The following is a 278,039-nucleotide window of genomic DNA, read 5'->3' on the forward strand; positions in this document are numbered from 1 at the left end:
ACGAATGGGAAATTCCACAGAGTGTCTCGAACTCGAACCAATCTCGCTTGATAAATTTTTCAAAAAAATTGCATGTGGAAGCCGCGGAAGCATAAAATTCCGGAGTCCGCTGACCGTATACGGTTGCTATCGATCAGCCGGTTGCAATCGCCGCGCCGTTGGTCCTCGTAATCGATGGCCCGACGGAACACCTCGTCCGTGGCACGGGGAATTTTGCCTGGGATTGTACCGTTAGTCAGGTTCCCTGTATGTATATCCCGGCGGAACGGGTCCGTTTTTCCAGACCGGCGATTTCGATTTCGTCCTATCCGGACGATGCGGGACACGCGTGAAAGTAGATCCGCACGCGCTCGCGTCTTGTTTCGCTACGAGAGGGCCGGTTCCTCTTTTTCTTCTCCTCTTTCTCTTTCTCTCCGCGTTTCCCGTATCATAAATTATTCAACCGACGCGGAACGGCCGTGCTTTATTAAACCAGCGAGTCGCTTTTTCAACAATAAATCTGCCCCGACATTTTTCCACCCTCCTGCTCGCCTCCTCGTTTAATTAACGCACCGTAAGACAACCCCCGCAATATCCAAACTGCGCAACTCTTCTCCGGTTTATTAGCAAAAATGTCCACATAAATATCCGCTTTACTAACAAACATGTTTGTTACATATTTGCATCATTTATTTTTCCTTGAATTTCTTTTTTCAACGATGTCGTACAGTTTTTTTGCGATATTGTTACAGAACGCGAGAAGACGAATCCAACGAGTACCATGACCATACCCTTCCGAGCATTCAATCTCGAGACACTTGTGCCCGAAAACGTGAAGTAATTTCCAAAAGAATTTTTCAGAGACAAATACCTTCAGATCAAGCGATCGTAAAGGTACGTTCATTATACTCGTTGGACTGGTCTTCCAGTGCTCTACAAGACTATCGAAGTGAAAATAAAAATCCGACGACCTTGTAATCTCGTGAAAAAACTTTATTCTTCGAATGAAAAGTTGAGCAGTCGCGAAGTACGTACTCGGCCGAAAGAAATTACACGAACAAACGCCGCTGGTAATCCAATAATGGAGCTTTGGTTTGTTAGTGGCCGAGCTGTACGGGTTCCATTCAACGGACACCAGTTCTATTATTAGGATCGAATGCTCTCGGATCGAGTTTTAAAACGATATCGATGTCCTTCCTCCGCGGAGAGAGCCCGGTCCCCATCGATTCCGACTACGGTGTCCGTCCTGGAAAAAAATAGAATAGAAGATACACCCGATCGAGACAGCGAGAGAGCGTGGCACGTGAAAGTTTTCGAAAGATGTAACAATGCACCGATGCAACGGTCAGGTTACAGTCGCTTGCGCGGCCGTCTTCGCAGGAAGCCAATTTATTCGATTATGCTCGAAATCAGAGAGAAATCCCGATTGACGCCACTTGACACCCAGCCCTAATGGGTTACACAACGAACGTTCAATTCCACGGGAAAAAGGCTCCGTCCCTCGGTCTCTTTCTCCAATCACATTATGTCGTCTCTCTCGACTGACGGGTTAACGAGCTTCAAGGTCGATTACACTGTCCAACAAATTTCAACTTTTTAAAAGTATTTCGATTCCCACTATGCGATTCCTATAGAGTTTTCCGCGCTGATTCCGAATCTGGTTTTAATTTTTTTCCTATACGTCCAGTTTTTGAGAAAATGGAGTTTAAAAAAAAGACATATTTTTCAACTTTAAACAAATATTGCGATGTTATTATAAAAGATATTGAATTGTTCTTTACAGCAAAAGATTCTGTAGACTTTCCCGAATACAATGATATCCAATATTAATACATTATGATTGTTTAAACATGTTTAAACAATGATTAAAGACGGAGATGCACCACTTTTGCACCAATTTTTGCGGATATTTTTGAATTTATCTCAAAAATAAGGGTCCAGCGAAAAATTGAACTATACCACGCGAAAGAGCAGACTTTTATCTTGAGAAACCCCCCTGTGAAGTTTGCATGGTCGACGTTTTCTTCGAACCAGAAAGCTAAATATCTTCGCGCGACATGAGTTTCCGCCAGTGGCGCTCGGGACGGGATACGGCGCAGCGACGGGATACGGACAGAGTTGGGCAAAATGTAATTTCAATTACAGTTACAATTACTTGCCAATTACTGTAATTTGGAATTGCAGAAATACAATTACAATTACATGTAATTGTAATTGGAATTGCAATTACTTTCGCTCAACCAGTAATTGTAATTGCGGACCACAATTACAATTACTGGTTGAGCGAAAGTAATTGCAATTCCAATTCCAATTACATGTAATTGTAACTGTAATTGTTAGTAGCAGTTACAAGTAATTGTAGCTGGTAGCTACAGTTCCTTTCCAAACAGACGACGCTCGCGCGTCGCGCGTGAACATTCACACACCGCTAGGGTACTCTCACACACCGCTAGACCATGTATACGTACGCGAGGATTGCAAGGGTCCGGGATTCAACTTCTGATTTCTCGATAATGCAAGGACGGGGTTTTTTAGTAGTCAAAATCGCTAGATGAAAGATCAATCTATGCCATTGTTTGCCTCAAAAGTCCTTCTTTTACGTTTCCGAGCAATGGTTTTGCAATATTCGGCTGCATGTTGCCCGTCGGAGAGGCTACTACGTCGGCGTGACTGCAGCGTCATCTAACGGGCAACATGCGACGGGCAACATGCAGCCAAATATTGAAAAACTATTTCTCAGAAATACCCAGAGTACCCTAGCCGTGTGTGAATGTTCACGCGCGACGCGCGAGCGTCGTCTGTTTGGAAAGGAACTGTAGCTACCAGCTACAATTACTTGTAACTGCTACTAACAATTACAGTTACAATTACATGTAATTGGAATTGGAATTGCAGAAATACAATTACAATTACATGTAATTGCAATTCCAATTACAATTACATGTAATTGTAATTGAAGATGTAATTAATTACTCATGTAATTAATTCCTGCCCAACTCTGGATACGGAGCGGCGAACGACCGTTCTGGTGGTGAGCGCCACTGGTGACAACTCATGTCGGGCGAAGATATTTTGCTTTCTGGTTCGAAGAAAACGTCGACCATGCAAACTTCACAGGGGGGTTTCTCAAGATAAAAGTCTGCTCTTTCGCGTGGTATAGTTCAATTTTTCGCTGGACCCTTATTTTTTGAGATAAATTCGAAAATATCCGCAAAAATTGGTGCAAAAGTGGTGCATCTCCGTCTTTAATCATTGTTTAAACATGTTTAAACAATCATAATGTATTAATATTGGATATCACTGTATTCGGGAAAGTCTACAGAATCTTTTGCTGTAAAGAACAATTCAATATCTTTTATAATAACATCGCAATATTTGTTTAAAGTTGAAAAATATGTCTTTTTTTCAAACTCCATTTTCTCAAAAACTGGACGTATAGGGAAAAAATTAAAACCAGATTCGGAATCAGCGCGGAAAACTCTACCAGAATCGCATAGTGGGAATCGAAATACTTTTTGGCTGTTGGACAGTGTTATCGGGAAAGGTGGGCTTCCTTCAATTTTTTCGCAAGACGAATCATCTTGCATTTCATGTACGTACTTACGCTTTCTTCAAAGGCGAGTCATGCGTAGAAATTTCAAAAATCTGCGTCCATTCTATTCCCGACTAAAAGTTCCCAAAGTCACCTTGAAATTCTTCTTTCCGCTTACAAATTGGGCGGAACGACTGCCAAATAAATAGTGCAAACTGTTCCGATAAGTCTGACAAACGGTTCCACGAAAGTGCCGCGGGTAAATGGACCGGCAGCAGCGGGGCGTGTCAATTTTTCCTCGTTAGGGGGAAACGGCGTCGCTTTCACGCGTTATGGCACTTGGAGCGTGCCGGGCAGGATCAAAGGGAAGGCGGCGGGTGCATTGGCCGTCGTTGTCGCGGCCCGCGGAGTTACCTGTCCAGGTAACACGACCAATGGCTGGCAAAACCACCCGGGGAACCACCTTCGATTTTTCTCGGAGTCCCGGTTCTTACGGCCGCGCGCCGTCAGCCTGAAACATTACTTTGTCCGTGGCGACGCATTAACCACCGCGGAGGAGGAAACGAGTACGCCGCCGAGAGATTATTTATAGTTCCGTGGCGTGCACCGGTTAAACGCGGCCGGTGCCCATTATTTCATCAGCAACCGGACCGACCACCGTGTAACGAATAACGTGATTTTCAAGGGCCATGCGCTCTCTCTCTCTCTCTCTCTCTCTCTCTCTCTCCATCCCCGCACTCTCCGCTCCTCTCGCTCTCATTGGTCACGGAATGACGTTACGGAGGACACTTTATCGACGGGAGCCGTGAAATGCGCTTCGCTAAACGTCCCGACTCGCGAATTGCTCCGTTCACGCTGCGAGAAGCTCGCAGAGTGATGTGGCACGCCGAGCGACACTTAAACGAGGTCGCCCAAATAGCGTCGTTGTTCTGTTTGTAGAAAAATTCGTTGCGCTGTTTTCACCCCTCGCCGTAACATTTCCTTAATAGTTACTGTGATCGAAATGTCTGTATCCCGAAAAATGTCGTAGATTTTTCATTTTATAATTATTGAAACGATACAGATGCTTTCGTGGTACATAGTAAATGATTAAACTCATATTGTCGTATGGATCGCACAAAGTCCGTCAATTGTCAGTCGACAAAGTGTTAATGCTTAAATATTGATCAGCAGAGTACGCATATTTATGCAAAATAAAGAATGTTTGCATTGATTGCAGGATACGGGAGCCAAGTAAAAATTTGATGCTTCTTTTAATTATTTGATTAAGCTGGAACTATACATTCATGTCCTTAAATATTTTTAATGTGTAACTGCTTTAAATTATTCATAGTCATTTTTGTCATAAATGCATAAAATCCGCAGTCTATTGATCAGAAACGATTCAAACTTTCTTTGTTAACATCTTCATCGCGAGTCTGACTCGTTTAGATACGGCAATGGTTGAACCAGACCCAGCCAATAGTTAATAAATTTCTCTGTTGGCTCTGAGGATGGTGAAACGATTAAGGGGTGGTTTTTTTAACGGATCGCGTTTTACGACAATTTAGGAGATCGTTTTCCCCCTAACTGCCGCCACGCTGTTCCAGCGAAGTGGACGATCGCTCGTGACGAGCTCGAGAACCGTGAACTTGCCCATTAGAATTTGCAAGGCTTCCCCACCTCGATGAAAACGTGCTTTCACCTCGGTGGCGAGGTTCCTTTCAAGGTTGTCGCGAGTGTTTCTCTGCTCAACCGGTTTTCGAACCTCTACGTTCTCGCTCCTGTTCCGACCTGTACAGTCGGCATCATTAACCCCTCGGCATCGGCCAGTCGAATTGAAAAATGTCCAACAACACGGACCGAACGAGATTTCCCATAATTTTTGCCAATTCCTATCGACTCGAATCGATCCACGCGAAAGAATCCCAAAAGATAAGATAAAAATGTTTGACCGCCGAATTCTCTATGAAAATTTCCATGAGTTTTGAAATTACAGGAATTTGTCAGGAGAGGCAAGTGTGCACAAGTGTTTGCACGATTGAGCGGCTTGTTGAAGCAGCTGATACCACTGTTAGCTTTCGAACGACAAAAAGAGAATGACGCGTACGATAACATCACAGGTGCATGTTAAAGTTAGTCGTGCGAGAACGATCCTCTCCCAGCTCTTCGACTCTGGTTTTTCTCCAAATACATAGATAGCGAAATGATCAGGTTGACATTCGAAGGGACACGTGGCACGATGGCAAACAAGTCGATTCCAGCCAGTGTTAGGGGATGAATGGCACTCGAGCAAGCCTGGAAGCTTTGTTGGTTCAGCTGAGCTGACTCTAGGAGATAAATGGATCCGGCGTGTCGTCACCTATTCGGCGCTCCCGTAAGTAATGCGGTTTTATCGAGAGCTCGGTAACCATTTTAACCGTGGAAACGTGTTTGGCGCGTGTGGTGCTGTTTCGAGTGATTTCAGAATGTTTGCCATGGTCTCGACGACGTTTCCACGAGAATGTGTGTCACTTGGAATATAGAAATTTATTTTGTTCACGTGGCTAGCTGACGGCGAAGGCGGTTTGGGCAAGATTGAGAAAGTTTCAAACCATTTTGGCTGTGACAAAAACAGTTTGAACAACTTTGACTCTACCAGGCAATGTTTTACCTTCTCCCAACGAACGAGCCAAAGAAAATAATTGTGCTCTCATGGTCGGAAACATTGTTGATACGCTGAGAACATCTGTTTCTTTTCGCAAAGTACATTTTGCAACAACAGCCAGCTACACGTACTTACCCAGCACGCGGAAACCGTGCCGATTGTTATCTGTTCCCCCAAACTTTCGGCGCTGCGTGACTGACGTTCACATTTCGGATTCGTCCGGGGCACGTGGCTGCCTGCCGACGGGATCATCGCTGCGTGATAATTGTTTTCCGGAGAGTTGTACCCGCTGATTCGCCTGACCCGACGACCTGAAATTACTCGGCAGCTGTTATCTGCAGTGGATACGCCACCCTTAATACACACGCGGTCAATCACTTTTTCGTGTAACATCGTTTCGCAGACCAAATCCACGGGTAATTGCGCAATCCTTTTAATCGTGACTCGAACACAACGTATTTTATGTAATGTATGCTTGGAAGTTGCACTGACATTTCTCCTCTTATTAAAGAAATGAAGATTTGAACGACGCGACGCACAGTGGGCCAATCGACGAAATCTGTGTCAAAATCAAAGAAAGAACTTTCGATAGAAATGAGATAGAGCGATGAAATTTTTTTTAAACGAAAGCTGAAACTTCGCAGAATATGCGATAATTATGGAGATTGTGGTACGAACGTTTTTTAAACTTGAAGATTAAATAACTAACAAGGGAACATATTCAGATGCGAAATTCGGATTTTGATAAAACTTTGGGAGTTTATAGTTCTTTGAAAAATATTTGACACGTATTTTTTTTTATCGGCAACCATCCACTTTGAAGGGGTGAAAACAGCCCTCAAAGTTGGGGGTCAAAACCATACTTTTTGAGATATCTCGGAAACCAGTGGTCGAAAAAATTTGAATTTTTTTTTAAATTGTGTGTTTTTCAATGGGCAATGTAGTCGCGCAAGAAAATTTTAACAAAAATTTTTGGTTTAAACAATATATTAAAAATTGGATTTCTTTTTGTAGTTTCTCTTATTTATTGTTAGTTAATTTTAATGTAAACTTGGGTGCGTGATCTTTGATCCAAAATAGGGGATACATGTTTCAGGATTTTCTTTTTTTTTGCCATTTAACAATAATTATGCATAATGGAATATAGTCTTGCACCTGGCGTGCGTAGGAAGGAATTCTGGCTTGTTTTATCGAAATAAATATAAGCATTTAGTATAAACGTATATAGTATTTTAAACAATACCACTGGATTACATGTCGTTTATTGTTTTATCAGCAGCTAAAGAAGGTGGCGCAGGTACCAGCGTGACGCGGTGCTAATTACCGCGGCGGAGTAAGGGTACCGACTTGTATGTATAGCCAATTCTCCTGCAAATTTCTCCGGTTGTTGGGTGTTTCCTTGTTATTATTGCTGTGATATGTTTCCATCAAAATGTTTATAATGTTCATCAGATTGACCTTCATGTTTGTAAAAACGAATCTAAAAATAAACAATCAGTAAAAATAAATTATTTGAAGGATCCACAGTGTATTTGAAAAGGCTCCAGGTATATTTTGACCGAAAGCCCAACGACCGCAGAAATTCGCAGACGAATTGGCTATACATACAAGTCGGTACCCTTACTCCGCCGCGGTAATTAGCACCGCGTCACACTGGTACCTGCGCCACCTTCTTTAGCTGCTGATAAAACAATAAACGACATGTAATCCAGTGGTATTGTTTAAAATACTATATACGTTTATACTAAATGCTTATATGTATTTCGATAAAACAAGCCAGAATTCCTTCCTACGCACGCCAGGTGCAAGACTATATTCCATTATGCATAATTATTGTTAAATGGCAAAAAAAAAGAAAATCCTGAAACATGTATCCCCTATTTTGGATCAAAGATCACGCACCCAAGTTTACATTAAAATTAACTAACAATAAATAAGAGAAACTACAAAAAGAAATCCAATTTTTAATATATTGTTTAAACCAAAAATTTTTGTTAAAATTTTCTTGCGCGACTACATTGCCCATTGAAAAACACACAATTTAAAAAAAAATTCAAATTTTTTCGACCACTGGTTTCCGAGATATCTCAAAAAGTATGGTTTTGACCCCCAACTTTGAGGGCTGTTTTCACCCCTTCAAAGTGGATGGTTGCCGATAAAAAAAAATATTCAAATAGTCAAATATTTTTCAAAGAACTATAAACTCCCAAAGTTTTATCAAAATCCGAATTTCGCATCTGAATATGTTCCCTTGTAAGAAAGTTATTCTGTTTTAAAGGGTGTACGAATAGTTTCGCCCCTCACTGTATTCATTTAGTGCACTAAAAACACCAAATTAATGAGACATTATAAACAATGCAGTACATACATGTAGAACGAAAATCGCCCAAGTTTGTTTAATTGTCGAGCGAAAACGGCTCGCCACGGAACGTGTTAATCACTGTGACTATAAGAAAATGTTAAATACAAATGTTATAAGCGGGACAGCTGGTCGGCCCGAAAATTAGTGAATTCTCCGTGTTAGATTGTTATCAGCACGGATGTGAGTGACTGGTGTTATCAGAAAAATGAGGGGAGGAGGAGGTTTCTTGGAACTTGACTATAACCGGTATATATATAACAAGAGGACACCGTGCGCAGTGCGCAGTTTCCATTCTCGCACGGTACCGCGCCAATTCCGCGTGTTTTCGATCACCGAACTTCTCGTTTGTTCAACAAGACAACAATATACATCGGGGATTCGGGATTCGCGAGTGTCCTGGCTGCCATAATAGCACCAGCGTGTTGTTCCGGGCACACCATTGTCCCCGATAACACGCTTTTCATTCGGTTCCTCGAGGAGTTTCGACTTTGCTCTCGTCGCAGCATCAAAGCTGGTTCAACTGTACCCCGGGCTTTGGTTAATTCTTGTGGCAACGCGTTTCCCCTCCTCAATTATAGTGATTTCGTGCCGGCGACGATCTCTGGTGGAACTGTGTCTCACTGTGTCGGGCAGCGTTTGCGGTAAATTTCTATATTTCATTATTAGACGTTTTTATGTTAAAGCATTCGAAGAATTTAAAAATATTGTTGTATCATTTTCAACCTATTACCAAGAAAGCATATACATTTCTTTTTTAATGTTTATTTTGCATAAAGATCCGCTGACTATTGATTATTTATGGTTTCCAACCTTGGTGTTCCTGGTTACTTGTTACTCGGATTTCTGAGAATTGGTTTCTATTATCGTTTGCAGTATGATTACTCAGAATTCATAAATTGCCGCGTTTCTGTGGATAGATAATACAAATCCTTATTGCCCACGATGAACAGGGCGAAATAAGAATTGGATTATTTAAGATTATAAAAATAAGAGTAATAATTATTGCTTTCGATGAACAGGGCGAAATAAGAATTAGATTATTTAAGATTATGAAAATAAGAGTAATAAGTTGCGCAGCGAGAATCTATCCTCGATGCATTATTGAACACAACGATATTCGCCTCCTCCGCAAACCGGATCAAACAGCGGATTGCAAAAACAAGATGGATACTGAATCATTTACTTTCATGGTCGGGGTCTTTCCTTACGAAGAATTCGATAAAAAACTACTCTTTATGTTCTGACCATGATGAGATTCTTGCAGACGATTATTTATAAAACAGCTACGTTCTTAAACTGGAATTTTATTTCTCGCGGGATGACTAAGAAACTACTTAGTATTTTCGTAAATAGAAAATCACTGTGGTGTGGCTTACGTTTGATTAATTTTTGTGGCTTAGCGGGGTATTTTTATGAGCTGTAAATACAACACGATTCGCAGTTTATAGGTTGAGTCAAGACCTTGTAGACTTTGTATTTCTTTTTATCCCCACTGTTTCAAATTATTTTAATAATTTTCTAGTGCGCATTTACGAAATAAATGCCACGAGAACGAGTCAGTAGCAATTTTTACGAAGGTTAAAAATAAAAGATACAATCATACAGACGACGGTCGCGTTGATAACGGTTCTCCCGGGAAAGTAGCGTGTCGATTTTATTTTTCTGGAGATCGGTAGGCTCGATGCGCGGAATAACAAGCCCATTATTATTAATATTACTATTACTCGCACGAACGAGAGATAAAGCGACCAGCGAACATTTTCTATCGATCCTCGCTCGCAATAGCAATCGCAAGCTCGCTGGTCTGGAAAACGAGGCAGATGCGATTCGTGGCTAACAGCCTGTAGAGCCCGTGGACCGCGTATAAATGGTTATTCGATCGTCTGGCCTCTCGACACGGATAAACAGAAATCAGCTGCCAACTTGTCTACGGACAACATTTTTTATCTTCAAGAGTTTCTTCCTGACGAAAGTTCAACAATTGTCCGAGCCACCACTAAATCTTGCTACATACAGTGACTCCCACTAATATTCGGACACTCTTAAAAAGACCATAACCTTTTTAATATTGGAATATACGACTTGAAATTTTCGGAGAAGTTAGAACAATTGATTTGCTACACAACGCGACAAAAATTTTTGAAAAAAACTCTGCAAGTTGTCGGAGTTGCAGAGAAAATACTGAAAGTTGTATTTTTTAACTTTTTTATGTGGGCTTATATGGAAAATTTAAAAAACACGTTTCGCAGATCTGTATCAATTAAACATATTCTGACAATTTCATCAAAATTGGTCGACGTTGTAAAGAGCTACGAACGTTTGAAGACGGTAAAAATGGCAGATTTTCACGATTTTCGGTCTCCACAACTGCAGTAATTTTAAAGATTCTTACATCTTTCGTTGCCTGTCGTTTTTCCCGCATCAACCGATTACTATGAAACTTTCACAGTGCATATAATTGACACAGCTCTACAAAACGTATTTTTAAAATTTGTAAAAAAGTTGTAAAATGCAACTTTTAGTATTTTCTCTACGATTCCGACCAAATGTAATGTTTTTAAAAATTTCTTTTCACATCCTGTAGTAAACTAATTGTTCTAGCTTCCCAAAAAAATTCAAATCGCATAGTCCAATATTAACAAAGTTATCGTTTTTTTTAGAGCGTCCGAATATTAATGGGAGTCGCTGTATATCAGTAATGTAAAACCATCAATAAATTGTGCAGTTTAGAAATCGTACATTTATGTAACCTAATGGCATCACGATTGGAGACTATTAGGTTGTCGACTATCCTGTCAACCCCTTCTCTATTTACACCGTTGCGTCACCCTGTCGGAATACTTGAAATTCATGGGAAAAAAGATGTCATTAACATATAAACGATATTTTCTATGACAATGTCTGCACTTACAATTTATAGACAGGGATTATGATCACTCGATTGATGGATAGTGTAGAGTATGATTCAGTGCGTTGTGTCTCGGATGCGGGACTATCCGTTTACGTCAGCGGTTATTTTCTTTTTTGTCACAAATAAAAAGCTCAGCCATTATGTTTCCAGTATGTGGCATTGACACCTATTCACTAAGAATATCTTCCATTCTCTTCTATCGTAGTAATGATGTGCAATTAGCACCATAAGTATCCGAGATTATTGCAAAATAGGTAGCTCTAAAGTGTTATAAAAAAAGGAATTGTTTAGCGACACTGAGAAGAGACTTTTTCATCTTACAATCATCAAGTTGCTTCTTGATTCTCAAGCGCACATATTCTAATAAAAATTCACGTCTAACCAAATACAAGCTGTTGCGTGTAGTATTTTAATTCAATGTATGTAGCAGGCTTAAATTCAATATTGGAGAAGTCACGTCGCCGTGACACCGGCCGCTAGTGTACTGTGGATGCACGGCAACGTCGCTACACGATACGCGCGCACGCGTGCAGTAATAACCGACCGTGTAGGATAAATTGCCGTGCATTTTCTCTTTCGGGGAAAATAAGTGGCATCGATCGCTGGTAATTACCGTATAATAAACGGCGATGCTAACGTCCGTAAACAGTATACCAACACGTTACCGGAAAGTGCAGTTAATTATCGCGACCGATGGGACCCGGCCGCCTCATTTCAACGGGAAACATGCGATCCGCGAATCGTCTTTCCTCTTACACAGTATCTTCTTACTTCTCGTCGCTGTATCCCAGCTATTTTCCCTTTTCAATCGTTTACTTCAATACGAAACGTGCATCTTTCCGAATGTTTGGAGATTTCCAGTTTCTTGAAACCTGTTCGCAGAATCCAGAAAATCAAAAAAAACACCGTACTCTGAAAACTTCGATATAAAATCGTCATTTTCCTGCTTCCGCATTTTGTAAAAAATCGATTTCGAAGCCAGAAATTCTGAAATAATTCACGGTTGTGTGTGCTATTCGGTAGAGTCTTCAGGAATTTTTTCGTAAGTTCTCGACGAGCAGAACAGAAGAGATACAGCATAATTCGTGAAACCGTGCTCATCCTATAACCATCCTTGCGGTAGGGGTACCGACTTTAACCTTTCCTTTAACTAAAACTTTTTTTCGACGATTCCTTATCGACCCCGCGCGACACTGATGACTAGACTGCGGATTTTATGCATTTATGACAAAAGGGGGTACGTACAATTTAAAACAGTGGACATATTAAAAAGATTTAGGGCCACCAGTGCATTAGTTTCACCATAATAACATAATTAAAAGAAGACAGATATTTTCATTTGGCTCCTGTGTCTTGCAATCAATGCAAACATGTTTTATTTTGCATAAAGATCCGCAGTCTACCGATGATAAAAGTCAACAGACTTAGAGTCGCAATCCGAGTTCCGGAAGACGGTTATCTAATTTCTGGGAACAATAAATCCCGAACGACACAGCTGGGGCCGTTGACGTCTCAGTCGTCGCCGCGGAAAGCAACAGCCCGAAAAAAGGAACAAGAAGAGGAAGGCTCGAGGAACAGTTTAATCCCGGCGGAGGCCTAAAGCACACAGCCGCGATAAATCCGATAGGGCATAGGGTATACGAAGAAAAACCGTCGGGTGAAATCCTCGGCGGGCGCGAAGTGCTTACAGCTGCAATAAATCTGGAACGTCTGGAGTGTAACGTGTCCGCAAACAATGAGCGCCGGCAAAAGGTAGCAAAAGCTTAACTTGGATCGCCATAAATCTCTGCCAGTTGTGTTCGCCGGGGTATCAGAGCAAATTAGCAGGCTGGCTGCGTCTTTCCTCGCAGTCGCCGCTGCTGTCGTCGTCGTCGTCGTCGTCGTCGTCGTTGCCCTGCCATGCCCGGAAGAGTGTGCGTGAGAAGCGTGATCGAGACACCTTGACACGAAAGAGATTGTGTGATTTCCCTCCTGTGGTTCTGGGTTAGGTGGTTTCGCAATCGTTTCCAGCTGGAAACAACGAGTCGCGGAACAAGGGCCTCTATCACGCCTCAAGGATATACGTTTTCATTATCGCATTATTGTATTACGAAACTGCTCTCGGTTCAGTAGCAGTCGTCCCAGAAATAAAGAGACACCGAGAGAGAGAGAGAGAGAGAGAGAGAGAGAGAGAGAGAGAGAGAGAGAGAGAGAGAGTTGTACAACCCGGTTACATCAGCCGGCAACAACCTTAGTATGGATTTATAGTGGAGCAGCGAGGTGAGCTGTGCGGTGAAAAAAAAGAAAAACAAAGAAAATACAGATGTACTTTTTCATTAGTATGTGTCGAAATGTTGTCACGAATGCTGGTTTGTTTTCACCGCGCCGCTATTATCGATATGCTCGAAGCTCCACTATAAATCTACCCTTAGACTGAAGCGTAGACTGCGGATCTCCTTGCATTTGTGGCTTCTAACGCGATTTTCAAAAAATTCCACAGTATTCAGTACGATTTTTATCCATCCCAGAACTACAAAGATTCCACTTTCTCGAGATTAGCCCACAAAAATTGAAAATTGCATGAACGTCCGCAGTCTGCTGATGAGCGATCTCCGCGAGTCTGCTGACTTTGCATTGCTACCGTATCCGGATACTGAGGTACGCGGTTTATAGCTGCTGGAAGGAATTTCGGACCTGCGTCAATTTCAGGGAAAAATTGTTGCATTGGGGAGACCATGATAGCGAATGTTCGAAGGGGGATGATAACGAAAATGAAGTAGTGCAAGTCAACGACAAGTCGGACAAATCGAGTCTGACTAATATTCTAAACATTCACAAAGAATATAAACTGCAAAAATTCTACTTAGACTTCTACCGCAATGCTGCAGGATGTCTCTTCGTTATTCGCGAGGAAGACACACTTGAACGAGACATCCAGCTAGAGAGAGGTCTCCGCTGGAGATCCCGCGGAGGTTGGGAGCACCATGAATGCCCGTATAGGCATGGAAAACAGGGGACTATGGTGTCGGCTGCTTTAATTGGGCCAATTGGTACTTCACTTAATGAACATGTAATCGCGTTGAGTGGAGCAGGTGCTGGCTGGCGGCAGCTTTGTTCGCAGGGCGCCGCGCCGCGTCTGAACCGTTGAGAAAATATGGCACGGGATCTGTTTGCCATTGATGCGCATGGAGACTGAATAATTCAGCATCTGCGTGGCTAACACGAGTTTATTGAGCAGCGGATCTGATTGACAATTCTAGTCGGCGGTTAATGGAAGACGACTAGCGCAGATGTTCATTTTGTCTGCTAGTCTTGCGGGTCTAGGTGTTCCTACGGGTGGTTTAATTGTCTGAGGTAGACAATAACCTTGTAGTCCATCTTCTCGAAAGTCCATGCAACCTCGATGTCCCCAAGTTGCAGAAACGTCTATGAATCTTCGACGAAAGCTGGCCATCGGGGTTAGCGATGTCCTCTGAAAATTTCATGGCAGGTTCGAGCCGGTGTTGGCTGGATAATGTATCGTTGGGGGCACGGCGGTCGTTCCCGAAGGTGTCCGCGACGAGGAATCGCGCGTCCCTTCCTGTCTGGGAAACGTTCGAGCGTGGCGCGCGTTACCGTTGCATCATTTAAGCATTGTCGTCGTCCGAGGGTGTAGAGCAGTCCGAAAGGAGTTCACGGACGTAAAGCAGAGCAGCCGCAGCGGCGGCGGGCCCCCCGATTGAAAGGTGGGATCCACCGCCAGCCGCGTACGTGACATAGATGCGCACACTTGAAATGATCGACGTTAATGGCCAAACGACGCCGAGTTACGCCGGCGGTCACGGGGCAATTTGAAACGCGGAGGCCTGACCGGGACGATTTGTCAGCGACCATTGTGTACCGGTGTGTACATACTATGTATCGATGACTGGTGTTTCGCGATGCGTTTTTGACCACCGGGAAGAAGATCTAGCTTCCAAGTCAGTCATGATTCCTTGGAAAATAGCCGGATGGTGACGAGTTCTGGGTTCCTGGTTTTTTTTTCAGCGACCATTGTGTACCGGTGTGTACATATGTACTATGTATCGATGACTGGTGTTTCGCGATGCGTTTTTGACCACCGGGAAGGAAGATCTAGGTTCCAAGGCAGTCATGATTCCTTGGAAAATAGCGGACGTTGACGAGTTCTGGGTTCCTGGTAGCCGGGATCCGTGTCACCTACTTTTAGGCGTCAGCTGTGGATGCCTCATGCTAGGGAATCAAGGCGTAGATTACTTCTCAGATCATAGATTGATCTGAGCAGAGTGATTAACCCTTAGCAGTAGAATGGCGACTCTGAGGCGCCACTAAAAATTGCTGTATGTGCCATTGTTCGCAATATCGTTCACATTATTAACCATTTGCACTCGGAGCTATTCTAACTCTGAAATTGATATAATATCTCATACAGTACTCAAATGTTTAGTAATTGGGTAGATACCGACATATTTAACACTAAAACTACCGAGCACTCAAAGCGATTAAAATGTTTTAGCTGATAGAAATTACGAGGGTCTTTTTATTTAGATTTCGTGCAATTTTTATTGCAATATGTGCTTGGATAAAGAAATTTATCGAATCAATTTCCATGTAAGCAACGTTATAGTTTCAATAATTATAAAATTAAAAATGCAAGACCGGTCATTTGACCGGCAGTGGTAGGTTTAGTGTTAATAACAGTACAGCAATTTCTAGCTGTACCTGAGAGTCATCATGCGAAGGCTAAGGGTTAAATATGTAGCTATTACATGTATACAGTAAGGAGCATAACTGATTCCACACGCTTTAAATCAGAATAGCTGTGATATGAATGGACCAAACGACTTCAATATCTCGCTAAGACTAGAAGAATTAGTTTGCTCTTTACTGTATGAGGTACTCTGGTACAGCTGAAAACTGTAGAGGTACGCTGAAAACATTAATATACGTTATTAACAAATCGTCCATCGAGATAAAGGAAACACTTGTATAAGGTACTGTACCAATTTCATATCCATAAAATTTCAAAGAAGAAAAGGTGTTTAATTTTTGCAGTTAAAACACATAGCTCCGACTGCAAAGCGTTGAGAAGGTTGTCGCAAACAATTGTTGTTGCCTAGGGATGTTCTCGGGGACTCAAGCGGCTATACTCGTGACTCGCGTATGCCATAGATTCAGCTGTAGTTGACGAACACGTGGAAAACAGTTTGGAAAGTGGCTCGAGGGCCGTGGAAAATGGATTTTCGAATCGATGGGCCATTACGTCGGCTATAGACACCTGGAGTCTAGGGTTCTATGGTGTCAGGCAGTGTATGCCATCCTATCGACAAAACTCCCTCTCTCTCTCTTGCGGTGTGCAAAGGCTCGTGGCTATCAAAACCAGCGGCACGTCGAGAAGCGTGTACAGGCCCCCTAAGCTAATCTAGAGATGGGTGAGATGACCTGTATTCATTCGGTTCTATCAAACGACCTTGCTTTTGCATCGCGGCCGCGTTCACGTGTCGCAATTTCCTTAATACCAGCCCAACGGCACCGCACGCCCATGCATTGTGTCTAAAACCGTCTGATAACGCTTTTCACTTTTTCGTTGTTGTTGTTGTTGTTGATTATGCTTTAGACAGCGCGCGATGACACAGTTCTCGACGATTAAAAGAGAAATTGCTACAATAGCGGGCGTTGACGGACTCGAATCGTTCTGCTGGTTTCGGAACACGTTTCAAGGTATAAAATGTATACGCTAGTACAGGGTGACAAGAAATAACGAAGATAAGATATAAGAATCATTTCTTATAATAATTCTGTCAAATCGACGAATTTTGAAAAACCAAATAATAACAACCATAACATGGTCCTTTAGTATTCATATATTTAAGAAGTTTCGAAATGGCCACCCTTTGCGCCGATACAGAGACTCAAACGTGTCTTGAAATTTTCGGCAATGGGCCGCAGCTCTTCTGGCGTCATTCGGTTCCACTCCTGGTGCAGAGATTTTTTCAATGACTCCAAATTTTTATGGGACCGAGCACAGGCCCTGGCCTCCAAAATCGACCACACGCTGTAGTCCATCGGGTTGAGATTCGGTAAGTACGGCGGCCATTCCACAGATGTGATGAAACGTGGAAAATTGGCTTTGCACCACTGTTGGGCCCACAGAAGTACGACGGCTTCGAGAATGTCCCGTCGATACACTTGTTGGTTGAGTTTGACCCGTTGATCCACGAAAACCGTAGCAAATCCCATTTTCCAGGTTTCATCACATCTGCGGAATGGCCGCCGTACTCACCGTATCTCAACTCTATGACCTCCAGCGTTTGGTCGATTTTGGAGGCCAGGGCCTGTGCTCAGCCCCATAAAAGTTTCGAGTCGCTGAGAAAATCTCTGTGCCGGCTGTGGGACCGAATGACGCCAGAAGAGCTGCGGCCCATAGCCGAAAATTTCAAAACACGTTTGAGCCTCTGAATCGGCTCAAAGGGTGGCCACTTCGAGACTTCTTAAATATATGAATACTAAAGGTCTATGTTATGGTTGTTATCATTTGGTTTTTCAAAGTTCGTCGATTTGACAGAATTATAATAAGAAATGTTTAACTCCGTTATGTACTGCAGAGAATGGCACCCCGAGGCAAATGAACGGAATGAGGGTAATTCTCGTCGTAGAACCGTAAAAGAAACGACGAATGACGGGTGGACAAATGAACGGGAGATAAGTGTGACGTCGGGAGGATGCGACAAAGTAACTGTACCGGCGCCATTTAAGTCGGGGGCCGGCCATCGTTCCCGGAAAAATCGAGTAGGTTCGCCGAGCGTTTTGCAACATTACTGAAAATGATGGTCGCGTAATAACACGGCGATGGCCGGGCTCCGGTTCGACCCGTCTCATCGGGAGACTGGAGATCGATCGAAATCCTGGGCACACCGTGGTCGTGGAAGAAAAAATAAAAGATCGCGTAATCGCCGACGGCGCGATCGTCCGAAACCAAAAAGAACCGAGGAACATCGGCATCAGATTTCCTCGGTCTTGTATCTGGCCACTTCGTTGTCCTTTTTTCGGCGAGAAAATCGAGGTATAGGCAGGTGGTTCGTTGCGCAATTCCGTGTACCGGGTGTCGCGAACATCATCTTCCGTTACGACATCGATTTTTCCGTCCTGGAATAGCGTTGTGCTATGTGAAAAGGTGTCGCAGCTGAAAGAATCATTCCTCAAGATCGCTTTTTAACCAGTTCACATCTTTTTATCTACACCCTATGTATTTTGTTTGATGTTCCCGTTTAGTCGAGACACCCTATACGTTTAAAGTGCATAGCTGAAGACCATAAAGACGCGCGGTTGATTCGTGGAAAACAAGAATCGCGATGTATAGTCGTTCGAACCACCCAAGTTTGATTAATTTTACATTCTAACGGTTCTCTACCTTGAACGGTTAAATTAATAACGGTCCCATTCGAATTCCAAGGTTCTTCCGAAGTCGAGGAAAAATGATACAAGCTCAATATGCATAACAGTAGAATTCTTAGCAAGTATCAATTTCATATTCGTACAAAGAAGAAAATTAATATAGAGTCAAATTATTCTACGCCCGAAGAAACGTTTAATCCCATATCTTTTGCAATTGCGTTTCTAGCAGCGATGCGAAAGAAAATTTCTATTCCGCAACAAAGTCCACTGGGGACCGATAGAAAAACCATTGTCACGAATCGGAACGGCACGATTTTAATTAAAACGCCTTTGGGGCGAGGGGAGGGGAGGGGAGGGGGAAGTAATTGGAAGTGTATTTATGTGGAACGCGATGTAATTGCGTTTTGATATTGCTCAAATGATTTCCCATGGCGCGGTACGTTGGTCGGTCGTAAATCTGCGACTTTCGAAAGTGGTCCAGAGGCGAAGGGGCGGGGACGAGGGCGAGGATGAGCGGTGGGAGTCCCCGGATTATAGACGGGCCGGTTAATCGCACGAAAAGAAGAGGACACGTGGTGGGAAGAAGGGGAAACTTCGCCGTGGCTCTCTGTGCAAACTTGCGAGGCTGATGACGGTGCAGCCGCGCCGGTGGCCACGGGGAAAATCAATGCAATTGTTGGTAATGCAACCGTTCGGGTCTCCTCGATTGCCTTGCAAATTCACAAGACATCGTCCCGATCGAGGCGAGCATGGAAATCGACGACGGCTCTGTGGTAATCGACTTTTACGGGCTCGTTAGCTTCGCCGTTTGGAAATCGACGCTGGGACCGTATCGGTGCCGACACGCGGAAGAAAAACTCGAATTCTCCGCTCTGATCGCTAGACTGCGGATCTTTACGCAAAATAAAAGTTGTCTTCATCAATTACACGATGCAGGAATCATATAAAAATCTCTGTGTACATATCTTTAACCCTTTGCACTCGAATGGCGAGTCTGAGGCACCACTAACAATGTAACATTATTAAATTCGTCTGTATTCTATAAATTGTAAAAAGCTCAACTCTTATATATGTATAAGAAAACAGGTTCAAGTTGATGTGCACAATGTAAAAAAGATTACATAGAACAAAAATGATTTGGGTTGAAACAAATGTCTCGATTTTGGAATTCAAATTGCTTCGAGTGCAAAGGGTTAACAATTCTAATAACTTGATAACTACATATGGACCTGATTAAATCGTCTTAATGTTCTATCTGTTTTCATTTACGTCCACACATTTGTGTCGTGAATGCATAAAATCCGCGGTAAAATTCGTGGTTCACCCTGTATGTAGAAATTCTACGATGTCATTTTTACAAGACAACGCGTGCCAGCCATTTTTACAGCTCGGCAGGTTTAGCTTTAACGTGATAAAATGCTAAAAATTCAAAATGATAAAAATAGCAGCAGCCCCGTCATCGATTGCTTATCGAACGCGAGGTGGGGACTGGGGACACGTGTCGTCGACAGACGGAAAATCCGAGCCATCAGCGATTCGGCACTCATTGTCAGTATCAATTTCGGTCACCTACGCCTACTTCCGGAAACAGCCGGATGCACGACCGGAAGTCGTGGGTGTGCTGTGGAATCGCGATCGAGATCGAACAAACGTAACTCGGCGGCCATTGTCCTCGTCCCGTAACATTTTTGTCTGTTTTGATATAATTCTCTATCTTCAACTTTCAGGTTTTTATTTTGGTATACTAAAATGTTTAAAAATCTACAGTATGGTATCTACATACATACATTTACACGTATGAGTTTTTTTCCTACTGATCCCATCTTCCCATATCTATCTAGATTAAAAATGGGAAATAATTAAAGCGATTATTAAAAGTGATCTAATAGTCAGAAATTCTGTGAGCCTGTATGGGGGACTTTGAAATCACCTTGAGCCGGTTTTAATGGCTTTGAAATTCTCCGGAGTGCGTTTTAATGACTCGCATAATTGTCCCATTAAATGCTGTACTCCCCTATCTGTTGAAATCAGCCAACAGGTTGCAATATTCTTGTAAAAGTAGAAGTTTAATCACCGCGTCTGCGACGTGGAAAAAGGAAGAGTGGAGAGGAAAATTGAGAGAGATAAATAATTGGTGGTCGGGAGGATCAAGATGTCCTTTGTTTCGCTGTTCCCTTGGAGGGGAGGGGTGGGAGACGGCGCCATTTTTCCTGTAGCAGTTTCCAGAACGTCCAAGCCCCATCGTCAATGGCTTCTGTCACACGCGGTGCTTCCGTTACGAGCGTTCTTCGGAGAGCGATCTCTTTGTTGAATGTTACGTGAAAATGAAAGGCCACTGTAGCATCCCAGACGCGAACCTTTGCCTCATGTGAAAAGGTCACGATGGCGGCTGCTCGTCGGCCAGGAGCTACCGCACACACGTCGACTCTTTAATTCGGTTCTTGATTGCGCGATTCTACCGCAAAGTACAATTTCATTTCTATTCAAATTCCTCCATTTTCGTTCTTTCAATTTTGCTACTCTTCACAAACTTCATTTTATCAAATTCCATATTGTATATTGCATTTCTGTAAATAATTTGATGACAAACGAACACGTTAAGTAAATTGCATTACAAATTTTTTCTTGCCTGTTCAAAATTATTCAAACGAAACATTAAAAATGAGTAGCAAATTGAAATATTGGGTTGGCGAGAAAGCAATTTCGGTATTTCAAGCGATGAACTTTAGTCAATAAAATATTTTCTTATTTATTCGTGTTGGCAAAAGGTCATCGTGCAAAATGGAAAATATCTTGTTCATTAAAGTTGATTGCTTGATGTTACTTTCTTGCCAACCCAATATCTCTTAGCAGACCAAAATTATCTAAACAAATATTTGATCGCATAAATTGACGAGGCGCGCTGTAATTAGGTATAACGGAGTGATTATGTAAGATGAGAGAGGAATGGAAAAGAGATTCTTTGACGACGTGTCGGCCGGCATTAATTGGAATTATGTTTGATTATGACAGAGTGAAACGTTCGATTGCCGTACGTAATATAATGAGTGGAATAGTTGTGCGGTTGGAGCTCATTTAAGTCACCGGCGCGGAGCTGTCGATTCAATTAGGCGATCGAATGACTCGGCGCAAATAAGCCGACTGGAAGATAAACGAGAATAGGAACGGGATGAGAGGACAATTAATTAAATAATTCTTATCGGCGTGTCGCATGAACGGCGAACATTGTGCTAAACAAATTTGCAGTAGCGTTCCCTGCTTGCTTGATCGCTTTCAACGACTTTAGATAGCCGAATGAATCGTCGTAATTAACTCGCGACGATGTCCCCGTTACGAAATATTTCATTTGTTTAATGACGCGTGACAGTGACGTCCTTGCGTCAATGAAATTAGGCAGATCCGCTGTTAATTAGCGTAGATAAAGATAGTATGAGCCACCGCTGAACTGCGATTGACCAAATTTTCTATTTGAAAAATTGTCCGCATCGATTGCAGGAAATAGAAACTGAATACTAAAACTGATTGATCTTCCCTTAATCATTTTAATAGAGGAGAAATCGTATATTGACTCGTTTAATTTTGAAAAATCTTCAACAATTTTGTATTTCATCTAAGAAGAAACGCGTAACATTCATATTTGTTAGACTTTGTTGAAATCTTCATCGCGAGTCTGACTGGTTAAAATATCAGAGGCGCGTTTATGGTAGACAGTATTCCGTCGACAAATTGAAACGAACAATGAATTAGTTATCGTCACGAGACAATATCATGATTCCGGGCTGTTTAGATGATTTTCTGGGCGTTCGTGGCCGGAGAAGAAAGTTTCATTGAATTTTCTGGGAACGAGGAATAGTTCCTCGGCGTTTCGTAACGGAATATTACCCGGTGTTTGGTAATAGAGTTAGTTATTATCAGGTTGAAAGCTGTCTCGTGCATCGGTTGCGAATTCCCCCTTGGAAATGTAAAACTGTCGGGGAATTATGCGGCGGATTGGTTGTTCCATTCTTCCTTAAAAATCCGCCAGCCTCTAATTCTCTCTCCAGGAAGAATTAGTCCCCGCTGGATTGATCTTGCTCAAAACCGTACAGTCACCGTCGAAACTAAACTCGAACGTTCACTTCAGACGTTACGATTCAACTTTTTCATTTTTTACCACGCAATAAAACTTTTTAAAACGTTTATATTAAATCACGCTTATATTAAAATGCACTGAAAAGGAGAAAATAATTTTTTTCCTGTTTCTCCATAAAATACCGAATCGACTGAAATGATTAATAATATTTCTCCCCAAAATTTTAAGCAATTAGTGCAAAATTTCTTTTGTTATAAAATTAATGGCGGAATAGATAGGAATAGAAAAATTTAATATAAATCTAAATGAAATCATGGCATTAGTGACTATAAAAATAAAAGCGTGGAGCGCTAAACTACATATATTGACGTAATCTTCGTGGGCGCTCCACGCTTTTATATTTATAGTCACTAATGTCATGATTTCATTTAAATTTATATTAAATTTTTCTATCTATTCCGACACCAATTTTATAACAGAAGAAATTTTGAACTAATTGCCTAAAATTTTGGGGAAAAATGTTATTAATCAATTAACTGGATTCGGTATTTTATGGAGAATCAAAAAAAAGAAATGATTTTCTCCTTTTTAGTGCATTTTAATATAAGCGTGGTTTCTAAAATATCTTTTTAATAACTGGTTTTGATTCATCTACGAATGTGCATATACAATTTTATTTTACCTTTCAAATTGTTCCTTTAACAATTTAATGGATGTTAAATAAAGAGGCCTCAGTCGTGTATTTCTTGTTTCGGGATATTTAAAGGAGAATTAATTAGTAAGTTTCACTTAAACCAGTTTCATAATTATGAGCACGTTTTTTCACCCTGTAACAATTATTTAAATACGTCTTACGTTACGTTACGTCTTACGTTAGAACATCTACACTTTTCGCTCAGGGTGTACATTTGAATTTCCCACGCGGTCCAGCGCATCGATCGCGGGAGTGGCGCGCGATTTGAAATTCAAAATCCACTAGAATACGCCAAGCCCCTGCATTACCTATTAATTATAAAACAATTCTATTCGAACGAGCGACCGGCGAGCCACATTATCATATAATAAACAAATTATCGTATAATATCCTCCATATCCATATCCATAAATATGGAGGATAATCAGCCCTGGAATATATCATTCAGAGTCAGTACATATTGGCCTGATCAATCAGATTTATGGACGAGGAGCCGACCGCAAGGAAAATAGATGAGCACGAGGGAAAATGCGATATTAAAGCCGGGCTTGGGTGGATGGGGTACGAGTCAACACTCAATGGGGGATGAAGTTCGTAAAAATTCCCCAAGTTCTAACCAATAAATGCGTGAACGTGCGTACGCGTGTGTGCACGTGAATAGGAAGAAGAGAATAGCACCATAAATCGAACATCCATGCCAGAGCCGAGAAAATAGGAATGTTTGCGAATCAGGTTGTATGCGGACGGTTGGTTCCTCGATCGTGCTTGCAGTAATGCAAAAAATTGCCATATTATAGTTGAAAGTGCGGCTCCCTTTAGAAGTCGAATATTTATCTTCCTATTCTCATGCGAATAAAAATGATACAAAGCCTCGTATCAATTATTACAGGGTGACAAGAAATAACGGAGTTAAACATAAGAAATGATTAACTCCGTTATTTCTTGTCACCCTGTATAAATTGTATACACCGTAGTCAACGTTTGGCGCCATTTCCTTGAAAAACGCGGTGGGGACAGCGAGCCGAAGTCAGCGGGTGGAAAAATGCGACAGGAACCGGAAGGCTCTGGCCCGATAGAGGGTATTGTCACCGGTGGTTTAATTATCGACTTTCTTTAAGAACTCGACCATCCGTTTACTATTGATCGGGGGGATTTGCTGGCACAAGATTCCGGGGTTCGGGGAAGGAAGGGGGTGGTTTCTCATTGGATTCCATTTTCTTTTTTTTTTTTTTTGAGGTCGTAAAAAGGGGTTCGAGGTGATCGGGATTTGTTTGAACTGCCTGGGAACCGATTTCCGAGAGAAACACGCGGCGTGCATTCGCAGGCGGTGTATAGTCCAAGAGCTAGATGACAACCGGTAGTAGGAAAAATGGCCGTGCCCGCGACCGGGCAGCTCTCATTCGCGCAATAAAACGCGTCGCGTGTCTAACGGTCGAACAATGAAGCCATTGCCATGCACGCACGGAGTCATTCATGCGTGGTGAGTGCACCGGCACCGCGCCGCGCCGGGGCAAAAAGATCGAGCAACCGGCACGGCAGCAACGTGTCATTATCACCGGTCGCTCGCATTAGCCAACAGGCCGCGAGATTCTGTCACCGAGGCCGGTCCACGAGATCACGATTCACGTTTCGCCGTAATATACGCGTCGTCCGGTAAAAACGACGCCGCGCTGTTCGCCCGGTAGCAGGATTCATTAAAAACGCTGGGACAACGAGCTGGGTTAACGAGGAGCCGACCCTCTTGTTAGGATCTTTTTTAAAACCTAAAAGTCATAGAAAATTTCTCTAGCGAACCGAAAATTGGAATTTCTCAGATATTCGAAGTGGGTAGGGTTGTTTCCAAGGCTGACGGTTTCGAATAGTGGATACGCAGGTGTGAAGGGCTTTCGGGTCACGCCCACTTGGGGTATTGTGACCAAGGATAGTAGTTTTCTATTGTAGTCGACAGTGAAATGTCACAATTATCATAGTATGTGAACACTGTTTTTGGAACTGTTTCAAACTCTGGACGCGATGGGTCTTGAGACCACGCCCACAATATGCTCCCTAATCATCGGGAAAGGACGTTCCCTCATCCGAATGAAAGTAGAAACAGTCAAAGTAAAGAAAGATCATTATCCACACCCGCTTGTGCGGTCTGCAAACAGAAGGGAAGACTTCTTTCTCCGACATGATTTGTTACCGTGCCACGCCCACTCATGGTAGTCTAGAAAAAAGTGAGACAAACCGAGGACAAGATAGATTCTTATAAAAATCCAACTCGGAGGATAAGGAATCTCCTTTTTCTCTGGTATAATTTGTTATCAGGTGACACCCACTTGCGTTAAATAGGCCACGCCCACTCAGCTTCTAAGAGCAATTTGTAAACAGGAGTCAGGATAGATAGTTACCAAGATGAAAGGTGTTTTTCTTCGCCCCGGCGGGCACTCCGAGTCGCTCTCGGGGCAAATAGGGCCTGCAACCCATGCCGTAGAAACGTAGAGTATCGAAGCCTGTCTGACGATTCGGATGTCTGTTCCAGATTCGAGACGGAAGGAGGAGGAGGAGGTCGTGGACTGGTGCAGCCATGCTCAGATCCTGATCACGGAGCAGCACGGGCCCCTGAGGGGTGGCGAGGAGGCGGTGGACCAGGGGATCGAGGAGGAGACGGGTGGTGGAGCGGTAGCTGGAGCGTGGACCTGGAGGAGGCTGGAGAATGAGCTTGTTCAGCATACTGCGTAGAAATTGGGCACTTCGGGTGTCGGTGGTGCTCAACATCTGCGTGTTGCTCTACGTGTGCGCCCACTTCGGCTCCTCCGGGCCCTGGATCGAGGAACCGCCGACGAACTGGGCGGCGCCGTTACAGGCCGAGACGTTCGGCGCCGTGGACCTCGTGAACGGGACGCAGAAGGGCGTCGCTACTTATGTATCGGCTGTACCTGCCATCAAGGATGCGACCGGGAAAGGTCCACGAGGGGGCAACACGACCAGCCTGGCCAGGGCGAGGCTGGTTACCACGAGGCCGACGCCCAACGAGGCCAAGGGCGCCGCCTCTGTTGACAAGAACGATCATCAACGCAATCAGACGGTAAGCTGGCTTATGATGCCTCGAGGTCGCTCGAACGTCCCGTCCCCTCTTACTGGCCCGCCTGCGACCCATGTCCCCCTCGAAAAACTCGCTCGACGATGCGATGGACGCTCGTAAGCAGACTGCGGATGTTTATGCAATTTTCAAGTTTTGCAGGCAAAAAGATTGGTCCAATGGCCCCACCCACAATTTTTATTGATATTATGTGGAAAACAATGGTGTTAGTGCAAATTCGGCGAAATCTTCAGGCCTGTACGAAACATTAGTCATCCGCTTTCCGCGAGTAATTCGAATAAATGTTTTCTGATCCCGAGAGGATCGAGGATGGCCGGGGCTAAGTGTGTATACGTGCTGCTGAAAGATTCAGCAGCATCAGACAGCGGCCATTACCGAGTCTTTTCTCCGTTCGAAAAATTACGTTCGCGTCAACCGAGCTCAGCTCTCCTGCGCCGCCGCCGGAGCTTAATATTTCAGACACGAGGAGAACGGCGCACGTGGTGTGCTCTCGCCCGTGCAAAATTCAGGCAAATGCTTTTACCTACGGGGGGGGGGGGAGGGTGGTGATATTTCAATGGGCTCGCAAATTTCCGGATAAGTCGGGGAACAACATTTCGGCTCGTTTGGGCACTCCCCGGGACCGATGAATGAGATCGTTCATGTCCCTCGGTCTCGACCCCCAACGTCTTTTTGCGAACGAGATTTTTGTGTCTAGGACTCGTGCCGATTCTCGCGATTCACGCCATTCGTCGAAATATAAATGTTCGATAATCAATTCGATTTCGAATGATGGTACAGCAACTTTTGGTGGAAACTAAGGATTAAAAAATTTGAGATTCATTAAAATGTAATTGTTAATGTTTATCGCCGCCGGAGAAACTTGTACGGAGCTCCTCCAATCGCGTTATCGTGTTACGCGGTTTGACGTCGTCAAGGGTCAACGGTTAATGGCAACAACATCGGCAAAAGTTTACAAACATTATCGTATGTCTGAACTGCGGCAATTAGATTCATTGTCCCCGATGACCTCCATGACAGGAAGTGGCGGGTCGCGTGCCTGTTATCGCTAAACTGCAAACCGCAAACATGTAACTTCGTAGGAGAGACAGGAGATATACAGGGTGGCCGAGCAATGCCCAATAATATACCATTACAAGTATAGATGCGATCTAGCACGAACCTAACGTATCCTAGACTGCGGGTCTTTATGCATCATAAAGAAATTGGCTGGGTGAGATATAAAACAGTAGAGAATTAGAAAAATTTCCGGATAATGTTGCTTTTAATGTAACGGAGTACTTAAGGGGTGAAATCAATTTTTATTCTATTCCTGTTTTCCAGAATCAATGCAGAAGAACATTTTTATTTCGCATAAAGATCCGCAGTCTTCTTATAACTATTACTTAACGCATTAATTAACACGAACGATTGCTCTGTTGTCAAGGCGAAGAACACGAACGTCCGGCCAACGATGAGCCTGAAGGAGGCCGTGTCCTGCAAGGAGAAGTCTCTGGAGCCGAGAAGGGCCCAACGTGGCGACTACTGGGTCCTATACAATTACGTTCCGATGAGCATGGCGGTGAGATGCTGGGAGAGCGTGACGTACACCACGCACGCGGACTACACGTTCCTGGACAATCTGGAGCCGTTGCTGGAACGTTGGAGGGCGCCGATATCGATTGCTATGCACGCTCCTGGCACAGACTTCTCGGCGACACTCGACGCCATCAAGTACTCGAGAAACTGTGGCAGCCCCCTGATCGCCCAGCTGGTCACCTTCCACGTTTTCTTCAGCAGCAAACACGTGCCAAAAGTGGTAAATAGTGTACTGCCCCCCCCCCCTCCTAGCGAAGGAAGATCCGTAGGCTGCTAAGATCTCTGCAGATCCCGCTTAGGCATGGACCCCTGCATTGGCCAATCATAAGTCGTCCTACCCTCTAACACTTACCTCTATATCAGATTGGCGTATTTTCCTTTGTAAATTCTCCACAAAGCGATTTGTAAATCTGCCACAGAAACCTCTAGTCTAATGATCGCGGCTGCAGGAACTGCGACGGAGAACCTGTCGAAAAATGCAGACAGTGCTCTAATACGTTACGTTAGGCTCTACCACTGTAATAACACTTGTCCTATTCATGTATTCCTATTGTTCGGTGTTCACAATGAGATTATCTAAAACACGCATTAACCCGGCGTTGGTAAGGTGGGAAAATGTATCGTAAGTGGTAAGGTGGGGTCTCACAGACCCCCCGAAATAATGTATTGTATTATAGAAATAAATACCATTTTCATAAATATAAGATTAGGTATTGCTTAAGAGGCTTGTAATTTGTCGGAGTAAAAACGCAGATCCACGAAGTTAAATGTTTATTATTCAAAAATACTTAACAACTGTCACGCGTTGTTACAATGTTACGATCCATCTAAAATCTCTGGGGTCTGTGAGACCCTACCTAACTAACGCCGGGTTAAGGGAAGGAAGTGTTCCTATAAAAAGTTGAGAATCATTACATCACTGAATTCTAATGAGGATTCAGCTCATCGTCGTGTAAACGACTTGTTCTAACTTCTTCTTCGAATCGGAATAGAACCATCCCTGAAATGAAAGAGAAAACGTCACAAAAAAGGGAATATGAAATCTCGAGCAGCGCATTTTGCAAGACGCAAGGCCATCGCGTTCTTTCAGGGCAAGAAACATTGTTCCTCCGGCGAGACTTTCACGGTCGACAGTCACCGACAATGATTCCTTGCGGATTTTTCCGGTGCGTGGACATCTTGTAAATTCTTCGCTAGGAAACGGACAATTCCCGTGACACAGTGGTCCCCGAGGGGTGTACAACGTTGAAAAGATTGTCGGAAATTACTTGTAAAGATAATGCTAGCGGCGTCACGCACGGGGGAATGCGCACACCGTGAAGAACCATGGGAGGAGCAACTGTTGCGGTGTTAATTGAACATTTCCACAGTTCACGGATGAAGAGAACACCGCCATGGATGAAGTTCTCGAACGAAATCGTTGGAAATCGCTCGCCGATACGGGAATCGGTTGCGGTTGGAGAAGGCAGACGAAATCTTGATTTGGATACTTAGCTAGACCATTAACTGGAAGAATCACTTATGATTGAATGTAGCCACTGTGAAATTCCTAGATCCTGCAATTCTTTCCTTTGTCGTTGTATCAACTTGAACGTGTCGTCGGGATTAGAAGATTCGCTTACATACATTGATTGTTTGATCATTGATTACATACATTGATTGGTTGAATGTAGCTATTGTAAAACGTCTGGATCCTGGAGTTCTTTCTTCTGTCGTTGCATCAAAAGTGAACTAGATGCAACGTTTCCGTCGTGAGAGTACACAGTCGTTTGTTAGCCACCCTCCAGGTAAAAGTTCGAAAGGGAAAGTCGACTGTCGGCGACGGTATCGAGTGGCCAGCCCGGGGAAACACAATACAGCATTTCTTGAAAAGTGGATCAGAGGCCGTGAAAGTATGTATCAATCAGATACGCGGGTGACTAGTTAGCAGCTGGTTAGTGATACACATTTATATTCGCCTCTGTTCCACATAGTCTCCCTTCTTTCTTCGCGGAAGGCGTCTCTTTCTTAATTGCAGTTATTAACGACTCAATGAATTACACGCGTACGGAATTGTTAGGCCCGGAAACGGACCAACTCAACGACAGAGTTTCGTCATACAAAACTGCGGACACAAGAGCTGCTTTCTCTACCCGTTGATTTCTTAAAGTGTCTATAATGGCAAACCGTTTGTCATACAAAATTGCTTCTCTGTGTTCAATATGCAATCAATTCTCTGCGTCACATTCTCTTTCGTTCTGAACTAATTGGTGAACGTATACATATGTATGCTAAACAGATGCACCTCATAAACATACTTCCGTGCCGTTTGAGTGATGCAAATTGGTTAATAAAATTGATGAGCAATGCTGGAGGTGAGATCGAAGAATTTCTGTTCGATTTGCTGTTGTGCTCGTCACAATTGTTAACCCCTTGCCGTGTAATAACCAGCAACAGATTCGTGGCGAACACTCGAGTCTAACAATACTAAATATAGTGCGTGGGAAGTGTCTAGCTGCTCCGCGAAGTAGAACAAGCCACCCCACTGAAATGCCAGCAGGTTTTCGAGAATTCCAGTGTGTCTAATGGTTTGCTTAATCCGTTAAAAATAGGTACCCCCGAGCGAGAAAGTCATGTCCGACACGTACAACTGCACGCTGGGGCCTCCGTGGGTGAACGTCACGCTTTCGAAGATGTATAAAAACGAGAAGAAGCTGCTGTACCCGGTGAACGTTGGCCGTAATATAGCACGCGAATCGGCGCCGACGTTCTACGTTCTCGCCAGCGACATAGAGCTCTATCCGAACCCAAATTTGCCGGCCAAGTTCCTCGAGATGATCAGGAAGAGAGACCAGCCGGCCTTGTACAAGCCGAACCCGAAAGTTTTTGTACTGTCTATCTTCGAGGTGGACGAGAAGAACCAGCCACCGGACAACAAAACGCGTCTGGTGAGTTTGCGGTGCATTCGTCGAGACCCCAAGCGAACGAAAACTTTCAGGATGTTGCTAGTCTAGCTGACGATAATAAGAATTACATGAATTGCACGAATTGCGCAGATCGTCGCGATACTGTTCCTTCGCGTTTAACATTTGCGCAACTTTGAAGCTTGATGGCAATTAAATCGAAAGCAAAGTTGCGGAGTGCAACGGTCGCGCATCCGTTGAACAGCATGAACGCGAGGGTCGTGTGTAATCAATGGCGCTTCCTTTGACCGTGGACCTTGATACAGGCAATTAGTAGCACAGCTTTGCCATTAAACATCGTTCAGCATCGCTGTATAGTATCCCTGCGTATACTCAAAATATAGCTGGTACTCTATCCGTATTATTTTCGTTTCTGTTAGTCGCAAATGCTGAAAGCAGGCTCGGCCATTCCTTTCCACAAGAAGCTGTGCTCTGGCTGCCATAATGTTCCTCGTAGCAAAGAGTGGCAGGAGGCCCCAGAAACCGCGGACCTCCACATTTTTCACGTTGGAAAGAGGACGGGCAGCTTTGTCCACTGGGAGCCAATCTTCATCGGGACCAATAACGACCCTCTGTATGACGAGAGGCTTAGCTGGGAAGGGAAGAGCGACAAAATGACACAGGTAGACACTTCTGGAACCTTAAACCCTGCAAACATCAAGTTAGGCTGCTAATTGTAGTGAACAGACTGTATCCTCTCATGCTATCACCTTTTATGCTAGGTTTACATGACTTCAATCACTTCTAGTACAGTTAATAGTAAGAAACATCTCCTTGCTCATGCGTAAACAGCTTGTTGGGTGCAAAAGTAGCCCCGGATGCTACTCTGCCTCTCCCTGAGCGTTCAGGCTACCTTCTCAAGGTACCATTAGCACCTAATGCTTGTATTTTAATTCAGGGTTACGCGTTATGCGTCCTCGACTACGACTTCCTGATCCTGGACAACGCGTTCCTGGTGCACCGTCCCGGCATCAAGATCTTCAAGAAGGACCCTCACCGGGAGATGCTCACGGCGAAGACGAACTCGCTGATCAAGAAGATCATCGTGCCGGAGCTGAAGATCCTTTATGGAACGCGGAAGGGCTGCGCTGTGTAGCCCGTGGAGAATCCGAGGCGTCCGCAGGTGTCCCCAGGTGACAGGTTTCCAGGTGTTGTCCCCTGGAAAGACGAATACTACGCGCGGCAGGCTCCTTCAGTTTCCAGATCCTCTGAGAAACGGTGTCGACGAGAGAGCCCGAACAGCGTTCATTGTGATTCACAGACATTGCCCTATAATGATGCCAATTGAATGGTGCCGAAAGTATACACATGTTTATTGATCAGTCTAACCGTGAAGGGGACGACTCCGCTCTTCTTCACCTTCTTCAGCAAACTGATCGTTAGTTCCTGCGACGAGTTACACGCCACTCCTTCGTTTCTCATCACCGACTTCTTTGCTAGTACAAAAGCGCGAGAGAGTAGTGCATCTTTTAAGGCGCTAGACTCGCCTCCTACACGCTAAATGAAGGATCAATCTAGCGCGCAATTATCCCAAGGTGGTCCACTTTTGCGTTTTCGAGGCGTAAGTTGCATTATTCGGCAGCACGCAGCTATCGTAGCTTTATGAAAACGTATTGTTCGACAGCGGCAGCATTGTAGCGCCGCCATAATGCTTCTCGCGGCTCCGCTACGTGCTGCCGAATAATGCAAATTACGACTTGAAAACGTAGGCATTCAAACGGTGGGCATTTTTGTCTGAATTGAGACAAAACCGTGTCCCTGCCAGCACCCGTCGTTACTATAGAAGTAGGACATTTCGGGAATCTTGCGGAATTGTTTGAGTTTGTTATTACAATAGTACAATCCTCGTGCACGTACATGTATCTAGCGGTGCGTGAGCGTGCAACGAGATTCACGCGCGAGAGTCTAGCGTCTTAACGGAGCGCGCAACAGTGTAGAGATGTTCTTCGAAGATGTTCTCCCCCGCTGCGAAAGGATTCCACTGTATTTTTCAGCAGAGACTCATCGAGATGATTGTACATAGTAGCGTTTCGAAGTAGCACCTCCGTGTGTACAGCTGCAACGTTTCCTTCTATCGGTTTTTCTGTGTGCATTTCTTCTCTCATTCCACGTTTCTACTTTCTTGCTGAATTGCACGAGACAAATGGTACGCTCAAGGTAGTTAGTACCAGTGAACTGAAGGGTAGGTCATGCTCATCGAATTTTTACGGTTTCACCATTCCTATGAACGTTGTCTAAATTCGCTAGGCGAATTACCTTGAGCACAGAGCGATGTTGCTGCGATGTTTCAAACTCTTTCTCGTATTACTCGCCTCACTGCCATACCCTCGTTTCCCCATCGAGGGACACACGCGTAATCTTATTGGTTATTTATTCTGATTTCGCTGTAACCCGATGCATTTATCGTCCGCCTGCTATCGAGAGCTCGAAAGTATCGAGCGACCAGGCAATCAGGGCGGGCGCAGTGAGGTTGTCATTTTCGAATCTCCCGCCATTTCTCCTCCCTCCACTCGCGGCGGAAAAGTCAAACTATCGATCGAGAGAAGCCGCGGAAATATTTTCGAATTGTTCAAGACTGAGGAACATTTGACGACCGTTGCGACCAGGGACACTGTATCCTATGACTCTTCGATTAACGAGCATCCAGTCATTAGTTGTTTAACGATTCTTTAATTAGCATAACTAAGGTGTATTGTCGTTTACACACGTTTTTTTTTCTTCTATTCTACTCACGAAGGGAATCGGTGCTTCCAGTGATTCGAACCACTCGTTATCGTCGAGAAAAGAAAGTCATTCGATAAATCGTAAGGGGTGTAATCACTATGGATCGTACAGCTTGTCAAATCTAGCTGTAAATAGGCGGAATCTCGCAACGATGGTGAACTGATCGTCACCTGTCAAACGATGCACGTGGCGACAGTTCAATTAAAAAGCAAAGTGACACAAGTGTATTCACACAAAAATATAAACAGTTGTTTTGTATGTTTACTGCTGTAAGAAATAATGGACAGTACGCACTTTTATGTTGCATCCTTCTCTCGTCAAGTGCAGTCTTTGTTTTTGTCTGTGCATTCCTAAGTTTTGGTCAACCGCAGAGCTAGATTTGACAAGCTGCACGTCTCTTTTTCCCAATCGAATCATGCACGAGAAAGAGCTTCGCGCTGATCAGACAGGGCTGAGAGGTTTATTATTATGGGATTTTGCGTCTCGGGAAGTATCTTGGATCGTGTACGAAAACATTGTAAATATATAAATATTATATACACGCTCGTAAGTGTAAGTACACGAGCACGATTGTAACTGATACTATTTTACACGGAATAATTAGGTATTCAAACTGGGTGAGTCCCTGCGTAAGAAGCGTAGACTGTTCGACGTTCCAAAAATTCTGTATCGAAATCAAAACGAACATCGAACAAGCTACAATGGTTGATGCGAGTGAGATAATTAAGGAACCAGTGTACTCAAACAAGTCCAAACTGATGGCGCTAAGCGAACCATTGATTTACAAGTTTTGCAACCAGCACGCACCAGTTTTCTGTTTCCCAAGGAATCAAAATGTTTTTCGATGGTGTTCGACGCCATACGATGCACAGATTTATAATGTATGTACGTCGAAACCATGTGTTTCTTTTATCTCTGCCCAGTAATCAATTTCAAAGGCTATAGGAATACATATAATATCGATAAGACTTGAACGACAATTTAGAGTCAGTCTAACGAGAACCCGTAAATGAGAAACACTGACTCGAATTTTTGTGTGATAATCTTAGGGCACAAACTAAGTGTTACTTCTATAATCCTGCTTCGTGCTATCGCATCATTCTTTCACGAATACCACCTCTGGCTGAATTGGTTCGATCAACGCTAGGTCTACGGGTCAGTGCAACGGGACTTTATCAAAGTAACGACAAAGAAATCAATTTCTTCTTTACAATCTCAATAATCGTAAACTAAACGTTTCAGCCAGCAAAAATGACAAGGCTCTATTTATTTAGATTCTGTGCAATGTTGACTACAACGCTTGGACAAAGAAGCTTATGGAATCAATTTCCATGTAAGCAACTTCATGATTTCAATAATCGTAGGATGAAAAATATAAAAATATTAGAACTCGCCCTGTAAACCTAGCGTTGAGTGAACAGCAGTTCCAGAAATTATTTTACGCTAATCCTCAGCGAAGAAAGCAGTTCCGCTTCCTTACGTAAAGTATGGAATCCATTCTTTCGAGAGGGGTCAAGAGAAATCTTGAATAATTCCCAATGTAGTGGGTACAACAATCATTTTCACCAGAGGTGGTATCGTAACGTAGATACTGTCGAAAATATCTGAAAAGGGAACGTGAGTCATTGACAATAGATTGAGTTCCGGAAACGGTTCAGTTGGAAAAGCATTTTATATCGTAATAGGAATAAGTTGTTCAGGGGAATTGAATTTGTGGCGACGTCCATTCACGTGCGAAAGTATTCATCGAACGAACGGATCATTTGTTTCTCCGTATACTCGTGGCAGAATATAAACTCTTCCGAGACAGGAGTTGCGAGTTCCTTTGGTCGTCTATTGCCATCCCCTTTTTAATTTATCGGGGCTGTGCAAATCGTGTGTAATAATTGTTCGTAAATGATAATGTGTATTCTGTGCCTTATCGTCTTCGTCTCAATGTGTATGCGTGTGGTATTTGAGACAGGTGTGCGGAAAAGAGAGCCGACACGAAGAGCTAAGCATAATAAGAAACATACTCGAAGGTGAAATAAATCACTGCGGTGATTGATATGTTGCAAAGGGACAAGAAGAAGAACAAAAAAGAACAGAAAAAATGAATTACATTGTTAACGTAGCAGACTTTTTATGCGTACACTTTGTCTAGTATGTATTTAAGTCTTAAGGAAGAAATTAAGTCCATACACCTTGTAATATCGCCTTGACACTGTAATTCATTTTTACCAATAAAATATTTTTCACTGATTTATAACATCTTCAGATTCACATTTATTATTATGACTGGCCCATTCGACGAACTCATTGTACAGGTATATATATATATCTGATTTTTTCACTACGATACGCTTTTTTGTAACGATGACACAAATGAGGAGAAGTCTTTCAAATTAGCCGAGAATCCTGTTGTTACATTCGGATCCGTTTGTCGTTCGCTAGTTTACAGTGAATTTCAATTACTTCGTAAATACACTGAATTTTATCTTTCTCGACTGAGCACTTCACGACAAAGTGCTAGACTGCAAAATAATTATGGCATTTCTATAGAAAACGATAAGGGCACGTCGTTGTGTGTATTGTGATTGTAAGTACTGTAAATAATAAGCCACTGTGTTGCTAGACGGTACAGTGTATATTATTCTTGTACATTCTCTCAGGCTCTTTCCCCATTAATCTTCAGTGAACGATTTCTTCTTCGTTCGGTCTCGTTTAGCTGTTGTTATTCGAGAGATTGTGAACATTTTCACCCCGTTCCGGAAGCTCTGTTTGCGAGAATATGGATAAATGTTTAGGCTAACGAGTTTCAGAACGTTTTTATATACATAGAATATAATTGTACGCGGTCGGGAGTATCCTATTGTTTTCTGCATTCTCAGATTAAATTGTCGTTCGTCTTGGACATAATTGTATATGCGAAACGATCGTTTCAACAAAAAGGAAAGTATCTATTATTGGTATAAATTAAATCGATATTTTTAGCGTGTACATGAATTATGTGTAATATATATGAATATTTCTCTTGATTAGAAAAAGAAGACGTAACGTGTGAGACTGTATGTATGTATGCACACGAGTATAAACGAATGTCTCTGCAAGTCGCGTGAGAATACTGACCTATTAACTCTATATCCCTGTACATATGTAAAATTGTATTTTTCCAAATAACAGGATAGAAATATAAGAATCGTTTAAGTAACTCGAACTTTCATTATTTTAAACATTCCTCTATTTCTCTCCACTCTCATATACTCTCAGGTATGTTAGTGCAGATATAAAATATAAACCGCGCACAAAGTTTGAATAAATTGAATCTTGTGTATATATTTTTACTTTTAAAAAGCTCGGTAGGTTTAGCGTTTCACTGATGGAAGTAGCTACAGCGGAAAGGTTTGTATATTTCAGTTTATTTAATTAAAATATACAGATTTGAAACGTGATCACACATTTGTTCGAGTTCGCCTCCTTCGACCTATGCTTAACCTGAGATAAACCACTATAAATTTTTTTTGTCGCTCGCTTCACATTCCTGCCTCTCACTCTCCTTTTCACGCACACACACACTCTCTATCTCTCACTCTCTCCATACTCTCTTAATTTTTCTGTGTCAATGATAAATTTTATTCTTCTTAAGTTTTCTTTACGTCAGCTCTCAGAAAATACTTGGTTTTTCTTCACGTCCTATATAACGAATTAATTTGTTTACATCTAGAAGCGCAACCAGACGGATCCCTTTTGTCGCTCACTTGTTCTATAATATAGAATAACTCTCGTGTTGTATATAAATAAACGCTAGCAAAGATTTATTTTGTTTCCTTGAATTCATCTCCTAAGAGCCTTTTCATCCTACGTGTATATAGACCATTCGCATGATATACGCGCGCGCGCGTGTGTGTGTGTATCTGTGTTACATATTATACGTATATGTATAGATATGTTATATATTTATATGTATATACAGTGCCAACTTGTATCGCATGCACCAAGAAGAGTATTTTTGTTTATATAGATATATATTTTTATCTATTATATTATATATAGAATTATTTCTTACAAGCGAGGTCTCTTACACCCTAAATATATTTAATCTATGAAGACACGTAACACTGATTTACTCTATTAAAATTAGTTAAATAAATTTACTTCGGTTCATCTCTTTTTCTCTCTTTCATTCATCCATATTCTCTCTCTCTCTCTCTCTCTCTCTCTCTCTCTCTCTCTCTCTCTCTCTCTCTCTCTCACCCTTTCCGTTGCAACAGTGAAAAAAGTGTTTTGTCTTCTTGGTCCATGGTATATGAATACACTTTATACATACATACACACATATATATATATATACACATTCAATAAATGGTAACTATTGTAGGCACGTGTCGTTTTTATTTCTTTTTTATCATACCCTCTCCTCTCGTTTTCCTACTCTTCGACATACAACTTAGAAATTCCTTTCTCTGCACTGTCTACAATGAAACGTAAAAATATAAAAATATCAGTAAACTCATATAAATTTACGCCTCTTTTTAAAGTATAGTTCGCTCCCCTCCCCCCGCGAACGATCCAAGAGCAATACTTCGTTTCCATAAATATCTCTGGTAAAAAAAAAACGAGCGACAATGCTCTGCTGCTACCCGGATCGTTCGCATTTGTTGTAACACACAATTATCAGAAAAAAAAAACGAAAACGAAAAATATTCAGCCTAAATTTGTCCTGAAGTACAATTCCGCACTGCGCTGTGCGATTTTCAAAAAATGGTAGCTTACATTAACGCCCACACAAGTTGAAAAATCATTGTTCTAAAATAAAGAAGGGGGATGGGGGGTGTAATAGAAAATATAAGGGGAAAACAACCAAACCAATAGGGGGACACTGATTAACGATAAGCACTGATCAACCGTTAAAACGTTCGTGTTTCTTTTTAAATCCACGTTTCCTCGTCTCAACCATTTTTTCATTAAATTGCTCTAAATATATAAATCTAAACTTTGTTTTACCGCGGTAATAGACAGTCGTTTTCTTATTTTCTTCGCCATTGTCTCGCGCCCGTAGCGGCCGCTATTCAAGATTCATTGTCGCATGTGTAAATGAACAATTGAACGCCTTGCAACGTGATAGGTAGCAAAAATTATTATCACGACTTTTGTGCTGTCTTCGTACAAAGTGACACATATTATATATTTATATATATAATATATAAAAGATTTTATGATTTTTCGAGAGAATCTTCAATGGCCACTCCGTGCCGAGCCAAAAGCAGATTACGTACCTACGCGCTAAATATATTTTAACCATTTTTCTTGTTGTTACTAATGTTTGTAACCGTACTCGAGTGCAAGGGAAACGCACTTTCAAATAATCGTTTGACGACTCTCAATTTACAATTCCCTCAAGATATCGGTTTCTCGTAGATCTATAGGAATCATCGTGGGGGTCGGAGAAAAAGATAATTTCTACAAATATACATACGCGGCTCTGTCGCTCCCTTAGATATACAGTCGTTCTTCTCGTCTATGTATTATCACACATTTTTATACACATACATATATATGTTCACAGTACTTTCTTCGATCAACGCTTCCCCTCGAACTATCGTGAAATAGTCGAACGCGCAACACAATGGAAGAAGTCTCTACCCGGACACGCCATTGATTTCAATTTGGCTGTAGCATTTTCTCAAAAGAAAAGAAAAGAAAAAAACAGTGAACAGATGACTAATCGGAAAAAGAACGGAAGAGTGAGACGATGTAAAACTGTTCAGAGAAGTTCCGAAGAACCGTACAACAAGTAAAAACATTACGATGAAATCCACTTTAATGCAGGTCAATCATACAAGTTTCATTGGTATCGATATTTATTGCTAACCGTTATTCAGCTGCTCGAATTCGGAGAAAATACTTTTTGCTTGCCGGTTAAAAAAGAGAAACAGTGACGTTAAAACTGTACTGAAACGGTGAATTCGATCGAATTGGTCCGGAAAAAGGCCATGCTTTCGAAACGGTGACAAACCCGACTGGTCGGAAATATTGTCCATTAAAAAGATTCTTACGAGAAAGATTTTCTCGTAAGTTAAAAATCTTTCTCGTAAGTATTTGTTAAAATAGAAGAACAAAGCCATTCGCAAAATTTCCGGCCAATTGGGTTTGGCCGGTTTCCGGAAGTGCCGCTCGGAAAAATCGTTGTCCATGAAATGCAATTGTACCTCTGCGGAGAGAGAAAGCAATAATACGACCGATAAAACCGATGAAGGGGGTTAAGGGGACAATAAATACCCCGCACAGAAAAAAGAAAAAGAACAATGGTAATTGATGACGCGCGTTTCTCCTACCTTACTTCCCAAGGCGTTTAATGCGAGATCGCGTGCTCAGCGACCGGGCGCTCGGATTATACGGCGATTTGACTCTCTTAGCCATCCCGGAACTAGTATTACATCCTGTGTTGCTCGGACTGATCGTCGAACAGGTCCCGCTCCCGTTGTTGTTGTTGTTTTGCTTAATTCCGGACGACAACGAGGCGGATCTTACTCGGCTCGCCTGCAGGAACCCGTTACTGCTCGACTGTTTCAGCTTGCTCGACAACGAGAGCCGATTAGGTTGTTTCACTAGGCTGTACTGATGCATGTCCACGTTACGCGATCGTAGAGTCTTCACTGGCGTCGCGGCGATGGTGTCTGACCTGGAGGATTACACGAAAGACATAGTACAAACGAACTTCTCAAACTTAGGGGGGTAAACTCGTTTTTCCAGGATTACAAGGGACCGGGATGCGTCTTCTCATTTCTCGATAATGCAAAGCGCTAGATAATAGATTAATCTAGGCCACAATCACCCTAAAAAGTTCTATTTTTACGTTTACGAGCCGTAATTTCCATTATTCGGAAGCATACAGCTGCGGATTTAGCTATTTTCGTAAAGCTGCGATAGCTACATGCTGCCAAATAATGGAAATTACGCCTTGAGGGCGATTGTGGCCTAGATTCATCTTTTATCTAAAAGACCCCCAACTTTGCATTATTGAGAAATGAGTAGGCGCATCCCGCACCTTTGCCATCTTAGAAACGAATCTACCTACTTAAGAAGTTGAAGACTAGAGGATGCGTACCTGAGCCAACGTTGTGGAACGGTAGTACTATCCGATGAACCTATAATAGACATAGTCCGACTTATCCTCCTCTCGGTGCAGCCATTGGACCTGTTGTCCCACTCCCTAGCACTCAGACTAACAGCCAACAGTTGTTTCAGCAGGCCTTTGATGGATGGTCTTCGGATAGCCTTCACCGGTGTCACTTTCTTCCCTAGATTCCTCTGGAAGGTATTCAAAGACGACAACCTGTCCTGTATGGGCACGGTCGCAGCACTGCCTGGCGAACGAGAGATGTTTGACTCCGTACCGGGCCAGCTGAGGCTACCAGCTGCGTCCTTGGTGGTCTGGTTCGCAGGATCATTTTCATCGACAGGGTTCGGCCTATCTTCGGACCTTGTCCTCCTCTTGAAACAGGGCTCCTGTAACACGCATGTCTCCTCCACTGTGCTAACTACACTTTGCGATATTGCACTATGTCTTCGCTTCGTACCGACAGCACTACCGGCCGTTTTACCCGGCGAGTTTCTAACGTCTTCGTCCACTGTGTTCCCGGCTACCTTTGTACTACGCGACTTGAACCACGTCGGGTTCACGTACTTTTTCGTCGCCGGCTCCGCGGACGCGGCCTCCGCGAGGCTGTTTCGCGAGTGCCCGTTCAAACTGTGCTTCTTCCTCCTCGCGTTCCTCGCGTCTGTTCGCGTGCTGGAGAACAGGGTCTGCTGTTTGTAACGCGATCCGTTCAACACGTTCCCGGTCACTTTGTTCTCGTTCGCCGGAGGACTCTCCGACGAGACGCTGCCCTCCTCCGCGGCGCCGCCGTCGACGTTCGTGGAAGAACATACATCATGACCCTCGCAAAAAAATGCACTTTGGTGTATCACGTTTGAGTCGCCAGCCGCCTTGCTGTCCGTGCTCTCCGTTGAAGGAGACTCCGAGCTCGGCGCAGCTTCGTCAACCTGATCGTTGGTTACTTCCGGTTGTTTCTCATTCGCAACCGACTGTTCTTGATCGGCTTTCTTCGGCAGACTTGTCTCTAGTTTCTTATCGTCTACGTCCACGTTTTTCTCCGCTATTTCGTGCGATATCGTTTCCATGATCTTAACGGGCCCGTTCACGTCCTCGACATTCGTGTGTCTTACCTCGTCTCCTATCTGGTGACTTATGTCCAGGCTATCCTCCAGCTTTTCTTCCAGCAGAATCTTCTCCGATGTCGCCTCCTCTCGGCTATCTTCGACTCGGTTGCATAAATCCGATTTCTGAAGGTCGATGTTGTGGCTCGGTGTTGACAGAGCTCTTGGTACGCTCAGGGACATCGAACTGTAGGTAGGCTTCTCTGGGTTCTCTGCTGAGAGTGTCGCCACAGGGCTGTGGACACTGTGATGCGCCATGACGCACTCCTTCTGGCTCAGTAGAACCTTTTCGAATGAGATTTCTTTGTTAATGTAACCTTCCAAAAGAGATATAGCTACTTAAAATCTATGCTTCCATTTGAAAGTATTTAGAATCAGATTTCACCGACTCCGCAAAGTTAATGTAACCTTGATACTTTTAGCAAAGATACATACTTCGCTTCGAGATGGTCCAGGTGGATCCAGCATCAGCGTCACGACGCTCGTGTTGTCCGCGCGTAGTCTCTTCTGCGACCACCTCTCCAACGCTTTATCCACTAGGCTTTTCGAAGGGTTGATCCACAACTGAATGTTATCGGACTGCTGCTGGGGCGAAATATCGAAATAATCAGTTAGCCCGTTGGACTCGAAACCATTTGAATTCCGAAATCAAGACATAGAATACAGAAGAGTTTAATAATTTCAAAACTGTACTTTCTAACTTAGTAACTTATAACTTAATACTTTCAAACAATAATCTGACACTTCTGACTGGTGCTCCAGAGTCACTATTAGAGTGCAAAGGCTTAAAACGGCAAATTTAAATGAATCGTAATTTCCTAAACAACTTTGTCGGATCGTACCCCATTACACGTTTGCTGAGAAGCGATCAGGTGCTTCTCGTTGTGCCTGTCCGCAGCTTGAACAATAGCTACAGCACCCTGTGGCGTCAACATGTTCCACAACCCATCTGTTCCGAATATAAGGCAACGATGTGATTCAACGTCAATCGCAACTACTTTAACATCTGGTTCAGGAGATACAACAAATGTATTCAACTCAGAATTGTAACTCCACAGATCACCTGCAAAGAAAAAGCGGAGTTTTACAAATCGACCACCTAAAAAGCACAAGGAGTACGTTCTAGAAGTCCGAAGGATACCTAAAGATCTAGCAACAGCGAGGAATGGAATCTCATCTATGTGAGTCGACCTGCGTACAGGCCCCTTGTGTCCAATACGAGGTCTGTTCCAAACGACTCGAGGAACTCCAGATTTGCTAACAACTTTCCCACCAGACTTTCGTATCCTCAACATCTCTGGTCCGCTCTCGGGCTTGTGGTCCTTGGTCAAAGCCTTGGCTCGCCACTGTGAATCTCCGTCCACCTGGTAGCCCAAAATAATAGCAGAATCGCCAACGTGACCGATGTAAATCTTGCCCTTGCGAATGAACGCTATGCTGGCGGTGGTGCCGGCCGTAGATGGCAATCCGGAGGCGGTTCTTGGCCACTTATCTGAAGGAAAAGTGAACGCTTGTGAATACGGAAAATGAGCGACGACACTCCCGAAGAATCATTTCCCAAACGTTTCCAACGATTCAGAGAAACGACGGGGAGCATAACGACGAAGGAATTCGAATATTCTCTTTCAACTAATTTTTCTCGAAAGTCCACGGTTTCAGGTTAGCTCGTGTTACATAACCTAAATTCTAACCTAATCGGGCTAAAAGTCGGTGGTGGGGGAAATACGCGGGACAATGACAGAAATCGTTTCGGGTGGCATCGATATGGCGCGGTATCTCTGCGGACGGGTTCGAAACGGGTCGGGAAACGGCGGGAAGAATCTTGCGAGGGGAAGTAAAAAAAAAACCCGAGCAGGAAGTTAGGGCAGAACGGTGATATGGTGTGCGAGCCTACGTGGGTTAGCTTACCGAGCTCCCGCCACATCGCATAGTGCGTGCTCACGTATCCGTCTCGGATCGCGCGTAGCACGTCCTCGTCCCGATCCGACCAAAAGTTCTTTTGCTTGACAATCACGTTCATCAGGTGCTCCTTGGCGTAGCTGGCAGCCTCGCCGCCACCGTGACCGTCGAAGATCCCAAAGAACGCGTACTCGAGATCCTTGTCATCCGGTGTCGATTGAAAGGCCACGCTGAACATGTCCTCCATGTACTTTCGACCGCCCTGGTTACAGTGCCCGGTCACCCTCAGGTTAACCCCGATGCTCAACGGCATGATGGCACAACACTGACGACGGATCCCGCGGCGCCGGGTCCCTGCACACACACCACACGCACGAGAAGCTACTCGCTTCTCTCTCTCTCTCTTTCTCGCTCTCTTTTTCTATCTCTGTGTTGCTCTCCTCTCTTCTCCTCTCGTTCTATGAGCAGCACTCTCGTCGAGACTCCGAACACGGAGCACACAGCACACACCACACGCGACAGACACGGTTTCCTCGGAACCCCCTTTGGCTCTCACTCTCTCAGCAATCGGTCGACACGTACACCGGAACGGAAGCCTCGTATTTACTGGGCAGGTCCGCCGCGCTACGCTCGAGGGACGCACACACACGACGAACGATCATGGCCCACCAGACCACCACACAGCACAATGACGTTGGCTGCCTGCGCGCAACGCGCAACCCAGCTCTTTGCCCCCCCCCCCCGCCGCCAGAACTCCAAGGGGAACGGAGGAAGGGGGACACCGTCCTTCCCTCTCTCTACCTCCCTACCCTATAAGCCGCGTCCACACACTGCGCAGAACGAAACCGCGCAGACTACACGGGCAGAGAACGAACCGAATACTACAGCGCGGTACACAAACGGTGCAACCCGGAAATTTTTAATTTTTAGATTTTTAAAATATTATCGTAATGTTTCATGATCGATAGTGTGCGTAAGAAGAAGTTCTCACGCTACGTTGCAATCCTTCATCGTGCCTGTGATGGTACTTATAAGAGAAACTCGGTGGACCAGTTCTTCCCCCACTTTTGCCGTTTAAACACGCATTTGGGAATTTTTTCAAATTTTTTTGGTTGCAAACTCCAGCTGCGCATTGCATAGAACGACCGCGCGGCTCTAGACGAGATTGTACACCGCGGTACACAATTGTTGCGCCTCCTGAATTTTGAATTTTTGAATTTGAAAATTGTAATTCACGCGCGAAGGCGTGATGAATCGATCACGAGGCACCTTCGATATCATCGAGGAGTGGAACAATGAACGTTGGCGATCAGGCGCGAGGCTGACAGGCACTGTGTGAGCGTAGCTTACGATTTCACCGTCGCTCGGGAGTCCCGACGGAGTTCTCGAGGATCTTCGAGCAGAAGATTTTGGAACAGTGCATTATATTTCATACTGTGGACAAAAAATAAGAAGTGTATCTTATCTGGCGAGATATTGGTGCCAAATATAATTTATAATATTATCTACAACTTTTACCGAATATACCAATTCGATGACAAGAATATCGAAATCAATGAAATACATAAAAGTAATTTAAATTTGGTGCATTACTGTAACTTATTAGCGCAACAAATAAATATAATGTTCTCTATGTTTTCCGAACTAGGTAACTTGCAATTAATTACAAAAATTCAATAGGAAGGAGATATTGTATGGATTAATGATTTCAAAATAAAGGCTACTTCACACCGTAGTTTTTCCTCACACCAGTCAATAAAGCATTTGAAAGGTTGTTTTTTTTTCTCCTTTTCGTTGGCATAATTGAAAATCGAATTGCACTCACCGTTGCGTAACTACATAAACACATTTCCAGGCGAGTAATTGAACGCAAAGGTGATGGCTTTATTTACTGCTTCTATTTCGGACAAAATGGCGCGCGTCGTTATATGAATATGTATGAATGTTGAATTTAATGGTTGCACCTGGGATATATGTCATACAGTGACGGCTAAAAATTATATGTTTATCAAATTTAATAAACCGAGGCGAATTTTAACAGACTTATTCGCGGTACCTCAAGGTCAAAGTTCAAAAATTGTATTCTAGTATGGGTTTCTTGTATTTGAATAGGTTTTGCCGAATTTATAAATTACCCGCCATTTTAATTAGAAATTGGATTAATTGTAAACGGATCGAGTGTCATCGATATTTTGCGATACGATAGTCCTTCGAAGTGTCCTGTTTAAAACATTACAGTTCCAGGATAATCTAGGACAATAGAAAGGGAATAAGAAAGACACGAGCAATAAAGTGTTCGCGGTAACTCGATGCCTCTTATGGGGTTAAGAAATGGCGCGCCATTCCACTTATCGGACAACTTCAAATTGTAGATTATATTAGGTATTAAAATGGCGGCCCTGCATTGTGAATTTTAAATCAGCTTTGTCACTTTATTCGAATCCAATCTCCTGATTACGATTTTATAACTACTTTTTACAACTACCCTTTATTCTCTTCGTCGTGACACACCTATCGCATACGATATTTATAAAAAACGATTATTATAAAATAAAATAATTGAGAAAGTTCTTGCAACTTAATTCTGATTTCGAAATTTTCTATTTCTATGGAAATGAGTACATTTTAATGAATTTTAAATAAACGAAAAATTAATTGAACGTTAAAGGATTAATTCGATTATGAAAAAAAAATGGAAGGTCAACTTGAACTTAAGAGACTTACGGTAATACTTGCACTAACATGTGAAGGTGTAGACAAGGTATGTTGGTAAACGACGTTTGCTGATTTACCAGCGACAATCGAGAGGTTGGAATGTTAACTAATTTTTTAAATGATTTTTATAAATCGGTTCAGGGGTTAGGTCTGGGTTCATAAAGGCCGGGTTTGTAAAGACCAATGGAAGACTTGTTCGGACGTGTCGATGATTCATCGGATCAGACGTCTCAGTCAGCTGCGAGACATCGATGAACAAGCACGTGTAAATACCCAATTGTCAGATATTATCTGTTGTCAGAAAATAATTAGCAGAGGCAGCATCTATAGGAAAATATACTCCACCATCTATACAACAGGCATCGCGAGCGTCATTGAAGATTTATTGTGCTTTGCATTTTCGTGTATTTATTAACACCATCAAAATTATAATCCTTTACTTATATTCATCTCTGTAATTACTGTGACACAGACAGAATGTGTATTAAAAGAAAAGAAACACTCATAGTCTCCATGAAAATGTGTAAAAAAAAATCGCTGGACTGATTCTCAATTGAATTCAATAACAAAAATCAAGTAAAAAAATCATGAAACTCGTTCTCGGCAATTTTCAAGAATACTTCAGCCAATATGGACGAAGAACAAAAAATGATCTCATGTCTCGAGGCAGGAAGACTTTCTAAAACCAGTGTGTACGCCCCTAGCGTCGCAAGCCTGCGAGAAGCGTTAGTGTGAAAGGGCCTTAACACGCTTTTCCATGCCGTTTTTCTAATCTCCATCTTTATCAGCCCCTCCGCTACGATTAAGTAAATACCCTTGGAATCAGTCTAATTCCCTCCGATAAAACGTTCCGTTGAGAAATAAGAAAAATTCGAGCCTCGATTCATATTTATTCTCTACGAAATTCGCTCGCGTCATGGAAAGAATCGCCCGTGGGAGTTCGAAAAACATGGATTATCTTTGCGCCTCAGTGAACGTTGTATATAAACGTTCTCTGGCCGCATGTATTTCCAACGGGGACTATTTCCGTTGGTTCTATTTTCATGAAACAAGGGATGGACGGGCTGTTTCGATGATCGGCCGATTCGATTTGCCGCGCGGGAAGCTGCTACGGGAATTTCCAAAAACTCGCCTGAAACAGCGACACGGTAACATTACCTCGGTTATATTACGCTCACCGAGTGAACGGAGTCACCTATACAGGCTCGCATAGTATCGCTTCAGCCCCTCGGTCCTCGTCCCCCTCGCAACCCGCGCTAAAAACACGCCCCCCACCACCGTGGAAACTTTTACCCCTTCCCCTGCCTCCGCCGCCCCGCAGCTGACAACGGGGCAGCCTATCAACGGTGGTGCTATTCATGCCGCGCATCTCGGCTCACGCAGTTGCCGCGTTGCCACGTTTACTGCCTCTCCAGCCGAGAACTTTCTTGTCCAGCTCTTCGTTCGATCTGAACTACCTGAATTTTCATCACGCTCCTACATTATCCAACTTTGCGATCATAAACTATCATCATCCCCTTCATTCCTTCCCAACGAAATAATTCTCATGAACAACGTAACTGTACACACTCGACAGCGATTACGTTTCAATTTCTAGGAAACGATGATCTTGTGAGCTACTTTGTTACAAAAATTGTAAGGTTCCGTCCTAGGTTTCGAATAGTTTGGATCGCTCGATGATGTATTTAGGTTGTCAAGTATGGTCGAAAGGATGTACGCCGAAGTGTCGGTTGGTTTATATGAAAGTATGCTCTGCTATGCGAAGCGGAAAGCAAACAGTCTGTTTTGCCAGTCGCCAATAGTTATCTCTGTCTCCCCGCGAGCAAAACACACTGGGCACGTGTTTGAACTTGTTCAAGTCGGAGACGTGGCAACGCTGCGGCGCCCGTTCAAAATAGCACTCCCAGCTGGCGGCTTTCGCCCGATAGGCTACGGGGCTGTTCGAACGGGATCGCTCGATTCGTTTTGCGAACCCGAACGATCCCCGAGGACGCAACGCCGATTAGATTCGATCGACGAAAACCGCTGGGCGAGTCGCGCGACCACGGTTTTCGCGACTTTAGACCGATTCCAGGGTACGGTCGATATTATGTGTCATCGATTGCATCATCCACAAAAAAAGATGGCCGTTCCGCGCACACGGGGAACAGTTACGCGACACCGCGTGAGTCAATCGCGAGACTATTTCTGCGCCGCGCGGAAACTTTCTTCGCGAAAATAGAAAAATCGCGAGCGAAAGAATTTCAGGTGTGGGCTTTCTTTGCGACTTCTCACAAGATAATGCAAAGAGGTATTTAAAAAGCTGTTGCAAAGTTCCGATCCTTTCGGAGCGGTGGCTTGCACGCCATCTAGTATATGGTTTTCGAGGTCTTCCAATTGATGCTAGTTGGTAACAAATTGATTCTAGGTTCCAAATGTAATTCTTTGATAAACGAGGGAAATTTCAGTGTTGCGAGTATAAGATGTACTGCGATTACGGAATGAAAGATTCTTTCAGCTACGGTTCCATGTCCATGATGCTTCTGGGAATGTGCAATTTTGAAGAGACATTTGTGATTCAGTGAATTTTTTTAGCGCTCATCTTTACGATTGCAAGAGGTCCTCGAGATAGAGTAGGCCGCAGGAATTCGACGCGCCGGGTTCCCATGAGTCAGGTTTTCAACGTCATGCTTCTCTGAAAGGCAGGTCCGTGCAGGTTCAGCCGTGCCTGGACAAGCTTACTATGATTCAAGCGGCTGGTGTTACTAAGTGGGGCCCCTGGTCGACTGTAACCCACTATACCCAACAGCTACGTGTACTCAGGTGTACTGAAATATTCGCAGCGGTTCGTTGTTTATGCCTATTCTCTCTTGTACATATTAGAAATTTTAAATGGATTATATCTAACCGGACGTCGGACTTGAAATTTACATAGATGCTTCAGACTTTAAATTTTAAATTGAGAGTTACAGGTGCCATATTCTAAATTACGAAAGTACATGTCTTGATTTGCGCATCGAGTTATTATTATCAATCTGTACAACAAGACAATAAATGTTTATGTAATCACTACACAGCGATTACTTTTCTTCTTCCCCTATCCCATTCCAGCGCCATGAGCATACTCCAACGTCCCACACTAAGCCTGTAAAATGGTTACGTATTAGTAATTAGTATATATGGTCATCAGAGAGGGGGTAAAATGTATTTCCCTCGATTTCCGCGATCTGGCGGCACACGTGAACAGGTCTGCAAGTCTGCAAAGGTCTCGCGCATCGCGAGGGAGGTTGGTGGTGAATGCACGAATTTGAGGGGCCCAACCGTGCCCACCCTTGTTTTAGCGGGATCGATAATTTGTTATTATATATTTTTCACGGGATTTTGTAAAGGAGAAACGACAGAAACCGTGACCAGTACAATTTCAATACACTTTATTATCTGCATCATATTGTATTTAAATGTAAATCATTCTGCTCGAAAGTCTAATTAAAAGGGGTCGGGTTTCATTTGCTACACAAGTGAATTCACTAGCTTAATTGTCGACAATTCTTATCTTCGAACTCGAATACAATCCGCGAGCTATCTAGGTATGAAAAATTTCACTTCCTATGGAGAACTAAGGCACTGTGAGGATATAATTAGTCTAAAATTCGACTTAAATTTTAGCGCCATGCAATATACTCACTTCTATATAGATTCATCGCGAGAATTTGATATTCAAATTTCGTGACGATAAATAAATAAATAAATCGTACAATCCTCTCTATTCTATTCCCGACAAAATATGAACAGATAATTCGTATCCATACAAAAAAAGTGATTGATGTAAAGTTTTCTTTCGGTTTCTCTCGGGGGAGTTCGACAAAAGGAGTAGAGATCTCGATTAAAGCAAAAAAAAAAAAGAAGAAATGTTGTCGTCGATCAGATTAATCGTAGGCTTTATTCACGTAACCCCTTTCAAGCAATAAATATTCAAATCAAACAGATTCGTTTTTTCTTTCTGTGATAACGTCTCTTGAAATGAAGATGTTCCTGATCGATCGATAAACATCGAAATTACAATTCACCGACGGGCGAACTAATTACAATAATTTACTCGCTGCACATGTATATTATGTGGATCCCCGAATTTTTTTGCAATTCCAAAAGAACGACATTTAAGTTGTAGCCATAGCCAATGATCGCTTCCTATTCATTCTTCCGGGCACCGTTTTCTTTACTGTGCTTGTCAACCCTTCACACATTTTACCTTCTGTCCCGCATCAGGCATACGATTCGCATGATTCAACAACAGTCACGTGCCTCCCCTTGCACTCTGTGATGCTTACCAGGCTGGCGAACAACTTTCTTCAAGCACGTTTAACAACGACTCAACGATTACAATTTTTATTGTTTAGATCCCGTGTTAGATACAACTACATTGGACCAAGTGCAAAGGATCAACACCGAGACCGTCGTGCTCGACTTCGGAATATAGATAAATAGGTTTAATATTGATCCTGATCGAAAGTAAAGCTGCAAAGGGTCGACAGATTTTTCGAAAAGCATTCGCGCCCAGTTCTCTACGATTTTCCACGACGCCTGGAAAACTTATACTTTCTTTCTTTCTCTCTCTCTCTCTTGCTCTCGCTCTCTCATAAATCCGCTATCATTTAACACTATTTAATTAAGTACAAAACACGTTCCATTAGTACTTTTGCGTGTTCTACGGATCCTGTAGCATCGAAGCATACGGAAAATACGCTAACAAATTTCTATATATATAATACAGGAAACTGGCGACTGCTTTAGTACACAATGCGTTAAACATGTTTGTTCCAGCGTGTATCGTGTATGTTTGTTTTCCTCTCGTATATCAACTATATCCTTAGTCGTACAAAGAATGCATATGTCTGGTATTTCAAATAAGTAAGTCGGATGTTACGTTTTTTTTTCTTAAGCACCTTTCGGAGAGTTTTTCTTCTTTTTTTGAACTTAGTTATTTGAAATTAGCCTTAAAGCGTTCTGTGTGATTATTGTGTATATGCGTGTGTGTGTGTCTCTTAACAATGATAAACTTAACAAACGACTCGATTACTAATATTTACAGTTATCAATGCGGTATGAGTGATATAGGGTTCAGAATATAGGGAACTACAGCCATTAATGATTAGAGCAAGTGGAAACGTTGATTGGCAACAGTTCGACGACTGTTACAATGTTCCATACTCTCTCTCTCTCTCTCTCTCTCTCTCTCTCTCTCTCTCTCTCTCTCTCTCTCTCTCTCTCTCTCTCTCTGTTCGTGTTCCTTTTCTTTCTATGTGTACGCGCGCACGTGTGTGTATATATGTGTACGATCTGTCTCTCTGTTTCGTCTGTATGTGCATAAAAGCATAAGTTCCATACGTTAAAACCATAGTCGGCGTGATCAGTTCAGGGATTAAAAATTCAACCCTCTTGCTACGGTCACTTGTTATGGCGAAAGTCAAGAAATAAAACCATTGTCTCACTAGCCGTTCGATAAGAATTTCTCTAAAATCTATATATGTTTATGTATAAAGTAGTATCGATAGTCTCTGTCGTCACTCGAAGTCACATATCTCTATTAAAAATAGTAGCCTTTCTTTTCTTTCGTTTTTTTTTCTTTTTCTGTTATCCCTTTTGTAAGATGTCCCCGGTGGTTGTGGTTGGTCTCTCGTAGCAACAGGGCTGTCCTGGAAAACACGTTTTCCTCACGCTGACAATAAATTCCTGTGTTTCCTGAAAGAACGGTCTCTCTCTCTCTCTCTCTCTTTCTCTCTCTCTCTCTCTCTCTCTCTCTCTCTTTGTTTCTTCGTGATCTAACTTTTTCCACGTTCCGAGTACCATATTGCGAAGCTATCTCTTTCCTGCGCGTGTACCTTGCACCCAAACGTCGTCAATTACAACTCCGAGGAAGAAGTGAAAGTAGCAAAAGCTGTGTGAAAAGTAGGTGCGGCGAAGAGAGGGTGGTGTGCTTGCGAATTCCTCGATCTCCCAGAGTTGTCCCCGTGTTGTTCCCCATGGTTCGTTCGAACCTATCCGAAGAGCTTTTGATACTTCCCATTCTCTGAACGCCGGTTAAAAGAACGGTAGCCTCAGAACGCGCGCGTCGCCTAATCAGTGACGGAGATCTGAGCAAATCCTATCAACGCCTTGTCGTCGGGCACCTCGTTGGCCGCGTGACCAGAGTTCTGTAAAGGAAAAAAGTATAACGCCAACTGTTGCATAAGCGTCCCTGGTTCATGACAAGCGATACTAACCAGCGGAAACGTAACTGTTCGCAGCTGGCCGGCGCTGTCTATCAGTTTCTGCAGGTTGGCTGCTATAACGACAATGTCCTTGCCGTCCACCAAGCCTGCCCCGACCAGTTCCGCTGCAATCCCTTCGGCTGAATCAACGCCAACAGCGAATTCGAATCTAATGTCGTTGAGTTCCCGTTTCTGGTTCCTGAAAGTAAGCGACTCTGCTAGGATCGTGTCACTGTCGAAGGTTACGGGATGAATAGGACTTAGGGGATGCGTACTCAGGCTTGTCTTCCATAGTGAAGTAGGTCTCGGGTCGTCTGGAACGCAAGGGTCATGGTACAACAGGAAAACAAGGATTTTAACGCTAGGCTTACAGGTCTATAAAATATATTTTAGTTTAATCTTTTATATATACTCGCCGTATTCAAGTCACGCGTCAGGTTTAGGACATACGGAAGATCGATGCTCTGTAAGCCTAGCGTTAAACTATCGCAGCACCACATACCGTAATCTTAGCACCAAATTTATGGGAACGTTCTGCTCAGTTTGTTGCACGACCAGCTGGCTAGGCGCCAGTTTCACTATTCCGTAGTCCTCCTCCTCCGGCTCTTCCTCGCTGCTAGGATTGTCTATGGTGTTCACAGGTAACGCCTCTTTGCCTTCGTCACCACTCGACGCACCACTCTCTTCCTCTTCGGAGGACCACACCCACTCTCCTGTGACCGTTCTGTGCAGACGACCGGAAGTGCCAGGCTGCCTTTTCGACGCTTTCTGCACACGAGTCTCCAAACTTGGACCAATCGCCACCAGTGTCTGCTGCAAATATTTCTTATCCTTCGCTTTCTTGAAGAAAGGATGCTTGAGCAGCTCCGTCGCCGTCGGTCTCTTGGTCGGGTCCTTCTGCAGGCAATCCACGATCATCTTCCGGAATGTCTTGCCATAGGCTTTGTACTGATCCTTGTCGTCCGCAGCGGTGTCCAAGGTTGGCGGATCATTCTGCAGCGTCAACATCAGCACCTTCATCGGAGGGTATTTGTGATACGGAGCTGTGCCACTTGCCATCTCGATGGCCGTGATCCCAAGCGACCAGATGTCTGCTTTGAAATCATACCCATGGTCCTAAAAAGTTATGTGCATATCATAATTGATTTTACCAGGGATTGGCTGGGACTGGAACGGCAATACCTCTGATTAGAACGTGCGTCTTTTACTCGAGCATGCGTCACCTAAGCCGACCGACTGTCATGGAAAGTTTGCGCTACGCAGCAAAGTGTCGCACAAAACATAATGTAATGGAACCTCTATTTGTCGTTGCATGCTGGACAGAGGGGCAGGGCTTGAAACGGTTCGAAAAATACAGGTTTCCCTCTAGAGGTTAACCCTCGCACGCATAAAACTTTACTTGGATTCAATTCATTCTTGTTCAATTCAATTGTTTTAAGAACCGAAATCGATATCGTAACAGTCTTCAAGCCCTGACAGAGGGACATGTCAAGGTGGACACACTTCAATATTTATTACCACTGGTAAGAGGGTTCCGTATGTATGTAATGTACGTATGAAAATGTGTGCGTCTCAAAAGAAAAGTAAACCAGCAGCAAAAGAAATATATATATATACATATATATATATATATCGGTGAAGCCTCTATTTCCTAACGAGTCATTTTAAGAGCCTAATAAATGCAAGACCAAATATAGACACAAAAACGCAAGCTAAGAAGTTGTAATGTTACTTTCCTCTCTCACCTGCTCCATGACCTCTGGTGCCATCCAGCACGGTGTCCCTACAAACGTATGTCTGACTTTCTGTCTACTCAGATCACGACCTGTCGCAAGCCAAGCACTGACTCCAAAGTCAGCTATCTGTACCGTGCCATCTTCTCCTAGTAGGATATTACCGGCTTTTATGTCCCTAATATTATTCTGTTGTTAAAATTTGTCTATGCATAACAAGAGAATTTGAATTCATTTTTCCCGATAGCATACAAGCACTCCAGTACTCTTTTCGATATACGATCGACAATTACAAAAGATCAAGAGTACAGGAAAATAGAAATTTGCCAGTGGTACCTGTGTATCTGTCCGTTACTGTGAAAATATTCCAAGCCTTTGAGCACCTCTCGTAATACCGTCGCTATCGTGGCTTCATCGAATACCCCGTGCTTGCAGTTCGTTGTTCTCGTCTTGTGCTTGATTATGTCCAACAGGGATCCTCCCTCTAACAACCTGAGTACCAGCCATAACTCCTCCTTCACCACGAACGATGTGTAATACGTGACTACGTTCTCGTGGTTGCAGGACGACATTGCCTGGATCTCTTTCTATTAACAAAGAAACAAGCTTTTCAAAATTTTGACCCACTTCATCATTAACGCTTTTGTGAAATATGATTACTGGACAGCGGATTTTATGCATTTACGCAGATATTCATTATTAGACTGCATTGGATGTGTTATGCATTTTCCATAGTTTTTTCCGAAATTTCTTGATTTTTCGGGTGTTCCGATAAATTTTCTATGAATATCGATACCAATATTATTCTAATTATGGCAACTATTGGCGCGTTATCTTATCGAACAATGCCGGCCCGTTATCGCGGCGACCGAGAAGTTTAATTCTCGGTATTCCGCGACTGATAATTTTGATAATCGCTCGTCGATGCGTTATCAACCGACAAATTTTTGCGAACCGTTTCGTATCCCCCGAACGAAAATAAAGCTGCAACCGATACTAACCAGCAACTCGTCCATGCTCGTGTTCCATTTCTCCAGGTTTATTCTTTTGATTGCACATTTCTCCTGTCGAGGAATGCAGAACGCTGCATGCACCACTGCTGTTGCTCCCACACCTGCAAAACATTTCCCAATAAAAATAAACTCGCAGAAACATTGCGAAAAAATGCGCGTATGGCGCGAACATTTTCCCATTAATTCGTATTAAATCATCGAGTACATTATGACGTCATAATACGTCACAGTTCTACGTCACGACGTCCCTGTATGACGCTCACAATAAATCATACCGACGCGTACCAACAGATTAGCTCGCATGATTTTTCAAAACGATTTTAATCACACAAACTGCTGATTCCCGGTATTTAAACTGCAGGGAGGTATGGAACGCATTCTAAAATCGCAAAATTCACCGTATTTTCGAAACTTTTCTCTCAGAAAACATACAAATTCTCTCTGAAAGACGAACGATCTCCAACTGTACTACAGAACGATCTCTTCAAATATTACGTTGGCGATTTCTCTGTACAATTTCGAAAGTTAATTACAGAAATCCGGCTCGAACAAAAACGTAAAATATCCACTATCATTCGCGAAAAATCGTCTTCGATAGACGAACCGAACCACCGCACCAACCACACGGGGAATTTCCCTAACCTGTGAGACTCGATTACAATGCAACACAGCCCCAATGATTCTGCGATTTGGATGCGAGTAAAAGTCAGCCTATGGGACCTAACGAAAAACGGTGTCAGTTACCGGTTTGAAAGTTGAAGAGACCGGTGATTCTGGTAAATGTAAGTACTAAATAAATTGAGGTGGGTAGTCGGTGTCGGTTCTGCGTCAGGATAACCCTGCTGTCCTACTGTCTTCCTCGCTTACACTGCACTTTCGTATTCCTTTGAGTGACAGTGACCCGATGAATAAAAGTGTGTGTGATGCTTTATAAACATTATCGGCTATACATGTATACGTATAACGATGAGACAATATTTAAAAGCATAGTATTTATGATAACGCAAACTTCGTCTCGAGTCACATAGACTCGAGTAAGACAGCAGGGTTAACTAAATATGTAAATAGGTTAGGACGTGTCGCGCACCGGTATACGACGGCGGGTGCGAGGGAGACGGTAGACGGACAGCGGGTAGCATGAGTGAGACGAGTTGGCATAAACGCGAGGAGTATAAGCACAGGTTTATTTAGGTTTTGCTGGCGATCGGTGATCGCGACGATCGTCTATGCTCGTGTTGTTCTTTTTATGTAACGTTCGTCGAGAGACGTTGTTAGGCGAGTAACGTCAGGGGGGCAGCTCGTCGTCGGGTTACCCCGGTTGATCGCGGGTTGGGATCCGGTGGTGGAGGGTAAACCGTAGCTCAGGGGCGACGTAGAGAAAGGTACCCGGCAGCGTCGGGTACCGTAGAAACCGATCGTCGACGTTACTCACCAATAACCTCTTTGAGCTCGTAGTCGTCCTTGGTATTCGGCCAGCCCTGCACGACCGTGGTGGAGCTCGAGGACGCCATTTTGTTCGCCAGTGCCGTACCAAGGCGCGCGTGCTTGCTGGCACCCCGGGCGCCCCGCGCGAGCTGTAACACGCCGCTCCTCGAACGGCCACTGTTATTCGGCGTTTTCGGCTCACGTGGACCGTTCGTGTTAGCGCCTGCGCGATCGTAACTATTCGACGTTGTCGTTACCACTGTCGCCGAGGTGGTGGTGGGGGCTGCGCTCGTGTCCGAACTCGTGGCGGCGCCCTTTGGCGGCGGCGTCGCGGCGCGGAACGAACGCTGACGGAAAATACCGGGCGAACACGACGGCAACACGTCCGGCGAGATTTTCCTGCGAACAGTACGCGAACATTTTATTCTCAGACTTTCTGATTACCAGACGGCGGATCTTTATGCAAAATAAAAATTGTCTGCGTCGATTGCAAGAAATAGAAATTTAACTGTGTTGATGATTATGAAAGAGAAAAGAAATCGTATAATGACATACTCAATTTTCAAAATTTTTCAACAATTTCGAATTTCATCTTATCAACGTTGCTAGAAATCCATGAAGATCCGCAATCTACTGATTAGTCTGGTTTTAGATTTCTGCTGTGCCCTTCTATCGTTCGAGTATGCATTTTGTTCGAGGGAAATAAGTTACGCTAAGAGGCCCACCGAAATGCTACGCTACTGCGCTGGCAAGAGGGTTGAAGTATGACGGGGAAATTCGTGCAACATTGCAGTGGATAGAAAGTGGAGTGGGGAACTATTCCGAGTTTGTTGGTATATTGGATTAGAGCTGGAAAATATAGTAATATTATATGACGGTACGCTTAGCGGTGCCGTAAGGAGTAGTTTAGAGAGTTGTTTCTCGAAAATAGTCCTCTTAAAATAGTCCCAGTCTTCCCAATAAGATCTCCTTAAAATAGCTTTTCCAGATGCCCTCCACTATATGGTCCCCATAAAACAGTTTTCCCAAAAATGACTTAGAAGTTATAGAGAAGGATTGTCAAAATTTTTGCACCATGTTTTAACCCTTTGCACTCGGTTGTCCCCTCCAAGGCACCACTAAAAATTGCTGTACCATTATTCAAAATATTATTAAATATATCGGTATCTAATCAATTACTAAACATTTAGGTATTGTACGAGGTATTATACCAATTTCATATGCATGAAATTTCAAAAATCATAGGGAATGGAAATATTCTAGGTCGGAAGAGATGTTTAATTTTCCAGTTAAAATAGCTCCGAGTGCAAAGGGATAAAGAAATTGTAACGAAGGATCGTTAAAATATCGAAACTGTGTTCTAAATGTTCTAAAGTATGTACCACGTTGTACAGAAATCGTGTTCTAAGAGTACCAAGAGCAAGTACAGATAAGGAAGCGTATTTTCCGAAGATTGTGCTGGTTCGCCTGAGTAAATGGGGCGCGCAATACGGCCATATCGCATTAAGGAGAGCGCAGCGCGATGTGTTTATTAAGTCTCCATTAGATGTAATCTTGTCAAAATAAATGCGTGGACAAAGCGTCGTTGCAACCCACGCGAACCAACCCAATCCGATTCATTAAAGAGCCGGTTGGTCTCTTTCTTCGAGAAAGGAACGGAGCCAACACGTAATAACTTTTAAACCCGAGCGATCTCTTTAATTGCTCGGTATTCTTTGTCCCTTCTACTCGAGACTGCCAGACGACGCACTTCTCGATAACAACGACCGCGCTTCGGCTTTCATAACTTTCGACCGAGCCGGTATTTCTGCTTACAACAAAAACGAATAGGTGCAATTTAAAACAGTAAAAACGTTAAACGAATTTAAAAATACTGTTCTATTATTTTCAGCCTATTAAACATATTAAGAATGAAAGCAAATGTCTATCTCACAGTTAATAACCAACCAAGACTCTAGAACTGAAAATGAGAGCCTCTGGCGTATAGGACCAGCGAGAAACTAAACTGTTCCTAAAAAAAATTCGTCCTTGAGTCGATTAAAGTCTGCATCGAGCGTGGCCGCGTGTGCGCGCAAAACCGCGTTGTATTTCGAATTGTGCAGTCGGAAATATTAACGTCCGTGGAGGGGTTCACCCGGGTGGGTTCACGGAATATCACGGTCGGTTTACTCACGTATCACACGTGTGTGCGTCCAGTAGCCAGGGATTACGATTTATCCGGCGTTAAGCACTGCAGTGTGGCGTGTTCCGCTATAATAATTTTTACTTCTTTTCGGGGAGAGAGAAAGAGAGAGAGAGAGAGATAGGAGAGCACATTCGCGCGATACGTGACCGCGATATTATAAGGCTAATCCTGGCCCGTCCGTCAAAGCGGAATCCCACCATAAACTTGGTCGACAGCACACGCTTGCCACGATTAGCAATTGAAGAGAGCTCCGCTCCCAACGTCGTCGTCATCGTCATCGGTCTCTCGCGTATATCGAGAAGAGACTCGCTTATTCGGTGGTAGAGGAGAGGGGTGGGAAACGGCGAAAGAGCGAGAAAGCTGGAGAAATGGGCCGGTTGCGGCGCGCAGGGGCTCGGACCTTGCCAATTAGCGGGAAATGCAGAGTTCGATAGAAATATTCAAACTTTTATCGTATATATTCTCTTTTATCTACTTATAAATCTATTTAAACATTTCTTCCGACCTAGAATACTTCCATACACTATGGTTTTTTTTCTTCATACCTTTTTCCACATTTCTTGAAGATTAATTAACAAGTCAGAGAGATAGAAAGACCGACTAAAAAGTATCTTAGGCCTGAAGGATTGACCGTACCGAAATTGAACCCCGAATTTACAACTATGTTGTCCGAATCATCATTAAAAAGAGATCAACACTTATTAACAATGATTTATTATTAACGGAAGGGAGGAAATCCCCGAAGAACGGAAGAATGGTGGACATAGCTGGGGAAAGAGAGGGGGAAGAACCCCAGTTGAGCCACTCGATCGGTCGCGATTAGAGAATTCAATTAAACGGGTACAGTGATTAAAATAGACGCGATTGTTGCGTTATCAATACCGATGTTTGCCGAAGGATTTTCGGGGTTGAAACGATACCGTTTCCGATCCTGTTACAACCCCGTATAAAACCGACTGGATCACGGCTGATCTGGTAGTCGTCAACTGAAACTGTCAACCGAAAGACCGGAACCGGAAGCGGAACCATGCACAGAGTCGTTTACATTTTGATGGTAAGACGTTTCTCATTAAAATAAAGGTGTCAAATAATTTTCACGTGATTTAAAGATTATTTACCGAAATGTGTGTGGTACATTTCGAAACGTAACGGTGGAAATGGTGTATTGACCTGGCGAGGTTGGGGTCCTTGACGAGTTGAAGGTGTGGGGCACCCCGTATAACGGCAGAGCGGCGTGCCTTTGAGAGATTCAATTAACGTGACGGTACTACTACGTCATTAAGAAAACTCACGTTGTTTACCGTTCAATTATTAGTACGTCTTCGTGATCGGCCGCGACACACGGACTGTAATAACTCGTTTAAAGTTTAAGAGGATGTTAAACGTGCACGTTAATTTGCCACGTAAATTGCGCTTAAATTTAGTGTTCCCCGTGTCTAATTCCGTCGCGTCACGTACGGCTTTAAACGAGCCCGCGAACGATTATCGCGATTAGCGGAACCAACATAAATATTTTGCCCGTCGACCATTGCTGGTGCCTCCCAGCGAAATAATGTATATTCTAGTCCTCGGACCGTGAACACAATAATAATAACACGGCAATAGTGGGCTGATTCAACGCTTAAAGCAACAACGTCAAATAATAACTTTCTGTAATATTGGACAATACAATTTGGACTTGTTTGAGAAGTTGGAACGCTAAATAATCTACTGAAAGTAGAGAAAACGCTAAAACTTGCATTTCACAACTTTTCTACGTGGGCCTACATTAAGAATTGAAAAAAACACGTTTCGTAGATCTGTGTCGATTATACCAAGCACTGTGAAAGTTTCATCGAAATCTGTAACTTGGAATGGTCCTTGATCTTCGCGGTGTGAAAAGTTGCGTGAGGTTTGAGAGGGCCGCAAACGAGGACAATAAAGGTGCTCACCTATTTCTGCCGAGTACCAAAGTCGTCAAGAACCTGTTGTCTTGGAACTTGAGCCGCTCCTCCTCCGTAGATATTGGCGCCGCGGCGCCAAGCGTCCCTGTCTTGCGTTGCCTCATGTTGCCCGCAATTCTGCGCACACAGAAACGCACCCGTGTGAAACCGGTTGCATACAATTCAGGCGCAGCGCGTGCGTTCGCGTCTCACCACTCCGTTGGAAACGGGAGCGCGGTAATTACGATTCGTTGCTCGATTGTTAATTAACTGCGACAATACCGTCACGGGGACAAATTGCGTATCGGCGACGCGGAAAACAAATTACGTTCAAGTTGCCCTCGTCCACCGTGTCTTCGACAAACAAATGCGAACAACTTTAATCTCGAACGGCTGTACAGTTTCAATTCTTCCAGTGATTGTTTCGCGACAAGCAACAGCTCGTCGACTGCTTGAAATCTGTTCTGAAAGATTTTTTAAATATCATATACAGATTTAGTGGTGTTTTTTATTTGTGAGAAATTGCGAGGTGATATTGCAGAACTACAGGAAATTAATACTGTAACTCCCACTAATATTCGGACGCTCTTAAAAAGACGATTAATTTTTCAATATCGACCAATAGCAATTTCTGAGTAAACTAATTGCTTTAACTTTATAGTCCGATATGAAAAAAGTGATCGTTTCTCTTTTACAGCGTCTTTTACAGGATATTAAATGGGAGTCTTTGGGAGAATTGAAAAATATTTTTCGACAGACTTGTGCGTGTTTTTGTGACGCGGCAGAAGGCACGATTAGATTTGCTGTTGTTCCACGGTAAAACGCGTTTGCGAGGGCTGTCAGCGAACGTATTATTTGCATTGGTCCGCGCCGCTGGCTGGCTGAGGTCCCTAGGATGTCAGCATGTGGAATATTTCTAAATTGGCGGTCAGTCGATTGTCACCTAAATACCTAAATGGAATAATTGGAGCTGGATTGGCCTTACCGGCTATTTTTAGCCGGCATCAAGGGGTAGACCCTATCTGGCTATCTAAAAATAATCTGACAGCAAATGGACCGTTGAATATTTTCAGCCAGTGGCCCTTCTCGGTGCTAAGACAGTTTTGCATTCGGACTGCAGAAATATTTTTACAAATGCCGCTGTGAAACAACCGATAAACTCATTTTTTTCTTTTTAAATTTTGCACGTGGATCACTTTCACGATTATGGGCACATATAATAAAGGGAGGAATTCTTTGTGGTACGAAGACACCGTTCACTATAACGATTTCCAAAAGTGTTGACCGATTTTTGAACAACAGTTCACTTTCACGAGAAACATCTGATTGTTCCCGTGAATGGCAATATCGGGATACCGTGCGTACGTCATTCGCGATTCGCTAACAGGTTTAAATCCATCCTCTTGGAAATGTCTCGCCAGCATGATCTAATTGTCTCTTTAAACACATGGAACTCGTGCGCATTCCACGATCATGTAGCTTCTCGTCTGGCGCACGGAATTCGAGGAAGCTGTTACATGCTCGCGGAATCTGCGAAAAATTCTTCTCTCCCGCCTCCGGCTATTTTAACCGTGGTCGTGGTTCGACATGCAAAATACCTTCCAGAAAAATCTTTACATTGCAATAACACGGTGTCGTGTTTAATCGAACTTATCAGCTCGGTTTCATAGTTTCAACGATTGCACAGTAAATTCAACAAAAATTTCTTTCGAAAGCTTCCGGTGATACAGGAAATTCAGCGACACTTTGCCCAAAATGAACTTTCAACAGGCAGCGGATCTTTGCGCAAAATAAACATTTTCTACGCGAATTGACTGTTTAAATTTGTTTCTGTTCATTGTAACAATTGCTACCAGAAGTACGTGCGTCCTAGGTTTGTTTTCTGTCACTCGCATCGGCACAATTGATTCCAAGAGTGAGGAATAAAAAATTCGAGGTGGTCAAACGAGATGAATGTAGGTGGCACGCCACGCACGTCGCGAACTTAAATTAAACGTCTCTGCTCTCTGCACAGCAAATTAAACTTTTAACCCAAATAGGTCGTTCACTGCACGAATAGTTTGCCTCGGAACTGTTACTCCCCGAGAAACCTTGGAAAGAAAATGTTCGAGAAATAGGACAACCTCGGAGATTCTGCGTTTCGCTCGATTTTCCGATCCACAATATTTCTACGAACTCACGAAGTCCGAAGCAATATTCTGTTCCATTAATAATGATTCACGTGAAACAGAGAAAACGGTTCAACCTGCCAGCGCAGACAAATCGAAACTTTCGATGCACCGTGCCAAGTACACAAACGAGAAATCGTAATGCACACGAACATGGGAATAAAACTGCATTTCAATCGATCCCGGCACTCATAAATGTCAAACGGATTCCAATCTGCATTCTCGATATGCGAAAAGCACTTTGTTAACAAAGTAGATCACGAATTTAATTAAAACGCCCCCGCCATCTTGTTTGCCCGCGGAAAATCCTCGAGAATCGTCTACGAAATTATTTCATTTTCATTTTCATTCGTGAAATTGAAAATTGAAGATTTTCATTTCACTGATTTGTTTAAGTTTTTCAATTTTTACGCGAAAAGGATTTGCTCATCTAGGTGAGTGCTTTTTCTGTATGCACACGTTCGGTATTGTGATCGCTATAGCACGTTCTTGCGGTCCGGGATTTAATTAATCAATTAATAATCGCTAAACTAAGTTTAATAGCCTCTTCTCTGCGAATCGTTCAACGAAATTCGCGTGCGTTACGTTCGCACGACTTCCGCCATTCTTCGACCACCGGTTGCACAATTCCTCACCTCGCGCACACAGTTCGCCTAATTTTACCACTACAATACTGACTTGCTGTTCCTCTGCGTTGAGGAAAATCGAAAGATGACATTTTCTCAAAAAAATGCAAGAATGGAAAGTTGATCGAAGTTCAAAGAAAAATACACTTGTTATTAAAAGACCGAATAACGTCGCGGATGAGAAGCTTTCATTATGTCCGCTGTTTCATACTGTTCCTGACGCCACAGCTTCCCTGTAGGTGACGTAATATGGCGTCATCGGTGATCAGCTGTGCGAGCAGACGTAACATCGCGGCATCTTTAACTTTCATTTTGATCTTTTGCATTTTCTCGTCAGCGAAATGTTTCTTTTTCCTTATCCGAATCATTGTTAAATCGTGACACGATCGAGCTCAGATTTTAGTTCACGATTACGAGAAATGTTTGGTTCGTTGAAAAATTGTTTGTTATAATTTCAGGACAGTACGTTTTTTGAAAATCCAGGAAACGAAGCATTTAGCACGTCCGGCCGCGAATGATGCGCGTTCCACACTGTTATCACGCGTCGTTTGTAATGACTACTGACACTAACACTACCCTGGCGACCTGTTCGGCTTTGTTTATTTTCCTTTAATCGACTACCATTCCGAGCTTCGCGTAACAGGCGATAGGTAATTAGAATGAAAAGGAAAGTAAACGCTAATTATTCATCGAATTAGTGACAGGTGTTACGCATTTTCACACTGCTACGAAACTTGTTATCTAGTGTTACATAATTGTTCAAAATTCTACAAATACATTTGTCACTACACGTTGGTAACGGTGTAAGCGGTCACCACTCTGTAGCTACTCGATTTATTTACTCCGAAACTGCAACGAATCTTTTCGGGATCGTGTGGAGAATTTTCAACGTTGATTCCGTCGAGTCCAGACAGTCAAGAGCCGCCCGGGTCGAACGTGACCCAGGTCTCGCAGACCTCGACAATACGGAAAATTACACAAGTGGCGGAACACACAGAGTGGACACAGCTCTCGGCCGATCGAGTCGTCAATAAATTTCATTCGGAGAAGACAATAGGCGCAATACGTGTGCCGAGCTGACGTCGTCGACGCGACGACAGAAAATTTCTCCTTGAACAACTTGATACCGAACGAAGTATGTACCTGTTATCGTGAAGAGACAGGCCACAGGCGCGCTTCAATAAGTCGTGGCTGATGCCAGATAATTGAAACGACTTTGCATTGGGGCAGAGTCAAGTGATATAGGTTACACGTTTCCACCAGGCAAACAAACAATCCACGTTCGATTCTATGTCGAAAACAAACTATATGTATATCGGCATCGTTTCCCTCGAGATCGGCTTGGTCAAACTTCCCCCGAGATGAAGTATGCAAACCGGTGATAATCGACGACTGATTCGTTTTCGTTTACGAAAAAAGAATCCTTTTTCGACTGGGGGTCGGTCAAGTTTTTTGCCAGCGGCGCTCCTCATCAATGGAACCTTTGCTCGAGCAGCCGAGGGTCAATTGGTTATTAACTCGGACACAGCCGTATAACGACTATTAAACCGTTTCATTGTCATGAATATTACCGCAAAAAATCACGCTCCCACGTGACTCATCCGAAATTCAGAAAATTCTTCATCTAACGATAAAAGCTAGTATGCCCGTTTATTATCGGTAACCCTGTCCCCTCGACTTGCGCCTTGATTGCATGTTGAACTATCTACTCGAAGAAATCTTCCGAAATGTTCGATGGGAGGTAAAAATGTATACCTGTTGAGAGCCACTGTTCCCATCTCTAGTACACCATCGACAGTCCCGATGTCAGTTTGTCCACTGATGTCAGAAAACCGAGGATAAACTCGTTCCACGTCCTTGACAAAATTAAAGGACGTCCCGAGTCTAACAGGAGCTCTCAACTTGGTCCAGGATTCCTTAATGTCATCAGTTTTCTAGCTCTGGAAGATATACTAGAAACCATCAGCTCTCGAGTGAAACTCCAAAAATATTGGAGGAAGACAAGGATATCCCGAGTATCGAAAATCAATTGAGGACCACTGACTACCTCGAAAGTGCCCGAAAAACCCATCAATCAGACCGTCTCCGGAGTGACCCCCGGACTGACCGACTGCCATAATCGTAGACAGTGTCCTCCCACAATATCTCACCTTCCTGCTGACCACCCACGATCCCCTTATCTCCCCTTATCAGCCTATCTCACCTGGGGGACGTTGACTTCACGGCTCCATTCGCGTACAGATCGGCTGCCATGTCACTGCCGTCTCCCCTTTCGCATCTCCCTTTCTAGAGGGTGTCTCTCAGCAACCTCTCCTCGACTCTGAAGTCCTCTCCGAAGCCTCTGAACAGCCGAAAACGATTCCTTCTCCTTTCTTCGTTGGAGGGGGCCAAGAAAAAAATGAAACCAGTTCACTGACAACCTTGGTCAACCTTGACTTCGTTCCCGATGGACCCAGTGACCCGGCCCCGTCTGACCTTGGCCAAATCTTTCACCTTGATCCCCGGGGACCGTCATCACGGATCGCCTAACCCAGACCCGTTTTTACTCGCGCGAACCCCGAAACTATGTCGGACGATCTGAACAAACGGACAACTTCGAACTAGCTCGATGATACCACGGGACCGTCACTGATGCCGGAGACACGCTCAGATCATCCTGAGTTCGACGACGACTGAACTATGTCAGACGGGGGCACTGTCAATTGGATAACTACCTACCCGCACACACCGACCTGCCACTGAGAGCGAAACGTGAGCGTTGATAGCGCTACACGCTGACCACCTCTACTTCCCCTTCCCTCTCACTTCTCCGAAGACCAGACCCCTCCCCCTTGCTCCTCCTAGCCCCTGGCACGTGTTAATGAGCATTTTCATTTTTATATACTATTCCGACACCTGACGCGAACTTTCAACAAGTACTCTCGGGACGAAAAACAAACGGTGTTAACACTTTCGTTACAACCCTCATACGACCCTCATTTCACGAACCGAATCTCTCCCTTGGCGTCGAATTGACACAGTGATACAGAATCGATAAAATAACAGGGTAAACATATAGTTATTTTTTTCTATGTTTTTTTTATTCAAATTGACGAGTTCACCCTCTGCTCTCGAAACTATTTTAACACGAAAACCAAACATTTCTTCCGACCGAGAATATTTCCATTCTATATGATTTCTTTCATTTTATGCATACTAATCCCTTGCCCTACGATTTATTTTACGATCTCAGCGATTCAAACATTTCTCGTAATTCTTAATTTCCTAACAAAGGAGAAACTTTATATAGATATATCGTACGCCTATATGTTCTTCAATAGCTGTCCAGTAACAAAACCAAAATAGAATTTTATTTCGAAAACGTTTTATGTATCTATCTTTTGAGCTTATTCCTGCAACATGTCTCCAAGCTCTTCGATATTTTCTTTTTTTTTTTTTAAACGTCGCACTTAACCTGCCAGGGTTTTTCGCGACGGGACCTACAGGAGTTTTTATAAGGAGGGGGTGGTTTTCTTCGAACACCACACCTTTGGCAACCACAGAGCACTTGGAATATTTCCATAGGTGCCGGCATCGGGAATATGTATCGGGATCGAACCCGCGACCACCGATAGTCCGCAAGTCGCGCGGTCTATCCATTGAGCCACTGCGCGCGCCCATAATTTTATTTCGATTTGAAGGAAATAATTAATTATTAGACTGTTCAAAATCTTCATCACGAGTCTGATTCGATGTTGTAAGGCAAGGGGTTAAACCGACGCAATTTACTCACGCAATACTCAAATGTTTAGTAATCTATTTGATATATAGTTTAATAAAACGTAACAATTATTTTACATTACTGATACAGCGATGTTTAGGGGGTGCCTCAAAGTCGCCACTCGAGCGCTAAGGGTTAACACACACAGTTACTCATTCTACCTATGTACTCATAATATCTACTCATTTTTAAATGTTTTCGGCGCAACGGTTTATTTGAATCGCGTGTGTAAATGAAATATGTTATAGTAATTTTGCAAAAACAGAAATATTGAACGATTGAATGTAAGAAATATTGTTCATAAAGACATTCAAATAAATCTTGAAAAAGATCCAAACTAGGATCGAAACGTTGATTTTGTTTGACAATTAGCAAAGTTGCTTCATAATTCGTAATAAACGATCGAACCGTTGCGCCGAAAACATTTAAAAATTTATTATCAGCAAATACGATCGATAGAAGAAACATATCTACTCATTCTTCGCAAAAATGTATAAAATCCGCTGTCCACTTATCCATTCAATTAACCAGGATTACCCTAATCATATAAATCCCCCTAATCCCTCACAAGCACCTCGTCGAATCTTCCAAAATATCTGTTCTACCCTGAATCTCTAGAACTTTGATTTCCGATGAGTGGCCCGATAAGATCGATAAGATCATCCGCAATGACATAATATACCCTCAAGGTGGTACAAAGATTGAAAGATCGAAGTCTATACTGTTTTAAATCGATAAGAAAAAAATGACGACCTCGTACTGCTCGATAGGAAGAATACAGATTACTATGAAATATCGGTGTTGACTCGAATTTTCATTTACCTTCGTCAGATCGATCGTGTCTGTGTTTATTCGCCCCAGCTGCTTTCTGGGTGGCATATTATACTATGTGACACTATATGGTCGGCTCGAAGGCGAACCGCGAAACATGGTGATCGGCACGGGGAAGAGTAATTTATATCGTACGACGCGGAGCACGTCAGCGCAATCACGATCGACCTTGCTGGCCGGTTCATACTGTTTTTCGCGGGATTAGCATCGTCTTCAAAGAATCTTTGACAAAGATTCATCAACACGCTACCATGATCCGTGACGTCACCCATTGACAACCCGCCAGCCTAATTATGCCTAATTCGCTGGAACCAATTGAGCAGCACTGATTCCAGAGTGATTTCTTAAAAGAACGCTCTTCTTAATCTCAACCGTAATCTCCCATTATACATTACGCGATGGTCAAAAATTATTCGAATCAGCTGGAAGCTTTGTAAATGATTCTTCATAACTCTTATCACTAGACAGCGGATCTTTATGCGAAATAAAAATGTCCTACCTGAACTGCAACAAACTGCAGTGAAGTAGAAATTTATTTTATTATACCAGTATTCTTAAATTCTTTTGATAATTTGCTGTTTTAATTTACACCTGCTCATCTCTGTCAATCACCCAGTATTCGTCGCGAACCAAGTGGGCAAAAAAGATTAAACTCGTCCGAGTGATTTTTGTCATTTATTTCGGAAACAGTTTGAATTGGGTTTTCGGGTGGTTATTTCAGTGGAAGGCGTTCCAGTTGACATCGGGGTACTCTAATCAGATTTTCTGGCGTTGCGTCATCTGTTAAAATTCAAGCTTTGACAGAGGTCTCAGTCAGTGTTGGAGACCTATCAAACTTGATAAAGCATAAATCGTGTGCGGAGGGTTCTGCTAAGTGGGAATGGAAGTGGAGTGAATCGGTCGTTTAATAATGTAACTGACAAAACGGTAGAACGATCGTCGATCATTGATGACTACGTTTGAACCCTCTGACGCTTCAATGCTCCTTACCGTGGAACACAAATTCATCATCCGACTAGATTCTGTTCAGACAGATGCCGTGACTAATGCTCTCTTTGCTCGGGTACATTGTTTTCATTCTAATATTCGTCATAGATGGAAAATCACATGCTCCGTAATCTGCCGTGAGTCAGATCTAGGACCCTATAAAATGTCTGCATACTTTGTACAACTGGTTAACAATTATATTAAATTACTTTCTGGGTTTTTCAAATTACAGTTCGGAGGTTTGGCATATTTGGGGGAGACAGGTCGCGAGTTCTGCAATCGATGCAACAGCACCTACATGATAACGAAAAGGTCTCCGAGGAATTCCGAGAGCCTTTATCACCCTCGTCATCCTCTATCTCCTCTGTACGACTCGAACTATCTACCAGAAGAAGACCACTCCGAGGACCAGATGCTCAGACAGCTCGGCCAACAAACATTGGACAGAGGCAAAAAGAACTTGCTACCAGTCAGTTCTGTACTCGAAGACTTGAAATAAACGTATACCCCGTGCCCGATTTCTTATCTTCCACATCTGCTTCGCAGGAGTACCGTGATCTCTGCGAGATTTACACTAAAAAGGTGCAGCTGGACGACTCTGAATACGAGTATCAGCCGCCGCAGTACTACGAGGTCTATTGTAAGAATTACCCTTTGAACGGCAACGACCGAGCCACTGAGAAAACGAAGCAGGTAGACCAAAGGCCAAGGCCAACGTCTCCCTCATCCGTTAGCACAATGAGAAACAGTTAATTTTTCTAGGAGTGCGTTAATCCGGGGTTTCATTGCGTGCAGAGAAGCAAGACCTTGTTCTTGGTAAGGCGACGATGGGACAGCGAGTGTTGGGAGCCTTATGCCAGGGAAATCGCCAGCGGCTGCGATTGTATGTGGCCGGTCTCGGCCCTCGGGGACATAGCTGTTCACTATTAACAGCGGAACTACCGAGCCCTAAACGAGAACGATGTGTATTCCTTCGAAATAATAACAGGATTGAATTTCTTCAGATTTCATAGGATTTATAATGGTAACAAGTACTCAAATAAAGAAGTACACGAAAGACCTATTTCGTCGGCTGTTTATTTCAAAATATCTTCTCATATAAAACGCTGTATATTATTTCATCCCCTGTTCGTGTTCCAAGCATTCGCCTTGTGCTTTGGTAGAAAGTGGAATCCCTCAGGTACTTTACCTAGTAACATCTCTCTGGAAGATGCAACGTTGAGAAACGGGCTATAAAGAATCTGTGATAAAAAAGTAAAGAGTATGCTTACGATAGTTTAATCCAGTCTGCACAGTTCGAGCTAGCCATCAAGGTCTCCATATCGTCACGACCTCGATAGAACGGAGGTCTCTCGTTTATCCGCTGCGGCGGCCTCTCTAGGATACCAACGGGAATGTACCTAACAGAAATGAATATTAGTTTACCCGACTAACTGAATATATCGTAATATAATTACCTGTGCAAGAAGGAGATCCACTCCAACATGAACCTCCTCGTCGTCTCCACCCCTCTAGTATCCGAACCCCAATGTTCCAGGCCATAATTAGCATACTTCTTCAAAATATCGAACCTTTCCGAACTAGAAATGTCTATCAGCTTCCTCTCCTTGATCTCGGTAAATATCCACGGCTTTATCAGCGCGCCACGACCTATGGTGATACCCTGCGCATTCGTATACGTGTCTTGAACCCTCTGGTAGTCATCGTAGGACAAAATGTCGCCGTTCCCAAACACTGGCACAGGATGCGCTGCCTGAGCACACCTGTCTATGTACTCCCAGTCAGCCAGCTTCGTATATCTCTGTTCGCGTGACCTTCCGTGAACCTGTTAATAAATACTGCTGAATCAAAATGGTTGTTTGAATGCTGTACGCCATAAACTTAAAGGTGCGAGCAACTTACTCACAGTGATCATGGATGCGCCCCATTCGCGGAACTTCGGTATCAGATTGTGGGCGATCGGCTTGTCGATATAGACACCTGTTCTGGTTTTTACAGTTAGAGGAATACTTAGGACTTGGCTGACAGACTTTATCACTGTTTCCAGTACGTTCAGGCGGTTCAGCATCCCACTGCCGCCGCCCTGTCTGTAGATTAAGTCTATAGGGCAGCCCAGATTCAGATCGACGAAGTCGATATCGATTTCTTTGTTCAATAATTGCGCGCATCTCGTCAGTACACCCGGGTTGTTGCCGCAAAGCTGTACGCCGAATATATTCTCCGATTCGTGTCTTTTCACCAGTGCCCATTCCTCGTGTGCTCCTTGCAGTATCTTTGGAGCTAGCGCCATCTCCCCACAGGTGATGTCAGCCCCGTACTCCTTGCAGATTCTTCTGAAAGGCAGATTTCCCACCGTTGTCAGCGGGCTCAACAATATCTTGTTCTTCCAGTCTATCTTTTTCTTCTCCGCGTCTCTACATTTTATCAAATCGTAGTCCTCCACTGGTCCAAGCTTCTTTTCCGCGACCATCTCGGATTTATTATTAGGCTCGGTTGATTCGTCCGTGTCTGTGGATCTCGTAGTCTCTTTCTTCCTGGATGGTCCATTCACTTTGACGATCTTCTCAGCTTTGTAGAAGTTGTATTTATGCTTTCTTAGTAGCGTCTGAAGGTCTTTGGCCAAATGATTCTTAGTGGAAGGGGGCCTTTTCTTGAATTCCTTCTCCTTCTCTGTGTCCACGATATTCAAACCATCCTCTGTCAAGTGTTTCGAGCCCACTCTACAGGCAGCACCTCTGGGACACCTGCCAGTCAGATTAAACAGATAACATTCTGTCCCGATGTCGTCTGGCTTTATTTTTAAATACTCGATTCTATCATGCAGAAACGTGCAGTGTTCGTTATCACATTTTCTCTCCGGTTCGTCCACCGCTTGGTCAGCTATCCGGGGACACAGGTTGACCTGACGTTGCGCTTTAAACGGAGCAGGTCTGGCCTTGTTCTGACCCCTGTGCTTCTCCTTCTTATCATTCTTAAGCTTTTTATGCGGAGGCTCGTCAACCGCCACTGCATCTTCCTCTGCATTATCCGCATTGCTCGCAGACTTCTTGTCACTCTCTGTCTCCTCCTTCGAAAGTCTGACATGATCCTCAAGAATGTACCTGCAATGTTGTTATCGTAATTAATTAATTGTAATTAATAACATATCATTGATGACTTGAAGCTAACCATGCGGTCGTGGAGACTAGAAAATATATGATTATTTCGGAGTATGGTTGTTGAAAGTTTTTGAAAGTGTAGCATCGTTTACTCACTCCGCTTTGATCAAACACACTCCTTTCTGTTTATCCTCGCTGTAATCGAAGGAACATTCATCCGTACATTTTTCAGTATACGCCGCCATCTTAAATCAGTCGATACATCGAATGTTGGTTTGGTACATTTGGTACCTTATTGAATCTTGAATACTGCAATTTCAAACGGGACTGAACGGGACCTTTACCGTTCGCGGGAATTTCAAATTTCAAATTACCAGCGATCCTCGGACATGCTCCGCCATATTTCTTCGTTTAGATGAATCAATGTGGTCAGAATCGATGTAACATTGCAAAGACGTTTAACATTTGATTTGTGACATTTAACAAATTGTTAACACGTACTGTAGTACGTGTCATTCGCATATATACCTCTCGTCGGGGCTCGTCGGTGTCTATTTAAATCATTTAAATACATATATATATGTATATGGACTATGGAGTCCATCGTCCATCAGAAAATTTTATACAGAGTCGGTAATTCAGAACCGTAGACAGCAAAAATGCATCGCAAGCAAAGTCTGTACGGTGTCATTCAGTGTCATTACAAGAATGGTGAACTTTACTCTCCAACTGTCTCCAACCCACCGCTTCTCTAATTGAAAATATATGATAAGCATATATATATGGGAATAATGAAGGGGGGTGGGGGAAGACCAGGGAAGACGCGGTAACCTTCGGACAATACACTTTTATATATCTCTGCCATAATATTTGCTAGCATGTTCTTTTACGAGCGCTATATGTACCAAGTTTTGGCACAGGTAGAGACAGAGACAAGGATAGTCAGCTAAGCAAGCGTCATAAACACGATGGAACGTTTCTGTTAGTCCTGTGCGTTACGTGAACGGCCTAGCGTCGCATTCTTCCGGTAAGTCCACGTGTTTTGCTTCTCATGCGGCGATCCTGCTAAATTATGTTTATCTAAAGATTATATGTAGACTCGGTTCAACGCGTCCACGATCAATGTCCCCGCGTCATAAATTACAGATAGCGACCAACGAGTTAAGAGTTAATTTATTAAGCGCATAACAGAGGATTCCCCGTTCCCTTGGCGTTCCTTGTTGGCAATTAGATACGAGATACTAGTTGGGAACAATGGGATCACAGAAACAACGGTCACACTGTGATCCGAGCATCGTACGATCGCGTTGGACTTATTTAAGTCCAGGTATTATGTCATAATTCTGTAGTTATTGTTGCAACATTCGAATTCACTGGTGTATTTACGAGCATTATCGGCGTTCATAGTACACGGGATTTTTCCGATAAATTCTGCTTTTATATTTTTTTTAATAAAACACATTCCGAACGATCCAGCTGGGGTTCACGTCGTTTATCGCGTGATCGGAGTTAATCGATATCTTCGATGGAGATCGTGCAAGTGATTGGGATTATTATTAAGTGGGATCTGCCGTTTGCGATAGTTCATTGTCATTGGTTGTACTGACCATTGGGGAACCTCCAGTGTGTCAATGGTACAGTTGTAAAGTCTATTCTTAGGAGCTGCAAAAGCAAATAAAGCTCCATAAAAGTATAAAAAGATAAAACTGATCTTGCGAGTCGAATGCCAAGTAGATCGTAGACACTGTTCTACCTTGATTTTCAATTATATCCTGTTAACTGTATACAGCTCAATCTTGGTATGGCCGAATCACCTGGTTTGCAATGGGAGGACTATCTGGTAGTGGCAGTCACGCTGATCGTAAGCGTGGGCGTCGGTATCTACTACAGGTTCAGCGGTGGTCGCCAGAAGACTATAGAGGTATTTGTTTCTACATCTTCGATAAAGAAGAGTCGATTAGTTTAATAATGCTGCTTTTATTTCGCAGGAATACTTCACAGCTAGCAAATCGATGGGCACCGTTCCTGTTGGAATGGCGCTCGTGGTGTCCTTCATGTCCGCCATCACCTTGTTAGGCGTCTCTGCTGAGAACTACACGTATGGGACACAATTCGTAGTAATCAACATATCCTACTTGATAGGAACGCCGCTGGTGTGTTACGGATTTTTACCAGTATTTTACAAGCTCCACGCGACAAGCGTTTACGAGGTACATCGCAACAAATGAACTTAGAAAGATATGTCGTGAAACATCGGACTTGAAACATTCGTTACTGTTCTAGTATTTAGAGAAACGCTTCGGAGTAAAAGCTAGGATGATGGCTAGTTTTGTGTACTGGATGCAGTTGCTTTTGTATTCTGGTGTTGTGCTGTACGCGCCTGCTTTAGCGTTAGAAGCAACGACAGGAATCTCTAAGACCGGCAGTATTATCATTATCGGACTAGTTTGCGCCTTCTACTCGAGCATAGGAGGCATCAAAGCGGTATTGATCACAGACTTGTTTCAAGGTATACTTATGTTCGTCGCTGTTTTCGTTATTATCGCTACAGCTGCCAGCGAAGTCGGAGGACTGGATGAAATTTGGCGTATAGCCAAGGCTGGCCATAGAATCGAATTTGACAGGTACTGTTTCATGTGAGAGTTCACGTGGAAAAGTGTAGACCAACGTACTAAACGATCGTGTTTACAGTATCTCCGCAGACCCAACGGTTAGACATACGTGGTGGTCTCTGATCATTGGCGGCTTGTGCACGTTTCTATCGCTGTACGGCGTAAACCAAGTACAAGTGCAACGTTTATTGACAGTGAAGTATGTATGGTCTGCGTATGTATTCAAGATAGAAAATGCGAGAGCAAATGTTGTTAACGATACTTTCAGAGACATGAAAGCAGCGCAAAGAGCACTTTGGATAGCATGGCCAATTTTAACTGTACTCTCAATGGCTACGTGCTTCTCAGGATTGGCGATATACAGCAAATACCAAGCGTGCGATCCACTGAAACAGAAGAAAATAACGTCGACCGACATGCTGATGCCGTATTACGTTATGGATACTTTATCCGATAAACCTGGCTTGCCGGGTCTCTTTATAGCAGGTAAATTGTATCCCAAGTGTTCTATCATCGTTCAAAAATGTCATTATATTATTTTTCGATGATTTCGCTTGTTGTAGCGATACACCAGGATATTGATTAGCTTTGTACTCGCTTTTTGCTTAGGTATCTTTAGTGCCGGCCTCAGCACAATTTCTGCGGCGTTGAATTCCTTAGCCGCAGTAACGTTAGAAGATTATTTAAAGCCTGCGTATAGGAAATTCAGTGGCGGCGATATTTCTCTCACAGCATCGACAACCCTAGCTAAATTCCTTGCTTTCCTGTTTGGGATTATTTCTATTGCTTTGGCGTTTTTAGCTCAATTATTGGGTGGCGTACTACAGGTGATTGCTACAGTAATTAAAGCTAGTTTATCGAGATCACTCGATTCTCCATACGAGAAGCATTTAGTTATTCAAATTTTATTTACAGGTCAGCCTAACTATATTTGGCGTGGTAGGGGGTCCACTTTTGGGACTCTTCACGCTAGGAATGCTGTTCGAGACAGCGACAGAGACTGGATCTGTGATTTCTACGGCTGGTTCCTTAGTTTTTCTATTCTGGATGGCTTTCGGCCAACCGAGACCAAACGCCCCAACATTGCCAGTGTCCACTGAAGGCTGTGATGCAAACTCCACGGTGTTCGTCATGAGCCAACCTGCTCCGTTGACTGGGTAAGCGTTACTATGACCGGTTCTTTTCCAGTGTGAAAGATGTACACCTTATATTTCTACTGTTCTTCTAATTTCAGGCCGACAGGTGACTCGTCCTTCTTCTACCTCTACCGGATTTCATACATGTGGTATGGTCCGATCGGGTTCGTGCTCACAGTGGTGCTAGGGCTGGCGCTTAGCTACCTCTTCAAGATTCTGCTGAAAGAAACAAAGTCGCAACAGCAGGATCCGTACCTGTACTTTCCTGTGATAGGGAACCGTATTCGTCGCAGACAAGCAATGCTGGAGACGAACGAGTGCGAGATAGGGAAAGACACTGCGAAGTATATGTTCTCTTACAACAACGCTGAGCACACGGACGAAGTGACCAGCACGAAAATATAGTACAATTGTTCGTCCCTGGAAAGTTTACTTTCTCGTTCTGTCGGCATTTTAGTGTTTAAACATTCCACACATGACCAAAGGCATGTGAACCGGTTAGGCATTTGGTGCATGCAACGTATTACTTAATCAGAACCGTGGACAGGATTACGCCAGGTCTGACAGACTGGCAATCTTGGTCGTACGGTGGTTTTAGAATCTAATATAGCGAATCTGAACATGTACAGAGGCTGTTACTAGTGTTGTACGGTTTTCAAGGGAAGTAGAAACGTACTGTCTATTTTTTTTTAAATTTTAATCGAGGAGCTGGACCCTACGACAATATAAATTTTATCAACATGCTGCATAGATTGCAGCATGTCTCGTTGTACGTTGTTTTTCGTGAATGTCCGATGGCCGAGTGTCTTCCATTTCTTGTTCCTGGACTGCAATTTGTATAGCTTGTGCCATTTCAGCCATTCGAACAGCTATCAGGGCCATTGTCACTTTTGGTTTTTATAGTCAACATATTTTCACCTACTTAAACAGTATCCTGAACATGTGTACTTAACATAGTTTGTTTCTACGGACACGTACGTATATTATAACAAACGGTTGACTTGTCAAATGGAAAACGACGCGTGCCTAAAAAAAACAACTGTTTTTCTTATTATTTATACTGCCGCTTGTTAGGCAGCCTTTAGACTAGCCCATTGTTGCCAAGAGTGCTATTAGTGTCTAACAAAAATGTTGCAGATGGATCATAAATATTGTGAACCGATGTATTATTTTGGAACAAAGCGGTATATTATACACTAGCATTTTACATGGAATTGTCATGTGTACACTGAAACGATGCTTAAATAAAGCAGCTTTACGTGTGTGATGCTCTATCAATTTTAAGCAGACCGTTATTTATTCAAACTGCTCCTTTTCTAACGGACACAATTTATTTGGCTAAAGATAACAAATGATCGTCTGAAATAATGAATTGTTTTTATTTCACGAATAACAGGGAAGGAGTACTTTTATCCTGTGTTCGATTCAAACGAATTATTTTCTGATTTTCCATTTCGAATGCTTTATCTCAAATAGTTTTACATGAAATTATTTAACCAGCTATCCCAGCACCGTTGCTGTCCTTTTTGCCAACAATTTGAATCCTCGGGGTGAATTTAACAAGGCAGAATCAAAAGTCCACGCGCAAAATGCCTTAACTACGGGAGCCCAAGGCTCATTAGCATGTTTCGGTTGGCCAGCCAAGGGTCAAAGGGCCCCATCAGTTCAGCATGGCGAGGAGGGGCTCGGTTGAGGAACTGGAACTGGAGACTCGACTGACAATGAGAAAGAAGGACAGTCTGAGGTGCTTCTGAAAAGAATACCGACCAGCTCGGATCAAACTACCAGCGGCCAGTTGAAACCAGTTTCAATTTGTTCGTGGTCTGCCGTTTCTATCGGCGGCATGGGGCTCTTTTTAATTATTTTTTTCCCAGCGAAACTCGTACACTGTTATCCGCATCGCCTTAGTCAACTGGCAATTAATCCATCAAGAAATCCAGTTGGTCGTGGTTCTGTCTTCTCTGTGGATGAGGTGTCGAATGCCTGCTGACTTATGGTAACCCTGGATCATGTAGGTCAACCCCGGGAAGCCTGGAAAAATGTCTATCAATCATGCGATGTTCGAACGGCTGCAGAAAATTCTTTCTTCCATCGAAAATTCCTTCTATAATAAAATAAAATATGTATACGCGGTTCGCTCACGGAAATGGAGCTAGGTAAACATTTTTACTGTTTGTAACCAGTTGTACTGTTTTAAGTTTCAGTTGCAAATAGTTCTGTATTTAACACTACTTAATCTAATCCAATAGAAAATAGCTTGAATAATTCACGAGATGCATAAGCAAATAATTAAATTGTTTAATGCTCTTTGCAACTGATTCTAGTGGTCAATAAATGAAATGATCTGGTTTCAGTACTTTTTCTGATTAAATCGTTCCTTTTTCTGTTCCCAGTCGCTTGCCATACAATCCAACGAATTCGTACTAGCTCTGCGACGCTTCTGTTTATTTTCATGGAGTCCTATAGCCCCCTCCCGACGCCCTTGACCTCTCACAATACGGAATTTTGTGTTACACCTGTAGACAGCTACGAGTCTCGCGGTTCAACGGTCCCTTCGAAGATTTTTCGCGAACATTATGCGATTGATACTCGAGAAAAAAATATTAGAAACTCCGATAAGCGTTATCAAACACCCTGACAGTCAAGCAAGGGGTAGAGACAAGAAAGGATTCGAGGAGTGCCCTAGATTTTATCGCCGAAATTAATTTCGGGATATGTCCAGGTGTTAGTGAATGTTTCTATAGTGTTCCAGTGAAGCCAAGAGATAATTATTCTACCAAGAAGTAAGTTACACTTCAATGAATTACTATAATTTCGCACCATGTGATTCTACAGTGATCGAATTATCATGAAATCGCCGTTCGATTAAAATTCTATTGAGAATTAAAGTGATGTAAATTGAAAAGAAAATTAGGATGCAATGTTTAGTAGAATTGTCCCGAGCATGAAATATTTATTTCAGTATGTTCATAGCAATTCGATCATTGATTACAATTTTTTTAAAACGAGACTGTGTGCTCCATCGAGCGGATGATGATTTAAAATCGCGTCTTGAGGATTCTCGCAAGGAGATGATTATTATAGTGCACGTTCATTCATGAGAAAACGCGGGAGTTTGTTTAAAATCGCGTGAGTCATCACATTCCCGGTAGAGTTGGAGTGATCAATGAGGGAAGAAGGTTTCATACGATCTGCTCCTCGTGCCATAATTTACGCGAGGTGGTCTCCCTCGACGTCCTCACTTTCACACACGTGCGTTCTCCTGTGTGCCACGCGCGCGCTGCCCACCGTAAAACGATCGGTTGAATCATAGATTATGCAACTGTTTGCCTGTTCTGGAGCAAACATAACGAAACCGAGATCTTCGTGTATTTTTGGATCTAGTTGACGATTGTCACTACGTTTTTGGGTTGTTAATCCTCTCCTTACGAGGATTAATTAATATTTCTCGAGAAATAACGAACCGACTTGGCTCAAATTTGCTGTACAAGTTCCACATAGTAGTACCTAAAACCCCTAGTAATCGTTTATCTTTTGAACGTCGTGGTTAATTTTTTATAACGAAAAATTGGACGATTTGTCGGTCAAAAATCGTGTTTTTCGTCTGCAACGACCACGCCGTAAATAATAATTTTTCAATGAAACTGGAACTGTTTTTCCACGAGAAGAAATTTTCGCTAAAAAACATTCTCAAAGCTGACCTCCTTTCTCACCACTGGCTCAACGTTTCTAAAGTTTATGAATAAATCAACAAATAACCCTGGACGAGACAAGTTCTGCGATCATCATAGATACTAAATTATTCATGTTGTGTACACAAAAGAAGCCGTTGACCTGAACCAAACCCAGCATACTAACTTACGCAATCTTCCAACCTGTATCCAAGATTCAAGGTTTCTTTAATGACAGTCCTAAAGGTATATGACCCTTATCTCGAACTTTCTAACTACTACCTAATCCATACCAAGTTACGATTCCCAAGGACTCGAAACTTCAAAACCCGTCGACTAAACAAAACCCATTAAATAGCCATTAGCAAAAACAACCTCCGCAAACAATGAAAATGAGTACTTCAATTACTGAACCGTAGGTAGTTGTTCCATTTGATAATGGCGATTGCATAAGCATGAAATCTTCTTCTTAAGAGGATTAATCAATATTTCTCGAGAAATAATGAACCGACTCGGTTAAAATTTGCTATACAAGTTCAACATAGTGGTATCTAAAACTCTCGGTAAAAGTTTATTTTTTCAACGTCGTGGTTAATTTTTTATAATCGAAAATTGGACGATTTGTCGGTCGAATATGGTATTTTCTCTACAATTCCGGCCAATCGCGATTTTCGAAACAAATTCTTTCCGCATCGTGCAGTAAATTAATTGCTCTATTTTTTGTAAAATAGTTCAAATCGTATAGTCCAATATTAAACATGTTATCGGTTCTTTCCAGCCAATGTAGCTCGATGAGACGATTTCTCCAATCTCTAAAAACATTTCAAAGATGTTATTCCACCGTCAGCATCGTATAAACTGCATTTAGTGGTAGATTGCTGGTTTATGTGAGAGAGCCAGGAGCAACAATTTAGCTGGAACGCGTTCCGTTGAAGATGGCGTCCGCGCGACAGGGGTTAAACGAAACGGGCAGCTGGAGAGCCCGGAGCTTTATGGAAACGCGTGACCACCGTTTGTTTGCAACCCCGTAAGTTCGAACCGGTTGGATCTTGTTCCCGCTGGACTGCCACCGCGGATTTCGCGAGTCGATTTTTCGCGTTCGAATCCGCGATGATAGACCAGTGGCCGAACAACCCTCCTTATCGCGGCGAGCTGCGAGATCTTCGACACTCCTCCGTCAACTCAGATCGCGTTTAGGATGCTTTATCACACCGCGGAGTGCTTGTGGATACCCTGCGAAATGGAGAACGTGAGTTGCCAAAAATCTTATTGCAGTTCTCTCTGGAATCTCTTTCCTTTGAAATTGTTGATCGAGCGTGGTGACATTTCGTGAAACTACATATCGTCGTAGAATTTATATAATATTTTTCGTGTTTTATTCATTTTCGAAAGGAAAATGTACATACAACTTGTCGAAATTGTGTCTTCTTTCTTCTCAATTTTAAAACATTACCAAATTTTTTTCGTAAACGAACCTAGCGTGGACTTGAAGTTTGGACCTTCTCCTTATACCAACAAGCTTAAAAACTCGACCTGCGATTTTTTTTAACCGTTTGATAAAATAAAAATGTGTACCTTACATTATTGCAAAATCAACAGTACACCTATCACTCAAAATAAAATAACTCAACAAAAGGAAATCGTACATCAATTTTCAAGATCCGATTGTAAAGGGGAAACTTCAGTCTTCAAATCTAGGTTGGATTTATCCACGAGAAAAATTTTCCAACGTTTTCACAGCTGTTCCAATATGCATCATGCTCGAACCAATAGTCTTCACTCTTCACTCTTCTTTCCCACCTGCTGCACCATACAAAAGCAACTCAGAATTAAATGAATAATGCGTTACAAAACTAGATTGTTCAAGCTTCAAAATGACTCCGACTTTATGATCCCAGAATTTTTTTTCACGAAGTTGTACTACTTCCAACCCGCAGGATTTCCACAAAATTGAAACTTCAATCTTTCTAAGATTATAGATAAATATTTAAATAGATTAGGGTAGTTTCGGGTTTGTTTGCGATCGTGGGGATCGATCGGGAGGATCTATAGAATTAACAGGGTGACTCGTTTTGATCCCGGAAGCGTTTCCGAGTCATTTTTCGTCGTAAGCTATAGTGACGCGATTATTGTTGTTTCCCCGAGTCGTTGTGAATAGACGAGCAATCTCTCACTCTGGTGTGTTCTCCGGGAAGGGGCTGGTTCATATAAATGGGCACATGTGACAATTAAAACGACAGTCTGAAATCGTTCTCCGCTTAATCCGAAGCCGGCTCGCTCGAAGAAACGGTAAACGAGCAGAGAGAGAGAGAGAGAGAGAGAGAGAGAGAGAAAGAGAGCCCTAATTAATTAATCAGCATCGCGACCATCCTGAAATCCGAGCGTATACATATGCGTTACATCAGGAAAATCAGCAAGATCATCCAGCTGCAGTTCCGCACGTTTCTGCCGGCTTTCCGACGGCTAATCGCGATTTCCTGGAGTTAGTCTCCAGCTTCACTTCTTTTCTTCCTTACTCTCGCCATTCCTCAGGCGTCGGACGCCACCATCTTGGATCCGAAGAGGTAAGGACGATCAACGACTCGTAAAACTATACTATGATGACTGTCGAAGCTCTTGCTTTTACGTTGAGTTTCTAAAAAATCTGCATGTTTCTTGTCAAATTATTTTTCTCGTTCTATTTTGGTTCCTTCAGTTTTAATCACATTCTCTTGTTTTCCTCTTCTTTTCAACCCTTAAGTATTTTTGCTCTTTTATTAGGTTAAAACAAATGTAAAAATGTAATTTAAAAATCGTAAACTTTCTTCTGTTGCTAATTCTTGTTTTCTCATGTTATTTTTACGTGTCGTAGCTGTTAAGATTATATTGAACATTTTAGCGTAACTGTGTCATTCACAAAATTAGAAAAAATTAAAATTGTACAGCCTTGAATTCGTTATGCCCATTAGATTTTTTTTAAAAGTAAAATATAATTTCTCAACTCTTGTTCCCTTATATTAAAATCAGAATGGAAAAACGCGTCGGAAAAAATTGTCCGTGAAGTGGAAACTGTATGAAAAAATCACGTGAAAATTGCATGATTTCCATAGATAATTCTGATTGCACAGAGGAAAAAGAGCTGACCAAAAGGTTGGTCTAAAAGATATAAAGAAAAAGATGGTTTTCCATGTAAGCGCGGTGTTTCTTCATATAACACCATCGTGTCTGTCAATGGCGTGAACGGAAAATGCTCAAGACTTTCTCAGAAACTAATCCCGTAGTGTTCTGAGTCAACTGGTTTCATCCAGTGTCAACCAGATTCCTTAATGACGATCGAATGTCCGTGTTAATAGCCACGATGGCGGTACAAATCTTCCTAAACAATTACACCCAATGGCGGGGCGCCTTGCTCAATAATCGTAACGTTCCTCGAGCCGAAGATGATGTTACAGTTTGCTTATGTAAGGAAAAACTGGCTGACGACACTGGGTGCATGTACACACACCTATACATACACACTGAATGCACGATACATGTGCACTTGATGTATCCACGATTTTCCAAAATCCAACACACTAAACAATTTTCTCAATTTTATTTTATTTAGCCCTTCATATTGGATTGAAATTAATATTGGATTAATTAGAAATAATTTTAGATTACAGTGAGGATTTTTAATGAATTTATTCGATTAATTCGCCTGCACCCTTACATTAAATTAAAAATAAAAACAAGCATAAAAAGAATCGTTGTTTAGTACAGACAGAGATTGTTCACACTAAACAATTTTCTCAATTTTATTTTATTTAGCCCTTCATATTGGATTGAAATTAATATTCGATTAATTAGAAGAATTAGAAATAATTTTAGATTACAGTGAGGATTTTTAATGAATCTATCCAATCAATTCGTCTGCACCCTTACATTAAATTAAAAATAAAAAGAATCGTTGTTTAGTACAGACAGAGATTGTTCACACTAAACAATTTTCTCAATTTCATTTTATTTAACCCTTCATATTGGATCGAAATCAATATTCGATTAATTGGAAGAATGAGAAATAATTTTAGACCACAGTGGGGATTTTTAATGAATCTATCCAATCAATTCGTCTGCACCCTTACATTAAATTAAAAATAAAAACAAGCAAAAAAGAATCGTTGTTTAGTACAGACAGAGATTGTTTACAAGTTGAGAGCCCCCAGAATGGTCTTGCTTGATTCTGATTTATGCGAGCGAAATTTCAAGCCGGGGACGAATCGATGACGGGATGAAACGGAGAAGGTTCAATTACATCGTTCGGTTCGCGTAATGCAGATCAATCTGGATCGGGCGGAAGTGACCGATCGATCGTGTGGGTTTCACGTGATTCTAGATCTAGTGGTAGAATATATCGATCGAACAGTTCTCCGAATGTCAAGTGCAGGCGACGATCGATTTGTTAATCTGTGCACTGTTTTACAAGATCAGCATTGGAATTCCGTGGTTGTCAGGAAGAACGCCGCGTGCTTTCACTTTCGAGATATTAACGTAAATCCTACATTATTCCGCATAAACATCCGCTATCAGAGCTGATTCATCGCACGATGAAAGTGGAGGATCCGAGTAAGGTCAAACTAAACAATCCTTTTATGGATGCTCGTTTATGGCAGGGACATTTCGGCTTGTATACCTGAGTACCTTCGGTACAGTCCCTTGTCATAAATCGCCTAGAATTTTTACCTCTTGGACAAGGTTCGGTCGCCGATCATTTGCGGCCTTCGCGAATCCTTCGGCCCGCTTCGACCATCGAAAACTACAGTTTTAGTTCCGCCCATCCCCAAACCTCCGGAAGTAGGGATGAAACCCTGAAAAAGTAGTGGGGACCGAGGTGTTAAAGTTACTGACTCACGATTCTCCAGTTAGTCAGAAACCTAGCGCGAGTATTGGTGGGTAAGATCCGAACGATCTATCTGATCGATTCGTGGACAGTGAACACCTTCAACCATTTCAATACTAATTCTGATTTCGTCTCTTTTGTCCAGCTGCTGAAAAAATGTCGTCACGTCTGTTCGTCCTGTTTCTCTTCTTGGCGGTGTCCTCGGCGGAACAAAGGACGCAAGATTACGTGGATGAGAAATGCATGCAGGATCATCCTGTTCTCTTGTACTTCTTCTCGTGGGTGGACTACGTGGTGCTGGCTTCCATGTTGCTCATCTCCTGCCTGATCGGCACATTCTACGGTTTCTTCTCGAAGAAGCAAGAAACCAGCGATGACTTTCTGCTCGGCGGCTCCAGCATGGGCACTTTCCCCATGGCGATGTCCTTGGCAGCCAGCTTCATCACGGCCATCGAGCTCCTGGGGAACCCCGCCGAGATGTACGCACAGGTATAGTCTTCGAAGTCGAGCGTTTTCATTCGTACGGGTCTGCTCGGGCGACGCTGGCTCAAAAAAACACATGTTTGCTGTACTCTGGGACTGTCTTACCGAGCAAGAGAAGGAGAGAAACGGCAACACGTGTTTTCCGAGCCAGCGTCGCCCAGGTCTGTGCTAGGGGATCCTGGAACTAGTTCTAATCAGTGGCGGTTCAAGTCAAGTGGAGGCCTCAAGCGGTGAAAATTCTGGGGCCCTCGAACTCAAGTTAGAAACAGAAGTCGCAAGAAAACTCTCATAAACTTATTAACAAAAAAGAAAAGTAAGTTAAACCCGCGCCACTGGTTCTAATAGAAAGCATGAACGACCTCCAGGAAGATGTTGATCCACACCCCTCTCTGTATATCGTTATACAGGGTGACAAAAATTACGGAGTTAAACATTTCTTATTATAATTCTGATAATTCCGATTCAGAGGCTCAAACGTGTTTTCAAATTTTCGGCTATGGGCCGCAGCTCTTCTGGCGTCATTCGGTCCCACACTCGGCGCAGAGATTTTATCAGCGACTCGAAACTTTTAAGGTCCTTGCAGACTATACCGACACGGCGGCTACCTGCACCGCGCCGCTAGGCCGTTTTGGGTTTCTTCTGTGTATTTCAATGGGGATGCGGATACTAGGCCGTACCGACGACCCGCCGCATCCCCATTGTAATACACGGCTGCGCGGTGCAGGTAGCCGCCGTGTCGGTATAGTCTGCAACGACCCTTATGGGGCTGACCACAGGCCCTGGCCTCCAAATTCGACCAAACGCTGGAGTTCATAGAGTTGAGATCCGGTGAGTACGGCGGCCATTCCGCAGATGTGATGAAACCTGGAAAATGGGATTTGCTACGGTTTTCGTGGACCAAGGGGTCAAAATCAACCAAGAAGTGTATCGACGGGACATTCTCGAAGCCGTCGTACTTCTGTGGGCCCAACAGCACCTCGGCGATCCGGAATGGACGTTGCAGTAGGATTCCGCGCCGGCCCACAGGGCGAAAACGCCGGCCCACAGCGTGTGGTCGATTTTGGAGGCCAGGGCCTGTGCTCGGCTCCATAAAAATTTGGAGTCATTGAAAAAATCTCTGTACCAGGCGTGGGACCGAATGACGCCAGAAGAGCTGCGGCCCATTGCCGAAAATTTCAAGACACGTTTGAGTCTCTGTATCGGCGCAAAGGGTGGCCATTTCGAAACTTCTTAAATATATGAATACTAAAGGTCCATGTTATGGTTGTTATCATTTGGTTTTTCAAAATTCGTCGATTTGACAGAATTATAATAAGAAATGTTTAACTCCGTTATTTCTTGTCACCCTGTAGTTGTCCGAGAGCCTTCTTATAGTTGTCTGAGAATCTGTAACCTTTCCTGTAATTAGGGGACGCAGTTCTGGATGACCTGCCTGGCGTTCCTCCTGGTCGTCCCGATCACCTCGCACCTGTACCTGCCGGTCTACATGAAGCTGCGACTGACCTCCAGCTACGAGTATCTGAACCTCCGCTTTGACCGGCACTGCAGACTACTCGCCAGCGGGCTGTACATGCTGCAGATGATCCTCTATACGTCCGTCGCGGTGTACGCACCCGCGCTAGCTCTAAGTCATGGTAAATACCCTTGAAACTCCTCTTGAAACCGCATCCACCTCGACCTCCAAACTGTCACCTCTCACCAGAAACCTTGATCTTCTCTTGCAGTCACTGGTCTGAATACTTACATAGCAGTCACTCTAGTCTACGTAGTCTGTATCTTCTACGCCTCGCAGGTCAGTACATATTCTTCTTCTACCGGTTGCATCTTGCTAACTCGGGCTTCTTACAGGGAGGGATGAAAGCTGTTATAATGACGGACACATTCCAAGCGGCGGTCCTCCTAGGTTCCCTGTTTCTGATTGCTGGCTACGGTCTAGCCTGGCAGGGTGGCTTTGCTCCTGTCTGGGACGTGAACCAGGCGTCGGGACGCATGGAGTTCTTCAACATGGACGCCAGACCCACCGTTAGGCACAGTTTCTGGAGCGTGGTGATCGGTGGGACCGTGTACTGGACCAGCATGTTCTGCAGCAATCAGGCTTCCGTCCAAAAGTACCTCAGTGTGGAGACCATCGGTCAAGTCAGAACGTAAGTGGCTCTCTTCCAGGCTTGATCTACAGTATAGCAAGTGGCTAATTACGACCTGCTTTCGTTCCAGGGCGCTGTGGGTGTCTGCCTTCGGCATGATCATCATCTACTCGGTGAACTTCTTGACTGGAATGGTGCTCTACAGCACTTACAAAGACTGTGATCCCCTATCGGTTGGCTACATCAGTGGCCAGGACCAGCTGCTGCCACTCTACGTGATGAACTTCATGGGAAATCTGAAGGGTGTGCCTGGCTTCTTCGTTGCTGGGATCTTTGCTGCCTCGTTGGGGTTAGTTTCTACGGACCTAGGACCTTTTCACCGTAGATCTTGTTGTAGAGACTAATGGTTGACGTTTTAGGACTGTGGCCAGTGCCCTGAATTCCCTGGCTGCGATCACTTGCGAGGATATTCTCCAGGGAGTGTTCAAGATCAACTTGCCGGCCAGCAAAGGCGCTATCTATGCCAGGTGGATCAGTGCATGCTTTGGCGCCCTCAGCTTCCTCTTGGTCTTCGTCGTGGAACGACTTGGCAGTGTTCTTGAGGTGCTTGTCGTCTTTTGTAGCCTTTTTTAGATCTTTAAAGCGCCCGGACCGCCTAAACAGCTGCCAACTGCTTCCAAATAACCTACAGTCCCAAACAATGAATGTTCCAGGTCGCCTTGTCCTTCAACGGCATGGTCGGAGGGATCACCCTGGGACTATTCTCCCTGGGTATGTTCGTCCCTTGGGCAAACGGCAAGGGTGCAATCTCGGGAGCTATCACCAGCCTGGGAATCGTCTTGTGGATTGGCCTAGGGGCTCAGATAACAGTTCTCAATGGGCAGATCCATCTGGATAGCAAGCCGGTCTCGATCGACGCTTGCCCCTGCATCAACAGCACCGACATCGACACCTTTAAGGCCGACTACGTCGATGATGTCCCCGCGATTTACAAGGTAGCTATCTAGCAAACTTTAATCGTTCAAACTTCTAATCGTTAGCGACCAGAATCCCTCAAAGCTTTAATCCTTTCGCAGATCAGCTACCTGTGGTACAGCGCGATCGGTTGTCTGCTGACCATGCTAGTGGGCGTTGCTGTCAGCTACGTAACAGGGTTCCAGAACCCAGCTGACATCGACCAAGATCTTCTATGTCCCTTGATCGCTTCCATGTGCCGAATGAAGACCAAGCCGAGTGCTAACAACGTCCAAGGCGCCATGAACTTCGGCCTGGAGCTGGACGACGAGAAGTCCAAGGTGGACAACTGCAAAAGTCCCAAATGAAGCTGCCTAGCTGGCCCAGAGCAGTATTCGAAAAGCATTCAGTCATTTTTCAACGTTTTAGCCCTTCATCCCCGAGGATCCAATCGTTGAACGTTTTTGGGAGTATCCTCAGACTGCACACACATACACATACATTCGCCTTGACCCTTGCTAGGGTTCTAGGCCTCGGGTTTTAAGTTTTAATCGTTCAAACACTGACACTGGAGACTTCCTTCTCCTTGTCCAGGCCTGTGCAAGACTTCAGAAGTCGGTTGGGGGTAGGTTGAGTCCTCTAGAGGCCGTTGAAATGGTCCATTCTGATCGTGACAATAATCTTGGCAGAGAATCAAGACTTTCCGACCGAGTTCTTGGTCATTGAAGGCCACCAGAAGTTGAGCACACGTTGCGCTAGACCTGGCGCGGGTCACCAGGTCTCTAAGATTTATCGAAGTCCATTCTTCAATCTTGACAGAGACTAAAGACTTTCCGAGTCCTTGATTATCGAAAGCTACCGACAGTTCAGGACATACTCTCCTAGATCTAAGTCTGGTGGTCTTCAAGGTCGCATATCGAGTTAGCCTAACTTCTGGAGAACTCCCCTGCCCCGGACCCCTGAAATTTCAAGACCCATCGAATAGGGACTCCCGGGAGATCAAGTCAAAGCAGTTATTGTAATGAATAAAACTGTAAAACAGGGTCTTAAAGATTTGGGGGAGCGTAGTTCGGACTTAGTAGACACTCTAGGATAGGTTACGGTTATTTATGGCGCCGTCTGTCAGCGTACTTACTTGTTCTACCGATTATGGGCCTGTCAGCATGATCGAGACCGTTTTACTAGTAACCCGGACCGGATGTTTACGTTTTATTAGTTACCTCTCACAGTAGTGACATGTGCCCCGAAGTTTTTATGCGTCTCTTGCGGCACGTGATCGAGAGATTTTTAAATTAATTTATTCTCTTTTTTTTTGTTCTTTTTTAAACTTTAAGCGAAATCGCGGTTCCCACGAGACAGACTCGCGAAACGAATTTTACTCGAATCGAATTCTGTCGGAGGTGTGTAGCGTGTAGAATCGTTCATCGCTTCGCTGCGGATGTGTACTTCGTTATGGTTCCCCTAATTTATACGGACAAGTCCGAGGATCTGCAACGACTTGTCCGCGTCGCCGTTTTATCGTTCAGATGTACTTCGTCGTAAGCCACTCATCCCTAGAAACGTATTTGTACATAAAATGAAATATATATGAGGTCGATTACTCTGCATCGTTCGATTATTTATCATTTCCTAGCAAAGTGAATTTTCCATTGAATGTTGGGAGAGCATTTGTACGGTTTCACGCTTCTATAGAAGGTATAATAAGAAATTGTAAATTGTTAAATGTTTTCGGCGCAACGGTTCGTTTAATTAAATATTTAATTTACAGACGCGATTCAAATAAATCTTGAAAAAGATCCAAACTAGGATCGAAACGTTGATTTCCTTTGACAATTAGCAAAGTTGCTTTGTAATTCGTAATAAACGATCGAACCGTTGCGCCGCGGGAACATCTGAAAATTTATTATCAGCAAATACGATCGATAGAAGAAACATAGGTACAATATACTCTCTGGTACAATAAGAATTTTGAAAAACGCTGTGTCCCACTGTCGGACCGATTCCCAGCAACTAGAAAGAGAGTGGCAGACGTGGAGACTCTAGCGGGACGAGGAAAGTAGAGAGAGAGAGAGAGAGAGAGAGAGAGAGAGAGAGAGAGAGAGAGAGAGAGAGAGAGAGAGAGAGAGAGAGAGAGAGAGAGAGAGAGAGAGAGAGAGAGAGAGAGAGAGAGAGAGGCGCAGAGAGAGAGAGAGAGAGAGAGAGAGAGAGAGGCGCAGAGAGAAAGGCCACGACAGTGAAAGTGGATCAATACCCTGTAAACGTTTCGCCAGGCAACGTGCGAACAGCGTCTCTCCGGCAGTCCCGCTTATTTCTCATAAAAGAATAGTCAACTCCACGTTGTTGTCATCGACGACTACTCGATAAACATCGTTTCACTCGTAACTAGTCTCCCTTCGAAAAATCAGAGCCCTACACTGACAATTCAGTCGGAGAAAAGAACACAGAAACCAATCGTCAACACAAGCTGAACACGATGTGTCTAAAATAATACTCAGTGAAAACAGTGACTGACAGTGTGTCTTATCTACTTGGTGTTGACGATGGAGACTTCCTGCGAAGACTTGTTCAAGTTGACAAACTGGTAAACCTGAATGGAACCAAGCTCTCCATGCACCAATGGCTGAATCAGGATTTCAGTGAAAAATGTACCTTTCTTATTTTGTGAGTTATACTATCTTTTCGTTCTCTCCTTCTTTACTTTATCTTGGTTGATGTTCATGTTCTGTTTGCTGATTGATCTAATCCTCTTTCAGATGCACAAGATCACCTGCAATTCTGCACTGCGCTGCTTCCGGTTCCTCCGTTGGACCATCCTGGTGCCCCTGGTCATCTATCTGAGTCTACTCTTCGTCAAGTACAATAAGAACGTTCCCCTGAAGAGTATACCTACAGCGTCTAACAAGAAGGACGCCGATGGTTCTCTGATAGAGAACTTGTTCGTCGAACTGGAAGCAGTGACAGCGAGTAAAAGAGACGACAAGGCGGCAGGGCTGCTTCTCAAAGATGAACAGAGCATCAGAGAGGTGGAGGAGGCAGAGAATAGAGAAAACCCGAGAACTCTGCTCGAAGATATATTTCAAAGGGCTGATACTGACCAGGATCAGCTACTGGACATCCAGGAACTAGCTAAGTGGATTCACACAAAGATTACAGAGCATATCAGTCGTGCTATGAGGGAGAACGTTGGGCTCTTCACTGCTATCGATAACAATCCCAGGAATGGTAGGTGCCATTTAACAGTATCTTCTTAGTGGCTTAGATTGTGCTTCTCGCAAGTCACTGATCATTAGAGAATTGTTTGTTAATGCCTGTCCCAAGTGATTCCAATCGAAAGTGAAAGTCTACAGTTTTGTAATTGCAAATTTCTACGATGTGGCAGGTGAGGTGTCGTGGGAAGAGTACCACGCGTACTTTCTCAGGTCTCACGGGTTCCCTGAGAGTTATGTCAGCTCGCACGACAAGAAGCATAGTGACATGTCGCGGACATTGAAGGAGAACATCATGAGGGACAGAGCTAGGTGGGCAGAAGCAGCTAGGAACGACCCTGATAAGTTAGCCCTGGACGAGTTCCTGGCTTTCACTCATCCTGAGAGCAGCCACAGGGCTCTGCTCCAAATAGTTGAGGACTTGTTCGAGAAATTTGGTAAGGAACTCTTCATAACTTGAATATACCTTGTTTAATAATCTAGCAATTGTTTTGTAATCTTTCGCAGACCGTGATGGGGACGAAGAGCTAACCGAGGATGAATTCTCAGATCTACCTGCTGAGGGGATGGGACTGGACCTGAGGGAGGACAAGCACGAGGCTATGGGTGGCAGCGAAGATAGGCGACAGGAGTTCAGACACCTGATCGACAAGAACAAAAATGGCAAGGCTGACAGGACTGAACTCTTGGTAAGAAGAACAAAGTTCGATGCTTGCTAATCTCTTCGAGGAATTATTAGAAGATAAGAACTGAAAGAAGCTCGTTTCGTTTCCAGATGTACATAGATCCAAGAAATCCGAGACACGCTATTCAGGAGGCTCAGCACCTGATTAGCCTGTCTGACGCGAACCTAGACGGGAAGCTGAATCTATCTGAGATTCTCAGCAAGATGGAACTGTTCCTAGGCAGCAAAATGGTGGACACAGAAGGCAGTTTCCACGATGAGTTTTAGCAACGTAGACAGCTGCTGCTGCCAAGAGGATAAATCTGGGAAATAACTGAATATAGAAAAAACTCTGAGAATGAGAATTTCTACGAAACCTTTTGTATCGCTACTCAAACCAGACAATATTCATTAGCACTAGTTAGTGACGTGATAGACGATCAATCTCTATTGAGATTAGTATTAAAACGAACAAAAAGATATGCTCGTCTCCTAGAGAACATCTTGCGAACGCTGTGCAGGTGGAAAGAAACTTATACGGAACCAGTATCTTTTCTACTTTTTCTATTCTAGCACGGTCTCTATTTTTCTGCAATATGCCTGTTTTTGCATTTTGGAGGACACTTTTCACCGGTAGACTCGTCGACTTGATTGTACGCAAGGAATTGGGGCAAGTCTTTTATGGTGCATGTGAAGAAAAGTTTCATCGAACGTTAACATGTACATATACATATGACACAGTCGTAACGAATGTCACAGTATTTCATATCGATTAACATTGATTCTAGTTCTTAACGGTTGAGACAGAATTTTGCTGGACGATTACACTATTTTCTGAGGGCGAAGTGTTCGCTTGGACACTTCAAGGGCTTTTATAACGTATCTGTGATAGTCTTCGTGACGTAGAGTATTATTTCTCTGCCTGCTGTGGGTAGGATGGAGCTAAAGTTGTTAACAAACGAATAAGCCGTTCGTTTGTGCAACAATTAATTAACTGAAGTGAACGAGTTAAATTTCAGCAACAGGAGGAAGTACACCTCGTATCATATCTTCGTATTTCAGGGACTGTAGAGTGAACTTAATTCGTAGATTATTGTATACGATATAAATATTTATTTATGGAGTGCGTGTATTGATATAGTATAGGTTTGAGTTACAGCTAAGTTCTACAGGTGCATAAATGTATTTTTTTAAAATAGTGGATCACTTCAGTTGAATAAAGTTTATATCATCGTTTGATTTAACTAGGAAAATATAAATGTTTATTTCAGTGATACGCGAAATCTCGAGGGTGACTAGAAAATGTACTAATTTTGTAAAAATCAAGACTGAAGATGTAAATTTCTCGTGTGCGACTATTTTCCAAAGTAATTTTGTGTTCTATTTTCTCAAGAGGAAAGGGTATAGTAAACGTATACTTAAATCCGCCCATTTATTAAATCCGTGTGAATAGTGCAGGATAAATTTGTTGTATTGTCGATTCAATGTCCACAGAAAGCTGACGAATTTTATTAACAATGATAACAATAAGATTTCGTTCGGGTAGACGTTCTTACACATTTCTTATAAGTGTTGGTGCATTCTTCGAAACTGTAAAAAATGAGATTTCTTTCAAAAGATATTTATATGCTGTGACACATTTTTGTACAGTTCACCGACGCAATAAAAGTCTTTTGTGAGTATAACCGATTACTTTCTCTTGCAGAGCATCTGATATAATTAATAAGAAAAATCGTGTTAATCTTTATCGGCCGAAACTATTAATTGTAATTGATTAACAGTGTGATTGTGATCGATGATAGTTAACGTAACAGTCGAGGGCTTGACTTTTAAGACGCAATCTTCGTCACGATCATTTATTTGCATCTTAAAAAAACGCTCAGCTACAAAGTCACTTAAGCAACGACGCGTCCGCTAATTGGCTAGTCTTAATACTAATTATTCCAATTAAATTCGGTACCCTAAATCCAGTCCAAAATTCACGAAAGCAAATCTTTATCGTTCTCCAAATGAGAAGAAATACATACATTTTCTCCACAAGCAAGTCATTATTTTGCCGTTTACATTAACGGATTTTTGATAAACTCGCGAATGTCAAAGTTCACGAAGTTATTTCGAGAAATAGCAGAGACTGCGATTCTTGCGTAATAAAACTCGTTATAAAGTGCGGAATGTAATTTTCTCGGGAGAAGTTTCATTATTTCGAGAGTGATAGACAGCGAATTTTATGCATTTACGGGAAAAATTCGAGTAGGTGTAATTTAAAACAGGAAAACCGGAGGGCCTATTATATTGGGCTGGCAAGAAAGTAATTTCGGTATTTTAAGGTGAAATAAAACCCATAATTTTGGGAAAATTTTAAAGTTCTATGAGCGCGGAATTATGAGGCTATACCAGAAAGATGGCAAAATATCATCGGACAAAATGGAAGATATTTCTTGCCAACCCAATATTATTTTCAACCTATTAACCCTTTGCACTCGTAGCTAATTCAACTCGAAAATTAAACATTTCTTCCGACCCAGAATATTTTCATTTTTCATGAGATTTTAAATTTGGTAGATATGAAATTGATACTTAAATGTTCAGTAATTGATTAGATACCTACATATCTAATCATGTAAACAATATTTTCAATAATGGTACAGCAATTTTTAATGGCGCCTCAGAGTCGCCACTCGAGCGCTAAGGGTTAAACATGTTAAGAAAGAAAACAAATTTCTACTTCGCTCGATACGATTCCGGTGAAAAATGTTGATTTTGCATGCAGATCCGCTGTCTGAGTTGCTGTTGATATTCAGGCTTCGATGAAAGACCTCGGAAGAATTTTTATCTAGGCCTGATAATATGATCGGGAGCCGACAAGATTGGGATTCCCGTGGAAAAGTAATTCGGGTGGGCTTGTAATCGATCACTTGCTTGCCTGCGGCGAGAAATTATTCCAGGTAGTTCGGGTAAATTCCGCAAACGTTACCGTGTACGTGCCATCGCAACGCTTCTGAATTAAAGCTTCGACTCGCATCGAAATACGCGGAGGCAGCCCATTCATCGGGTGTTTGAGTGGATCGCAGACAATGTGCTCGCAAATTGACGCCGAGACCAATGCTATTCCACCGAAAAGGACACGTTCCCACTTTCCTTCCCACCATCACACTGCCTGCGGCTTTCTGCAATTATCCCTGCAAATGCTTCTTCGATTCTAACGCTTTCGGCAGTGGTTTTGCCTTAAGGGATGATATTGTATTCATCTCCTTACAATTCCCACCACTTATTACAACAGTTTCAACAAATATATTCCTATTCCTCTGTGCAAATTACTCGAGAGAAGAAAAAATGATGTCAACGTGGAAATATATGTATATGTTTTGTTTACCACTTTCATCAAAACAAGAAATTTTCGAGGTGGAATGGTTAAAAGGCGCTTTAACGTAAGCTCTTTAGCTCAGTGCAAGATGGGAAAATGTTTATTCCGAGCTTTCTAAAAGCCCCGTATTTTTTGTTGTTGTAGCGAAGGGATGGAATTTGCAAGCCGGGAACGCCGTCGAAATGTTTTGATGTTCCGCGAGCCGTTTGCGCGGAGGAACTTTCGGCAGGATATTTTTTTCCGTGGGAAAGTTCGCAGATACCCTTTTGCTGTTAGAGTTCTTCGAAACTTTCATTACAAAGTGGAGACTCGTGTTCCAGAAACGGGCGCACGCTGAGGTAAAGTGATGAATTTTGTGTAAAAATCGAACAACTTTCAAGAACGAATTTTAATTTTTCTCCAGCTTGGGGAACAAGATTGTCCTGATCTTGGACAAAACTGTGTCAGTGTTCTTGAAGAGGTTGTCAAACCTTTTGGTTTTCGATGGGGACTGCCTCCGGTCGCGGTTGCCCATTAAAAATTGTGCTTTACGTCTTACAGTAGCCTCGCTAGCACTGATTACAGAGATTGGAAGCGTATGAACAGCAATTGCACACATCCATTGAATACCTTACAAACAGGTTTGCGCTTAAAAAATTGGCAAGGTGGGGAAGTTCGTATCGTTCTACGAGTCCGCGCGGTTTCTGGTTCGACGAAACGTGTTATTCTACGGACTAATTGACTCGATAAGTGGTCTCAAACCACTTAGAACCTGTTCTGCCATCAAAAGCTGACCACGAACAGAAGCTCCAATCGTTTCGTCCCTGATTTGTTCTTCATTCCTGTTCTTTCCCTCCCACCAGAGGTTTGTTACTCGATTCTTTAACAATTCCTCTTCAGTGGCGCTCGAACCGTCGCGGACTACTTTGAACCATTTCAAACCACGGCAAACAGCCGTCAAGGTCCACGTATTCACTACTAGCTTAGTATCTCGACACTTAGAAAATTTGTGAGTTGGAAATTCCGAGAAGCCCGCACTCCTCAAACAAAATTCACTTGGCAAGAAAATTTCAAGAAGAACCCTCGCGTTCAAATGTCTCGAATCACTTTAAACTAGCTTAGACAATGAGGTAAACAAGATGATAACGTAAATATTCTATGTATACGTAAAGCTCTCCCGCCATTAAATTTCATTCGGCAGTGCAGGCCCCGTCGAACTGGTCTACAACGATAAAAAATCATGGGCTGTCGTTCGTTAATTAAAAAATCGTTCGGACAGCGCGTCAGACTTTGTACGAATTGCTCGAGAAGGATCTAGCACATCGAGTTCCATTTGATCGAGCGTTGGCTTCGGTTTTTCTAGAAATCCTTCCTGTTCGATGATGCTACTGTCCAAAGGTCCTAGATGATTAGGTTCTCGCGCTCTCAGCCTACAGGTAGTCGAGTCAGCAGGTGATCAGGCCTCAGACAGTGGACCTGGTGGCGGGATCCTCCTGCTGAAGTGCTACAGACGATCCCCTTTTCCTCTTCAACGATAACCTTAGGCCAGGTGTCCTCTGGGCGATGCTGGGCCGTGGAGATGCTACGTCAGACTGCTGTTCTGAAACCGCAAGTTCACACTGACACCAACGAGCTATCGCATCTCCGGTTACATAGAAAGCGATTTTGTTTTACAAAGAATTCGTTTTTTTTTGTTTGCAACAACGGACAGGTCTTCGTTCGAAAGCACCAGGTATTTAACTGATGTTGCAGGAGGTGAAAAGTGATTCTTGAAGCGGAGGCTGAAGTCTGTTGTGGCCTCTGGAGGGCAATAGATCAACGATTAGAAGATAACAGGCGTATGTTGTTGTTGTTATTAATGATAGAATAGATTGAGGGACACCGAAAGCGAGAGAATTGATATCGATTGTTCTTGCAACGACAACTGCAGGTTCTGCACTTCAAATTCACGCTTTTGCGAATCAATTCCACACCCATTAAGAATATTGAAAACTAATTTTATTTAAGGGTGAATTTGGAGTGCAAAACCTATACATATGACGATAAAAGAATCAGAGGGCTCTCGGAGGGGGTTCAATGGACCATCCAAGAAGGTTGGAAACAATGAAAATAAAATGTTTGAAACGTCAATTAAACTGATGTTGGACTGTGTTGAGAGTCCAAGGGCCACATGGAGGGGATAGTCAAGCACCAACCGGGCAGAAGCGATGCAACAGCACATGCATGGCTCGCGCGTGTCCCGTGTGTATTACCTACTGGTATGATCTTGCGAGGAGAATCGACCGTCGATGCTGGCAATGATCTAAATGCGGATTGGCGAGCTTTCCTCGATCATTACTCACTCGGCAGGTCGGTCCGGCGGTGGAGTGTTCCCACCTCGACAGCACAGTCTTATCCAACCGCTGGGTCTCATCTCCTCCTCCTCCATCTCGATCACTGCGCGTATCAACAATCATTACATTCTCTTATTCGTCCGTCGTCGGTCCCGGGTATCAAATTCGCGTACTCTGCTCGGCTGTTCTACTTATCCAGGAACGATTTCCCTCGAACAACATCTCCCAAGTACTTCTCTTTCTCGGGAACCATTTATCCGATCGATCTACTTTAAACTAGAAGCTTCGCGGCCTATCTTAACACTTTACCTACCGGAAGCCTATTAATAGGATTTTAAATAGTTGTGCTGTACCAAAAGAAAGTATAGAAATTTTCTTTTACATTGCAATCTTAAATGAAACTGTTAGATGACGTTATTGAGGATGACTTGTTAGTTCACAACGAAAATTGCTGTTGCTATAAAAGATTCCATTAAAAAGTGTTTAGCCACACATGTACCACAAATTTTTCAAAATTATGCAATAATCACCGGTCGGTAATGTGTTAAGAATGTTAATTTTAATTTGAAGAATTACATTTTTCTTTTGGACATCTCGCCTTGGAGATCGTGGTTTATGAATTAGAACAAAATATATGTGTACGAATACTATGAAGTATTCGCTACAAAATAAAAATTACCGTCGTCGTGGTGAACGTTTCGCGGTCTCCAATTATAATTAATATTAAAGAATTACACAACGATAATTGTGGCTCGAGGGATGCATTAAAGTTGAGATGATAATTGACCGGATTCTCTGGGCTTTTTCAATAATTCGTGCTCATCGGGTTGTATGTGGGGCACGGGTTGACGATCGTCGAAAGTGCCGCAATCCCGGCCTCGCCTCGCCTCGCCTCGCTTGCTGAAAAGTTGACGCGGCGCGGCGCGGCGCGGCGTCGAATTCGCTTTGACTCCTACATTGCGTACAAAATCGATCCTACTCCACCGGCAAGGAATCCATCTCGGCCGACGATTTGCCAGACTTGAAGAGCGGCTCTCGGTGTCTTTCATTAATTTGATTGAACCCGTGGCTCGAAACTGCGGCGCGGCGCGGCGCCGCGACGGTTAAGCGACAACCCTTCGATATATTATATTTGACGACCTTGTTTTAAAAATAATTCGCCGCAATGAATTTCTAGCCAGGAGTCGACGGGAGTGGCTCGCAGCGGATCGTGTTCCAAGACACCTGTTCACAAAACTCGAGATGATTTGATGCGCGTGATTCGACTTGAAAAGGCAAAGATGGGACGCGCGGCGAGATAAGGGCGGGAACACAGCTCCTCAGACATCGAAACCCTCTCTCGCGATGAGATATCGTATTACCCTCGATCGCGATCCTTTGTTCCATCAACAATTTTCCATTTTCCACCCTGTTCTGTCCTCCGATGGAATTGTTCTTCTTGCTTTCATTCAATCTTGCCGGGGGCAGCCGGGGAGTGGAAATTGATGGGAAAGTTTAGCTGAGGATGTTGGAGGAATTTTTCTGCAAGTTCGATGGACTCGAGGAAGATTTCTGACAGTCCAATGGATAATGGGAAAATTGTCTGCAAGCTCGATGGACTGCAGAAAAATTTCTGAAAGTCCAATGGATAATAGGAAAATTGTCTGCGAGTTCTATGGACTCTTGGAAAATTTCTGACAGTCCAATGGATAATAGGTAAATTGTCTGCAAGATCGATGGACTCTAGGAAAGTTCCTACGAATCGAATGATTTCTCGAAGAATGAAATGAAATGTAAAAACGTCGAATTGATTCATGGAGATTGCACGAAATCTGAATCGACGAAAGTCAACGTAAGCTAATGGGCTGCATAACATTAACAACGGCATTCATGTAATATTCACTACGGTTATAACCACAACGACTCTTCACGAGAGTCGTATTCTTTCCTACTTCGTTCAGCGTGTCATTCTCACACTTCTTTAATCCCCTCATTATTCATAATTTCTTTTTCTCTCGCACATTCTCGAGGTACAGTTCTCAAAGTGTGTCCCTAATGGCTTACCTCTTCGTAACAATTTAATTACAACAACAACAGACTTCGTGGGACACTTCGCGCAGTTACCTCGTCAGAATTTGCTTACAGACAAAGTTCCAAGGTTTGCACGAATAATAGCCGGTATTTTTCTAACGGAACTTCGTTAACACCACTAATGGTGGTCACGTAATATTCGGTTATTTGCTGTGCGGGTAAAGTTCCACGGGTGAATTATCAGATACGCTCGGGAACAAAGACAAACTTGGCCTCGGCCGACACGGGTCAACAATTCGGGACACGGTTCAGGAGTTTCGTTGGCTACGCCACTGTCCAAGTTCAATCGAACTTCGAGACGTTTTCGGACGTACAATGAATCCATACAAACCAGGAGTCCAAAGGATCCTAGGAAAAATTACTGACTAATTAATTACTAAAAGAATTCTGAGACCCAAAAGAGTGCTAGGAAAATTTCTGAGAGCCCACAGAGGGGTACAGGAAAATATTTGAGAGCCTAACGAATCAAAGGAAAATATCAGACATCCATTGGACCCTAAGAAAAATTAATGGGAGTCCAATTAGTTATGAATAAATTTCTGGGAAGGATCCTAGAAAAAATAACTGGGAATCTATAGGATTCTAGGAAAAATGGCTGCGAGTTCAAAGGATCCCAAGAAAAAAAGTTCTGAGACCCAAAAGAGTGCAAGAAAACTTCTGAGAGCCCACAGGGGGGTCCAGGAAAAAATTAGTTAACAAAAATCCAATGGATTTCAGGAATATTTTTGGGACTCCAAAGGATTCCAGGATACTTTCTCGGTCAAACAATTCGGCTGACACGGTTCAAGAGTTTCGTTGACTACGTCACTGTGCGAGTTCGATCGAAGTTCGGGGTCGCGAGAAGAATTCCCACTAGAATTCTACCAGAACGCTGTGCGTTGTCTTTCCACGGTTTAATTGCAATTAAACTGTATTACGTTTTAATGAGGGATTTCGCGGTTCGTTCTGCAAGTTCGCTAATGAGTTAATGCTCGCGGTCGAAGGTCGCGGAACAGTAGACTGGAATTATGGGCTGGAACACAGCGCGGGTGCGAGTTTAATTCCACGAAGAATCGTGGCAGCGAGGAGAGACGTTTGCGTAAGCTGCGGCGTTTGCAGATAAACCTCACAAAAATTTTATTTATTTTTTATTTTGAGGTCGGAATACACACACATGTTTGTGTTTTATTTTGTATGGCTTATTGCGTCAGTAGGAATGTAGGAGTGTTTCGATTATTTTATTGTTGGATAAGAAAAATTGTAAATTGTTGTTGTCACTAACCTGATGCAATTCGTTGGGGTTGACAGCCACTGAAGGTTGACTGTCTCCTTGCTTGCAGGTCAGTGCCTCTCAGGGAAAGGTAAACAGAGATAGTCTTGTCCAGGGCCAGTCTCACCTGCGTCGAGAACTACTGGTCAGTACACCTTCGCTCAACTTCGTTAATTCACACTTTATTTCACCATTGTCTAAATTGGCGAAACGATATTTATTTTATTATTATTAGACTGCGGATTTTATGCATTTATAACAAAAATTGTTATGCACAATTTAAAGCAGTGGACATATTTAAAAAATTGAAGAACATCGACATATTAATTCCAGTTTAATAATATAATTAAAAGAAGAAAGGAATTTGTATTTAGCTTCTGTGTCTTGGAATCGATGCAGATACTTTTTATTTTGCATAAAGATCCGCAGTCTAATTATTATATTTCCTGTCGGCTTTTACTCTATTAAATTAAAAATGATTTATAAACCGAGTGGTCGGATGAGAAATAATAGTGGGATACAGTTGAATTAATAAAGACATCCACAATTGACAGCCAAATATTGAGCAAATGGAATTGTTGCCAGCATCAGATTGCACGCAGCGAGAATGCAAGGCTGGCTTAGGGTAAACATTTACAGAACACTTGGCACGAATATAACTGCGCCAGAGTTGCTGGAAAAACTGGAGGGGAGGGGGAGAAATTAGTAGGTTCCATGCTCAGTTCCAATTTATTCGTCGATTCGTTCGCATCGGGCCGCGCCGTGTTGGTTTGGCTGCGGTGTATTGGTTCGGCGCGAGTACTGATCATTCGAATCAGTGATTCTCAATTTTCGCCTATCACCGAATCATCTTTCCGTTGCTAAAAATTTGTGAATCCCTCTATATACTCCCCAAGAATTTTTTAGATTTTATTTAACTGATAACGTGAGATTAGTTGAGAACCCCTGACTATCTTCCCATCTCTCCTCTATAATTCAAGTGTTTACTATAATCTATATGTATAAATAAAAATGAAATGCTGTGCGTTGGTAAGCGCATCATTCGAGAACGGCTGGACCGATTTGGCTAATTCTTTTTTTAAAATGTTCGTATTAGTCCGAACTAGGTTATAGGATAAGAAAAAATTGGAAAAGTATCACGGGAAAATGGAAAATTCGGGGAAAACTAAAAGTGCTTTTAGAATCATATTTCAATATACGACAAAAAAAAACGAACGTCGTAGCTTTTAATCAATATTTCAATAGAAATTTACATTATCGACGTCTGTTTGCATAATGCGTACCATTAACCCTAATCGCGAAGCGAGCAACAACTCCCCTCTAGTATTAAAATAATTTTTTGAATTTCGGTATGATTTAATCTTTTATTCATTTTAATTTTGTTAGGCGGTGTAAAATCCACTTTCCTTTGTTCCGAAAAACGGGGGGCGAAAATAAAAGTTGCACAAAAACTGCTTGGGGATGAAAGATTAAAATGCAATTCTCTTTCGCGTCGAATAAACTCCGTGCAGTGTTTGCTGTTAACGTTTTCATCATGGCCTCGCGACTTCAATGCCCAAGGTATTCCCAAGAGTGTATTGTTACTCCAGCAATGTTTCCCATGCATAATACATGATGGACTCCACTTGATCATTCCTGCTGGACGTAATCACCGCGAAGTATTAATCATTAAACGCGAAGGCGAAGCGAGGCTACATCAAGTGGCACACTAATTACAGAATTTTTAATTCTGCCCGGGCTGTTTCAACCGTTCTGAATGCATCCGAAGGCTGGCTGGAAAATTAATGAACATTTTGTCCCGCGTTTTACATTGATGCGCTACCGCAAACTTCGCCGTTATATGTATTTCTACAACTGTGTGTAAAGTGATTTGTCAAATCATTTCGAAATGTAACATCATTTTCAGAAATGTCAGAAATGTAACGAAATGGTTTTTCGAGCAGATCAGAATTGTGATTGCATATTACAAACAGTGTTGGGCAATAAATAAATTAATTTAAATAAATTATTATTTAAATAAAAATTTAAATAACAAGTTATTTATTGTTTCAGCAAGTCTAAATGAATTATTTAAAATAATACAGTTAATTGTTATTTACAAATACAATTTCAATTATTATTTGTATTGACGAATAATAAATTAAATTGACCACTGGTGGTATACCTGAAAAGGTTGCTATAGCAGACAAAAAACGCGCACGTGTTAATTGTATAAAAAAATACAAAAAATAAGAGAAGACCCAAAACTATTTATTTGATTTCCACCTCAATCCAAATAATAAAAAATAATCTTTTATTTGCAAATAAGAAATAATACTTTATTTAAATAAAAAGTTTAGTTATTATTTGCAATTAAAATCACACGTTTATTTATTATTTAATTATTTATTATTTATTAAAATTAAATTTGCCCAACACTGATTACAAATTGTTAGATACTTTTCACTATAAAGCGACAGAGAAAGATGTGCAAAAATGTTCGACTAAAATAAAGTTGTTTTTGCGGTTACTTTTTATAGTATTCTCGTAAATCTTTTCAGTTTTTTTATAACAATAGTGTTTCTATACATATAGCACGGTGGTATTATAATTAAAATAGTGGTTGTATAAGGCTCTTACCTCTCCATTCAGGAAACAATAGAGGGTCGCGATGAAGAGGCCCTGAAACGATTGCAGAAAATGAGTGGAGTAGGACCACAATGCGAATTTCTTCACGTTGTGCAATGGCGCCTCGATCATGAACAGCACGTTGGTGATGCCGAGTAGGGGTAGAAGCACCACTGCCGCTCTTACAGCTTTCCTGAATTAGAAAGTAAACTACAATCTACAGAAAACAGGAAAAAATATGTTTAGGTACTAAAATTCGATGTATCTAAAATCACCCCGGTTTGTACTAAAGGGTGACCGTGAAATTTCATTTACTCAGCTTATTTATTCTAGTTTCGCCGAATTTGTTAATTAATCCCTCCGGTAATTTACGTACAGAACTTGCTCGATCTCGCTCGTGTGACTCTGCCGCAGCTTCAGGACGAGCACCCTGACGATGTTCAGCAGGAAGAGAAAATTGAGCTGAAAAAATGAAATGGAAAGTTCTCAAAAATTGTACAGCCAACGATTTGTCACAGGAAACGATTATCCTCCTCGTTCGCAGTATTGGGCAAATTTTATTTTAAATAATAAATAAACAGGTGATTTTAATTGCGAATAATAACTAAACCTTTTATTTAAATAAAAATTATTTAAATAATTCAATACAAATAATAACAAAATACAAATAATAATTGCAAATTGTAACAATTAACTTTATTATTTTAAATATATTCATTTAGTCTTGCTCAAATAATAAGTAATTATTTTTGCGTTTTATTCGAGTATCCAAATAACAAATAACTTGTTATTTAAATCATTATTTAAATAGTTATTTATTTAAATAAATTAATTTATTGCCCAACACTGCTCGTTCGGAATTGCATAAATTACAGCGCGATCAGCTTGCAACCAGTAAAAGTTAATTTTCAAATGTGATTAGAACAAGTAGCGAAACAGATGTTTATTTCGAAAAAGAAATATAGCGTGTGACAAATGTTTTTCAGGAATATTTCTGACGTCGAATTTTCCACACTGATGCAAACGGATGCTCGTGGGAACCGAGAGAGTCGTGATTTCCGTTACAACGAGGATATCATCGAGATTTCCTGCGATCGGGAAGATTCCGAAGACTTTTCTCTCACCAATATCACCGCGAACCTAGGTCCCTCGAGGATCCAAAAGTAGGAAGACAAATTGTATCCGGACCAACATCTGGAAAACCTATCATTCGTCGTTCCCGTGAGAAACGTTACTGCAATCTCTCGCGATATACATACGTATATTCAATAACGCGTCGCGCGATGTTTGGGTCACTGGAGACCCTGCTACACCTTCCATTTAATACAATGTCATTCCCAGTGTAATACTAGGAAGACGGAGCCCTTTAAAACGAGTATAATGAAGGCATAGCGTGGGTCACGAGTGACCCACTCATTTTGTACGACGTCTGAGAAAATTTTAACCCTTTGCACTCGAATGGCAACTGTAAGGCGCCAGTAAAAATGGCCTCACCATTATTCAAAACAGTTTCAATATTATCAAATTCGTCTGTTTTCTATAAATTGTGAAAAGCTCAACTGTTACATGAGACAACTGGTTAAATTTCATGTGCACAATGTAAAAAAGATCACATTGAATAAAAATGTTCTGGGTCGAAAGAAATGATATTGATTTTATTCGAATTAAAATTGCTTCGAGTACAAAGAGTTAACACGATATTGAGGAAGAAGATGAGACTCACTTCGACTTTGGATGATAATAGAAGGCTGTGATGACTGCCCAGATGAGCGTCATCACGACCGGACATCCCCAGCCGACAAACCGGTACATCCGGTAGTATGACGTCTCTTGGAACACCGTCACTGCGACACAAACAGAATTGGCGAAACAAAAAACGTAGGAGAAGTGGGGATGAGAACGAAGACGCTTAACAATGACGGACATCTTTAATTCTAGCCAGAGACGGGTCGGGGATCCAGGAATTTTTAATCAAACCGGGAACCCCTCCTCTGTACACTCCGACGGAAAAACTGGGTGTGTGCACGGAGCCGAGAAATGTTTAATTTTCGCATAGTTAAACGGACCCCGAACGTGCCTCTCGCTGTTGGGAAACCCGGCATGGTTATAGCGATTTTACCCTCCAACTTTTCGCCTCCCTTTTTCGCCAAATATTAGGCCAAACCAGCACGGTGAGTACTAGCCTCGTTCTTTTTTCTTTTAAATTATGAATAAATGGACAAATCGTTTAGAAGGTGACAGAAATTTGTCCGAGAATGCATTGAATTAGTATCGCATATTTCTCAAGAATTTGTAGTCCAGTTTTAACGAACAAAGAAATTTAATAAATATAATGTAGTATTTTAGTGGACGCATGATTTTGATCATGCACAACATTTTTGTCTCGATTCGTGAACAGATTAGCAAGATAATATCCGGGCCAAAAATAAAAGTTATTCTAAAATTTTCTACAATAAAAATCATTGATAAAAGGTTGATTGTTATTAAGATAATGTGCACAAAATATAAAGAAAAAAAATTCGAAGAAGAAAATGATTACAAAATATCGATTTTTAGACTTTTTGGTTAGAAATAACAGTTATTAGTGTTCGAAAAATTAGATCCTCCTCGGTAGCTGTTATCGATGAAGCTGTTTCGATTGCTCAAAGCAGTTATTTAATATTTATTTAAATAACTTAATATTATTATTATATTATATTTAATATTATTATTTAATATTATTTAAGGGAGTAAATTTGAGGGAATAATATTATTTATAGAAATTTTATATAGAATTTAGTATATATAATGTTTTAAAATATTATTAAATTACTCGTAACAGTTATCGATGAGAGAAATTTATTATGAGCGACCGAAATTAATTTCTCTCATCGACAACTGTGATAAATGATCGAAATGAATTTCTCTCAACAATTTATCAAGAGAAAAAATTTTCGGTTAATTATAATCCTTATTTGCAACCACTACGATTTTGGACGATGAAATACTCGTTATTCGGTAACTTTTTTTCTTTTTGGTTATAACATTTACGGTCCCTGGATAATGTGGATAATATGGTTCACTAGCATGATCAATATTCATACAGCCCAGGCCCCCTTCCGCTGGCATCGTTTGTGTGCGTATAATAGTGTTCTGGCGTTCATGTAGGTCAGAAATAACAACATTAGGTCAGTTAATTAACCACTAGTTCATAGAGATGCAAATTACGCTCTGTTCATTCTGAAGATTTATTTTAATGTATTTTGATGGAACAGATGCCAGAGCAGTATTATTGATTTTTATGATGTAGAGAACAAATTAATATTTCTCGTTCCCTAGCGTGATGCAGTAACTCACCAGTGACCATGTTGTGGAGGAACAGGCCTTCTATGAACATCCACATGAACATCGCGGTTTTCGCGTACTCGAGAAGAGCGTAGCTGGCCTCGCAGAGGACAGGCTGGAAAGGAAAGAAAGTTTTATCGAGTGGTCTTCTTCTTTGCAGAAGATCTTCAAGTCTGCTATAATATAGGCCAGCATCCCCTAATTTATACGCAGTGAGTCTATACGCAGTGAACCGAAAGATCCCCAAGTTACTGGCAATTTCACGAAAATATTCACCGACCCTTCGACTCCATAAAAATAGTAGGACGCGAATTTTAGAACTTGGGAAGAGATATAAAAAGGACCTCCACAAATGTGTTTATAACTTTGCGGGAAAACATTCTGTCGAGTTCAAATTTTCCGGGTAAACAGTTTAAACGATTCTGCTAACAAAGTGAAAAAATGAAAAAATTCTGCGAAGTGGTTGTCCTAAAAAAAATTCCAATATGTCCCCAGTTCCTGATTCGACATGGTATTTCCCATTAAGAGCTGATTAGTCGAAAGTACTCACAGTGTTTCCTATTCCTCTCTGGATGCCATAGGTCTTCCTCCTCAGTATTTCAATGTCTATGTACACGGTTAATCTTATAAGAACCTGCACCACCATGGCGACAAACAGATTCTTGTGTATCCTGGTTCTAGTGTTCCTTAGAGACCTGGATTAAAAGAGAATTCCATTTTTTTCTCAGATTGAATTAATTAAATTCTTGACCGACCCTCCTCGTGGAAGGAACACGATTTTTTTCTATCTAGCTCGCTCGAAATAATTCAGCTACAAACGAATGGAAATAAGGTATATACGTATGTTCTGTGTACTGACAAAGGTGACTTTATGTATTCTGAGATCTTTGACGCCATTAGAGCGTTCATTCCATTACTGTTGTGTCTTGGGACGGGATTAACCTAGTTTCACGGCGCAGAAGGAGATCTTCGTTTTTCCCAGGTAAATAATTTTCATCTGTAACACCGTGTTTCTCTTTTACAAGATATCGAAAGGTATTACTCGATTTTCCAGGAAGACAGAACTCCGCTATTGATCGGCTCGTGACGTATTTATAAGTCAGTACACACATTTATATTTTTAATAAATTTTTAATTTTTTTCGGCGCAACGGTTCGACCGTTTATTACGAATTATAAAGCAACTTTGCTAATTGTCAAACAAAATCAACTGGGTTTCGATCCCAGTTTGGATCTTTTTCAAGATTTATTTGAATCGCGTCTGTAAATCAAATATGTTGTTGTAATTTTGGAAAAAAACAGAAATATTGAAATTACCAAAATTACAACATAACATATTTAATTTACAGACGCGATTCAAATAAATCTTGGAAAAAGATCCAAACTGGGATCGAAACCCAGTTGATTTTGTTTGACAATTAGCAAAGTTGCTTTATAATTCGTAATAAACGATCGAACCGTTGCGCCGAAAACATTTAAAAATTTATTATCAGCAAATACGATCGATAGAAGAAACATATTTATATTTATATGATAAAAACACGTTATATATTTATTACAAAAATCTATTAAGTTCAACATTTACTTTGTGTAAATGTGGCTCACAAGTGAATCAAATAAACCGACCATAATCGAGCTACATCGAGCGCAGAAGCCAAGTTTAATATCTCGGATAAAATCGCGGAGATAGAGTACACGTTTACAGAACGATGATAAAACACTTCAAGAATATTTGCCGAGCATCTTGGTTACGTGGCAAATAAAAAAATGAAATCGCACTTTTCAGAAAGCTCACCTAAACCGACAAAAGATGGCGAGAGAGGCAAGTAGAGCAACCAGAGAGACGCTCAGTCCGACGAACTCCAAGGTCCGCGTCTTCTCGGCAATGTCCACTTTCATCTGTAAGAATAGTATTCGGCAGGGTATCAGTGTAATAGTTCTTGGAAATTCCGTCTCGCTGACGAAATAATCGATACCGATTGGTGAACGGTACTATTTGTCAGATGTAATGCGACGCTCCAGTGAAAGAGACGTTAGCTTGGTGATTTATGGCCGCACGGGGATATGAGCAATCGTGACATATTGCTTGGAAGTTACATCTTCATCTGGAGTGGCTTCGGAAAAATTCATGAGCGAGTTGATAAATCGCGCGTCGCTCCTATCGTTCTTACACGACTTTCAATTTAACTCGATCAAAACGGATCAAGTGAAAAATTCATCATTTTTAGGAAATTCTCATTAATCTACGTCAATCCGTTGCTGTATTTGAACGAGTCAGCCTCGCGGTGAAGATTTGAACAAAGTCTAACAAAATGAAACAAAAGTTGATTCGTTTCTAATGAATATCGAAACCTACAGAGCTTTAAAAGTAGTCGGCACGTTAATAACATCATTATATGATATCGCTGCTTCGGAAGTATAATGAATGCAACTGTAAAATTGACTTTATTGTGTTGGCGGGCTAAAAATGCATTTACTAGATGTTTGTATTATAATACAAATCGACATCATTGTACTTACAATGGTATTTATTATTTTATAAATTGGAATAACTTGAAAGTTGCAATAATAACCCACAATGTCTATAAACTACTCTCATAGAAGAATTAAACCGAATCTATAGGCCAAATATTAAGACAAATTGGAATTGTTCTTCTTTTGTTTGTCCTGTAAAATTTCAATTTTTGCAGTTGTGTCATTATACTTCCGGAGCAGCGATATTAACAATAAACGCAAACTCATAGTCTACCCCTCCGTTTTACAAGGAAAACCTGTTCGAGAAAATGCACTTCAAGGGTATCGAAACCGAGACTTTGCTCTCTCAAAATGAAGACTTACCAGGAATGTTTTCCAGGAAGACGCAAAAGTTTAAGAATCATGCGTTTGTATTCAAAAGCAGCGAGCTCTCCGCTTAACCCGGCGCTCAATATTCTCCAGGGGTTCGCATAATGAGCCGCGTGATGCACAATTTATCCCGTCAAGTTCCGCGATCGCAGGGCAAAAGGGGGAAACCCCTTTTTTCGCAATATAAGCGGTGGTGGGATGGAAGGGGAGGTGGGATGCCTAATCGATTGCCTTCGCAAGTTAATTTCTTCCAATTTCTAAGCGGGGAATCGATTTGGCCCACTTCCGTGGTACTTGAAACTTTAACAGCATAATTGTATAGACGCTCGCTTCTCTGTGTTCGACCTCTTTTCCCATCCTCGTGCCCATGGAAACACATATGTACATCGACGCCTGTAGCCGACTGTTGACAGTGATAACTAGACTGCGGATGTTTGGCAGTTTTTAATTTTTACCACGTTTTTATTAGCTCGCTTTCTTGTTTGTTTGTTTGTTTGTTTGTGTGTTCGGTGGTAAATTTTGCAATTCATTTTAAACCAACTTCCTGATGAGCTAGAGACTTGAAATCGGTTACATAGCTCAGAACTGGATGACAATGCATTATTCAAAAAAAAATTTTTTTAAAAGTCTATCAGTTTTTTTTAGACAGAAGAAAGTGATACCGAATAAAATTCTATTTTCATTAGTAATAGCACATTTGCAGATCGAAAATAAATCAAAATCCTACTAAATTCCGTGGAATTTAATACTCCAGCATTTTTTGAACATTCTTATAAGTAGACTGCGGATCTTTATGCAAAATAAAAAATATCTGCGTCGATTATAAGACACACAGATTGAGTAAAAATTTCTTTCTTGTTTTAATTATTTTATTAAACTGAAACCGATACGTTAAATTTTTTAAATATGTCCACTGCTGTAAATTGTACGTACCAATTTTTGTCATAAATGCATGAAATCCGCAGTCTACTTATAAGCTATGAATGCATAAAGATCCGCAGTCTAGTGAAAACGATCCCTGCTTCTTGGAAATTCTCTGCCATAAACCGCGACTATTGACAGCGTGAAGACATTAATTGATACTTCTCGAAAATTGGGTTTACCCTGCCGCGATGTGATCTATAAACTGGTCGCCGGACGGCGCGGCGGCTAACTTTGTAATCAATTATGGGAGTCGATCGGGTCCGCTGCTGGTTACGTAGATTGTGTCGTATCTACGTAGCAGCGGTGGTCGCTACACTCCATCAATCCACCCATGCGCTAAATGGCCTGGGGGAGTTTCTTTGGTGTTTACATTGTTTTTATAGACTTCGAACACCTCGCCGAGTCCCGAGGCGCATTTCCAGGTACGTAGTTTGTGTACGTTGCATATCTTTTAGCTAAAAACATGTTTTGAAGCTCTCTGGTGGGCCCCGAAATGCTGTGGTAAACCCTAAAGCTCTGTAATATCTGTAGTTGCCAGGAAGAATGCCGTATCTCTCTCGCATACTTTCACTTTCGAAATATTGCCGTTTGAAGTTTTAATCACTAATGCTTTCACATAGAACATCGGTTCAATTGCATTATTTTTTTCAGCCTTTCGAATTTATTTGTATGACTTTTCTCTGGTAAGGACGTAAATACTGTATTACTAAGCTCAATTAATCCGGCGTTGGTAAGATGGGAAAATGTATCGTAAGTGGTAAGGTGGGGTCTCACAGACTCACCGAAATAATATATTGTATTATAGAAAAATAAATATACCTTTTTCATAAATATAAGATTAGGTATTGCTTAAGAGGCTTGTAATTTATCCGAGTAAAAACGCAGAGATCCACGAAATTAAATTTTTATTATTCAAATATACTTAACAACTGTCACGCGTTGTTACAATCAATCTAAAATCTGTGGGGTCTGTGAGACCCCACCTAACTAACGCCGGGTTAATGCATAAAATCAAATTTTTGATTTTTGAGACTAATTTTGAGACACTTGGCGTTCTTCCTGGCAACCGCAGATATTCTCCAAAGCTTTGTGATAGGTCCTAAAGCATTTTCTCAAGTCCTAAAGCGTTCTCCAGAACCTAGAACTTTCTTCCAGGTCCTGAAGGTCTCGGACATGAACCAAACAAGTCCCCCGAAGCTCTTTAATGAGTCTGTTGGTGGACTGGATAGATTATCCGCGATCCACCTACCGGTTAAGACTTCCCGCAGAAATTGAAAGCTCATCTAAGTTCCTGATGGTAGAGATAGTGGGAAGAGGAAGGTGTTGGGGGGAGATCTAATCGACACACAGATACTCACGTTGCCCTCGATGGTGTTCGTGTAAACTTTCCCGTGTAACCGCAGCATTTCCGGTGTCAGGCAGGTCGTGTAGTTCGCCCATCCGTGCGACGATTCCTCGCCGCTGGTTCCGTTCTGACCCTCCCAGCGACCGTTGTAACCACACTTCTTCTCCACGGATTCTGTGCAAACAACCAGCATGGTCAGCCTCTCTCTCTCTCTCTCTCTCTCTCTGTGTGTGTGTGTGTGTGTGTGTGTGTTGAACGTGTACCATGCAGAACGGGTTAGGCTCACGGGGCTGGATCGATCTACTTCGGGACTCGCTGGAACACCTCGCAAGACAAACCTAACTGCCGGCTATGAATTTCGAGAACCCGCCGAGGAATAACAGAATAACTATGCTAACTAAGCGCGAAATTATAGTTATCCTGCGCCGGGACCAGTGTACTCGGCACTGTGAAAGATTTGATCAGACTCTGTTTCGCAGTTATGATTCGTGAGTAGACTGCGGATTTTATGCATTTATGACAAAAATGGGAACATGCAATTTAAAGCTGTGAACATGTTGAAAATATTTAAGGCCAACAATGTATTAGTTTCAGCTTAATTGGATAATTAAAAGAAGAATACAATTTTTATTTGGCTCCCGAGTCCTGCAGTAAATGGAAACATTTTTTATTCTGCATAAAGATCCGCAGTCTATTCGTGAGATTGTTCAAATAAAAATGGTCTCCGTCGATTAAATGAACAATGAAAAATGACGAAGACAGTTGTATAACAGGAATGAAAGGAACGTGCAAAACTTGCGTGCGATCTGGATGAAACGGTACTTTGAATAATAACGATAAATACTTTGAATTAAAATTCTAGCAAATCTCCCTGCCACTCGATGATTCGGCCCGACAGGCACGGACACGGAGGACACCGTTGATTACCATAAAATCGATTAACACAGTAAACAGGGATTAATGAATTCAATTCGAGATTTCCGTTCCACATTATCTTTATGTAAATCGCTGTTTGGTTTTCCCGTGGGAGCCGGTTTTTCGTGACCGAATCGCGAAATTCTCCGAGTAAAAATTTCCCCCGAACCCGCCGGTGTACTCGTTCTCTCGGGAACGATTCCGGCGATTACTGTTTGCGCAAGAGAATCGCGCGAATTAACGCGAACTCTTCCGGAAAGCCTCTCGTTCACTTTACAAAAGAAAATTGACCGAATTGAATAAATTCATCGGCCGCATATGCAAAGTGGTACCAAATGTTAAATTGGTTCGTATTCAAATTGTTGTATATACTTCGTGAAAAAAAATCGTGCGGCACCGTACATAGGCTCATTTTACAGAGCAAGGTTTTCCCTTTCGTTCCCTTAGATTGTCTTTTTTGTAGAAAAACTTTCGTACCGGAAGGCTAGCGGAAAACTAAGTACATGACTTTTTCCCCACCGTTGCTAATGGCTCACTTTTCGTTTAAAGTACTTTAAAACCGCAACAAAAAATCGCAGCTCAAGTTTCCTGAGCTTAATGCATAGCAGAGAATTCAATTTCTAAATCCGCGGTGGTTTCAATCTCCAAAAAAATTCTTTCACTCCCCCAGAGACATTTGAGATCGGAAAATATTCAAAAATTCGCGTGTACGCTTCTCCATCGATTTCACGACGTGAAAGCAATCTAAAAGGAACACAACGTGAGCACGTTGAAAGCACAGACTGTAAGCTTGAAAACGAGACTACACACGGCGTAATCCGATTTTTTTCACGGAGTTACAACCAGAGTTGGGCAAAATTTTTTGGTGGATTGAACAGAAAAAGTTAGTAAACAGAGTAGTAATCACTAAACGAATGATTACTACAAAATTGTTATGTCCTTAATAATTCAGTTGAATTAATCGCGAATAAAATTTTTTACATCTGGTAAGTTGAACTGGAGGCGGAACGAATTTTTCGTTCAGCTCTTTTGTCATTTTATTGGACATACATATTAATTGCACGGTTTGCTTCTGTGTTGGGGATGGTTCTATTGTTAATCTTGTTTGATTTCCGAGTGGCAAAACTGAATGGCGGCCGAGAGATTTTTTTGATGAATATTTCAGCCCGCTAATTACAACCGGCCATTCGAAAAGATCAGATCAATAGCCGCGCTTTGTCATGGCCGGCTTTGTGGCAGGCTCGAAGCTCGCAGCGTGAAAAAGGGAAGCCAGCACGCCGCCATTCTGAATCCGCGCGGCGGTCTTTGAGAATGGCTTTAAAGAAGGCGGCTAGAAGATACGCTTCTCATTGAGACCAGCTCCGTCTTCTTCTTACAAGGAATATTCATGGGCCCTCTCTTTATTGCAGCTCTCCGATAACACTGTTCTCCTCGGAAATTAAATTCTCTCGGAATATGCATTGTTTCGTCCATCCGATACTCGCTGCCAAAAATAGGCAGACACTCGAAGCAGTTCCGTCTTCGCAAATAGGGGTGGGACGAAAGCGCGGAACTTAAGTTATACTTGATCCAAGTTGTACTTGACTCAAGTCGTACTTGACCCAAGTTGTACTTTGCTCACGTTGTACTTGATCCAAGATGTACTTCGCTCGAGTCGTACTTTATCCAAGTTGTACTTTGTTCATGTAGTAGTTGATCCAAGCTGTACTTGACTCAAGTCGTACTTTATCCAAGTTGTACTTTGCTCACATCGTACTTGATCCAAGTTATATCAGGTTGTCCCAAAAGTTTCTCTCGGAATGTGTTCTTTTAATGTTGCTAAATAAATATTATACAAACAATGCGATACTCTTTATGCTAATGTTTTAGTATTTCCTAGCTTTTGGGACAACCTAATGTTTATTTAGCAATATTAAAGGAACAAATTCCCGAAGAAACTTTTTGGGACAACCTAATATTTCACTGATGTACTCCATCCCAGTTGTACATCACTCAAATCGTGCTTGACTCGAGCCACTTCGATTCAATTAACATTTGCGTCAAGATTCAGCGAGATGAACCGATAGATTAAAATTCCAAATTGATTGGGTTACGTATAAATTCTCCGAACCAGTATCGGAGTGAAGCGATAACAACGCAGTATCGAGCTTGCTATTTAGTTTCTCTTTCAGTGAACATTAACTCACTGTCTATAAAAGCTTGCGCGCGGTAAATTTCTTAGACCATGTTCCCATTGATTTACGAAGCTTTCAGAGAGATTTCCTTTCATTCCTCTTATTGAATCACTGTAAAACCAGTCTCTCCGTGGTCTCTCGAATCCTCTGTTGTCTCCTTCGCTGCTCCATGTCCTTGCCCTTCCCTTCCCTTTCTTTCAGCGTTCTCGATTCGGATGGGGAGTGGGAGGCACCCACGCCCGATTAAAGCACGATGCGAACAACGCGACAGATCTATAACACTCGGGGAAGTTCTACATCCTTCAATGTCCCTCGAGAGTCTCTCAACTTCCTTGGCAACCGAAGAGGCACGTCTCTCCGTTCAAAGAAATAGACCCACCGCGAAAATAAAATTACACCCACGGACTCCTCGTCACTCGATAGACTCGATGCGAATACCAATTCAAGTAATCGTTAACGCTGCGATCATCAACTGGGTTAAAATTACTTGGAATATTTATTTATTAAATTCATTCGTTCGTTCATTTACTGCGACATTCTGAAGAATTTTAACAAATGAAATTTTGTAGAATGACTTTTTTTAATGTTAACTAGAATGGTGGTCGTTCCATTTTTAAATTAAATTCGAAAGGAACAAACGAAAGGAAAATCTCTCCAACATTTTCTCACACCGCACGACGTAATATTATGGGTACTAAAACGGTACTGGGAAAATGAAGATGCGTTTTTCCCGGAGCCAACGCCACGCTTCTCGTTCGGAGTGCAATAAAAGGGCAACAAGAAATGGTGCACCGAATTTTATGCGCTCATTGTAAAGCGGAGACTTTAATAACTAAATATCTGCGAAGAAATTCCGTGGAGAGGTTTGAATCTACATGATTTCGAAACACTGCCAATTTTACGTTTTCCTGTGTAGTAAAATTATTTTTTGGGAACAACTTGTTTCAAGTTCAGAATTACAACCAGGCAGGGGATGATTCTGCATGTAAGTCGAAAAGAAGGAATAACATTTTCTCGTTTGACGCCTCGTTTTCGAGAAAATTGATTTTAAAATTGTAGCAGATATACGTGCTATTGATTGATATTGATAGGAATCGTCTGACGCGTCTGATCACCGCCAAACGATTCTACTTTCTGGGTATACTGAAGCACGCGAACCCGACGGATCGGATCTTTGAATTCTATCTTCTCGTAGACGAGACTTCAAACGAGAGAAAATGTTATTCCTTTCTTTCGACTGATTTTACCACGTTTTTTTTTTCACGTGTAGAATCATCCCCTATCCGGTTGTACCACCAGTCCGGCCACACCCTGTATAACTTGAGGAGTCCAGGCGTAACTCAAGTCTGACTTCAGTCAGAATTTCCTTTGTCCATCTAAAATCCCAACCACGCATGGATTGATTTCGCCAAGAAAAAACTTAACTCACAAGTAACACTACCCAACTGAGACTCACTGATTTGAAATACGCTTTTTGGGGGTAGAAAGCACCCCTCAACCTCTGGAGATGGAAACGTTTGTGGCTAATTATTTCTTAAAGGATAGAGTTTCTGAAAAAAACTGCTAGATCCAGAGTTGTACAGTTCAGAGTGATGCACTTGATGGCGTCCTTGAAATCGATCTTGAGGTCGATTTTCAAGGTCAATTAAATTTCGAAATCCTGTATCTATAATCAGTAATTTTATTACTATTGCGATATGACTCTAAATCTGTCTTCAGAATTGATTTGTTGCGCTATTTTCCCCCAAAGAATAGGTTCAAATTTATAGAAAAAATATGAATCCTTTTAGAAATAATTAGCCACAAACGTTTCCATCTCCAGAGGTTGAGGGGTGCTTTCTACCGCTAAAAAGCGTATTTAACTGAAACAGAAAAACACGTATTTAATATTTTTCGGTGTTTAATAAGTACGTTAAATTCAAATCAGTGAGTATCAGTGACAAGTGTTACCTGTCCGATTTCCTTGGATAGCAACCCACGAACACTTAACCCATTCCTGAACATTCTTGAACATAAATCTTTGCTGAATCAACAGCTCTCTAAGCATTTCAAGACATCGAACCAACCGTCCAGCGCAACGTCTCGACCAAGTCAATACACGTCTGGTGCACCTGGCTCGAACATTTCATTCGTATTGGCGTCACATCGCAGAGGTAGAGCTACTTAAAGGGCGGTTTGAAAGATCGTGGGGAGAGCGCCGGCGGCCGCGTGTCGTCGCATCGTCCAAATTTTTCGAGTCGCTCTACTTTAATATATCCCGGCGCGTTCCGACACATCGATTCGGCGTGCACGTGTGCAGCTTACTTGAACTTGCACGCCGGCCTTCGCGATGCACTTCCGTCCGTGCAACTATGACAATAACAGGCCTGGGGAGAAACAGAGCGAATGAGGAGCCCAGGCCGTGTTTGGCGGTGTGTGCAGGCATCGGGTCCGCACGGCGACGCGACGGTGTGTTGGCGCACCACTCGACCCACTTCTCTGTGCATTTTGATTGCACTCGATAACGCCGTGACATGTTACGAGCCCTAACAGCGCGGCAAAACTCCCGCCTCCCTTCCACCTCCCGCACCCCGTGTACCCGTCACGTTTTTGCATTTATCAGCCAACCGTCTCTCGCATCTTCGCTGCGGAATCCTCCGGTGTAATTACCAACGATTTTCCTCTCCCCCTGTATTCCTCTCGCCACACCCTCTTTGTTCTTCTTTGTCCTTCTACACTACCGGCCAAAAGTTTCGGATCACCGCGGAAATTCAGAGAAACGGAAAAACTGAATGCGTTTAGAGCAACCAAGGAAGATTTATCTGTGAAAGAAACTTGGGGGTAGCATGTTTTATGTTTTGTATTCTCTGTCTTTCAAGGAATGCGATTTCCTCGAATTGTTCTTTCATTAAAGAACCGCTTTTATCTTTAATGACAGCCTGACTGTATTCAGCGAATCCTGGCCATTAGTTTTTCGAAGGTTTCTAATTTGATATTTTTCCATACTTCTTGTACAAGTTGCCAAAGATGTACCTTTAGGAACGTGCATCTCGAGCGTTGTTTTACACTCGGTGTATCAACTATAGCGTTACGGACATATAAAATTGCTGAAATCTAAACTATTGGGTTGGCAAGAAAGTAATTTCGGTATTTTAAGGTGAAATAAAATTTTTTCAAGCAATGAACATTAATCGCGATCAAATATTTTCCATTTTGTTCGATGATCTTTTGCCATCTTTCTGGCAGCTTAATAAAGTTATTGGCTATTTTCATAAAGCTGCGACTGCTACATATTAACACATTACCGACCGGTGATTATTGCTTAATTTTGAAAAATCTATGGTTCATGGCTAAACACTTTTTAATGGAACCATCAATAGTATGTAACAGCAATTTTCATTATGAACTAACTTGACACCCTCAATAACGTCATCTAATAGTTTCACTTAAGATTGCAATGTAAAAGAAAATTTCTATGCTTTCTTTTGGTACGGCAAAATTATTGAAAATCCAATTAATAGGCTTCCGTTAGGTAAAGTGTTAAATAACAAAATTGGGCTTTTCATTTCACCTTAAAATACCGAAATTACTTTCTCTTGCCAACCCAATACTTAATATTTGATATTATTGCAGAGGGTTCGGGTCCCGTCTTGCCGGAGAACACATTGCAATTATGAACACAGAACAATAACTCTTCTTTATACTCTATCAAACGGACAATGTGTAATAACGGTGCAAACGGAGACAACGGTGTGTTGTCTCGCTTCAACGACCTGAGAGGATCTGCCGTCTTTCTTCTTGTCAACAACAACCTCGTTGTCCGGATACCTTCAGAATATCACAGGGGGAGGCAACCTCATCTCAAGCCGTCGTAACAATATAATAACGATGGATCATTTCAAAATTTATCGGCATATTCGATTTTTTACAAATCAGCAGGTGATTCCAAACTTTTAGCCGGTAGTGTATGCACCTCTCTCCACCCCTTCATACGCCATATCATTCTCTCCCACCCTCTCCGACCTCCCTCTACCTCACTCTACCCCCTCCTACACCTCTATTCTCTTTCTGTTCTTAAAACGAGAAGAAACTGATCGGTACCAGAGCCGAAATTAAATTCAACCCCTTTCTTATATGTATTCTTCTCCTCTGATAGCTGCTGCACACGTGCAATTAACTTTGATGCGCCCATCGAAACGCTGAAGAGTCCATCGATCTCTAGCATTGCTCTTTTAAGATTGCTCGACCATGCCCTGCTCTGACTGCCCACGAATATTAGCCTGTACAGAGAAATCCGTGATTATCGGAGTCTGATTGCGGGCTAATTACCGCGACGATTGCGCACGGTGCATTCTGCTTTGTTCGCGTCCCTGCACTGCGAATGATTTTCGGGGGTAGTTGATATTTCGGTGGAGGTTAAGTCGAGTCGATTTAATTGGGACGTGTTACAGGGTGTATAGATTCCCAATACTTCGAGAAGAAACAAGTTATATCAACATAGGCCCGGAAAAGATTAGTTTTCGAATTATTAATCTTGTGCCAGAATTCTTGTCACATCATCTTCTAAAGGCCCGTTTAAAGGCATCGATAATGTTTTTGAAGTAATCGCCGGTCTATGTTTTCGTTATTGAGATGTATTATTCTTGTTTACAATAGCTACAATAGGTGACAGACTTGTTTACGATAGGTGTAGTATTCTTGTTCGCTGTGTCCTTTGATCGAGGTCCTTTGTTCGCTTGTCCTCTGAGACGATGTGACTAGAATTATGGCACAAAAACTTGAATAACTATAAGCATCTCCAAAGCGTCTTGTCTAAGCATAGGGAATCTATTCCTAAAGCTTTGCCAACCATTTGCGAAACACCCTGCATGAATTTCCACGTGCATCTAAACCGGAAAATATTTTTAAATCCATAAAAATAATCCGAGTAATAAAATTCCGTGTCTCAAAGGTTAGCAAAACAAGTTATGTATCTCGATGACGCCCGTTGACTGGAAGCGGCGTACTACTTGAAATATCCGTCGGGATACACTTTGATTCCCCGAGCGGAGCCTGTGCCTTTGCCGCCCATAAGAAATCTGAGATCGCATTAAGGAAAGTGAACGGGATCCGCGCGAGTGGATCACTAGGTGGGTATATATTTAAGAGCGGCTCACGAGCCGACATTATCCGTCGCCAGACGCTTTCCAGCCCACGTCGCCGTCGACGTCGTCGTCGCGCATTGTAACTGAACCAGGGATTTGCATCCAGGTCGAACGAAACGAGGCTGAATCGAATACAGGGGAAGGGATGGTCGCATCTGGCGCCCGGTGTTAATCCGGCCCATGCAAATTTCTTTCCAACCGTCGCAAAACGTGGCGTGGCGTCACATGGACAGGGGAACGGGCTCAACAGGCAATCGGTCTGCCAGTTTAAAATTCGAACTGTGATACGAACGGTGCTACGCCAAACCCTCTAGGTCATCAGCGTCCGACATCGTTGAATAAACTATTTTTCTTCCTGTAGGCGATATCGGTATTGGTTCATGAAATTTCTCGGTGTAACCGTGTCGCCATTTTGAGCCCAGGATATCAAGTTTTTCCGAGGCATGTTCAATATTTTCTCAATATTTTCTCTAACGTTGTCTCTGTTGTCACAGCAAACGCAAAAATTGTCCCTTTGAGAATGATCCACATAAGGATCGAAACGTCGAGAAGCATGTTTAATTAATTGCACACATTTGCTGGTTTTCTATAAATGATCGAACCCTGCGCCGAAATCATAAAATTTATTATATATTTAATTTTCGATCGAGAAGAATTCACCTTTATTTTCTCTAACACACCAGTATTGAAAAATTCAACTATCGAAGCCAAAATTTTTCTTCATACCAGCATAAAAAAATAGAACGGCATCGAGGCAGCTGCCCCTATATTTTCACAGCGCCGTCGAAAAAGTATCGGAACGTTTCCGCAGGGCTGAAAGCGTCTCTCTCAACAGGACTATTGTTAAGTAGGAAAAACTCGGAAGTTACAAGGCTCTCATTTCAATTTCCCGGCCGAGTAAACATGAAAATTCTGTCGGGGGACACGTGTCCCTCCCTTTGATCTGGACTCGTAGCTGGTTTTCCCAGCTCGCCGGAGTGAGTGCTACGGCGACGAGGGTTTTTTTTGTCAGAGCAACGAAACTTTCCTCGGTTTGTGTTCCCTCGATATGTAATTCCTGCGGCGTGAGCGCGAGCGTGACTGGCAAGTGGTCGCGTTGAATTTACGACGCGTCGTTTAACTGCCAACGGAGGTCATGGACGGGGTGATGGCCTACTTCATTTCCGCAAGAAAGTGCCAAGAGAAGGGACAAACGAAGTTCGCGGTTGGTGGAAAGAATAAGAATATCAATGAAGAACCTCGCGGTTTCCGCATTGTAAAGTAGGTTAAGAAATAAACGAAATGGAGTTCGAATAAGTTCAATAGCTTCGGGCTTTCCCGGGAACTGTTAGGCTTGTCTCATTGTCAGAGTTCATTTTTTTCGTAGCGGAAATCGTTGAATTATTCTGTCCTGGTAATATGGTATTATTTATAGAAATTTTATATAGAGAATTTAGTATAGTTTTAAAATATTATTAAATTAATATGAAAAAATCTAGCTTGGCTTGAGTATAGTTTGTCTGTGCTTGTCCTGGTAATATGGTATTATTTATCGAAATTTTATATAGAATTTAGTATTGTTTTAGAATATTATTAAATTAATATAAACATTTAATCTAGTTTGGTTTAAGTATAGTTTGTCTGTGTTAACCCTTTGCACTCGGAGATATTTTAACTCGGAAAGTAAACATTTCTTCCAACCAAGAATATTTCCATAATAATATTTCCATTTTCTATGATTTTTTAAATTTGATGGACATGAAATTGGTGAACACCCCATACAATACCTAGATGTTTAGTAATTATTAATATTTAATAACGTAAGGGTTAAGTCCACGGCTCGAGACAGTCCCAAGCCAATTTAAAAAATAGTGAAGAAGAAGAGTTCTAACTTTTTGCTGCAATTAAAAAATTCTCATTCAAATGATCGAAATGGAGTGAATAGATGAAATTCTGCTAGTTTGTCTGTGTTAAGTCTATAACTCAAAACAGTCCAAATCCAACTAAAACAACTAGCGAGTTCTAACTTACTGCTATAATTAAAAAATTCGTATTTAAATGATTGCGGAGTGGATAGACGAGATTCGGTTTCGAGGGTGATTTACAGTCTGTGCAGTGCTCGGCTGTTAGGGAAACCGAAGCAACGTCCGACGGGCAGCGAAAGTGAGGGTTAGTTTATATAAGAGGGCAGCAACAAGTGTTCCTGATTGCCTTTAACTTCCGTCTAATTGCCTGATTCGTGCAGGTTTGAGGCTAAAAGCAGAACGAATGGGATCCGCCGAAAGGCTGGGATGCCTGCAGATAGCTTTAACGAAGAGAGAAAAAGCTCGACCGCTTTTGTCGGCCGCGACGTCAATCTCAGCCAACCGGTTCCTCTTTGCTTGTCTTCCTGTGTCGCCCACAGCGAAGAAAATTCATCCGTGCCCGGACGACACTGGAAATTCGTCGCGAAACACCGGGAACCAACGGAACCTCTATTAAATTCGTTTCTTTTAGGCGGCCTCCGCTGTTCAAACAGACTTAACACACAATCGGCTTTGAGAGCTGGACTACTCGACAGTCTTTCGTTTTATTCACTGGATCGTTATTCGGTAAAGAGTCTAGCGTTATTGATACTATTGATATGGCGTGCAAAAACGTATATAAATCGAAACAAGCCAGAGAAAATCTACTCAAATTCGTCAAGTCTGCAGATCTATGGGATCAAATCTAACCAACGCTGCACACAGTCGTCGCCGATCACTAGACTGCGGATCTTTGTGCGATTATGGCTTTTGAAAATTGTCAATAAATGCTAGGATATAAAATACGACAGAATTTAGTACGATTTTAACTTGAAAAAACAAAACAAAAGAAATAACAGAGATAAAAATCAAAGTATTAAATAGTAATATATAGATTGCGGATGTTTATGCAATTTTCAAGTTTTGTAGCAAAATTTCAAGAAAGTGGAATTAATATTTGTCCAGCTCCAAAAAGGCCATTCGTCACACTGTGCGACGTTAAAGAAGAGAAGAAGAAGAGTACGCGAATTTACCTGCTGCGTTTCATGTATTTTTTTCACAATTGTGATCAAATTACGAAAATATTTCAGCCAGTGTTAGACTATTACAAATATGCATTTCGAGCGTAGCGCAAAGGTGAGCAGCGCATAAATTGATAGTGTAGCCGCAGCCGCTACGGAGCTGCAATTAGAGGTCCTCTGTCGCGCTGTAAATACGGACAGGGCCGCGAGGCTCGCGTGTATGTGTCACACGAGGCGGGATTACAATTCTAGTTTGCAGATGCGATGGAAGAGCTTACTTCCGGCACGTAGTTTGATAAGCCCAGGCCAATTTTGTAGATAGTTAATATTCGAGCCTATATTGGATTGGGACCTCCAGCCGAAGTCGGGGATTAAACTAACATAGATCCCTCGCGATACAACGTTCCGAACGATTTTTCGCAAATTGGATTCTCCTGTTCCGACAGAGACGAAACAAAAAAAGATCCGAAGAAAAATAACACAGGCAACTGTAATGAGTAGACTGCGGATCTTTATGCAAACTAAAAATGTTTGCATTGATTGCAAGATACAGGAGCCAAATAGAAATTTCTTTCTTCTTTTAATCGACATATTAAGCTGAAATTAATACACAGATGTCCTTAAATCTTCTTAATTCGTTCTCTGCTTCAAATTGTACCTGGCCATTTTTGTCTTAAATGCATAAAATCCGCAGTCTAGTAATGACTTCCTGAAGCAAAATCCGATGGAATCTCCGTGATTTCTTGCCGGGAAACAGATCGGAACACGGGGGCCCGATCATTAAGGAGAAAATACGAAAAAAGACGTGTCGATTTTCATCGTTGAGTGTGCTCGGCCAGTGTCGCGGGGACAGTCCAGAGCTTTTGTCATGCGATTCTTCGACCGAACTTCTGTACCGGCCGGTAATAAATCACGAAATCTTGGAAAGTCCGTCGGCGCCGAGTACCGCTTTTCAATTAAGGCTTGCAACGATGGCACAGGAATCCGCAATGAACGGCGCAAATCATGAAATACTTTCGCGATCGCCCCCCCCCGCCGCCGCCTCTCCCTCCACCATGCAAATGACCCCTTTAATTTCAGCCGAAATCCGAGAACTTCCCTACCACAGCCGGAATTAATTAATCAAACAGCACTCGGGCACAGGAAAACCAACCGGAATCATTAGGAAACTTTGACCAGCGGTGGACAGATGATTTTTAACGAACCTCTGTATTTATCACGTTTCTTTCACGTCCTCCTTTGAGCGAGACCGGTGTCCGCTGATGGCTGGGAAAATGGACGCAATGACCGTGCGGGTAATTATGCTCTCGAATGCACTTCTCATTCAATTAATAGGACGTTCTTCCGGAGCACTCTGCTGGTACATTATACCGTAACTTTGGATAGAAACTTTCGTACAGGTTCCTCGAAGATTGGCGAAAAGCTTCACAAACTTTCGAAAAAATCGGACAATCAACGCCTGGATCTCTTCCTAAACCCCTGAGATCCCAGTGTCGGCCCGGCGCGGCGCGGCGTCGCGTTAATCTGGGTGCATGGATACACAGCGAGAGTTTCGTGGATCCCGAAATTCCCGGGCCAATCTATCCAGGAGGTCAGTAAACAGATCCGGGGGAGGGTTGCCGAGGCCAGTGTAATTTTCCGGGGAGTTTCGGGGAATCGGGTGTTGTTCTTTGGAAAATTACAGCGGCGCTGTTCTAATTATTAGGGGATGCTGGCGCGGCGTGTCGGTGGCAGCTAACAAGCAATTTAAATGTGCATTCATCAAACGGCCGCGCGGCCAACGCGTGCAGACTTACTGGTCGTATCGAATCCGTCCTCGAAAGGGCATCTCTGTTTGATCGTTGTCGAGGCTTTAGTCGGCGGCCAGCAGAGCAACGAGTCCCAGACCTGTTCGCACCACAGCTCTGCAAAACGAAAAACGGGACGTCGGCCCGAACCTTATTACTGTCGCTCGCGGAAGTCGGCTCACCACTCCTCAATCCCCTTTCTCTCACTATCTCGACGCCACCACCGTGCGATACAATTTGATATTGAACCACGGAGAGCGAGAGAGTGTCATAGAGAGAGAGAGAGAGAGAGAGAGAGAGAGAGAGAGAGAGTTCGCTCGAAAAGACGTTCTTTTGCAATGAGGAACTTCCTTACTCGGTCAGTGTTGTCGGCTACCATCAGCCTTTTCACCAATCCGCACGCTGCTCGAGCTTTACGAATTTTTAGAGATCCTTTCTCACAAGTTTACCTCGGTCAAAGGCTTTCCATCTGATTTTTGTTGATCTCATAATACGAAATAGTGTCTGTGCATTCATTTTTAATTGAAAAATTTACGTAAAAGATTCTACACTCCTCGAAAGAAGTGAGCGGATATAGAGGAAGAATGGTAGAAGAATTGTAACCTTAAGGGGAATTCAATAAAATTATACATACACTCCTTAAAAGAATTAAGGGATCACCTCTGCGAACTCGAAAAATTGCTACTAGTTTACACGATCATAACTCCGGCCAAAATTGCTGTATCGATATCGTTGAACAACGGTTTGAAAGCGTGAAACCTCTAGTTTCGGATGCTCTGTTTCAAATTGCTGCTATGTTGGTTTTTTTACAAAGTTATAGCGAGATAAAGACAACATTGTTGCTTAACAAAAATTTTGTGCAACCTTTGTGTAACCTAACCCTTTGCACTCGGACCTATTTTAACTGGAAAATTACACATTTCTTTCAACCTAGAATAATTCCATTCTATATTAATCCTTTTATTTGCATGAATATGAAATTGATATAATGCCTCACACAATACTTAAATGTTTTGTAATTCATTAGATACTAACATATTTAGTAATGTAAACAATATTTTGAATAATGGTACAGCAATTTTTAGTGGCGCCTCGGAGTCGCCACTCGAGTGTTAAGGGTTAATTCTTTTGAGAATGTATTAGCCATCAAAGTTCTTCGAGAAACGTCTTCTTAAGGAAAGTAGGATTCCATCGAGAAATACGGCGCAGTCTGACATACCGTTGACTTTTCTACTCGAATGTGTGACAACTCCTTCAAACAACCTGTTCAGCCTCACATATCATTGACTGTTCTACTTGAATGTATGATTCCCCGAAGAAATGCATTCGGTCTGACATATTATCGATTTTTCTACACAGAGGAGAAGAATATTATTAGTTTATTTTATCCACCTGTGAAAGAGTTATACAGTTCGTTCGAAAAACCTATTTTCAATCCGGTGTACAATTTATAATCTTGTTCTGGTTAGATGTACGACTTCTTGGAAAGAAGGCACTCGGTCTGACAGACCATTGATTTTGCTACTCGGAAGCAAGTAATGATGTAATTTCTCGAGTTCGCTGGGAGCTCAGCGCGATACGTTTAAGAAATGCATTCTCTCCGACGTTTCACTGCCTCTTCTGCTTGCGAGCAAGTAATTTAAAAAAAAGTATTAGGGCCACACATATATGTCAACCGCGTTTTCGATAATCTCCCAACTGAATTTAGGGGATGAAATCGATGGAGAGTGGATCCGACGTGTAAAAATAGTTGTCGAATGTGTAATAGGATTATTGGTTTGCGGTTAGAATACAGAAAAAAATGAATAAAAATTCTGAACGTGTCCTGTCGAACGCGGACGTTCTCAACAATATTCTCAAATTGATTTTTCTTGGAAACGAAGGATAGTCGCGAATCCTTGTGCGACCGCAGGAGTCATCCTTGAAAAGGATCACAGGTGTTGCAACTAATTCCACCAACCGTCGAAAAGTTTTTTTTAAACTTTTCTCTGTTTCGCGAAACTCGATGGAAACATCCGGTTCCGTATTTTTTCCTCTTTCAGGGTGAAAACGACACTTGAAACTCGTGTCTCTAGTTGTCCAACGCAGATACAAAAGGAATTGTTACACTTTGTAAAGAATAAATTCAGGAACAGTTCTCTGAACAATTTTTAATGTCTCTAGCAATTTTGAAAGTACAGGAATGTTCTCAAATGTTCTAAAAACCAGAATGTAATAAGAACAATATCATTTCGATTTGACTACGGAATAATCCGCTCAGATAAAAATGTGATTTTACAAAGGGGGATGGTCCCGCCCCGAAAAATTTACGAAATGGCAGTTTCGCTATTTTATACAGAGTAAAATCGATTGGCACACTGTCAAAGGAAGTTCCTCGCCGGGAAATGTTGCATCCCTCGGCTAAAAATATTAAAATGGATACTCACCACCCGCGGGGGGGATGAAGTCTTTGTACCTGCCACTGCAAAAGTCCCGAGTGCTATTGCCTATGGCATTAGCCGCATCCATCTTGCTTTTAATTGTCCATTTCCTAACCTTTCGTGTGTTGCTGCCTCTACATATTTACCCCCCACCCCTTGCACACCCGAATCAATAGAGATTTCTGCTGGGACTCGAACGCAAGGTCCGTTTCGCCCCACTGTCGTCGCGCGTCCACATTCTTCGCTCCTCTATCGGACTTCTGCCGTTGAAGCAATCGAGTTCCGGTTTCGAATCGAATTTTGCACCCCCTGTTTTCTACCTTGAACTCTCTCTCAGTCACTCGTCGCGAATCTCGACCGCCTTTTATTTAGCATCTCGCAGAGCCTAACGGGACGGGAAAAGCTCCTTCGCAACAATCATTCGAGTCCTTTGAAATACTAATCCTGTCGCCCTCCACTTCGCACTCCACTTCAACCCCCGCGCATATTATTCCGTATATCCAACCACTCTCCAGCTTTAATCGAACGATGTAATTAATCGATTTACCTAAGCTTTCGGTCTGTAATCATTTATTTCTGTTAGGGGTGGCTCTGCGAAGCCCCACAAATTATTCCACAGCTCCCACGCAGAAGATCGAGCCACTTTCACTGTTTAATCACACTCTTCTGCTTCGATACGATTTGTTCTATTTATTCACCGAAGACTTTGGTGCTTTGCCCGGCTCCACAATTTATTGTTCCCTCGCGTGACAGTTAATCGGTTTCGCACTGTTCGAACATCCTATACCCTTCGCTGGAAGGGTAGGATTAATTTATTTGTCGAGGGTCGCGGTCTCTTCGCCCTTTTTGTTATTACGCGGTGGTTTTCAATAGCCCCACGATTTATTTCATAGCATCGACGCGCAATGCTAAATCACTTTCACTGTTGCGCAACCACTCGACCTACATGGAACGGCAGAATTAATTTATTCGCCAAGGGGAACAGTCTTTTTACATTTACTTTACAAAGGGATGGTTCCCAGCAGCTCCACAATTTATTCCATCGTTCCTCCACGCACGCGGTCAAGTCACAGTTACTGTTTAACCACACTCCGCCGTAGACAGAGGGGTGTAATTAAATTTTTGTGAAAGGTTGTCCGGCACTCTTGCACTTGTTTCACAAAGGGGTGGTCTTCAGCAGCTCCACAATTTATCTCATCGCTTTTTCACGGAGAAAGAGAGGTCACCGCTGTGTGAAAATTATCCCCCGTGCTCTTGAACGTTTGCAAGTAATTTATTTAGCGAACCCAGTGGTCCTCGCGCGAAATTATTATTTAAACGCATGGTTTTCATCCCTGCAATAAATTCCGCTGGCCCATCACGTAACATTAAATCACTCTTATCGATTCAACCACCCTCCGGTGCAGCTGCAAGGGTGCGATTCACATTTACTTGCTGAAAATTGTAATCCTCTTGCATTTGCCATTTAAAGGGGCGGTTCCCTGCGACCCGATAAATTATTTCACAGCTTCTCCGAGCAAGCGTAAGTAACGTCCACTATCCAACCACCCTATAAATTTATTAGTGTGATGCAATTAATGTATTTGTTGATGGTGCTGGTCCCTCGGCATTTATTTTTCGATGGCGGGCGGTCTTCCTTCCCCTCCGATGCAGAGTTTTCGTCTGCAACAGAAAATGGAGTGCTGTCAGCTCGGTTTACGTTAGTCGGTCGCGACGACAATTGTGACTGACAGTTTGAAAGCAACAATTCAATTTTTCTTCAATATTTATAGCTCAATCCTGTCCCATTGCTTCTTGATTTATGAACCGAACGGTATTCGATCTATTACGAATTTTCCATGCGCGTTAAATGCCTATTAATCCACGGTTAAATTCGTTTGATCTCACCCTCCCCGCTCCGTCCCCCGATCGTCGAAACTAATTTGTCCAGGGCCGGACGCGCCGCGGTTAATTTATTAAGGAGACATAGGACGTGGTTTCAAAACTGACAGGAACCCTCGCTGTAACTGAAATTCCAGTTCTATAGCGATAGCGAGCGTTATCGCAGGCCGGGTCGAAAACTACCCCCCGAAATCAGATACGCGGTTTTTCAAGAGTGGAAAATGTTATTTAATACCATTCTCTCTCTCAATTTCACGGATGCAATTGGTTTGCGAAATAACGCCGAGCTTTTTGTCGGACTCTTCCACTTAGGATGAAACACGAGGATTGTGCTCTTTGTAAATGAATCCTGTGCGAATAAAATGATATTTTCTGGAATGAAGAACAGTTCTGTAGAGATTACGGAATGAAGTGCATTAACAAATGAGTGAAATATGATGTATTTTAAAGTGTGATATTGGGCTGGGGACGAAGTTTCTTGGTATTTTAATGCAGAAACGAATCAAGATTTTTCCATATTTTAAATGGAGTTTACTAAATCAAGTATGCGCCGTTTTGATCGACCACCTTTTGCCGTTTTTGAGGTACAGCCATAATTCTGAAACCGACGAAATCTGCGTCAACATCAAAGAACTTTCGATAAAAATGAGATAGAACGATGAAATTCTTTTTTAATGAAAGCTGAAACTTTGCAGAATATGGGATAATTATGGAGATTGTGGTACGAACGTTTTTTAACCTTGAAAGACTTCGTTAAACTTGCACAATTTCAAGAGAATTGTGCTTTTTCCAATACCACGCGCGGAAAAAATTTTTTTTTAACGTGCGACACATCATTTCCCATGGATTTTTTCACGCTGATTTCAAATCTGGTTTCAAAATTTATCTACGACCTCAGGATTTTGCAAGAAATCGATTTTTGTGAACACAACTTATGAAATCATTTTTTCGTTGAAATGATTTGGTAACCCACTAGTTTGAAGGAATATTGTATGCTCATATATAAAACACATTAAAAATAATCATAATGAAGTATTTGAACGTTTGCTTAAAATCAGCGTGAAGAAATCTACGGGAAATGATGTGTCGCATGTTAAAAAAAAATTTTTTCCGCGCGTGGTATTGGAAAAACCACAATTTTCATCATGAAATTCGGCAAGTTTAACGAACTCTTTCAAAGTTAAAAAACATTCGTACCATAATCTCCCTATTTCTCCCATATTCTGCAAAGTTTCAGCTTTAATTTAAAAAAAATTTCATCGCTCTACCTCATTTCTATCGAAAGTTCTTTGATTTTGACACAGATTTCGTCGGTTTGGCCCATAGGGCGGCGGTAGTGTATTCACTAACTTTAAACACAGCTGCCATAGGTAAAAAATTGTCGCAGCTAGTTCATGGGGTGCTCAATCGAATCGGCAGAATCTCTGCTTCAATCTGACTTTCGGGTCATGGGATCTCGATCATTCCTTGCCGAGATATAGCGAGTTAAAGGAAAAATGGAAATTGTGCATATTCTAAGCATATTTTTAGAAACACCTGGTATATCGAAATGTTAATGAAATTGAAAAAACAAAAGGAGTGCCTCGAATAGAAAGAAACGCTCTTTCTATTGCTTTTTTGCACAAGATTCTGCGACAACTTTTTCGCTTTCTGGAGCCAGTTAAAGTTAAAAAGTCGATATTCACTTCCATGTTGAATAACTCGAATAAAAAAAATCGCACAATAACCAACAACCACACATTTTACACAGGAAAGATAGCCCTTCCAAATGATATTAACGCGATTTATCAAAAAAATTTGTTTCTCCCCGTGTGATGTTACAAAGTTGCACAAAATTTTTATTAATCGTCAATGTTGTCTTTATCTCGCTATAACTTTGTAAAAAATCAACAAAGCAACAATTTGAAACAGAGCGTCCGAAACTAGAGGTTTCACGCTTTCAAACCATTGTTTAACGATATCGATAGAGCAATTTTGGCCGGAGTTATGATCGTGTAAACTGGTAGCAATTTTACGGGTTCGCAGAGGTGATCTCTTAATTCTTTTGAGGAGTGTATGACCGCGGATCTTTATGTAAAATTAAGAAACAAAATTTCTCTAATCATTCATAATAAATGCATCAATATGTACGTTTAATTAAAAGGTACTAACTAACATTTGTTTTGTAGTAAACTTTCGATATACACAGGAGTGGATTATGTAACAGAATACTAAAATAGGATATCCGTTATGCGTCAGGCTTTTCTACTTAGGAAGAATAGTAGAAATGCACCGTGTCTGACTATTGCCTGGTTATTCTGCTTGAATAAGTAGATGCGCGAAGCATCCTTCCGATTGAAGGGTCTGACTACTACAAAACTGCTCCACGTAGAAACCGGAGTATTCTAAAGGGCATCTTTTTACTCGCGTTTTGTGAAACAAAGGCACCTACACTTTTTCGTGAGCTCAGTAGTTTAACCAGTTTCGTGTTTTTTAGTCGCCGGTGTGCACTGTGCAGTAAATATACACACAAGGAAAATAAAAATGTTCACAGACCCCTCCACCGTGAATTACGTAGTATATTTTTTACAGAATCCCTTCGTGAAACGTGAAAGCAAACACGAATAATTATATTAAAATCCATTTCTCTGCGATATCAATTCGTTGAAAAATTCAATATCCCAATAATAATTATGATGTGTAAACAGACAGTGCTGTGAAACGAATAAAAGATTGATTTGCATCGAAAACGTTGTATTCCAAAATTTTCTGAAATACATATCTATAAAAAGCTTGCGGAATTGATGAAATAAAATATTCGATACTGTTTGATGCGTTTAAAATATTTTGATGAAATGTTCGGAGGGGATTTGGCTAGGAGGATCAAGGTTAGGCTCGGGATCCTCGATCATTAGGCCTTGCGCCGGAGACGAATCATTTCCAGGCCAGCTGGCATTTTGTTAGAACTTCTCAACTATTAGAGGCACTGCAATGAAATTTTCGCTAATAATATTTCGAAATAGTCATTCTTAACTGTAAATATTATTTAATATATGTCTATTGATTAGAGTTCGATACGAGAGAGAGCTCGTTTTAGGCAAAATGTCACTGAATTTCTCGTCCGGACCACTGTGCGCCGCGCCGGTCGGAACCCATCGAGTCGTTAACGCGAAACTGGCAGGGAAGATGAGGCACTTTTCAAGATTCTCGGGAAAATTCGAGGGTCCCTGGTAATTTCGCGGCTGGTCTACCATCTGAAATCCCGAGATCGCTCCGACGAGGCTGGTTGAAAGCTTCGCATCGCCCTGTAATCTTCTACTGTACGCAGAAAAGCTCGAAACGAGGGTTTAAAACAACACTTCCTTGATCCTCGAATTTTCTTCAATACCTCGTTATCCGTTCCATCGTTCTACAGTACCACAATTTTCAAATTGAGAAGCTTGAACACTAAACCTGCCGAGTTCTAAACATGGTCATTTCAAGTTCATAGTATAGTACACTGTTAAATTCGTCTCGACGTCAGAAACAATCCCATGACGTCCAAAGCATGTGGTGTCATTGAAAAATGTCAAGGTGACCTTTGCTTTTTCACGTAAAAAAGCATTCTTTCAGATTTAAGAATATGTGAACATGTAGCTCGCCAAGTGTACTGAGAAACTTTTGTCTAAAACATTTTTTAATTTCACTACTGGGGAAATATGTTTCTTCTATCGATCGTAGTTGCTGATAATTTTTCAATGTTTTCGACGCAACGGTTCGATCGTTTATTACGAATTATAAAGCAACTTTGCTAATTGTCAAACAGAATCAACGTTTCGATCCCAGTTCAGATCTTTTCCAAGATTTATTTGAATCGCGTCTGTAAATTAAATATGTTTTTGTAATTTTGTAAAAAACAGAAATACTATTATAAATGATTGATTGTAAGAAAAATTGTTCATAAAGACACACTCACTTGCTTTCGGGAAAATAAATTGATTAGTTGTTTTATAATTCGTAATAAACGATCGAACCGTTGCGCCGAAAACATTTAAAAATTTACTACTGGAAATGCCTAAAAAATGGCGACATAACTTAACGGACACAGCCTGTAGATTTTCTGTGATTTTGATTATACGTGCTCGAAACAGTCGTTGGTTTTATCGAGAAACGCATTTCGTCTGACAGTTTGTTGACTCTTCTACTCAGAAGTGCAATTTCTTCGATAAACGTGTTCAGGCTGACAGATCATTGGTTTTTCCACTTGAAAGCGGGAAGTGCTTCGCTGTAATTTATTATACTCTTCAACCTCAGCGACGTCTAGACTATTTCAGGACACACTGAATCTGACATTTCATTGATTCCGTTATTCGGAAGTAAAATCGAAGGCCGTCCGACCTTTACCACGCATTTCTACTAAACAGATTTGCAGATTCAATGGTTGACCTGACCTTTCCTTGACTTTCTCTACTTAGGAATACTTCGCGATGTGATGAACAGTGTCTGATCGTGTTTTGTTACATCGGGACGCGAGCGAGTGGGAGGCAAACGTGTCTGACCTGTTCGGGGTTTTTCTACTGCAGCCTCGAGAGAAGTCTCTCGAAAGAAAACTGTTTGAATAATGCTCGACTTTTCCACTGCTGTTCCGTTACGTTTCTGTAGAACAGTCCACGTATAATTTACGCGTGTTGTTCAAAGAAGGTTAATTAGAATTTATACGCAATTTTCACCTTTGATGATTTAAAAATATGAAAATATTAAAAAACCTCTCTCTGCGTCGGAATTACTATTTGAACGATTCAGGTAAACGTTTTCGCTCAGCAAGATGGTCGAGTGTTTAAAAAAATAAATACGAGAACACCTTCGACATAAAATGCGTGCCCGATATTATGAAATACCCTCTTCTGTTTACGCTTGTGAACAATAAATAAATGAACGCGTCGAGAAACCATCTGCTGTTTAGTTTATCTGGAAAATATATTTTCAATACAATTGTATTTAACTCAATTCTACATATTTCAGAGGAACTGCGAATTAATCAACTTTCCAATTATTCGTTTATGTCGAACGCTGTTTCCCGGAAAGCAATATAAACACAGTCGACAAATCCATCACAGGCTGAATAATTCGAGGCAGAACCTTTGAGCTGTCCGGGAAAACAATATGAAGATATTGTCTGGTCGATCTGAAACGAAGTATCTCGGTGGAAAAATCAACAGAAGATATAAATCAACAGATATGGCAAGCAGAACACATTTTTCTAACGAAACGCTTACGCTTTTAACTGAGAGGCGTTAAGAACCTCACTAACGACTAGCAACGAGTGCTTTGCATGACTTCGACGTTCGTGTCACGATAAATCGATAGCGTGCACGGAGATACGAATGGGGATCAAAATTTTTATTAGGAAACTTTCACCTAACGCGCTCGCTGAAACCTACAAACAGATCCCCGGGAGAGTTGAAACTTGTTTCGACAGAGTTTTCGGCGATGGACTCGTCGCAATCGCATCATCCCTTTAACATAGATTCGATCACGTATTTCTATCCCCGCGCACATTTCACTCTTTAATATTTTCGCTTACCGCGAAATTGAATTTCTGAAAACCCGAGTTTAGAAAAAGTCCCAGCGGTGTATCGGGGGTCGATGATAAATTTTCCTTTTTTTATAGTAGTATTTAATTACGAAGGAATGTAATTATTGGATAGTAACGATGCTTCTGGAATCTCGTTTATATCTGTAAAATGAAAAAATGAAAAAAGTTAAACCGACTTCGAAAAAACGCACTAAAAAGTATGAAGTAATTTCCATGTAATTTATGTGAATACACACGAACTTAAATACAGAAAATCCTTAAATTCTTCTACATGCTTTCACATGTTAATGTATCTTCTCTTCCCACACCTACTGATTTCCAAGCCCACCATATTCCATGGAAATTATCTCATACTTTTTAGTGCGTTTTTTTCGAGAAGTCGGTTTAATTTTTGTTTTTATTTCACACTTTTTAGTGGAACGAGCAGAATTTGTAGAACAGCGTTGGATGGTTTTCCGGTCTTATTGGTTATTTGAGAGATTGCAAAATTTGTTTTCAAGGGACCAATCGGGAGACATACCCTACAAAATGCAAAATGTTTCGTCCTGATTGGTCCATCCATCTCGGAGTAATCGGTGAAACAATACATTTTTCGCAAATAACATCGTAAGGAATAAAACAATGCAGAATTTGTTTTCAAGGGACCACCCCGGGTACATACTCTAGAAGATGCAAAAGGTTTCTTTCCGATTGGTCCATCCATCTCGCCGTAATCGGTGAACATACATAGAAAAGAAGCGAAAAAAAGATAAAGGCATATACAGATCGAATTGAGTAACCTCCTCCTTGTTCGAAGTCGGTTAAAAATGAGAATAGTAGAAAAGTACCAGGGTCGAAAGAGGTCGATGTAGGAGAAGGGTCGGGAATAAAAATCGTTCCCCGGTTTGTTGAAGAGCAGAATTAGAGGCGAGAATGGTCTCATTAGCAAGCGGTGTGTAAATTTTCGAATTTTCGCCGGAGCCATTTGCCGGAGAGCGGTGAAAATATAAAGGGGGATCTCGTGTGTGTCTGAGAGGCTGGCAATCTCGTGGAAATAGCGAATCAAGGCTTACGGGCGCGGGCGGTGCGGTGCGGTGCGGTGTGTGGAACTTATTTATTCATACGTTCTCCCGCGGAGTGATCACGGAGTGCGAGTATTTGCGCGCGAGCGGTTCCGCAGCGGAACGAATGGCCTGCGGAATTTGCATGTGGAAACGGCGCGACGTGACCAGCGTGTCTTCCGGATTCGCGAGCACGTGATTACGTCGGAGATTGCCCACGCGACCGTGACGAAGAAAAATCGGCGAAAAAGAAGGAAAAACAGAAAAACGAACACGAAAAAAACAAAAAAGAAAAAACGAGGAACAAGACCGGAGGGAGAGTCGTGGCGTTAATGACTCCGGGGACGAGATGGAGACCGCGAAAATTCACGGCGTTGTTTTTCCCAGATTTTCCTGGCGAAAACCCAGCAGCCGTCGCGAACTTCTAGCCGGCTAACGAGCGCCGTTAACCCCCGACCGTTGCATACACTTTCGACATTGGATATATTGGTTCCGCCGGCGCACAGTGGGACCTTTCGTCCAAATCGGAGACAAAATCAAAGAACTTTCGATAGAAATGAGGTAGAGCGATGAAATTTTTTTAAAATTAAACCTGAAACATTGCAGAATATGGGAAAAATAGGGAGATTATGGTAAGAACGTTTTTTAACGTTGAGAAAATTCGTTAAACTTGCACAATTTCGAGGAAATTGTGGTTTTTCCAATACCACGCGCGGAAAAATTCTCGAAATTTTTTGTATTGAGATTCGTAGAAGACTGTGTACTGGTTACTTTGTGTAGGAAACATTTATTTGTCACACCACCGGAAATACTAAATTTTTAAATGTTTTCGGCGGCAACGGTTCGATCGTTTATTACGAATTATAAAGCAACTTTGCTAATTGTCAAACAAAATCAACGTTTCGATCCCAGTTTGGATGTTTTTCAAGATTTATTTGAATCGCGTCCTTAAATTAAATATGTTATAGTAATTTTGAAAAAACAGAAGTATTGAATGATTGAATTGATTGAAATCTTGAAAAAGAGATCCAAACTGGGATCGAAACGTTGATTTCGTTTGACAATTAGCAAAGTTGCTTTATAATTCGTAATAAACGATCGAGCCGTCGCGCCGAAAACATTAAAAAATTTAGTATTTCCGGTGGTGTGAGACGAAAAAATGTTATTGTAACGAGAGTTTTTAATAACTTTAATTAATATTATCGTTTCTGAAATATTCTGAATGTAATGGACATTTAAGAAACATTGTACATTCGTTAAAAATCGATATGAGGACTTTGATTTTTCAGCTCGTCGGATCAGAAAACCGTGATACGGGAGATTTCGACTGATGAAAACGCTTCCTGTTGATTTTACTCTGTTCGGCATATTTCGGAGCTCTCACAGCCGGTCATATTCTCTTGTCGATGTGTTTGATCGCCGTGGGTTACGCTCAAAGTACGATGATAAATCCTAGATTCGGTTGGCGGTGGTTTGAAGATGTTGCGAGTGGTTTGAACGCGTTCTGGCGACGATTCAGCCTTCATCTCCCTTTTTCAGTATGTTTGTTCGTGTAGCTTGCTCGCATATTTTGTTGGATGGTGGGTAGCGGCAATGTTTGAACGAGTCTCATATGGGAACTGTTTCCCAGCAGTTCTAGTTAGAAATTACTTATTGATCGGTAAGATGTTTGTGTAAATACGATGAGAAAGACAGAGTTGAAATCGTCTGACCCCGTTTCAAGGTCGTCACTGAGCCTAGGAAATTGAATGTTTCCTCAGAGGCAGAGGAAATCGATTCAGACGCAACGAAGATGTGCATCGACATCTACTGCAGTCGTTCATTACCATTTGAATGCGACGCGGGATAGGGGTGACGAGGATACGCAGGCGAAATGGCAAATTGTAGGTTAGGATTTTGTGCCCACAGGATTTCCCGTCCAGAAGAATGGGACGAATTTTGGAGCAACCTCTCTTTTGTCACCTGACGAAACCCGAGGGAAACGCGGAAGAATCGAAAATCGATCGGCCCATGGCAAAAGGGATGATCTCTGGAGGAAGAGAATGAGCGTAGCCGTGCGCGAGTAAATCATAAATTCGTCAGTGTCCTGCCCTGACCGTAGACGTCTATCGAGAGGACAAAGAGCAGCGCCGAGCTTCTGAATGGAAATAATGAATCCGATCCATCCCCCGATTTTTCCGAGCGATCTAACAATTAGGGTGTGCGCCAGTTCTTCGGTCCTTTTCAAATCGCTTCGAATACCGAGGGTGCTTCAAACCTCGCTCGAACCAGGTCAAAAATATCAAACCAAGTTTCTTAAACACAATTTGTACCCAAAACTGCTAGAAAATTGTCAGACATAATTAAACGCGATCAAATCTCAAAGATTGCTCGCAGAAGCATGATTGGATAAACGTACGTCACGCTTCGCTGCACAGATTAAAGTCGCAACTGGTTAAACTTGCACAAACATAGCCCCAAACCAGGCTACGCGATTGGCAAACATACTGAACGGGGAAAATGGCGGCTGGATCGTCGCCAGAATGCACGGATATGCATCAGCCCCGGTCGCATTCCTACACGGATAGAATTCAATGCCAGTTTCGCTGACAGGATCGCCTCTCCTCATTGGCTTTCGAGACCGCCATTCAATATCGCAGTGGAGGGAAAAAATTGACAAGCCACTCCCTATTCATTATTGAACGTTCTTTAAAATGATCAATTATATTCCCAGAAGTTCGTGCACTAAAATAATTCTGCATAATCCGGAATGGCTATTCGAAAACTGATTGTGGCGCACGATTAGGCGTGTGTCTTCCAACGTAACCAGATACAATTTCGCCCGCTTTGACGCATTAGTTTCGTCTTTTCGCGCGCATAAACACGTTTCCGCCACATTGTTCCCAACGAGAGCGCATTATCGCTGCGTCTACCTTCGACCTCGATTGCCAGCCGGTTACCTTTTAGTCAAAGGTTCAGAAATTTCATTTCCTGCCGCGTTTTTCGTCGGCCACGATCTCGTTTTAATCCCCCGCGGAGGAATTCCCCTTTGTTTTCGTCGATTTCGCGAGCCAGTCGATAAATAAATGGCGAGAACAAGTTGGGAGGAGAAAGCCTCTTGGCAAACTGTTTGCAAAAGTAGCTCGGAACTGTACCAGGTCGTGGACAGGTGCAACGAACGCCAGTTACCTCGTTCAATCCCGGTAAATTAGCGAAAGCTGAAAGAAACCGTTCTCCGCTTTCTCATTTTCCCCGCTTCGCAAATTGAATTTATAAATGTAGGATATCCTTTGAGGCGCTGGACAATACACTCTGCGACTGGATGCGATACGTATTACCGAAGGACGTGGACGAAATTCACCGGAAAACTGACTTGTTGTCAGAACCGACAACGTTGCGAGCAGTGCTCGCGCTGATCCTCGGCTTGACCTATTTCCACAGGGTGTCTCAGTCGCGAACGGTAAAAATCTTCCACGACAAACCTTTCTGATAGAATTCTTTTCAGAATCATTTCTTTTTAGGAATTTTAAGATCGTCGATGTGTATTTGCACGACACCCTATATATTTTCTACTATAGCTTCGTGGAGCATGAAAAGACGAGTTCAATGAGTACCATGAACACACAGTTTGGATCGCTTGATCTCTGGTAAATCGTGTCCGAAATCTAATTTTTTACTATCAATTTCGAAAAATATCTAAGTTTCCTTTTTCGAGACACCCTGTATACAGCGAAGTGTTTCGCTGTCTCGGAGCGGTTCTCCGGCGTTCCTTTTCTTGGGAAATGAGAAAGGGAGAGGGGGGAAAAATGGAAGACCGCGGGGAATAACGAGACGATTGTGTCCCGCCGAACGTCGCCCGGGTAAGAATTGAAACCTTTGCGTCTCGCGGCTTTCATTTTCCAGTCGCTTTTCCGTCGTCCGATGTTGGATATTGTTTCCGCGGCGCATTCCGCGGATGCTCGGCAACCGTGCATAAAAGAACTCGAACCGCTGAAAGTTATCCTTTCAGAATTAGGGGCCGAAGCTTTGTGTGATTGCGCACGGACTGCTGCCCAAAAAAAGCAGGCAACATAGCCTATTGCCGACGGCTCTTTATCGATTCCAGGTCACTCTCGTCATCTCCGCCCGGTCCTAAAATCATTATATGTAATCACGGTTCGTTCACCCCCGAATTAAACACACTTTCGTTTGCTCCGGACACTCTGCAGCCGTTAAAGAACGTATGAACGACCTTTAAACTGAATGTCGTTTGATTGAATAGTACAAATTTTGTTTTGTATATTTCACTCTGCTATTCGTAGTAGGAATATCGTCGAGCTGTTCGTTTATTTCGCGTCCCACCCGGTGTACGAGCAGAATAGCGACAAATTGACAACGTTGGCAGATTCTGCGGGAAAAACTGCATCGACAACGTGCCATATAATTTTCCCGTACAGGTGTCCATTTCGGAGAAAATCGAGTTGGAATTTTCGCCGGGCATCAGCACTGGCAATAAGTAGAAACGGTGAGTTACGGCCAGACGTGTCTGCCATTCATTAGCATGCATGCCGTGCCCGTCTTCAAACTAAATTATCTCGGAAACGAGGCGTCGCGCGAAAAATTTCCATACCACGTTTCCGATTCAGTTTTTCTCGTAGACTCAGCCAATTTTCGTTCGATCGCGCTACGCATTAGCATAGCCTCGAAAAAATTGAGAAAACTGCGGAAGTGAGCGTGAAATTTGAAGTAGAACATTCTTGCCGATTCGTCATACGTGTTGGAAATTTATGTATATATGTATATACTGTATATTTATACTTTATTACTATTATAAAGGTGTTGACATTGCGGCCCCGACCTTCCGTCCTTGAAGAAAACCACCCCTTACGCCTAAGACGCCACGGTATCGTTGGATTTCAACGAGTAGCGCGGGCGATAACGATTTTCGGAGTTTCCGGTGAAACCAGCCAAGACGAGCTCTAATTTCGCCGGTGGAACGAAATTCATTAGAGTTCCTCATCGAGAAAGTTCTCGGCACCTTTGTGGCACGGTGACGGATACCCTCGGCCAGCAGTTCAGCGAATCGCGGAAACTTCCGGCGAAATTGCGTAATGGCAATCAACGATGATTTCGGAGGTAGCACGTGGCCGGTGCTTCGGCGCCGATAATGCGATTGCCTGGACCATCGGTGAACGGCGAATTTAATGAAAGAAAGGGGAAACCGCGATGTGGCGATGGCTCAACGATGTTACCACGATCCTGGGAAAACGGAGACCTCTATTATTCGTCGCTCAGCACACGGGCTGAATCAACAGACACCACGAATCTCTACAATTCTGTACCTCGAATAGAGATTGAATAACAATAAAAATTAATATCAGGTGACCCTGAAACCAGGAGATAAATTATCTTATTCAAATCAACAGAGAGATAGCTTTTATCTTTGTCAGATGTTAGGAGTCGTTCTTTGGTCGAAGCGTTAATTGATTTTCTGTAGAATGATTGTTGAGTTATTTATGAGCGGCAGTCAGGCAAGAAGATATTCGAGCGTTAATATCGATTAAACGTCTCTGTTACGAGGAGCGGCCTCTTGAACGGAAACTTCGAGGAAGTAAACGCTGAGTCGCCGGTAAGACTCTGCAATGTCGAAATTAAAACAGCCCCTAAACTAATTAACCGTTGTCGTAAAGAGCTTAGTATGACTTTCGCGAGGGATGGGAACCGTTGTTAAAGGTTCCGTAGTTAAATTATTTAAATTGTTCCCTGAACACGCCGACAGATCGTGGGAGGATAATTTTGCTAAAGGTCGTGACGAGGTCACAACGACGATACGTTTAACAATAAACACAATTTGTCACATATACAGTGGCCCGCAACAGTGTTCCCGATGTTTTGTCAGCGATTAGAAGCATTGTGCAAAAAAATTTTCCAAAAATTATCATTTACAAGGTTACATGCAAAAATAAAAGATGAACGTTTCAGTATGTGTATAACTAACATAGATCTACGAAACATATATTTTAAGCTTTCGTTAAGGGCCCAAATAAAGAAGTTTTAAAAAATGGCTTTTTTATTTTTGCATGTAACCTTGTAAATTATAATTTCTGGAAAATTCTTTTTGCACATCATTTGGTGAAGCAATGTTTCTAAAACGTTATTCTGTTTTAAAGGGCGTACGAACACTTTTGTGGGCCACTGTACAAATTAAGGAACGATTAAGAATCGAGAATTTTGACGGACCATATACCGGGCGACTAAAACAAGCAGACCACGAGCACCCTGGAAATTGCAAGCCACAACGAAACCACGGTGCATCGGCCTGCGTACGAAGGTGCCGGCTTAGGCCACGTGGTCGTCGACCCACGCGGTTTACAAAAAGGGTCCGACAACCGAAGGCGTTAATTGACGAACGACCAACAGGGAAATTAAACTTTCAGAGAAAGAGGGTTCGGTATTCTCACGCGTACACCTTCGGGTTTGATTGACGTGTCGGCATATTCACACACGCGGGCAGAGGCTTCGGGATTCTGACCTATAAAAAAAGAGCTGTCCTTGCCCGTCCGTGCTCCCCGGACCACCCCCGAACCGGCAATCGATTGTCCCATTTCACCGGAGATTCCGGTAGGAGTAGTCGCAAATGAAACCGTCGCGAAATCCAGCCCTCCTCCATTCGAGAGAGCCCACGGTATTCAAATCGGAGAAAGTTTTCCCTCCTACGCGCTACGCGCTACGGGACGGAGAGTCCACTCGCGGAGAGACCGCTGATCCGACCAACCTGATTGGACCCGCAATTCCGTTGATTGCAATCTCTTAATTCCCTTATAAATAATCCGCTCGATCGAAAAGAAAAGATGCGTGTCGAATATTATCCCGTGTTTCACACCCCCGCACAGTGGGCGAGAAACCGATCTTTTTGGACAAAAATCTGCTGGCAACTCAGTTTTTCATCGATTCAATTGGAATTTTTTTAAAAATGTTCGTGAAGGATTATACTTTGATGACGTGCTGCGCGAAAATCGTTAACTGTCGCAAGAAATCAAGAATCCTTATCTACAAAACCCAATAACTCCGATACTTCATCCGCCTATACTCTATACCATAAATTTGCATGTCCCAGCTGAGTTGCCGACACTTCTTAACCCTAAACCCTAAACCGCAAAATTTTAAACTGATTTTTGTCCAAAAAAGATCGGTTTCTCGGCCACTGTGCCCCGGCCGATCCGGCAGGTTCCAACAAAATCGAAGAGGGCAGCCCGTCGCGCCGCGCCGTCATCCCTGATTTTCGCAGTGCAGCCTTTGAACAGACTCGTCACCGGACGCCGGACGCGCATGTTTCTCGCGTTTCGCAGCTGGAATTTCCAGTTCTCGGGGGCGATTCTTCGGGGGTTTCTGTTTGCTTTGAATTTCGCCAGAAGCTGAAAGGGTATCTCGAGGATGCAGCCCGACGCCGACGCAACAACGTTGCGCCGAGTTTAATTGCGAGCAAACTCCCCGTTGAAATAGTACTGCTTTCGGATTCGGTGAACTTTTAAATGCATTCGGGACGACGCGTCTTCTATAGTGGTACGGCACCGTGACTTTTCGTGGGGCGTGGGATAGCGTTGTTCGTGACTGTGTTTCGTAATAAACAGATCTGGTGGTATCGCGTTCCGAGGAAATCGGACGGAAACATCGGCGTCTTAAAATTAATTGGACGCGGCAGAGCTCGTGGCACAGTTTCATCAAATCCGTGTTCGGAAGTTTGATATAGACGCGGGGAACGCGCGGTTGCTGATTTTAATTAGCCGCCAGCGTGATCGATGGTTGCTCTGATCCGATTACGGACACAGTCGTCGTTAACATCGGCTTCCGAAGACGTTCGCGAACCTTGTACCAGCGAATTAGCTTACATTTGTATGTTTACCGAACCGAGGTAATTATTCCTGGGACACCCTGCATACAATCATTATTAGAACAGTCACCGCGAGCAGCTTCTGAAGTTCATGGATCTCAAACAAATCGGATCCGGCACCGTTCTCTGGTGTAGTTATCGAAATTGATGGGTTACTTTCTGGCAGAGTTGGGCAAAAATTTAATCAACGATTGACGACTAAATTTCTACTTCAATCGTTAATCGCAATTAACAATTATTAATCTGCTCGTTTAGTCGTTAAAATTGTGGTTAACGATTAAATACTTATTAATCGTCAATCGGATAATTGATTAATGATTAACTGCTGAAATTTCGAAACGAAACACGTAATCAGAACTGTATGAATAACTGAAAAAAATGTAAACTGAGTTTAGGTGTATTGTCACTTGGTCCGTAATACAAATTCTGTTTACGTGCTTTTATGTTTTTTTTTTCGACGATTCCTTTTTTCAATCAACGATTGACGATTAAATCAATCGATTGAATCAATCGCCGATTTTTCGACGATTTCTTTTTTTAATCGTATACATTGATCAATCAATCATGATTAAAATTTTCATGGATTAATGCCCAACTCTGCTTTCTGGCCACCCGGTCTGCAGTCACTTATCTGGTTCATCGACGCGTACTGCTGCAGCCATCGCGCCCATTAACCGACCAATTTGCCCTCGAAAAACCAGCAGAGGGCAACGATCAAACGCGCGGGCACGGCTCACCTGTCGAATCACGGTGGCCTGAGATACTCCGTTAATTAGCGGCAAGGTATTCTCTCCTCGGGCAGAACCTACGTCGCACGAGCTTAACACATCGGCCGGGCCCCGTTCGATTCAACGCTCGTCTAATTACGGCGCGGCGCGGCACGGCGTTTCCGGGATCCGTGACGCGTCTGTGGTTCCCCGTACACCATCTTCCACGGATCAGTTATTTAAACATCCCGCCAATTATTCCCTTTGTCAGGAGGCTAGCCGGGATTACTTGGTTTGCGTTGATCCCACGGGGATTGGAGTTGGTCACAAGTCGGTGCCTCCTGTTCGACTTGGGAATCCTCTCCTGATGGGGAGGAGCGGAACCTGGAACAGAAAGAATTCGATCAGAGAATCAAGCCGTTCCACTGGACAGGCTGTTTGGGAACGTGATACCCTCGCTGATGGAGTCTCTGGTGATCAGTGTCTAATTGCAAAGTTGCTACCTCGGGCTCCACCAGAGCCAGCTTTGCTGTTAGCTGGGTAACTTGTTTAACGTATCACGCCGTAACTTTTGGTAATCGTAGTTTATAGGGGTTAGCTACTTAAGGAATTGTGCTCTTCTAAAGCCTGCGCTCATACGATAAGAAATTTCCCCCTGGTGTATATTGAACGCCTTGCATCCGCAAGTAGCGGTTGCCTGCTTTCAGACGCCTAAGTCAACCCCTTGCGAGATGCTAACAGTCTTGCTTCGGTGTAAACCGGTTGCCTGCTTTAAGGGGCTTATGAAGGCAATGCCCCAATAAATAGGACTCCTATCATCGTCAGCTGATCTAGGTGCACGGTGGTGCACCAGCCAAGTTCTCGCACTACATCCTGTTACAAAAGTTGTAAAAGCGTTTGTAAAAATTAGTTTAAAAGAACGCTATTTAATTTTTAAAGAGTTACATGGAGGGCTAAATTAGTCAAACTTAGCTGTTACTTTCTAAACCAATGGCCCTGAAAGGTGTTAGGTAGCGGCCAAGTTTGAATAATTTAGCTCTCCGTGTAACTCTTTAAAAATTGAATAGCGTTCTTTTAAATTAATGTTTACAAACGCTTTTTTCAGTGTTGCAAGAGGTATTTCGAAGCTAACGAACTTGGCCGTGTTTCGTTTGGTCTCGCAACTTTTCACGGCCATAGGAACTTGGCTCCTGTTTACAGGATGTTTTCGTACGATAAGAAATTTCCCCCTGGTGTATGTTAAACGCCTTGCATCCGCAAGTAGCGGTTGCCTGCTTTCAGGAGCTTATGAAGGCAATGCCTCCAATAAATAGGATACAAGGCTCCTATCATCGTCAGCTGATTCAGACAACGCAAATAAGGGAATTGAGTAGCCGGCCATCGTTCCCTAACGAGGATAAAATCACGCTAACAACGATCGTACATTAGCTACTTCGGGATCCGGGCTTCCGCGCCTGTCTCACTGTTAATTAATCCGCTCTGGAGTTGGAAAGTTGGGGAAGTATTCATTTACAGTGGAGACTGAAACGATTATGCTGTCTATGATTATGCATGAGCCACTTAGATTTCGGGGTTCCTGCATTTGTGCACGTGCTGATGGATATGTAGATTGCGAGATAGGTATGATGTGCCGTTCTGGGACAAGGGGAAGTGAAGAATGTGGTGTAGTAAAATGTTGAGCAACTACTCTTATGGCGCCGTGTTCGAAGAACAGCTTTTCCCAGTGACAGGCGAGAAGGTAACACTATCTATCTTGGCGGCGCGGCAGCTAGTGACGTTGACAAATGATCGCTGGAGGCGCGATCCTGCAGACTAGTCAAATTAGTAGAAAATCGCGTGGAGCCTCTCCCGTCCCATGAGATTGCTAATAACTTTTCAGTAACATCTTCCCCGCTAACTGACACGCTGGCGAATAATTATAGTTTAACCGATCCCCTAACACCGGAACCACCGAGCTCTAAACGCGATTAGCAGAACGCGGATTATCCAGCAAACGGATTAAACAAGTTTGCCTTCCAGTTTTTAGGAGTCTATAGTTTCCGCTTCGCCGGGGGATTGGAAAAGCGCGTGCTCCCCCGGCTAGCATGGTTGATCAACCGTCGGAGCCAAACGAAGTTCAATCAAAATAACGAACGAGAATTAAAGCGGATTTAAACAGAATTAAAGTGGGAAGATTACACGCGAAACTGAACTCGGAGCTTTCGCAGAGAATAAAGCGATTCACGGGAGAACATTTGCTATCGGACCCCGGGTATCGGAAACTCAATACTCCCACCCACGAATTAGCCTCATTAATGACAGTTACTATCGTCACTGAATCTTCAATTCCCTGGGTTTGGGATCGTTTTTCTTGATCCGGCGATTAAAAGACATAGCGAGGATCAAGGATCGCTTCTGACTCTTTTTGTAAAATCGACTAACTTTCTCATGTATTTTCTCGGCGGAAGAGTTTTCTACAAATCTACTCACGCAAACATATTCAGCGTTAAGAGAGCTCCACAAATTACATCTGAGTAGCTTGTCTCTAGGACTCGTAGTTTCTGATTGTGAGATAATAGACTTAACCCTTTGCCCTACGATTTGTTTCACGGTTTCAGTGATTAGAGCTTTTTTGTAGATCGTAATTTCCTAAAGGAGGAGAAAATTTATACCAATCGTACGCCTACATGTTCTCGAATAGCTATTAACAAAACCGAAATAGAATTTTATATTATGAACTTTAGGGGTTGTTTGCCCCAGGACAGGTCTCGATGAAACATATAGCCGAAATCAAAGGTGACTGTGAATTCATTTACATTTGCTGCACTTTAAAGCGAACAGACCACCCCTCGACTTCATCAACGCGAGCCAGTACATCAGCATTTCTCCCGGTAGAAAGTACTCGATTCTGTAAACGTGCGCGTTAAATCCTAAAGCACGCTAAGCCCGTTTCTCTCGAATCCTTCAATCCGTCGAGATTGCATCCTGAAGAAAGAAACTAGTTCCGCCGGAGGGGACCTCTTTTTACGGAAGCGCCGACGAGCCGAGTAAATGTAGCCTGCGAATGTCGCGTGCATTAATCATGATCCTAATCCCGGCGAGGAAGCTTTTTAATGGAAATCAGTATTCGCGGGGGGCAAACTTTTGCTTTCCGGAGCGGCTCGTTGAAACTTCCCAGCGTTCGGCGGATTAAAGCATGCCGAAAGTCGCTCGTTACCCTCGCCGTTCTCTGCTACGTTTCTTTTTTCTCAAAATTGCCAGTCGATCGATCAACTGGAACATGAAAAATCGATTTTCTATGAGATTACCTCCATCAGCCGCCCCTGTGATATATTAACAATCTAGTTGCCTGCTTCCAGGCGCCCATAAACAGCACTCGAGTGCAGTAGAGTAGAGGATTTGCCATAAATCAAGGACTAGATTCACGGCTCACAGAAATCTCTATTACGAATTTAATCCCTGGAAAGGCTCAACAGTCTTACTGTAATGACCACCGGTTGCCTATTTCCAGGCGCCAAGGTAATCCCTGCATTAGGATTCACTGCCCCATAGGTAACAACGCCCCACACGTATCCAGGAGGCTCGGACTGTCGGTCGCAGACTGGTGTAAGCATTTCGCAAGTGGTGCCACCCGGGTCCCGGAGGACATCAGTGAAAATTGAATCAGAGGACGGTGTCATTTCCTGCCGCTTCCGTAACCGGCGATATGGTTGCGCCACACAGCACTGACATCGATAGTCCTGTATCACCGAGCTACCCTGCGTGCGTGGTAGCTATTACACCGTGAGAATTGCGGTTGCGCCAACTTGCCTCTCATCCGGCTTAGCCCTCCTGCTTCACGGAATTTCGGAATTTATCGGATTGGCAACTATGTAATTTCAGTATTTCAAGGTGAAATGATCATGACCTGAAATGATGACACTTGGATCGGTCTTTTGCCGATATTGATCAGAATTTTTATGAGCGCGGAATTGTTAAGCTAGCAGAAAAACAGCAAAAGATCATCGAACAAAATGGAAAATATTGTATCGATTAATGTTCATTGGTTGAACAAAAAAATTGGGTTCTATTTCATCTTGAAAGACCGAAATTACTTTCTTGCCAACCCAACATATTTCGGGAACTAGGTCCACCAATTGTTTATTCAACTGTTCCCACCAAAGGTGTTGAGAGACACCTTTTTGGAGATTCAAGGAGAGATAGTGTCAAGAATAATTGGAATCAAACGAGTTTCGGGTCGAAACTGACCCGCACAGTGCACGAGGGTATATTTAGGAGAAATCCTGCGAGTGCAGAGTCGACGTGTTCTTTTTCCATGCCATTTCCCTGGCCGAGAGTGCTGCTGCAAGCACTGACTGGAAAAGCGCGGGCGGTGTTCCACCCGAACGACAATAACCGGGCACTCTCGCACGACGAAATACAACCTCGTAATTAGCCCGCGAAGTTTTATGCGGTTTTACATTTTTACGTGGGAATTCAGAGACACCGCAATCAGGATTCAGTTTATTTTCGTCGTTATTAATTCCGGGAGAACGGGAGATAATATTTTTGTATGGAAATTTAATGTGACGTTAAATATGAGCCCCTGGCAAACTGCTAACTGCCTTGCTCGCGTATCTGATGGCTGCCTGCTGTCAGGCGCCTACAAGCATTATACACAAATTTCGCGTAAACTCCTTCATAAATTAAGGATTGAATTGAGATCTTACAGAGGACGTTCCAGTTCAGCTAGTGCAATTTACACTTTGTTTCACAATTGTTATGACGACAATAAGTTCACCTCTGGGACGATATTTTCAGTAAGTCAAGGACTGAGTTCAAGTGTTCCTGAAGAGATTCTAATTAATTTGTTCGCTTCGGGTTGCTTGTTTAGCGATTGATGTTTTACAAAAGGTCTGCCCCGTGGACATACTACCAGTGTCGCGTCTAGGAGTTAGAGTTGCCTGCTTTCAGGCGCCCAGAATGCCTGTACTAGAAGTTGCACAGTGTAACAATTTTAATTATTCATTTAAACTGCAATGTTCTATTAAAATTTCCATTTTGCGTGTCCCTCGACATTTTCATACACCATGAAAATCCTCGTGGTACTCGCGGGATCTTTGAATATTAATGTTTGGCTAATATTATCAATTTGAATTTCGCTGTGCAAGCAGCCTCGGGTGCAAGATACTGCAAAATGGAGAACGTTCGTGTTTCTATCAGTAATTTCTAACTCGACGTCGAAGTGTCTGCGTTGCCAAACGTGTCTACAAAAATCCTAATTTTCCCCATTAGCGTAGCAACGCGAACAGCAACGCTGCAATAGTTCCGATGATCGCGATGCGTGTTTTTGTTTTCGCGGATGATACTCGCGATGAGAGCAAGAGAAACGATAGCCATCCAGGCTGACAACGAGGATCCAACGGGCCGGAGTGGGATCTCGTTGTTTCCCTTTTCCCCGTCGGCCACTTGTCCCACGAACCTAAACATTTGCGCACTTCACAATTGCAATTCACCGCGCGGCGAACCGATCGGATAAACAAGCCGCGGATTCAATTATGCACGAGCCTGCGACAACAGCCGCGGAACGTGAGAACGCAATCCCCGGTTCGCCAACCATAAAACAGTCGGAATGATCCGGGGGGGCAGGGACTTGGCAACGATGCACCCTCTGGAAAAAAGGGTGGCAATGAATCCCCTTATGTACTACCACGATGATTCTTGTGGAATCTTTCCGTAGTGGCCGGGTCAGCTGTGACCCAGTCTTGAAAACCTTCACTTTTCTCTCTCAAATGAAAAATTATCTCTTCCTATTAATTAACCCCTTCCCCTACAACATCGTGTCCGACTCGTAATAAAGATTTTGAACAAAGTCTAACAAATATTTTTATAAATTTATTTCTTTTATTTCTGCCCTTGTATGACCCTGAAGACCATACTATACTACATGGTTAAAATCGTCTTAATTCCCGCTTTTACATGATGTAAAAAAATATGTAGCATTCCATTGAAAAAAATGAAGGTCACCTCTATTTTAAGAAAAATATTACAAATAAAAAAAATATAGATACGCTATCATATTGCTAGTAAAATATACTATAACTTCCTCATCTTCGGTTTTTTTCTAATGTTTACCGTTTACGAAACAAACGCTGGTTCAAATTATCCCGAACAGGCTGTATGTATGCTACCAATTTCCTTTAAACCGAAATCAAATTTTATAATACTTTGGTTTTGTCAATGTACAGCTAATGGAGAATATACAAGCATACAATAGATATAAATTTTCTCCTTTTTTCGGAAGTTATACGAACTACAGAAAAAGTTCTAATCACTGAAACGGTAAAATAAATAGTAACGCAAGGGGTTGATATATGAAATTAGATGCTTGCACAAGGACCAACTGTTTGCTTGCTCAAACGGCGTTTCCATCAGGTTTCTACGGTGTTTCAAAACATCAAGAATTCGTCCGGAGCACACGCGACCGGGCAAGGAGTCAATGGTGAATAAATTACTGTATGCAAAACGCATTAGTGTCGCGCGACTTGGCCCTGGTAATGGAACAATGATTGCCACCCACGCGCGATTCGTCAAGTTGCCTAGCCACAACCCTTCCTCGGCAATTGCGTCTCGAACATCAATTTCAAGGAATTACAACAGTTCTTTCTTTCATTCCGCAACGTAACGATCGCCATATTGTCCGGATCGAAAGTGTCCTTCGACGCGACTAAATGGCCGCGAAATAATTAATCCGGACGCGAGCGTCCCTCGAGGACGGGGTTGTTTGTCGCCGGCCCTTCCATCGAGCAGAAGGGCCTGGCGCGGACACCCACTGAAAACGGTGGAACTTTCTAGCTTGTTGCCTTAGAAAATCGCGCGACACTCAAAACGGAATCTCGGATCGGTACGATTTTAAAAACGGGAGGAGGAGAACGCTCGCCCTAGAGACGAGAAAAGAACGGCGCTGCTTCGAATGCCAATATTTTTCATTGTGTTGTGCAACAGAAAAATCGTTTTTCCACCGGCAAAGTAAATGAAATTCTTGTGCAGCGAATCGGACGATTTGTGACAGTTCTGCTTCCTTCGCGCGCGCGGCACAAGCTCGACCCGCGACGCGGCTGACCGGTAATAAGCGTGGTGTTCCCACGCCCACTGTTTTGACACGTCTATATCGAGTATTGGCTTGAATACAAATTATCGATACCTTTAATTTAATTTCTTTCCAGCGTTTTAAATACGGCGTTATCCAAGGGCGGGATTATCTACCTCCCACCGTGCTGCCTAGCCACGCCTCCACCTACATTTACCACGCCCACTATAAATAATCTTTCTTTAAAATTCTTCAAGTATTTTACAAACGCGATCAGCGACCCTGTGGCCGCTTCAAGGACCACAGATCGGAATTAAATTTCAGATGAATGCAACCAGTAATTCTTCGGTGGACGGAGTGGCAGTGACCTTGAGCAGCTCTCAGCGACAAAAACGCCGTGAAAAGGAATAAAATTCGCGTCGATCTCTTACGGAATCATTTCGCGTAATGGAAAGACAGGAAAGCGTCCGGCCTCGGCGCGCTTCTCGTAAATCCCGTCGACTAATTAGCAGACGATCGCCGCGTCTATTGTTAACCGGCGGGTGTCCCGCGCGTTACGAGTGTGTACCAGCAAGGCTAGCCTTGACCCGGATGAACGGGCAACGATCGAAAACCCCCGGCGGGATCCGAGAGATCAGCCCCCGGGGCGATCATCGGCCAGAACGCCGCGCCGGCAAACAAGAGAAGTTAAGCGGCGCGACGGAATGCGATTAAATTAATTGCGAATTCGCCGATGTAATTGGCGGTCCGTATTATCGTCTACGGCAGGCAAACGGCCGTGCGTCCCGATGACAGCGAAGGGACGGGCAACACGGCACCCATGGGCGTGGACCACATTTCCCCCGTTTAAACGCGGCCGGACCACGCTCCGATGGAAACCGGTGACGCTTTGACGATTTTTGACAAGAGTCGATGCACCGTAATTGAAATCGCACTCTCGCGGTCCATGCTGTTCCAATACAAAAGTTCGGACAATGTAATTTTACGCATTGTGAAAATTATAGATCAGCCGCGCGCACTCTCCACGATTCTTGGTCGACCGTTTATTGCGCGGACCGTGAATTGTTGAATATACTGCATGATTAATAGACCGTGCTGAAAATTACAGCTGATCTAATATGCTAAATTGATAATTAACAGACCGTGCGAGGTATAATAATTTAATATATTATTCAAATTATACGATTTAATTAATAATTCTAAATAATTTGATACTGCAATTATATCGAATCGAGGGAATATGATACTGTACATGATAGTGCCCAGCACTAGTCAAACGCATCCAGCAATTATTGATAAAAAGTGGTTAGCTGTTCGACTGGATAATTCTCATTAGAGATTATCAATTGAAGGGACAGGTGGAGGGGGGAGAGAACCATCGCGAATAATTGCGTATCGCGGAATTAGCGGCGAAGATTCACGTACCGATGACTCGATGCCAGTCGAGCGAATATCTGTTCTAAATGTATTAAATGCGGGGTATGTTTCTTTGAATCTCGCAGGGAATATTCACGCCGTTAACGTTTCCCTTTCGCCGTGTAAAATAAGCAGTTGCCAGTATCGTGCGCGACGACCGAGTTAATGCGCCGTTACTTACCAGATCTGTGAACGGTCTGTCGACTCGCGAGAGTTCATGGCTCTTGTAGCGAATTTCATATATTTCAACTCGAGGATTTTCGGGCGAATTCATCTTCCCGAATAATTGGGCGAGAAATGTGTTTTTCATACTTGAAAAAGAAACCGGGAATTTTCTGAAAAATTCTCTCTACAATTTTCACCCCGCATCTTTTCGACCGAGGACTGTCGTTAGAATTCTGTTGATCTTAACCGAGAAAATGAACGAATTTCTTGTCGAATCATGTTTTTATGAAATCTATGAATATTTCAGATTTTTGTCGGACCATGAATTTTTCAAATCTGCGAGCATCTATAATTTGTTATTTTTATACATTTTTGTTACACCATGAATGTTTAAAATTTCGTGAATATTTATAAAGTTCGATACATAACATTTGGTTAGATCTGAAATTCGTTATATCAACCGATGTGCATAAATTTTCGATTATGTGGGTGTACTTTTAATAATAAATTTCGTGCGGAATCCCGAAATGTGCGGAGGCGTACAAAGATTTCATTGACTACGAAATCGCGCCGGAACTATTCATATCGGGAACGTACATCTCCGGTGGAATAAATGATCACGCGTTTCATAACGTTCAAATATTCCCGGGCGGGCTGTGTTATTAATTATTATTGCACTTCGTATCATCATTCGTTGCTTCGAATTACATTGCTGTGAATATGTTTCGCGGAATATCGTTAAATATGAACACCGAGGGCCATTATAATTGCAAATGAAAGCAATTCGAGTGGCATCGACATTAGAATAACCGAATCAGCATGTTTTTAAAAAAAGGTTTGGCGCTGCAGTCTTTCGGATACACCGATTGTGCGAACGAATACAAACTGGTTCAAACGTGTACAAACTAATTCGAAAACAAAAGCAAACATACTCAAACAAATCGTGAAAATTAAGTCAAATACAATCTCACTCAAACAAATCAATCAAATACAACGACAGGGATGAGACAAGCGAAATGAATGAAATAAAAAATAAAAAGAAAAGAAGAAAATTAATCAAGTCAACGTAAACAAAGGACAAACGTGTAAAAACGTCTACAAACGTGCACAAACACACACACACACACACACAAGAATGCACGATCCAACATTTCGTGGCGAACTCGAAAAAAATTTGTTCTTTTTAATAAAAGGGATGTTTCTAGATGACCCACCAGGCGTCACGAGGTAAAATCCACTCGCAGGTGAGTTTTCCCCAGCACTCGTGTTGAATGGATCACGGATCTACATTCGAAACATCTAGCGGCCAGGTGAAACGACGCGTTCGTGGACGAGTACGCGCGGCAACTGTTCGAAACTGGTTGGAAACGGTTCTAGTCGCGCAAGGAATCGCACACCCCTCTCCCCGCCACCCGCAGCATCCCTAAAGCTTGCTCGCGTCGCGGCGACCACCCCCGTAGGCATTCACAAGACCTGATTATACCGATCAGGTAACCGAGGAACGCGATTCCGTCGATGGAAATTCCTATTTTTGAAAGCAATTTCCAAGAAACCAGCACTATGCACTGTTTCATCCCTGCGATAATAATCTACGACAATCCCTGCGTTGGCGACGCGTAACCAAAAACGGTGTTACGTTCCATTGAACTGTGTTTCATAAGTACACAACGGATTTTATGCATTTATGAGAAAAATGAGTAGGTGTAATTGAAGACATTCAAACCATTAGACGAATTTAAAAATACTTCTACATAATTTTCAACCTATTGAACATATTAAGAGACAAAATTAATTTCTACGTCACTCGGGGTTTGTTGCAATTCAGCTGGAAAATTTTTATTTTGCATAAAGATCCGCTGTCTGTTCATAAGTTTAGGTATTTTTCTAAGCAAACCTGGTCAAGATATCAAATTGATATTTTGCGGACTTGTTTACCGATCTTTGAAGAACACGTGTGAATTCTTTCATCCACGAATAAGAATTGTATCCGAAGCTATAACAATTTCCATGAGCCCTCCTCTGATATAATTTAAAAAGGTGATGCCTGTTGAAGATTTCAATTGGTCCTCCGAGGTTCGTTTTTCTCGGCGATCAACCGGTTTCACAAATACCACGCGCGTCCTGCTCCCACACCTGAAATGAAACATGATCGCTACACAGACGCGACGCTCGGAATCATCGCTGTGTTTCGGATTAGTAACTTCATCCCTCGGAGGAAATAGGTCAGAGAAAAGTTCCACGAAGACGCGTGTTGAATTAAGCGAAACTTGCCACTCCACAAAGGGATTTTCCCGAGTGGAAATGAGCGCTCTTTTTAATGGTGACTCCCTGGAGATATCCTACCAACTGGCATCGCAGGCGGCGCGTCAGCGAGTTCAGCGCTTAGCATATCGGGGAACTTGGATCATTCTTTTAAAGTCCATGGGAAAATTTTTCAATCCCATTGAAAATAATTTTTTCAATATTTTTAGCTCGTTTCAATCTTCTAACCAAATTACTTATATGCAAATTTATTTATATTATGTAGATTTTACTGTATCTGGGGTTTAAATTCAAACATTTTCACTTTGAAAATTTATTTTAAATCATCGCAATTTTTTAAGTTAAATTAAATTAAATAAAACACCTAGAGTGATAGAATTATCTTCGACATTTTCTTCGAGAAAACTGCTGATATCAATTTGAAGTTTTGCAGGTTTGTTAAGTTCAAGAGTCTTTTTGAAAAATTTATAACAAGTAATTTTCGTGGAACTTTGCGGTTGGACTTCCGAAGTGTAACAACGCTGTCAGAACGCGAAATAAAACGGAAAGGAAAATATGCTTGTTTGAAAAGAATCCCTAGCGCAGCCATCCGACGTCGAAACCGGTTGACTATTAAAAATGTATATACAAGAATACGTCGTGGAGGAAGGTACGAGTCGTTTCTCTGCTGCAGAATTTTCGACATCGCAGCCTCAGGCAAAAATTTCTGCGTTAGATAGACTGTGCAATACTGTGCATGTTCCCCGTAGACGAAGAGTGGTGTCTTCTCATCAATTTGATCAACTCCCCGGCCATAGAAAATGTATCGCCGACGTAGCGAACGTCAGAAGCATCTGCTACTAGTTTCGAAACTATTTGGTTGGAGCATATGGAATGTCGACCTCGCAAATAAAGCTTTAAGTACAAGCTCCGGATGTTACACGGCTCAACATCGTTCCCGCATCGTCGTCCTGTTCTGCTCCTCCGTCGATCCGCTAATTTTCGATAATTAATTACGTTTCTAACATTCGAATATACCTCGAACCTTTCGTTGCATTCATTCCGCGATTTATTTCATTAATCGTAACTACAACAATTTCATTTTTGCGGTAACAAAAATCCACAATGTTGCAATTGGACACGTGCGTTGCTTTCGTTTAAAAAAATATATATACGTAAAAGTAATTGTCTCGCCGGCGTATCGCTCAAGAAAACAAATAAACTCGGCGAAGGACACCGTCACCGGACCGTTCAATTGCGAGTAAGTGGCAATTGAATCGCATTATTGTTTCAACAAATAACAAGATAGGAGAAGGGAGTACGAGTGAAAAAATACTGTAAATAGCTGCAGGGCTGTTTTCCAATGATTAAAAAGTACGGAAAAATGGCGCAACGAGTGGGCGGACCGTAGAAATGAGTTTCCGTTTTAATTCGCGGAGTTATGCAACCGGTAAGACATCCATCCTGGGCTGGCAAGAAAGCCGGGCATATCCGGTTCTGGAGCGGAAGCGAAGAATTGTCCGGCTTGGTCACGTGGAGCTTTCGATATCACGTGGCTGGAAGGGCCGCGTGATCCACGTATATTCGACTTACGTAAACGCTCGTTCTACCGACACGGCTGATTGTATTTTGGAATCAATGGAATCCCACTTGATCAACGCCGGACCCTCCTATTATTTGAATTAATTAACAGCGCCCGGCTGTTTCGTAATCCTCGATCCGTTTAATTAATACACTCCCGGCAACACGCCCCACCCCACCCCCCATAACACCAGCCCACTTTTTCGTAGCTGGCGTTTGCGTAATAATATCAGAGGGCGGCTTTTTACTCGAAGAAACTCGCCTCTGCAAAGTGGATTATGCGACGCGGACGTGTTTGTATTATATTTTTAATAATATGGTTTAATAAGAAAATTGACGAAAAATGCTGGAATATAAAATTCGATAGAATTTTAAATAAGAATCCGCTCGAAATGAAAATTCTCCGCCGCAGAGAAACGGAATTTCGCGCATCCGCACGAAGCAGAAACGTTCTGAGAACGAAATCAACGTGCCCCGAACCGCCTGCGGCACCAAGGAGCCCGTGTCCTACCGTCGACGACGAAATCCCTCGACGAACGGAACAATGCCCGCCGCGGGCTTGAAAATAAATAACCAGAGAAAAAAAAAGAAACAAAACAAATGACGGAACATTCGCCGCGGAACGGTATTGTTATCGACAACTCCATCAATTGTTCTGGACGACCCGATGCGGGCGACTCGTCACCGGAAAAAACGTTGGTACATACCGGAATTCCGTCCGACGAAAACTAAAAACTCCGCAATACCCTCAGCCATTTTGTGTGATCTGTCCCTATTAATTTCTAGTACCTCCCTGTCTCCGAATTCTCGAGCAGCAATGAATTTAATGGCCGAGGCAGCGGTATAAGGAGTCCGTCGAACTGGGTCGAGCAGCCTCGGACCAGTTACGAATCGCGGATGCAGGTTTATTAATTTCAGGGAGACCTCGAAGACAATTAAAAGTTTCGGTGACAGTGCGCCTCCCCCTGGAATCGTCACTGTTTGTTGGGTAAATATCGCTCGACTTCACTGCTTCTGCTCGGTACTCCGTGAGTTACTGTGTTGTGATTGCGAAACAGCCTGACAAGATCGTTTCAAGGTCATGTTTGTGTGTTTCAGTATGACTGGATGAAGCGATTTTTATTTTTGTTTTCGACGTAGCAACTGCGTTTTGTGTGTTACCATTTTTTGCCTGCGTTTGTACAGCTTCTTTCAAGATAATAACCGACAAGACGCATTCGCAGTCGATCGAGAATCGTCTGGTTCTCGTTTCTCGGTTTCGAACAAAGTTCGGAAACTTCGCTTTAAACCATGCTACTTATCGATGTTCACCCACCCCCGCAAGCTCGAAGGCCGCAGGCGTTTGGCAATAATGATCACACACGTGGATGAAAATCCTTATACGGACTCCGATCGGGTTCCATCGGGTTCCACCGTCACAGGCCAAACGAAAATGAATATACTCGGTCGAAATCGTTTGCACTTTGCACTTTTACACCCCCTGGCAACAGTCTTTCTCTCCTCTCGATACTCTCGCTGATAAATTAACCCTTCGCTGCTCGGGAGGCTATCAGTTACTCCGCGAAATTAACTGAACCAATTTTAATCACCCAAAATAATTTCGCAATTCTCGCGCTACCGGAATCAAATACCGTGCGAAGGGTTGTGCTTTTCGATAGAGACAACTTCAATGTTTTATAAAACAGAAATACCGAAATCAATTTTTCACTGACGCGTAGAGGCAGCTTCGGCGGTTTTTTACCATCCCCCGAACATGTTTTCCATTTAAGAAACAGGCGGTGGTAATTAATCATTAATAGAAACCCCCGTCTACAAACTGCCCTAACATTCAGCCTGCTATCTCCGTCCGTTATTTTTCTATAAAACATTAAAGAATCCCAACAGAACCTAGGAAAAAATGTATGTATATTACCGCACCGTATGAAATTATGGGGATTCGCAGGAGCCCGGAGGGTGGCGGACATGTTCGCCGAGAGAACAATGCAACACGGTTCTGAGAACGGCTTGAAACGTTTATTCAAGTACATAGATATAAATACACGACGGGGATAATTGAACGGGGTGAGTGTTTCGAAGAGCAACGGAACATTAAGCGTGTGCCTCGTGCCATGAGAATCCCTGTAACATTATTCCATTGTGGGACTAGTTACATACCATGGCAAGGGCATACATATACAAACTGCGACTGTGATCCGATACTTAAAGTTATACTACACACTACACGTGTATGTGTGTGTGCGCGCGAATTTCTTGTGCTAGCTTATCAACGCATTTGGTCCCGCCGAGACTTTTCAATAGAAACTCGAAACGCGTGAACACAACGAATCAAGGAACGAGAAACACCCCTGTTCGAAACAAGCTGTCGACGCTTCAGCTTATGTACAGCCTGCTTGCCGGTTTTAAGAAACATTAACGATCGATTTTCGTTCGAGAAACAAGAGAGAACGCGTTCCATTAGTGCCATAAGAGAGATTGTTGTTCTTAAAACATAAGTACATAATTCTTTTTTTGTGCAGTTGTATAGTACCTCGCATAGTTACTCCTCTAGATGCTAAACATTTTTTACAACGGTTCGTACACAGAGATACGCTGGTGAATATATTAACAAGCGTACAGCGAGGCTGATCAGCTCGGAGCCTCTCTCTCTCTCATCGACACGATATATTACAATTATAATTGTTCGAACAGCTATTACGTACGATTAGGTGTGCTGGAGATATCGATCGAAGAAATAATACAATAATGATTGAAGCCGGTTGGCTGTTAAAAGCTATAAAAATATTCAACATTCTATAGACAAGTTCTTCCAGAAAACAAGCAACTCGAAGAAATGAAACTGCACGGAACTAAGCTGTTTTGCTTGTTGAAAACTTGAGACCGAGGTTCTCAGCGTTCTCAACAATTGAATTGTCAGTTACAGGTACCCGGCTATGATACATACGTACACGCGTAAACGGCCAATGTTTATTTGCACATGTTTAATTTGATTCACCTAGGTAGGCTAACATATTCCCTAAATTCTATGCTCTAAGATTCTGGCTATGACCAGGAAAACCATGATCGACTAGACGGCGTAGGTGATTTCGGTACCGGAGACGATGGCACTGATGCGTTCGGTGTAGTTGGAGTTGTCGGCGTAGTGGGCGTGCTCGATGTGATCGGATTCTCGTTGCTCAGGTTCCTCAAACGCACTTTCTCGTTTGTCTCCGCTTGCATCTTTTGTTCGTACTCTCTGACATCCTCCAAACTCATGTCGTACCACTCATCGATCCAGGTGAACGCCTGCCGATGACCGAACAGTAGAATGTCCCTTATACACTGTAACACAAAGAAACATAATTGCTTCCGGTGTTAATACATTCTAGCTTGATACGTTCAAGGACAGTTACTCTATGAATTAAATCCTCCACTCGAGTCTGCATGCCCCAGACTTCGAACGAAGCGTGAACCAATTTGTAGGAACACATTATTGGCTGTGTCGTCTCCCTCCAGCCCTCCACTAACGGTCCTCGACCTGTCCGTTTAGATTGAAAGAATTTTGGGTCCTGCGGAAAGCAGACAGTTTGAAATTTTTCTAATTGTAACGAGTAAGATATAAGAAATTGTGTGTTCGAAGTACCTCTTCCTCTTTGTAGTGCTTCGCAGAGATTTCATCGTACGCAATGTCTACAAAGTCGACCTCACGGTGTATCAATTCGATGGGGGTGAGACCTAAGCACTGTTTCGAACAGAACATGACTAGAAACGATTCTTATCGAGTGGAATTCTATAGAAACTCACGTACATTCTCTGTGGACCCATTGTTATCCTCGTATCGAGTTCTTATGGAGATTTGGAACTTGGGGATGAAGGAACACTGAAATGCATAATTATGTATAACGGAAAATTTAAATACTTCTAAAATCTAAATACTTACGGTGTATTCTTTGGTGACCATGAAGAACATGCAAAAGAAAATGCGATATTGTTATATTTACACGATGCTTTACAATGCAAGAATTATTAATATACAGTTTATCCGTTCGTACCTGTGATAGTGTAAGGGTAATAATTCCATGCCTTCTCTGTCACGTAGAATACTTTTGGTATGACCGATTGGATCCAGTACGGCAACTTACTATAATAGAACAGGGCAAATGAGGATCTATTTATACCTGAACTTACAAAATATGCTTGGGATTATCACCTAGACAAATGGATCCTCTTTTCTGTGTACTGGCCCTTTCCATGCTCCGCATCGTCGCACTCCACATTCTCGATCACCTCAACACCTTCGTCGTTCGCCGATTGTTCATGACTATGCCTTGCGATCATGTACAGTTGCCCTATGCGATACTAGAAGATGCTCAGTGATAATTACAAATAGAATAATATTACTTAATGATTAATATTAGTGTACATTATTTATTATAAGATTAATCAAGAACACTATGCTGTAAGGAGTTTGTGATTTATTTTGAAACTTCTCGAGTGCATTCGTGATACAAAATTCATTTGTGCGATAGATAAAAACTCGAACTTTCCAGTTTAAATAATTCCCGGACTTAAGAAATGCCCGTTTAAGTAAAAACTCGCGTATATAACTAAAATTGTCGGTCGAGTATTGAATGGCATTCGATGTTGCAATAAACGCATTATTTCGTTAATTAACTCTCGAGATGTTTAAACCACACGATCATTCCGGAAAATGGATGAATAAATACATGTGGACCAACCGGGGCCCAAGAAAGGAAATTGCCAAGGTCGCCAGATGCTTGGAATTGAATTATTTTGCAACAAGTAATGATGTAAAGAATTTACCTCTGCCGTAGTAAGTGGCATGGATATGCGGTATTCCTTCGTTAACACCATGTTCGCAATTAAAACTTGTCAGCCTTCGGTAATAACATCAACTCCACGCTCGCCGGGTAAACAGTGCTTTCTCACGAGGAAACTGCCGACAAATTCGTGAAATTGTCATGTAAATATGAATTTCAGCGACAACCGAGGGTACCAGGCAATAAACAAAATCGAACGGAACGAAGTCAGCCCCCTATCTCCCTTTGATCGATAATAAAGCCCGGCACCTTAATACCATAACCGTGTAACTAGCCTTTAAACGAAAACTCCCAGCGTATTCGCTTTCTCATTGATGCTCATTGATTACAAGCAATTACAAGTGATTACAAGAGAATTAATATCCAGTACGGCAAACTATTCCATGACAATCTTGTGTTTGTTCGTTGAACAGGATTTTTTCGTTTAAAATGACATAACCTGTACGCGGTAAACAAGCGTACGATGCGGCCGCAGAGATTTCAGCTTCCTTGTAACGCGGACAGGTAATAAATGAGAACCTTTTATCACTACGGAAAAATTAAACTTTACTTTGCAACTCGGAAATTAAACGTTTCTCCCGACCTATTTACAATATTTCCGTTCCCCATGATTTATAACACCTCGTACAATACCTGAATGTTTAGTAATTGATTCGACACTGACATATTTGATAATGTGGACAATATTTCATAAATGGATTATAAAAGTAATATGTTTTTAGATTTCCGTGTACCGACAAGAAGGTGGTGATAGTCTCCGTGTTCGGCAAGTCACAGTACAGATCTAAAGGATGCAAGACCAGTATGCTAAGCTCTATCCTCCAGGTGGACCTCCTGGATGAGCCGCAAATGGACCTAGACACATTTGTAAGATTTACGCGAATGCAAAGATGGTTCAATGAATTTCAGTATAATTTTACTCTGAACTTTCTAGAGTGAGATCGAGGGGTACTACGACACGAAAGACAAAACCATATACCTACACCTGAGGGGTCTGCTAGACACGCACAGCCTTCTAACAGAGTACAACAGATTCGCTGAGAAACAAGACTGCAAGGACTTCCTGAGCGTGTGGGCTCACATGAGAGATAAATACGCCAGGGCCTTGCTTGTCCTATTCCATATATCTCATGTTATTGTGCTCGTACATCCCACGCACACCTTCGATTACAGTTACGTGCATCTGTTCAGAGCAATGGATATCGTCAGGTAAGCGTTTGGTTTAAAAGGTATAAGGCTGTGTTGAAACTTTGTTTCGATTGTTAGGCAAAAGGTTTCGCCACAGCTCTCCGATGTTTTGAGCTGTATCTATAGTCTTCCAAAGGATTGGGTGGCCAATGTGAGGCCATGCTCACCAAGAGTGTTGTTCTACTTTGAAACATGCCCTATCGTGTTCCAAGATTCTGCCAGTGGGACTAACATAAAGAGATTGGAGCATTCCTTGGAGGATCAGATTTACCATGTGCTAAGGAAGAACCGCATAGTGACTAACATTAGGTGAGAATGTTCAGAAATAGTGCTCGGTCGATATCAACTTCTATAGAGCCTGAGCATAACAAGGTTTATCGGTTGCTTTACAGTTCGAACTCCCTGTTTGCGATCCCGGCAAACCAGGAATTCGTCTATGTGCACACCGGAACAACAGAATCCAGGGATATCTTAGGGTACATGGCGAAGAAGCTGATACAAAGCTGCAAAGTCAGTTCGGGAGGTAGCACTTCGAGGAGTCTGGCCAGCCAGGACTCTAATATTCCAGTAGACGATCAAGAAACGGGTAGGTGGAGCAGGAACGATGTATGTCTTCGCTTATTGCAGACCTGTAACGCTACATTTAGTCGCACGGTTTCAGAGACTCGATCCTTCAGACTGTTCCTGCAACAGCACATAAACCTGGCGTTTGCTAGAGGGTTCGACGACAATGTTGGAAGGCACTCTGTACCCGCCTACTTTGAGGTTTGAATTTATAACTTGTGTCTAATCGTCACAAACACGATAATCGTATTGTAACGGCTTCGTGTAAACCAGATACCGACTGCTGGTATATTCTATGAAGTGGCGAACAAGGTCTACGACTACTTCATGCATGGAACGGACAAGGAACTGTTAACACTGCACAGTTTACTGGACACCGATGTCAAATTCAGCAAAAGCAGGTGCAGCAAAGTGCTTCCGAGGGCACTGCAAACGTATCAGGAGAATTTGCCTCAACATTACACAAGGTACCGATTGGATTGTGTTAGAAAAACAGGGTAGCAACTGTAAAGTTCAATTTCTAGGGCGTACCACGAGACGAAACTGGCTCACGCAATGGCGGTGTTCGAAATGCATGCTCGGGGGCCTCTGTTTGAAGAATTCAGCGAGAAACTGCAAGCTGAGTGTGAGAAACATTGGCGGTCCGGTCGACAAATGTGCGAAGTACTGTCTCTGACGGGGAATCCCTGTACCAATCCTATTCATCGAGGTGGTAGCGAAGGTGCTGGAGGTGGAGAACAACCAGAACCCAGGGATAACGACAAGTACGTCTACTGCATACAAATTTATTTCGTTAGATTCAATTTATAGCAACATAACCGATTAATTTCTTGTTCTATGTGTTGCAGCGATTTGCCAATCAGGGAACACTGCAGCGGAGTTCGCTACATCTGCGCCTGCAACTGCGGTCGTTGCCAAGGGTCGCGGGAGGATCCCTTCAGTCTGAGGCAGGCGAATTACGAGTACTTCCAGATGCTGGCGAAACAATGCGGCTGCGCGCAACTGGAGAACATTCAATTCCCTGTTTTCCAACCGAGCACCCACAATTACAGGCCAGCGCAGTTGCTGTCTATAACCAAACGTAAAGATTCGTTCTGTCACGCGGAGTCCCCAACCCCAAGGGGAAACACCCAAGCCTGCAGCCTGGGGGTCAACACCCTTAATGGTACAGTTGCACCGTTTAGTTTAATGCCAGGCGTTTTTCAACGCTGTCACAGTTTCAGATGACGTTCGAACACCTTACGGCAGCGGGGGCCAATTTCAACAAATCAGCGAGCCCAACGAAGACGTCCCTAAACTCAGCAAAACTAGCCTGACACCCAGCGACGCGCACAAAGTGGTCATAGAGGTTTCCGATAGCGACGCAGACAACAAAGGTGAGTGTGTTCTCCTGGTGTTAGAGGTTACACTGTTTGCGGAACGACAATCTACAAATTTCAATTCCACAGAGAAGTCTTTAGTCAGACAACCATCGACCACGGAGTACCTGCCAGGAATGTTGCACACAGAATCCCCGGCTGGTCTTTTACCGCAGTTCTCCAGCTGGTCCCTGGTTTGCCTCGGTCCTAGCAGCTTGTACTCGCATAACTTGGGTCTGCAACACCAGGCTGGCGTACTACCCACTTCCGCTTTCCTTCTACCTTGGGATGTGACTGTCAGATTGGAACACCAGAAGGAAAGGGGTTCGCTGTGGCCCACGATAAGCGATCATGGTGCGCATGGATATTGTCCGAGGGGGAAGAACTTCCAGAACATGAATACCATTCGTGGTAGAAAATCGAAGGGTGGAAAAGAGTTTGTCGTGAAGATATTCGTTGGAGTGGAGTACGAGTGTCCGAGAGGACATAGATTCATGGCTTCCGCACCTGACAAGGTGCTCAAGGCGACTGGGAATGGGATCGTGAAGGACAGTGGGAACAAGGTCACCTCCAGCACTGCGGACATGCCTCTCTACTTCCCCTGCCCCTGCAGGTATGCAGGAGTTACTACATTAATCTCACATATGTGTGATAATTTGAATGATTTAAAGCCATTCTAATTGTCTAGGCAAACGAAACCACTGATAGCTCAGTTGATGAGGATTCACGTGGTGACTCCGAAGGCACCTGTACACGTCACATTGAACCCCAGAGTTCAACCAGGACCTCCACCCTGCCCGATCTTTGTAACTGGCTGTGATGAACCTATAAAGCTGTCTCAGAGTGCCTACTGGGTCCTAAGGCTTCCGTATCCTTTTACTGGAGCTCTATGTATAATTATCGTTATATAAATTTGAATAAAAATATTCCTTAGTGTAAATTATAGATACGTGTACATGGACGAGAAGGGACCGTACTTGGCACCGAAAGAACCAGTGCCAACATCGCAAGGGAGACTACTAGCTGGGATGTACGGAATCAGCGAAGTGGTTCCTGAAAAGAAATAACACAGTATTGAACTTTATCTAAATACCATTTGTACGTAACATGTAAATTATTGTAAATATAAAGTTCCAAAGGAGATGAAATTTTCTTCTTCGAGTTGCACACTGTTGCACACCTTTCCCATTTGCGAAAAGAATGAATTATTGAGAAACGTTGAAACCATTTTGAACTGCAACCACATTGGCGCCAGTCAGTTAAGCACGGCTCGCCGTGATTAGCTGTCCCTATCGGCGGGAAAATGGCCGCCATTTGAATCGAATTAGTGATCGCTTCGATAGCATCTTTGAAATTATTGAAACACAGAATGCATCAAAGACGATCTGTACAAACATCGTTAGAAAACATCATTTGCTGTTAGATTTATGGGAAATATTCGAGGTTACAGAGCTGTGCGATTTGTATAACGAAAAAGAAATTTCTCGTTCGAAATTCTCCGCCATTACACTCGGCGCTCCGACCGTTACGGATTTTCGTACATGAGGAAATGAACACATGTCATCGGTCTCACCTGTAGAGGCGGTTATTTTAGTCCGCCGCGCACTAATATTACGAGATTTCCGATGACATGAATGAAAAAGTCGATTTTCTTAACGACAAGATCAAATATAAAGTTCCGTCGAACTTAGCCGGTAGAAGTGATCGTTAAGTACATACATTGTTGGTTTGCCGAAAAATATATCGGAGTTTTCAACGTCACAGTACAAAGTGCTCGTTCGGTTCCCTAACATTACGCATAATCACCGAGACCGCGAGTTTATTAATACAAATATCTTAACCTGAGGTAATTTAAGTCTTGGAAATAATGACTGAATTTGTTGATAGGAGGGAAATTGATTAAATCGTATCTGTTACAGAGAATCTCGAGGAGCAATGGGGCACTCGTACTTAGTATTCTCCCTTGTTATGACTTTAATTTGTCAGAGCAAAGGGGATACGATGTTCGGATGGATTTGGGGCAAGTCCAAAGACGAAACCACTGTTTTGGTAGCCGACGGAGTGCCTTTAGTTTCAATCCCTTACGAGTCCATGACAGAGGACGAGAAATTCCTGCAAGAGGCTGCTAAATTCACAGAAATTCAAGTGTCTTCTCCCTTGGAGACTTGCCAACACAAAGTCATCATGAAGATTAGAACTTCCTGCTTCGAAATGACCGAGGAGCAGCTTGCCAAATTAAGCGTCAATCTATTGAACTGCCAGGCTGCTGTGGAGGGCAGGAAAATGTTTCCCTGCACCGAGGAGATGGTAATACCTTTTCTTAAACATTTTATGCACTTGCAGGGAGCCAATAAAGAATTTTAAAAACTTGTTTTCCACAAAGAAAATAATTTTGCAGTAGCCTTTGTTCTATTGTTTTTTTAATTATCATGAGAAAGTTATTGATCACAGGAGCTATCATCACTGCTGTGCATTGAAAGCACAGCTGGAGTGGTAGACTGAAATAAATTCCACACACATGTGGGTTCAGCATGTGTGTGTTTGCCGAATATAGAAGGGTGGTTTTGGTCATGTTCAGACCTGCAACTTCCCCCTCCTGATGGGGGACAGACCACCTCTGAGCTGTTCCAAGTTACACTGCCATATCATAAAGTACTCTTTGCCAGTGCACATCTAACTCTCCCCTTGTTCTCCTGAACTGTGAATCGAGTACTTTGCTCCGATACTTATTAATCCGTTAATTAAGCGAATTATTGTTCAACTCTATAAGTGACGGTGTTTTTTCTCAGTCTCTGAAACAATGCACAACAGACATGGATCCAGACATGTGGAACGCGTATCACTTGGTCAGTAACAGAGCGAGAGCAGTTTGTTACGCGGCTCGAGGTACTCAGTTCCGTGCCCTGACTGAATTGACTGTTAATAAATTGATGCAAACTGCGCACACGCAGATTAAGACACTGGGTTCTCTAAAGGTAATCGAATAGAAATAAAAATCAATTATAGCAGCACCAGTTGTATTGACTGTTTAATGGTCAATCGAATACTAATTCAGGACAGCCAAGATCGTTTGGAAGAGCAGACGGGACAAGTATTGTCCTCCTTAACGGAAGGGAACAAAGCGCTGCTGGAACAGCAAATGCGTTTGAAAGACGCACAAATAACGGCTCATAATCTGGTAACAACGAATCTGAGGGAATTGAGCAATGAGAAGGCGTTGATTAGACTGGGCCACACTCAGTTGGCAGCGATGGCGGAGGATATAAAACAGAAGTTGGAGCAGGCTAGTCAGAGCTTGACCGAACAGTCTGTCGAGCACAGCGAGAACCACAAGGAGATCCTTCAGGACTTGATGAACATTCAAGAACAAGCACAATCGATCTGGGAGAAGATCGAGTCTAGTACCAGTCGCATATTCGAGCAGCACGAAGAGGCAATTGTTCAGTATGAGCACACTCTAGAGAAGCTATCTCAGATTAACGACACAATCCAGTTTCTCTGGAACCTGACAAATACAATGCGAGCAGAAGTGGACAACAAGCTCAGCTGGCTGACCAACTACGTGGGTGACACTGGAGAACAGATGCAGAAGATGTACCGAACAGGCTTGCATGTAGTCTATTTACTGTGCGCCATGGTGATCGCTGCATTCCTCCATGCTCCTCTACTGACCAGGATCACTATATTGGGTCTGGTGCCGTTGAACTTGGCGTCGTATTTGAAACATGGCATGGATGCTTGCTTGGACTTCACATCGATGACTGTACTGATATTCCTGATCACAGCGAGTGAGTAAAACGAAAATCTCCACTTGTTAAACAACATTAACTGATCTTTAACTTTGCAGTGCATTTCCTGATGGTTGGCATCCAGCGTATCTGTGGGCCGAAGGCAAGCAAAGTGCGACCAGAGCCAATACAGGTCCTCAAGCAAAATGGCACAGCGCAGGACTATATGTCATCCTCCTGTGCGAACCTAAAGTCCTCCAAGGCTCCGACTCTTCCGTTGCTTATTAGACTGAAGAGGAGCATCAATTACCTCTACAACGCCACTCGCAACCAGATAAACTACTGCATACGTAAGTCTAGAAGTTGTCGAGTAAGGGTATAGCAGGATCATTTGAATCTTTTTGCAGAGAAGTGCAGTTCCTTAGTGCAGTCCTTAGCCTTCCGGAGCCGGCAGAGCTTCACGCAGCAAGAGGAGCTTTCCTGCTCCTACATTCCGTCCAAGAAGTCTCGAGAGGATCTGGTCTACAACCACCAGGGTGATTACCCCAGCATGATCTCGGATGACGCCACCGACTATGATCATTCGATCACGGTAAACGAGCAGGACGACAGCATCAGCGAACTCGAACACCTGGTGGATGCTAACGAACTAAGGAGACGGCTGAAAAGGATCGAGGGGTCTGTTGCCAGGTCCTCTTATGCCAACCAGCGCTCTCCTTCCAGAAGGTAGCTAGAACTTTTTAAGTGGGTGTTCTGTTTTTCGAGAGAAAACGAAAAATCAAGAACTATTTTGAACGCTGCCTGTATATTGCAACTTGGCAATGAACTTTTTCAGCACCAGCCCAACATACGCCTCACCCAGAGTCCTCTGCAACGGGATGACAAGAACTGGAAGAAAGTGTCGCTTGTACTCCACCAGTGGCAGCTTCTACTGTTCCAAGCACTCCACCGGATCCTCTATATTAGGAGACTGAATAATTCTGTAGCTGTTTAAGAGTAGCTTGTAAGTCAGTTTCGAAAGCGTAATTTGTGATGAACATTTCGAGCTCTATCTGCAGGGAATATCATGAGACACGATAAAGACAATGAATTTGTAAATTGCGGACCAAATCTGTACATATTTGTTAACGTTTTACCATGTGACCAATCGTGCGTCGAATGATTTAAGGGGAGATTATACAGTAAGCCCACGTTGAGCGTAGCCATAATTTATTTTTGTAAAACCTTACGCGTATGAAGGTCGAATAAACGTATCAGAATGAATGTACACTGGTGTGGTGCACCTTCTCCAAAATCGTAAAGACCAGCAAACGTGAAAATCCATTAGAAACGTGAAACGTCAGCAGATCTCCATGTTGTACTGCGTGCAGACCGCGTTTGTAGTCAGCTCGAGGAACCTCGGGCTGTTGTCGAAGCCTATTCCAGTCACTAGGTTCCTCAGGTTACAGTAATTCGCGCCATAATCGAATATCCTGAGCCACTCGTTCGATACAGACTCGCCCTTAAAGAAAATATTGAAAATATAATGCGAATAGTGAAGAAAGTAACTAATTCATTGCGAGTCTTCATGTAAAGTAAGCATTTTAGCAGTCTAGTGCTTAAGTACCGTTGCCACACAGCTCCTGTTCACGTTCTCGAATGTGATGCTTATAGTCTCCATAGTCCTCATGTTTAAACCCTGATGGGACGCTCTGATTATGTTGCTTTCGTCTGGTTTCGGCTCGCTGAGCTGTAAAATGAAATCAATCATCTAGAGAACGAGCAAGTTGCTCTTATTTTTACTTTGCTCTGTTTCTAAAATTGTAGATTCGGCTTGGACAATGAGTTTAGACTATCGCTTACTTTGTAAAGACACCTGCTGCCACGTGGACCACAATTGACACTGGTAGACCAGTTGAGGATTTGACACCTGAACTTTTGCATAACGTAAGTGCAGGGGTCTTGGAACTTCCTGTGAAAAAGAAATTCCTATCAGTTCGTTCCCTTAAAACCTACCTCGAATTTTCTTTACTTTTCCGTAGCTATATTATGCAACATTGAAACAAATTGTTTCATGTCTCAGAAGCTGTTCTGTTCAATTTTGTAGCCGGGATTTATTTCAGCAAAGACAACAGTGTTTTATGGGCCATTAGGTGATTAATACTGATCTAATGGGACCTGTTTAGTATCACGGTGATAAATGTAGAATTATTATGTGATTTAGAAGGCTCTCCGCGATGTCTACGCTGGGGGAAATTTATTGTCATCTTTTGGCAGTGGCGGTGTTCAAAGGGGCGCACCGAAATAACACGGTATCGGCCTGCTGAACGTTCTCATGGGCTTGAAAAGTGTGGTTCGTATATTTTTCAAGCGGTGTCGTCCAGCCAAAGGAAAATATACGAGGCTCTGCTCGGTAATATTGAGTTTCTCTATGCAGGAGGATTGTTTGCAGAAGCGGCTAGCAAAGTAGTCGTTATCTCGGAACAGATTTTTCTCAGGCTTCTATGGGGGGGGGGGGGGCAGGCAAAACAATCATGCTAACCCATTAAGGACAAAAAAATCAAGAAACTGCATAAACGTCAATAGTGTCAATACCCCGAACTGGTACCAGGTACATAACATTTAAATTATCTTTGCCCGCTTTACCGCTTTGCAATACATTGTGTTTTAAACTCGTAGATCATTCCCGAGTGAAAACGAAGTAGTATTTACGAAGTGGAACATGCCATTTAACAGTGCACGATGCATGCAGAGGGTAAGGGAAGAAGAAGGTGAGCACAAGACCGCAGGCAAGGACCATTATCAGCGCAGTGATGCAGCAGCTGATGAATCTGAATTTCGGGAGCATGCTGCAACCGCTTCTGATCTCCATGGTAGGTGGGTCGTCATCCTCCTCTTCGTGTCTTATTTTATCTAAGCGTTCATATCCAACAAATAAATGATTACAGTGTTCCAAAATCAACTACACTGAAATGAACATTAACCACTTGAATGAATTGATTGTTCTTGGAGTTTATGTCAAGAGTTATCGTTTTGAAACTTTTTATAGATGATGTTAGGGGATGATTTTGGATTTTGAGGTCGCTGAACGAAGGATTTACGTGTTCGGGACAGTTTTAATGGCGACATTGATGAAATAGCGTTGCAGAAGTACCTTTCCGAGTAGGGGAAACACAGTCACCATGCGAGTTAGTCTGTGTCGGACCATTTGCCTGTGTGTAAGGTGGGGGTGGTCGCCTCGACGTTGACCTGAGCTGCATGTATTCTTTGTGAGGCGGCGGTCCGTCCTTTTTAGCGCTTCCTTTCGACCTGGCCATCAGAAATCGGTCATCTTTCATGCGAGAAAATAAGGCTGACCGACGTTCCACGAAATCTGACTGTGGAAAAAATTGAGAACACGCGACTGTCATTCCTTCCTGTCATTTGCGTACGTGTGTATGTTCGCCGTCGATCCTGATGTCCAGAAATAATAATAATAATAATTTTTTTAAATTTACAAACATATTCATCACGATTAAAACTGCAAGAACAATCGTAGAATGGAAAAAGAAATTATTTTGCAACGTTTTTGTTGTCTATTCGGATCGAATGGAAGTGAATATTTCCATACAGTCGAAGATTTATTGTATTTCGTTGAATATGAAGTTGTAGATGTGACTGAATTGAGGCTAGCCATTTTTTATAAGAAGCATTCGAGAGCGGCCTCGACTTCCCACGAGTGTAGATTGAATCATTTTTTCCGGAGCTTTTTTTTTGCTGGCGTCCGCGGTGTCCCTAATGAATACTATCTTTCGAAGATACCAGCCATAAATGTACTCGTCTCACGACTGCTACTTCCTTTTCTTCCTCTTAGGCAGCCTTGTCACTAGTTTATCGATCGCGCGATTCGTGTCTCAACATTAAAATCATTGTTCGAACGATCTGCTTACAAGAAGCGAAACAGAACCGTAATAGAACGTCGGATTTGATCGTTCACGTTGAAACAACGGTAATTAAGACACTCGACATTGTGCATATGTATTGGGTTGGCAAATAAGTTCGTTCGGTTTTTGTGATTTATTCCAATGTAAAAAACCGAACGAACTTATTTGCCAATCCAATATATCGCGTGGAACTATTTTAAGAAATTTCTAAAGCACTGTCTTTATCATCGTAGACAGTAAAGGTTGTAGATAAGAAGAAGCTATTCGATTTTTGCGAGTGCAAAAGTGCTCCGCGAGCAGAGATCGGTTTTTGCGGATCTCGAGGAGCGAAGCGACAGATTTAGCATGGTTTGACTTATGGTCGATTGTTCAAGGGAAAAGATAGCGTCTTCTGCGAATGTGGGTCAGCGAAGACGAATGAATGCGAACAGTGTTTTCCTGTTTGCCGATTCCTGCCTTCGCCGACACTGTTTTCCTTCGACTCTATCGCGAATTCGACGTCCTTCGTGCTAAACAATTCAAAAACCCTATGAAATTTCTCGAAAAAATCTCTTCGAATCGACTTTGTAGAAATTCGTGCAAATAATTCGAGAATTAGTTGTTCTTTCGATCGATAGATTCTCGAGAGTACGTTCCCGTTGAAAAGAGATCTCTCCACATCCGAAGCCACGCCCGCAAGACTAGAAATTAGTCGCCGACAGGCGGTTCGAATTAGAAATTTCTTGGGAGACCCGACAGGGATTTTTCGTTCCTGTCTTTTGCGTCTCGCGATTTCGGTTTATCGGCGACTTCAAAGGGAAGAGGAGCCGACACCCTTTCCGTAGCCGGAAACGTGGTTATTCTTTAAATATTCGGTTTATGTTATTCGATCATTTTCAAATCAAGAATGTATATATATTTTAAACATTCTCTCTTATCTTATTCGTACAGTGAAGAATATTTCTAAACAATGTGAGACACGTGAATTTTCCTTTATGTCGATCGTAGATAGTGCAAACAAATTCGATTAACAAAATCAATTAATTTTGATCGAACCTGTAATGTGAGACACATTTTGATGAGACAGAAATACAAATTGAGACGAAGCTTCTTCGAAATTTGTTAAAAAATGTCAGAGGATTGCTACAGTGCTTAATGTTGGCTTAATATGTAGTTGGAATAATGTGGTTTGGTTTCGAGAATGATCGAAAATCGTTCTGTTGGCTCGGTCTGCGTCCGTTCCGCTCGCGACGAGCGTCTATTTCTTTTTATGCGAGATTTCTGTCCACGAGAGGAGAGCAAAGAGAGAGAGAGAGAGAGAGAGAGAGAGAGAGAGAGAGAAGCCGACGACGTGTCCCCTCGACAGCTGCCAGAGCAAAGTTAAGATCCGGTTCACACGATTCTCTCGCCTTTACCCCCCTTTTTTCAGCAATCTTTTACAAGACCGCTCTGAAAATTCTCCGTCGAACACAATCTCAGATCGATTAACTGAAACAATCTCTATAACGCCAAATATTACATTAGATAAAGAAATGAATGTGGATGATTAAAGAATCGAGTATGCTTAAAGAAGGGATTGGATTCTCCGGTGAAGAAAAATCTGGAAAGTAGTCTTGCGCAACTTGAGGCCCGGTGATAATTTACGTGGGGTTGTCGCGGGGGTGTTACGCACCCTATGAGATTCCCCGGGCTGCCATACTTGCCATACTCTTACCGGAAACACGGTGTGAAAGCCGAGGGGCGTCTGCGCCCTTTTTCCAAGGCGCCGCCCTACTGTGTTGTCGGTTTCGTGAAAAAGAAACGAGAGAGAGAGAGCTAGCAACCTTCCTCCGTGGTCCACACTGTCCCTCGAAAAGGGACAAGCGAAAAGGGTGGCTTATCTTCTCAAAATATCCAAAATATCCGATCTCGAACGAGAAACATTTTTCTCCACAATTTTCTAGCAGTTTTCTAGCATTTTTCCATCTCGCCCGAATCTCATCTTAGTACTCGAAGAGTACAGTGTAATTAAAATTAATTGCGGACAGGATCTTATAGCAGGCTCCCGAAGTAAAAGTGGAGGAAATGTAGAAGGTGATTTGACAAATGGTGGATCCTCGTGTGTTCGGTCCCCGAAGGGTTTTCGGTGACGTTCAAGATTTCCACGGGCACTTCGCCGGATCTCTCGACACCGGTTTCCCCGTTTCGAAAAACGCCAGCTGTCTGACAAAAGCAACGCCCCGCACTCATGCCGACACGATAGCGTAACGAGTTTCGGTTCTCTATTAAAACCGGAGGCTCGATTTTGTCACCTCTCCCCGCAGGAACGCTCGCAGCCGTCGACATCTGCGGAGTGAGAACCGATCCCGACGAAAACGGCTCTCCGTCTTCGTTTCTCGAACCAATGGATCAGTGCTATTGATTAAAAAAGAACAAAATGTATTGTACCGACGGAGAAATAACGATTACGAGTCTCTTATCGACGTCCTCTTTCTCCCGGCTCGCGGACGACTCCTCTATTTCCGACTCTACTCGACTATTTGCGCATATAAATATTTTACGAGGGCCAGGAAAAAACTCTATTTTCGTACGGGGAACCCTATCGCACCGTTCATAAGGAAAGATTTACGGCGAACGGAAGACGATTATTATTCCCAGCCAGTTTCCTCTCCTCCGGAGTGCAGCGGGAACGTCCCGAAAAATGTTTCGAACGAATTATCTTAATCCTCACGATGAAAACTCGTCCGTTTACTATCTTTGCGCAATGTAAAATGATCAACTCGCGAGACGTATTTCTTTCAAATACGACGCTATAAATATGATCGACAATTTCCAAAAATGTTCGACGGAACCACTCCCGAGGAAAGATAGCAGAGTCTCAGAAAAAAGAATGTTTTCCGCACTAAATAAGTGCGGTTTGAAAATTTTCCCTCGCTTCGAGACGGAACGGGAAAAAATCAATCGCGCCGCGCCATCGAGGGCGGAATAAATAAAGAGAAAAATGTTAAAAGCGTTCGTAGATAAAGAAGAAGCAAAAGGGAGGAGTTGAAGGGTCGCTCCACCCCTTTTGCGGAAGGGGTTGGCCCTTTTCGAGTGACCCCTTTTTATTTGGACACCGCAAACGGCCTCGGCGTGTAAATCACCGGGTTGGAAAAACACACGTGAGTCGTTCCGCGGCTGATATACGAACGTGTGATTCATTAACAGCCGCTGATGAAGTATGTGTTAATGAAGAGGCTCGACTTTCCCCCTCTCCGCCCGTCTCTCCCCTCTTCTTGGCCCGATTCGTCGTGGAACACGTGGATCGAGTGTTATTTTCGAAGAAATTGTTTCGAGTGATTGCTCGCTGATGGGGAAAGAACTGATCTAGAGGATCTGTAGAATCTAGAGGATCTACGGGATTTACAGGATTCTTGCGGCTATTGTTTGTAGTGATTTCCTGAAAGGGTAGAAAGCTTCAGACGATTTATGTCCAGGATTTATTTTCAAAAGAAGTGCAGTTAGTGGCTAATTACCCTGCACGGAGATTTATCGAATTTTTACGGCGACAACCATGACTCGAGGCGTAATGAAAATAGATCGGAACGTGGAAACAGTAAATCCCACCCCCGTGGAATTTAGTTTACGATACCGCGAAACACTGCGGCCCCACAATGGCCGGCATCCGGCCGCCAAGGAAAACGCGTTCGTTCGTTTTCGTTCCGAGCAAAAAGACACGAAAATTATTCCGGTGAAGACTATAGTGCCGTGTAAACACATTTCCGCGGCGATAGCGACTGGCTTCTGCCCCTGCAGCCCGTTTATTTCGGATCGCGAGATCTTTTTCAAAGAAATTCAAAGTTTCTCGTAGCCGAAATTAACCGAAGAGCATTCTTCTCGTACAAGTTGAATGTTTAATAAAGATTATCTCTTAGAGATGTGTCGTGGTTGATCAGAACCGAAGATCGGAGAAGAAGGAATTCTGTTCTATGTGGTTTTGCTCAATTTCTGGGAAATCTTGAAGGGTATACCTGGGAAGGATGGCGTAAAGTTTAACGTGAGACTCCTTCCGGTTGTTGGGCGTCGTGCTTGCAACGGTCGTTCGACTGCAGCCGCGGTAAATGCACCGTGGCCACGGATGTGCATCGAGAGACGAAGAAGAAGGCCAAAACGAAGAGGGAGACGAGGAAGCAGTCGACTGCGAAGATGAAGAAGGAGACGAAGCTGAAGACGCGGGAGGAGTCGAATGCAAAGACGAGGAAGGAGGCGATACTGGAGAATGAGACAAAGGAGTTCGAATGCAAAGACGAAGAAGGAGTCGGCTGCAAAGATGAAGAGAGTAAGAAGTAGCTAATCGATTTCCAAGATAAAGAAGGAGACGAAGTTGAAGACGAAGGAGGAGTCGAACACGAAGACGAAGAGGGAGACGAAGAGGGTCCCCGGGACTGCTCGTTGGTCTTTTTTCCCCGAACTGGGAGCCCGCGGCGCTTTGAAATTGGCACGCGGTATGATTTTAGCTATTCGAGGCCGAAGTCTCGAGCATGGGAGGGGAAACGAGTCGTGTTCGAGTCGGTGGCTGGCGCCGGCGCGAACAAAAACCACCCGCAATCAACCCCCTCTCGTTCCCTTCATTTCCTACGTTTCGCTCTCCCGCGACATCGATCACCCGAAAATCCTCCAGAGTACCGTAGACGACGCCGCAGTCTTCGAACAATCGTATTCAACTATGCGACGAGCCTTCCGAAAACCTCGTTTCACCTTCGAATTTATTTTTCGAAATAGCTCTGAACGATCTTGGGTTCGAACGAAAGTTCGTAGAACTTTTAAATTAGAGTTCACGGACAATCTTCCATTCCGTTCTATTACTTATTGTCACACCAACGCCATTTTGTTCTGGTTCTCCGTCCCGTGAACGCGACCAATCGATGCTGGTGCACGCAGACTCACCGTCTCAGGTGTGCCAGAGCGCCATTGGCCGACACGGGCAGGTGAGAAACAGGTAAACCCCACCCATCCCCATCGGGCACCTCGAGATCGAGATGAATTCTTCTAGAAAATGGAGCATACTACTCTTCACGAGATTTTCTTCGGCAGTCTAAAATTCTTGCGTCTCTTCCAACCGTTCAAGGACAAAAGAATTGATTTATGCGCGATCCTAGCACCTCCAGGAAGTACTTCACGGTCTCCGTAGGAGTCGTTTCTCGAAAAACGAACACACACGTGCGTTCTTCTGTTTCCATTGTTCTCTGTCGGAAGCTGCACACCGATTTTCCAGGACCCTCGAGGCTAAGGGACCTTTCCAGGATTTCCTCGAGTAATCGGGCGACGTAGACCTGAACGAAATTCAAAATGACGGCTTCCGGTTACAACTCCAGCGAGCGAAGAAGTAGCACGGAAAGTTTTCGAGTCTGCAGTGGACAAAATGATCGTCACTATTTGCTCACATCAAATCCAATAACATTGTCTCGAATCAGTTTTGAATCTTAATCTCATCTTTGAATTTTGAATCTATTAGAAATGGCAGAAGCATAATTCCGGTTATTTCTGTGAGTGTGGGTCGACAGGAGGAGAGAGAGACGTTTAATAACCCTTTGGTCCCAGCATCTGGACCTGAAGAGAGAGTGGAGAGAGAGGAGAGAATTAGCGAGTTCGGGTTTCAATGTTCGACGGCGGCCAATGTCGTGCGACGAAAGGGGCGCGGTTTTTCTTAATGGATAAAATCCGTCCGGGGACATGTGTTCGCCAGACGATGTCTCCTGAAGGTGCATGGGAATGAGTTACGTTTCATTAGGTCCGTCTTACAAGGGTGTTAAGAATCCCCAACGCGAACGCGGCCACGTTATGTTACACAATTTCGTCCCACCCGGTGCAATACATACATCTTCTTCTTCTTCTTCTTCTTCTTCTTCTTCTTCTTCTTCTTCTTCTTCTTCTTCAGAATGGAGGACGTTGACTTTTTTTATTAAGAGACAGTTTCTCCTGCTTCTCAGCGAAGTAATTTCATTATTCTCTGTTCAACGCTTTAATGGAATATCGAAATGCTGACATTTCGGGGGAGAGAATATGTTCGGGATATTACCACGAGGGAAAAAACGACAATGGATCCTCGGGGAACGGTAGGAAAAACGAAAGCGAAGCGAAAGCAAAACAGGGGACCCCCACTGAGGAATCGAAGGGGACCCTCGAGGCCACGGCTGCCCGTGAGGCCCTTTTTTTCATGGTGGCGGCCCTGATGTCGGGGTCCGCAGCACTCACGGACCATCCCCGTGGGTCTAATACCCCCCCGAAGACGTTGATTCGAGAAATTCAATCCTGACTCCACGGTGGCCTAATCACCCTCTATCGTCACTGTCATCCCAGCTCGCAGGAAAAACGATTTTTCTACACGGGAGTTTTCCGTGCAGCAATTTTTACTTTGAATACCAACTCACTCGTCTCGTATCTGTAACTTATGGTAGCCGAAAACGTCAGGAGCGAAATTGTTGTTCCACGAGCCCGCGACAAATCGCATATCTTTCACGCTGCTGCTGAAACAGCAACGATGTGTCCCTCGTCACCATGGTCCCCCGGTTTCCCTGTCCACGGGGTTCCACGGGCCCCCGTAAGTGAAAGGGCACGCTTCCTTCGACTCGGGAAGTGTCGCGTGTCCTGATGTCTCTGTTGTTCCGAGAACCAGGATCACTTCGATTCGAGAGAGCTTCGACCTTCGACCTCTCGGGACCTGGGATGTTCATTAGTTTCGTTTTACCGTGCTCCCTTTCTTCTGGCCGCCTTCACCCCCCCCCTTTTCTCCTCTTTCTAGCTCATTCTGGCCCTTCCCTCTTTCAACCCTTGGCCCCCTTTCTCTCGTTTTTATCCTCCACCGTCTGTCAACTAGTCATTTTCTTCTTTTCTGCTGCTGCTTCTTCTTTCTTCTTTTTTCTTTCCTCTTTTTCTAGCTATTAATTGATATTTTTAGGTAGCTTCGTTAGTTGTTAATGCAGCTCGAACTAGTAAAATTGATGTTACTTACTAATTAGTTTAATTGTCGCTTTAAGTTAAATTGGAATTTTCCTGGGTAAATTGAATGTCGCCAGGCGGTGTTCGCTTATTTTATTGTTTAAAAAGATGCACTTTCGTAGGAAGCTGGCAGGGTGGTCCTCTCTCACGGTTCAAGAAACCGCGTTCCGTTCAAGAAACGAACGATGTATACACGGTGCACGCGTCGTCGACGTCGCCGACGAGCCGCCAGAAAGAAAGTCGACTCGAAAATCAAACAAACACGACGCGACACCGCATTTCTGCACTTCCGTCGTGGCCGGTTTTGTTTATTATCCCTCGGAAAATTGCCCCACCCCCGAACGCCACTGTTTAATAACACGTTTCTTCCATTACGTCACCGAAACATCGGAAACTCTTCGATTCTTACGAAAATTTCGTTCCATCAACATTCTCACAGCATTTTTCAGAATAAATATTTTCGAACTAACCCGCGTCTCGTCGAAAACATTTCGTTTCGCATCGTGCAGCAAACTAATCGCTCTGACTTCTCGAAAAAATTCAAATCGCGTCAATATTAACCCCTCGCCGTATCATTTCCTTTATAGTTGCAGTGATTGAATTGTCTTTATCCCGAAAAATGTCGTAGAAGAGAAAAGAGAATTGATATTTTTTGTATGGCTATACGTTTATTTTAATACTTACGTGTTGATTGCAGACGAATCAAATTTGATTTCATTTAAAACGAAAGGCGTAACACTCGTATTTGTTAGACCTTGTTCAATTCTTTATCACGAGTCTGATTCGTTAAAATACGGCAGGGGGTTAAGAAAGTTATCGTTTAAGAGAGCGGATCTCTATGCAAACTAGAAATGTTCTGCACCGATTGTGAATAGCAGGAGTTAATTTGATTTCATCTAAAACGAAAGGCGTAACATTCATATGTGTTAGACCTTGTTCAAATTCTTCATCACGAGTTTGACTCGTTAAAATACGGCAGGGCGGTGAAAAAGCTATCGTTTATGTTTAAGACAGCGGCTCTTTATGCAAACTAGAAATGTTCTGCTCCGATTGTGGATAGCAAGAGTTAAATAAATCAAAGTTACGGCCAAGTTTGAATAATACAGCCCTCCATGTAACTCTTTAAAAATTCAATAGCGTTCTTTTAAACTAATTTTTACAAACGCTTTTTTCAGTATTGCAAGAGATATTTCTAAGCTAACGAACTTGGCCGTATTTTCTTTGATCTCACAATTTTTTACGGCTATAGGAACTTGGCTCCTGTTTACAGGATGTTTTTGTTGGGATTCATATTTGTTAGACTTTGTTCAAATTCTTCTTCACGAGTCTGCCTCGTTAAAATACGGCAGGGGGTTAAGAAAGTTATCGTTTAAGAGAGCGGATCTTTATGCAAACTAGAATAGTTCTGCAGCGATCGTGGATAGCAGGAGTTAATCAAAATACATTTCATCCCTTGATGACTTTTCGAAAATTTTTCGAATCTTTCGCTGTTCTATATTTCACCGAACCAATTTCTGAATATAAACGCGTAAAGAGCCGCGGTCTACTGATCATCGTATAAAATCTGGTGAGCCTCGTTGTCTTATCGAAGGGCATAAATGTTATTACCTTTCGAACAAAGGTGCCTAAGGAAGCACAGATCCTTAACTTAACGACCCCACCATCGGTCCTCGGCAAGTACGCCACCAGCAGAGGTAACAATGAACGTGGTCTAAAGCAGTTACAACGTGCAAGCCTCTCGTACCTGTTTGCCTGTACGGGTGCTGGTGGCAATATACTCGTTGGAAATTTGGAAAAACCCAGGGGCAATCTGATTTTGTAGAAACCTGTGTCTTGGACTCCGGTACACCTTACCACGTGTTTTACGATTGCTTCTTTTTCGACCGTCAAGTGTATTGTGCGCTACAGGTCCCAGGAAATCATTCTCTTCAAGGCAAGCCTAACTGTACAACTGCTGAAAATAATTCCACTCCCAGATGCGTTTCTTTCGAGACGAAATGAAATTGTACAGGGGCTAATAAAAACGATCTTTCGTTCTATGAATGTTCAGGAAGATGTTAGGAAGTTTAAAATAATGATCTATAAGTTACAATTTATAATAATCTATTAATATACAGCATTATATAGAAAATATAATAAAATTGAAATAGTGTTTTACACGGTTTTCCTTTCATTTTCGTCTCGATTGATTTGAATTTTTCAATGTATGATTGTTGCAATGGAGAGAGTATGGTTGTCCCCGGCAAGCTTACTGCAGTTTATTAAATCGAACGGTGCACCGGAAGTGTAGAGAGGGAAGCGTAGAAGACAATAATGGGTCTGTGCCGGTGCTTTCGCCCTAAACACGTTGGGGAAATACGTCGCCCGCATGCTAGCCATTTCTCGTTTATACAAGGCTAATAAAGTCCTGCCATAATCCCGCCGGAGTCTGAACCGTGAATGACCCGTGAACAGGTAACGAAATACTCCTCGACTTGGTTTTTCCCAACATTTCCCTGCCTTTCGTCACGATTGTCGGCAACGGTAAAGTTTTCGCAGGTCGATTGATTGCTCTTCGTATGCTCGCAGGTTGTGTTCACAAATCGTTCCCGACACTTCTGAATCTAATAATTTAAACAAGAATCAACCAACTAAAGTCGCATCTAAACAGGGATAATTGACTTGAAAGTTTTTCTTTCTCTTTTTGTAATTGTGCCTACAATTATGAAACATTTTAAAATACTGTAATGTCGTTTTTAATGAACAAAGTCATTAATCCCTTGCCCTACGATTTATTTTGCGGTTTCAGTGCCTAGAACTTTTTTGTGGAGATCGCAATTATATATATATATACATATATACCTAGAAAAGGAGAAAATTTATATTATGAATATACAATTATATATAATATGATTTATAAAATTTTACTAATTTATATTAATTGTATATCCTCCTTTAAAATTCTGTAATAGATTTAGGAATTTATAATATAATATTACAGTTTTCTTTTTAATTCTACAATAAATTTAATACAATTTAAAACAATATTAAATTTCTCTTAAATTATATAATAATTTATATATCTATTGCATGTGTGTGCCCAAATGTTCTGCGATAGTTGTACATTTAACGAAACAATAAAGGAATTGTAGTTCGGTTTGAATGAAATTAATAACATACATATTTATCAGACTCTGTTCCGAATTTTGATCGCGAGTCTGACACGACATTGTAGGGCAAGGGGTTAAGAGATGAAACGAATTTTTATTTTATTCCTGCCTCTCACAACACGTGCAGAGACATTTTTATTTTGCATGAAGATCCGCAGTCTAGTAATTGATTCTACGGAGACTGCAGAATTCTTTCGGAAGACTGCACTTCAGTTTTATGACAACTACGTGCAAAGGATCAGCCCGAACACGTGCTAAATACCTGTTTGCCAAACTCGGTGCCCTCGGCCCTCGACTTTTTCACCGTTCCTGCTGAACACATGTCAGTCAGGATTTCTTGGTTGTGTAAATCTGAGAAAAATTTGGCCAGCACGTGTCGATCAGCCGGTGGCGAGAGCCACGCGGTACACCTTTAATGAGATTCCGGTCACGTTGCTTATCTACAGTCCTCGGCATATGCCCACCACCTCTTCGTTGACCTAACAGCCCACCTAATTGCTCTGACGTCTGCAGCCACAGATTTTGTCGTCCGAGGATAAATGTTTAGAGAGGGCTCTGGAATGGATTAAACTGTAATCGTCAAAGGGAAGACGTCTCTGCTTAATTAGGGTAGTTATCGAGGTAGTCGGTGATCTTCTTTGCTGGATTAGGTTACTTTTCAGTATGTCTTTAATCAGATTCGGGAGGCTTCTGAATTCTCTTTGTTACTTTAGTATTAACGCTTACCACTCGAGCGCGGCGATTGGTATCTAATTAATAGACTGCGGATTTTATGCATTTATGACAAAAATCGGTGGATGTAATTTAAAACAGTACAAACATTAAGATTATTTAACAACGCCCATATGTTATGCTCGATTTATTAAAATGATTGTAAATAGAAAGAAAGTTTTATATGGCTTCTGTGTCTTGCAATTGATGAAGACAATTTTTATTTTGCATAAAGATCCGCAGTCTACTAATCAATTACTAAACATTTAAGTATTGTATGCGGTGTTACATCAATTTCATATCTATAAAAGAAAAAGAAATCATACAGAACGAGAGAAATGTTTAATTTTCGAGTTAAAATAGCTCCGAGTGCAAGGAGTTATTAAAAAAAAACTCACCCCTAAACGAGTTAATTAGAAAATAGGACTGTTGGATTTTATTTAATTGTGGAACGTCCATTAAAAATTTTGGTTCATTCGTTTACATGAACATCGACAGTCTATTGATAAATAAATTTGTAGAAAAATTGAAGTAGCTTTTAAGAGAAATATTCGCGAAGACAGGAGCGAGTGTAACAGTTACGGTAAACGATTCGGTAAATAAAATTAGGAGAAAGTGCTTATCGCTATTTGCAAGGTGGTTGTCCTACAGCTCGAGATAAACCGAGCAGAGAGTTCCTTTTGTGTTATCATTAGGGTATGCTCTTAGAGAGGTAAGACGGTTTGGCAAACTTTGCGAAGCAGCTTTCGAAAATCTGATCGTCGCAGAAGTCAGCTGGTAATTCGGATTAACAAGCCGGAAAAATATTTGCGTTGAAAACAATAGGCAGATTAGCTACTACCGGTCGAGCAACCGTTAGTATCTTCGCACGACGACCGTGCACGAACCGAACTTTCTTGCGACTGTGAAGAGTATGTTACAGCAAGGGGTTAACGTCAGTGGAACACAAAAAGAAATTTATATTAAATTAACACGTTCGCTGCCAACAACGAGTTATCTCGTAGGTCGAACTTTGTGTTTAGGTTTGTCATAAAACATTTTATCGCAAAAACCGACTACGATATAACTCGTATAATTAATAAAGCAATTAAAAATTATCTAAATTCAGTATCCTTCCCATGAATACATGTTTTGTATTTTTATTTTACAATTAATTAAAATTTGTTGGCGTGCTGGAACCGTTTTCGAACATGTCGCTCGGCAGCGAACGTGTGATAGTAGTTGCTTGTTCGAAACGATTAAAATCGAGATTCCGGAAGAATCCTTCGGGAATCCATTACGGTTGGATACTGATTTATGTAAGAATTGCTTTCGGGAGAAAAGAGGGCCCAGTGGTCCACTTGAAACCGAAGGAAACATCATTGGCTTCTGTGCCAGACCGCAGTGGTCTTTGTGATTCTTGAATGACAACAGGTGCCTCTCCAACAATGGCGACCGGAAAGAGACTCCTTCAAAGTTCAGATCCTTGCTACTCCTCCTGCGTTTGCCTTTTCATTGTGCCTCATCATTCTCATCTTACAATCGTCCCGACTATCGATACAGCGCTACTTACCCCCGCAATCATTAGCTCCATTCAAAAATACAAACAACCAATATTTCAGACCAGTCGCGAAAAAAATAAACTACAATTTTAATGGAACGTTCGTTAGAGAAACTTCTGAGACTACGTTGGCGTGGAAGCTGCGCACACATTTGCACGGCACATATGCGCCGATTAAACGAGCCCCGACACGCGCAATTAAATCCACGTTAATATCGCGAAACGACGCGTGCAGAAACGCGCGCGCAACTCCCGGCCTCCTCAAGATGGCGACCATCCTTTTTCTTTCATTGTTCTCGAGCAGAATCGTCCGCGACATTCCTTAGAAATCGTTCGACGATAATCTAATTATTCTTCGAACAATTTATCCGCTGTAAACGTTACATCAATTCCATTCGATTCGAGTCAGTTCCTCAATTATTTATCGAGACAGAAACGAAGAGGAATGTTTGCAATATACAGTCCGCCAAAAATGCAAGAAAAAACATTTTGCTTCTGCCCTAAGTTCTTTTAAATTCTTTTATTAAATTCTTTTTACACTGCCTCGTGATTTGAGCCTCAAGATCCCGAAGAGCATTCTTTTTGTCTGCAGAGGCTCTTGGTAAGAATCGACGAACTTGCACAACATACTCGCAAACGTGCCTACAGGCTCTCTAGGGTCGAAGCGTTTATGGCAGCCTTCGAGAGGGATGGCACAGCGAACATTATGGCAACGGTGGCACGCCATGTGTTGACGGTCCGCCTAAGAGAAATTTGCATTTACGAGCCCGAGGAATTGCCAAACCCGGAACATGTGTTCGCGCGACCTGCCGAAAACCGTCGTCGACCGTTCCGACACATGTTTCCTCCGAGAAAAAGGTAAAAGTCCCTTTTTTTTCCCCCTTCAGGAACCGCGAAGAAAATTCACAAGGACCCGCTCAGGTCCATTCCTCCTTCGGCGGACCCTTGGGCACAGGCAGTTGCCGTTTATTACCAGAGAAATGAATAATAACAGAAGCTGCGTTTCATCCCTTCGTTGGAAACACGAAAAACATTAACAAAACATCAGAGTATTTTCACATTGTTCGTCATGTTTGCTAAAAAATTTTAATTGTAATTTTCGAAGGAGGAGGACCAAGTTCCTCACCTAACAAAATATACATTAATAAATCTTTAGATGTTTTCGGCGCTACGGTTCGATCTTTTGTTCAACAAGATTTATTATCAATAAATACGATCGATAGTTAAAAAACATATTTAAAATATACATTGTTTGTAACGTCCGCTAAAAAATGTTAATTATAATTATCGCGTGTGCGATAGTTAGGGTGATCGAGGAGGATCGAGATGTATATACGATCGAGCGAGTTGATCCGCGGGCGAATCGTAAAAGCAGAATCGTTTTTGAGCGGACAATGTCTCTGCTATGGCTTCTCGGCTGACATGATTGCCCACGTGCTGCTGCCTCGCCAAGTGTCCCTGGGTTAGGTTCGTGAGCATTCTAAACGCTTGCCTTTTACGATCCGCACCGACAGATAGCCTCCGACAATGTTTGCACCGGTGGTACTGTCTTCCTTTTCGCCATGTGTCGAACACACCGCAGCATCTGCAAACCGAGAGAGCAATAAGCTTCGGAAAAGCGTGCGGCAAGACACGTTTCGAGAGACACCGTGCACCCTCAAAGAACAACCCTCTTTACCTGAGATGCACATGTTCCCTTCAGGGACGTCAACCCTTATGCAATTTCACCATTACTGTTCGCAACGGTCGGCTACATTGCAAAATATCGCAATGTTTTAATACTTTTGATTCTAATGGGGGATTAAACGGGGTTGCTATATTTCAATCCCAACAAAAACATCCAAGTTCCTATGGCCGTAGAAAGTTGTGAGATCAAACAAAATACGGCCAAGTTCGTTAGCTTGGAAATACCTCTTGCAATACTGAAAAAAGCGTTTGTAAAAATTAGTTTAAAAGAACGCTATAGAATTTTTAAAGAGTTACATGGAGGGCTAAATTATTCAAACTTCGCCGCTACCTAACACCTTTCATGGCCATTGGTTTAAAAAGTAACGGCCAAGTTTGAATAATTTAGCCCTCCATGTAACACTTTAAAAATTAAGAAGCGTTCTTTTAAACTAATTTTTACAAACGCTTTTTCCAGTATTGCAAGAGGTATTTGTAAATTAACGAACTTGGTCGTATTTTGTTTGATCTCGTAAGTTTTTACGGTCATAGGAACTTGGCTCCTGTTTACAGGATCTTTTTCTTGGGATTTCATCAATTTTTGTTGAAATTTCATCAATTATCAAGTAGGTATTAAAGAAAAAAAATACTTTTCTAATCTGCAATACAAAATCCAAATTCGATGTATCGAAGATTAAGACTCTGCCGGCGACGCTAGGACCCGTTTGCCTCCCGCCGCTATAGACGATGTTCGGTGCAGTTCCTTTCGTTTACGTCAGAGCGATTGTTTTTTTCATCAGTATTTGTTGCGACTTCGAAGCTAATAAAACGTATACTTATGTATGTATGTTATGCTGCTATGTTCTACCCTACGTACCTATTCCGTAATGTTTTTTTTCAATATAACCCCTTTAAGGTGTAAAATTTCAAACTTTGATAATTATTCCTTTGAGTGTTTGTTATGGTGGACCTATGTACCAAATTTCAAGTTTGTAGGTCAATGGGAAGTACCGAAAAGGTTTTGATGATCTGTCAGTCAGTCAGTCAGTGACAAATTTAGCGATTTTTGAGGTCCTATATCTCGGAACCTACTAATGTTGGTAGATTAATGTTTTGTCAATATTGAGATATGATAGAATTTAACAAGTGTACGAAATTACATCTCTCCATGTGCCTCCAGTGCCGAGTTATAAGCCTCTAAAAATCGGCTAAGTTGTTTCGTGTAAAATGCACTACCGTGCACCTAGATCTGTATTTGTCCAGCAAAAAAATGTTGCAATATTTTTTAACGCGTTTTATCCAGTCTTGCTGCTATAATTCATATCATTATTAGTAGACTGCGGATGTTTATGTATTTATGGCTTATAAAATTGTTCGAAAAATGCTGGAGTATTAAATTCGACAGAATTTAGTACGATTTTTATTAATTTTGGATGAAAATAGAATTTCATTTCGTGCCACTTCCTTCGAATTCGTCTACAAAAATTGAAAATTGCATAAACACCCGCAGTCTAATTATTATATAGACAGCGTATATTAAAAATATACTAATTTAAATAAAATAATTTTTTATAAAAAATTTTCATCTGATTTGCAACAAATTGGAGTGAAATAAAAATTTATCTTCTGTCTTAGTATGTTTAGTAGATTGAAAATAGCATTACAGTATTTTACTCTAATGTTTTCACTGTTTCAAATGACACCTTTTTTATCATAAATGCATCATAGATTCATGAAAATTGTAATCGAACGTAACGATAAGCAGCCTGGATTAATCGAATTCGTTAGTAACGCGTGCAAAGATTTCTCCGACATACCTGTCGCGTCTACCACAAAGGCAGTGCACCGGCCGAGAAAGTGTACGGGAATCAGATTTGACGAGAATTTATGGAACAGGAAGGTGTACCAAGGTTGAATTCAGCCACCAGCAAGGCAATTAGTACCTGATGGGGCACTTACCCCATAACCACGCCAGCAGAGGTACCATAAAAGGGCGCCGAAACGTCTGCCGAACGAACATCTGGACGTTTATGAAGGGAAAAACCCAGAAACTTCTTTAAAACCGACGATCTCTCTCGGACCAGCTTTAATGTCATTACTTTTTTTGCGAAAAAAAGGCAACGACAAGTTCCGTTGACTTCTTCGTACACTGACTCCTGGCCAGTGAGGATTAACGGATTTTACTTTCCAATTTTTATGGTACAAAAAGATCCGATTAACTAAACGGATCAAATAATTTGTTCCGTGAGAAGAAGAGTACCAGCAACATTATAAAATGAATTACTTTGTACCGAATTGGTTTTCCGTGTTTCCAATTGGCACACTTTCAATTGAATTTCGACTTGTCGCTTCTTATTTCTCATTCGAATTACACTTTTCCTGGCGATTAACAGCTTACACTGTGCTAAGTGAGATTATGCAACAGTATGCAATTAAAAACATTCCACGAAAGAATGTTTATCCTTGTCTGAAATATTTTAAGATCTCGTATCGTCTTTACGAGCGAATGTAAATGTCTGCAAAGACTTCTTTGTCGAAGCTTTGCTGTTTCTTCGTACGGTGAAGGATTAAGGGTGCATCGTCAGCATGGGAGATGCTCAAAGTTACGTTTCCCTTTCGGGTTTAACGATCTCGAGGTGCAACATCACCGGGACGTTTATCGAAAGTGAAGACATCAGCGGTACGTCGTGAACGCGATCCGTTCGCCATCGGATTTCGATTCCGCGAAACCTAACCGGTGCGAAACGCTGGATCTTGGGCTCGGTGCCAACTGAAAATCAGATCGCCAATAAAGAGGCCGATAAATAACGCGGCCAAACACCAAAATAATACTCCGACGGTGATCAAAGTCGAATAACTCGCGGCATCTTCCGGCCCCCACCAGCCGACGCGCAACTATGGCGGCTGCCCCGGTCGCTTTTGACCTCATTTTTTCGCTACATTTTCCCACCAATTTCCATTCGCACATCTTTCAATCAATTTCTCCAAAACTGTTCTAGGTTTTGCACGCCAAATTCTGTTGCAAATCAATTTCACAACGGTGAAAACAAAAATGGCGTGCTCGGTTACTTGTACGATCCAGAGGTGAATTTACAAGACTCGCACACGAGTTCATTCGTAGCCGTCGAACGAATAGGTTCTGCTGTTAGCGAGCAATTTTGCACCTTTGCAAATTGCTCGTTAAAAGGTGCATTGGCGCGGTTTCAATCTGAAATAGCCTAAGATCGAGAGGAGCACTGAACATTCGAGATCGTGTAGCTTGATGAATCGCTGTGCCGGATTGCCGAGACGTGTTTGTTGTGACGGACGAAAGCTCTTTTGAAGCTGCCTATAAATTCCGCGTTTCGAGCTTTCACGAGCTTCTTCTCCTCCTGCTTCACCTCCCGCTTCTTCCTATTGACACGGCGCGATACGGCCGCCATTTTTAATCGCACGATCACTATTTCAGGCCTTCTTCTCTCTTCCTATCTTATTCTTCTACAAATATACTTTAAACTGATTCGCTAAAATAAATTTTAAAGAGTCTTCGAAAGAATGAAGAGTCTTCGATCTCCTAAAAACTACCGCAACTTCGTTAGAAAAAATCGTACGCCGGTCTACTTGGTCTCATTACAAAGAGGGAACTTCCTTTTATAAATACATATTAAATTGAATCCCGAAAAAGATATTTCAGAGCCTACAAACCGATACTTGCAAATCGATTTACTCTTTTGGAAATATTTTTCTCACTCTCTCCTTTCTATTTAGTTTAGTTTGAGAAATAAGATAGTTTATAAGATAGAAAAAAGGAGGAGGAAGGAGAAGAGTATGAAGATTTCAACCCTGAGGGGAACTAATCAAGTTATACATGTAAAAACCGATTTCTCAAGAGACAATTACGTTGCCTGGATAAGAAAATACAAATAAGTACGTGTAGTATTTTAGAGGAGATTCCAAAGAGTGAAATCACTTTGGTTCTCAGACGTCGCGACGGTATACATAGTGAAAGTCAAAGGGGACAAATGGGAGTAACAAAGACAGAATTTTAGCGCCATTCCAAGGCGAACTGGTCTGGCATATCGTAGCCTGTTCCTCGCGATCCCTAGCCTTGTTCTCACTGGCTCCTCGCGATATAAATATTCAGCATGGGTCGTCCCTCAAGACTTCCATCTTTCTCCTTCATTCCACCCACCATCCTACTCTCTCGGACAAGCGCACATCGTCGAGTCTGTCCTCTTCTAGTCTCCATTCCCCTCGATCGTGATCGCGAAAGGATCGTCGATATTCTACCTTTTTTAACTCCGACCAGTTATCCTTGAAAAAATTGCCTCGATGCTTAGAAACATGCTGGAACCATTCTGTGGACCACCATTGTGGTTCTCATCCAGATTTGCCAATGGAATTCAAATAAACATTTTTCAAAGCTCGCAGAATTTATTGAATGTCAGTCATTCCTCAGAAGCTTTCGATTTCCTAAATCTTGCCGTAACATTGTGAGGAGAAAATCGTACGAGCCTCTACTTTACGTCATTATAAAGGAAAAATCTCCCTCTGTCAGCACATTTTAATATTATTCCCGAAAAAAATTTTTCAAAGCCCGCAGAATTTGTTGAATTTCAGTAATTTCTCAGGAGCTTCTGATTTTCTATATCTTGCCATAACTTCGTCAGAAAAAATCGTACAAGCCTCTACTTTATGTCATTATAAAGGAAAAATCTCCCTCTGTAAGCACATTTTAATATTATGGCCGAAAGAAAATTTCCAAAGACCGCAGAATTTGTTGAATTTCAGTAATTTCTCAGGAGCTTCTGATTTCCTAAATCTTGCCACATCTTTGTGATAAAAAATCGTACGAACATCTACTTTGTGTCATTGCAAAGGGGAAACCTCCCTCTATAAGCACATTTTAATATTATAGCCGAAAAAAATTATTCGAAGCCCGCAGAATTTTTGGAATGTCCAGAATTCCTCGGGAGCTTCTGATTGCCTAAATCTTGCCACATCTTTGTGATAAAAAATCGTACGAAGGTCTATTTCTGTCTGTCTGTCTGTTATGTTATTGCAAAAGGGAAGCATCCCTCGCCAACACAAGTTCAAAAAAGAATCCGAAAAATCCTCCCAGCCCAGCATCAGCAAGATTCACCCCATAGAACCTGCCATCTACCTGCAGTCTCCTCCTGTTTCCATTCCCCGCGCTCCTCCTTCAGAACCCATCTACGTTCATCTCACCATCTCCCCCCTAACATTCTCCTGAATATCTGCAACCACCAAGCTCGCTTCGAGTACAGTGGGGGACGCGAGGAACCGTAGAGGGAGATCTAGTGGGGAGTCTCTCGGGGTAGTGTAGAGTGTAGGCGGTTAGACCCGGTGGGGCTCCAAGAAAAGCAGTAGTGGGGTTAGACGAATCTGGTGGGGATTCCCCACCACAGAGAGGCGTGACCTGAAGCGTGATGAGGAAGCTCCGAACTCCGAGTCTCGAGCATCTTCATTCGAGTCGAAACCGTCAACGGTCTGGTGTTCTCTCATCGATCATCCGTCAGTGTCATCTACGATCAATCTCCGAGTGTTCCTCCAATCACTTCGAGTCAGTTCTTCCTTCCTGCTCGAGTCCTCCCAGTGTCCTAACACAAGCAGTGTATCAAATGGTGCTATGACAGTGGCCTGAAGCGTTAGAACCCGAGTGAACTCCTCCCAGTACTCTGTGCAAGTTCTTCAAAGGTCACCATGCAGAGTCAACCGGCGAGTCTCCAGTCGCAGCGGCTGCAGGGCATCTACATCCTTGACAACAGCGACAGCTCCGGGATTCCCCACAGCGCCGGCAGCTCCGCCAGCAACTCTCCCGATCACTATAATCGGTTCTCCCCTCCCACGCACCTGATGGACCTGAGCAGTCCTCCGGAGCACCGTGACCTTCCAGGTTACCAGCCTCATCATCATCATCATCACCAGCAGATCTACCCTCCAGCTACTTATCTGATGTACGAAGGCCCCGAAGAAGGGAAGAGGTTCCAGGAGCAACACAACGGAAAGATGCTGAGGGATCTCCAAGCTGAAGTCTCCGAGTATGAGCGACGTCTTCACGGTAACTCGCCTGGGTTCCTGTCCGATCATAGCAGAGACCACGAGCAGAGTATCTATCTGACGCCATCGCCGCAAATGTACTCTTCAGGGGGCGAAGAGGTCAATGCTAGGCATGCTCAAGGTTATCATCATGTGGAACAGATGGACTACAAACCGGAAGTGGTGGAGTATAAGCCCGAGATCGAGCCGAACAGGTACAAGCCTGTGGAGATAACGCAGATGACAGAAGCGTCCTCTTCCACGAAGAGTTTCGTGGTGGAGGGTGCCAGGAACGCTGGGAAGAGAAAGAGGAAGTCCAGTAACAACGAGAACGAGTCCGAGGGAGAGAGCAGCGCTTCGTCTACCAAGACCAAGGTCAGGAGGAAGAGCGGAGCTACCTTCGAAGAGATCCAGAACCAAAGGGTCATGGCGAACGTCAGGGAGAGACAGAGGACCCAGAGTCTCAACGATGCGTTCGCAGCACTCAGGAAAATCATTCCGACCTTGCCCAGCGATAAACTCTCGAAGATTCAGACCCTGAAGCTCGCCACGAGGTACATCGACTTCCTGTTCCAGGTGCTACATTGTAATCTGGAGAATGGCGACGCTGCTGAAGAATCTGGTAAGTTGAGATGCGTTTTATTTGGGCGTGGTGGACGGGGATTGGGGATGATTAGCATTTTTTTAACCCTTAGCACTCTAGGGGTGATTGAGAGTCGCCGGTAAAAATTTACGTACCATTGTTTAAGATATTGTTCACATTATTGAATATGTTGGTATCTAATCAGTAGACTGCGGATTTTATGCGTTCATGACGAAAATGGGTACGTGCAATTTCAAGCAGTGGATGTATTGAAGAGATTTAAGGACACCGGTGTGTTAGCGTCACTTTAATAAGATAATTAAAAGAAGAAATACATTTTTATTTGGCTCCTGTGTCTTGCAGTTGAATTATTGTATAAAAAAGTCGTATGAATGATTAGTGGTCTGCCGATTTGATGCATTTATGGCACAAATGAGTGGGTGCAATTTACAGTAGGAAGATCACGATGATTTAAGAGCGCTAATCTATTTTTTCAAGGAATAAACTATTCATGTGGCTCTTACTTATTCGCATAAACTTGTTTTGCACAAAGCTCCGCAGTCTAATGATTAGGAATAGAAGAATGAAATAGCTCCGCGAGTGCAAAGGGTTGAAATGATTGGCAAAGAGCTTGGAAATGCATTTTTTCAAAATTCCTTCCGAACAATGTTTGCTTCGCGTGTAAACTCATGGACAGAGAGACAATTTCGTTTACGTTGTCCGTCGGCAAGCGGCAGCACGTGTTCGCCCGGTAATCCAACGTTGTTTACGGTGTCTCGGAATTAAACAGACCCCCATGAAGCAGGGGGTCCTCCGATTCCGAAGTCAGGAGCCTAACCCAGAAGCCCTTACGCCCGAGTGGAGCTACCTACTCCACAGTAGCATAGAGCTACCCTTTCCAGGCACTTGAAGTGCTAGAGAGTATTTACAAACTGGTCACCGTAGGCAAACAGGAAAATCTCATAGATCATCCCCGAGGCCCCTTGAGAGCCCTTACTTAGGAAAAGAACCACCGGGCAGCCTTGCACTGACGTTCTTACTGATTGATCATCCTTGAATTAGGGTCCTTGGGAGGGGTGGTTTTAGAGAATTTGAACATTCTGAATCTATAATTCGAGATCTTGTATAGTGAGGTAATATAAATTACGTAATGTCAAATCTGATCAAAATTTAGCTAAACTACCCCTATCGTAAGATGTTGCAGGAGCAATTATTTCAGCAATTCTTTGAATTGTAAAAGGTTTCTGTTGAGAATTAAATAACCGGAGATCGCAACGAAGGGAGATCCCCTAGATCAAATGTCCCGCCAGGAGAGTAACTATGATCTAAATCAGCCTCGGTGCTTTCAATTGCTACCGGCGGTTGACAGAGTACAAGGCAAAGAGCCGGCGCTCGCCAAATGGCGACGATATACCATAACTCCAGGTGACTAAAGATATCGGGACGCTAACAGTTGCGAAGATTGGTCCCTTTTCACCAGCTCGGACGCAAATACCATCCGCAACGGCGCGAGTCCTCGTTTTTCGTTTGAACCCAACGCGCTGATGCGTCCTGACAGTTTCTTCTCTTGTTTCACCGCTGCTCTGCGCGCATCTCGGATTCTTTTTACCGCGCATTCTTCCCCTACCCACCGCGCGATATATTCTTGACTCTTTGATCAGTCGACTCTCTGGATTGTTTGGAAATAATTAGCTTCGTATCGCTGTCTTGTTCGGCTGCATCACTTTTCTCGATGTCCTCGGAACCGATTTTTCTTCATCTTCGAACTGCTGTAACTTCGCGACAAAAAATCGTACGATGCTCCACTCGGTCTCATTCTAAAGAGGAAACTTCCCTCTACAACCACACTTTACGTTGAATCCGGATAAAAAATTTTTCAACGTCTACAGACTCGATTAAATCAGCAAAATTAGGTTATAGTACACTCGAAACGAGTTTTCTTAATCTTCGAACTGCCGTAACTTCGCGACAAAAAATCGTACGATGATCCACTCGGTCTCATTCTAAAGAGGAAACTTCCCTCTGCAACCACACTTGAATCGGAACCACGTCGGAATGCGGAAAACAATTCTTCTACGTCTGCAGACTCGATTGAATCAGCAAAATCTATCGGAAATTTAGATTGTAGTACACTAAAACAATTTTAGTCGATAGGCATACTAATCATTAATTAGTATGGATGTAATTACAGGCGACAGGACACCAAGGAGCGCAGTGCTAGCAGCCAGAGAGATAACTTCGTCGTCGTGCAGCTACATGGCGCACGAGAAACTATCGTACGCCTTCAGCGTTTGGAGAATGGAAGACGACTGGAACTCGAACGTTTGATCTTCAGTGGAATCGATCATTCAATCCGTCATCAGTATTTCCATCCAACGAGGTAAACAACCAAAGAAAACACAGCATCTCGACGATTTCCTATTTTCGCTGGCTCGAAAGTATCGAAATCGGGCCTTGGACCTGTTCGAAACTGTCGAAGATGCTCAGACATCTTTCCACACGTTCTCCGCATATACATATACATAGACACTGTTCTGCAAGTTTCTCGGCGTTGTTAGTTGATTTTTACTGTTAACCGTTTACGCGAACGATGGAGAGGTCCAGTCTCTGTGATTTCACCTGAACGATTCTCGAAAGCTCGTTAGACTGCGGATCTTTATGCATTTACGAAGAAATTAGATGGGCGAAATGTATAAAACAGTAATAGATTAGAAAAAACTTTTTAAAAAAAAATTAAACCGACTTCGAAAAAACGCACTAAAAAGAATGAAATAATTTCCATTTAATTTATGTGAATACACACAAACTTAAATACAATACAATCTTTTCGGAGGCGGCGCAAAATTGAAAATTTTCGACACTGGAAATTACGAAAATCCTTAAATTCTTCTAAATACTAATATATTTATATTTAAATAATATATTTGCGCCGCCTCCGAAAAGATTGTATTGTATTTAAGTTTGTGTGTATTCGCATAAATTAAATGGAAATTATTTCATTCTTTTTAGTGCGTATTTTCGAAGTCGGTTTAATTTAAAAAAAAAAATTTTTTTTTTATTTCACACTTTTTTATCTCTGTCAGCCGTTACATTCCAAATCGTAATTTATCCATCCATAATTTATCCATCTCGACGTAACCGGTGAACATACATAGAAAAAAAGCGAAAAAGAAAAAAAAAAAAGAAAAAAAAGCGGAAAAAAGCGGAAAAAAAAGGCACATACAGATCGAATTGAGTAACCTCCTCCTTTTTCGAAGTCGGTTAAAAAAGGCACATACAGATCGAATTGAGTAACCTCTTCCTTTTTCGAAGTCGGTTAAAAATTCAAGAATATCGTAATGTTGTTTTGAACAAAGTCAAGTTTCATTTCATTCCTGTTTCCCGCAATCAATGCAGAATATTTCCATTCTGCATAAAGATCCGCAGTCCAGTTATAAGTGACTGACCGTGCGATTTTGATTTTGGTTCAACTCGTTGAACAGCGAACAAATTATATTATCACTGTACTTTGTTGAATGACCGAGGAGCTGTTCTTTGAGGATTCGAGATAGGATTATTTTTCAGTTTTGTTAATGTGTACTTCGACGAGGCAGAACGATAGTTGTTTAGTTAAACGTTCAGCAATCTCGAACGTCAATGAAACGGTTAAAAATTTCTTTCGAATGTCTAAATCATTTTTTTGTCTGGTTAATTAAGTTATCTAAGCGAAGGACGAGATTGTACGTAATATGTTAAGCAGAGTTTCGTCGAAATTCTCCGTAGAGAAAATAGAGGGAAGCGTGTACGAGATTAGGCGAGCGTGGAATGGCGATCCGTTCGATCATCCGTTGACTAATTAGCAGCGATCACTCGTCGTCAGGGTGTCCGTGGTCCTTTGAAATCGAATCTTAGGTGTTGATCTCGCGACGCGGTAGATCAAGCAACCCGTTCGTCTTCGCAATAATGTAAGCCGATAATTTCACCGCGTCCCATCTCACTGGTCTATTAACGGGACGACGTGCTTGGCCAGGCCGCCAAATCCATAGGAATCGCGCTGCCACCGTCGCTATCAATCCGCCAAATTATTCTAAACTCGGACCTGGACCTCCGGGAAAATTCTACTAACTGCAGAATACCTTTAATTTTTCTCTTTCTCGAATAAATATGTTAAAGCTAATTTTGCAACATTAAGCAGATCCTATTTCACGACTAGAGAAGTGAAAGAGCGACGAAAATACCGACAAATCAATCGCAGAAGATTGATGAAGAAATTTCAATTATTTGATCGAATAAAAAGACGCGCATCGAGATAATTATTCTGAGGTCCCGGAGAGCAAGATGGGTCGAAGCAGATTCTCCAGACGAGTCATCGGCCCTCCCCTTGCCATCCGAAAAGACGGACAGTAGCGTCGTTGCTACAATTTTACGAGGTTTTTTTCCCCTTTCTTACGAGGAGTCAGCTCCACGTCTCGGCGTTGTGGAAACAAGCCCTAACCGTTCCGGCGAGTAGATGAAACTTAAACAAAACAACGGGAGAGATGCGTTAACGAGCGGTTCGGCGCCGATAAGTCGGCTTGGAACACGGTTTCTTCCTTTTCCAGAGGATTCTCGCTGATATCCAACTCCGTTTCGAACTATCTCACCGGGAAATTGTGATCGAACTGCTAATATCTGTGCTTCGAAGACGGAACGAGGTTAAATCCCCTATTGAGAAAATGTTTGAAAATGATCTAGAGTAGTTTTTATATTTTTCGGAGTATATTTGGCCGCCTGACAGCAGAAACAGTTTTTCCAGGCTGCTTTCTGTGAAATCGTTTATCGGAATGTCAAACTTTCTCTGGAATCATGTCAGAAAATGATCTGGCGACACTTTGGCACATTCTAGAGCGTAGAAATACTTTTTATAGCAGATAGCTTCCTTTGTTCGATCACGGAAAAATGTCGCCGAGGATGCTCGCATTCCGGAGCGGAACGAGAAAATTTTTCGAAAACATGACGAGACGTCGTTTTGACTTACAAGCACGGATACATCGAGGTTTATTTTAAAACCGGAGGGAAAAGTTCGTTTGACTGCGCTTAACGAAGACACGCCGCGTTAAATCCGCCAGCGGGCTTTATTGCCGCACTGAATCTCGGGGGAAAAAATTAGGTGCCATCGGTGTCAGCCGTTGGGGGCTCTGCGGGATCGGCCAGCGAAAAAATTGTTCGAATTTCTCAGCCCGCGTTCCACCGCCTCCAAAAAATACATAGAACGGAGAGCGAGACTGTTCACTTTGAGAACGAAAATGTAAATCAATTTCTCGAGTTGAAGCTTTCCCGCGGTTCGACAATGTTTGAAACAGTTTAGAGTGGTTCGTAGACGTTTGAGGGGGTCCAGGACGTTAATGGTTTCTAAAGAACATTAGCGCGGACTTAGGAACGCGGTGATTAATGATCCAGGCAGTTGGCTTTGGACTCCTTCGGGAAAAAATTGTTCTTTGATCTTTCGAAGCGTTACAACTCGTCCTTCTGCTCTCGAAAGAAGTTTTGTCGCGGAACCCGAAACTTCAACCGCGACTTCGAAAAATCCTAATCGATAATTTACATTGAGCTAAACAGTACTTCGTAAAATTGCGAGAATCATTGCGAACGATATACATTTAGCGTTTAACGTTGGTAAAAGTGAGGAGTGAACGAAAGAAACATATTTTCAGTTCGTTGATTTTTATGGAAAAATTTAATTTTTTATCATTAGTTCGTTGAGACTTGGTATTCTCTGTAAAATGTACATATATATATAAATATTCTTCGCCATCTTCTTCTTCTGTTTCATAGAGTTTATTTAATTATAAGTATCCAGGCGCCATCGTAGCAACTGGTCATACAGGAAACACCAAAGATCGTTGTAAATAGTTAGCTTGTAAGACTAGACCGTAAGCTTACCCGACGAGAGACTGTCGCATAACAGCGTGTATTATCTATGTTTCGACGATGATTTAGAATTTAAGTTCTCTAGATTAAGATTGAACAAAAATGGGGCCGGAACACGCAATAATTTATTGACGAGCTGTAGAACATTCTTCTTGTAAATAACTCTTGTAGACACTCTTCGATCCTCTGTAAAAATTCTATATTAACTTTATTCTAAAACGTAATACGTAAGGCATTTATTGATTAGCGAGCGAGAGGATCGAGAAATGACGGCGACGTCCAAGCGAAATCGGCGTAAGTCGAAATTTTCCGAAAATCTTCAATTCTTCTTTGACGATGTTCTGCATAAAGCATTTTGATCGTAATTATCTGTTATTGTGATATGTTTATTGTTAAGCGGTTGACTGGCGCCGATTCTTGGATCATTTAATGTTAAGAGCGACGAAACTTGGATTTCCATTCCTTACACGATGCCACGGTGCATTTCTAATGTACAGTATTTTTTATATTGATGCCGAGCGTTGCAATAAACGATCATTAATCACGAGCATTGCCTTCGGTCTTGTCTATTCACTCTAGCGATTAGTTCACCCCCGAAGAAGTGCGTCGCTCCTCGAAAACGTTATTTTCGTTGTTTCTTCAGTGGTTACAGGTCTCGCACTCCAAATTCGCCCTTTTTCAGAAAAGGATGAGTGGAATTTGCAGTGCAAAACCTGTAAAAAATCCCACATCAAAAATGAACCCAAGTTTCACCCAATCGAACACTTGCATCACTGTGGAAACAGAAGCGGCGTGCCAGGTTACTATTTTGCAAAAGGGTGAATTTAAAGCGCAAAAGAAAAAGACGTCGCGGATGTCCAAGATCGCGAACGTGTGGGTGACGTCATGTTAACTAAGGCCGCGGAACATTGCGGATATTCGTAGATCAGGGGGCGGGGAGAGAACGGGGAGGAAACGGAACACACCGACGAGGAAAGGAGCCGATAAATAATTTACCGAACGGCGTCCGATGGCAGGCTTAATGGATTAGACGAGCCAGTGCAAATATTATTGCAAGGAAACGGCCGCGAGGAGCCGCCCAGTCTACACGATTGGACCCGAACAATGTCAACCAGTAGTTCTTCGGCCAATCGGTGAACGTCGGACGCGTTCCCATCGACCTCTTCGATCCGTTATCCCCTCTCCCACCCCGCCCCTTCTAGAACCGCCAGAACTATAGCGAGACTGACGTAATTCCGTCGCGTGATGCCCGTTGTGATTCTGTCAATCGTTGCGCAGCGGTGTGCGAGAAAACAGGGGCAGAGAATGCATTTGGAAATATCAAATAGCAGATGATGCAAATGGTCCGTTTTGTCTTCTTTTTCTTAACTAGCAATTTCATTTAAGATTTCAATTTTAAATATAAAATATGCAACGGAGAGAGAGAGAAAATTTAAAAAATTAGTTTATCAGTGATTTCACACCACATGATCGTAATAAAAATGGCAGAAAATCTAAATAAACAGAGCCTCGTCGTTTCTGTCAGCTGAAGCATTTGAATCGCTTTCGGTGGTCGGTAGGTTTCGCGTTAACATTGTCAAAAATGCGAAAAGATAGATTACGCCAGCGAAAGCAGCGAAAGCGAGACACGGCACGATGAGAGTACGCGAGAAGGACCGCGTTTTTTGGGATAGGTATGAACAGACTAAATCGAGAGACCGCGGCTGATTTACGGTTTCCTTTGGGGTGGGGGTGGTCCCCGCACGTCTGGAAATAAAGTTTTAAGGTTCAATTAATCGTGATTGATGGTCGTACACTTGTTTGGACACGCACTCGGGAAATAAAGTAATTAGACGGACGGACAAGTGTTTTGCTGCATACTTTTACCCTGCGGACGTTTAAGTCAGCGGTTCCCAACGTTGAATTGTACCGTCCATTTAAAAATGAATACAATTGAAATACTTAACTAAATCGAGGACTGTTTCCTATCATTTATTATCGAAATAAATATGAAGGAAATCAATGCTACGGGTATGAAGATGACATTGCGCGCCAGCTGACAATCTTAATGACACCGGATGACGGCTGCAGGCGATCGCAATGGATTAGCAACGTAACCACGATCGTAAACCGGGCCACCGGTAGCTGGAAGACCTGTCACATTCTCCCATGGTGATCCCAGAAATCTGAGAAACCACCTAAACTAAACATAGCGACCCACCACGCTTCACCGGTTTATTTACGAACGCGGGAATCCAATGGAGATCCCGCGGCGCCGCGGCACGGCGTGGCACCGTTCGTCGCTGTGCACCATTTTTTTCATCGTCCGCCTAACATAAACTGTTAACCTTCTCATAAACCACCTCGCGATTCTCGATTCCTCCTCTCCTGCGCCCTACAGATGTCAACAAAACTGCGAAACAAACGGTCACATAACGTCAATCGTGAAAAATAGATGTACGAATAAGGTTCTCAGTGCAAAGGGTTCAAGATATTTTCTAAATGGCATTTCAGCCCAGTCCAGCAATAAACAAAGGGGCGCTAACGCAGGTTCGACGAAGATCCACGATTCTCCCATCCTACTTAATCTCTCCGGGACCAGGCCAATTAGCAACCGCGATCAACAGCTCAATCGCGCCTATTCGACCACGAAGCGATTACCAAAATCGCGTCAGAGTGGCGAAGAACAAAGCTTCAAAGCGTACCTAGGATAGAAAGGATGGGAGAAGGGGGATAGATAAAGAGGCGGCGAGGGAAGGCATAACATCTGTTCCCTGTCTTTTCCTACTAAATCACCGCAATTTCTGTCACTCCTTTCGTTTTCCCTCGGAAGATGAATCGTTCGTCGTTAGTGCCAACGACGTCCTCCTCCGACCGACTCTGCACCGCTCTGCACCCCGTGCATACAGGGTGAACACGCATAAATCCTAACCGCCGAACGCCACGAAAAATCTGTTCTGTCGAAAAATCATAATAGACGAAGCTCGACAACCCTGTTGTCCAAATACTTCAATCTTCTTCATCCCTGTATGTTTAAGGACTTCAAGGACATTTCAAGGTTATCTATGTCTTCATCAGAAAACGATGTACAATGCCGAGAGCTACTTCGTGGAAACGCTTTGAGAGCCACAGCTACATTGTTGAAGTTTACGGTAGTTCGGCGGTATTTTCCGACACGGATAGTGTTTATAGAAAGCTGATGTTTCGCGAGCACTCACACTGTATGTGCGAGTACAGGAGCAATCGAATGGCACAGCACTTATTCCCGGGGACCAGGGAGAGCGAATCGATTTACTCCGGCAGTAAACCGTTCCGCGACGCGATGCTGTGTGCCACTCCAACGGGACGTAGGTAAATACACGGGAAAACCACCGTGTGCCATCCGGGCGTGATGCCGTGATGCTCGAACGCCGATGGATGCGTGGATCGAAATAGAAACCGGCGAAAGATCGGCCGGTTCGCGCAGCGATTAGCGGATTCAGCTGGGCCGCTAAACGGAGAGCTGGGCGAAATAGTATTTTAAATGGTAAACAATCCTATTTATTCTAAAGTGTGCGTACAACTTGAACAATGAAATATTTTACTTGATTCTTTGGCTATTTTAATTATTTTATTCGATTCTCCGGCTATTTTAGTCATCTAATTTGATTATTTTGAGAATACTGGAAAGATTTGCATTTTGTCTTTATCTTCCAGGATCGCAAGGGTGCGGGATGCGCTTTCTCATTTCTCGATAACGCAATGACGGGGGTTTTCCAGTAGTCAGAAACGCTAGATAAAAGATCAATCTAGGCTGCGATCGACCTCGAAAGACCTATTTCTACGTTTACGAGGCTTAATTTGCATTATTCGGGAGCATAAAGCTGTCGCAGCTTTATAAAAATAGCTGTATGCTTCCGAATAAGGAAAATTACGCCGCCGAACAATGTAAATTACGCCCAGTAAACGTGAAAATAGGACTTTTGAGGGTGATTGCGGTCCAGAGTGATCTTTTATCTAGCAATCTAGCACTTTTGACTAATGAAGCGACTGATGTGCCATCAGGTCCTCTGTACTACCCAGAATACTATTACCAGATAACTACCATGGATTACCTGGTCAACAATAATTGATTATAGCGATCGCGCCGAGCGCTGGCTAGTGCCGGTGACCTTATTCGTCTCTAACGAGCTAGTATTTCAGGAAATACGCTCGACTGGAAACCGAAGGAGGGGGACAACGTGAGGGACGCGTTCCTTGGGCGGGACATCGGCGAAATTCGGTAGCCGATCTCTTCGGCGGCGTCGGCACCGGCGGCTAATTAAGCGACGTAATGAGGTCGTCCCCACGAGTTAATTATTTTCTTGGGTATCGTCGACGCGGATGAACGGTCCTCTGCGATCGTACCTCTCTTTCTCTCGTCCCCGAGTCTGACAGGAAACGGGGACGTAAAATGATTCCCCGAAGCTGTTCTTAACCGATTGACGACACCCTAAATCAGCCCGACGCCGACGCCGCGTGGACGCCGTCGCGTCGCGACACTCGAAATAACGTATACATATATACCAATGTACCTGTGTAGTAAACACAATTACCGACAATTTACTGTCACCGAACAATAAATCACCTGGTTAACAAATCACGACAACAACAAAATTACCGCGTCCGTATAAATTATCTTGCGGTTAGTTAACTCTTCGAGAATGAAACATTTGTTCGGCCTAGAATAGTTCCATTCTCTATGATCTTTTAAATTTCGTGGCTATGAAATTGATATAATAACTCGTACAACATATTTCATCATGTAAACTACAATATTTTGAATAATTATGTACAGCAATTTTTTAAATGTCTCGTACGAATTTACAGATAAATTAAGCTTCGAGCTATTGAGATTGACTTACCAGAAATAAAGTGTTATTCCTGGGGACCGATCGAGGGGTTGTGGGCTGACATTTTTCATATCAGTTTTAATTAGGGGTCCCAACACCTGGCGAAGAAAAATGTAGCAGCCGATTCGATAAATCCCAGCACAACGGACCGGGAACCGTGTCGTGGACATGTGGATCTTATTTTCGCAGGATCTCAGGCGCGACCGAGGTGTCCTGGCGCCTGTGCTCCGATGATTTATTCCTCGGGGGGCGTTCTCAGGCGAAGAGAGCCCGCGACGGTGGCCGGGATATCGGTCGAGGGTTGAAAAGACCGTGGAGAACGACTTCCTTGTTGTTTCAACGCCGTATAAATTGCTGTTTGCTTCTTTTGCGGTGTGTTTTCCTAGATTAAGGTGAAAACCTCGCAGGAAGCGTTTCATGGCAGATGTAGGATCAAGAGACAGGATGTTAATAATCTTTAAAAAAAGAGAAACAGGCCTCGGACAATGTTTAGTTTCGACAATATTTTTATTTTCTTTTCAGTGTCTTTTGGAAATTCCATTACCCAGCTAAGTGGAATTCCGTTTCCTAATTTTGTCGGTTTAGGCAATTTGCAGTTTTTCGAGACGATTTTTAAGAAGGGGGACTCGAATAAAATACTATTTTCAGTGGTATAGTAGACTAAGTTCTGTCAAAGGATATATTCTAGCGTTTTTTGAAAATTTTCAGAATAAATTGAGGGGATTAATTAACGTAGATCGTTTGGAAGTGTAGTATGAGGGGGGTACAGAAGCTCTTTGTTCGTTTTCAGTAAAAAAGATTCGAGCAGCACGGTGCCACGAACAAGTAAACAGAGAACCGGTAAGAAAGCTAAAGGCGGCTCCACAGGATGCGTCCTTCCTCCCGAGCGCACTCGGACAAGGAGCCATTCAAAGGAAATTCTAACTGTTTACCGTTGCGGTAAACCCGCCAACTCTCTTTTCCCTATCCTTCTTTTCCGATCGATCAACGGTGAATCGTTCTTCACTCCCCGCCTCCGTTAACCGAATTTTCGATGTGTCCGCGGGTCGAAGGGATTTTTGAAGGTCACTCAAAGTCCTATATGGATCTTAGTGCTACACGGTTGCACGCAGCGATGGGTAAAACACCGTTCCGAAATCCGAATTTTATCCTAAATTCCCACGCGCCACTTTTAAAACATATTTCATATACATATATATAAAACGTCTAAAAATAGCGATATTTACACTGAAAATAAATTGTACTCTGACAAACATTATGGTTTCGTTATAATACCTTTCCTCGGTTCATCCCTATTGCCTTATTCAAATAAACATATATTTTAAGCATGATATTTGTTAAAATAAATTATTTTATTGGCTGAAACGTTGCTCGTTATTTAAAATACCATTTTGCCTAAACTGTACATGATCTTACTATCTCAAATAGTATTTTAAATACAGTCGTGTCAATTTTACCCACCTCTGGTAGCTCAGCGCGATTACCGATCGTTAAATACTATGTACAAAATGAGAATGATAGTTACAATAATATTTGGTATTAGGTTTTACACGGTGCCATCGCTGTTACCAGTGTGATGTTTCGAAGAAGAAGTATACTATGTATTCGTTCCAGGAGCGTCGTACTTCTTTTCAATTGACTTTTACGCGCGTTAGTGTAAAAAATGCTCGGATCGTGTACCGAACGAAATGTCATTTGAAAAGTTGTATTTCATACTTTTCCATTGCAGCGTCGCGTTTACATGTTCTCGCAGAGCGAACGAATAAATCTGATCGTTACACACGCTGCATTAGAAAATACGAAGACGATTAAGCGTGCGTAATACTTCTACGATTACATCAGAAGAACATGTTCAGACGATCCGTTGAAATGAAAGGCGAGCCAACCGCATTTTATTAGCCAAAATAACCTTGGTCTCTTACAAAACATACTTTTTCTCGGATTTATTGATTTGTTTAAATCTGGAGATTTGAAGATGGCGCGCGCGAGCAAGCGCGGCAAACCGAGCTCCGTTCAAATTCTGTTAGAACGTTGAAGAAGTAGCTTGACACGAGTAGAAAATATACAATGTACAGATAGAGCTAGGACTATACAGTAATCGTTCGCTATATAAAAAGAGAAGTAAATATTTTGTCTATTTGCGGAAGTTTTTCGATCGTTTAATTCGTAAATAAAAGTCAGGCAGTTTTTTCCGTATAACGTGTACGCACGTATAGAGACTTACAGATTCTACGTCAGTTCTTAATTATAGCAACCGGTTCAAATCAGATTGTTTGCGTTCAAACTTCTCCGTGGAAATGGAAGAACCGAGATTTGCTTTCGAAAAATGACAGCGTTCCAAATCGTGTTCCAGACCCGAAGTTGGTTACATATATATTACATATATTCCGCTAGCTTATTAGACGTACTCCCAAGATGTCGATCTTATTACGTTGATCTCTACGAACTCTGGGTTCAATTTCATTGGCACAGCACAGGTTTGTGCAGATCCGCGTTCCAAGGTCATAAGTACACAAACAGAACCGAGCGTCGAAACACGAAAGGAAATTTTCGAATTGGGAAGCCCCTACACGATCTTCCTCTTCATTCTTCATACACTCTCTCCTTTCGCTTCCACACTTGCTCAGAATTTATAACAGGCGTCCGCTAATTACAGTGCAGAGCTACAACTTTGGAAGTTCACACGTCAGAACTTAAAGACACTATATGCCTTTAACGGTATAATCTCCCTTCCCCGATGAATCTCTCTAACCCTGACTCGGTGTGTTTATCACGTTTAAAATTTGCGAAATATAGTACAACTCGTATATTACAGTTAACCTTCGTATATAAAAATCTATCGAACATCCACAGCATGCTGGTACACACGAAATCGAGAGGTCTGTCTAGATAAATATTAGATAAGCATGTGTCAGACTCTAGAACCCTATCTCTCTCTCTCTCTCTCTCTCTCTCTCTCTCTCTTTCAATTATCTTTCCCCCTCCCCCCCAAGATCTGCACGCATCGGTTATCACAACTTTTCTTCGTTCTTCGATAATCTAGAGAACAAGCAAACGGTTCCCGTAAACACACTCTCGGCTTATTCCATGGCGATGCTCCTCAGCACATATTTCACTACGTAGGCGAACGCCGCGAATCCCACGATCACGAAAACGTTGGTCAGCACTTTGTACAGGGGACTCTGTTCTCTCTGCAGCTGGTCCCGTATTAGGGACGAAACCTCAGACGTCATCGACTGGTGCCTCCCTTGCTTCTCCAGTTCTTTCCTGTGCTTCAATTCCGATTTAATCACCTGTGACACAAGAATATCATAAATTCGCTAGTAACGGTCTAGCTTCTAATGGTCTACTATCTAACGGTACCTCGACAGTCTCTGGAAACAGTTCGCAGAACGTCTTGTCCATCAGATTGTACTCCAAGCTCTGCGCAGCCAGTAGTTTCTTCTCGTTGTCCGTCGTGTTGATACTACCCCACGTAGGACTTTTCTCAATCTGTAATTAAATAGATTATAATTCGCAATTACAAGGCTTCCTTGTGGTTAATCGCTCGAGTACCATAAAACTAAGCAATCCGATGAGAATGGTAGACACAGTCCACGCAGGGTTCCACGTGTCAGGATGGAAGTCGGATATGGAGAGACACAATTTCGTGTTGACCTTGAATCTGCCGTTTGGAGTGCTCATGTATATGCTGGGCGGTTGAAACGGAAATTCTTCGGGGAATATCAGCTTCCCGTGATAGAATCCTCCTTCGTACGGAGTTTTCTCTGGACCCTTGACCACGTAGTGCCTGGAACAAGAATACTGTGACGTGTTTAAAACCATTCTACAATGCTGGATTTCCTTAACACAAAGTTTTGAGGAAAACCGAGGCCTAGATTGACTTTTTATCTAGCGCTTTTGACTACTGAGAGATGAGACTGTCCCCTTAAATAACGAATACACACCATTCTAGTATGTTCGTTGGTACAGGTTCGGCGAGAACGTAAGGCACAGGGTCCTTCTTCAACCTTAGGTAGTCCTGTTTCAGTATAGCTGTTGCACTGTTCGTTTTCCTGTTCATATTGGCTCGATGATTTGTTGTTGTAAATATCTCGTAAGGTACTGTTAAGGCAATGTACTTCAATTGTCTAATGGTGTGTTTGTTGTTGTTGTTTTTCTTTTTAATTAACGTTAGTTTCTAGACGATTATATGCGGAAATCTCGGAGTCGGAAGACTGACAATGTTTGTCCGCTTCATAAACAAATCTATTTAGATGGAAATCGTTCGATCAGCTGCGCACAAATCGGAGGCCACTTCGGGGACCACTCCGAACAGGTTATCTCGGTCGTCTCGGTGCGTTGCAGGGTCGAAAAACTTCGAAAACAAACCGATTGATGTTGCTCGAGAATCCGGACAGCAAATAATCGCGAATGACACTGATTTTTGACAGACTGAGCTTGTTCACGACGGAAAACATAAGACTATGAAATGCACTGGAACGAACCGTTCGGAATTTCTCAGTGCTACCAAGTTCGTTGACGGCACCGATCAACTTCTAACAAAGCACGACAACGCCATGAATGACTAAATCGTCATCGTCTTTTCACACCATCGTGGCCCGGTGCCGATGGAATTCGCATATTGCAATCGGTTCCGAACGAATACCGTCGCAAAATGTCAATATTCGATCGGATCGCAGTACGCATGACTGTGTGTTTGTTCAAACGGCGAACAAACACGTGTACAGAACTGCGTTTTATTTCCTCGGAAAAACTTTGCCAATGCATTTTTATCGACATGTGACGCGTCGTTTCTGCATTCGTACACGCATACTTTACGAATCAATTAACGATTGATACTTGTAAAAACCGTTAGAACTTCAAACGTTTATTCAATTCGCTTATGCAGCTATTCGATCGCATTTTTACACGGAGGCGATTGTTAACAGTCGTTCATACAGCTCAATACAGCTGCTATTCCCTCGATGTCCCTAGATATTAATATTCGTAACGAATGACATCCTCGAATAAATATATATTTTTCGCAAAAATGTGTTTATGGTTCCAAGTCTAGCATTCCCGATTTTAGTCGAAAGGTCGCCGTTGCCCTCGACATTCGCGAAATTCCAGACTGTCTTTCCGCTAGATATAGTCAATGATCAACGGCGAGACACGCTACAGCATGTTATAATTACGTAATTGTGACGGTGGATGCGAAGATGCAACGAGAAATGACTCGTTGATGAATGGAGCTTAAGATTCGTGACAGTCTCCGCCTCCCACCGACCATCACCGGGAAACTCGACGCTGTTGTTGACATTTTCGACGGTGGTGATCGACGTTCGAGCGGCATTCATGAACGATTTAATCGAATCCAACAGTGTTTTACAACGTACGCATCAATAGGACGGTTTAATCCGCGAAACTCATCTAAATGATGAGTTCTCCTGTATCCATAAGCAACACTGGCCCTATAGCAGGTGCTTCTGGCATGGAAACAGTGGTGGCTGTGGCCCTTGGTGCACTTGCTGCTGTTTTTCTCGGTGCCCTTTTAGTGTTGCTTGTCCTTTGCAAAAGACAACGTTGCTATTATGTAAGTTGAACAACTGTTGCCACGGTAATCACCTTAGAAAATTGTGTCAACACTCCTGAACTGTCTTACAGAATCAAAAAGACTCTCCGGACTTGAGCTCCGATTTATTAGAGGGCGAGAACTTCTCAGGATTAGGCCTGGACGCGTGGGAAAGCGAGGAATGGTTGGCTGGAGCAGAGAGGTGCGTAGATCCAGTGCGTTTAAAAAAAATTTTATCATAGTTCATTCTTAAATTTGTGTATACCCTGCAGGTGGGTCGACGACGCAACTGGTCTGGCACCCTTGTGCATTGCTGTGCTACGATCGTGCCATGCACTCGCTTCTAGTCTCACTGCTATCGCAGGGACAGTGAACAGCAACACGGTTCCACTTGAGATTGTGGATGTATGTATCTATGTCTTGATGTTGTAGTCTTCGGTTGCGAGATTGTAGTCTCTGTTCACAGGTTGCTAGAAGAATTCCTCCCCGTGTAGACGATGTGGTGAGAAGTTTGTATCCACCGCTGGATGCCAGACTCCTGGAAGCCAGGGTAGCTGCACTCGTGCTGGCTGTGACGCATCTGGCGTTGGTTACGAAGCATGGAGTGTCAAAGAGCCATGCTAGGAAATTAGCATTTATTGACCAAGCTTTGAGCGACATGGATTCACATTTGTCGATTTTACGGAACGCCGCGTTGGCGCAGGAAGTGGCGTGCTCTGTTCCTGCTTCAACGCCTGTCTAAGTAGCCTAATCTTGATAAATCTCACGCGGTTCTGGGTCCAAACACTACAAGATCTAAGATTGAAGGTAACACACTTTAGGAGAATGTTGCGTCTATCTTTTTCTATAGTTTGTCTTTTATTATGCCAAGGTTCGAAACCCAACGGTGCAAGCTCGAATCTCTCTATCGACGATATTTAGTGCTTTATATTTTCGCCTACTTACAATTAATATAAAAATGCATACATTACTTTCACGATGTATTAAAAAATATTGTGAGATATACATATACATTTGAAACACTTTTTACGATGAAAGAACACCAGAGGTAATGTCTTGTGATATGGATATATGTATGTACGCGAAGCAATTTCATTTAGTCTTCCAGTTTGTCGCGACGCCGTGTCGAGAGAGAGAGACTATTTTATATGTATATCCGACATGAAAATCCTGTCTCGCGAAAACCATCGTTAATTGTTATTAAGTATGTATTTATAAGTGTTTGTACACGTATATTTTGTATGACTATACCGAGAATCAAATGAATTTTGTATAGATGAATAGAACTTTATAATAAAGTTGAGAATCGTAAGAACAGTAATAAAAAAAAAGAAGAAAATTGAAAATGACAAGCGAAGTATTTGTAGCGTCTCAATCGATCAATTTAAAGGTGTTTTATTCTTGCAATGTTCTGTAGTAATAGTAGTAGTAGTAGCAGTATATATATATATATGTATATATATATATACATATATATCCAATTTATATTTCTCGCAATACATTATTGATATTCGGATCCCTAGATTATTTGCATGGCAAATGCACCATGGGGTCAATCATCCAGGTTGTCACAGAGAGTAATTCTTTATCAATTAAATAAATTAACTAATAATCCTCGGCACACCGATCGACGCTACACAGCAGCGCAAGTAACTCGGGCGCCGGGCGTAGAGTTGTCCAAAAAATAGGAGTCACGGGAAGGTTTCCTATAGTAGAGGAGAAAGTATGCTGGAAAATGAATCGGTCCTGTCCTGTGTACATTATTTGCTTCTGTGCAGTTCTTTCTGTCTCTTGCTGTTATCACTAAGAACTTTAGTCTTTAAGTGTTCCTTGTAGTCCAAAATATTTCCGCTCCATTTCGTGATTGTGCCATTCTCACAGACCCAGATCTCCTCTGCCACCTAACAACCGAACAAATCGCATTAGCTTTTCGAATTATATCACCTGTAAACATTTCCATTGAGACGTACCTGATTGATCAATCTGAAATCATGAGAAACGAGCACCATGCCACCGTCGAAATCATTAATCGCATCGGCCAACGCGTCTATGGTCTCCATGTCCAAGTGATTCGTTGGTTCGTCAAGGAGAAGCAAATGGGGTACCTGCCAAGCCAACCATGCGAATACTACCCTGCAACGTTGACCATCCGACAACTGTCTTATCGGACACACCTGGAACCAAAGAGAATGAACAATATATCCTTTCACCATCTTTATAGATGTTTTAATTTTACCTGCTGGCGACCGGTCAGCCCGTAACGACCAATGATCTTCCTCATCTCCTCGCGCTCTTTGACATTCGGGAAGGCCTTCATCATGTAGTCGAGCGGCGATATATCCAGGTCCAACAGCTCATGCAAATGCTGATGGTATCTGGCTATTCGAAGATGGCTGTTCTTGCGGATCATGCCGCTGCTTGGAACCAACTGAAACAATTAAACGTTTGGCAATTTGTTAAACAGTTTATTTATTGCAATTTTTAGCTGTGTCTCTTTACTAAAGTACTCGCGGTACTCACATCTCCGTACAACAGTTTCAAAAGTGTGCTCTTGCCGGCTCCGTTCGGCCCGACCAATGCTATCCTGGTGTCCAGGTCGATACCGAACTCCAGATTCTTGTAGATCCACGGCGAGTCCTCGTTGTAACGGAAACTAACGTTCTGAACCATGATGACCGGCGGCGGGATCGTTCCGCAGGAGGGGAAGTAGAAATTTAATACTTTGTCGTTGACGACTTTCTCCGTGAGACCTTGCGCCACCATTTTCGCTAAAGTCTTTTCTTTCGATTGAGCTTGCCTGGCCAGCTTAGCGGAACCGTGACCGAATCGCGCGATGTAGTTCTTCATGTGCGAGATTTGATCCTGCTCCCAGTTGTACTGTTTCGCTTGGTTCTCCAACAACTCCATCCTTGTCTTCACGAACGCCTCGTAGTTCCCCGTGTAATACTTCAGCTGTTTCTTGTTCACGTGAATGATATTTGTACAAATGCCATTGAGAAAGTCTTGGGAGTGCGAAATGATCACAAGGATTCTCTTGTACGTCTTCAACTCCTCCTCCAACCACACGCATGCGTCCAGATCCAAGTGGTTAGTGGGTTCGTCGAGTAACAATAAATGAGGCTTCACGTATAGTGCTCTGGCAAGAGCGATTCTCATTCGCCAACCTCCGGAGAAGTCTCTGGTAGCTGTTCTCTGCATCTTCGCTGTGAAGCCCAGACCGTGCAAAATGTGAGCAGCACGAGCTTCGGCTGTGTCCGCAGCCATGTCTTCTAATCTCTCGTAAACATCCATGAGCTGCTCCTGCGCGTCCTCCTCGTCGCATTGCATTAACTCCTCGGCCAGTTTCTCCAACCGTACACGCTCCTCGTCGACTTCCATCACGCACTCCAGAGCAGTTTTATTGCTAGCTGGCATCTCTCTGGTCAAGTGAAAGATATCGATCTGGTCGGGGATAGGAACTTCCCTGTTTCCGAGTACAGCCAATAACGTCGACTTCCCGGACCCGTTCAGACCGAGCAGACCGTACCGTCTACCACAGTTCAGCTCGAGCATGGTGTCTTGCATCAGTTCACAGCCATGGAAAGTTATAGAAAAGTTAGATATTTTTATGTCACGGCTACGGGGGTGCGATGCCAGCGATCCTGTACACGAGCGTGCCTCCGCGTTGAGTCTGGCGTCGGCTTCCAGCTTGAGACACAGAGCTTCTGCAAAATGTAATTAGGAGTTAAGGTGTGCTACAGAATTAAAAGAGTAAAGTAGATGGTTTCGCTGTACCTTCGGCACTGATTGGAGAGGTTCCGTTGGTTCCATTCTGATTGACCGAGCCTGGGCTGCCTTCCTTGCCATCCTCCGACCCCTTGGTCTGATTCGGCTGATTCGTTTTCTTCCCAGACTGCCTGGCCTTGGCAGCCTCCTTTTTTTTCTGCTGTTGCTTCTTCTTCGCGTCGGATGGCATTGTGTACCTGCAAAGAAGCTGCACACAGAGGGGTTACGTAAGCCGCAGGTTAGGAACTTGATAGCACGTGCATTCAAGTACGCGACTTTGCGAATTTGAAAATTCGAAAACCCTCAATCGCCGTAAACGGTTCGTTACACGAGTCCGCGACCGAGGGGAGCGTGTAATACACGCGTGTATGTGTGCGTGCCACAGAGAAAGAGAGCGAGCGAGAGGGAGATAGAACGATGCAGCGGGGGAGAGAGAGAGACAGAGAGAGGGGACGACAAAGTAGAGCGACAGAAATGGCAAGATGAGGAGAGGAAGAGTACAAATGGATTTTTTTATGGCTTTCCCTCGAGCGTCTCGAGCTGATTCGGAGCCGTCCTATAGCGATGTACACGAACTCGAAACCGCGGCACAAGATCTTTTGAGAATGAAAACCAGCTGGGGAATCAGGAGGTTCTCGATCGCGGGGGAAATGAACAGACCACCTTCGACGAACACAAAAGAAACCTCGGGCTCACTTGGACGTGGGCCTCTCTTTCAATTTGGACGACCTTGCGTGTCGCTCCGTGCTCCGTTTTCCTCTAGCTAGCTAGCTTAGATGCAACCCTTGGAAATTACCTAGTTGTGCGCCAAAAATCGAACGGTCCGTGCAACACGCGAACACACGTGTATGGATAAAGGCAAAGCCGTCAAAACGCAAGGTTTCTCGGCTCGTTTCATAGATGCCGCCACTGGGACAGTGGAAAGTTTTCGCACAGACCAGGTGTAGAATATTTTTTTTAAAGCTGTGTAGTAGAACAAAGTAGAACAGTGTATATTTTAGAATTTTGAAAAAATTTCAATGTTTCTGGGTTGTAGTTCATTGTTCTGTATATTATTCAAGTCCAATGAACATCGTAGACAATGGCACGACTGTTGAAAACGATGCCATGTCGTTACATATTGAGATTGTTGAACGTTTTTCCCGATCTTTTTAGCGCATCCGACAAGAAATATGCACTTCATCGTTGTCGTCGCGATGCATATGGATATTTGATCGGATGTAGTGTATACAAATGTGTAGGATCGCGTTGGTATTCGTGGATGAAAATACGTGTAAGGTTAAGCCGCGCAAAAGCCGTTTTCCCTCCATATCGATTCGTATTTCAAATCTAGCCCTCGACGCAGTTTCAAAATCAATGTTGCGACCAATGTTATCGTGGCATATACAGGGTGTCTCAAAATTAGGTCCGGAGCCGAAAATGGGAGGTTCCTGAGATCATTTCAAGCGACATTTTCCTTTGAAAAAATGTCGTCCGCGGCTTCGTTAACGAGTTATTAACGAAAAACACGGACCAATCAGAGCGCGAGCTAGACGCGTGCAGCCCGGCGCGCCGGCAGCCGAGTGTCGGTGGCACGCCGCGATGTCGTAACGAACAAAAGTTTCTCGATGATGTGAATCCTCGCCAATTTCGACAAGCTTTGGATATGTTGTCAATACCATGGTTCTGAACAACATTTCCCTTTACAGTTTCTGTCGATCGGCTTTAGTTTACGACATTATTGTAAAAATTTGTAATTGTAAATCGATCGATGTATTATTTCCTATCCGATTTCGATAATATTTGGATATGTTGTCAAGACCATGATTCTGAACAACATTTCCCTTTACAGTTTCTGTCGATCGGCTTTAGTTTACGATATTATTGTAAAAATTTGTAATTGTAAATCGATCGATGTACTATTTCCTATCCGATTTCGATAATATTTGGATATGTAGTCAAGACCATGATTCTGAACAACATTTCCCTTTACAGTTTCTGTCGATCGGCTTTAGTTTACGATATTATTGTAAAAATTTGTAATTGTAAATCGATCGATGTACTATTTTCTATCCGATTTCGATTAGCTTTAGATATGTTGTCAAGACCATGATTCTGAACAACATTTCCCTTTACAGTTTCTGTCGATCGGCTTTAGTTTACGATATTATTGTAAAAATTTGTCATTGTAAATCGATCGATGTACATACTATCTCCTCGCCGATGTCGATGAGCTTCATTTCAAAGGAAAAAGATATTTAAAACATCGAATTTATAACATATTTCAAAGTCATCGAAATCGGTGAGGACCCACATCATCGGCAACTTTACCCGAACGATAGAAGAAGCACAAACTTATTGAATTAAAAACTCACTTATTAAGCCGTAAATCCATTTGACTACCACATACAACCACCACACTTTTACATAATCTTCGAATCGGTGTTTTCGAGAATCATATGATTCTCGAAAAATCAATGCCATATGATTCTCGAAAAATCAATATCTCCTTGGGAACGATTTCATTTGTTTTAAACGACGCCTTCATCGAATACATTGTATGCTGGAAGAGCACAGTTTCGCGCGGCATCGCGAAGAGCATCGAACTCTTTCCGCGTCGGAGTAAGTAATTTCGTTCGATATCGATACGAGTTATGAAAGTGTGCTACGAGTTCAACAATTATGTAAAAGTGTGATGGTTATATGTGGTAGTCAAATGGATTTACGGCTGAATAAGTGAGTTTTTAATTCAATAAGTTTGTGCTTCTTCTATCGTTCGGGTAGAGTTGCCGATGATGTGGGTCCTCACCGATTTCGATGACTTTGAAATATGTTATAAATTCGATGTTTTAAATATCTTTTTCCTTTGAAATAAAGCTCATCGAAATCGGCGAGGAGATAGTATGTACATCGATCGATTTACAATTACAAATTTTTACAATAATATCGTAAACTAAAGCCGACCGACGAAAACCGTCAAGGGAAATGTTGTTCAGAATCATGGTCTTGACTACATATCCAAAGCTTATCGAAATCGGACAGGAAATAGTACATCGATCGATTTACAATTACAAATTTTTACAATAATATCGTAAACTAAAGCCGATCGACAGAAACTGTAAAGGGAAATGTTGTTCAGAATCATGGTATTGACAACATATCCAAAGCTTATCGAAATTGGCGAGGATTCACATCATCGAGAAACTTTTGTTCGTTACGACATCGCGGCGTGCCACCGACACTCGGCTGCCGGCGCGCCGGGCTGCACGCGTCTAGCTCGCGCTCTGATTGGTCCGTGTTTTTCGTTAATAACTCGTTAACGAAGCCGCGGACGACATTTTTTCAAAGGAAAATGTCGCTTGAAATGATCCCAGGAACCTCCCATTTTCGGCTCCGGACCTAATTTTGAGACACCCTGTAGATTGCAGATATAGAAAGCTGGACGATGGAAATTCGGAAATAGTATAACCTTTGGAAATGTAGATTTTAAATATATTCGCGAGGGATGATGGGATGAATAGCGGATAACGGCCGTTGTCGAAGTAAGTACGATTCTTTTCAACTGTATGTATTTACGCAATTGTACGTATTGTGTTGCGATGATGATCGACATCAAAAAATAACGGAAAATCATTAGATTAATGATACATCCAGAGAACAATGGCTGTTACGCCGGTCTACAATCGTTTTGTACCATATTCGGTTACGTTGTATTTAGCTATTGCTCATTAAGGTTGGACCATTTCAAACTGTGGAACAATAAAAAGCCTTTTCGCACGATGGATGAATGCTGGAGCCAATGTTAATTGAAAAATGATGAATATTGGTATTGTTTACATTGGACGTGTAAGTGTAATTCGCGTGAAATTTCAGGTTAGGCGCCAACTAAATTCGGTTCACTCTTGTTTCTGCTAAATACGTTTTAACAATCGTACACTGTTCCTAATGATGTTAAACAATTTTTAACTGTTGCTCGGTTGTTCCCAGCAACAAATCTGTAAAGTGCAGATATTTTCATAGAAATGAATCATTAACATTCTATTCCAATAAACATCTTAATTTTATTAATTGTGTTTCGTGTCGATGCATTTAGGGGGTTATGTTCACGCATTCGGTTAAGGGGGTAAGAGAATTTAATAAATGAAGACGAGTGGGCAGAAACGATTAGGTGGTGTAATAGAACAAGGGGGTAGCAGAGTTGGAGATCGTTGAAGGGTCACAGGAAAATTAAGAGTAAAGAATCGCATTCCTCGTGGTGGCGAGGGGTTGCGCGGGTTCCAATGGCCGAGAGCCGGTTAAAGAAGCGTGTTCTGATGAATGAACGAATGGATAAACGACCGCGGTAGGGGGTGGTTAAAAGAAGAGACGGACTTGCGCCCGTGCGGATCCGAAGTCTACCGGTTCGGCGGTGAGGGTAAGGATGGCGTAGCATAGAGTCTAGAGTGGACTCTAGACACGGGGTTCCGTGGGGTTTGGCGGGGGTGTCGGAGAATAGGGGAAGGGGGCAGAGAACAGGAGGAGGGAGGCGCTGGCTTAATTGCACCGCATCACAGAACGTAGTATTTCGTAGTACGTGGTGGTGGGGGTGTAATGCGTCCTCGTCCTCGTCGGCGGCGTCGTTATTCGTATGTAAGCTGCACGCTCACCGGCATCGACGTATGCGTACCAGGACCGTGCCTATCACTTGCGAATAGGGCGCTAATTCTAATCCCTCCCTTCTCCAACATTTTTTACCTTGATTTTTCAATCCCCAAGATGCATAAACGCGACTGGTTTCACAGTTTTCTGCACTCTTTCGTAGCACAGTATTCTTTTTTAACCCCCATCCATCCCTCATTTCACGAACTGAATCTGTCCATCGGTGTCTAATTGACATAGTGGTAAAGGATCGATGAAACAACAAGGTACATTCCCGTCCATAAATGCCCGGACACTTATTCAAATTTGGATGCATACGATTTCTTGTTATTAAAGGACTTACATTGTGAGATAAAAATGGTACTTACCAATCTTTTCTAGTGTGGAGAACATGTAAATCAAATGTGACCAAAGTATCCTATATTTTCTAAATTTCAATTTTTAAAATTTAAGTGAATGATTAAATTTACCTACAAAGAATAGGACGGTATAACTTATTTCTGGGAAACCGTGTCAAATTAACACGAGGGACGGATGAGGTTTAAGAACACGATGTAAAAATTGCGACAACATTCAGACTGAAAAGGGTCGTTGGATTTGTTGGTCAAGGGGTCGAATATACGTCGTGTTCCGTCCTTGAAGTGACCAGTTAGAGATCGTATTATCTCGCGACCGATTTAATTCGAATCCGTGGGCCAAAGGTCGCAGGATCGCGGTGATTATACAATATTGAACAGGTGTTTTAGTATTCTCGTATGTGTCGTCGCGGATCGCCTAATTCTGGACATCGTACTTACTCGAGACTGTTTTTGTTAGCAGCTAGTAGGGGCCGGAGTCGCCGGAGCGACGATAATACGAACCAATCGGCAGGACGTACGACACCAATCAAATAATCGATCGATCGAGACGTTTGACACACTTTTCCGGGCGGACAACGATTCATTTTCGACGGTGCAGAATCTGGTTCGGATTTACTCGTGGAATCAGCCGGCCGATGTACACGCAAGTATGTATCACATACATATTCCAGTTCGCAAATGACCTCTAACATTAAAATCATTAGATAAAAAATTTTCGTGGCAGAAATGAAATTTCTATGTTTAAACTCTCCGACATTTTTTAACCTGCAGTTACTCGCAAACGACTTTATATGACTTGAACCATAAATACATTTTTATTCGGTAAAATAACCACTTCAATGCAAAAGACATATTTGCTAGTGTAGTAGACGGCGCCCTCGTTTATGCTTGAAACATTATAATGTTTTGAGATAGTCCAATTTCAAGTTGGGGCCTGAGAAGGGCCCGCTTCGAATAAATAAAGTGCGAGGTTCGGTTGAGAGCCGCTGGGCACTCGATTCCATTGACAGTCGGCCGAGCAGGTGCAAAGATGTAGCAGTTTAGGGGGGGACGTTAGAAATAATGATCGAGTCTGCCCCCTAATTTCGGTGGAGCCCTGGGGGATGCTAATCGAAAGTTGCACGGTGCTATTGCGAAAGTTCGTGGCGCGCGATGGCGGAGGCGTAGAGTGCGTTGGGAATCCCCGGGCGTATATCTGTTTCTCCTCTTCGGTCGGGTAGGGGTGGTGGGGCGGAGTAGGGGAGGGGGCCGAGGGGATCTTTTCACCGTGTGAAACGGTGTCTTTCTTCCAATTTCGGGTTAACTCGGGCTCGTTAACGGGATACGGAGAGACACCATGCCACGGCCACCGTCGCGCGGAGTCAGGAATTAATAATTTGCCTGGTGTATAACGCCGGTCCTGCCACTCGACCTGGAGTACGACAGCTGCGATTGGACGGCATTTGAATGAACGCCATCCGGCATTCACACCTTTTTTCAGCCCCTTTCCTTTCAGTCCACGACCCCCGTCCATCGTGCAGCTCTCCCGATGTACTCAAGGGTTACGCCGGTGACACGCGAGTCTGCGCTCGCGTGTTGGTTTAACGTCACGCATACGGGCGCCATCAGTGACGTACCAACCTCCGCTGGAGCCCTGGGAATTTCTTTTCTCAGATTCATTTAAAAATCACGAGAATCGCCAGAGTAGCTAAGTCACACCTCTAAAAGACTGGGTCATACAACGTTGAAATTTCTACATTAAGTATTTGTCTAAAACACTTCGTTCAAAAATATTGCGCATAATCTTTCATGTAATTTCAAACAGAGAACGCCACGTTCAAAATCCTGACAGGTTTGCGCCATGAAGATTCAACATGGCGAGACCCGCGCGCCAAATTTGAAATCTTTAAGCTTGATAACAACTTCATACCCTCATCCTGTAAGGTTTCCTTATCGTTTAGCAGAGTAGAATGTATACCAATCGTTTGGCAATGCAGTATACAGTGATTTAGGCGATTCGAATGATTTTTTTTGCTGGGTAGGAATTCATCTTGGCGTATCGTCAACGAGAGAGCCTTGTCTGAGCGATTCGCCGAGGGCAGCGGACCAGGTTGAGTCCCGAGGACACTGAAGTTAACTCACTCTCCGTTGTCATCCCCGTCGAGCCTAAACGTCCTACTTCCGGTTCGGCTATTCTGGCCTCAATCGATCGGAGAGAGGCCGCCTCTCCGTGTCAAAAACACTCGGCGGAAAGACGTCGCCGCGTCGATTCTACGCCGAGGAAACGGGATCGTCCGTCCGCTCATAAATTTTCAGGACGGACTGTAGCTGCGAGACTCGGATTACCCGGTACCCGATTCTACGCCGAGATTTCTGCGATCGATCCATCGAGTGGATTCTACTGCCTACTTAATAATCGAACCCTTCGCTCTTCGCAGAATGTCCGCTCCCGCGGAATCTACTCATTAGAATAATCCTCGTCGAAGAATCCCTCGAATCTTCACGAGTTTTATCTCGGCGTGCAGCTATTCTTATTTTCTACAATTTTTAGGAAGCAGAATTAGAGCGCAAACCTGTGCTTATCTTTCAGAAACAATTCTCCCAAAAGTATTCTAGTTCGATATTTTGTTCGAATATTCGATCCACCTGAGAGAGTAATTATTCATGGGCTCCGGTTCCATAATCTGTATCATCTTTTTCCTGTTCATTATATCAGTTTTCATATAGCTGCTCGTAAGAGACCCGGACGCCATTTTTCTGGACGATGCTCAATTTTCCAGCAGAGTGAGACTGATTTCAGTTCTTAGCAGGCTCGGCCCCTATAACTTTCAATCACTGTTTTCGCAGGTGTAATTTGAAATCTGGGAGGCAGTGCGGCCAAAAAAAAGAATAAACAAATTCGCAAAGGTATATATTTCTGATTCCACATGGAAAATCTTATATCGTATGGTGTCGATTCTTACCGGACAGTGTTAAGTAGATGAAGCCAGCATTGATCAGACGCCAGACTCTTGTTAACTAGTCGCGGGTTGGAGTCTTGGTTTTTCGAGGCGATTTTCACGATCGTTCCGAATTTTCGGATTTCAATAACGCGATTACTTTGCCCGTGTAAAATAAGCGGCAGCCCGAGCGGAGACATTAATAACGGGCGCGGAATCGGCTCGGCGGCCGAATCCCTCGGACGTCCAATAAAATTTCCGGTGAATGGCTTTCAAATTTATTCGGGTCTCGATCCTCTCGTCCCCGTGACGAGCAATTAAACGCAAAAACGAGAGGATTCCCGGCGCTCGCCGATCAGGAGGGGGAGCGAGAAGGGGTCGTTTAGGGGGTTGGAGGAGAGGGTGGAAGGGGCGAGGAAGGATCACCGAACAAGATCGATGAAAGTTACTTGTCTTTCGTTGCCAGTGTATCAGTTTCACGTCGGTCACTTGGGGAGAGAGCCGGCAACGTGAAACGGAATACACTCGGCTCTCGAGTTCTTGCCGTTCCAACCCTTGGAAACCCCGTAGACCTTCGACCGAACTGATGGCGCCCAAAAAAATTAATTAAACGGCGTTGAAACAGTCGGCGTTTTTGTCGTGTATGCTCGTTAAGGGGGTCAATTTTTTAATCAGCGACGAGTGAGCTCGTCGCGGAAAGACGCCGATTTTATTGTTCGATCGAAAACCAATTAATCCGATTAGTCCGAAAATGATACGGGGCGTCCTATAAATTCTGATAAAAAAAAAAAAGAAATTTATTTTCCACCTAATGCAGCTGCTTTAATATTCCATTCTCGTGTCAGGATTAACGAGCCACCGTACGCGTGGAACGAGCTGGCAAAAAAGTTGGACTGAAATTCCAAGGAAAGTGGGGGTTGAAAGCGAGTGTCCGACGAAAACCGCCCGCATCTACTTAGCACTCTTTGCATCAGAGTGCGGACTGTACAGACTGTACTCGGGGACGAGTACACGACAATCACCAGCTGATTGCGATCTTTTACTCGAGGGACACACACACACACACACACACACAGAGAGAGAGAGAGAGAGAGAGAGAGAGAGAGAGAGAGAGAGAGAGAGAGAGAGAGAGAGAGAGAGAGAGAGAGAGAGAGAGAGAGAGAGAGAGAGTGAGAGGGATGGAGAAGGAGGAGGGAGAGAGAGAAAAAAATTAGCAGAGAAGCCCTCGCAATCAGCGTGTCTCAGAAGCACCATGGCTAGGACGATTGTATCGATCTAATAGTCTGCAGCTCGTAAAACACGCTGATTACCGCACGTGATTTCGTGGAAAACCATAATAGTCGACCCTGACCGAAACAGTTAGAATGATCCCGCCTGTCCACGATTTATCGAACCAATTCGACGATCTAACACCGAACCCAGACCTTTTCGATAAAACACCATACAAGCAAATTCAATAATGAAATCTATAATTCCGGATTTTTCCACGCGGCAGTTTGAATTAAATTGATATTTCATTTTACCGCAAACGGTAAACTAATTTAGTTTCGTGAAAACTACACCGGTTCTCTCAAGCGGCGACACAGTTCGTAGATCGGATTAAATCGGGTTTCGAATTTTCCCGCGTACCAGCGAGAAAGTTGATTTGAAAAATTAGACTTCGGGAAGCCTGGTTTTGGATGGAGAGCTTCATCTAATTAGTCAGGGGTTCTCAGCCGGAACCGTTCCGCCGATGAAACTCGCGGATTCACGATAAAATTGGGTTTCGAGCTCTAATTAATGCCACCCCCGGCAGAAAGTGCTCGATCGCGCGAAGTGACCGTCTGTCATAGCGACTGTACTTAGACACCGGACGTGAAAATATTCTCGGTAATTAGTCGAACGAAATCTTCGGGCAAGTAAGAGAAGCTGACAATTTTTTAAAGGAAGTTCTGTGTTCTATTCAATTTGAGAATCTCCGCCTTGATTTTTGAATAGCATTTAAAAAAACCTAATACTAAATTAAGCTGTCTAGCATATTATTTGAACAAACATATTCTCAAGAATTGAAAACCGTTCGCCAAATAAACGAGGAGCATCTTCCAGGTGAGTTTCATAAAACTCGGCTGGAATATGCTCGCTTGTCGTCGCGAACGATGTAGTTGGACGCGTTCCGTCACTGTCGTCGTCAGGTGAGACGCTGAAGGGGGAACGGGGGAGAGGAGACGCTCGGAAAAATTTCACCGTCTACGTGTGAGGATTCGACACAACCCTCTCCGAAGGAACGAGCAAAACGAGCGGAAGATGGAAGAATCGAGGATTCGCGGCGGCACAGAATCAATTTCCCAGGTCGGATCTATATTTTATTCCCTCGATCGGAGAGCGCGCGGTGGCCGAGTGTTATCGCGTGTTTCGGTTACCGGGGAGAAGAGCATCCCTTTTTTCTAGCTTCATCCGATAATTCGATCACTGCGGCTAACCCGGAAACAGTTTATACAATCGAAAAGGAATCCCCCTTACTTCGGTGATGATTAACTCCGTTAATCCTTCGGTCACCACTGGGGGTTAGACTGAACAAAAAAACTACCACCTGTGGGGCTCTATTGGTTTGTTTATTCGCGAATTTAGTGGTTGCTTATTCTCAAATCTCTCTTAATCGTCGCAACTCTACAGAAAGAAGCCACCCTTAACAACCGTTAGCTCCCTCCGTTCGAATTCCTTCGAAAGAACCTGTTGCGTTGGTATTAAAAACAAAATTCTGAAAAGACAGGTTGTATCGGTTTCGCCAGCGCAATGCCAGCATCCTAACCTCAACAGCCCGGTTCCCTCTGAGGGTGTCTCGCTTCCAAAAACTCCGAAAAAATCATCGTCCCCGAGTCCTGTGGAGGTGGGCCGGTAGTGTCCTCGACAAATCCGGTCGTCTGGTCCGCGTAAAAATTGATTCCCTCGGTCCGTGGGTGCAAGGGCCGGCGGGTCGCGTCGTCGGCACCGTCGAGAAAAAGTGCGCTGCGGGGGCCGGGGGAGTGGGAGCCGGTGCGAGGCGGGGGTTGTGGAGGTTGCGAGGTGGTTCGGGGAGCGAGGGGATGACGCGTGTGCGCAGTGTCCTCGTCCAAGATGTCCGCCCGGGTGCTTCAGGTAGTCGTGGTTTTGCGGCGCGGTGCGTTGCACACCGTGGTTAGGCGAATCCGGGGTTTTCGTGTGGTTCGGTCGTCGGTCCGGCTGGTGTCTAGTCGCAGGTGTTAGACTCCGGGGGCCCCGGGTACGCGTGGCACGGGGGTGTTGTGTTTGTCGACGGCGCCCCTGTTCGTTGACCGCCCGGTTTCGAAACCGGCACTGTCGACGGGTTTCGGAAACAATCGTCGAATCGAGTCGAGTCGAGTCCCGGTTCTTGGTTAGGCAGTGTAAAACGCCGGCGAGGAGAGTAGAGCAGAGCCCGTGGGTTCTCTCGCCAGGGCGGAGAAGCGTCGACAGACAGGGTGGAGGGGCGGCTAAGGGAGGGAGGGAGAGAGAGAGAGGAAGCTTGAGGCAGGCGCGCGTATTGATTCCCGCGTGGCGTTATACGGTGAGGTGAGAAAGCTGCAACCGGAAAATCCGCGGCCGCTGGGAAACCTGAAGACCACCCTGAAGACCACCGCCGGGGAGGGCTCCAGGACTGCCGTCGGTCGTCGACGCTGGCAAGGTACGTCTTCGCCCGAATTTAAACTCCTCCTCGATGTCTATCGTGTCTGTCTTACGGGGGATCGTCTTCGAGAAACCGGGATCGCACGCGGCGCCTCTTCCTCGAGGTAGAGAACCCGAAGGGAGGGTCGACACTCTCTCGAAAAAGGGTACATCGATCGGCCAGGGATCGGGTCCGTGGGCTCCCGCACACGCCATCGTGCTCTCGACAACCCGTGTCTCTTATCGCTTCTTTCCACCCGGACGGCTATCCCCTATTCGAACCGCGGCCACCAGCGACGAGTTCCTCCTCTCTGGGTCGACCGGCCAGGTCTGACACCCTTTCTCGATCCCCCCTGCACCCCATACCAAACCCCCCGTCACTCTTTTCCCATCCCCATCCCCCCGACCAACCGCTCTGCCACGTTTTTTGCCAAGTCCACTGACAGGTGTCGCTCGTTAGCTACCCCTGAACGCCGAGACCTGCCAAGAGAGAGAGAGAGAGAGAGAGAGAGAGAGACAGAGAGAGAGACAGAGAGAGAGAGAGAGAGAGAGAGAGAGAGAGAGGGAGAGGGAGAGAGAGAGAGAGAGAGAAAGAGAGAAACTGGCATTCCTACAGGCCTCCGACGGCTCCTGATAGAGCTGGCCTCTTCCTCCATATGCCACTCTCGCCCTTAAACTATCCCTTATCGATCGCCAACCTCCCACCCCCTGACACCCCAACGCTACTAGCCGCCGCGATCCGAAATTCCGGCCGACGGTGTGCGTCTTCCTACGACGACGCCTTATCGCCGCCTTCCACTGGTTACCCTCGAACGAGATCCGTCTTCATACTTTCTTGATACCCTCCTTTCGACGCCGTGTCCTCTTTCTCGAACTGTCTCAATCTACAATCGAACGAAAAGCCGGAGCTTCGGCTCTGGTTATTGCGTGGCTCTTCCGAGAAGCAATCGCTGCTGGGGCTTGAGATTTCTCGCCTGTTCCAAAAATATTATTGTTATACTATTTTCAACTTTTTAGCACATTCAATGAAGAAAATATATTTTCTATGGTCTTCGGTTTCTTGCAAAAGTACTCGCACAATTTTTATTTCACGTAAAGGTCCGCGGTCCACTTGTGACACTGTTCCGATAGTACGCGGAACGAATTGGTCGTGTCGTAAGGTCGAGTGTTCACAGTAAATGTCAAGTGGCAAAAAGGGGCAAGAAGTTGTACAAAGCACGTCTGGTTTCGCCGGTGCGATAACTTTGTTTCCAAAGCAGCAACAGTTACACGTGAAGTGTGTCGATCCCGAAGCCCTTTAAATTTTCAAGCCACTTTTACTTTTCCTCTGATTGACGGTCGCCGGATCGTCATGCTTCTTCTTCTTCTTCTTCTTCTTCTCTCTCTCTCTCTCTCTCTCTCTCTCTCTCTCTCTGTCCTCGTTCACGTTTTGTTACTTCATACCCAATCAGGGAACTCTTTCCTTATGTCCTATCGATCTTCCCCCCTCGCCCCCCGGAACATGAAACGGAAAGCAGATTTGGACAATGACGTTCGGGAACCAGTTGAATGTCCAGTCTAACCGGGCATTCTTTCTCCCCGTAGTACTGTGTGCTCGGCATGATCTAACTGTTGAACACGTGTTTGTTACATAACAGTCTATTCGGTAACCGAACTTCCTGCATTGATCCCTTACCTGCTCCAATTACAGTGTTATCGAATTCTTGAATTGTCGATGCCATGCCCGAGCCGATGATACTCTAAATATTAGAGAGCCTATAATGGGGTATTGTACGATCACCTATTTCGACCATGTCCATTTAATAGTAATGCACTGCTATTTGTACTTTATATGGCATTTCGACACTTAGGACTATAGATATCTAGGTTAGGATATATATAAACTTTGGAGCAACGTACTTGTGGAAACTCTAGGTCAGAATATCTGAGCTAAACGGACATTAGCGATTTCTAGGTTCGAATACTTAGGACAATTAGATACGTCAGGATAATTAGACCGTCTAGATTGAGACATCTGGGACCTGGAGGTTTGGACTTCTGCATTCTCTAGAGGTTGAACATTTAGGTTACGATGTCCAGAAGTGATCTAGATTAGGATTCCCCGATCCCTTAGGTCAGAATATTCAGAACCAATCATGCAACCCCAATTATCACTATTTCTTTCGAAAAATCCCAGCGCACGAGACTGTAGATCTTGATGTCGGCTAAAAGAAAAAACGAAAGTCTGATTAAAACACTTGATTACAGTCGTGCCGCTTGTTAGTCGCGGCACTCGCACATATCTCTTCAGCCCGGGGGGTATACTTTGACCGAAAACTGGCTTCTGGCGATCAAAGCGGTTAAAGAACGATCGGGTCAGCTTTGCAACAAAGTACCCGGAATCCCTGGGCGCGCGGGGAAGGATTAACAAGTTAGGGGATCTTTGTTTCGCCGAGCGAGACTGATCAAACCTCACCCTCGAACCTGCCTATCTCTCTCTCTCTCTCTTCTTCCCTAGCTCTCTTCGTGGCCCATCCCCCCGTAGGATCGCGGTTGACACCACATGGACCGGATTGCGATCGAAGCACCCCTTAAGGTTGTGCGCAGTAGTGGAGCCCCCCCTTTTGTTCGGCGGCGCCACGCGATTTTCCGGCGCGCAGTTGCCGTGCCCCAACGGAAATCGTCCTCTCTCTCTCTCTCTCTCTCTCTCTCTCTCTCTCTCTCTCTCTCTCCTCGGGAATCGACTTGCGCGACCCTAAGCGTTAAGTGGCGTGCACGCCGCTATTGAGTCACGCTTCGCGTGTGCCCGCGTACTTACTCTCGCGTGCCGACCCCGTGAACACACGTTTTTGTCCTGGGTTCCCCGACGGACCCCGCGAATTCGGACGGTTCTCCCGGGACTCGTGGTACCAAGGATTTTTTCAAATTGGACAGATTTTTTCTAATTCTTGCTTCTCGGAGCTTCTCGAACCATTCTGTGAGTTTTTGTAATTTTTTAAAATCATTGTTTCACGGTGCCCCTATTCCGTTTCCGAATTGCAACCATTCCCTGATAACGCGGTGATGATTAACCCCTCGCCGTAGGGTTGCCAGATCTTCTATATTTGATACGAGTCTTCTATATTTGAACTTGATCTCCGATATCATATTTGAGTAGCATATAATCTTCAAAAATCTTCTTTTGAATAAAAAAGTTAAAAATGTGCTGTGTGCCTCTTTTACTTGAACTCCTATATTTTGAGCCTATCTCATATATGTATACATAATTGCAGTTTTCACTACTTCTTCTATATTTGGATAAAACATTTCTGGCAACCCTACCTCGCAGTAACATTTTCTTTATAGTGAGTAGAAGAGAAAAGAAAATATATGATTTTCGTAAATATTGATTACAAAGGAATCAAATATTATTTCATTTAAGAGAGACGTAACATTCGTATTTGTTTGACTTCGTTATAATCTTCGTCACGAGTCCGACGATACAGACGCCGCGCATTCTTACGCGCGATGCACAAAAAGTTTCCCCGAACTTTGATTGGGATGAAATGCCGTGAACGAACGGGGCTAGTGAGTTGTAATAAAATGAAGCACCGACGCTAAATGAGCCGTGAAACTTTGCCGACCTGTGAGGTAGGATTGAAAGTTCAAGCTCGCGTTTTATAGCGATTGACTGGTTTGGAAAATTTCAAAATGTTGTCCCCGCTTGTTAGTTTTCAGGAGAGAGAGAATAGTATATATTCAATCATTCTTTGATCTCACGTTTGCCAATGATAAATCGCGTTCATTGGTACTAGAATCAAACTTATGTTTCTACGAGCGTTCGATTGAATACTTAATCATAAATAATAAATAGATGCAACTTTTTCCGAGGCTGTGTGTAGCCTGTAATTTTGAGAGGCGTCACGAATGCATGCTAATCGATCGATCATTCGTTCTATTTTCAGAAGAGCGGGCGAGGGTGATCTGTAGACCAGAATGAGAGAAATCAGCAAGGTCTGGTCGAGCAGGGACCCAACGTCCCTCGGCAGAAGAAATGATTTTTAGAAGGTAAACACTCTTTCACAATGTTCTCTGATCATTTTTTATCTATATCTCTATCTCTATCTCGCTGAATCACCACTCTCAAGCGTGCCCAGAGAATTGCTTCACCTTGAAATTACTCTGGAAATACGAAATTATCTGCATGCGATGTCTTATGCTGTCGATGCTATAGTGTCTCGTGAGTTATCGTTCACTGTAGCTCGCCACTGTCATTTCTTTGATCGTTTCCGAGGAAGATAGTAAATATACGCGCGCGGCTTTTCTACTACGATTATAGTGATCGCGTGCATCTCCGAGCAGACCTCCGAACGAATGCTGAATGATCAATGTGGTATATACACATATATACTTTGATTGATGTGACACTTGTTTATTATGTATTTAGCATTTGGCAATGAACTTGCTGACATGCCAGATTTCTACAATTTTAAGATTTGATTTTTAAAAATCAAGAATCTACGTTAATGCAACTGCCCCTATCATACCTAACACCATTCAAGTTAGGCCCCAAGGACGGATCAGAATGCTTGCGTGTAGGCAAATTGGGGCCGTAAAAATCTGTAGATGGGAAGCAGGATCCAAAGGGTTCTCCAGAGGACAGTTTAGTTTTCGTCGTGCAGTGGCATCATTATCATTGCCTTGGACATTTTTCTTTCCGTTCTCTCGCAGGAAATACCGCTAGGGACCGATTGGTCGTTTGGTATATGGGAGTGTGTCGTTGTTTACGAGTCTGCATTAAAGTGCTGCAGCTTAGGGGTACCGTACCTTACCATAGAAAGGGCTAATATGTTAAAAGAAGGTGACGTAACCGAGAACGGTGGCTCCTACTCCTCTAGCATAAGCTAATATAACCGGGACCTGACATATCAACACCCAATTCAACATGACCCGACTCAAAACAACTTACACATGTCCTAACCCAGATACAATGCGATTCTGACCTAACCCAGTACAATTCCAGCATATGCGAGCGAACCGAAATTCTGACCGAACCGCAGCCCCAGGTGACCTAGCCCTAAACACACATGTGGCACGTATGCTAATCCTCGCTAGCCCGAGTGCATCCTATTTTGTACCGCGACCACAGATACGTCACGCACCTTGTGGGAAGACTGTTTTAATATTTCTAACATTAACATTTACATTTTTAATCCTTACGTCAATGTGTACCTGGACATCCCCCTTTCAATTTCTCTTTAAAACTACTTTATCATTTCTTTGACACGTTCTTGGATGATCAGAGAATTAATTTTTACATTTCTGGCATAAGAAACTATGAATTACAACGTCATTGAACAGTGCAGAAAATTTTGGTACTTCACATAAACGTTAAAATGCCTTTTAATTTCTGAGTCACTGAATCTTCAAGTTCAAGAAGTAATTTCATTAAAAAAATTTTTCAAATACGTCTGAATTTCGAGTCCGATCGAATCTTTAAGTTCAGGAAGCAATCTCTGCGATCAGAGTGTTAAAGGGCGTGGACCCCTCGATCCCGCAGGCCCGAAATTAATGGCCCGGGGCATTATCCTGGGGCTTGAGATTCGGCGAAGTCAAAGGATCCCGGCAACTGGGTCACGCGGAGCATTAATTGCTCGCGGAAGTTCGAGCGAAACGAGATTATCCGACAAATTGTCTCGGTGCAGGATGGGGTGCGGCGGGGGGCCCCCTTTTTAGGGAAAGATCCGTCAAGGGAGGTCAAGGTTGCCCGCATGACAGGCAACGACGCGACGCGCGCCGTTTCACCATTCTCTCATTGATTCTTAACGAGGGAACGAGGCGAGCTTGACACAGAATGTCGTGTGCGAATCGCACCACCGAAATTCAATTGAACGGCCGGAGACGTTCGACCGTGACGAACGCCGCTTATGAGATTCCTCGCATAACTCGCGCGCGGCCCTAGGTCAACTGTTACCGGCTGTCCACGTGCGATCGATTCCAAGGGACTTACCCCTCTCGCGGGCGACTACTTTCTGTTTGTTTCGGCCCTTCGCCACATGCTCGGTCCCTTTATTGTCTCCTCGAATCGGTTCGATCGTAACAATCGTGAAATCGTCCGAATTGATCGATTATACTACAGTGACGCGCCTGCAAATGTTCGGACGCTCTAAAAAAATGATAACTTGTTTAATATTGGATTTGAACTTTTTCGAGAAGTTAGAGCGATTAGTTTATACCAATTAACCGGCCCTCCGGCCGGGTTGCGCCCGACCACTGTCGGTATACCTGAGAAGGTTGTTATAGCAGACAAAAAACGCGTACGGATCAGCTCCGAACCGGCCGATTATTTACAACCACCGCTCATACATATATCCGGATCATACATATGTACATACATGCTCTTCTATTTTATACATATACAGTATACAGTTACTCGAATTAATATTCGGACGCTCTAAAAAGACGGTAATTTTTTTGATACTGTACTACACGATTTGAACTTTTTTGGGGAGCTAAAGCAATTAGTTTACTACAGAATCTGAAAAGAAATTTTTTCAAAAATTGTAGAAAAAATACTAAAAGTTGCATTTTACAACTTTTTTATGTAGGCCTATATTGAAAATTTAAAGAAAACATTGAAAGACATCATTATCATCTTTTTAAGTGTCCAATATTTGTGCGAAATGAACATCTCCTTCATCAGTAGCAACTGTTGCAAGTAGGGTTGCATGAAATGTTTTATCCGAATATACATATAGAAGAAGTAGGGAAAACTGCAATTACGTATATATGAGATAGGCTCAAAATATAGGAGTTCAAGTAAAAGAGGTACACAGCACATTTTAAACTTTTTCATTCAAACAAAGATTTTTGAAAATTCAAATATGATATAGGAGATCAAGTTCAAATATAGAAGACTCATATCAAATATAGAAGATATCTGGCAACCCTAGTTGCAAGTCACAGGAGCCACACGAAGATTTCCTTTAGCAGATTGAAAAATGGCGAATACTGGTAAGGGACGTTGGTTAAATGTGTCCGGATATTTTTATAAAATACCGAATCAGTGACTGCGGCTGCAGGTAGATTTTAACTGACCTGGTATTTTAATTTCCCAGTCGATACGGCAGCATATTAATTTATTAATGTGCCACGGAGAACCCATCCCCGAGTCCCCGATGATTTTATTTTAATTCGACAGGCAATGCCTACACCCTGTAGCCTTGTTCTACATCTGCCAGATTGTATCTTCGATCACACTAGACTTTTCCCCACGTCTATCCTCGGTTCTAACCCGAGACGGTCATTTCATTAATTTCTAATTAATCTTCTGATTAATCTCTACCAAAAACGTGACCCCTTATACAAAACTCTGTTGTCAAATAACAATGAAAAGAAAGTGAAACCGAAAGTTCTACTCACCTCAGAAATCTTTTTTCCAAGTTTTCTGCAGCTCTAAAATATTTACAAAATTTGTCAACTGTACGTAGACTTTCCCACTGAACTGTATCGGTGCCATAGTTGCAAATGGGTTAACAGACAGCGACTATCTCTGTTATTGGGTCGCGCGTAACAAAAACATGGTTCTGAAAGGTAAGTAAATATAGGTGGACACACACAGGTTCGGTCGGCCAGTCGGCGATTATGGTCGCCGGCCTGGAAGATTCCAGCATCGCAGTTTCCGGGGGTAATAGGCGTATACACAAACAAAAAATCCGGGGACACGTGGGGCGAGGGGAGCAAGAGAACGAGGGGTTTCCTGGGATGGCAACCTTGAGGGCGAACGATCCAAGGGGTGATAGTAAAAAGACGCCTGATTTCGGCCAGTCAACCCTCGGCCGTCGCGGACTACGGACGCCGTGCGTCGCGATGCTCGAACGCTCGTTTCTAAAACATCGATTCACCCCAACGTTTATTCAAACATTTCCCCGCGGAGTGTTTTCACGCTAAACAAAAAATATTTACCGTCGAGTCGTTTTGTAAATCAAATAAAAAACTGAAAGAGTGCTCTCAGTGTTGAATGGTACATCACGTTCAATGGTTCAATGGAGCTTCTCCGATCATGCAGGATTGGTTGAAGATGTTATTTCACCAATGTAAGTACGTTGAAAACGTTGTTTGCAAACACTGTTAGCGCGAGGATGTCGTAGAAAATGTTTATATTCAAAATCCGACGTTGAAAAAATATTTTCTTCGAATACATAGTAGGTATCTCGCGGATTTTCATGAACAACTTCTTCCGATACAAACAATGGGCGCTCTCTGTTAGCGTTTTAGATATTTGCAAGAAACTGTCAGTTCGTTAGAAAATGTTGATTTTTGTAATGACAAACGGAAGCGGTGCCATCTCCACGCGAAAAACGAAATTACTTTCCGAACGACCCAATATTTTTAGTCGGGAGCGGCAAGTTCTCTGAAGAATGGGGCGGAGGGGCGGTGATTGTCGCGATCGACGACGTGAGAAATTGTTGGCTGGGAAGTTTGCAAATTGAGGGAGTGTGTCGCCAGTCCGGGTGCTCGATTATTAGTGTTGGGTCGAGATTATAGAGACATTTGGCGTGCGCGGGCGAACACTGTTGAAACCGGCGGATTCTCCCCCTGGTAGGGGTATCGATCGTCCTCCTTTCCCGAAGGGAAGTAACTTCTGGCATCCTTACTGCCGGCAAAAATTTCTGACTACGAGCTACTTCGCCAACAAAGTGCATTAGCCGCAAACGGGCAACACCCTGGGAACCCTTTTAGCGGGCCGTTAGACACAAGGTTGATTGTACCGAACACGGGTACGTGGATGTCGCCGCCGCCGCCGCCGCCTGGGTCAATCGTGACCCGGCCCAGAAACGACACGTTTACCCATTTCCGAACTCGTACACATACGCGCGCACACACACACGCGTACGTAGAAACCCGCATATTTTGACGTGAATGCTATCGCAATATCGATTGGGAATCGGTGTGCTCGACTGTTCGTCATTCCACATCGTTCGGGGGGAGGGCTAAAATTAACTTCACGGGGATGCCCTAAATTGAACGTGACTTACAAGTGAATGTGGACGGTCTTGATGGAATTTTGGTCGACAGGAATTTTCCAGGGAAATTTTTTAACACGCGTTTCACGCTATTTTTAAATTTTTCACGTTGTTCGAGGGGCGAGCACTACCTCTAGAGAGCGAGGCGTGCTTTCGATGGGGTATCTCAGGGGTTGCTATAATTAAAACGTTTTATTCACGGTATAATTGTACTTGGATGTTGAGATCATAATTATGTCGTTTCTCATACAAGCAGGATGTAGTTTATCTCAATTAGTGCGCGATTACTCTCGCGAGAAATTATGGTTTGGAGATTGGGTCGGTTGTCGAGTCCATGACAGATTTAGCCCTTTGCACTCGAATGGCGAGTCTGAGGCGCCACTAAAAATTGCCATACCATTATTCAAAACACAGTTTTGACATTATTAAATTTGTCTGTATTCTATAAATTGTAAAAAGCTCAATTGTTATATATATATATAAGAGAACAGGTTCGATTTGAAGTGCACAATGTAAAAAAGATTATACAGGACAAAAATGATCTGGGTTGAAACAAATATCTTGATTTTGGAAATTCAAATTGTTCGAGTGCAAAGGGTTAGTAATGAATTAGGACATGAGGATTGAGTGCCGCATCCAATTAAAAGTATCTTTCTGTATCTACGATGCCGGATTTCTCTCGAGTCTGATTCTACTGATTCCACTGTGGGGCCCCAAGGCATGCCGTTTAGGTTCCCCAACAGGTTTCCCAAGGCCCTCCGTTGTCATCCCTGAGGGACCAGCGCGGAATTTGATCAGAGGTCCTGGGGGTTGCGGTTCAGGTGACCTGGCAGGTGCAGCAGGGTGCGCTACCTAGTGACTGACGAATTGATTTCAGGAAGAGGGCATGACGCACCGAACTCATGCAGTGGCGAAAACACGTGCGCATCAAGTACGGTGGTCGAGTCGGTGTCGGTCAAGGGCAGCGGGAGCGGGAGCAGGTGCAGCTGCAGGTGCGCGTGGTGCAGCTGCAGCGGGAAGGGGGCTCGAGACTAAGCTACGTCTGTCATCGGCCTCACCCCTCGTCGACGACACACCGCAGCTGCAGCGCAGCAGCCATGCTCTGCTGCGGCCGCAGAAAAGTGAGTACTCGTCATCCTCCGAAGGGTTGCATACGCGGTGCAGCTGCAGTGACACCTCCCTGCACGGCTCCGACCGGTTAATGCGCGAGACACTTCGTGCAAGTGTCCGTCAGGGATGACCAGGCTCATTGCTAACGTTTAGTGTGCCTTCATCATTATTTCCGACAACCTGAGTCACTGCAGCTGCAACCTGATATCATGACAGCGCCGATTTTTACTGATGAATGTTTCGTATGCACATGTAACGACCACTTGTGGTCGTCTCAAGTCGTTGTGGATCAAATTCGGTCAAAATCGTTATTGTCGGTCAAATCTGGAGTCGGTGAAATGTTGTCGGTGAAAACCGTGTCGGGGAAATTTGTGTCGGTGATTTCCATGGGATCCACATGTACCATATACGACTTACCTTTACTTTTTCCTTCATAATTGCGACCAACAACAATTTAAACAAGAAATGATTTACACATTAGCTAGTAAACTAGTCCTTCTAACTATATAATATTTATGATTTCGGCGCAGGGTTCGATCATTTATAGAAAACCAGCAATGTGCAATTAATTAAACATGCTTCTCGAACGTTATGATCGAACCCTGCGCCGAAATCATAAAATTTATTATATATTTAATTTTCGATCGAAAAGAATTCACCATTAGTCCTTCTAACGTTTGAAAAAAGCTCAAGCTGTAAAATCCAATTTTGAAAAAGTGATTCGTTTTTAATAGGTGTACGAACACTTCGTGCGCCCACTGTGGATGTTTTCGAAGTTCGACGACGCGATAGAAAATTTGTATTTCTCAAATATAATTTTGCAAGATTGCAGACTTACATAAATTGAAAAAATCGCGAAAAGGGGCGCTACAGGGTCGACCCTGTGCGTCTATAGGCTGGTGATCGTTACAAGGTTGTCAGCAAGTTCAGTAAAGTTTCGCGTAGGTTAAAGTCAGGTCCACAGTCGGTGGGAGATCCGACGGAACCGTCGCGCGTCGGTCACGACAATCGATAGCGGAACGACGCGACGCGGAATCGATGGGAAGATACGCGCGTTTATTTCGTCGATCCGGTATCACCGATAGTATAGAAAATAATGGCAAGCTGCCGGATATTTGTGGGCGGGCGGGTGACAAATATATATGATAAAAGCCGACTGTTCCGCTCCGTATCTCGATATTGATTTACAACAAGCCGATACCGTTCACCGTTTTCGATTTCCATGTGACGGGGCTCGCTACGAAAATTTCGCCTCGCCCCCGCGGGCTATTGGCCAGAATATTGAAACGACAAAAAAGGAAGCAAACCTTTTCCGAACTTCCGATGGAAAACACCGCCCCTCTCGTGCGTTGCTTTTTTTGGATTCGGTGCTCCTCGGATAATTTATTTATGAATTGTACATATTTCATTCGCTGGCCACACTATCTCTGTAAACGAGAACAGTAATGGTGTTTCTCTCTCTCCGACGTATCTTTAAAAACAACATAGATATTCAAGGTGGCCAGGTTAGCTGGGACAGCCTGTATAAGAAATCCAGAATATTAATACATTATTAATGTTTGTTGATGTCAAGATATCCTGAAATTGCTTAAAAATGATTAGTTACATTCACGGCGTGAATGAAGTTCACGTTAGTTAGTGATTTTGCACGTCATCGCTGGGGGATTCTCCGGTTGTGCATGGCGGAGGTTAACAGTAGTTGGTGAAGATGGCGTATAATAAGGAGCGACAATAAATGTCGAAGTCTCGGAATGGAGCGTTTCTAGGCCGTGGCTCGGGGTTTGTTTTTGAGGAACAATATAAAAATGACGCGGACTCTCCGAGTGGGCCCGACTCCGACGACGACGACGTTCTTTCTTCTCCGGGCTGTCCTCATTGTCTCGCTTCCGTTGAACTTGCGCACATGGCTCGTTTACAAAAGGCGAGTTAGCGATTCCAAGCTCGTCGACCATCCACGGTTGAATATAAGGCGAGAAGGCCGGATATTTCGCGGTGATCTCTGTCGCTGCAGACCCTGCTCGGTCAGGTTAATTCGTGCTCGGTCTGGTCAACCTAATATCGCCGTTGAAATTTCTATTTTTGAATCTCTCTGTTGAATAACATGCATCTTTTAGTAGTTCGAATTGTCTCGACGAACGTACCTCGTTCTTATCGTCTTCGGTTCACTGTTAAGTAAGAAATCGATAGGATCACCCGAAAAGTATAATGAATAAAAGATTTTTTAATGCAGTAACGCGGTGGGCCGGGGAACAACGTAAAAGTGGCACTAAATCGTAGGAAAAAGTTGGCCGCACGAAATCTTAAAAAGTCGCTCTTTGTGCTTCACCCTGGTACCGTGAAGACCTCCATGTCGCGATGCTTTTCATACTTACTGGAGGGAGTGTCCCTCTTTGTGCCACTGTAGCACTTTTAACGCTCTCTGAAGGGAGCCCTCCACTCTCTGCCGGCGTTTCGCGTGTCACAAAGACGCAGAAAGTTTGCGAGTTCGGCACGAACGTAGCGCGAGAAGTCGTTCGACGTATTTTGACGTTGTTTCATTGCAGAACATCCCCAAGATGTCCCGTGGCATGTTAAGAAACGTTCATTTGTAAAAGTAGAGTAGGGCACCGTCAGATTTGAGGCGAAGAAAAAATTTAACGGGTCGACAAACATGCTTCAAATTGGTACAATCGGTGGAAACAGGATTAAATATGGTCAGATTTGAGGGTATCGTTACAAGATTATTTAAAAAGTCACCGCCGAGTGAAATTTAGGATAGCACAAAGTCCGCGAAGAGTGCAGACGCTGACAAAAATATCTCTCCATTCCGAAAATACATTTAGCAGCAGTTTCCGTTTTTAGGTTACGTGTCGGCTAAGTGATAGTTAAAAAAAAATCCATCCCTCCTAGAAATGTGAATGTGGTGAATATTTCCAGCCTGTTGTATCGATTCAGGAGCATCGCGAACGTTCGCGAGATGTCGGCCGGTCGTTCCAGAGAATTAGCAAACGTCATCGCGCGATATTTCACGAAAAATAAGACACTAATGGCAGTGTAAACGTAGCAAGTAGTCGCCGAACGTCCGGGACGGCGAATAAAACTCCCGCCGGGGGTTGGACGAAGTGGCTTGCAGACAAGTTTATTTAAATTCCACTAATGACGTCATTAAAATAATAAACGATGTCGTTTAGGTGGTAGAATGTAAGCCGAGACCCGCGGTTCGTAACTTCCCCGGGACCTGGCCGGAAACGCGGCGAAACTTCTATTTATTTATTTTTTCTTACCGAGATTATTTCGTGTGTGCGCGTTCGTTCTTCGTTCATTCGACATCCGGAGGCAAATCGATGATCGTTATCAGGGGAATCCGAAAATCAATGACGTTCGGGTCTCCGAACGATAAAAATTTCCGGGTTCGCGGCTCGATTTCAATTTCGGGCATTCACGTTCGTCCGCGAAGAAACGAGTGGCAGCAAATGAAGCGGTGCTCGATATTTTCCGTGACGGCCTTAAGCAGCCGGTTCGAAAGAATAATTTGCAATTTGCTTTGGCGGAAGGCGGGGTGGGAGAGAGGAGGGTGCGGGGGAGCGTCGTAAAAGCGACTTCCGGTTCGATATTAGCATAAGTACGGCCCGGCCGGTGTGTACAGGTTTCCGGAAGCGGGGCTTTACGTTCCTTCCGCGTATCACGCGTGTCGGCGGAGGCCCCCGGATATTTTGCATGCTTCCGCGAAAAGTCCGACGTTGCACCGTTGCTCCGTTGCGCCGGGTGCATTTACGTGCAATCGGCCGGCGCGCGGGGCGCACGCGAGCCGGATGTTTCGCAGGGATGGCTGCAGCCCCGAAAGAAATCGTCGGGAAGAATGTAAATCAGGCTGATTAGCAGTCGACGGACTTATCAGTTCGCGGAATGAATCCTTTGTAACTAGAATTGTGCGCCGCTGCTGAAGAAGATTGATGGCGGACGATTCTGCCCCCCTTTTCCCGTGTAATCTGCATCTCGAAATTCTAGGCTGTTTCGCGAGTGAAAATCTCTCGGGGGAAATCGGGATCGCACTGGATCAACATCTTTCCCGAAGCTTCGCTATTGGAAAATTTAGAACACGTGCAATCTCTACGGTTACCTGAAAAATAATAATCAGATTGTGATTTTTGAACGATCTTTAAAAAGATGTTTCGCAGGAAAGTTGCTCGATCAGGAGAAAGGTTCTCCGCGTAACACTCGCCGGAAATAATTGGCGGCCGCGTCGCTTTCCATCCGATTCGTTATTGGCTCGTTCACCCACCGCCGATGTCAATGGCGCCCATCGATTGAAGATACAGCGGCGTCGACTAATAAATTCCCCGCGTCCTGTATAATGAGCATGTCGCTCTTTCATCGTGTCGCATGGTTTTCCGACGTTGCGCCCCGTTGATTGGCCAATATTCGGGGATAATTGGCGTGCTAAATATTCGACGGGGGTTTTCTTCATCCGACCGGTGAAACACGACCTCGCACAGTCTCGTTCGATCTCTCCTCGTCACTTTCGATCGAAAGCGAAAAACTTTCTACATAATTCATTCCCGCGGCTTTTTCCTCCTAGAGATATTTCGTCCTAGAGAATTTTCCTCCGTTGTAAACCCCGTTACGCTGCCAACATTCGATTCGCCTTACTTACCCGGTTCCGCGAAGATTTGAATATTAGATTGCCGTTCCGAGAAAGAAGTACACCGTCCACAATGCAATGTACACATTTGCGTTTGTCATGTTCCCGGGAATTACCCCTAGTCCCCTTGTTTGTCAACCTTTCCGCGGAACTGCAGCACGGAACTTCTATTCGATTATTACGTACCGACTTCATCGAGACAAGCGACAAAAATGATTTTACACTAGAATTTACGCTAGGTATTGGATATTTTCTTCGCGCAAGAACGTATCAAAGCAGCTAAAACTGCGGAGGAATAATTCTTCGGTTTTCTAAGAATTGAGATTTATTTTTGAAAATATTGATCGCAACTGTGGATTCTCTCGAAAAGAAGGTCTCGCGACGGCTATTCCGGCACGACGATTCTTTCACGGTTGATCGCGAGAGACAGAAGACTCGCTGGTAAGGCAGTCGCATTCAGACAATGAGGGAGAGGAGCTCCTTTGTGAAAGGGGTAGGCGAAAGAATGGAGGAGAGAAAAAAAGGGAGAAAGGTTGGACGAGCGGATATAATATGCAGAAGGTCTCGACTATCCTTTGATTTTAATAGATCGGCCAATGAACGAAGACCCTCCGTTATAACACGTTAATGAATAGCCGTCCATCTTAATGCGCCTCTAATGCGAAATCAATATCTAATTATCTTTCGCTAGCCTCTCCACGGCCCTTTTTCCCTCCCCCCCCTATCGTTCTCGCGACGACCGTCGTCTAGGTAGTCCGCCTTATACCCACCTTTGCAGTGGGAACGAACGTTCTTTATTAGCTCCTCGAACCGGTATTAACCTCCGAGCTAGGCTATCATCAACCTGTCAGACATATCGCGTCAGAAATTACGATTAGGACATGCGATTGATATATTATGAATCGTGAAGGGAAGCTAAAGCAGCACTCGGCTAATCTTAGACCACGAACTATTTTAACGTGCACCAAATACATATGTATAATCTAAACCTGCGCTACCATATAAGAAAGGAAGGGTCCCATGGAAATCATCGACACAGATTTCTCCGACACGGTTTTCACCGACATTTCATTAATTTTTTATTAATTAATTAATTAAATAATGTGGATTGAATGAAAATCAGTGGAAAAACGAAATATGAAACCGAGTGTTTTTGAATTAATTAATAAATAAAAAATTAATGAAATGTTGTCGGTGAAAACCGTGTCGGAGAAATCTGTGTCGATGATTTCCATGGGACCCGAAAGGAAAGGGTGTCCAGAAATTCGAAAAAAATGCGCGTTTCGTATCGAAGTTTCGGGTACAGCAGTTTTATAAAAATTCAGTAACGAGATACCGTCAAAACCATTGTTCTTCATTTTTTTCAGAATTTTTGATATAGTGCGTCATAGTTAAAAAAAAATAAAAATCAATGTTTTCGATGTTGCTTTATTTTCGCTGGTGTATTATGAACATTTTTATATTCAGAAAAATAATGTGTACAAATTTTACAAATGTTTAATAATAAAACTAATAAAATTGAATAAACACGGGTTTTTTCGAGTTAGTAGAATAGGCGGGCAGTGGTCAGACAAACCGGAGCCCATACTCCGAACACCCCTAATGATCGACCGGGCACGAAAAAAGCTGGATTTTCGTTAACTGTCTATTGAAACAGTTTTTTTTATTTTGTACATTCTCCAATTGAATGCAGGTGTATGCGTGACGCGCAGGGTGGGGGGTAGTTTTATGAATCGATCAGCTAGCCGCGGGGGACGATTGTTTTCGAATAAAAATTTTCCACAAAATTGAGCGGAAGGGTGACGACGCACTTGGCGCGGCGAGCGGAAAAATATCGGTGACAGCGATCGCCGAAACAATCCGCGTTGAGAAGAATGAGCCTCGAGTGTCTCCCGATTCTATATATAAACTCCCCGCCTATAAATCACTTTCCGGCGTGTGTGCCCGCGAAAAGAGATCGGGGAACAGCGTGATTAATTCTCCGACCGGGGCTTTTACAACACCGTTTTATGGCGGCCATGTTCGTCTCGATTCCCCTCTGTCCGGGTTTTTATCAAATATTTACCAGTCCACAACGAACCATTTATTAGCACATTACCGACCGGTGTGATTATTGCGTAATTTTGTGCCGTTTCTCGAGTCTCGTGGGCCTGAGGGATACATAGAAAATAAATTGTGTAGGAACGGAGTGTGGGATCTAAGAAACTCTCGTATTGACAGCACAAATGTGAGTGCAAAAAGTATTCGTACATCCTTTAAAATAGAATAACTTTTTTATAATTGCACCACACGACCTGAGTTTTTATAATCCATTAAAAGCATTGATTTACGAAATGATGTGCAAAAAAGATTTTCGACAAATTATAATTTACAAGGTTACATGCAAAAATAAAAAAGGCATTTTTTAAAACTTCTTGGGCCCTTAATGAAAATTTAAAATATATGTTTTGTAGATCTATGTTAGGTATACGCACTGAAAACTTCATCGAAATCGATTGACATACACACGAGTTACAAGCGGTTAAAAATTGTGAAAATCGGAGTTTTACAAAAGCCACAGAGTCGTACATATTTCAATGCGTGTCGTTTTTTCCTGCGTCAACCGATTTCAATGAAATTTTTCAGCATGTGTATAACCAACATAGATCTACAAAACATATATTTTAAATTTTCATCAAGGGCCCAAATAAAAAAGTTAAAAAAATGCCTTTTTTATTTTTGCATGTAACCTTGTAAATTATAATTTTTGGAAAATCTTTATTGCACAACATTTCGTAAACCAATGTCTCTAATTGATTATAAAAAATCAGGTCGTTTGGTACAATTATAAAAAAGCTATTCTATTTTAAAGAACGTACGAATACTTTTTACACTCACTGTATATTTACTCGCCGATGCACAAACTAATTGTAAGGGTGTATTTATAGTGGAGCTGCGAGCATCGATGATAGCGGCGCGGTGAAAAGAAACCAACATTCGTGACAACATTTCGACACATACTAATGAAAAAGTACATATGTATTTTCTTTGTTTTTCTTTTTTTTTCACCGCACAGCTCACCTCGCAGCTCACCTCGCTGCTCCACTATAAATCCACCCTAACACATGCTATCGCTGTCGCTGAGATTCGCTGTCGCTTACTTAGATTCACTAATGTTATTACCCAAAAAAGACGCTCTCGCATTGTTCTAGCTCCTTACGTACATTTGGTTACATTCACTCTCTCTTTCTTTCGTTGTTCCGTTCTCTTACTTTCTCCGAAGTACTTTCTTTCTCACGCGTCCCTCGCTCGCATTCGCACTGTTCTGTTTTTACCTTGTCTTGTGGACAAACTCCGCCTTCCGACTTTGTTGCTCTCGTTTTCTCTGGGGTCCGCGATCTTGACCACGTGATCGGTCTTCTCCGGTCATTGCTCCTTACAATTGTATCCCATATAAAATTTTGCGAATTTTCTCCCGACCATTTCGAGCTTTAAACTGTCGATTGTACTGGTGAAAAAGCCAATGGGTTTAGCGACGCGTTCGAATGGCCCTGTTTCCTGCAGTTCGTTTTCCCCAGCCTCTTTATCTCGCTCCTCTGGTTCGGTCGGTGCCTTGGCGTGTCCCGCGACGCGACAATTAGTCCTCAATTATGAAACCTCCCTCGGTAGGGTAACGGGTGATCCGGAAAGGAAGAAGGGTGGCAGAGAGAAGGGTAGACCGCTTGAGAACGCGTCACACACGAGCAACCAACACCCCAACCGGTGGTTCCTTCCTCTCCAGTACCTGTCGGGACTACTCTGTGTGTATCCGATCGAAAGCCTCGTGTGCATGTAAATACTTTTCGCGTAGTCGTCGATGCTAAACCGATGAAGGGTCGTCACCATCGGCTGGGTAGGGCGACCATCCGGTTACCATGGGGCGACGGGATTCGCGCCGAGAAACTATTCCCTGCGTTGCCAACCGATTCACACCTCGGTCTGGGTTGGGGCTCTGTCGAACCTGAACCTTTCCTCGGTTGGATTTTCATGGTCTGGGTCTGATAGTGACTTAATTAAGCATACTTAATTAACACTTTACAGGATTTTCAATAATTGTGCTGTACCAAAAGAAACATAGAAATTTTCTTTTACACCACAGTCTTAAATGAAAGTGCGTATCAGGTCGTTAAGGATGAAACTTGACAAATGTGTTTGAAATTTGTGTTTCGTTTGTCAAGTTTCATACTTAACGACCTGATATTAGATGACGTTATTGAGGGTTAGTTCACAATGAAACTTGCCGTCACTGTTGAAGGTTCCATTAAAAGGTGTTTACCCAGGAACCATAGATTTTTAAAAATTATGGCAATAATCACCGGTCGGTAATGAGATTTGGTCTGGTTCGACACACGACCGCCACGGGTTAATTACGGCATACACGCCGAAGTTTGACGGGGTCTTCCTCAGCGCCGGTTGGACTCCGAAAAATTTCGTAAACGCCGGCCTGTGGGGCGAGGGGCGCGAGACCTGCGCTAGGGGCGCGGAGGGAAAAAAATAGGACGAAACAGGGGGAATGTCGGGCGCAAAAGGAAGTCTCTTTGATTTTCAGACGAGCTGCAATTATCCCTCTCGCACGTTCCACATACCGGAACTGGAGCAGTCGGATCGTTACGATGCCTTTTCTCTCATCTCCCTCCTGTCTTTCTTTCTTCTTTTCCCTCTCTCTTTCTCCAGGTCCCGCGTGGCTCTGTGGCTCACCGCGAAAATGCATGAAGAGATTCTGGGAAAAAGACGAAGTGAAAGAATTCCAAGCCCCCGGCCACGGGGAACAGCGGGGATGGAGAAAAAGGAGAGAGGAGAGGTGCAGGAGGCAGAGGGTTAGAGATCGGTGGTAGCAATCGTGGAGACAATGGAGACCGAGCTGAATGAGAGGAGGCTCGAGGTCTCTCCTCTCCCGTTTGTCGGTAGACGACACACCGCGTCGCCCTCGGATTCGGCCTCATTAAAAATCATCCGCGCAGCTCTTTTTCGAAAAAACTGATTCGGAAGGCCACGGTTAATCACCGGAGGGGACCACTCTCGCGAACCCCTTTATCGGCCGCTTTGCTACGCCCCTCTTTCACTCCTTTCTCCCCGTGCCTGATATCTCAACCGATTCCGCTCGCGCCGCTTTGTCGCCGGATGAATCCTCCTGGCTAACTCACACGGCGGTGTTCAATTTCGAGATCCGTCCGCTCGCCGAGCTTTGCATTGTGTGAGGCGATCGAATCGGCGAGATCTCAATCGTAATAGGCGACTTTTGTCGGGCCGAAAGTGGTTAGAGGTGGATGGTTTTATGAAAAACCTGGGCTCTAGTCGGTTTTAGGTTGTTGTGGGACCTCTGAGTGACGTGGGAAACTGTTCGGAGCAGCGAGCAGTTATTCAGCGACTGGGAGATGTGGTTTGGAGTCGTTTGGGACGGTTTGAAGCTCGCTGGAACTCGCCAACATCCTTGTCCCCGACATCCTCTTAAAGCATTTGACCGATAAAGCCTTCGCATGACGATGTTTGGCGCGGTTTGAATGAACGAACGAGTCTTCGATGCGAACGGGGAAATCAATGACTTTTCCATTCAGGAGCGATAATACCGTGTAGGCCTGAAACATCGGACGTAATCCGGGTATTGGGTTACGAATGGACAGCGCATGGATTTTAGCTTATAGCAAATACGTCGTGTATCGGACTTTGAAGAGGAGCTCTGTGTTTCATTTCGTTTTATGCCTCGATATCTTTGACGAGCTCTGCGATAAACCGGCGCGGTCCGTCGAGCTGTGCGCCAACGTCCAAAGGGGAGAACAAAAATGATGTTCCCTTTAACATAAACGGCGTCGAATGTGACTGGCGTCGCGATTGGTGGTGCCGCGAGAGCCTATCGGGGCCGTTCTCGAATTATGGGGCCATTATTACCGTGACCGCATCCCCTAGCGTTTCGTGCGATACATTAGGGGCGATACGAGCGTTCGTCACCTGTAATTCTATTATCTCCGAACCGAAATGAAAGGTGTAGCCTGTGATAAGATGGTCAAACATGTCCCGAACAAAAATTCCCAACCATAGAACTCGTGGAACACGCGTTAAATTCGATTGTGTCGCTTTTTCTTGCTGCTTGAAAGTGTTTTGCAACGGTTCTAGAATGTACCCGAATTGTTTGCCATGGAAATTGGAAAAAGTTCTGCGAGCCCCCGATCGAGAGCACCGCCTCAGGTGGTTCCTTGGGATCCCAGTCGGGTCGTTGTCCACGGTTTTTGATCACAGAAAACTTTTCAAAGGGGTCTACACACGCTTGACATTTAGCGGAGGCATGGCTGCGAGCAGTTACTCGTTTATCTACTTCGGGAAGCGGCCGATCGATCTCCCGGCGTCATTCTATAACCTTTGACCGAGATGCCTCGCCGGATTGAATTACTTGTGCTCGTCCAATTACTCGTAATCTTATGAACTTGCCATGTATCTCCGTGTGTTATTTCTCCTATCTGATCAGCACGCGAAATGGGATTTCCCCGAACGCGTCGCCGCCTCCTCCAGGAAATATTCACCGGTGTTTTTATCTTAATGTCATCACTACTCTCTCTGCCCGTCGATATCGAAAAACTTCTGTTCGAGCATCGACGAAAATGTTTCACACGGTTCGACGACACGTTCTCGCCTGTTCGAGGAGATATTCAGTGCTATTTTCATCCTAATGGCATGACTTCTTTATGCCCTGCATGGGGATATTGACAAACTTCAGTTCGAGCCTCGAACAAGATGTTTCACATGGTTTTCCGTGGTTCGACGTCCGACTGGAAGTACACTTCTTCTACCCAGACATTTTTTCAAATTCCAGTCGATAAAGACTTCCAGTTAGTTGCTCGAAAGGTGAAATTTTGTTGTGGCCAGAAGCTCCGCTGGCCATTGGGGATTTTCAGCGAGACCTAGCGCATAAATGACGCCAGCCCACTCGAAGTTCCCGGAGCCCTTGAGGAAATAACGACGGCGAAACGAGCGGGAACTGTCCTTCGACATGAATCACTTTTCGCCTAATTTCCGGTGGCGCGAAACAACCGGCACGCCGCAATCGTTTCTCCCAGGATTGAATTCCAACAACGAGAACCGCAGTAACTTGAACGAGAATTCCCTAGACGTAAAAGTCGATCCCCTAGGGACTTCCAATCTAGTGACATTAGATAAGGGAGGTATTCGCTGTTATCAGGATGCTTCTGCTGGCACACAGGGATATCGCAGTATTTTCGAAATAATCTGTTCGGAGCTGCTCGAAGGTTTCTCGAAGCGAGGCAAATCGAGCCGAGCCCGAGTCAAGCCCGAGTGGCCCGGGTATTCCTGTGTTTTTCTTCGATAGGATTATAGGCGAAGCTTGTGCACGGACGAGCAGGATTACCCAATAAGCGGCTCTTTCTTTTCCCGATAAAACCTCGGGAAGGGTGGCCGATTCCGGGGCGATATCTTCCGAGTGACCGACTCTGGCTTCACGGAGAGTCGAAAGTTTTCTTCTCTCCCTCTCTGCAGGCCCGGTTCAAAAGCCCGACCAGAGAGCGTTCCTTTTATCGGAGTCGCATTCTGAAGACTCTTTTCGTGGAGCAGACACACACACGCACACACATATATGCACTCGCCGTTCGGCGCACCACTCGACAACATTAATTCCCTGTGAAGGGAAAACGTTCTTTCGGGGGTGCCGGTGAAACAAGGGGATATTGAATGTTCTCTTGCCACCGGCAGCACAGAAACTACTCTATATTGATTTATTTACCGGTGCTCCAGCCGAAAGAATGGAGCGGGAGGAAGATACCACGCTGAATGAATACGAATTTGATCGTTCCGGTGACGCCTCTAGTGCACCCACCCACCCCTGCCGTTCTTCCCACCAGAAAAACCTTTATACAGACACCGAGACACCTGTGTTTCGCTGGAACGATCCCTCTCGATTCCTGTCGAAAGATTTCCCCGACATTCGAGGAAAATCGAAACTCAATAAGCCGTGAACGAAAAGTCCCTTCCGTTTTGCGTTCTCGTTCGATGGCCCCGCTACGAAACGGATTAACTTTGCCAGGTGTTTTTCACACCGAAAAATTCAGCTTCGTCTTGCACTGCGGTGCTACAACAATTTGTAAACTGCAGGAATTTTTTTGTTTAATCCTCGCGATCGAAGTCATCGAGCTCCCCGAGGCTAGGATTGAATAAATGATAAGGGACGCTATTGTTATTGACTGACCAGGGTCGCGTCGAGTGTAGGGTGTCGTAGGGTGTTGATACTGGCAATCTTAACCCCAGTTTCCTCACGGGGAAGTCCGACGAAAAGACGAAAGCCGAAAAGTTCACAGTTTCGCGAAGGTTTACAATCCGCGCCGAGAAAACCCGGCCGCGTTATTAATTTATGGAAACGCGCCTCTCCTTCGGAAGTTCCGGAGGTTACCGGTGATTTACTTTGCTAATTAGGAAAGTTTCACGGCCTCCTCGCACTCGGGGCCGGTCATTAATGTCGCCCCGTGTACGCACTCGCGTGGGAACTCTTCCGATCGCGCTGGACTGATTGGGAAAGTCTCTGCGTTAACACTAAACCTACCGAGCTCTGAAAGCAATGTTTATTACAACAATATTTGTAGCAACGTTGAGTAGGTAAAATTTAAGTTGTAGAAAAATTGAAAAAATATCATTATGTATATTATTTTTCATCTACTAAAATTATTACGGGATGAACTAACATTTTCTTCTTGGTTTCTATTTCTTGCAATCGATGCAGACAATTTTTATTTTGCATAGGGTATAGTCCCCTATTATGGCACTACTTTATAGAAAATCCTCAAACAATAGTTTAAAATGTTTACTCAACAGTGTGCAGTGCATTCGCGCCATTCTATACATTTTAGTATCGATCCTCCGCCAGTTGTGTCTCCACGTGTTGAATATTTTTGTGGTTAGATTTCCGATTGTATTTTTTTTCGAGGAAGGTAAGTGATTTTGAAATGTTTGAACATATCTCTAGTTTCAGTTTATTTATATGAATGTTTGCCAACTGTTGGTTCGGCCTGAAATTCATTTTCTCTTTGTCAGTAGCTAGTATTATCAGTCCACGTGGAGTTCCCAATATGGCACTAGGTGTCATATTAGGGACTCAAGGTGTACCATATTAAGAACCCCTTTCGCTGGAACCTGCAAATGACACACCACAAAAAAAAAGAATATTTTTCCAAGCTGTATTAATTTTTGAACAAACTTGACCCCAGAATCTCAGGAAGGAAATGCATCTACAACTGGTAATTTTTCGGTCGAAAAAGAGCATTCTAAAATAATCAACAAAAAGTGGTTCATATTTGGGCACTTTACCCTAAACATCCGCAGTCTATTTATTACAATATGTGCTTCACTAAAGAAAGGAATCAATCTCTATGTAAGAAAATACAGGATGAACCTCGAATCGTGATCAGTTAGAGATTACTCTGTTATTAGCAGTCCGATCGAAAATGTTCCTATCAGATATAGCACGGTTTCAGGAGAGCTTCCACGTGATTGTAGCAAATCTATTGTCAAAAAAGAAATAAAAGCAGCAATTTTTTAAAAATCGCGGGTCCAATGCAACCCGTGCGCCGTACGCGGGCAGGGGAAAGCTCTTGCGAGATAGCCTAAACCGCCCTCCAGGTCTGTAGAACCATCGTGGCCTCTCTATTTAGCCGTGCGCGGAAGGCGGATCACCGGGTCTCCAGAGTTAAATCCGCGAAAAAATCGGACATGCAGCTTTGTTGCGATCAACGGTTCGTATTAACTCGGTAAAAAGCCGGTACATCGGCGCAATATATGTCACGTATTCCGCGTACTTCGGTACGTACATACGGTGCGGAGGTAGGGGAGAGGGTGGGGGGTGTACATACTTCCCGGCGTACTCTCCTGCATGTACATGGACCCGGCAGACACATAGAGTCCACACCGGCGCGTGCATCGACCTCCACTAGAACGAGAAAGACTCGAGAGAGAAAGAGAGAGAGAGAGAGAGAGATCGAGCGCGGGCGCGCGCACATGCACACACAGACCCAGTGTGGAAATGTGGTCAAACACCCGGACAGAGAGGCAGAAACAGGGGGTGGATTGGGGGTAGAAAGTGGGCGGTTGGGAGGACGTGACGGGCGGGGGTGGGAGGGGCGAACTCGGGTGGGTGGGGCGAGCGGGGAGAGAGGGGAGCGGATTCACATACACGTTCGTCGGTGTCACACAGACGCCGACAAGTGAATTCAGTTCAGTCGGAGCCACTTCAGGATCGCGAGACGCAGGCGCACAACGCTGAACATCGTATTACAGGACCCTACCCCTCTTTGTCATCCCCCGCCCCACCACCCCATCTCTCTTACTCCTTCAGAATTTTTCGCGTGACCCTGTCTCACTCCCCCTCTCGTCTTATTCCACCGTTCTTTCTCGCAAACGTTTGGTCTTACCTCGTTTGCTTTTTCGATTGCAGCCCCCTGTCTCCCCCGATCTTTTGTTTCCCTCGGACTGCTTTTCCTGCTCAGCCTCTTGAGCCGTCCCTGCATCCCCCAAGGGTGCTTCTTTCGGTTTCGACTCCGCTTCGTCCTCGGACCAGTCTGTTTGAGAGGGCAGCCCGGCTTGCCAACTTTAAAAAATCGATTATTTTTTGCGTTGATTCGGAATGGCATGTATAGAGATTTATGTCCCTGTTGTGCACCGTTGGTCATGCTCGAGCATGCTCCATAAACGTTTAGACAAAGTTGTCAGTCCCTAGGGATTTTATTCTAGTGATAAAATTAACAGGAAGTCCCTAATACTATTCAGTGGCGGAAAATTTTTCCGAATCGCAGACTGCATTGTCTTTCACACGAAATTGACTACTCTCCGGTCGTCACTCATGCCCATTGGAGTCTTTCAATTATTTTTTCCGCCCTCATCCATTCACAGTCCATCGCTTTCTTATTTTATATTCATCATTCCGTGCTCCATATTTCTTTTCTCTTATTAACCAGCCCGCCCCCCTCCGCCCACTCCCCTCCCAGCTCCATCCCTTCGAACTACCCCCACCACAGCGAACAACCCCTACCACCGGTGTTCCGCGCATCTCCTTCTGGAGAACTGCAAACGGATCCTCCGTCTCGCTCCGTTTCGTCCTCGAATCTCCCACCGTGCTACATTTTTTCGACCCCGAACGTGCGTACGCCTGCGTATACGCCGTTACTACTTACTACTACGTTTTACTACTGATACTTCCGGGCTACTACGCGCAGTAGCGTAGCTTCATGATACCGTCGCCCGGCTCCTTCTCCGCGGACGTCTCGTCTCATTTTTCTCCTCTCTTGAACGTCGCGCAGCCAACGATTCTCAACTTATCCTAAACGTTAACACCTCGTAAAAAATTATCTCCTTTGTCCATCGAATTCTGATCAATTTTATCATTTTTATTTAGAAATTTATAATTTAGAAATCTATGTATCGATCCATTGGGTTGCAATGGTTTGTACGACGATGAATCATTTTATGTTCGCAGTAGTTTGCGCTAACTTTTGGGTTGAATATTAATTTGTTCGTATGGTTCCAGCGAAAGTTGAGAACCTCCGCAGCGCACAGGGGTTCCCGTTGTCGTCTCCGATCGGTTCAACGGATTTTTATCCAGTTTTTCCCCTCCGTCGATCCCCGGGATTATCCTTGAATACCTTCGCGGTGAATGCGAGCGATATTTACGTTAACGCCCGGGGAATGAATTCGCGTTTCTTATCGCGGCTGCTTATTCCGTAGGAGAGAAGCGGAGAGGGCCGCCGCCGCGCCGCGCCGCGCCGCACCGCCCCAAATCGTGTTTTATACTGCACGATGACTTTTTCCAGTTGCCAGTGGGGTAGATACCATCGGGAAAGTATACGTCGAGCCAATGGAGCGGTGCCAAATTGAAACAGAACCGTGGCGAGCCGGCCGCCTTAAATCCAGCACAGCGGGACACATTAGGGTGACCCTCTGGCTTCCTTTTCCGTTCTTCGACCCTTCACCAAACACCCACCCGTCACCCCTTTCATCCCCAAACCTATAAAATTGCCACCGCTCTACGTGAAAATAATTCAGTTTGCGCTGCACAGCGTTCGTTAAGGGGGGGCGTCTGAGGAGTCACTATGTAGGCCCTGTTCGCGGAAATTTTTTTCAAAGAAAAATCGGATATTTTCCATCATTTGGACCATGCAGTAAATTTCTTTCAACACGAAATGCTTAAAACTGGATCAGGAAGGTACAAAGCAAATGTTTTGCTAGATTGTTAATAAAGAAATTGAATATTATACATATAGAAACCGAGTCGCGCGCGTTTGTGCACGTTGTCCGTGACATTTCCGTTTATTTGTTACTGCCAGCGGCGTCGTTTCCGCCGGGCAAATCGCGTCGCTACGAACCTTTACATGTGACATCGAAGCAGTCGATGCTGTTGCAGCTTCAAAACCTTTAGTTTTGACAGCGCGGAATTGATTTTTTCGGAATGCGGAATGCATTTACGGAAATTCATTTTTTACGTGTCTCGTATTAAAAAGATAGAAGTGACGAAGTTTCGGGCAAATTTAAAACTGTGTCGAATTGACACGAGGTACCGATGTGGCTACGCATGTGGAACGCATACAGCACTGTGCCGAATGTTATAATTTCTCGTCGGAGAATTTTCTCCATGGTTAATGGACGGTCGACCCAGATGCAACAAACTCGTTCGGCACTCGTTCGATGCCGGAGCTCGGGACCGGCACGGCGAGGTAGGAAATATGGATCATCGGATCTATTGTAGGCGAGTCGGATCGGACGAATAATCTCGCGAGGAATTAATTTGAATGGGGCCACTTTTTCTTTCGGTAGTAGCGGGCGGTATCGGAGCGTGGCGTGTTTTCATTGAGCCTCGAACCGCGTTGTCCGGCGCATGCGTGACGACCTTTCCGCGAGATGGGCGGATTTTACGTGTCTTGACTGGTCCACGCTTCTCGTCCTCGTGGATTCCCTTCGCACCCGACCTGTACCCGCGTGCCCGTGTGCGTGGTTATGCGCGCGTACGTGTGTTTAGCGTCCCAATAATGCCGGGGCCGATCGTTTTATCATCGCGACGTGATGCCGTTAAATCGGCGCGGTGATTCCCCGCGCAATTGATTCCGCCTTGTTCACAATGGCCGGCATGATCCCGAGACACGCGCTAAACGGTCCTGTGATCAAACTTCTTCGCAATACGAGTACCTGGATCGAAAGCAAAAAACGAACACGCGTGTTCGAATCTCGAGTTGAAACTACGTCGAAAATGCGTGATGACATTTTCTCGTTGGAACCTCCGTTTTAAAGATATCGATACACAATAAGGCATAGTTTAGAGCAGGCCTGGCCAACCCAAATGGTTTCACGTGTCACTTTGATGACGCGTAACGTTACAGAACGTTACAGCGGGCCGCACTTTAGGTAAACATACTTTTAAAAAATGCAATACAAATACAAAATGAATAAAACTTTATTGTTACACGTCGCATTATAACAATGACGCATGCAAATTTTCGTTTACTTAATATTTTTGTATACATACAACGAGAAACAAAAGTTTGAAGGCCTGGTTTAGAGGATCGGTGACTTGGAGGAGGCTGTTGTAAATTTTGCAAGGTTTCCGTCGAGCGATCTAACGACACTTTACGAAATCATTTTCGATCAGAGGACGTTTCCAGTTACGTTCGGCTGGCGTGCTGTATCTAATCGGATTACAGAGCAATTAGTGTAGCTCGACGAGAGGGGGATTAACCGGGGACCGTGAAGACGTAATCCCGGAAGAAAGTCGCGAAAACACAAATGTACAAAATGCTAATTCTCCTCCTAAAAATCAGCTGACTGATTAAGCAACTTTGGCGGAGAATCAGCTCGATACACTGTCTCCGGGACAGTGTTCGCGAAAGCTCCTATAAAAAGAAATTCGCTTGAACGTTCACCGACATTGTGTCACGAAGGAGATCACGTCGGCTGCGACAGCGTTTATTTGTTGCTAACGGCATCGTTGCCGTTTCCACCGGGCAAATCGCATCGCTGCGAGCCGTTACAACCCCTTACGCGGAGTTTTCAGCGACGGGTTTCATGGATGAGGGGTTGATGAACTTGTGGATGAGGGCGGGAGGAAGAGACGGCGAGGTTAGAGGGATAAGCAGACATCAAAGAGAAGAGACAAATATGTGACTAGGGTGAAGACAGGCAGCATTGGGGTTGGTTGGGACGAAGAATCGGGGATCGGGGTTGGAAAATTTTCAGCCGGAGGACACTCGCGACTGTTAACGATCTGGAGAACTGTCGATCGGTCTGCGAAGGTCGCCGAAAATTGATAGCTGCCAAAACGACCCTTCGAAATTCAACCCCATCTGGCTGGGAGTTGCGGAAAAATCATTTAACCCCTTGTCCTACGATTTATTTTACGGTTTCAGTGATTGGAACGTTTTTTGTAGTTCGTAATTTCCTAAACCACAAGAAAATTTATATGTTCTCCAATAACTATTCACTAACAAATCCAAAATAGAATTTAGTCTCGATTTAGAGGACATTAATAACATGCATATTTATTAGAGTCTTCATCACGAGTCTGACACGATATGTAGGGCAAGGGGTTATGTATCACTCGGAAAAATGAAAAATCTATATTTAATGATTAGACTGTGCGGATCTTCATGCAAAATAAAAAAATGTTTGCATTGATTGCAAGACACAGGAGCCAAATAAAAATTTCATTCTTCTTTCGATGATCTTGCTAAGGTGAATCTAATACACTGGTGGCCCGAAATCTTTTTAATATGTCCACTGTTTTAAATTGTACGTACCCCTTTTTGTCATAAATGCATAAAATCCGCAGTCTATTAATGATATATTTTCTGTTTGTCGGTCGTCCAAATGTGTGAGGATTGGGGGATGTCGAGGTAGTAAAGCGCGGGGAGGGTATCCAAACAACAGCCAAGAAACATTCAGCCGGAATGGGGAGGGTGGAGAGACCGAAGAGAAGCCGAAGCACTCGCGATGCGAAGCAGCCTGCAAAAGGGCGAGGGAAAGGGAGCTGCCGAAAATTTCAGGAATCCTCGTTCGGGGTGTCTGCCACTGGAAACTGGGTCAGATGGGACCCGTTTAAAACAACCCACGGGGACGGGATAATACATGCGCATAATCACATTGATCCGAAAATGTTACACTCGACACACAGAAAATTTTGTTCAGCATTTTTATCGACGGCGATCTTTCGCTCGCGAGTGTCTGAATGGCTGCCAGCTCGAGGGGTCACCGCGAGCGTACGCAGTCGGGAGTAATTCTTCGGAATTTTTCCTAGGGCGATGATTACAGCGAGGCGAAACATGCTAGGTTTATTCTGAAGCTTAGGCGAAGGTTCTGAAGCAGTAATTCGCAACTCAGCTGTACGTACGCGGAGACAAGTGAAATCTCTTGAACCTAATCAGTTGTTCCTTGATACCAGCTGCACGAGTTACAGAGATTCTTATAGAAGTACGTGATGCAGGAACTTGGAGTAGGTAGCACGGTGAATCGTGAGGGAAACCGCTTTCCTTCTGTACAGGTCGTTTCATAGCGTGTGGTACATTTCTTTCAACGGACAATTTCGCGATTATCATGCTCGTCACATTTGGAAATGTACTCTAAAATTGCGTTACCAGTTCGGTCGGCGAAATTGATTTTTCACAAATGTATCTCGAATGTGGAACAGCCTGTAGAAAACTGGATTCAAACAGAAGAACAAAGGCGGTCGAGTTGTGGCTTTGTAAGTCTGTAGCGGGAACCATGTCGTGTCGTGACAAGATGAGAAAACACGTCAAGAGTAGCCGAGACTAGACAAAGCATTTATGGTATCTCTTGTACCGGATGTTTCAAATACGTTGGACCTTCCTCGAAAGACAAGTTTGCAACTTTTGTGCAGTGGTACATACAATAATACGAATTCACATCTGTGAAAAAATGTTTATAGCAACGTGGATGCTTCCAACCTTGTGTCCCACATATTATGAAACGGCCTGTACAGGCAGTATAGATCTAAGAACGCGAACGATGCAGTAACAGGTTTCCATTGTGAGAACCAGCGCTGCTCGAGACGGAATATGATTATTGAGATAAAGCGAAGCGTTTATCCTTCGTACAGGTTGATTCAAATTTCCGAACCCTTGTATAAAAACCGATGTTGTATTTCACGATCACTGTGCGCGAAAATACATATACGGAAAGCTTTCTAAAGCTGATTTGGTGTATCCTCGATAAAGTCCCGTACGCTATGCAGCGCCCTGTACGAAGTCGACAGATTTCGACGGGCTCGCGAAGGGAATCGTTGGTCGCGGGACACAAGACGTGGAAAGATGTCAAGAGTGGTTGCAATTAGGGGTGAACAACCGCGAAGTGAAATAAAAGGGGGATAAATGAATATCCTCGAACGGGTAAAATAGGTCGAAGTAAAAATAATGAGAGGAGGATGAGGAGGAGGTGGGGGTGGAACAGAGGTAGGGAGGGGGTGGAGGACGGAGGAGAAGTAGGGAAAGGGAAAGGGGATCGATGAGTAGGATCCGCGTTGGAAAAAGATACAAAATACGTGGGACCACCTGGTGTCGCAGCGAAAGAGGACCGGTGCTCCTCGTAAATCGTGGGAAACGAAGAGAGGGGTCTCTCCGGGAGAGAGAGAGAACGTACTCTCTACTCTCCAACGATCGTGCGACGTGCCAAAGAGAGAGAGGGAGAGAGAAACAGGGAGACGAGTATTGATAATCCTCGGAGAATCCTGGTTAAAGAGACTCGGATCAGATTGGACGATGTCGCAGAGAGCAGCGTGCCTTTCGCTTTTCGCGCTTCGTTCGGCTGGCGGTACAGAAAAAGATGCACAACGCGACGCTAGGAACGGCGAAAGGAGGTGGACGGTAGGGGGGGAACGTTGTCCTATCGCATTGTCGCCGCGCTCGGGGACCTGGATCGAAGAGTTCGGTGACGGATCAACTCTGTAACAATTTGATCATTTGAATTTTCATTCGGCGAAATCGTACAAAATTCTCCTCGCCGAGACCTTGCGGAGGTTACATCGAACATTTCGGTAGTTCTTGCGATCTATTGGAAACCGATACTTGCGATATGCAAAAATGTCTGTTCCCAAGACCTTGAGGAGGTATAATTACCTATTTATCTAACCACACGAGCTGTGTAACAGAGAGATGACACCTAATACGCAGGCTGTGCGAGAACCACGCACTCTTCCTCCCTGCTCGACTCGGTGGTTATCGATATACGGGGAAAGTTGATCTTCCAGCAAAATGTCACGAAATTCTTCGATCCGGACCTGTGCGGCGGTGGAGCGGAAAAGAAGACCAACAGAGGAAGAGAACGCTCGAGGAAGGGGGATGAGAGAACGAGAGAGAACTCGAAGGAAAAGCGACGTAAAGGGGAGTGGGTGGAGGGTGGGTGGAGAGTAACCGGCAGCGTAACCGAGAATCCACGCGAGCGACAGAGTACGAGAGCAGTGGCCTGGGGGTGGTATAGACCGTGGGTAGAGCGCGGAGCGAGAGAGGAATAGAGACGGGAACGGGGGGTTCGTTGAAGTGACGTCACGTCGGGTCGATACTCACCCACACTCCCTTTCCCGGCGTCGAAGCCGGTTGAGGGACGCAGGCGCGGTCTCGTACGCTCCTGAGCGCTCCTTCCCGCCATATTAGCCAGCATGGGGTAGGTAGGATATATGCGCGACAAAGGGGTGGCTCGGGCTGCTTCTTCTCCCGTAAGGTAATCCGCGTACTCTGTCGCGTGGACCCGTAGTCCTCGAGTCGCGTGGTGTGTCCACAGTACCGTGGAAAACTAGCGGCCTCCGCCGCCAGCGCGGGGTTAGGGTCCGCCGGGGGTTAGGGTATCCGACTGAAGGGTGAGAGAGGGCTGCCTGGTGCGACCGGTAAAGGGAGGTTTCAGGAGGAAGAGGAGAGGAAGAGAAGCAGGAGGTGGAGAAGGAGAAGGGCGACAAGGAGAGAGCGCAACAAGGGTGGACCGTGTCGACGTCGTCGTCGTCGTCGTCGTCGTCGTTTATCCGTGAGAGAGCACCCTATCACCGGAGTCCTTCGAACCGTGAAAACGCATGGATACGCGGGCCGCCACGATACGCTTGACCAAGACAGGCGCAGGAGGTTGGATAGGCGGCGAGGACACCATCGAAGGAAGGAAGAGAGAGGAACAGCATCGCCAACAGTGTGCCGGTTGGACGCAGGATCAAGCGAGGGACAGGGGCGCTGACGGCTGCACGAAGCTCGAAGAGCTCGGCCCTGGGACCGGCGAGGACGGCTCGAACAAACGGGGCTGCAAATCGGCCGCGCAAGTCTGGATGTCCCTGCTGTCGCTCTGTGACCGGATGTGTGGCTCCGCCGCGTGGCTCGTGCTCTTCACATGCCTGCACGGGGTGCGTTATACCCGATCCTCGTCCCCGTACGATCATAGTTTGCTTAGGGGATATGCGTGTGTAGGTCGACCGAGACGCGGATACGTGATCGACAGGTGATCGAGGTTTAACCGTGGGTCGAGATCTGTTTGTGAGAAACGTGTGGATTCCGACGATCGTTACCGGACGACGTTGATTCTCGATGTCCCTTGTTGTAGACGTTCAGGATTAACATAGAGGGTCAGCCAATCTGAATTATCATGCTTTTGCTTTCGAGTACCATGTCCTTCGGTAACTACGGTCTGCTTGTAGCTTGATTCATCAACAGTTGGCTCTATCGGAAGTTAGTTCTAAATCCATGGTGTTGGACCTCGGTGTAAACACACAGGAGTTCGAGGATGATGGATGACCAGTGGCAAGCTACAAGCAACCGCGGACAAGTTTCTTAGCCCGACATAATCGATCGGCGAACATTTCTCGAGCACGGATTTTAAGGAGCATGTCCCAGTTGCAGGAGAACCCATTGTCCCGTTGAATCGTACGAGCCTCTGGTCGCTCCGTTAAATCGGTCTCTCGTTTCCCCGCGGATAACGTACTTGTATTTACGGCTTTCACGTGTGCCGGACTGTTAGCTGGCATCCGAGCGGATGAAAGGGAACCAAGTAGCTTAGCGTCCATTGTCTCCGGCGATATCAGGACAACAGAGAGAGAGAGAGAGTCATTCCAGGAATGGAGCTATCAGTTATGCCGAGGCTGGTCGCGCACAAAGCGAGCCACTGTTCTTTAATCGTACCACTCTCGGGATTCGGCGGAATTATTCAGGCTCCACGCGTGGACGACCGATTAGGATCGCCGCCTACTGCCCTCGGCGAACGACAAAAGAGTGTAACACTGCCTAGCCTATTTTTCGCGTCGCAGAACCTGGAACACGATGCCGCTCTCTATTTCATGGGGGCTGAACGTGCTAAAAGCGCCTGCAATTTTGACGAGCCTTTAATCAGCCCGTCGATTCAATATCGCGTGGCCCTACGCCGCGAAGAATCGATCCTACCAGCCTTTTAAATCTGCTCCCTCATTTATAAAGCCCTGCAAACATTCGATCGTCCACGCTGATCTGATAATGTCCCGCTGAAACGATCCCACAGCGATTCACCCACTTTACGCTCTCGTTGGAGAAAAAAATCATTTTATTTTGCATCAAATTTATTCGGAGCCAATAAAGATAGTCGGAGGATTTGCGAAGATTAGAATTAACAGTGTCACAGTCGAGTGTATCAGATTCGGGATCAAGAGGATTGTATGAAATTTGTTTAAGTGGCTTGTGGGTGGGGGGCTCGAACAAGTAAAAATAGAGGATTTGCAAATAATAAATAATAGAGGATATATCCGGAACACCGAGTGAATATTCACCCTCCAGTGGCGTATGTGGGTTGATAATCGGACCGGGATCAGTAGCAATTTGTGAAACCGTTCAGTCACGTGTGTACAACATGTGTATGCATGGTTAAATGAAAATTAGTGGTTGCCTGAGGACTCGACATAAAGGTCAAGATAAAGACCCTCCGGCTACCGACTAATGGACCAATTATGTGCCACAGCAGTGCAGAGAATGTCGCGCTAATCAGTGCCGTTAATTTCGTTGCAGGAGGGCCGGGGAGAAGTGACAGACATAAGCGCAAGTCCTGGGAGGCAGGCACCTGCCAACCAGTTGCGCCCCAAGGAACCACCCCCCATGGTCATCCAAGGAGACTTCAGGAAGGTAGCCCCCCATACCGTTTTATCCTTAACGAGTCCGTCAGGGGTCCTCCCATTCGTTCTTTCGACATTTTTTCCTTCTCAAAAACTGTATACGATCTCTCCGAAATTGGATTGTGTTTCGTCACGGTCCGATGGGTCACGATTCATTTCTAAAATCAACATTTCTCGGTAAATTCGCCGACTTACCGAACCATTAACCTTCAGTTACTCGCACTCAATTTTCTACGACATAAATAAATTTTTTAACTACTTGCACCTTTGTTTAAAACGCCAAATTAAACGTTTCGAGATTGCGAGTACTATTGGGTTGGCAAAAAAGTAATTTCTATTCAATTTTACTTTAATCAGTCAAATATTTTCCATTTTGTTTGATGATATTTTGTCATCTTTCTGGTAGCTTCATAAATTCTCCCAAAATTCGGTTTTATTTCACCTCGAAATACCGAAATTACTTTCTCGCCGAACCGATACATGCGAGTAATTCAACGTGAACAATTCTCCTTAACCAATTCTAAAAATTTTTAAATGTTTTCGGCGCAACGGTTCGATCGTCTATTACGAATTATAAAGCAACTTTGCTAATTGTCGAACAACATCAACGTGTTTCGATCCTAGTTATTCTCCTTAACATTTGACAGTTGTGTGAAAGAACTGAAAATTGATTTTTTGCCCGGTCACAGCAGGGGTGTACGGGTTAATCGATTTCGAGGGAAGTTCGATTGTCTAACTGAGCTGTACTGGCATGGCGCCGGTAGAACAAATATCCGAGTGATCGATCCAATTAGCAACAAACTAGAAAGAAGAATCGAGTTAGAAGGAACCATCGGACTGTTGCGACGTCTCGTGAAACTGTTCCAGCTGCGAGATAATTGTCGCGTCCCGAACGAGGGACTTTTCTAAGAGTCGTTCAACGAAAAAGAGAGAGCTGGACCAGTTTCACGTTGTCCGGTGTTCGGTGGGTTCGCGTTGCACCCGTTCAAGTAGAAGGACCTGTCGTTGCAGGTGAGCGGAATCAGCACAGAGATCTTCAAGCAAATCGAGACCGTCGAGAACGATCATGACGCCTCGACAGCTGCGGCCCTCGAGACTGTCGAACGAAGGGGTGAGATGGTTGTCAGGGTCATCGAGCCGAGACAAATGGGCAGGAAGGCATCCGAGGCGGCGAAAAAGTTCATTGCCATGCAGGTAAACCGCTCTCAAAACACTCGGCATCGTCGCCAATTCCTCGAATGGGTCTTCTACGTGAAGTCTACGTCGTAGACTATCATTTTCTAGACCTTGTCTGGGAATTCTTGTAAAGAAGTCGTACAATTCTTTTGTCTTAAGCTTTTCCATATGTCTGTGGTCTGTGGTTGTCAGGAAAAACGCCGCAAAACAGAATTTCAATAAATTAGAATTTATGCATTAATTGAACTTCACAATTTACGTATTTGCCAGAAAAAAATCATGAAAATAAATTCGGAAGGCTGAAAGAAATAATGTGATGTTCATTGTGACGAAAACTTTAAACGACAATACATATCTCGAAAGTGAAAGTAACCACAGACATGTTCTCCATTATCTCGACCGCACGATAGAATTTTTTCAAGTTACGAATGCTTAGAATTGTAGGGCCTATAGCCGAAAACTGACCAAATCGTTGCTGGGGTAGTCAAAAGCAATCCCCGGTCCATGGCCGCGACGTTTGTTACGGTGAATTATGTCCTCCCCTCTGACCGGCCCTGGTCTAATTACCCGGCGGACAATGCGGCAATCTCCGAGCCGTTTTCTTATTTGCTCGTTTAATTCCGCGGGAATATTTGTCGGCGCACATTGTCACCGGGGCGACATTGGTTACCAGGACCCGAAGCAGCCCATCCACTTTGTCGAGATAATCAAAAGGCCGGGGCAGACTCTCGGGCTCTATATACGGGAGGGCAACGGCGTCGACAGGAACGACGGCGTCTTTATCTCGAGGATAGCCCTGGAGACCGCCGTCTATAACAGCGGCTGCTTGAAGGTGAGACTTCTTTATCTTTCGTCGGGCCGCAAGTCGAGTTAGAACCTAATTGCCGCTGCGCAACCGAGCCAATTCGGCCTCGGAATTTATTAAAACTCGTCTCCCATTGGGGGCCGGGCCATTAGGTCACGTTGGAGGAGCGGTGTTGGTTTGTGCCGCCTATGGGGGGCAACCGCTATGCCACTGGATGCTTTGTTTAGACCGTCCCGTGGAGGGACATGTGGGGTTCTTGGATATGGGGATGCGTAATATTGAGTTAGGGTACGCGGGCTCTCTAGGTCGCGACTCAACTTCAGTAATAGGGAGCGCAAGGGTGTAGGATGCGCCGTCTCATTAGTCGATAATGCAAAGATGGGAGTTGTCAGTAGTGAACAGCGCTAGATAAAAGATCAAACTAGGCCGCGATCGCCCTCAAAAGTCCTATTTTTACGTTTACGAGGCGTAATTTGCATTATTCGGTAGCATACGTTAAAAAGAAAGAGTCAAAGACTCATTGTATTGTATCGAGTGGGGACCAAATTCACCAAAAACCTGGTTAAACACCTCCATCCAACTCCAGCGTTCTAAACCAGCTACATAACTGTATCCATCAGGTAGGGGATGAGATCCTGGCGGTGAACCTGGTCGACGTGACGCACATGAGCCTGGACGACGTGGTGATCATAATGTCGATACCGAGGAGGCTAGTCCTGGCGACGAGACACGGCCAGCATCAGCCAATTTCGCACAGTCGCCAAACAGAGCACAAGGCTCCGCCGGTCGTGGTGATCAAGAGGGAACTGAACGAGGACGAGAGCGATCATGCAACGAGTAATCACATCAGGTACGAATCCTCAATTAATCTGAACTTCACTCCGGAAGCGAGATTCCTGGCCTCTATAATAATCTGGGAACACTTGATCATTGCAGAGACGGTAATCGCAGGCGTGGGGATGGTCGTGAGATGTTACCATCTAAGTCCAAGTTGGGACTGACGGGTCTAGGATCTAGCCAGGACCTGGGATCTAGCAACGGCGATTTGTACTACAATTCTAGACCGGAAGGACACTGGTCCTACCAACCACCACCGCCACCAGTCATCACGCATCAGCCAAAACCTTCGGCGACGCAACATTTCCAGCCCTACGAGCGTGGATACCCCAAAACGTTGGAGAGCTTGGCTGAAAAAGTAAGTTTTGAGGATCCAGTCGATCTTTATCCGGAATCCTGCGGCAGGTTGGGACCTCCAAGATGAAAATATAGCACCTAGATTTCTTGTAAGATGAAGAACGTGTCGAAGAACGTTCGACTGGGTTTCGGTTTAGCGTCACGAGTCTCCACCTGCCGTCGGGAGTAGATCACACATAGATGTTCTAGACGATGTGGATCGAGCACCCTTTCACATACCTGTTTGCACCAAGTTGACACTTGTTTGCCTTTCTCTGTCTTCGATTGCAATCGCGATTAATCAGAAAATGGTGAATTCGTGGCAATGTCTCGAGACACTCTTGATAGAGATCGCTATGACGCGTGCCGTCCGACCAAACCATTTGTGGCAAGAATAATATTCATTCAACTTGAGCTTGAACCTTTTTTGGAGGCAATTATTCAGAAATGATCAGACTAATTTGAAGAGACCGTTCGAATGGATTGGGTAATGGACGGCACGCGATTTCAATCGTGTTTCGACGACGTGTTTCACATGACTAATTGGTTCTATGAATGAATGCTACATTGATATTAACCAGGATTTCACAAAGGTAAAGAAACCACAAACTCTTTCTTGATATCTAGACTTGTGTATGAGCGCAATATTCTGCACCGTGCCCGACCTGGACGGACAAGCATTCGTCCACGAAAACTCGCCTAATCTTTAACCCCCATACATCGCTCGTCTTCTTTTTCCAAATCGATTCCATTTCGAACAAGTGAAACATAATTCCTGAAGAGCGTATGAGGGTTAAACAAGACCATTTACGATTGAAATAAAAATCCTCTTGACTGGTTAATTGAAAAAAATCATTATTTAACACGAAGTAGCTACGATAATGTGACGAATGATTGTCGGTATCCACGTGGAGTTGACTCGCCTCTGTATGTCCCTACTGGTAATGTGGATCCTCTTTATGTTGCCTCGTCAGCTTTGCTATGCGTTCGTTCTTTCGATTTCTTTCTTTCCGAGTATTCTCTACCCAGGACGATCCGTGATTGTCATAGTGTCGCGATCGATGGATCTCCGAAGTGGATTGAACCCCAGACAAACATAAATCAATCCGGAGAGATCCATTGCTCGTGATTCAGTAACTCGTTTTGAAGGCTTCTTCGATCACAGACAAGTTCTTATCTTTGAAAATGTAAAATCTATGGGGTCGCTGTGATTGAAGAACCGACGACAGCATAAATTTCGTTGAATGAATAGCACTGATGACGACACACGAATTTAGGTACACTCCTTTTACACGGGCCCGGTAATGCCTTCGAATGGCGGTCGACGAATGTCCACGGGCGCAGGGATGCAATCAGTTGGCAGCAGACTATCAGGACAGACACAGTCGTCGCACTATGGTTACAGTCAGCATACCGGAAGCGGGAGGATCATGCCCAGAAGCGGATCGGACCAGCATCTACCCCGCGTCGACTATACAAGCATAACTACCCCGGCTAGACACACTCTACTCAGATCCAGTTTGAAAACAGGTAAACCAACTCGCTGAAGACTCAATTTAAAAAATCAACTTGTCCTTGACTAAAATAAAACTCGACAAACATAGAACTTCCTGCCAACTTACAACTCTCGACAGGGAAAATCCGGATTATCGAGTCTCGGCCCGTTTTTCCCACTGAATCAACTTTAACCCTTGTGTGGTGAACCGGGTACCCGTTTACTGTATTTCTTTCAACAATTTGTCAATGCTCCTCTAAGAAATACTACAGTATTTCACGTGATTATAACAAACTTTTCGTCGGCTCCTTTTTTCATTATTTTCTAAGGTCACCTACTTTTTGCAAACACACCAACCATTTTTTTTACGCCTATTTGTTAGAGAATTTCAAGACGAATTCGGTAACTTTGATATAATCACGTGAAAGCTCTCTTGAAACCGTGCTACACCTGACAAAAACATTTTCGATCGGGCTGCTGATAACGGAGTAATTTCTCCTGGTCACGATTCGTGGTTCGCCCTGTATTAATTTATAGTCTTATAACGAGAATTTCTGCGAACATGTTGACTACAGAACGCTTTTAAATAATCTATAGATTTTGTTTGACTACGTAAGGGTTGAAAAATATTTTTCAAACTATACTACTTGATATGCTACCTTCCAGGAACGTCGGGGTTGAGATACACGACGAGGTACGGCACCCAAGCGGACACAACCAGCACGCAGAGACAGGGTCAATTCGGTACCCTAACAAGGAGGCACCGTCCGCCATTAGACTACGCGTCAGACACTGAGGCGACGTGTTCCAGTTCACCTAAGTCGGCGTACTATTACTACAGGCACAATATGAACAACCCTTCGCAAAGCAGTGCTGTGTCGCACCTGGCGACGCTCTCTAGGTCGCAGATTGGTCAGAGTTCCTCGGGTTAGTCCCCACCACATATCCAATGCCCTAGATCTTCGTTTCCCCTTCTGTACTTGAAGAATAAGAAAACATTGTCTCTCGTTGACTTCAGGTTTGAGATCCAACTCCTTGCCTCGCAGCAGCAGAACGTTACCCCAGCAGCCTGGCCTTAGGTCCGGCCTCAGCACCGTAGCATCAGGGTTGATAGACCAGGAGGATAGCGACGGGGCGTTGTCAGCGCCTGAATTGCCTTCCATTCGACGTGACAGAGGTACCAACTCATTCCCAGTCAATTTATATAAGCTTAACTGATTCGGGAGCTATACTGGACAGTTAACCGTGTCTGCAGGGAGGATACCGTCATCACCTAGTGTGTTCACATCGGACGAGTACAGAGCATGGCTGAGTCGAACACCGAGCACCAGCGCGTTGTACGAACAAATCAGGGCCACCACGACTAGGCCACCTCGGTATACTTACAGCGCAGAGAACATCCACGCAGCTGCGAATCAGGTAAAAGCAGGACCGTGACGTTTTATTTTCTGCAAAATAAAAATTGTCTGCATCGTGTGCAAGAGACTGGAGCCAGATAGACGTTTAATTCTTACCTTAATCATTTTAACAAGCTGGAAACACTTTTCATTGTTCGGCAGCTACTAATTTTTACCATAAATGCATAAAATCCGCCGTCTAGTTATAACGATTAGTGCGTTTTCGCAGGGCGAGTATGGCAGCTACGGTGCCTACAGACCTCTCTCGAGCACCCTGGACCGTCTGTCAACGAGGTCAGCGTCCGCGCAACAGGTGAACCTGGCGAACCTGAGGGCGTCGACGGCGATCAGCTCCACATGTCACCGAGGAGCGACGAATCCGAGACCGGCCTCGGTCGCATCGAGCGCCCGCACATCGCTGACGAACCAGAAACCATCTTTGTCGAGCTCCACCGCGCAGAGAGCCACCTCCGTCAGGAGGATCAGGAACATACTGGACCTGGAGTCGACGAGAAGCATACCAACCCCCACGCCTACTAGAACTCAGGATCAAAGACTGTTAGATATTAACCCTGCAGGTGGGCAAACATATTATGTCCTTGACTAGACCCATTTGCATTGTTTAGGGTATGCGCACAGGGTGATGGTCCCTTATGGGTGGTGTTCACCTTACACCCTTGGGGGACGATAGGTCCTCGTGATGCAAATGGGTGACTGACAGCCTGGTCTTTTGTTAGAAATGATGATGGTGTGTGCAGAGTTCCTCAAGTATAAGATAGAGAAGCCTCCCACTGTAGGGACACCGAGCTCGACCAGTTCCCTCTTGAGTTCCCTAGGGGAGACCAGCGGTGGTGATCTCGCGGGTGGAGTCAGCGGACTCTTATGGGTCCACTTGCTCGCCGGACGCGGTCTCAGATCGACTACGTCCTCTTCAGCAGCTACCACGCCCTCCACCCCATCAGGTCAGCCTAACTTAGGTACGTTCGGGAGTGTGCACATCCCATAGTCGGCATCTCCGTTGCACAGACCACTTAGACCGGAAAAGGATCGCTTCGCTTCTCTTCGGAAAGCCTGCAGAGTAGATCTACCTTCCCCTAACTCTCGAATGGCGGCAGGGTGGCCGTCGCGCGGTGATATACACGATACTCTTCGTGCTCCTCAAGTTGTGGCAGGAATTCATGGCACTTTCTGTTCTAGCCGAATTATGGGCTAAAGTGTGCGGCACAGAGAGTACCTGGGTACATCATTGCGCGACGGTTTAGGGTACAGGGTCTTCCTGCAGTCTCTTGGTCGCTTCCCGGCCTAGCACGACCTGTCCAAACGTTTCTCTTTCTATTCTCGCGTACGAAACAGCCAGCTGTGGGCTAAGGGACCTGTACTGCGTGCTGGAGTGCGACAGGGTGCACAAGGCGAGGACCGTCGTGAGGACCGGCGACCTGATGTTCGACTGGGACGAGACCTTCGAGCTGGATCTCGTTGGTAACCGCCAGTTGGACCTGCTCGTATATTCCTGGGACCCACAGTACAGGCACAAACTCTGCTACAAGGGATCCGTGCACCTGGCAACGCTACTCAAAGAATCACCAGTCCATCAATTAGCTGTCAAGGTCGAACCACGTGGCACCATCTATCTGAGACTACGGTACACCGACGCTCAGCAGACCTTCAGGAGAAGGGGACTCCCGGTGATATCCCTGGCCACCAGAGTGGCGCCGCTCTTCGGGGTTGACCTTGACACTGTGGTAAGTATTTATAGAACAGCATTCCCAATGATTTGAGTTTCTCCGTCGAAGCGGATTCATCAGAGTCGGACGTGTCCCCAGGTGAGTCGAGAAAGCCAAACTGGAGGAGTTCCTGGTGGAGTGTCCACTGCCCTGGCGATGGATGTGCCAAACGTTCCCATAATCGTCTGGCGGTGCGTGGAGGAGGTCGAGAGAAGGGGTCTCGACATCATTGGTCAGTGGTTTTTCACACGATTCACCCTTCTGTTTGAAAGAGGTACCCTGGTGACCTAGTGTTTCACATCTTTTATGATTGGCAACAGGTTTGTACAGACTTTGCGGGTCGGCGACGAAGAAGAGGATACTGAGAGAAGCCTTCGAGAGGAACGCTCGGTCGGTGAACCTGTCACCCGACAATGTGCCCGACATCAATGTCATAACAGGTAACCCTGGATGATCAAAGCGAACCACTTCCAAGTGACGGTGTTAAACATCCTAGCTGAATTCCCTAGGTGTGCTAAAGGACTATCTACGAGAACTTCCACAACCATTGTTCACGAAGTGCCTCTACCAGATGATGGTCGACGCATTGGCCGTCTGTGTGCCGGATGACCCCCAAGGCAACGCTAAACTGATGTTCAGTATATTGGACTGTCTACCGAACGTGAACAGGGTGGGTCCCCAGTCAGACGTTTAAAGAACACTAACCATACACATCATCATCATCGTCATCATCTATTACAGTGTACACTGATCTACCTGCTGGACCACTTAGCGATGGTAGTGTCCCAGTGCAACAAGATGTCTCCTGCCAGCCTGGCAGTCTGTTTCGGGCCAGTCCTGATGCTGCATTCCGAGGAACGCGGACCTTCGCTGGACTTCCAGCAGCCGATCGCTGTGCTGAAGTATCTGTTGGAGATCTGGCCCGTTAAGTCAGGTAATGTCGTCATTCACTAACACTCTTTCTAGACCCTGCCTCTTTCGTCATTTCTTCCCGGCCCACGATCATCGAAAGCGCGCACCATTGCTCGACGACGTGAGCTGTGGCATCCCTGATGAAACACTCAGACACGAAGAATAGGAACCGAATAATCAGACGCTCATTTCACAGACAGTTCGGAAGATTTCTTCAGTCGCTTCAGCGCTTCCTCGAATTACACCGGCGGTCGAGCACAGCAACAGTCATCATCAACTGCAGCCGCAGCAGCAGCAGCAGCCGCCGCCGCAGCTTCAGCAACAGGTGCAACAACAGGTGCATCATCAGCTGCAGGGAACATTGGGACGCACAGGGCTGCCTTGGCAGCAGCAACGCTCACTTCATCAACAGCCCCCAACTACAATAACCGCAGCCCTCGCTCCCTCCACTCGTCCGCCGCCGCCGGTCAAACCTCGACAGGTCAGTGTCTCCTAGGTATACCCGACTTATCTCGGCGACGTTCGTTCCGATCTCTCGCTTCTCTTCGGCAACCTCTTCCGGCCTTTGACGAGAGTCATTAAGCCGGCGAGAAAGCCTCCTCTGAAGTTCAATAGGCGACATATTCGAGATACCCAATTCTACGCTCTAGAAACAGCCTCCAAAGTAGGATTTGCAATGAAAACGACACAGAGTCCAATCGTCTGACTGGGTGGCATCCTCCGTTACCGGATGTGCGGAACAGAAGCGACAAAAGAGAATCAGGAGATCTCAAGTTTTCTGGTTCTGCCGATTAAAGAGAGTGAAATAATCGCGGAGCAAAAAGGGACCAGGAAAGTTGACGTGAAGAGAAAAACGTGTTTACGACGAACGCGATTAACCGTGTCTCTCTCGCTATATCTGCTTCTCTATCCGTGTCCTACATGCACCATTTTTTCAAGCGTATTGTGAACAGCATGGTAGGCCAAGTAAACGACTCTTCTCCCCTTTGTTTCGCTTCGCAGAACAACAACCCTGACGCGCCTCCATAACGTCAAGTCACAATCAACGATACCGTTCCGTTCATTCATTACTCATGTTCATTCATCGTCACCCATATATATATATATATATATATATATATATATATATATATATCGTGGTCGGTTTCACTTGGAGTTTATCGCCGCGGTTCTTCGTCAAGCCCCAATTTGCAAATCGTTCTTCTCGCGCAGCTTGATTGCCTAATTGAGTTTCTTAAATATTAAAGATATATAATTGTCCGAAGCAAAGAAGCTGACCGTGGCGAAGAATTTGCAAATATCGTATCTCCGAACGAATCCGTGTAAATATATATTCTAGCACTCCAGAAAACACCTCCGTGCATGTCTCGATGTGTCAGTTCTGTCCGTTAATTGGGTGGGTGATTGTTTTTCTTTGTTTTTTTTCCGCTCTCCGCCAATCTCTCTATCTCTCTCTCTCTCTCTTTCTCTCTCTCTCTCTCTCTCTCTCTCTCTATTTCTCTCTCGACGTCTTTCCATTATATAGTGACGATTTACGTTGTCTTCTTTATCTTTTTTCGTTTGGGCACGTATTCTTCAGAGCAAGCGCAAATTGCCGGCTCTACCAAACCGCTGACAGCACAGAGACGCCGCTTCTTGCACAGGTATTATCGTTATTATCATTTTTCATTCGCGCGTTACATTCAGCCTTTAGTTGTCGTTATTCACTTGCATGGCCCGATGTCAGATGTCAGAGTAACCGATGCACATTCGATCCAATCTAACGATACAATATGTATACGTACAAACCAAGGCTCCCTTGGTCGTTGAACCAGCCGATGAAATGCAACGTAGAAGTCAGAGATCACAAGACAGAGATTACATAGTCAGACAGCAGATTGAGAGGAAGATATACAGGTCAAGTGGTCCTCATTCATATTTTTCTAATTAAACGATCATTCGGTTCACGGTAGTTCTTTCATCGCTGACAGTCTGAGGGATCGTGAATGTATCCTAGCATGTTTCACTCGTATCGCAGCTGCTGCATCTTGAATTCAGTTCAACGATTTCCGTAGCACTTCATTTATTTTTCACTTGATTCTCACACTCCGGAACATTCCGATTGAACTGAACTCGAATGCACGGCTATCTACCTTCATATTTTTAAACTTCACACTGAACAGTTCGCACTCGTACACAACAGCACATTTGCACTTTCTTTCTCCATTCACATGACCGAGATAGTCAATTTGCAGGGCTCTTAATAAATCACCTAACATTCGCAGACATTCGCCAAGTCACCTAACGTGCACCAGGAATCATCTAACGAGACGGGATCATTCACAATTCATTCATCACCCGAGAACTTCTTCCCGACCGAAACAGTTCCCCTCCAGTCGTGTCTTCGCATTCACACTCGTCTCACACCACGAAACATCACAACTTCCTCCTGCTTCACAGTTTCCGGCCACTTAACTCTTTGCACAACAGAGTCGAACAGTCTAATCTCGGACTAAGCATACCCACGAGAACGTGCAAAGAGTTAACGACTTGTTGTGCATTACCTTAGATCAGTGCTGTTCACGTTTAGGGCTCCCCGAGTGGTCCTGTCCCCGAGTGGTCCTGTCCCCGAGTCCACACCGCATTTTCTGCAGAACATGCACGCGTAGCGCGCAGTGTAGCCAGATCGGGGAGATCGAGGGGAATAGAGTCACGTGACATTGGGAAGTGGGGGTCGTTGAAAAGAACTTTTAATAGAAACCAGGTAGAACGGCGATTTTTTTTTTAGATTAAACTTGCAATATTGCGGAATAAGGGAGAAGTAGGGCGATTGCGGCCTAGATTGATCTTTTATCTAGAGCTTTTGACTACTGAAAAAGCTCGTCTGTGCATTATCGAGAAATGAAAAGGCGCAAGGGTCATTCCATGCCAAATCGATCACTTTCTGCAGACACCATCGTCGATTTTGTTCTAAATGAAATATGTTGTATTCCATGTGAAATTATGGGAGGTTTAAGTCATCATTCTGCTGGTTTCGAATTTTTTTAGAAATGGCAGGCCTTCAAAGTTCTCAATTTTTGCCCATTTTGGTGAAAACAGGCCTCACTTACGAATTTTTATCTCAGGAACTGTTTGTCCGATTGAGCTACATTTTTTTGTTTTATTCGGAAATGATTGGGCTAGTACGAAATAATTTTTTCAACCTCGAAAATCAACTTTATAACGCCGAAAAATTTAAACAAATTCTTATTTTACGTTCTTTTCGACGAGGGGCCAGAGTGATTTAAATTTTGAAAGAAATATGGTTATATTCCCTGAAGTTTCCCCTTCAAAATGAGCCCTTGAAAAAGATGGAGTCATAAAAATTGGCGTCACAATGAGCTGGTTTTCAAGATTGAAAAAATTATTTCGTACTAGCCCAATCCTTTCCGAATAAAACAAAGAAAACTGTAGCTCAATCGGACAAACAGTTCCTGGGATAAAAATTCATAAGTGAGGCCTGTTTTCGGTAAAATGGGCAAAAATTGAAAACTTTGAAGGCCTGCCATTTCTAAAAAAATTCGAAACCGGCAGAATGATGACTTAAACTCCCCCTAATTTCGCATGTACTACAACATATTTCATTTAGAACAAAGTCGACGATGGTGCCTGCAAAAACTCGCAGAATTACAAGAAAACCGTGTTACAAAAGAGCTGCGTTATGGATTAGAATAGCTCCGACAGCAAAGGGTTAATCTAAAAAAGAAGAATCGTCGCTCTATCTGATTTCTGTCAAAAGTTCTTGAATTTTAACGCAAACTTCTTTGTCCCAGTGTGCGCCATAGAAGGATAGAGCGGAAGAAAGAGTCTCAATCTGGTCACACTGGTAGCACTCAGTTTACGAGGTATCGAAGTCGGTGTCGTCAGACCAAAGGAACGGAGGGGAGTACAGTTCTCCCTTCTCTGATTACTGGATGAGTTCACGTGATATTGTGACGGGTGGGGATGCGGTCATCGGTCAGGCGACACTGGTCGCCTCTAGAGCTGACTGAACAGCACTGTCTTAGATGAATGACCGGTCGTAGAATTGACTGAGAACGACGCTGACCTGGCGGCGTCTCTGTTTGCACAGGTGATAGTCTCGTCACCCGGTTCACCTAGCAGTGAGGAGTCGGAAGAATCGCCGGAGCCAATTAACAAGAGCCTGCTGGGCGACCTGAGACTCGTGAAGGGCAACAACGGGGTGACAGCTGATGCAGCTGGTCCTGGGACAGAGCAAATCACACCGACGAGCAGCGTCGACACCGAAGAGGGTAACACACCGCATCCTGAAGAAGGCGAGAGAGGCGTCGAAGGCGACGCCGAGGCGAGCGACGACGATCGACACCAACACGTACCCAAGACCCACTGAGAGGTGTCTCCTAGTTCTCGATCATGCGAATACTCCCAATAGCTTGAACGTGTTGATCTGACCGAGTCATTCGAAGAATCTCTTGCTTTTCTTCGGGCGAAAGATTAATTTAGATATGGGAATCATGATGAACACCGGATATACAGCGTTGGGCATCGAACAGTGAATATCTCTCTGGTAGCCTGGGTGCGAGGTGTGTAAATCAACACTTTATCTACCGGTAGCCTATTAATAGGCTTTTCAATAATTGTGCTGCACCAAATGGAAGCAGATCCGGCTCGAGCGAGAGTGTGATGGCACACTCAACACCGCTAGACACTGTATACGTACACGAGATTGCAAGGGTCCGGCTACGGACGGTATTCGTCTCGCTAATGCACATTTGAGGCCCCTACGTAGTCACAATCGCTAGATAAAAGATTAATCTAGCGCGCGAGATCGTCAAAATGGCCTACTTTTGCGTTTTCGAGGCGTAATTTGCATTATTCGGCAGCATGTAGCGGAGCCCCGAGAAGCATTGGACGGCGCGACAGTGCCTGCCACTGTTTCGTGACAGTGCCGCCGCTGTTTTGTGACAGTGGCAGCACTGTCGCGCTGCGCAATGCTTCTCGCGGCTCCGCTACATGCTGCCGAATAATGTGTGCCACCACACTCTCGCTCGAGCCAGATCTACACCCTTAAAGATCTTCTTTTACACGATAATCCCGAAGGAAATTATTGGATTTTGTTATCGAGGGTGAGTTGTTGGTTTATGATTAAAATTGCTGTTGCTATTGAAGGATTCTTTTAAAAAATCCTCGGCCCTGAACCATAGACTTTCAACAATTATGGGATAATCACCGGTTAATGTGTTAAGTAATGAGAACGATTTTTTTTCAATTCATAAGATTATTGCCGAATCGAATGCTACGTTACCAGTCTCATTACTTATTTTACACACATCGCACATGGTTCGTTGATAATATTGATTCCATTAATTGGCAATGCCTGGTCATCCGATCACCGGCACCGAAACTGTTGATTGCTAGTCATGGATTGTTGATTGTTGAATTAACCCCTTCTGCCTTTCTAGTCGATTTCTAATCTGTATATCTTTAGTGCGAATAGGTTCGGTGTTGTCCATCGAGGACGATCGTCGGCCGAACCATGACCAATATTGTTAGTTCTTGTATGATTGAATATGTTCATTAATCCATGCCCAACTCTAGTCCACGAGTACGGAGAACCTGAGAGGTGTTGCTCGTGAGTATATTATGAACGAGGAACTAGCCTGTCGGAACAGGCACTTTATTGAAGCGTTGGAACGTTTTTTGTTACCAGTAGGCATACTTTAGTTTTTAAACTATTCGTTGAAGGGACTGTGGGGGTTATTGCTTGAGACTTTGCCGGATCTTTCGCATTTTCTCGACGAAATCTACAGGATTACATTGGAGAAAGGCTAAAATGTCTGGTTACCCGAGGTACCGTCTAACTAGAACTCTGTGGAACAGACTTCGAGTTAGGTCTGAAGGAACCGGAGTCCTCTAACAGTTGTCTGAAGAGCTCGCTGCCCACGTCCACGATCTTTACGAGTAGACTGCGGAACTTTATGGAAAATAAAAATTGTTTGCATCGACTACGGCGAACGAGGGTCAAGCAATGATTTCTTTAACCCTTAGCACTCGAGTGGCTCTGAGGCGCCATTAAAAATTGCTGTACCATTATCGAAAATATTGTTTACATTATTAGATATGTATGTATCTAATCAATTACTGAACATTTAAGTATTTCATAAGGTATAATATCAATTTCATATCCACCAAATTTCAGAAACCTCATAAAAAAATGGCAATATTTTAAATCGGAAGAAATGTTTAATTTTCGAGTTAAAATAGCTCCGAGTGCAAAGGGTTAATTCTCGAATAACGTACGTAAGTTGACATTCTTAAATTTCTCAAGTCTGTCCACTGTTTCAAACTGCGCCTACCCATTTTGCGTGGTGAATGCGTAAAGTCCGCGGTCTACCTACGAGAATTGAAAGAGAATATACATACGTATTCCGTTTTCGTGAATCATTTCCGGGGGCGACGTGTTCGTTACGTCGTTAGCGAAGCGCCATTTTTGACGCTGTTCGTAGAACAGTCTGGACTTGAGTATCTAGTCGCTAAATATGTGTTTACTTTTTTCGAGAGTATTATTGCTGTTAGTACCGTTTTGAAAGTGAGAGAGAGAGAGAAATACGTTTCTTCGTTGTAACGTTGTGTTTATAAAATGTTTATCGCTTTGGTAGTCGGCGTGTCGAGTTCCAATCGCGTGGGAAAAGAAAGATCATCATCATGTACCACTGTTTCAAAGGCTGAACAATCCTGTCGCCAGACGCACAATAACACACACACAGAGAGAGAGAGAGAGAGAGAGAGAGAGAGAGAGAGAGAGAGAGAGAGAGAGAGAGAGAGAGAGAGAGAGAGCGATCCACGAGTTTCCTTTTTTCTTCGAACGAAACACTCGACGAAACGCGCATAAATAACCAATGGGACCACCGCGACTATTCTTCACCTTCACGGATATCTCCTTCACGAAGAGAAACGTGCACATCCAACGCTGATAATCGACTGATAATCGACTGATATAATTATCGACTGAGAAATCCGAGCGAGAACCGCGTTCACCGCCGCGAGAGAAATCGCCAAAGACTGCTACGAGATCACGGAAGAAAATAAAACTGGTTCCTACTTGGCAATCCCTTTGCACAAAATTTGACTTTTAGACTGACTACGAAACGAAGCCCTTATGGGGAGGAGGGAGGGGGAGGAGACTCTCGTCGTAACCCTGAGGAGAGGAGTCGTTGCCCATTCGAGCTTTTTCTTCGCACACGAAAGAACGAGATTCCGAGGATGAACGTGTCTTTGCCACCGAAATCAATCCGCATCATCGATCGAGGATCGATGGATCCTCTACGGTCGACCTCGCGCCAGAGTTTAAGCTATTTCCGGCCTGTCGAGACCTCTGTAAATCGAGAACTACTTCCAGACGACGCAGAACCCGGCTGAGGACCCAGTCTCAGCTACGCGAAAACCGAGAAAAATAAGAAAACGAAGAAACCCAAGTTGGCAGACCGAAACAAAACACACACACACACACACACACAGGAGAGTGTCTCTAAGCAAAGAGAAAAAAAGAAAGAAAGAAACAAATCACACAGATAAGGCATTCGGTTTATATACAATATACTATATATATTATATATATACATATTATATATACACACATAGGCTAGCCACGATATACATGTGCTTTTGATAAAAAACTATTATTTGTAGCGGGTAGCCACCCCTCGTATACAGAGAGAAAAAAAGATAAAAACCACGATCGCTGGAAGACGATACACGTTGCGTTCACATATACATATATGTATAATGTATCGAGACGAAAATAGGGGAGGGGGGTTGGGGTAGAGAACGACGAGGACACATGCCATAAGGGTTGTATGGTATGGTGTGCGCGTGTGTATGTGCACGCAGACGACGATTATACATAATATACATAAATTTTCACCGCGGCAAGAGCCGGGGGAACCGATTCCAAGACTTGTACATGTTGACAATAGCAAAAACAAATCGACGAACAAAGAGCGAGCGAGCGAGCGAGCGAGCGAGAGAGAGAGAGAGAGAGAGAGAGAGAGCGATTGAAAGCAAGAGAAAATGAGAGTGCGTGATAGAGAGGGACAAAGAAGACGAAACTCACCGAGAAACGATAATAATTACGAGTAATGAGTTAATTGTAACTTGTAAACGACTAAAAACATAGCCAGTATTATTATGTACGCGAGAGAGAAAGATGACGAAAGAACACTAGAGGGGTTGGGGTGGGGGAACAAGCCGGGAACCACCGTGTCATGGGGGCGATCCGGGGTTCCTATGTTCTATGGTCTCGAGGACGTGGCCACGAGTAATGATCATTATCACTTACCACTAGACTGCGGATATCTTTATGCGAAACCAAAAAGTGTCTGCGTCGATTGCAAGAAGTAGAAACTAAATTCGACGTTATCTGTTCCCTCAACGATTTCGATACGAAGAGAAATCGTGTACCGATATCTTCGATTTTGTAAATTTTCCATCTATTTCGAATCCCATCTGCTCGATCTTGCCAGAGCTGCGTCGAGATGTCCGCAGTCTACTTACTACCGTTAGTCTGTAACGTGTGTAAAGAAACAGCTATGTAAATGCGGGCTAAGTTGCTGGAGCTCTTCAGCTGACCATCCTCGGTCACCCAAGTCATCGTAGAACGAATGCGGAGACCGTAAGAAGCAAATTAATCGGGTTAACGAGGATGACAGTTGGCGATCTCCGGCGAATCGCAGGGTAAGAGTTAATTAGTCCATCGAGGGTGTCGCTGTCGCTGTAGCAACGCTATAGAGAACGGCTCCACAAAATGATTAGTATAATCTGGCTACTTCGATATATCGTTGCGAGCGATGGAGACCGCGGATTGGACGAAGTTGTTGCCGAACCCTTATAAATAATGTATAGAATGTATCGTGTACGAATAAGGTCGTTCTGGGGTTGCCGAGTGTCGGTCAACCCTTTGGAGAGGAGATCACTTCTAAAATATCGATTGTTCGGTGTCTCACAGTGACACGCGAGGCTTGTTTCGTCTTTTGTGTAACCATGGAGAATGCCTGTGCCTTCAAAGGGTTGACCATTGTTGCCGTTGCTTTCCATTACTCGTGTCCTCGTGTTAGAACGCAGCCTGCGTGTGAGCGGCATACAATGTATGTAATATCTTTTCTATACCAGCATCGTCCAATAGAGAACAGGGAAATTTTCTTCCGATCCCTTATCGCCGGAGAGGAAGCATACTTGCGCAATCCTAAATTGTCTTATCGATTAACGAGCAGGGTTTAAAGATACCTAAGTGTAACGCATTAGTATTCGTACACTCTTAAAAAGACGAGAACTCGTTTAATATTGGACCCATACGATTCGAACTTTATCGAGAAGTTAGAACGAGTAGTCTAGTGTTTTCTCTACATTTCCGACCAGTTGCAACTTTTCAATAAAATTTCTTTCCACGTCCTGTAGCGAACGAATTGCTCTCAAGCTTCCCGAGAAAGTTCAAACCGTATAGTCCAACGTTAA

General features: G+C 43.6%; 18 protein-coding genes and 1 long non-coding RNA gene across 73 annotated transcripts; 11 read left to right on the plus strand and 8 right to left on the minus strand.

The window, feature by feature from the left end:
- Positions 1 to 26,062: 26,062 nt before the first annotated feature.
- Positions 26,063 to 37,063, plus strand: LOC143218880 (beta-1,4-glucuronyltransferase 1). Its single transcript, XM_076444433.1, has 5 exons — positions 26,063 to 26,614; positions 28,056 to 28,427; positions 30,799 to 31,134; positions 31,530 to 31,772; positions 32,048 to 37,063. Exons 1-5 carry the CDS (start codon positions 26,243 to 26,245, stop codon positions 32,243 to 32,245), a joined length of 1,521 nt encoding a protein of 506 aa, XP_076300548.1. The 5' UTR covers positions 26,063 to 26,242; the 3' UTR covers positions 32,246 to 37,063.
- Positions 37,064 to 37,254: 191 nt separating this feature from the next.
- On the minus strand, positions 37,255 to 44,697 carry LOC143218875 (uncharacterized). Its single transcript, XM_076444419.1, has 6 exons — positions 43,981 to 44,697; positions 43,214 to 43,564; positions 42,915 to 43,135; positions 42,508 to 42,654; positions 40,961 to 42,357; positions 37,255 to 40,534 (listed from the first exon to the last, which is right to left on the minus strand). Exons 1-6 carry the CDS (start codon positions 44,282 to 44,284, stop codon positions 40,189 to 40,191), a joined length of 2,766 nt encoding a protein of 921 aa, XP_076300534.1. The 5' UTR covers positions 44,285 to 44,697; the 3' UTR covers positions 37,255 to 40,188.
- A 5,879-nt stretch (positions 44,698 to 50,576) lies between these two features.
- Positions 50,577 to 66,668, minus strand: LOC143218876 (serine/threonine-protein kinase OSR1). 6 transcript variants are annotated; one of them, XM_076444421.1, is made up of 11 exons: positions 66,461 to 66,668; positions 66,189 to 66,357; positions 61,201 to 61,329; positions 57,092 to 57,483; positions 55,648 to 55,760; positions 54,983 to 55,233; positions 54,648 to 54,824; positions 53,416 to 54,027; positions 53,189 to 53,227; positions 52,926 to 53,112; positions 50,577 to 52,856 (listed from the first exon to the last, which is right to left on the minus strand). In XM_076444421.1, exons 2-11 carry the CDS (start codon positions 66,236 to 66,238, stop codon positions 52,779 to 52,781), a joined length of 2,028 nt encoding a protein of 675 aa, XP_076300536.1. In that variant the 5' UTR covers positions 66,239 to 66,357; positions 66,461 to 66,668; the 3' UTR covers positions 50,577 to 52,778. The 6 variants fall into 6 exon arrangements, with proteins under 6 accessions (XP_076300536.1, XP_076300538.1, XP_076300535.1 ...); XM_076444423.1 differs by having other exon boundaries at positions 53,416 to 54,029; positions 54,659 to 54,824; positions 66,189 to 66,668; XM_076444420.1 differs by having other exon boundaries at positions 66,189 to 66,668.
- LOC143218881 (uncharacterized) lies at positions 56,055 to 70,838 on the plus strand. 9 transcript variants are annotated; one of them, XM_076444437.1, is made up of 5 exons: positions 56,072 to 58,286; positions 59,836 to 60,323; positions 69,796 to 70,032; positions 70,110 to 70,256; positions 70,326 to 70,659. In XM_076444437.1, the coding sequence occupies exons 2-5, from the start codon at positions 60,297 to 60,299 to the stop codon at positions 70,491 to 70,493; spliced, it is 579 nt and encodes a 192-aa protein (XP_076300552.1). In that variant the 5' UTR covers positions 56,072 to 58,286; positions 59,836 to 60,296; the 3' UTR covers positions 70,494 to 70,659. The 9 variants fall into 9 exon arrangements, with proteins under 9 accessions (XP_076300553.1, XP_076300552.1, XP_076300551.1 ...); XM_076444436.1 differs by having other exon boundaries at positions 56,072 to 60,323; XM_076444440.1 differs by lacking the exon at positions 59,836 to 60,323 and having other exon boundaries at positions 56,086 to 56,441; positions 70,326 to 70,652.
- Dus3 (Dihydrouridine synthase 3) lies at positions 70,624 to 73,184 on the minus strand. Its single transcript, XM_076444427.1, has 5 exons — positions 72,818 to 73,184; positions 71,470 to 72,664; positions 71,021 to 71,388; positions 70,835 to 70,963; positions 70,624 to 70,766 (listed from the first exon to the last, which is right to left on the minus strand). The coding sequence occupies exons 1-5, from the start codon at positions 72,904 to 72,906 to the stop codon at positions 70,682 to 70,684; spliced, it is 1,866 nt and encodes a 621-aa protein (XP_076300542.1). The 5' UTR covers positions 72,907 to 73,184; the 3' UTR covers positions 70,624 to 70,681.
- Positions 73,185 to 73,290: 106 nt separating this feature from the next.
- On the plus strand, positions 73,291 to 77,673 carry LOC143218879 (putative sodium-dependent multivitamin transporter). Of its 4 annotated transcripts, XM_076444430.1 has the most exons (10): positions 73,291 to 73,487; positions 73,582 to 73,688; positions 74,451 to 74,582; positions 74,650 to 74,871; positions 74,945 to 75,285; positions 75,353 to 75,472; positions 75,542 to 75,759; positions 75,883 to 76,100; positions 76,189 to 76,430; positions 76,508 to 77,673. In XM_076444430.1, the coding sequence occupies exons 3-10, from the start codon at positions 74,463 to 74,465 to the stop codon at positions 76,812 to 76,814; spliced, it is 1,788 nt and encodes a 595-aa protein (XP_076300545.1). In that variant the 5' UTR covers positions 73,291 to 73,487; positions 73,582 to 73,688; positions 74,451 to 74,462; the 3' UTR covers positions 76,815 to 77,673. The 4 variants fall into 4 exon arrangements, with proteins under 4 accessions (XP_076300545.1, XP_076300544.1, XP_076300546.1 ...); XM_076444429.1 differs by having other exon boundaries at positions 73,291 to 73,688; XM_076444431.1 differs by lacking the exons at positions 73,291 to 73,487; positions 73,582 to 73,688 and adding an exon at positions 73,716 to 73,988.
- Positions 77,674 to 81,125: 3,452 nt separating this feature from the next.
- LOC143218570 (sodium-coupled monocarboxylate transporter 1) lies at positions 81,126 to 90,621 on the plus strand. 3 transcript variants are annotated; one of them, XM_076443802.1, is made up of 9 exons: positions 81,126 to 81,329; positions 85,084 to 85,427; positions 86,830 to 87,055; positions 87,146 to 87,213; positions 87,270 to 87,565; positions 87,636 to 87,854; positions 87,925 to 88,108; positions 88,219 to 88,500; positions 88,582 to 90,621. In XM_076443802.1, exons 2-9 carry the CDS (start codon positions 85,095 to 85,097, stop codon positions 88,825 to 88,827), a joined length of 1,854 nt encoding a protein of 617 aa, XP_076299917.1. In that variant the 5' UTR covers positions 81,126 to 81,329; positions 85,084 to 85,094; the 3' UTR covers positions 88,828 to 90,621. The 3 variants fall into 3 exon arrangements, with proteins under 3 accessions (XP_076299917.1, XP_076299916.1, XP_076299918.1); XM_076443801.1 differs by lacking the exon at positions 81,126 to 81,329 and adding an exon at positions 81,371 to 82,644; XM_076443803.1 differs by lacking the exon at positions 81,126 to 81,329 and adding an exon at positions 82,652 to 84,987.
- A 97-nt stretch (positions 90,622 to 90,718) lies between these two features.
- Positions 90,719 to 94,014, plus strand: Myd (stromal cell derived factor mayday). Of its 2 annotated transcripts, none has more exons than XM_076443810.1 (5): positions 90,719 to 91,120; positions 91,213 to 91,681; positions 91,839 to 92,102; positions 92,173 to 92,354; positions 92,441 to 94,014. In XM_076443810.1, exons 1-5 carry the CDS (start codon positions 91,103 to 91,105, stop codon positions 92,615 to 92,617), a joined length of 1,110 nt encoding a protein of 369 aa, XP_076299925.1. In that variant the 5' UTR covers positions 90,719 to 91,102; the 3' UTR covers positions 92,618 to 94,014. The 2 variants fall into 2 exon arrangements, with proteins under 2 accessions (XP_076299925.1, XP_076299926.1); XM_076443811.1 differs by having other exon boundaries at positions 90,719 to 91,104.
- Positions 91,213 to 154,802, minus strand: Pdfr (Pigment-dispersing factor receptor). 8 transcript variants are annotated; one of them, XM_076443807.1, is made up of 15 exons: positions 154,665 to 154,802; positions 144,852 to 145,205; positions 127,797 to 129,452; positions 125,380 to 125,487; positions 112,381 to 112,541; positions 109,050 to 109,153; positions 107,806 to 107,950; positions 107,268 to 107,370; positions 105,655 to 105,775; positions 105,056 to 105,134; positions 104,308 to 104,393; positions 103,944 to 104,124; positions 101,337 to 101,451; positions 98,015 to 98,108; positions 91,213 to 97,267 (listed from the first exon to the last, which is right to left on the minus strand). In XM_076443807.1, exons 3-15 carry the CDS (start codon positions 127,876 to 127,878, stop codon positions 97,255 to 97,257), a joined length of 1,392 nt encoding a protein of 463 aa, XP_076299922.1. In that variant the 5' UTR covers positions 127,879 to 129,452; positions 144,852 to 145,205; positions 154,665 to 154,802; the 3' UTR covers positions 91,213 to 97,254. The 8 variants fall into 8 exon arrangements, 5 of the variants coding, with proteins under 5 accessions (XP_076299922.1, XP_076299920.1, XP_076299919.1 ...); XM_076443806.1 differs by having other exon boundaries at positions 97,125 to 97,272; XR_013011113.1 differs by having other exon boundaries at positions 97,127 to 97,267; positions 97,929 to 98,108.
- Positions 104,192 to 108,508, plus strand: LOC143218573 (uncharacterized). The gene is made up of 3 exons (XR_013011114.1): positions 104,192 to 104,512; positions 104,918 to 105,152; positions 105,697 to 108,508. It is a non-coding gene; the product is annotated as an uncharacterized LOC143218573 (long non-coding RNA).
- Positions 154,803 to 159,263: 4,461 nt separating the features above from the next.
- Positions 159,264 to 162,466, minus strand: Rdgbbeta (cytoplasmic phosphatidylinositol transfer protein 1). Its single transcript, XM_076443904.1, has 8 exons — positions 162,073 to 162,466; positions 161,459 to 161,607; positions 161,301 to 161,389; positions 161,189 to 161,196; positions 161,057 to 161,128; positions 160,892 to 160,990; positions 160,662 to 160,817; positions 159,264 to 160,590 (listed from the first exon to the last, which is right to left on the minus strand). The coding sequence occupies exons 1-8, from the start codon at positions 162,121 to 162,123 to the stop codon at positions 160,312 to 160,314; spliced, it is 903 nt and encodes a 300-aa protein (XP_076300019.1). The 5' UTR covers positions 162,124 to 162,466; the 3' UTR covers positions 159,264 to 160,311.
- On the plus strand, positions 162,290 to 166,364 carry LOC143218609 (nonsense-mediated mRNA decay factor SMG8). 3 transcript variants are annotated; one of them, XM_076443896.1, is made up of 13 exons: positions 162,290 to 162,593; positions 162,812 to 162,956; positions 163,024 to 163,298; positions 163,356 to 163,586; positions 163,670 to 163,863; positions 163,939 to 164,042; positions 164,115 to 164,308; positions 164,366 to 164,605; positions 164,690 to 165,006; positions 165,059 to 165,217; positions 165,290 to 165,812; positions 165,888 to 166,067; positions 166,146 to 166,364. In XM_076443896.1, the coding sequence occupies exons 1-13, from the start codon at positions 162,553 to 162,555 to the stop codon at positions 166,264 to 166,266; spliced, it is 2,724 nt and encodes a 907-aa protein (XP_076300011.1). In that variant the 5' UTR covers positions 162,290 to 162,552; the 3' UTR covers positions 166,267 to 166,364. The 3 variants fall into 3 exon arrangements, with proteins under 3 accessions (XP_076300011.1, XP_076300012.1, XP_076300010.1); XM_076443897.1 differs by having other exon boundaries at positions 164,690 to 164,922; XM_076443895.1 differs by having other exon boundaries at positions 163,670 to 164,042.
- Positions 166,365 to 166,704: 340 nt separating this feature from the next.
- On the plus strand, positions 166,705 to 169,935 carry LOC143218610 (protein brambleberry). Its single transcript, XM_076443898.1, has 7 exons — positions 166,705 to 167,045; positions 167,119 to 167,506; positions 167,989 to 168,174; positions 168,255 to 168,987; positions 169,047 to 169,277; positions 169,335 to 169,653; positions 169,763 to 169,935. The coding sequence occupies exons 2-7, from the start codon at positions 167,135 to 167,137 to the stop codon at positions 169,899 to 169,901; spliced, it is 1,980 nt and encodes a 659-aa protein (XP_076300013.1). The 5' UTR covers positions 166,705 to 167,045; positions 167,119 to 167,134; the 3' UTR covers positions 169,902 to 169,935.
- A 235-nt stretch (positions 169,936 to 170,170) lies between these two features.
- Positions 170,171 to 176,945, minus strand: LOC143218611 (uncharacterized). Of its 4 annotated transcripts, XM_076443902.1 has the most exons (5): positions 176,798 to 176,945; positions 172,061 to 172,283; positions 170,770 to 170,878; positions 170,534 to 170,656; positions 170,171 to 170,428 (listed from the first exon to the last, which is right to left on the minus strand). In XM_076443902.1, exons 3-5 carry the CDS (start codon positions 170,848 to 170,850, stop codon positions 170,267 to 170,269), a joined length of 366 nt encoding a protein of 121 aa, XP_076300017.1. In that variant the 5' UTR covers positions 170,851 to 170,878; positions 172,061 to 172,283; positions 176,798 to 176,945; the 3' UTR covers positions 170,171 to 170,266. The 4 variants fall into 4 exon arrangements, with proteins under 4 accessions (XP_076300017.1, XP_076300018.1, XP_076300016.1 ...); XM_076443903.1 differs by lacking the exons at positions 172,061 to 172,283; positions 176,798 to 176,945 and having other exon boundaries at positions 170,770 to 171,054; XM_076443901.1 differs by lacking the exons at positions 170,171 to 170,428; positions 170,534 to 170,656; positions 170,770 to 170,878 and adding an exon at positions 171,548 to 171,819.
- Positions 176,946 to 192,272: 15,327 nt separating this feature from the next.
- Positions 192,273 to 201,449, plus strand: Twi (twist). Of its 2 annotated transcripts, none has more exons than XM_076443815.1 (2): positions 192,273 to 193,491; positions 195,627 to 195,766. In XM_076443815.1, the coding sequence occupies exons 1-2, from the start codon at positions 192,534 to 192,536 to the stop codon at positions 195,635 to 195,637; spliced, it is 969 nt and encodes a 322-aa protein (XP_076299930.1). In that variant the 5' UTR covers positions 192,273 to 192,533; the 3' UTR covers positions 195,638 to 195,766. The 2 variants fall into 2 exon arrangements, with proteins under 2 accessions (XP_076299930.1, XP_076299929.1); XM_076443814.1 differs by having other exon boundaries at positions 192,275 to 193,491; positions 195,644 to 201,449.
- A 4,606-nt stretch (positions 201,450 to 206,055) lies between these two features.
- LOC143218576 (ubiquitin-conjugating enzyme E2 J2) lies at positions 206,056 to 209,281 on the minus strand. Its single transcript, XM_076443816.1, has 4 exons — positions 208,139 to 209,281; positions 207,747 to 207,981; positions 207,555 to 207,683; positions 206,056 to 207,484 (listed from the first exon to the last, which is right to left on the minus strand). Exons 1-4 carry the CDS (start codon positions 208,252 to 208,254, stop codon positions 207,272 to 207,274), a joined length of 693 nt encoding a protein of 230 aa, XP_076299931.1. The 5' UTR covers positions 208,255 to 209,281; the 3' UTR covers positions 206,056 to 207,271.
- On the plus strand, positions 209,136 to 210,685 carry Tmem98 (transmembrane protein 98). Its single transcript, XM_076443818.1, has 4 exons — positions 209,136 to 209,766; positions 209,838 to 209,947; positions 210,018 to 210,150; positions 210,212 to 210,685. The coding sequence occupies exons 1-4, from the start codon at positions 209,608 to 209,610 to the stop codon at positions 210,485 to 210,487; spliced, it is 678 nt and encodes a 225-aa protein (XP_076299933.1). The 5' UTR covers positions 209,136 to 209,607; the 3' UTR covers positions 210,488 to 210,685.
- A 439-nt stretch (positions 210,686 to 211,124) lies between these two features.
- On the minus strand, positions 211,125 to 214,459 carry LOC143218574 (ATP-binding cassette sub-family F member 2). Of its 2 annotated transcripts, none has more exons than XM_076443812.1 (6): positions 214,307 to 214,459; positions 213,520 to 213,718; positions 212,266 to 213,449; positions 211,982 to 212,173; positions 211,716 to 211,919; positions 211,125 to 211,646 (listed from the first exon to the last, which is right to left on the minus strand). In XM_076443812.1, the coding sequence occupies exons 2-6, from the start codon at positions 213,698 to 213,700 to the stop codon at positions 211,506 to 211,508; spliced, it is 1,902 nt and encodes a 633-aa protein (XP_076299927.1). In that variant the 5' UTR covers positions 213,701 to 213,718; positions 214,307 to 214,459; the 3' UTR covers positions 211,125 to 211,505. The 2 variants fall into 2 exon arrangements, with proteins under 2 accessions (XP_076299927.1, XP_076299928.1); XM_076443813.1 differs by having other exon boundaries at positions 214,207 to 214,352.
- A 2,455-nt stretch (positions 214,460 to 216,914) lies between these two features.
- Positions 216,915 to 275,365, plus strand: Rhogap100f (Rho GTPase activating protein at 100F). 22 transcript variants are annotated; one of them, XM_076444485.1, is made up of 23 exons: positions 216,915 to 217,031; positions 218,944 to 219,133; positions 228,967 to 229,069; positions 234,905 to 235,148; positions 259,765 to 259,878; positions 260,862 to 261,062; positions 261,718 to 261,876; positions 262,470 to 262,699; positions 262,786 to 263,044; positions 263,604 to 263,615; positions 264,300 to 264,552; positions 265,184 to 265,444; positions 265,536 to 265,694; positions 265,773 to 265,936; positions 266,144 to 266,492; positions 266,652 to 266,891; positions 267,268 to 267,656; positions 267,738 to 267,870; positions 267,959 to 268,078; positions 268,148 to 268,308; positions 268,380 to 268,572; positions 268,751 to 269,031; positions 272,641 to 275,365. In XM_076444485.1, the coding sequence occupies exons 4-23, from the start codon at positions 234,930 to 234,932 to the stop codon at positions 272,917 to 272,919; spliced, it is 4,176 nt and encodes a 1,391-aa protein (XP_076300600.1). In that variant the 5' UTR covers positions 216,915 to 217,031; positions 218,944 to 219,133; positions 228,967 to 229,069; positions 234,905 to 234,929; the 3' UTR covers positions 272,920 to 275,365. The 22 variants fall into 22 exon arrangements, with proteins under 22 accessions (XP_076300600.1, XP_076300599.1, XP_076300612.1 ...); XM_076444484.1 differs by lacking the exons at positions 216,915 to 217,031; positions 218,944 to 219,133 and adding an exon at positions 224,445 to 225,062; XM_076444499.1 differs by lacking the exons at positions 216,915 to 217,031; positions 218,944 to 219,133 and adding an exon at positions 224,448 to 225,062 and having other exon boundaries at positions 266,673 to 266,891.
- Positions 275,366 to 278,039: the final 2,674 nt, after the last annotated feature.

This window comes from Lasioglossum baleicum, chromosome 20 (assembly GCF_051020765.1).
Source record: "Lasioglossum baleicum chromosome 20, iyLasBale1, whole genome shotgun sequence".
NCBI lineage: Eukaryota > Metazoa > Arthropoda > Insecta > Hymenoptera > Halictidae > Lasioglossum > Lasioglossum baleicum.

Excerpts from the sequence above, each read along its gene's own strand:
- Tmem98 (XM_076443818.1), top strand. The coding sequence starts at position 209,608 with ATGATGAGTTCTCCTGTATCCATAAGCAACACTGGCCCTATAGCAGGT. Across the intron at positions 209,767-209,837 it reads AAAGACAACGTTGCTATTAT|AATCAAAAAGACTCTCCGGA; the intron begins GTAAGTTGAACA and ends ACTGTCTTACAG. Across the intron at positions 209,948-210,017 it reads TGGTTGGCTGGAGCAGAGAG|GTGGGTCGACGACGCAACTG; the intron begins GTGCGTAGATCC and ends TATACCCTGCAG.
- LOC143218876 (XM_076444421.1), bottom strand. The coding sequence starts at position 66,238 with ATGGCAGCCGATCTGTACGCGAATGGAGCCGTGAAGTCAACGTCCCCC. Across the intron at positions 55,761-57,091 it reads CGAGCTCAAAGAGGTTATTG|GTGTGGGAGCAACAGCAGTG; the intron begins GTGAGTAACGTC and ends AATGTTTTGCAG. Across the intron at positions 54,825-54,982 it reads AGTAACGGACAGATACACAG|GGACATAAAAGCCGGTAATA; the intron begins GTACCACTGGCA and ends GAATAATATTAG.
- Dus3 (XM_076444427.1), bottom strand. The coding sequence starts at position 72,906 with ATGGCGGCGTATACTGAAAAATGTACGGATGAATGTTCCTTCGATTAC. Across the intron at positions 71,389-71,469 it reads GGGGCGCATCCATGATCACT|GTTCACGGAAGGTCACGCGA; the intron begins GTGAGTAAGTTG and ends ATTTATTAACAG. Across the intron at positions 70,767-70,834 it reads GCAGACTGGATTAAACTATC|AGAGATGTTACTAGGTAAAG; the intron begins GTAAGCATACTC and ends TGCATCTTCCAG.
- LOC143218574 (XM_076443812.1), bottom strand. The coding sequence starts at position 213,700 with ATGCCATCCGACGCGAAGAAGAAGCAACAGCAGAAAAAAAAGGAGGCT. Across the intron at positions 213,450-213,519 it reads CTCTCCAATCAGTGCCGAAG|AAGCTCTGTGTCTCAAGCTG; the intron begins GTACAGCGAAAC and ends TACATTTTGCAG. Across the intron at positions 211,920-211,981 it reads GGCTGACCGGTCGCCAGCAG|GTGTGTCCGATAAGACAGTT; the intron begins GTAAAATTAAAA and ends CTTTGGTTCCAG.
- LOC143218881 (XM_076444434.1), top strand. The coding sequence starts at position 69,526 with ATGACTACGTTTGAACCCTCTGACGCTTCAATGCTCCTTACCGTGGAA. Across the intron at positions 69,701-69,795 it reads CACATGCTCCGTAATCTGCC|TTCGGAGGTTTGGCATATTT; the intron begins GTGAGTCAGATC and ends TTCAAATTACAG. Across the intron at positions 70,257-70,325 it reads CCACTGAGAAAACGAAGCAG|GAGTGCGTTAATCCGGGGTT; the intron begins GTAGACCAAAGG and ends TAATTTTTCTAG.
- LOC143218610 (XM_076443898.1), top strand. The coding sequence starts at position 167,135 with ATGGGGCACTCGTACTTAGTATTCTCCCTTGTTATGACTTTAATTTGT. Across the intron at positions 167,507-167,988 it reads TTCCCTGCACCGAGGAGATG|TCTCTGAAACAATGCACAAC; the intron begins GTAATACCTTTT and ends GTTTTTTCTCAG. Across the intron at positions 168,175-168,254 it reads AGACACTGGGTTCTCTAAAG|GACAGCCAAGATCGTTTGGA; the intron begins GTAATCGAATAG and ends ATACTAATTCAG.
- LOC143218609 (XM_076443895.1), top strand. The coding sequence starts at position 162,553 with ATGCGGCCGCAGAGATTTCAGCTTCCTTGTAACGCGGACAG. Across the intron at positions 163,587-163,669 it reads CGCATAGTGACTAACATTAG|TTCGAACTCCCTGTTTGCGA; the intron begins GTGAGAATGTTC and ends GTTGCTTTACAG. Across the intron at positions 164,606-164,689 it reads GAACCCAGGGATAACGACAA|CGATTTGCCAATCAGGGAAC; the intron begins GTACGTCTACTG and ends TATGTGTTGCAG.
- LOC143218570 (XM_076443802.1), top strand. The coding sequence starts at position 85,095 with ATGTCGTCACGTCTGTTCGTCCTGTTTCTCTTCTTGGCGGTGTCCTCG. Across the intron at positions 85,428-86,829 it reads CCGCCGAGATGTACGCACAG|GGGACGCAGTTCTGGATGAC; the intron begins GTATAGTCTTCG and ends TCCTGTAATTAG. Across the intron at positions 87,566-87,635 it reads ACCATCGGTCAAGTCAGAAC|GGCGCTGTGGGTGTCTGCCT; the intron begins GTAAGTGGCTCT and ends CTTTCGTTCCAG.
- Myd (XM_076443810.1), top strand. Across the intron at positions 91,682-91,838 it reads CGATAACAATCCCAGGAATG|GTGAGGTGTCGTGGGAAGAG; the intron begins GTAGGTGCCATT and ends ACGATGTGGCAG. Across the intron at positions 92,103-92,172 it reads GGACTTGTTCGAGAAATTTG|ACCGTGATGGGGACGAAGAG; the intron begins GTAAGGAACTCT and ends AATCTTTCGCAG.
- Rdgbbeta (XM_076443904.1), bottom strand. The coding sequence starts at position 162,123 with ATGGTGTTAACGAAGGAATACCGCATATCCATGCCACTTACTACGGCA. Across the intron at positions 161,608-162,072 it reads TGCCACTTACTACGGCAGAG|TATCGCATAGGGCAACTGTA; the intron begins GTAAATTCTTTA and ends AGCATCTTCTAG. Across the intron at positions 161,390-161,458 it reads AAGAGGATCCATTTGTCTAG|TAAGTTGCCGTACTGGATCC; the intron begins GTGATAATCCCA and ends GTTCTATTATAG.
- Pdfr (XM_076443805.1), bottom strand. The coding sequence starts at position 127,878 with ATGGATGCGGCTAATGCCATAGGCAATAGCACTCGGGACTTTTGCAGT. Across the intron at positions 112,542-125,379 it reads GGACGGATTCGATACGACCA|AATCCGTGGAGAAGAAGTGT; the intron begins GTAAGTCTGCAC and ends TTGTTTGCACAG. Across the intron at positions 101,452-103,943 it reads ATTGTTTCCTGAATGGAGAG|GTGAGACTGGCCCTGGACAA; the intron begins GTAAGAGCCTTA and ends TTCTCGACGCAG.
- Twi (XM_076443814.1), top strand. The coding sequence starts at position 192,534 with ATGCAGAGTCAACCGGCGAGTCTCCAGTCGCAGCGGCTGCAGGGCATC. Across the intron at positions 193,492-195,643 it reads CGACGCTGCTGAAGAATCTG|GCGACAGGACACCAAGGAGC; the intron begins GTAAGTTGAGAT and ends ATGTAATTACAG.
- LOC143218576 (XM_076443816.1), bottom strand. The coding sequence starts at position 208,254 with ATGAACAGGAAAACGAACAGTGCAACAGCTATACTGAAACAGGACTAC. Across the intron at positions 207,982-208,138 it reads CCAACGAACATACTAGAATG|GCACTACGTGGTCAAGGGTC; the intron begins GTGTGTATTCGT and ends TTCTTGTTCCAG. Across the intron at positions 207,684-207,746 it reads TCGGATTGCTTAGTTTTATG|ATTGAGAAAAGTCCTACGTG; the intron begins GTACTCGAGCGA and ends ATTTAATTACAG.
- LOC143218880 (XM_076444433.1), top strand. The coding sequence starts at position 26,243 with ATGAGCTTGTTCAGCATACTGCGTAGAAATTGGGCACTTCGGGTGTCG. Across the intron at positions 28,428-30,798 it reads GCAAACACGTGCCAAAAGTG|GTACCCCCGAGCGAGAAAGT; the intron begins GTAAATAGTGTA and ends CGTTAAAAATAG. Across the intron at positions 31,135-31,529 it reads CGGACAACAAAACGCGTCTG|TCGCAAATGCTGAAAGCAGG; the intron begins GTGAGTTTGCGG and ends CGTTTCTGTTAG.
- LOC143218875 (XM_076444419.1), bottom strand. The coding sequence starts at position 44,284 with ATGCCGTTGAGCATCGGGGTTAACCTGAGGGTGACCGGGCACTGTAAC. Across the intron at positions 43,565-43,980 it reads TGCGATGTGGCGGGAGCTCG|ATAAGTGGCCAAGAACCGCC; the intron begins GTAAGCTAACCC and ends CTTTTCCTTCAG. Across the intron at positions 43,136-43,213 it reads CGCTGTTGCTAGATCTTTAG|GTGATCTGTGGAGTTACAAT; the intron begins GTATCCTTCGGA and ends TTTTCTTTGCAG.
- LOC143218611 (XM_076443899.1), bottom strand. The coding sequence starts at position 172,316 with ATGACAGTCGCGTGTTCTCAATTTTTTCCACAGTCAGATTTCGTGGAA. Across the intron at positions 171,820-172,060 it reads TGTTTCCCCTACTCGGAAAG|ATAAAATAAGACACGAAGAG; the intron begins GTACTTCTGCAA and ends ATGAACGCTTAG.
- Rhogap100f (XM_076444476.1), top strand. The coding sequence starts at position 257,823 with ATGGATACGCGGGCCGCCACGATACGCTTGACCAAGACAGGCGCAGGA. Across the intron at positions 262,700-262,785 it reads GCAACGAGTAATCACATCAG|AGACGGTAATCGCAGGCGTG; the intron begins GTACGAATCCTC and ends TGATCATTGCAG. Across the intron at positions 265,937-266,143 it reads TCCACGCAGCTGCGAATCAG|GGCGAGTATGGCAGCTACGG; the intron begins GTAAAAGCAGGA and ends GCGTTTTCGCAG.
- LOC143218879 (XM_076444428.1), top strand. Across the intron at positions 74,872-74,944 it reads ACGCGACAAGCGTTTACGAG|TATTTAGAGAAACGCTTCGG; the intron begins GTACATCGCAAC and ends TTACTGTTCTAG. Across the intron at positions 76,101-76,188 it reads TATTGGGTGGCGTACTACAG|GTCAGCCTAACTATATTTGG; the intron begins GTGATTGCTACA and ends TTTTATTTACAG.